General features: G+C 45.1%; 5 protein-coding genes across 8 annotated transcripts in view; 4 read left to right on the forward strand and 1 right to left on the reverse strand.

Moving 5' to 3' along the window:
* Positions 1–6,435: 6,435 nt before the first annotated feature.
* On the forward strand, positions 6,436–141,216 carry igsf9bb (immunoglobulin superfamily, member 9Bb). The gene is made up of 21 exons (XM_061250243.1): positions 6,436–6,731; positions 48,708–48,899; positions 55,181–55,327; positions 75,275–75,426; positions 84,965–85,082; positions 88,151–88,292; positions 91,505–91,650; positions 95,208–95,350; positions 97,081–97,221; positions 97,325–97,441; positions 98,386–98,536; positions 102,141–102,252; positions 110,207–110,382; positions 110,740–110,966; positions 114,572–114,656; positions 117,875–118,036; positions 119,952–119,997; positions 121,537–121,539; positions 130,750–132,405; positions 139,082–139,209; positions 141,002–141,216. Exons 1-21 carry the CDS (start codon positions 6,668–6,670, stop codon positions 141,214–141,216), a joined length of 4,323 nt encoding a protein of 1,440 aa, XP_061106227.1. The 5' UTR covers positions 6,436–6,667.
* Positions 141,217–155,704: 14,488 nt separating this feature from the next.
* On the forward strand, positions 155,705–279,187 carry arhgap32b (Rho GTPase activating protein 32b). 3 transcript variants are annotated; one of them, XM_061248467.1, is made up of 26 exons: positions 155,705–156,283; positions 187,595–187,691; positions 202,499–202,609; positions 208,805–208,913; positions 210,535–210,626; positions 210,778–210,862; positions 232,807–232,893; positions 237,313–237,450; positions 241,792–241,884; positions 242,551–242,673; positions 243,013–243,090; positions 247,258–247,339; positions 248,899–248,949; positions 249,419–249,493; positions 260,841–260,990; positions 266,726–266,828; positions 268,491–268,635; positions 270,302–270,384; positions 270,865–270,972; positions 271,055–271,200; positions 272,034–272,235; positions 273,369–273,514; positions 273,815–273,889; positions 274,039–274,752; positions 275,146–275,708; positions 275,988–279,187. In XM_061248467.1, exons 3-26 carry the CDS (start codon positions 202,524–202,526, stop codon positions 278,052–278,054), a joined length of 5,601 nt encoding a protein of 1,866 aa, XP_061104451.1. In that variant the 5' UTR covers positions 155,705–156,283; positions 187,595–187,691; positions 202,499–202,523; the 3' UTR covers positions 278,055–279,187. The 3 variants fall into 3 exon arrangements, with proteins under 3 accessions (XP_061104451.1, XP_061104450.1, XP_061104452.1); XM_061248466.1 differs by lacking the exon at positions 187,595–187,691; XM_061248468.1 differs by lacking the exons at positions 187,595–187,691; positions 248,899–248,949; positions 249,419–249,493.
* Positions 279,188–280,060: 873 nt separating this feature from the next.
* Positions 280,061–281,669, reverse strand: anapc13 (anaphase promoting complex subunit 13). Its single transcript, XM_061250555.1, has 3 exons — positions 281,365–281,669; positions 281,146–281,250; positions 280,061–280,598 (listed from the first exon to the last, which is right to left on the reverse strand). The coding sequence occupies exons 2-3, from the start codon at positions 281,242–281,244 to the stop codon at positions 280,473–280,475; spliced, it is 225 nt and encodes a 74-aa protein (XP_061106539.1). The 5' UTR covers positions 281,245–281,250; positions 281,365–281,669; the 3' UTR covers positions 280,061–280,472.
* A 68-nt stretch (positions 281,670–281,737) lies between these two features.
* On the forward strand, positions 281,738–286,513 carry sc5d (sterol-C5-desaturase). 2 transcript variants are annotated; one of them, XM_061248343.1, is made up of 5 exons: positions 281,738–281,864; positions 283,374–283,599; positions 283,836–283,968; positions 284,091–284,191; positions 285,047–286,513. In XM_061248343.1, the coding sequence occupies exons 2-5, from the start codon at positions 283,390–283,392 to the stop codon at positions 285,491–285,493; spliced, it is 891 nt and encodes a 296-aa protein (XP_061104327.1). In that variant the 5' UTR covers positions 281,738–281,864; positions 283,374–283,389; the 3' UTR covers positions 285,494–286,513. The 2 variants fall into 2 exon arrangements, with proteins under 2 accessions (XP_061104327.1, XP_061104328.1); XM_061248344.1 differs by lacking the exon at positions 281,738–281,864 and adding an exon at positions 281,883–281,993.
* Positions 286,514–287,430: 917 nt separating this feature from the next.
* LOC133132171 (lathosterol oxidase-like) overlaps positions 287,431–288,358 on the forward strand; it is a 9,013-nt gene continuing 8,085 nt past the window's right edge. Inside the window, exon 1 of the mRNA XM_061247405.1 lies at positions 287,431–288,090. The gene's annotated coding sequence lies outside the window, so the exon portion shown is untranslated. The remainder of the gene's footprint in view (positions 288,091–288,358) is intronic.

Raw genomic sequence — 288,358 nt, forward strand, 5'->3', positions numbered from 1 at the left:
TGACAGGTCATGATTGAAAAAGCTCAAAGTTGTCAAACGGTTGATGGTGTATAAATAAAATCCTCCTCCACTTTGTCCTCCTATTGTGACAAGGGCTAATGGGATCCTTTGCAACACTATGCAACGCACAGCTCCAGTGAAGTTCAAACCCCTGGCAGACACTCTAACTGCAAGGTTGGTTTGACAGCTCGAAATACTGTACCTCTGAGTGAAAGCACAGCACTGACTAACATCCATGGTTTGCCTGTGATGCACGAGGAAACCATTTGTGTGGATGGATTCCCCCTGCTCCTGGGATAGACGTATGTCTGGATAGTCATCTCTGCGATGTGTGATGGTGCTCCAAGGCCTGTGTTAGTTCCTTCACTTCAGTCTGCCTGGAGCTTGTATTTCTGCAGAGCCAATTAGAGATGCAGGTAAGTCAGTCACAGAATGTACTATGAGTCATGGGGTATCAGCCCTCAGAACAGGGCTTCCTTAACTTTTCCCTCACAATCATCTGCTACAAACTGCAATGCAGAGGCCAATTAATTTACTCCAGCAGAAATGCAGAGGTTAAGCACACAAGTATATCCAAGTATGTGTGAATTGCAGTGTAATTGTAATGTACATAAATACTATACAAGGCATGCACAGTACAGTACAGTGGGCTCCAGAATTATTGGCACCCTTAATAACTGTCTTAGCGTGCATACTGAAAATTTACTCCACCGTACGATGGGTATTCTAATGATGTTTCTCTGAATTGGCACATTTTTGGAATTCTAAACTATTATGGATTTGATTCACTGGATTCTCACCAAGAAACAGACACTGATATTACTCAAGAGTTTCTGTCCCTCGTTGGTGCTATCAAACATAACCAGGCTTAAACTGGACTCGTATCATATCACTGAACGCTCATGAAATGCTTTGTCAGTTGTTTGCTTTGATAGCATATGACAGACAGCACTGTAGCTTTCTCTGCGATTTCTCACTTAAAAGGCTCCTTTAATAACCGGAAAAATGATCAGCATTTATTGGTGTGGTTCTGTTGCTTTATTACCTTATTGTGCTTTTGCTCCAGAGGAACTTATTCTGTCTGTTTGTCAAATCGCTTAAACATTTGCTGTTTTTGAACTGCATGTTTATTTATTATAAAATGCTTTGACTTTGAGATGACTGTCATGAAATTAGTCCATTATTGTGATTACCATTAGTTCACCTTGTGATTTTTAAAGTGAATCCAAGGAGATTCTGGCAGTATGCCTGCGCTTTTCAGAAGAAAAAAACTTCAGGGAATGATTCATTTGACATGCAAGACACAGACCAAGCCAATGACTCTCCAAAGGCTTTTTAATGTCCTACTACAAAATGCATTTTGTAGTAGGACAAAACTTCAACAGCTTCCTACTTCTCTCTGCTGCCAATTTTCCCCCCCAACACCATTGAGTTCAAGTCCCAAGGGAAGGAAAAGCATAGAATCAAGACTAGATACTGAAATCTTCCTTATACCTGCACCCAGGAAATAATTGAACACACCTGACTAATCAGAACCTGCAGTATGAATGCCTACAGCATTATGTACAGTTATTAAATACTCTTTAATAAAATTATTAGCTGAAAATCTGCATTTTAAACACGTCAATTATTTTATTACAGATAATTTATTATAATTTATGGATCTCACTGTATATATCATTAACCTTTGTATTTAACATTGTTTGCACTTCAAACACTCACCTAAGCAGGAGGACATTTTCACAATTAATACTGATGATGGCAATGTATAATAACGGAAAAGTATGTACGATCTGTCAGTGTTCAGGACAGAGGAACCAAACGCTGACTCAAAAACGTAATCAGGCAGGCTTTAAACATAGTCCAAAAGTGTTCAAAAACCAGGAAGTCCAAACAAGAGAAAGTACAAAAACAAAAACCAGGCAGAGATCAGAACCAGAAAATCCAAAAGCAGAACAGACAGAATATCACAGGGCACAGGTACGGGGTAGGGAACAGAATAACAGAAAGACATACTAGCAACAAGAAACTGACAAGGACAGGTTTAAATACACTACTAACAAGCACACAATGAGAAACAGGTGAACTGAATGACAAGAGACAGGAAGGAAGTACATATAAGGAGTGGGGAGGCGGAAACACGAAATGAGACAGCTGAAACAAATGGATGAAGGTGAATGGAACTGAAAACAGACTATGGTGGTCACAGAGGGAAACAAGAGGCGAAAACGCTATGGTCTTAGGCAGAAATCAGGAAACAGAGAAACAGAGAGCCTGACAGGATCAAACAATATGATGGAATACATACCAGTTGGATGGAAGAGAACATCATATTCTTATTAGCTTCCCTCAAGGTGATCTTTCATTCATATCAGTGCCTCTTCACTCCATTGCTGTATTTCTTCCAGTAGAAATATCAAGGACAAGGCACTGCATGAGTCTTATACTTACACAGTACCAGTAAGTGTCCCTGCCATGATTATTCATGGAGGCGGTCCTGTTTCTTTCACCGTCTATAGAATAAATGCAGTCATACCCCATAGGAGGGATCAGCACATTTAAAGTATTTCGGGAGCAATTTATATTTCATTGTTACATTCGTAACCACATTGCATGTGACTGGCTGTACAGAAGAACCACAGTACAGTGTGTTAACCCTGCATTGCTCCAGGGGAGGATTGTCTCCTGCTTGGTCTAATCAACTATATGTCGCTCTGGATAAGAGCGTCTGCCAAACGCCATTAATGTAATGTAATGTAACGTAAGCACTCACTCACCCAACCTCCCAGGCTTAGTGTAAAGCTGGATTGTGATGGTTTTTTTTGTGGTTTTGAGGTATTGATGAATGCAAAATTGAGTCGAATATTCTGCATGTTCATTCAGAGACAGACACTTTCTGTAAGAGTTGATAGGAAAGCAGGAAAGTTAAATCAGTAGCTGGTGTGAAGGACATGTTAAATGGTAAACATATTCAAAGATAAGATTAGCGTCCTTAAGATAAGCCAAATTGCATCAATCGCCCCTGAGACGTACAAGGTTGTGTGTTTGGACTTCATCGGACACTAAATCATTATCTCTGCAGGTAAGTAGGGAAGATCGAGTCTGTTGTGACACGGGGTTCATTGTTACTCAATGTTTTTTGCCCAATCAGAAACAAGCTAGCCTGCTGTAAATCACATTACACCCCCATACATATCCGCTTTCACCTCTGATTTCAATGGACCAGTTTTGTGTGAATGTGTTCTCAGAAAACATTCAACCCTGTGTCACAACAGACCCCGATCTCCCCTACCTGCTGAGCCATGGTTGGAATTGGCAAACAATTATTTACATTATCTGTTGCCACACCATCTGTTTTTTATGGCAAAGAAACACAGTGGGAATGGATGCTTTTCTTTTTACTTAGTGTATACCTTCATTGCCTACAGTCAAGTCTGGAAGCAATTAGTACTGTTTGTGTTGGCTTGCAAGAATCTGACCAACCACAGGAGTCGCTATTGAGCAATCCACCCAGGGATGCTCTGCTAACTACAACTCTCCATCCCTAGTGATCTTCTATGGCCTGGCTATATTCTGTGTCTGGCAGCCACACAGTGGGATGCATAGCTAGCTGTAACATTATATAGGGGGAAGGGCTTCAGCCTCTACATGACCATTCCAATGGCATAAGTCTGTTATGAAGCCAGTGCTAGTCCCCCTATAGCATTACCCTGTATAATTCACAACTGGGGGACACTGTATAATTTTATTATATATAATATGGCCCCTGTGTTCTGTTCCATATACGTTTTAAATGGCAATAGTATATGCTCAATTGGGACAAAGTCAAAGTTTGCATTCTAATGCAGATGGTCTACCTGATCATCGAATTAAAAAATCCATCGACAATTAGATTTTCCACTCAGCAAATTGAAAGGCAGGAAAAAAAACGGATTATTGTGTAGTTTAATTTGTTCCCCTACCTTCTATTACACCCTACACAGATCAATTTAAAAATGGGAAAATATGCCAGACTATACAATATATCAAATACTATTATAGTAGCAACAGACTGTCGCTAAGTAGCCTGTATTTATCTTGATAGGCATACTAAATTCAATCGTTCATATCATGACACATTTCAAAGACACAAATGCACATTATGTCACTGCATAACATACAGTGTGATGAAACATAATTGGATGAGTTCCTAATTGATGTGGGGTATGGAACAACAGAATATGGAGTGTGACTAAGGCCCACACATGGTCGATTTCCGTTTTAGAATTTAATGAAGAATAATTATTGCTCATTCCCAACAATTCCAGGCAAACAGCACATGACTCATAGTTGGCAAAGTTTGAAACAAAATAGTCAGAATACCAATATAACAATGAAAAAGATTGCCTAAACTCATTTAATCTCATCACCCAATCAGTCTGTTTTACCATATGCAAGAGTAAATATTTTACTGTAGTGTATCTCAACATGGATTAAGTGTGAGCCGATGAAGCCTTGGCTTCTTTTACGAGTAGTGGGCAGGGTTTTTTATTCTAGTATAATACTTTGTGCATTCTCATCTTTAATCCTTATCTTCTGAGGGAATCTCACACTAGAAATGTCTTCTGCACAGAGAGAACAGACGTGAACACTAAAAAGCAGTGATCTTGCTTAGGAAAGTGTAAAATGGAGCTTCCTTGTGCAAGTCGCCTATATGGAGGGATGCATATTGAGAAGAATGGGGGAAACTCCATGGCAAGGCATCAGGCATTGATGAGATACTGAGTGAAGCAAACAGTTGCCTCTGAAAAACAGTCCTTATACAGCAAAAGACAACCACATGCATTCAAGTTTAAATACTAAACAAGAACCGCACCTGTACAAGAACAGCGGATTGGATACCCCTTGTGTAGGGTGTAAAATAGCTGCTAGCTCACATGCCAGAGAATCGGAGGGGTACATGCATATGCTTCTGCTGTAGTTGCTCCTGGGTGTGTGGGTGCGGGTGGAGTAGGTAGCAGCTCCAGAGAAACAATGGGCAATTTTAAATTTGAGAGAGAAATTTCTATTTCCATGAAATGAAGAAGTTCAAGATCCAGATTAGATGTATATAATGAGATTGTAAAATAACCTTGTAAACAACGAATGTCTCATTGCTGTTGTTACGACTACTACTAAATTGTGCACTCAGTAATTCCCATCGTATTATAGGGGGTGCGTAAAACATGAGTTTTTCTTAGCTTGACAGGTCTTAGGTCTTAGACACCAGACATTATCCAAATAAAAAAGAAAAGAAGCAGCATATTTTCTCATTTATCCGCGACATATCGTTCATTAGTAGGAATATGTTCTGCTTGAGCATTAGTCTGAACTGCAATCAGCCCCCGTCACTGTGAGTGTGAAGGAATCTGCTTCTGATGCTGTATTTGGCTTCATGGTCTAACGCTTAACGTTTTAATTCACGATTCTCTTTACAATCTGAATGAAGTGTGAAGCGATTAATATCACTATTATTAAATTCGTAACGCTGACTAAACATTGTCAGTAGGCTACATAATAGTATTCGTTCATAACCGGAATGGGCTACTTCATTTCTACAACAAAATGCAGATAAATCACAACAGATTACCGATTTTTTTTCAAGATGTCTATTCGCCGATATTTGATAACTGTTGCAGTGCAAGTGCTTTCTACGGCACCGTGCGTATTAAGGCGTTTAAATTGGAAAGAATTTGCGCGTAGCCAACGTCGGTACATCATCATGTCACTGAATTGGGATTGTAGCTATATAGCTAATATGCATGATGTTACATCCAATGGAAGACACACGGGCAATTGGAACAGTATGATCTGCAACATGCAGGTAATAAAAACCTATCACGTTGACTGATCTTATAATTTTTCAGAGACAAACGGTTGTTTAACAGCTCAGACTGAAAGAAGTCGATATGATTAATACCTGCTACACCGTAGACAAATGTAAGTTTGTTGCACATCACGTCTAGCTAGCAACAGTCTGCAGTTTAAAGTCAAGTTTACGGTCATTCAGACACGGGCGGGCTGCAGCGAGGATACCCCTAACACACAACGAGCGTAGTGCAATATTTCCCTCGCACCGACTATCATGTGATCATACTAGATATTGTGAATTTAATGTACAGCATCGGCTCGCTGAACTTCCTGCGAAATTCCAGTGTTAAAAAGGGCCACGACGAAATGATGAGAAGATGCTAACTCGGCTCTCTGTTATTGCGCATGATACTGCGGTTCCAGTGAAACTTCACGCTCCAACTCACCTTGAAACAGGGCTCGCCTGGTACTTTCACAGGAGCGACGGAGGACAAACCAATCCACGCCCCAAATCCTCCCACGCTAACCAATGGAAATGTAGCGGAGGCGGATCCAGTAGCTAAATTGTCATGCTTGGTTTCACGTTGGCTTTGCAAGCCAGCTCCGTCAGCCTTCGTATCGCTGGTGCAGGTGCTCCGTCTCTACGAGAGGATGCGAACGGAGAGAAGGGGAGGGAAAGAATGAAGGAAAGAGCAGAGGAAAAAGTGTATAGGGCATGAATATAAGGGTATCAGAAGCAGATCGCGCGTTCACCGTTCAGGGGGGTCGGCTATGAAAGATTTATTGAAAGGCGCAGTTTGAGATATGATGAGGTTTCTTTCTGGTTGGCAATAGTACTATGATTTGGTATGTGGCCACTTTGATAGCAAGTGTTGTCAGCACCCGCGGAACGGCAGCTCAAGGTGAGTTGAAGTGCAATGTGTGATGCTTCCCGTGCATAAGTTTTTTTCTTAGTAAATATTTTTTTCTGAAATTTATAAAATGTGCTTTAAATTGTCGTGTAGGTTATATAGATATACGTGATTATTTTCATTTTAAATCAGTTGTTGCAGATATCCAGACTATGTTTCAATACGAGAAATTATATTAATTCTAGTTTAACCAAATCAGCGCTGTGCAGATTTGGTTTCTCAAGGAATGGTATTAAGACGATTTGCGGCTAAGGATTTCAGACGATCCGCTGTAAACCTACCAAAATGGTGAAAAGCGGGGCATTACAATTAACACACAGTTATAATACTAGGAGAGATTAACCATTGTTTGTTGAAGATTTACTGTTATAATTAAAGGTGCACAATGAAAAAAAGGAAATGCACCACACTAAAACGTTTGCATGCTCTTCATTTTATAATGAAATTCATATCGGGGAATAACAGGATTTTCCTTAGTCATGCATTAATGGCATTTTTGGTGATTAAAGAATGCACCCTGTGCTTGCCAAACAGACCGCTGTAATCAAATTGGTATCTTGTACGTTCTATTAATAGCCATTGGTTGTGAATTCATTATTGCCAGGAGACTGTAGTGACTGTGCGAGGCTAGGTAGATAGTTCTGCAAAGGGGTGTGCGAGCTCCCAGCGTGGTGTGGAACAGTAATGACTAACCGCTTACACTGAGTGTAACATGCTGTTGTAAAAATATACGATTGGAGACGTATTTTTGTTGGCGTCTTTCGGTTGCAGTGTGTGTGTGTGTGTGTGTGTGTGTGAGAGAGAGAGAGAGAGAGAGAGAGAGAGAGAGAGAGAGAGAGAGAGAGAGAGAGAGAGCGAGAGAGAGAGAGAGAGAGAGCACTTCTTGGGGTTATTCTACGTTTGGAATGTTTATGATTGAAATGTCTCAATTGTACTATGACGCATTTTTTTAATATTCTTAACGAAATGTATGCTAGTTTACCTCACCCAGGTGGACTTGCTTAGCATTGCACCTCCAGTGGTGTCCACAAGGTGGAGTGCATTTTATTACCCTGTGCGTAATTGCTGTAATAGACCCCAATTACTTCACTAAGGAAATGTTCAACGAGCCTATGTTGTAAGATGATCCGAGGTTTTTAATGAATATGTTGCACTGACTTGGTTTATATTATGATAAAAGCAAGATTTGTGAGGACTTCCACCTAAAGTCCTATTACCATAGTATTAAACCTTCGAAGACCCTTTGAAGGTTTTCTGGAGTGTTTTTATTTTCTAAGTCAGTGTTTTCTATTACCACTAGCAGCAATCAGAGGGTGCAGAGCTTGGTGATTTTTTTGTGTGTTTTCAATGTCCAGTCAATATTGTAATGGAGGCTTTATAATGACAAAACTGAATACCTGTACAATATTGAGGAAGGGTCCACACTCTGTTTTTTTTTTTGTCGACTGTTTTTTGTTTAGATGAGGATAGGAGCTGACCAGGTTTTTTGTATTGTGTTGGAGTTTTAACTTTAGCTTTTTCATGATAAACAGGAATCTACCTAAAAGAATTGCTTCACCCAAGTATATCTGTATATCTACGTGTATCTCTATATTAGTTGTTCCATCAAAAGGCTCAGAGTGCTCGTGAGCCTTGTGGTGTAAGGGTTCGCCCGTCTCGGTCACGTGGGTTTGTAACCAAGGCGGTTGGCCGCGCCTGCTGTGCCTCTCGTGCGCACACCTGCATATGCTCCTTGTTCTTCATTCTTCGCAGCCAGGAACTGTGGGACTGTGGGTTCCGCGCGTAGCGTTTGGAGTCGCAGAGGCGCACAGACCCAGGCCCGCTGCTGTAGTGCTACCGTCTCAAGCTGTCAGCTGGCAAACGGCTCTCCTTTTGCCAACGCTATGCTGGAAGGGAGCCAGTCTTCCTGCTTCTCTCTTATCAACACGAACTCAGCGGAAATCTCCCCGCTAAAAGTGCCTTGAGCTTTATGGGATAGCTGGGGCCAGAGGGAGGGGCCTTGTGGAGGTGGAGGTGGGGGTGGAGGTGGGGGTGGGGCTGGGTTTTGGAGGACAGTTGCAGACCGCGTTGGGTTTGTACACGGCCACCCACATTCACCTCCACCCCTCTCTGCACCCACTCTGGAAAGGCGTAGCATCTTCAAGCGTGATAAGAACACATCTCTCTCTCTCCCTGAAACTGATTATGACTAATCTATGCCTGAGTGAATGCTACAATTGTGCGTTTAACACAGACGCAGGCACAGAACACACACACACACACACACACACAAATATACACACACGTACGCATATGCAGAAAACGCGCGCAGGCTGCAGTTAGAGCAGGGGGGAATGAGGAGACTCACCCTGCGGTCCCCGCGTCGGGGGCAGAGTAGCGTGGCGTCGAGCCGCGAGGAGAGCAGACGGAGAGACCTTGAGTTCCCTCAGCCCTGCGGCCCCTCGCGCCTCCCACAAGCCCCTCCTCTGCGCCTGAGTGGCCTAATCTGGGAGCCCGGCTCGCGGCGCACCGGCGGTGCCGCGGCTCCAGACGGAATTATCCGCCGAACGGGATCGCTTACCGCCGCCCCCTTCCGCACACTCTCTTTTTCTAGGTCAGCGGGCGTTTTTTGGAATGAAAATAAGATGATGGTTTGTAATGTGTGGCACGTATTAGGGGCCCGCGTGGATGCCAGCTGGCGGGAGCAGGTATCTTCTCTTTAATCGTGATCTCTTTTGTGTTGTGGGTTGGTGATGTTCTTTTTATTTTTTTTATTTTTTTTTGCTGCGCTTCAGCATTCTGCTGTGTGCTTCAAGAGAATGTGAAATTCTGCTGATGCAATTTCTAAGGAGAATAAGGTGCACCTGTTGAATTTTGAAATATGTGGATAGTCTTGGTCTAGATGCTCTCATCCATCCTACAGTGTACTGCACAGCCTAAAAGGTGGTTGAGTTGTTCTGACATGTCAAGGCTTATGATTTGGCTTGGAATGTCCTCCAATCATCTGCTTGCAATTCTAATGTTATAATGTGGCTGACATTGGTCAGTTGACATGTGGTGACCGGTCTTAACAAAACACTGACCTCTGAACACACTAGGGAAAAGCTTTGAGTGCCACTGAGCTCTTGCAATGTATTCTGTCAATCACCCTGAAAAATGGATCTGACGTTGAATGAATTTAAATGAGATAAATGGCATTTAAGAAACTGAAATCCAATGAGACTGTCCAGAACCGAGTCGCCAGCAGTTCACAGCTGCCAAAGTCATTGTTTTTCATTACTTTACGAATGACTAGGCAGACTCAAATCACCCCCTCAAGACTAGTACTACTGCTAGTTTTATGTTGTACCTCGTAATACTCATTGATCAATGCCACTGACTGATTGGCCAGGGAATCCAGTCTCCAGCTGTTCCAGGTCTAAATCAGCCTCTGGTTACAGGGGAAAGAATGAAAACCAGCGGTCAGTACTACCAGCCTTAAGGGCCAGATGTAAAGTTTATAAGGTGTGGTATGGACTCCTAACCGTGCCAGTACGGACTGTGGCCTTGCACGTAATTAGCCGAAGCAGCCCCCGAGGAGGGAGGGAATCGGGCCTCCCATCTCCTCACACAGCGAGTGAGTCCACTGGCCATCTGCCCGTGCCCACAGTACATGGAATTTACTCCGACGCAATGACTGCCCTGCTCAGCTGTGAACAGACGCCATCGTGCCCACAGGTTGCTCATGTGAAGAATAGGACCGGGCTCTTATTTTAATAATGTATTCCTCCTGCAGTTATTCGAGCTGGAACGTGACTCTGGAGCAGGGCTTTTCACAGCCTTTTATGATCAATGGACCCCCATCCGGGCTTGAAGAAATCCAGGTCCATCATAATTTAAAAAGGGGAAGGTTTGATACAGATTGCTATCACAGACTGGGGGGGGGGGGGGGCAGGTATTTTCAGATAGCAATCGCAGACTGAGCGGATGGGAGACATTGTGATGTACCAAGATGGGGGAGGGGGTGTTGAGAGTGTGATCACGGACTGGGGGGGTGGCTGGCAGTTTATTCCATTTAACCCCAAACAAGCATAAAGGTTTAAAAAAAAGAATAAGTTTGCCATTAAATTGTCCTATCAAACAGAAAACATATGAGAGTATGACTGAGACATCAACAGAAAGTAAAAATGTTATTACATTTTATATACAATTAATTGCTTGTTTAGCTGAAATTCACAGCCCTGAAAACCTAGACAAAAGAGCAAGAGCAAGTTCAGAATATTATACAGTACAGTAATTTCTTATATTTATGCAGCAGCATTGTGTTTGGTGCTTTTCCAGAGCAGAATGGCTCATTGATATTAATGTAGTCTCAGAACCCAGCCAGTAGCATCTCAAGAGATCTCAAGGAAATCTCACCTTACCATCTGGGATCCAAACGTACCTTTTCAGCAATAGGTACACCTTAGGGTGAACCATCTAAGACAGTGATCACATTTTCTCAGTGATGGTTTGTGGAGGCTATTTGACCAAATACAGGACATGATATGACTACCATATGTGATGCATAAAAAACCTAGCTAACTAAGAATAACAAAAATAGCCTAAATTAACACTTACGAGAAACACATTGATTGAAAACTATCATTACAATAGTGTTATTGCCAACTCTGTTCAGCGATATTATATTTGCCAACTTTTTCTAACTTGACTATGACATTAATAGACCCTAGCTTACCATATAACTGGGGTGAGAAATTCCAGTCCTGGAGGGCCGGTGTGGATGCAGGTTTATGTTTGTACCAATTACCCTGGCTAAATGAGCTAATTGGCTATACGCACAGGTTCAGTGATAGATTTCACCACCATAAAAGGTTTCATATATGAACACTGGAATAGTCTTTGGCTGTCATTTAAGTGCTTATCGATAAGTGGTGCTAAAAATGCTAAGATTTGCATTTGCACTCACATGCAAGATCGATTTTTCCCTCTCAAAATCAAGATATAGTTGCTTATGCAATTCATAAATGCCTCTGTTGGCTGACACCTGTGCACCAGTCAAAATTTGAAACTACTGTACAGTCTGTCCAGGTCCTTAATGGAGTGTGCTATTTTGGCTGTCGCTTAGCAGGTGCAAATACATTCTGCAGTCAGGCTAATAAAGAACGGGGAAGTGTCCAGTAAAGTAATTCAGTGGGATCAGTAGCAAAGAGCACTTACTCTGGCCCAAATACTGAAACAAGGTGGAAATCAAGCTTGACTTTCATCCTGGCGATGCTTGACTCGCCCCTCCCGCAGACAAGGTCAATGCATCGCCTGCTCAGGAGGAATCCTGCTCAGACTTCACACTGAGGGCCTAAAGAGCACAAGAAAATGTGGGTAAATAGTACATAATAATAAATCTCATTAAATACAATGGCAGAACGATTAACATGAACTGGAATAGTTCTCCTACCCTTTTGTAATTGTTGTTGACGGTGAGGTGTAATATCGAATAAGCACAGGCCAGGCCCTGCAGATGTATAGTCACCGTATGTAACGTATCTCAGCTCTGTCATTAGCTGCAGCACTGGGACTCCTACTGGCCTCATTCTGCCAGGGGTAGGGTGGACGTAAACCTGCAGGCTTCCTGTGGTTAAAGCTACATTAGCTTCTCCCGGTAATGTGATAGGTGCCCACAGGCTATGGGTTCTCATCAGTGAGAGATATGGCTCTGCTCTGATGGGTGCTAGCCCGCTACCTCCAGTGCTACGTGGCCTGCAAGGCCTTAAAACACTGCAGTGCAGCTGACACAGGTCTAGGGCAGCGCAGAGGCAACTTGAGGGCCAGACCTATGGAGGTACAGTTGGGGAGGAAAGGAAGATAAGTCCAATATGCCCTTTAAAGCTTTATTTTGGTCTATTATGTTTTCCCTCTGGGAAAATCGTGTAAACACGGCTCCCAGTTCTCAGGGGCGAAACCTAGCTAGTCCGTCATAGTCCGACATATTTTTGTGAATTAATATTGTCTAAAAATGTTCATAGTAATGATCTTGTTTTGGGTGATATGCCTTTTTAAAAGAACCCAGCGGCGGTAGCTAGTTTTAGTCGAAGCTCTACACTGTAGGATGCTAGCCTGTGAGTCTTATCAGCGTACCTTACCTAGATGATATTTCTCACCGTACAGCCCTTCAAAGGCTGGGTAGCGCAGATTTCAGTCCGCAGTATTCCCTCTGTGGCCTGGACGTGGGGTAAGACAGGGAACTCGGTTGTATAAACGGCTTGGCTTTTAAACCATTTTATTTTATCTGCTTTACAGAGGCCCTTATCGGGCATGGTTTAAATGCTATATTACAGCCGTAGATTATTATTGAGCAGATAGGGCTATTTCAGCATGCTGTGCCATACTCATTGATATGGTACATTGCACGCACCCTTTTCGTTGACAGGCCCAGCCAGCACCTTACTGGCAGCAATGCTCTCTTGCTGATTCTGCACTTCTCTGCCAACCCCAAATGTAATTTTTTGGGGTTCCTCCTTTCTCATAATTCCCATCCCACAAGGCAGCCACGATGCTGAACCGCAGAAAACACACATGCACGTGCAAGGATAATCAGATTTTCATCGTTACACTCACGCCTCTCTGAAGAAGACACACACTATCTTCAGTGTTAGCGCTGCTTCTGTGTGTTCGCGTATGCTGGGGCTATCGTAGCGGCATTCGTCGGGGAGACAGGTTTTTGCGCGGTAATTGGACGTGCGTCTGGACCGGCTCCAGGCCGCTCGGGCTGAGACCCGTCAGCGGGTTCCTCTCGCTCCAGGCAAACGGCTGGGCTCCATAAAAGCTGCCAGCCTTCATATGCCAGTCAATGGGATATCTGGGCCAGGACTGACTCAGTGTACGCAGCCTCTCCGCTTCCCCTGCCCGTCCCTTGTGTAAGAGCCGAAAACCACCGGCTCTGTTGTTTTGGTTGTTATCCGGAATGAACTGATGCAAGACAGGAAGTGCTGGCGAAAGCCACCGCCAGGAACCGCAACATAATGAAAGGTGGAGATGAATTAATTATGCATCCATTTTTCTTTTGGCAGCATTAAGGTCAACGTGTTACTATTTTAGTCTTATCAAAACAGAAATAAACACTCCATCATCGTTTGAAAAATGGGCTTGATTAATTTATGATGTGCACCCTCTACCTCCGACCCAGAGCCTACCAAACATGAATACCAAATGTCTCCTCTTCATGGTCCGTGACACACTTGCTGATAATTAGAATGCAGCGATTCATTAAGCAGGCAGACTAATGAAACAAAACTCTGACAAACTTTTCAAATATTTAGTGAGTACAAGCTCTGTTGTATTTTCAGTAAAATGTTTGATGTATTACCATAAGAACAGCTTGTAATGAATGTTCTCTTGAAGCACATACAGTTTACCTAAACTAATTTCTGAATCTTAGAAGACAAGCTCTTTCTTCCCGTTTTTCTTTCTATCTGTATATTCGTCCGTTTGTGTGTGTGTGTGTGTGTATGCATGTGTGTGTCCATGTGTAGAGGTACTCAGGACCAAGTAGGATATCAGAACCACCTTTTCTGTCAGCAGGAAGTTATATAATCCAGTCCTGATTTTTACATGGGAAAACGGCAAAACGGCAAAAAAAAAGCCTCACACCTGGAAAAGAAGCGACAAGCTTTAAATATTAATCTTAGCCACTTTACACTTTGGAATGTGCAGGGATTGAGCATGGCTCAGGGGAGTAATCTCCTCCAGGGAATGGTCCCTCTGCTCTTTTGGGTTTTTTTTCCCTGGAATGACACCTCCTGTATTCATCAGATCTCAGTGGCCCAGGGGCGAGATCTCATGATCTCTTTGCGGGAGCGTGGTCGGGGGGGAATGAATCATGGGGGAGAAGCACACCCAGCGATGCTGTACTAAAACTGAACATCCTGGGATGAAAGCTCTGCTTTTAGCTGTGCATTCTCTGGAGCCTGCTTCTGCACGCTGACTTACTGGACGCGGAATGAACAACATAATGCATGGACTCAATGGACTTCTTCCGTTTGAATACATTACTGCACATGCTGGTGTGGCCTGTTCCTTCCAGGACGTTGCTTGTTTCAATCCCAGATATCATCAACGTTTTACCCTCATACAAAGGGACAAAATTTAGCCGGAATAACCAGTTGTAAAAAACGATAAGAGGTATAATAGATACAACCTGTTCAATGTTTGATGTATTACCATAAGATGTATTGATGCATTACCAAAATCAGGACTGGATGCTGAAACGCTGAAATACGTTTCTTATACTAAACAAAGAAACAGTGTTGCATAGCATCGCTTGTTCAAAGTCCTTTGAGAAGTGGTTTCTATTTTATGGCAGAACTGGATTAATGTCCAAATTGCACTGCTGAGTGCACCTCAGCGGATATTGATAATGTCATGGAGGCTACCGGCATCCTGTGTGCCCGGAGAGCTGGCTTGACCCTGCCAATAGGAACGTGCTCCCACTGGGCCGCTAGCTCAGCTATAGGCTGAGTTACCCAGGCCCCAGCAGCCTTCTGGCTTATCCAATCCATGAGGTCACAGTTCTGGCCTCCAAATACCAATGTGTAGCCAGTTCGCCAGGGTGGTGTGCTGTGGGAGGTCATGTGACCACACGTGTCATCCGGAAGATAACAGCCACGTCACTCCGTGCTATAATAATCACACCATTTCCATTGAGTGAATGCCTGATCTGGCTACCTGTAATACTGTTGGAGAAGACAAAAAAAACAAAACAGTTTTATCACATTAAACTTTAGTAATAGTCACCAGAAGCGTGAAATTGCCATTAGCTGAAAAAGGTGATTGGAGTTTTCTGGATAAATGGTAAATGGTAAATGGCAGGCATTTATATAGCGCCTATATCCCCCAAGGCGACATGGATCAAAGGCACTGAGCTGTTAACCCTTTTTTTTTGTTCTATACAACACTGTTTAATAAGCAGCTATGCCTAAGCCCCAATCACACATAAAGTTCCCTGGAGCATGATTAGCATCAATGCAAACGATAAAAAGAAAGAATGTTAATGACGTGTCCTCCATGTGATCCATCGCTCTGCCTGTCTGGGGATGGGGGTGTTCAGTCATCAGTTCAGCTCTGAGTTGAGAATCTAAGCTGGTACATTTTTTTACAGCTTCCGCTCCCAGAAGCTGCTGGGTCAGAATGCCCTGCTTCCTTGTGGTTCGGGATATTTACGAGCTGGATTGATGGGATTCCTACTGCTATCGCCGTGTGTGGTTGATGCAGAATTTCCGCCTTAGAATCAATGTGGTTTGCATTTGACTTGCATGAAGCTGCCATTAGGCTTGACCTGGTTCTCTGAACAAATAGCTCGCAATTACCGATCGCAAGATATATTCTTGTGTTGCGTTTAAATCCGAGAGTTGTAAGGAGGAATAGATTCCACACTTTCACAACGCACATTCCTTAGATGAAATAGTCTCGTACAGTAACACATTGTCGAACGTATGCTCGCTGAAGGACTAAACAAATACATCTCGAGGTAATGTCCAGATTTCTTTCCATTCTTTGAGCTATTAGAAAGAGAAATATTGACACTCTCGTGTTCTTCCCTCGAGATTCAGAAATGAAGTATCATCATTGTCTTGTCAGCTTAGAATAGATTTCAGCTGGCCATCCATCAGCTGTACCCCTGCTGAGGAATGAATCAGAGTCCCTGACAGAACTCGGAGAATCTGGCAAAGACAGGATGGCAAATTAGACTCAATCTGCATCCAAACCACATCTGCTGATTAAAGCTAAATATTTTATGGGAGGAAAGAGGAGTAATGGAACGGGCGATAATGTAAGCGCAATCTAAATTTGCCGATGGCAGTAAAGCGGGAGTCGGAAGGGCAGGGGGGGGTTCCTCCTGTTTTTCCTCATCCTGTCCGTCAGGCTCTAGGCATGCTGGGAGGATGAACGATGTCCGTTTTTCTGCTCGGCTCTTTGATGTAGTGAGAAGGGGGCATGTAATAGAGAGATGTGGAGACGGAGAGAGTCAAACGATGACAGATGAATGTTCCTGTGTGTGTGTGTGTGCATATGTGTATGTGTGTGCATGTGTGTGTGACTGTGTGTGTGTGTGTGTGTGTGTGTGTGTGTGTGACTGTGTGAGTGTGTATGACTGTGTGTGTGTGCGTGAGTGTGTGTGTGACTGTGTGTGTGTGTGTATGTGTGATGTGTGTGTGCATGTGTGTGTGTTTGCATGTGTGTGTGACTGTGTGTGTGTGCATGTGTGTGTGTGACTGTGTGTGTGCGTGTGTGTGTGTGTGCGTGAGTGTGTGTGAGTATGTGAGACTGTGTGTGTGTGTGTGTGTGTGTGTGTCTACGTGTGCGTGAGTGTGCGCGAGTGTGTGTGAGTCTGTGTGTGTGTGAGACTGTGTGTGTGTGTGTGTGTGCATGTGTGTGTGTGTGTGTGTGTGTGACTGTGTGTGTGCGTGTGTGTGTGACTGTGTGTGTGTGCATGTGTGTGTGACTGTGTGTGTGTGTGTGTGACTGTGTGTGTGTGTGTGTGTGACTGTGTGTGTGTGTGTATGTGTGTGTGTGTGTGTGTGTGACTTTGTGTGTGTGTGTGTGACTGTGTGTGTGTGTGTGTGTGTGTGTGTGTGTGTGTGACTGTGTGTGTGTGTGTGTGTGTGTGACTGTGTGCTCAATTTCACCAATCAGGCAGAGTTAAAGTAGCCCAGGGCCATTTGTGAACAATTAAATCTGGAAGTATCCAATTTTTCTGACCTCCTGGTATTACACACTATGGAAAATGCATTTCTGTGTCTCCACAACCAAAATACAGTTTTCCTTGCCCATGGTCTTATTGTACTTAGCAACGTTTGTGTATGAAATTGCAAAGCAATCCTTAAAGCTTCCAGGCAAACAGTGAAATAATATGTAGACAGACAAATAAATGAAGAAATAAAATTGAAAATATTTATTTTTAGCAGTACTAACAGGGGAAAAGGGAGGAACACCAACACAGACACGGTGCTGCCAAAAATTATTCACACCCTTGGTAAAGAAGAGGAAAAAAGACTGAATTAAATAAATATTGCAAATACTGGGCTATATTTCAATTCTCAAGGATTTGGAAAACATACTACTTAAACAATTATTCATTGGGAGCAACGAAAATAACACTTCTCATATTACAAATCTATTTCTGCAAAACATGTCTTAAATATTCGCACCACAGTTTTCAGTACATTGTGTACGTTCCCGTCTTCCCTTCTCAGGATTAACACTGCTGAGTCATCTTAAGTATATTCATGACTGAACGTATTGGAGGGGATCTTTGACCATTGCTCCATACAGAATCTTTCATATCCTTCGGTCAGTGCTTGGGGACCCTCTACAGTTCAAACCACAGGTTTTGCATCTTATAATACAGTATATACAGTACTGTCGGTGGGTTCCACTGGAGAGTTGGCCAATGGGATTAACAAGAACAAGGGAAGACTGTGGTATATTGGCTTTTGGATAAACAATATTGGCGGACCCTTGATAATGCAGTTGCTGTATCTTGATTCATATTTGGGCTGCGATGCCTAGTTTGAATGTTTAAGCCAAGTTTTGTGAGTCATGCGTATGTGCCCATTATGCACTGCAAGCCTATGGATTCGTATGGCAGGTGAGACCACTTGTAAATGCTGTTCCTACCTTTCTTTACTCACCTGTACAAGCGATTTAAGAACAAACCTGTTTGTATGAGTGGTTCTTGCCCATTGTCTTTCTGAAAGTTCTATTAAGTTCTATTCGCACCCAAGCATGAACTTCCTGGCAGAGGGAACCAGGTTTTTAGCCAGTCTTGCTGGAGTTCATAAGTCCATTGACCTTCTCAGGAGCCCCAGGAACAGTGGATGCAAAAGATTGCCATAACACAAGACTCACAGATCCATTGCAATATCAAAATCATTTAGTCTGAGCAATTATAATAGTGTAGAAGCATTTCAATTTCCCATATTTTCAGCATGCAAAATCATTTTTGAGAAATAACATTGGCAACTCTTCCCTGGAGCGGCTCTTGTCATTCTGCCACTCTTGCCATATGCCACGGGGGAACCCCAGTTCCCTCACCATTATTTCTGGTGTGTTTTGCCACGTTTACTGGAACCGTTTCTGCTAGTAAGTACTGCGGGCCGCGCGTTAGCGACACAAGGCCAGACTCTCTTGAGCTCGGCCACTGGGAAAGCAGTGCAGCTCGTACTTCCCCTGTAGCTCACAGTCCCCATTCACCCCTCCAGCCTGGTGTCACCGGGTCGTCCCACGGGTCGTACCCAAAGACCGGACCGCCAGTCCACATGCAGAATAAGTACATTAAGACATACTGTCCTGTGTAGCAAGGGCTTTTGCTACACATGCAAGGACCTGTGTAGCAAGGGGGCGACATGGCTCAGGTGGCAAGAGCAGTCGTCTGGCTGTCGGAGGGTTGCCGGTTCGATCCCCCGCCCAGGCTGTGTCGATGTGTCCCTGAGCAAGACACCTAACCCCCAAATGCTCCTCACGAGCTGGTCGGTGCATTGCATGGCAGCCAATCGCTGTCGGTGTGTGAATGTGTGTATGAATGGGTGAATGAGATGCATCAATTGTACAGCGCTTTGGATAAAGGCGCTATATAAATTCCAACCTTTTTCTAGTTGTTGTTTTTTTTGGCCATAAAGAGGTTCACGGTTGCGTTTCCTCCTTGATTGGTGACAGTTTTTTCTTGTTTACTCTTTTGCTGGAGGCCTCTGCAATGAATGGAGACGAAGTGGAGAGAAACTGCCGCCCGCAGCAATCGCATTAAGAGTCCTGCTGAATTATTGCAGTGCATTATGTACGGTCTCAGTAGGCGTCCTCATCCAGGGTAAAGCTCGGCGCACGCTGTGGTTTACATTTAATGTAATTATCCATTCGTCCTGCTAGATATTTAGTCTAACAGTTCAGGTTTTGGGAGCTTGCTTAAGGTTGCAGTGGCTATTTCTCATCCAGGATTTTAACACGCCTACCCTCGGATTACAAGCGAGGTTTCCATAACCCCTACACCATTAAACAAAGTACCATACAGCTGTGTGGCTGTGTCAAGTCATTATACTTTATTTTACAGTAACAAACATGCATTTGTTTCATTTCGTAATCTGATCACGTTCAGCTCAGACACAGTTTGATCTCTTTTGTTATTATATCATGCCTTTTTATCCCACAAACAGTTTTTGTCAATTTGTCCTGATATTGAAAGTTTTTCTCTGCAGTCCACCATGGTGCTAGAACAATGTGCAGCTGGTGTGAGCAGGGTGCAGCCACCTATTTGACCAAAAGAGCCTTTTTTGCATGATTTGGTGGAGGAAATCCGACCCACCCAGTCCCTCCCTCCCTGGGTTTACTTATTTCACTTTGTCTCACCCAGACATAGCCTGTTTTAGTACTTTCATGATTCAATTCAGGTCTGTGCTGGGGAATATATCTAGGTCTAATTGGACGCATCTCCCCGGGTAACCCAAAAGTGCATCTCTTCATTATTTCAGAATCGGAGCTCTTGCAAGGCCTGCATGTAGGGTCCAGGTGAATGCAGCGCAGTATTATATAACTTGCTTATATAGTTTATGGTGAATGAATTGGCTGGAATGGACTTTTGGCTTTAAGCCCCCACCTGCTCCTGATCTATCATGACTGCTGCCTTACTGGATTTCTTGTTGCCGACTGTAATTTCATGGCCAGGCTTTATAGAGTTCGTAAAGTGTACATTAAACATGCATACCTTCATTCTTCACATATACCTCTTGCGTCAAATCCCAAAGTAGAGTACTGATGCTTTCTAGTGCTGTCATGTGTCAAAAAAGGTTATGTATGCTTCATTTTTGTCTTACAGCTGCACTTAAAATAATGTTAGACTTTTTATTGCATAACTGGGTTGTCCAGGTGATCATGCAAATTGTTCTCATGCTAGCGACCTAGTTAAGAAATTGATACATTATTAAAGATGCTAATACCGGCTCCATCCACTTCATCCAGTTTCATTGTTTTATCAAGCTATTGTGGAAAAATTATACAATTTCTTTACATCGCAATGAAAATGAACTGCAGGGAAAGTGTTCAGTTAAACATAAACTGGACTGCCAAACATACACCATGTGATGATGTCCAACCAGTCCCTTTCTCTGGGTTGAATTTCCCTTTAATGTATTAACTTGAACCACTTGAATTGCAATGCCTCAGTTACTTCTGTTGTTCATCCTGTGTAATGACTGAGAAAGAGGCTCACCCAAATTACTGATAGGAGGCAAGGAGAGAGTGCTTCCACAGCTGTGGGCTTTAATTTAGCTTCCTTTCTCTCATTTGTTTTATGGGAAATGCCAAAAGGGAGATGAAAGCCTTCACCAGTGTTGTGCTACTTTAATAATACTAGTATGATACTACTATTATAACTGTGGATGAGCTTAATTAAAATCTCTGAAATTAGGCATAGGGAAAACCCTCCACTAGTAATAATAATAATACAAAAAAGGTAAGCCGAACCATAAAACTTGCATGGTTTCTAGCCCCTGAGGACTGGTATTTTCTCCTCCCTAGAGCAGAACCTACCCTGTGTTTAATGCAAGATTCAAACACAGTGTTTCAAGGAAGCCTGCTGTGTAATGGCTAGGTACTATACTGTACAATGCACTCTGAGCTGCTTCTGGGGAATGCTTTGAGTGGTGCAGAGTCTTGAAGTAGTTGTCTTTAAGTCCCTGAATCGCTGTGAGAGTGCTGTTGGCTCGCTCCTACCATCAATACCTCAATGCTCGTGTGGCATTGAAGTGGGTTTTGTCTTCACTCTGTGAACGCTCACGCACACTTTCATGCGAGCTCCTGCAAGCATGCGATTGTATAGTATGTGTTAGGGCTGTCAAAGATATTGACAGTTTGAATATCATTCACAATAATATTTGAGAATTCTAATCTATATTCCATATTTTGTATTAAACACGATGCACATATTTTTATTGTGTGTGTTTGAAGCACCAAATCACATTCATGAATGCAACTCCATTTTCAATGTGTATGTGCCATGGGTACCTATCTAATATAATGTCCCCTGTCCCTTTGCCATGCTGAAACAACATACTTTATTTGCTAGGTTAATTTGTTGAAACTGTTGGTTAATTGATTTAGTTGAGATAAGTTCCAAATGTATGAACACCACTGAATACAGAACACTCTGTTACTGCATACTGTAAATTTTACCCCAACCATTTTATTTTAAACAATGCTGTCAATGTCCTGTTATGTTATATTACACCCTTGTGGATAATAATTATTATGCATGTTAGAGGGAATGTCAGTCTATACTATTATTGATATTGCACCTAAAAAAATAAATAGAAATAAATAATAATATATATATATATATATATATATATATATATATACATATATATCTATGCAACATTATATTTGAATACATTCAAACTGACACCAATTTTAGAAGGTTAACTTCAGATTTCATGTGTGTGTGTGTCTGCTGTCACTGGAGGAGTTATAATAGTCAGTGTATTTCAGCTGAGGGGGGGCATTGAGAGAAGGAGGGAAAGAGAGAGAGATGGTGACAGAGACAGAGAGAGAGGAGAGAGAGATGGAGACAGAGACATAGAGAGGGAGAGACAGAGAGAGAGATAGAGATGGAGACAGAGAGAGAGAGGAGAGAGAGATGGAGACAGACATAGAGAGAGACAGAGAGAGAGATGGAGACAGAGAGAGATGGAGAGAGACAGAGAGAGAGAGAGAGAGAGAGAGAGAGAGAGAGAGAGGGAGAGAGACAGTTGGCACAGAGAGCAGGCCTTGCACTGTGCCCCTCCCGCCCCCTCGGCTGATCCACTTCCTCTCGCCTCATCTTACAGCTTCCCATTGATGCAGCAGTCTGCCCCCCCCCCCGCCGTCTCCTCCGCCCACATTAAATATTCATGCTGCCCTGGCCTGCATTCTGCCCAGGAAATAATCTCATCCTCCCTCACCGAGATCCACACCCTGCCCGCATTCCCCGCCCACGACCCTGGATCGGGACACCCGCCTCCTCTCCCCCTCCCGTTCATCCGCACGTCTCCAGCCGCTCATCCATCTCCATTCTCCATGTCCGGCCTGCGCTATAGATCTGCAGAAATTAAGTTTATCGGCCTTTATCCGTCTGAAGGAGCCCTGAAAGCGTGCATTGTCTCACACACACGCGCACACACACGCGCACACACACGCGCACACACACGCGCGCCAAGCTGCGGCCGCCGCGGAGCCGACTCCTCGCGCCTCCCTTCACCGTACCTACCGCCCGGGCGACTGGCGGCGCTCTCAAGTGGACGTGGACCGCATGCTACGAGTTAACCGCAAACTTGACCGAACAGTAACCCCCACCGGCCAGGGCGCTTGTGTGAGCAGAACCCCACTGTTTGTGGCGGGCAGCCAACAAGTATAGCAGTGGTATGGAGTGTTCTCTGTGAGAGAGCTTCTGGCAGCTACTGCGTGTCTATAGCAAGACTGTCCACGCATTGTGACCCTACTGGTGCCCAAAGTCCAGCTCATGCTCTTGCCTCACTTGCTGTACAGAGCACCACTCCATCTCAAATGGAAGATTTACATGTGACTTGTTTGACATGCGTCAAAAGTTGGCAATAATTTCAATCAAAACTCATCCTGAACTCTCCTTGACTTTTGTGCACCAAAATTCTGAAAGACTATAGCCATAACTCATCGCTTTGGATGAGTTCAAAATCAAATCTAAATTTGGGCAAATATGAATCAATTCATGTCTGCAAAGTCACAAAGCATTTAGGTTGCGCTCTCTATCAAAGTCCATTGAAAATGGCAGACTGCTTTCATTCACACAAGGAAATCTGCAGAGAGAGGTTTTTGTGCAGACTATTTCATTACTAAGGATAATTGTATTAAAAAAATGCTAAGTGATTATTAATGTCATTTATCATGTCGGAATGTGAAATTTGATTTGCTAGGACGTAAAGTACTGCTATTAGCCTTTGCCTGTCCCTGGATTCGTCATTTTAAAACACAATAAAGAGAAAAGTTCTGTTCAGGAAAGCTTAAATTAAGAAATTTACCAAATTTACCCTTGACTGGGCATTTGCCTTTACTTGACTTATCTTGTCGGTGACTGATATGTAGCCCACTTTTGATCTGTATTAAACTTGTGCCTCTGTTCAGGGAAGCCTTTTAACAGGCACGGTGTCTTTCATAGATCACACTCAAAGCATCACTGTGGCCATTTTGTGCCTGTTCACCAGCCAACTCGTGATCATTTGGCGTCTGCCTAATTGTGTTATAATTTGCTGTGCAAAAAAAAAAGGTAATGAAATTGCTTCTCATATGTCATTGTAGACTAGCCCTATTGCAAAGCTTTTTTCCTGTGGACTTACAAGTGTATGCAAGTGTATAGGTGAGTAGTGACAAACCAAAAGTTGTAAAAGGTTTTCGGAATCAGAATGCCGGACTGCGATAAGATATGACCATGTCATCTGCTGTCTTATATAAAACATCTATCAAAATGTGGACATTATATAAATGCTATTGGTATGTAATTCTTCCAGGTTCTTGCCCAGTAAACATGCCAGTTTAACTGCCGTAAAAACAATGGCTCAAAACAATATGCACCACTTTATATCGAGGCGTGTGCTGTGCAAATGAGGTTAAATGACCTGCAGGCCCAAGCATTCTTGGCTGTTATGATATCACTCCGGCTGATTCCAAGAGTTTCCCGAAAGGCACAGCTCGGCCAATAATTCCGAGGAGAGCGTGTGTGGGTTGGTTGCTCTTTTTTTGATATTGAAGCAGTTTATCATGTGACTTGTTTGACGGAAATAAGCACAGGTGGCACTAAAATGCCGTTATTGTGTCAGGCCTGTGTTTTTTAAGAAGACCTGGCAAGTCAGCACATTTCTGCCAGCCGCACACCTGCCACGATTCCACAGAAAGGGAGGAGATGGAGATGAACTCAAAGCCCTGCAACCCCTCAGATTTTGTATCTTTTTTAATGGGTAACTGTGCTACAGTACCTGTTGAGCTCTCAGTCCACACTCCAATGAGGGCGATTAAAAATGATTTACTTAGTTACTCCTCTTCATCCCCAATGGGACATAAGGCTACAGTGAGTTTTCTCCACCTCACTTGGTCCTTGTTGCACCTCTCCCGATTAAAAATGAACGAGCTAAATACCTGTACCTCAAACCCTAAATAATGTTGCAGTCACTGCTGCTCCCCAGGCGGCACAGATGGTGCAGTGGGTAGCACTGCCGCCTCACAGCAAGGAGGTCCTGGGTTTGAATCTCCGTCGGCTGGGGCCTCTCTGTGTGGAGTTTGCATGTTCTCCCCGTGTTTGCGTGGGTTTCCTCCGGGTACTCTGGTTTCCTCCCACAGTCCAAAGACATGCAGGTTAGGCTGATTGGAGAGTCTAAATTCCCGTAGGTATGAGTGTGTGAGTGAATGGTGTGCGTGCCCTGCGATGGACTGGCCACCTGTCCAGGGTGTATTCCTGCCTTTCGCCCAATGTATGCTGGGATAGGCTCCAGCCCCCCTGCGACCCTGTTCAGGATAAGCAGGTTAGGATAATGAATGAATGAATGATGCTGCTCCCCACCCCCCTGCCTGTAACTCTCCTTGGCTTTTTAGCACTAGATGTTAACCCTAAAGTTTAAGGCATGTCTATCCATCTTCCTGTTCCTGCCACCCCCTTCCCACCTCTCCCCGGCAAATGCGTGACTTGGCGGACAGCAGTACACACGCACCCGGTGGTGGGCCGGAGTCCTTTGGACACGCGGGCGATCACGCTCGATTATGCTGCGGATAAGTCACAAAGCCCTGACTGGAGATCCCTCGGAACGGGACTCCCTAATGATTTCACCGGGCTCTGTACAAGCTCTGAGGCTGGGGCTACATGGGAAAGAGGAGGAGGTGGGGTGGGATTTCGGAGGGGGGCTAGGCTACAGCTTGTGTTTGTTAGGCTTGTAAGCCTACTGATACCGTGATATAGAACGAGCCAAGCTTCCGTGTTTGCCTCTTGAGAGGTTTAGATAAACACTATCAGAAATGAGGATAATGTCTCCTTGTAGTCATCCATTCCTCTTATGTTTGTACAAAATGCACCAGATAAAGATGTGTGTGCGTGTTTCTCTGTGTGTGTGTTGGTGAGTGCGTGCATAAACCATCTGCTTGCCAGGGTTTTTCTTTTCTTTAACCCTTTCAACTGTACTGGCGCTTAAACAAGGGAATAAGAGAGGAGAGATTTTGGAAGCTATCGCTGCCATTGGCGAGCCTGCCTCCAAACGGCCGTGCCAGAAAAGGCGTTCACCACAAGCACAGGCCCTGCAGTGGTGGTTTCGAGCCTTGGCTGTGTCACAGCTGTAACTGACAATAACTGGGAGTAGTAAAACGGCTGGACACAACTGGCCTTGTAGGGGATGGGCAGTCAGGCCTCCTGTGGCTACGCTACAGTATATTTCTTACTCTCAGTGACATGACAGGCATGCAGATGAATAGTCACTGACATGCAGGTGAGTGTAGGGGAGGAGTACACTCCCATCAGCTGTAGTCTTGCTGGCATACAGGACTGGGTGGTACAAGGCAAGAATTTGGCAAAAACCGTGTTACCTATTTGAGAAAAGTTCAGAGAGGTTGTTTACTACCCCAATGTTAAAGTAGGGTAGGAAATCCAGTTTTCTAATCTGTTTTAGCTGAGCCATGCATTTTCAAAAAGGGTCGAACAACGTAATTAAAATGCTTGATAGACCTTGTTAGGATAGTTCATCTGGCACAACAGTTTTTATTTTTGTTCTTCAATTCAATCGACTCTTGTGTTTGATTGTTGCCTGACAAATGAAGGGAAGCACTGGAAATTACATGTATCCCAGCCCTCAAATCCAAACCCCTATGCTTCCTGTCAGGGCACATCTCTGGTCTTCTCTCTCTGATGCGAGTGTTTATGTGCCGTAACATTTGACACAAGGTAGCCAAGGAATGGGCCTATTTTTTTTTTTCCTTTTATGTTACACATTAATTGTTCACTGTTATCTACAGTCAGTTTATAATTGCTGTTTATCACTGTTGTAATAATAGCTGTTACAATCATGTACTGCATGTATGTTCTCGCCGTTATGGAGTAATGCAGGGGTGTCCAATCTTATCCAGAAAGGGCCGGTGTGTGTACAGGTTGTTGTTTTAGCACAGGACTAAGACAGCTGATTCTACTCATCAAGGTCTTGATTAAAGACCACGATTAGTTCATTAGTATAATCAGGTGTGTTACTGCTGGGTTAAAACAAAAACCCGCACCCACGCTGGCCCTTTTAGGATAAGATTGGACACCTCTGGAGTAATGGAACCTGAGTCACCATGGTGCCACCTGCAGGTGTGCGGGAAGCATTTCATCTGAGATGTGTGTTGTCCGCCACAGTTCGTCAGTCGGCCAGCAGCTCTTTCCCTGACTGCAGGCCACACAGTAGCTGCACTTCAGGAAAGCGAACACTTGATGAGATGAGATTCAAATCCCAACGGGTGATGACAGCTTGTTATTTCCCTGCTGAAATAAAACAGCTCAAGCTAGGCTCAGACAGGTTACCAGCACTGGTTGACCAACTCATACCCAGCTAGACCAGTTTTGTGACCAGTTTCACCATCCTGGTTGATCAGCTCATACCAGGTTAGACCAACTCTATTTTCAAGCTGGTCAAGCTGGCATAGCTGGATTTTACAGCAGGGTTGTGGATGCATGGTTCATTGTTGGGAAAAGCTGATATGGTGCTAACTGTGGAAGCTAACTGTGCCCAGCTACTACATTTTAGGGAGAGCACCTTTCCTGAATAAGTCACTCAAATCCGATAGATGGATTTATGTAACCAAGACATTTTTCTTCTTGAAAGTAGTAGAAATAAGTATTCTAATCCTCATTGGCTGAGTGGTTACTTTGTCGTACCAACCAAACTACCCCACAGGCATTTATTTTGAGGTCGTTATTGACATGAAATCAGTCCCATCTCCATATACATATGCATCTTGCAGTCATAATTCTTTAAGGATAGCAAAACAAAGATTTGTGCTGAGGGGGTGTCTGTGCTTCAGTAATTATGCTGCACCATGTCGAGGAGCAGCGATGGCCTGGGGCCAACGTGAAGGATTTAAAAGTGAAGAATGAGATGAGGTCTGCTAAAGTGTACCCCATTAACACTAATTTAGCCCTGCCATGTGCTAGAGACAGCCAGCCATTTTCAGGCACGGCTTATTTTTTTATTTATTGTGCTGAATGAGAGTGAGCCTGGTTATCTGTGATTATTTATTGCAGTGAGGATCCATTATCTAGCCAAACCATTTGTTTACCTATTATCAGTTATTCTAACCCTTCTTGTAAGAAAACATTTATTGTGCACGGTACATGTAGTATGTGTATGTTTCTGAATCACCAACTACTGAAATGTTGTCATTAATTTCGTTACATTCACAAAAACTATCCTGAGATAATTACGGTGGGTGTTTGATGCTGCAGGGCGCAGTTGTAATGGGTGAGGCGTCCCTTCCTTGCCACACTGATATGAAGGCTATGTCATGCTCTGATAAAGATTACTGTAAGACCCAAATCCTTCCCGCTCAACACTCGCTGGAGTCTGTTTAGCATGGGAATTAGCCTGCGTGAAAGCACTGGCCTTGTAAATATGCGGGGATGTTTTCTGTTTGAGTGACAACCGCGCGGCTGTAGTCCAAGAAAGGCACTGTGCGCTATTTGTTTGCTGTGAGCTTCAAATTTTGTTTTTTCCTTGGGTGAGTCGAATAAGCTGCTTTAGTCTCTCGCGCTCTGTCTCTATCGCTGTCTCTAGCTCTCCCTCCCTCTCTCTTCCCCTCACTCTCCTCGACTCTTTCTATCTCTCTCCGCTCTCTGTCTCCCTTCCTCCTCCTGTATTAGACGGAAGTAACTCATAAGTTAGTTCTCCATCTGTTCTTAGTATGTACTGTAGTTAAGGAACTGTACTTGTAACTCAAAGGTTGCAGGTTGAAATCCCTGGTGGAGCTCTGCCATTGTACCCTTGAGCAATGTACTTGCCCTATATTGTTTGAGTAAAATATCCTGCCGTATAAATGGATGTTGTGTAAACCACATTAGCTTCTCTGTATAAGAGTGCTAAGCAAATATCCCTAAATAATGTAGTGCAATGCAATGTGCTCAAAGCAGTTATGTCAGGTGACCGCCATATTCAGTGGTCTTCAAATTACATTAAATTCAAATTTGAATATGGTTGTATTTCAGATCGCGTGAGTATGTATGTGGGTACCAAGCACTGATTTGGCCAATAATAGTAATAGTACAGCAGTAATAATTTGTACAACTATTTTGGATTCTTGCATGCCCATGAATCCCATGTAATGCCTATGCTATCAATCTGCATGCTTGTGCCTGCAGATTTTGTACATTGATCCAATTATGTCCAGATTCCTCCATAACAGAATATTGTTGCATATCCTCTACCATCATCTTACCCAGAGCAAATGCACTGCTGTTTTTGGCCAGCAAGCTTAGCGTTGTTGTTTGAGCTACAGTACTTATCTGAGTCACATCTATTCTGGACTGGAATCATCTTAGCTGCTACTTCTCCTGGGTTGGATTTGTACCTGGCTATATACCTGTCATGCTACCTGCATGTGACCAACACAGATGTTTGAGCAGTGGTGATGCAATGCGGTTTACTGCTTAGCACCCTTGCCACCGCAAGATGGGAGATGAGGTTTGAGAGCTGAAGAACCGCCTTTCTCTCTCTCCCTTTGCAACGCCCTCGGTCTCGTTAAGATCGGTTCTCCAGGGTAACCGCTGATAACTCGTTTCACTGACAAGCCGTTCGTCCGTCGATTAACCTCAAGATAATTGAGTGACAGGTGTCAGACAGTATGGGGGGAAGGGGGCGGAGAGAAATGGCGCACTTTCAATGTGGTGTTCTGCTCGCAGTCATTCATCCTTCCAGACAAATAGACACTGAATGCAAGTTACATTCATTCAAAAGACTGCACACCATTCAGGAACGTTGCATGGTAAGAGGATTGGATACACTGGAGCTTGCTAATATTTGGCCAATAATAGAGTGGTGATCTGCTGTGTGATTGGCATTTAATTTATTAGAGTACTATTGTGAACGTTTTGCTTTGAACCATTCATCGTTTCATAAGAGCAAACTTCTTGATTATGTGTTTTCTCATTTTGTGCAGATTATAATTTGTTTAATGCAAAATTGGTTTATGAGGCAAATCATAATTATTTGTCTGTTTTGCATAATTGTATTAAGAATCCAAATTTGATGTACAAAGTTGAACACTTGTTCAACTACACTGAACAAATTGTTCTTTGTAGTCGTGATAATGACTGCATTATCATGAATTATTTACTTGAACGCATATTTTCCTGAAAATTACTCTTTTAATTACCGATAAGCTGAATTTGTTCCATTTAGAAATAACTAGAATTTAGATTTGTTTTCCACTTTATACTCTCCACATTGTAATGTAGTTTAAACGGAAAGCTTGGGCTGTAGTTTAAAATTGTGAAGCAATACTGTGGCTGCGTGGAGATTTTCGGCCACAGTGTAGATGTCACTGGACTGTCCAAGGTGACTTTGGCCTTGAGGAGACACGATCTCAGTCATATCCCTATTGATGGTAAATGGCCTGCATTTATATAGCTCCTTTATCCAGAGCGCTGTACAATTGATGCTTCTCATTGACCCATTCACACATACACTCACACACCAATGGCAAATGGCTGCCATGCAAGGCACCAACCAGCAATTTGGGGTTAGGTGTCTTCCTCAGGCACACTTCGACACACCCAGGGTGGGATCGAACTGGCAACCCTCCGACTGCCAGACGACTGCTCTTACCTCGAGTCAATGTTGCCCCCATCGATGGTCCATCCACCCATGCAGCTCGCCATCTTCAGCCTCCTGCCTCCCTGTCGCGCGTGGCCAAACTCCCTGTCGGCGGGCCTGCCCCCTTTATGGAGCGCGTTGGCCATTAACCTAGGGCATCTCAGCCGTGCGGCCGTTTGAGTCCAGCGTGTGGATGCTGATGAATAGATGCCCCCAGTGCAAAACAAACAGCCTTTCTCAGTAGAGAGGTCCCTGCTGTCTTTTCAACCCTCACCCATTTATTCTTCATTTACCTCCCCTGTCCCCCTCCCCCTCCCCCCTCATGGTGCCGCAGAGGTGAGCGGGGCGCAGCATTAGCGCTGGTGGCAGGTGCGGATTTCGCACGTCGGGGACAGCAGGAGACTGATGGGTGTGTGTCACACGTAAAAGGACCGGGGTGAAAGACTGCCACAATTCGGGGAACCGGCGGGGGGGGGGGGGGGGGGGGGGGCGTCTCCCTGTAGCAGAAGACGTGTCTCCTGGTGAACGTGCTTTAGCCTCATGGTAGACTAAGGGGTGGAGTCGTTGTTTGGATGCAGACCATTCTGTGTCATTTTTTATTCAGAATGTAAGCCTATACTGCATGGTGAGTGACATAAGTCTGATACTTGTGAGTGCTTTAACTTTAAAGTTTCCAAGAGTTCAGTCATGATGGTCACTGTCTCAGAAGAGATGCCAGCCCCTTAAGTCCACGTTAGACCGAACGCAGCAGTTGTGCATGGATTAATCTCCAATTCCATTGTCGCATTTCCCCCCGTGTACTGTTCACATGCGTCGATTTCCTAGCCAAAATGCAGGTAGGTGACACGCAAGGTTTGAAACCACAAGGAGCAGCCAAGCCGGGAAGCCCTAATAGAGCAGGGCTGACATGACCCCAGCGAGATCAGAAATATACACACCTATTAAAAAGCCGTCTATAAAACTACGGGATCATCCGAGGTCAGTGCCGTTCCATTAGGAAAATGAAAGCACTAACAGTAACGACCCGGAGCGTGCTGACCTTCCAGTACTTACCGTCTGACGGAGGCATTCAGCCGTTATTAGCAAGGCAGTATGTTACCCAGGGTCCACGGGCTAATTGCCCTGCCTCATTTAGCCATGCTCCTGCCATTGCCTGGTGTCTGTTCAAGGCTAGAGTGGAGCATCTGTCACAGTGCAGCCCTGGGCACGGGGATGTGGGATAAACCTGCGGACGTTGTCTTTGTTCAGTCAGATGCTTTTTAGTGTCAAATTTAAACTCTGCATAATTTATCAGAAAATGGCCGGAGGCTGGAAATGTCCTCACCCATAAAATGTCTATAGAATATGAATTTGCTATAGGGTTAAGGAGTGGTTGCGCTGGATGCTGCTGTGAGCCTTTTTTTTCTACAGGGACTTAGTCCCGCTTTCAAATCAGACATGTGTTGTTGGAATCCGGAAATTGTTTCTGTTGTGTCTCCTGAACATTTTGCTTGACATGCTGATTAGCTGTTCAACGGGAACAGGCTGGATTCAATGAAGCATTTGTATGGGCCACTTTTTTTTTTCCCCCCTTTTATTTATTTATTTTGTGTGATTCACCAGTTGCTTCTATCTCTGGTTTTTATTTATTTATTTTCTCCTTTTTTATTCATACACTCTTTTATTTGGCCTGGTTAATCCCAGGTGAGAGGGAGATGTGTTTTTCAGGGTAGCCTGAGACACAGGGCACTGGGCTATCTGTGATACCCACGGTCTGCAGCACAGCCCCTGCAGCCTGACTGCTCCTCCTGTGCTCTCGCCAGAGCTGGCATTACATTGCTTTACATTACATGTCATTTGGCTGATGCTTTCTATCCAAAGCGACTTACAGTTGATTAGACTAAGCAGGAGACAATCCTCCTTCAGGGTTAAGGTCCTTGCTCAAGGGCCCAACGGCTGTGCAGATCTTATTGTGGCTACAATCAAACCACCGACCTTGCAGGTGCCCCAGTCATGTCCCTTAACCACTACGCTACAGGCTGCCCTAGGAGACATATTCTCTGGGAGACATATACAATTCTATCTGGAAACATCTGGTAGCATATCAGCGGCCTGGAACATCACTGGGTGGAGTAGAAGTGATGGTAACCTGATGAACATTATTGATATGAATCTACAATACGTCTGGGTTGAATCACCCATTTTAATGATTTTTTAACATACTGTTCAGTTGTCAGCGGTCTTTGTACTTTGCTGGAGAAAGTGTTTGTTTTCTAGCTATCGCAGAATATGCCAAGAGATTACCATGTTGCTGCCAGTACTTGGAATATTTCACAAGCTTTGAGAGCAGAGCGTTGTTTCTTACACAGCATTGTGATTGGCGTGACCCAGCTGTTCTATGGCAGTGGAAATATTATGCATAGGTTTAGTTGTGTAGCTGTGGTTCTTCACGTCAAATACTCCGTTGCACAGTTTCTTTTAAAAGTGTGACAGAGTGCTGAGATACAGTATTTATCTCAACAAGGGACATGTCTGTTTCCAGCAAACAATCAAAGTGTAATTATGGCACACAACCATTAAAACTTAATAAGTGAAATCCAATATTTTTTCCCCGGATGAATGAGTATTGAGTCTTCCCTAACAACATTACCAACATAACCACACTGAATCATTAAAACCTCAGCAGCATTAGCAAGAACAATAACAACAAAAACAGTGACGGCAAGAGAAACGGGGGGGTGAGATATGGAATTGAAGGGAAGTAAGTCCATAAATCATAAATCATAATCAATAGTCGTAAATCCGTCTGCCCGGAAGATTAACCTCTTGCTGCCTCTGATAGGAAGAAAACGTTGCAGCTGCCAGATATTTAAGAATTATGTTTTCAATGAAATATGAATACAGTGTATATTTGATACCAAACACACGTACAAACACAGGGTCATAAACAAAAATAAATGGGTAAGTAAATACATTGATGAAATGACAGGTTTATACAAAAGCTGTAACTCACGACATTATGCGATCGCTGCACAGCAAGGATTAGCTTTACCCCCTGGGGCCTTGTGTTGGTTACAGTCCTGCTGTGGTCAGAGAATAACCTGCAGGCACAGAATGGGAATATGCTTCTGTGGACTCCAGCCCACACCCCTCTATTTGTGAATACAGAGCCCTGACTAAAATACCAGTGCATCGACTTTTCTTTGGCTTCATCATTCCCATAATGCACTGGGACCTTCATACATATTGCAATTTGAAATAAATACCGTACAACTATCTCCCACCACGACTTCCCCATGCCCCTTTTATTCAGTCCACCCAATCAGATGGCACTTCTGTTCTGATAGATGCCTGACTGGCAGTCCTGACGAACCAAGGTTGGGGTCCTGGCTTGCAATGTGACATAGTTTCTGAACTAAGAAGTTCTTCACTTTAATTTTGCTTCTAAGCAAAGCGTATAATAAAACAAAGGTCACAAAGGTCACCCCTGTATAATTTAAAGCACAGCTCCGCACCCCATGACACCAGACCCCGCTCTCCCTTCTTTTATATGAATACATTGGTATATTTTATTTTATTGGTGTATTTCCCAAAAAAACAGGGATATTTTCATGGAGCACTAAAATATCCCCATTTCATAATGGGTGTTTTGGATGTCACCTTCATCACTGATTGAAAGTATACATTTTGAATCTGCACACTGTGATTTCATCACAGCGTGTAATTCACGCGTGTGTGAGCAGCTGATTTAAGTGCTGAAATCGGCCCTGACTTTCACTTTCACTGTCACCTTCTTTGGCAAGGTCTGTTAAGCCTCTTGTGATCTCCTGTCTACTGAGGGTCACGTTTGCATGCGCTCCCCCCTCAACCACCACCCCAACCGCAAGGCCCTGGTGATCACACCACGGAGAACACACTGAACAGACAGTGTTAATTAAACTCGCCACTGTAGACTCTGCACCCATCATTCCCTACCCCCCCCTCCACTGCCTTCAACAGGAAGCACCCAATTAAGTGATTTTCTCCCATTACCCTATAAGTGTGCGGCTTTTAATGAGGGCAGTTAACATTACACTTTCAACGACAAACGGCCATTTTAACCTTTGCTATAAATCTGAAACTCAGCTCATTGTTAATTGCCACACCTAAAAAAGGGAGATCATAATACCGTAAAATGATCTCTGGTCTTTTTGTAGAAAGTCCTAAAGGGCAGAGAGAAAGTGATGTTTGACCATTCAGCTGCCATCATTTTTTCTGCCTGGCTGGTCTTTTTGGTAGTTTCTCTCACAGTTTGAGCTGGTTGTTTTGCACAGTAAACGTGACTGTCTATGCTACATGTTTGGCTTAGAAGTCAATGTTATCACACTTTTTAATCAGCTAGAGCAGAAAGGAACCATACTGAAGCAAGGAGCAGAGGTGTTTTTGTTGCACACTGAACTCTAATTTGATTAAATCTGCACTCCTCATGTCCGAAAAAACTGCTCAAGCTTAATCAAGCCAAGTGGATTAACTCTTCTACAAAATAAAGCGGATTAAAGTGGTATGCACAGTCTCTAAATGACACACGGGGGTCTTGTAAAGAGGGGACTGCAGAGGCAACGAGCTTCTTAGAAAATAAAAAAGTGGAAAATTAAAAATAGATTATGGGAGACGGTAGGGAATTACTAAAGATGTCCAAGGGGATCTATTCCTTCTCTAATACAATAGCTGTTTTTGTCCAGACTGTGACTCATCCATAAGTTGCCATTGTACCTACACTGGGCCCACACTGAGTGATTCCTGTGAAAAATTACAGTAAGCCAGTGCCTGCATTGTTGCCAGCAAAGGGTTTTCTTTGGCTACGTATTCATGTTTGGCAGCTTGTCTGAGACATTTCTTTTTTTATAATTTCAATAAGAAAACTGTTGCAGTCAGTTGCATCTTTATTTCTGTGTTTGCGTACACTGTGAATAAGCTTTCTATTGTATTCCTCGCTAAAGCAATATTGGAATCTTGCTGTGGAAGTGGAACAGGGCATTTTAGGGCACATTACTGTACTGTATGTTCAGTTCGGGAACAAATTTTTTTTAAGAAAAAGCAATTATATTCAGTGCATTTAAAATAGATGAAGGATAGCATACTGCAATAAACAAGAAATATTAGCTTGAGAAAATGTCTCTAATTTTTACATATTTACTGAAATTACATTTCCCATTAAGTGTCATGATGATTAACTGCTTGGATTAGCTGTCAAGCAGACACATAACAGTGTTATTTATTGTTGTAAATTATGATAAGAATTAATTATTCTCAGTGTATGACAGCAATCTCGATCCACCATCAGTCATCTGAAGTTAGGCTTGATAAATCACAAAAAAAAACCAAGTTAAAACCAGATACAGTTTTCTTGTCATCTTTAAAGTTATCCAGTAGTGAGATACAGTATCTACCTGCTTTAAACAGGTTTATAAACTAAATTGAATCTGAAATTGAACATGAATCAATGTATTCTGTCAAATAGTAGCAAAGTAGGTTGTTAGTTCTCTGTCTGCCTTACAGTATTTCAGTCATTAATATTTAATTCTGATTACAAGAAGTCATCTTTTAGATCTGACTACAATGTATTTTATGTTAGCATTTAAGCAATTTGTGTGTACATTATGATGCTGTTTAGTTTAAATAATGCAAAATAATAACAAATGCTTAGTTTTTTTTACACAAAGTCTATAGATGAACAAGAGATGTGTGGAGGTTCTCTGGCTGTTTAAAAAAGCATCGTTCTCCTATCGACCCTATCATTAATGACGTATTTATCGTTGCCTTGAATTTAAGAGCTCGCCAGTTCTGACCACTATGAATCAACAGTCATCTATGGTTAGCATAAGAGTGCTTCTGTGCAGCAGAAGATAAATTATAATGGAAATAGCATTGTGCGAGGATTGGGAGACTCCGCAAGGGAGAGCGAATCAAAGGAGGCCGTCGCGATACCATTTGCGAAGCTGTCAGGTGCAATATCCATCAAGACAATCTCGCCGGATCGTGGAGTGCAGGTTAGGGTAAAAAGCAATCAACCAGCACAAAAAGAACTGCCATTCACTAGACATTAAGTCCTAATCGGTGTGTTATTCTCTGCCTGTAACTGCCTCCCTCCCAAATTAGTGGTCCACCCTCCTCCTAAAATTATGCTCCCTGGCTGTTTTCGAAGACTTCTTTAAGCTTTATTAAAGGCTAAACGTTATCAGATAAGACTCGATTTCGGCTTTCAACCTTGAAACGCAGGGCTGTTTTATGGAAGAAATCATTGAGCGCTGATCTGCATCATCATCATCTCTGGCTTGCCGCACAGACACTGTCTGCCGTCTGATTGAAGCGCGCGGGCTCAGATTTATGACGCCGATGAAATATTTAATGGGGGGGGGGGCGCTGTAACCGTGCACGGGGTTGCTGACTAAAGCGGATTGGGGAGGGAGGGGCTTGCAAGTCGTTGCGGCGGCAAGGTGAGGATCGGTCACGGTTCCTGTGCGGGAACAGGAACATCGTGTTCCACTTTCAGGCTGCACCAGAGCCCGGCACTGTTTAAAATGATGAAGGGATGGCCACGGCTACACGCCTGCACTTTGGGGCTTTTTATTCAAAAGACCCTTCCTTCCACTATTAGTGACATTGGCTCAGGCGGTAAGAGCAGTCGTCTGGCAGTCAGAGGCTTGCCGGTTCAATTCCGCCCTGGGTGTGTCAAAGTGTCCCCGACCACCTAACCCCAAAATGCACCTGATGAGCTGGTTGGTGCCTTGCATGGCAGCCAATCACTGTTGGTGTGTGTGAATGTGTTTATGAATGGGTGAATGAGAATCGTCAAGTGTACAGCACTTTGGATGAATGCGCTATATAAATGCCTTTATTTACCATTTGCAATTAAGTCTTCTCAGACAAGGGCGAGGTCCTCCTGACTCTAGGTGGCACTAAGGCTGGCAGCCCCCCAGGCCAATTCTGAGGAGCCAAATATTTGGGGCAATAGAGCTGCCCCACCATGTGCTTCTTTTGGCGGGCCCTGCGCAGACACCAGGTTGAGCTCAGCTGTGAAATCTGTCCTCAGTAATCAGAGCAGCACACTCCATTGAAGCGATCCTTGTTTACGAATTAAGAGCGGATTTTGGTCAGTCAGTTATGTAGGGTGCACCAGGCCACAGGTTTATTTGAAAAATGGATGTAAATGACACAGTTTTGTGTGTGTGTGCTGTTTATTTGTATTAGTATTTATTTAGTATGCCAGGTGGCCAAATCCAGTGTGACTGAGGCATTACATAATAAAAAAATGTGGAACACAGAAAACCAAATGGGAACTGTAGTGCAGTGCTCCCGCAAAGCAACAATACGCTCGTAGTCTGACTCTTGACCCACGTGCACACCAATGTGGCTTGGTGTTCCATTCCCTTCCATTCCACTTTCTGCACTTTGATCCCATCTCTGTAACCCTCTCTTCTGTACTGTTTTCTAAATAAAGTGGAAAAAAGCATGGTGTAGAACTGTAACTGGTTGACGATTGGTTGAGAAATGTACACTCTCCTGGAGACCAACTTGGTTGAAGGCAGATCATTTTGGACAGTGCCTGAGATCTCCCAGCTCGGTAAATATGGACAGGGGGATCTAATGGTAAACCATTTCAAAACCTGGAGATAAATCAGTAGGATGGTATATCATTATGAATATGCCATTTATCTGACTGAAAGTCAGAAAGATCGACCACTCGCTCGGCCGATGAGGTGAAAATACTGCGGATAGAACCCCGTCATCCCCACGTGAACCTTGCGTGACCAGTTATCTACAGGCCTACAGGGCTACCCACTACCTGCATGATACCAGACACTGAGATGCACTGAACCAGTGAACCAAACTTGCTTCAGCAAGTCGAGCCATCTGACAGCAACAAAGCAAAACAGAAAAAAAACAGAAAAAGAAGGCAAAGTAATGATCACAAAGAAAGGCATCTGTAAGCGGTCTCTTTCAGGATTAATTTTAAAGAGGATTTATACGGTAGAATCGGTGATCCTCGGGGTCGTGTTGTTGAAGAGATGGGGTTGGTAGAATGGCAGCTGAAGTAGGTCAGATCCTTTCTTCAGTCTGTTTTATTAGCCACTCAAGTCATCACAGTATTTTTGTTGTAAGCTGGCAAACGCTGATATGGGCTGCAATTATGGTGGTCATCGAGATTAAGTAATTTAATTTAATTTGCTCTTCAAACAAAAAAACATTTGTTTCAAATCTGGCCAAATATAACTACAGAGATACAGATGACTGCAGATATACAGTTAATCTCCTTCAGACTTCCCTGTCATTATTTTGCATTCACTACCAGTTGCAAGTCATGTTGCTGACGCTGTCGGATATTAATAGTCTCAGGTTGTACACATACAGTATCGTTCATTTATTGCTATGAAACAACATCATACAGTGTTTTGATCAAGAGTATTCCCCAAAGAGCAAAACTAAAATAAATAAAAAAACAGAGTAGCTGTTTCAGCCCCTGCTATTTTGGGAATACTGTGGTTCATTACAGCGTTGCCATTGTTTAGCAGTTGTACTTTCCACTGGGAACTGTAATAGAAAGAGACTTGAAGAGAATTTGCTTCTATAGTTTAATTATATGAGTTAATTTAGGCAAAGCACCTACAGTTCTGCTGTACACTGTATGATTTATTTTCAGTGATGATTTGGACTCGTGGTGATATTGTCTGTCTAGTCTAACTGCATTAGGTTCTCAAAATCAGGAATTTTACCAGTGGCGAAAGCTTATGACGTGCTCCAGTGCAAAAAAATAAAATAAATAAATACAAACTCACTAACGTCTGAACTGACGTGTATTCATGAACCTGGAATCACAACTCAAAACAAAACAATAGCTAACATTATTGTCAACTATGCCTTTGAGTCGAGCTAGCTGATCAGAGTCTTGAAGGAGCTACAGTGAATGACCACCTTAGTGCAACATTAGCTAGCTAATATTAAATGACATCAAGCATACAAAAGTTCTCTTGTAGCTAATATTGTGAAACAGGGGGCCTGAACATTTAGGTTTAGTCTATATATCACTGCACATACAAAATGTATGTGAGAAACAAAATGCTTCCCAGAAATATACGTTATCCTCATTCATTAAACATAGAGGGGTTTTAAGCTTGTAGCTAATATCAGCTCTGTATACACTCAGTGAACACTTTATTAGGTTTTTATTAGACTTTTTTTTTTAGACTTATTAAGTCCCCTGCTGCTGTAGCCTATCCACTTAGAGTTTTGATGCAAATCCAATGTCCTGGAGTACAGAGCCAAAACAACCAAAATTGTGTCACTATCCCAATGCTTTTGGATTTAACTGTAAGAACATAAATTAAACTGAATTATTTTTTTTTTTCACGGGGGAATATTGTGGATTTTGTTTTATCAAGTAGGATAGGTTTTACAAGAACATGTGGTTAAAACATTACTGGAGATTGTAGTCTTTCAGCTTAATGCCAGTAGAAGCTTGGTGATGTTTGTTTTCTCTCGTGGCGCACTAGGCTTAGGGGTACAGTAACAATCTCATTCAAACTATCATCTGATATTCAGGGGGGAAAAAATGTCAACTAGAATGGACACCCGTCTGCTTTAGATAATCCAGACTGCAGCCTACGCAAATGGCCCTTCCCTCGTCCTTCTGATGATGCTGAGGAGACAAGTTAATGTGAGATCCGGCAGTGATATTTACAGGCCCGTTGGGAAGTGTATGCTCTCCTGCTGTAGCCGTATGTAGCTGTATGTCATGAGCCTGCAGGATGTTGCTGGAGATTGTTTGCAGGGCGACACTGCAGTAGGTCCCCCCTTGAGTATATATGCGCTGTGGGTATTGAACGTGGGCATAAAACGATAGTTGACACGCAGTCGTAAAATAACGGTCCAGTCCAGAAGTGAGGTTGTGTCGTACCGAGGTATGAGCTGGTACAGTAGCTCAGTGCTCTTCTGAATAACTTATTGAATAGAAATTCCCCAAAGAAGGTCCAAAAGAAGCCTGCTTCTACTTCAAAAAAACATTTTCCTCTAAGTGTCTCACAGGACTTGTCACATTGCGCGCAGAATTACCTGGGCGGCAGCACGATAGGAAGCAACCACAGCCGATTGTGTAAGCACACTGCTTGAGAGCGCGCACATTACTCACACAGACAATTTTTGCTATTTTAGTCATTTCAGTAAAAGCTAGAAACTGTTTTACCCCTGATTACTGTGCCTCAAAAGAACTGTTGTTTTGAATCTCTTATTTTTTTGACAGGGTTGCAACTCTTTTTGTAGTAATGACATGGTACAATGGAATAGAGCGCCTAGAAAGTTGTGGAATGTCTAGGAATATCTCAGGTTTTCTCGGCAGTCTTGAACTGCCACCAACTGAAAGCCAATGCAGCTGAAAGTTATAAAGATTATTCCAACCAAGAAGTACAGCTGCTTAGGAGAGGCAAGAGGTCATATGAATTTCTGTGCTTTAAATTGCCTTCTCAATACAAGCAGAGTTGTGCATGCACAGGAATACACGCCTGCACACACTACTTAGGTGATCTGTATTCATTGGCTAGCTTTGTAACTGCATTGCATTTTGATTGTGCCACAGACAACACAGTAAAAGGTCCAGTGTTAATTCAACTCTAACCAAGTTTATTTGAGTACGCAATAGGGATCAATGATGTGAAAGTTGCTCAACAAATAGGCAATATGAGGTTGTAACAGCCTAAAAAATTGAATTAAAAAGGAATCACAGTCATTACCTTTGTAATAAAATGAAGTATTCAACTGTTGACTGCAGATAAAGTCTAGGTGGTCATCTTGGATCTGAGTGTAATGTTTGGAAGCAGCTGGACTGAAATTAAAGGCTATACAACCAGCAAACAGATGATTGACTTGGTATATAACAAGTGTTTAAAAGTGTGCATCGTTAATTGCTATTAAAACTGTAAAGCTTATGGCTGCAGCAACTTCGTGTAAGGCTCTCAGTAAGGCAGCGAGCAGGGTATGTAGAGACGTTCTCAGGGCTGAAACAGCACATTTGATAAGCCTCCCTGATCTCAGTGTAAGACAGGTTTCCGGTGCTCTGCGAGGAACAGAAATGCATGGCTGAAGCAGGCTGGACGTAAGAGAGCCAGCTTGCAAGAAGGCCTAGACCAGACTGGAGTGTTCACAGGCCCGGGCAGGAGGCAGAAACAGGAGGGAGATTAAACATAGGTTCAGCCTGGAAACTACGAGTTGAGGGAACAGAGAAACAGAGGCTGCAGCACGGCAGGGTTACAAAAGCAAGGCTGTCAGAAAACACAACAGAGAGGGACATCGGAGAGCCGGCGAGGGAGGAATAAATAGCTCTGAAGCCGCACCTCTCCCATCTCCAAAGGGCCTGTGCAGCATCACTAGACAGCGAGCAGGAAGGAACGGACAGGAAGCTCTTTCAGCTGCCTTTGAGATGGTTACCAGTGGTAGAGCAGCGGTTAAGGAATTGGGCTTCTAACACGGAGAGCATGGGTTTTAACTCCCAGGTTGGGCACTGGTTCTAAGCATTGAGGAAGGTACTTAATTTGAATTGCTCCAATAAATGTCAAGCGGGAGAAGCGATATTCTTATGCCACCACGCAGGCTTGCTTTGTTTGTGTTTCAGGTTCTTTTCTCTGCTATCGTTTTTTCTAAATAGACAATAACTCAGCCAGACTGTTGGCCCACTTACAAGTGAGCTGTGTGCATTGGCTAGCTTTGTAACTGCGTTGCATTTTGACAGTAAATGGTCCAGTGTTAATTAAACTCTTAACAGAGTTTATCTGAGTAGAATAGGGATAAATTATGTGTAAGATGCTCAACAAATAGGCAATAAGAGGTGGTTACAGCAGGAAAAGGAGAATTAAAAAGGAATCACACTCATTACCTTTGTAATAGAATGAAGTATTTGGGAGCGCTTCAGCTGTGGACTGCAGATAAAGTCCAGGTGGTCATCTTGGATCTGGGTAGAGTCCAATGTTTAGAAGCTGCTGGACTGAGTCATTGAAATTAAAGGTTCTACAAGCACTTCAGAAAACAGACGGCTTGGTATTTAGCAAGTGTGGCAAGTATACATTTTTAATTGCATATTGTTTACTATTGAAAATGAAAAATACTGCTAACATATAATTTATTTATCAATCCCCACCCGTCTGAATATATCAGAAAGCAAAAATAAAACAAACAAATAGATATATAAATAACCAAAAAAAGAAATACAAAATTCTGAACATATTCAAGCAACAGTCTTCACCTCAGCTATCTATGCTGATTTTATATAAGCCCACCACATTGAGATACAACCTCTTGGTTTGCCTTTTGTGACTTGAACATTGCTCGATGCCGGTAAATGCTGGCCTCAGTCGAGAACGCTCACAAAACAAATGGAAAATGTCCTCCACAGTGCCACAGAATGGGCGCTCCACAAACACGTAGATTCAATTTGTTTGCAATGAGTTTGGAGGCAGTGCACCCGTGTAAAATCCTCCATTGGAGGTCTCCAGCCTTTTGAAGAGTGGGGTTTATAAAACAGCTTCCAGAATGGGAACAAAGTCATAGACACAGAAAAAGTGCCCTCCATGTTGTGTCCCGTAAACCCTTCCAGCTGTTCCTTGTGCGGGAGTTTCAGCCACCGTTGATGAATTCGTTTTCTTCAGCGATCTCAAACTGCATGTGTTCCAAAGCCCTCCGCAGTACATCGTCTACCTCTAGACCTTGCACGTATTGTATGGAAACCGGGCCTGCTCCTCTTTTACCATCCCTGCTCCACACCAATTGAGCAATAAAAGTGCAGTGCTTTGCAGAGACTGTGCACGGTTAAATCCCTGCACCCTTGTATCCATCCACAATGCTTATGGTTGTTTGTGCAGTACCTACTAGAACTTGTGTAGCAATGCAATCCTCCGACATGCTCAGAAACGTCTCACTCCTAAAAAGGTTGCACTGCCTGCTGATACCCTGTGATGTCAAAACCAGTCTACACAGATATATCTGGGGAAGTGAAAGTCCCTTTCCCTTGACCACTGGAAAAGCAGGGCACTCCCCAAGCTTTCAAGATGAACTAGAAGGGAGGTTGGTTGGAACCTGAATCACTTTATCATTGTCTATTGAAAACAGGTGACAATCAAACCCAAGCCTACCCACAGAGCTTTTTTTTATGCCCTCCCCAATTTGGAATGGGCAATACCTCAGGGCTTCATGCTTGAATCTCCCATCGATTTGTGAGATAGGCGACAAGCGCATCCTCTCCTCCAAACAAGCAATGCCTAGCTTTGCTTCTCACTGTACGACTCAATAGTACCCAAGTTATACTAGCGAAGAGGAGGAGGAAGACTCTTCATGAGCAGCATAGCAGATGGACTTGTTGGCTCAGGATCCACCATCGGAAGTTGCTAGAGAGACACGAGGCACAGATCTCTCCCAATGACCCTTCCTAACCCTGGGTGACTGGACTGCCAATTTTGCTCCCTGAGGGGCTAATCCTTCCTGGACCGTGGGGCTCATCCATGCACAAGAAAACAATTGGTGCCAAAACCACCCAACACAGATCTTAAAATAGCACAAGCAAATGGTACCCACAACACAGCGCTAAGTGAGTATAATCATTTTTGGGCTGCTTGCAGTCTCGAAGCCAGAACCCTGCTATTAATGTTTACCAAGCCCTCCCCTCCCTGCCCCCATCACACGCAGGCCAATGCAGTATTCCAGGCCTTAACCCAAAAAGAAGTTCCTGTCCCCTCCTTCTACCCTGTCAGAAAGCTGTCACAGTTGTCCCAGTTAATGTGCGCTAAAGTAACCCTCTCAAAGCAGGCCAGCGCAGAACAGAGCCCCCCACATCCCTAAGGTTTTTAATCACCAGCGTGACATCATCTCCATATGCAGTCATTTAAGAGGGAGGGCCCCAGGAACCCCTGCAGCCACTGCTCCAGTTGGCCGCTGCCTCGGGGGCCCGAGCCTTGGCCCAGAAGAAGGGAGAGTGCAGCAGTCTAGACGGGGCACTGTCTTATCCCTCCGGTCATGGCAAAAGAAGCTCTGCGGGAGAGATGGGTTATTGTTGATGGGTTATCTTTAGCATTCTATTGACCCCATTATGCAGCATTTTTTCCATAAGATAACTAACTTATGTCCGAATCCGGAATCTTACCGGGTTTAAACAAGCCGGCCGGATCTAATGTGTTCTCTTGATCCTGAGATATCATTCACTTATCAAAGCTCTTTATGTTTATTACACAGCCTATATCCCAGATAAAAAAACAAAAAAGAACATGATGTTTTGGGTCAGGGTACATAAATAGACACATTAAACACAGCAGTAATACTGGGTTCCCATTCCTGAGCAGCTTTTACAGAGGGGACCCCACCACCCAGCAGCAGCAAAGCAGGAGCTGCCCAGCCTCTTACTTGGTAATCACACTGAAATAGTTATGTTCAACACGAGGCCAAGAAAACCTGCCAGACATTTTCACACATTTTTTTGGACAGCTGTGGTAAGTTTTTCAGAAGTAGGGGCTGACACATCCCACCAGCCGGCTTGTATATTCCCTGCTGCAGTTATTTGGTTGTGCCCAATGAATATAGTGTCTCGTCACCTCCCGTCCTTATGGTGCTTGGGAGTTTTTGTTATTGTCTTCTTGAGCCCAAAAAAATGGACTGAGGGGTTGGCCTGGGTATGCTTAGCCAGAATCAGCACAGTCGGCAGTGTTCCTCATGAAGATCACACAGCAATTTCATTTTTTTCCTTCCAGCCTCATGCTCCTGCCAAAGTCCTCAGCAAAATGTCCCTCTCAGTCTTCAGAGTCTTCCCTCTGGCTAGGGAGCATCCTAACACACTTGCTCTGCTCCCCCCCCCCTTCCTCCTTTCCCCCTCTGCTTGTTGGAGAGAGCTGTCTTGGGTCTCAATCTTTTCTACATCCGGCTGAGAGACGTCAATGCTATCTCCCCGGGTTAGCGCAGATGTTACCACCCGGAAGTCTGTCTGGAGCCAGTGAGCCTGCCTCTGTCCGCTGTGACCGGACCGCTGTCTCGCCTCCACTAACGAGGGAGAGAGATTCCTGGATATCTTAATCAATTCCACCCCTTCAATTTCAAAACCCTGGATGTTGCCGTGCACGACACATCGTGTAAATTGAGTCGGTGCTATTAGTTTCTTTTTTTCATTAAAGATGCAGACGGCTCGCTCGTCTACGTGGGGAGGTGCAAACGCAAGGCACATCATGACATGCAGACGCAGACGCAGTGCGACTTATGCAACGCCGCAACCTCGGATCGAGGGTGACGCTCCTCCATTTGTCGCTGTCGCCTCGGCGAACCGCAGCGCACGCTCCAGTCAGTCAGATACGGTGACGCAGCCAGCCAGCCTGCTGTCATGGCAACTGAAAGCACGTTCGAGCCCCCTCTATGGGACAGCGGGTGATATGGTATATCCAACACGACGGCGGTTTGAAAACGGTTGCAGCCTTCCTCCCCGTTCCTGCGAGCTGTTGACTGCCCCTCCTCCTTTCCCCGGCGTCTTTCGTCGTAAACCTTGCGGAATCTCTTGAGGAACAGACATGGGCCTCGCTCGTTACCGCTTGTTGCTCTCCCTGATATAAACAATGAGGTCATCTCTTCCAGGGCTTGTTTTTCCAGCTTATGATGTCACCAGCAGCCAATCACCACATGATACTGCAATAGGTAGCATGAGAAGGGGGAGTCTGGGGTATACACTTGCACTGTTCTCCTGTCGTCATCATCACCATCGCAGTAATAATAATAATAATAATAATAATAATAAATAATAAAATTAAAAATATATTTATATTTATTTGTTGAGATTTATTGATAAAAAATATTTATCAAATTATATAATCCTCTTAATACATGCATGGAACGATGAGCATAACAGGTGGAAATGAAGTTTTCTGACTTATGGTATATATTTAGAGTGTAAAAATGTAATAATGAACATGCTGTGGAAAAAAGGAAGAGCTTTGATTTTGATTGGTTCAGTCAGTTAGTCCTATACCCCTATAAATTATCTTTATTCACCGTAATTGAACCCTTTCCGGGTTATTCCATGTCATGAGTGGTTATTAAGTTGTTAATCATCTCATTATCTAGTTGTGACCTTGACACAAGGACCCACGTAATAGTTTCAGGCATCGGAAAAATATCTCCTGACTTATCAAAGATTGCGGGTCTGTAGTCAAGTAGATTGAGTAGTATATATAACTCAATCTACAGCAATCTACGCTACTCAACTCCACGTCCTGTGGGCTGCAGTGTCTGAAGGCATTTGCTTCAGCTGTGTGCTACACCACCTGATTTCACTAATTATCTTATTATCTGAACCAAGCAGGTAAAATCATTTGTGAAGTCAGCTGGTGTAGTGCACTGTAGGAGCAAATGCCTGCAGACCACAGGACGTGGAGTTGAGTAGCACTGACCTACAGTATTTGTGTTATAATGCATCTTTGGCTCACAGTATGAACTCTGTCTTTAAGCTACCTCTGCTACAAATAATCATAGAAGCAATCTGTGCTCTAGTCTAGTAGACCTACAGTACATCATTAAGGACTGTTTTCAAATTATAGTAGTTTGTGTGTCAGAATTCAGTTATCCAGATTGTGTAAAATCAAGCAGCATGCCATAGAATAGTGGAAATGTAATGTGAATTGAGTGATGTGGTAAAATGCGTTGCAAAGCTCTGATTGACTCAGTGTAGGTGCGTTGGAATTGCTCCAAAATGTATGCAGCCAACCATTGATTCATTTCACTCTGCAGTCCAATAGCTCAGCTGCAATCATTGCCAGTTCCCCACGTAGCAGCCAAACCTGCAACCTTCTGGAACTGGTGAGGACCTGTTTCCTCCACTGTGCTACACGCTCAAGACATTGTTATATGGTCTGCCTTTCTGTAGTCATCCTTTAACGGCAACGGTTATTATCGACCCACTCCAGCACAGGCCAGATTTTAAATGCACCATAATCCTACCCCGTTAATATAATGGGCTATGAACGTGTCTTCAGTGAGCAATGAGTTGATATGCCCCATATTGTGCTGCATGAGCATGTCTGATTGGCCTCTTCCTTGTGCTTTGAATTCTGATTGGTGGGAACAGATACTGAAAGCCGAGCCAATATTCACCATAATCTGAGCAGAAAGACATTTGTTATCTGCTGAGGCAGAATGATTGACCTTTAGTATTCTGACAGGTTAGTCTTAGGTGAACAGTATGTGTGTGTGCGTGTGTGTGTGTGTGTATGTGTGTGTGTGCGTGTTCATGTGTGGGCGTGTTCGTGTGTGTGTCTGTGTGTGCATTTGTGTGTGGACTGTTGCTACTTTACCAGTGAGTTTCTCGTAATGAAGCTTTTCAGAGCAAAAATTGCCCTTGGGTCATTGGGCTTGTGAAATGACCAGCCTGGCATTGTGTTGATGCTCTGGCATTCCCAGCCATAAAACACCATTAAAAAAAACATCAAACTTCACTCTTTGCACAATAATGGACTTTATATTCTGCGTACACTGTCAGGAGAGTAATAGAAGAGTGGTTTCTGGTAATTTAATCGGAACCCTGGCTCCAAACAAATGTTCTGTTAGGCTTGTTTAGCTCTGGACAGTCGGACGTAGAATGTGTTATGTTTCTCAAGAGAACACCTATTTTGTGCTTCTGTAATTAAACACAGCATTTTTGTATCACAGAGTATATATTTTCTTCCCCCAATATGCTGGCCTCATCAAAATTGCATGCTAAAGTAACACAAGAATTAACAAGTGAAATGAGTGTGTTTCAATCGGTTAGCATACATCAGTAGTATGTCAACATATCTGTGAAGCAGTGTGGGCCTGGGCCAGTGGCTCTGGCAATGGAAGGTTATTGGTTTTATTCCTTTTGTGTGATGTGTTAGGAATCTGCAGTGGACCAGCTTCCTATGTAACAACTACAGTAGCAACTAAAAACAAATAAAGAGGTCAGGTCCAAAGGTTATTGAATATAAGTAATGTCAAACAAGCATTCTTGAAGTGTTTAGACATGGGCAAAAAATGTGAGTGTACAGTCCCGTCTATCCATGTCAAGCCCACAAGCACATACATGGGCTTGAACGTAAGATACATTGGCATCTTCATGGCTTTGCTGAGCGTTGCCCTCCTTGATGCCCCCTTTTCCCAGGTGCCCACGGAATCAGAGAGGAGCCACAGTTTGTGACGGCGCGCGCAGGAGAGAGCGTGATCTTGGGATGTGACGTGGCCCACCCTCTGAACGGCCAGCCCTATGTGGTGGAGTGGTTCAAGTTTGGAGTTCCCATCCCCTTCTTCATCAACTTCCGCTTCTATCCGCCCCATGTGGACCCGGAGTACGCTGGTAAGAGGCTCTCAGCTTCTCTCTGTCGCCAGGAAGTCTCAGGACTCCGCATTACGTCGTTCACGCTAACCCCCCCCCCCCCCGGTGTATGTGCCAACTCTCACAGATGGTCCGAGAGAGCACTTGTTAGGAATATATTCTTCTCAGATGTAGACATTGATGTGATGCTTTCTGTTAAACCTTTAGCTCTCTCCGCCAATGGAGTTAACCCTGTGAATACACTTCTCGGATCAATGCTAACGAATGCTTCACAGCAGATTCGTATTTTGACGATTTATCAAATATTTCAATAAAGACTTTCTAAGACATTTACATTCCCAGGCATTAACAGTACTAAGGAACAGTAGTGCTGTGTGCTAATCCACCCAATAAGGGCATGCTGTATCACCTAGTTCACATTCCAACCAAACACATTCCGTCAGATTAATACCCACAATTTTTTACAGAAAACGTAAATACATAATTTAAAACGAGTGTCCATGGGTAACCGTCAAAGAGCAGTGTGGTGTTAATTGAAATTGACATTGCGTCTGTACATAAGCTTGTATGCGTACTGCAATGCCCTCCCATGGAAGTCCTCACTCTGTCCATTTAGCTAGAGCCATCGTAAAGTTGATGTGCCACATGCAGTTAATGAACAGTAATTTTATTTGATCGGGGGCCCTAGATTAGAGGCAGTCTGAATCAGATAAAGACCTAACCCACTGAGTCAGTGTCTGAGTGCTGAAACACTGCTCTCCCTGTTTGTCACATCAAACCCTGCGCTTTCACTATTGTCAACATGAAAGGCAGCCCTTCTAAAAGAGCTGTTGAAAGGAGACGGACCTCATAACCCTCCCCAAGAGGCTTGAACACTGAACTGCCGCACCTGCAGGTCGTTGGGTCATATCCTGAGCTCAGACCGTTTTTTTAATCTTTTCTTGGAAAAGATACTTATTCCTCGCCCTCGAATATCAGCTTTGCTCAAACCAGCTGCCACTTTAAAATATCTGGCCTGTCTTCCGAACTTGGTTTTAATTATCATGCATTTAGATTTATTTGATATTTCACAGGATCAGATCAAATTTGACCTGATAGCACATTTTCCGAGTTATTCGCAGAACAATAAATGAGGATTGTAATTATAATTGTTTTAATGGCGCTGTCATTTTTAATATTTTTGTGTAATCTTGTGAATTAATTAATGCTGCTGTCCTGCCCTTTGCCTTTCGTTCCCTCAGGATAAATAAAGGGCAAATAAAATAAAATAAAAGACAGCGCAGTGTAAATGTGTTACGGCATGCTTCCAGGTGGCATAAAAGTGCATTGTTTTTGCTTTTAGCACATTTATGTGCTGTTAATGTGCATATTAATAAATTACGTTATGACTTAATGGTTTATGATTATTTATTTTATTTATGTTTTCAACAATTATTGGCTTTGGGGTCCCTCATTTCACAGAATAGGTGGACTGTGAGCACAGCAAAAAGGCATTCTCCACTTCCTCTGTGTCTGATTGATTGAGAGCATTGAATTAGCATTGTCAAGTGGGGAGAAGGGCCTTGTTCCACTTCCCTCCTCGCGCAACATATAGCAATCCAGTAATTCCTAGTTAGCTGCAAAATCTGTGAAGCTGAAACCACAGCCACATCAACAAAGGGAGAGATAATAGCTGTGAAAATAATAGGGCTAATGAAATGATTATACTGTACTTGTTGGCATAATCTGGTGTCTGTAGACAGACTGCAGGGTAATGATAGCTGGGCAGCTGATTAGAGTACTCTACAATGAAAAGAATACAAAACAGAAGAAAATAGTGTTTTTATAATGCATGTATGCATATTAACTTTATAAAATGTACTCCGTTGATTAGAAGCAGAGACAATGCCAAATTTAAAACCGTGCCAATTTTTATAAAACCAAAGAAGCGGTGACGGTTAATTACCGTAGAAGTCGCGACGGACAGGGCGTGCATTTTTAATGCACGACGCGCTCCGGGAATGTAAATGGGCTTGTCGGAAGTTTTAATGCTGCTGAGAGATCAGAGTGCGTTTGCCTGTTTGACCTGCACCTCCTGCCTCTCGTCTTCACCCGCGGATCAGATTGCCTCGTGAAGTACACTTAAACAAAGTAGTTAAGATCTGGAATGTACAATTGAGACGCCAATACACGTAGGTAATTCAGCCGACTTCATTTGCTGCCATTAACTCAGTCTGGTTAAGGACATAACACCGCAAGGAACATACGCAATTATGAGCAGTCTGTTAGCTCTTAAAACATTTTCATTATCAAAAGTGTTTCAAATTTCAAACTCTGAACAGAAATCAATTTTAAGCCCGCATGAGGAGGCCTAACTCCCACAGCCATTACCCAAATAACACTCGTGTTATTCTGGATGTACTGTGCTATACATAGCTGCATGCTCTTTTCCAGCGTCGAGATACTTAGTTCTGCTTCAGAATGCATTATGCCTGCAATGCCGGCTCCCTTATTACAAGTGCATGAGCTTTAAATACAGGCACGCGTTTTCCCCCTTTCTAAATCAATGCCACATTCATGTGCAAGACAAGTTCACCCTTGTGAGGGTGCCAGACACAAGAGAAGGAGCCTGTCAAGAGGTCCACTTCCCTGCCGTCATCCATCTTAAAATTTCCGTCCTTCGTCCACCACAGCCGAGCATAGAGCGGGCCCCGCACCCCCCGCCCATGAGCGACATGAAAATTTCAGGGTTTTTTTTCCGTCATTGCCTGACCCCGATTTCCTGTGAATGTGGAGGAATCCGTGGACTCCATTTTGTATCGTCAGAGGTTCCCTCACCCGCTGGATGCCGGACACCAAGCCTCTGAACGAGCAGCAGGCCTGCCACAGCGCCTCTTTGTTTGGGGGACGTGGTTATGGGGCACGGGAGCCAGTGGGCAGAGATTATCTGACTGCGAGAGAGCACTCGCGCTCAGATCGCCCTGGTCCACTTCCAGAGGCAGCTTTGACCCGTGCCTCTCATGCACACAATGGCCTGCCTGTAGGCCCGGTGCTGAAACGGGGAGCTGTGGGCCGGGCCTGGGCGGATAATGGGGCACTGGAGGCCGGAGTGATGGTGACACTGATGCCCTTTACATTTGTGCCAATTTGTGTGCGTCTTGCAAGAATTTGAGTTGGATAGGCTGATTGTCTGGGTGTGTTGCTTTTTTTTCAAATCTCCGAATGCTAAGTGAAATGCTTATTTTGAACCTTCATAACCCCCTTTTATCATCATGGGTGTCACGACAGCCACATTGTTCGAGAGATTGACTTGAGAGGTAGATTTCCCAAACTGATTGAATTGAATTGCGTTGAATTGAAGTGGCCCATCCATCCTGGCTTTTTAATGTCCTCTCTGCACAATAATTAATAAGGCTCAGGTTAATATAGACATTTATTGAAGGATAGCCCCTTGAGATGAATCATCTCGTTTTCAATGGGGTCCAAAAACACGGATACACGAGCAGTAATATAATATAGTAATAATATGTTCGTGCTTTTTATGCCTGTGTGGATCACCAGCTGCATACTTGGGAAATGCAATCATTCAAGCATTAAGCCATTTTTGCTATTAGCTGGCTCAATCAGTGTAGTGGAGGCCCTACAGCACAGGTGCTTGCTGATTTCCTCTTAGAGTAGGTCATTGGTTGAGAGTACTGGGTGCTAAACGATTATGAAATGTTGTTTTAAACATAACACCTCATTCTTTTATTATACCTGATGCAGTAAGAAACCTCCAAACTTCAGAGGTCATATGACATGCTTGTTGGGAAAAAAACAACATCACTACCAATTATGTATTGTGTGTTGGCAAGACAGCCAATTGGCAGCAAGCCCTTGCAGCTTATATTTGATTGACAAAAACACATCGCGTGATATGGTATATTTCCCAGTCCTGTCAGCTGAATGTGACTATGCAGTCACAGTGGGGAGACACAGTGGGCTTCATTGCCGGGGTTTCTGGGAATCTGCCATACGCCCATAAAATACTACTCATCTTGGATAGGGGTTATGCAGCTGTATAGCGAAAATATCACCGCAGTGCTGCAGCTGCAATGGCTCGTGTGGGCCAGAGCTTCAAAACTGGGGAAAGGGGGAGGCGGCGGTGCACCACGACAGCTGAATCCTCTCAGGGCTTTCCCATTGCAGCCCTGCAGCCGAGACACGCCTGATTCCATTTGCTTTCACTCGACCGCCAGTCCGTAGCCACCCCGGCACATCCCCACTACCCACCCCGAAACACCTCGCTAACTCCACCGGGCTAACTCTCGCGCTCTCTGGAAAAACGGCGGCCGTTTTCAGCCTGAAGGAGCTGCGGGGCGTGCGGGGCGGGGCAGGGCCGGAGGTTCGGGCCGGGCCTGGCGAAGCCGAGGCTGAGTATGACGGTGAACGACGCACAGCGTAAAGCGCAGTTACACTCCTGCTGCGTGCGCGTACCCTCCCGCTGCGTGCGCGTACCCTCCTGCGTCCGGCCGGTTTTTTTCCCCCACTTTCCTTTTTTGGTCTCCCTCCGCTACCAACAAATCTTTTATCGGCCGTATATAAAAATAGACTTGACTTTTAAAGCTCTCCTTTGTTACCGCCAGGCCGTGGCCTATTTCTCCTCCCGCGGTATTGATTTTCAGCACTTTGAGGAAAAAAAATCCCTGCTAAAAAAATGCGTATAAAAAGTGAAAACTGACTCTTGCTTCCTCTCCCGGTCATAACCTGAGCCAGGCCTGGCGGAGCGGATGGCCGTCCGGAAGTTGATTAAAAAAACGGATTGTATTTACGCTGAGACTTGAAGTAATACGTCACATTCACCCGTGTACAGAGTACACCTGTGAGTGTGAATTTGGAGTTTGGAAAGTGGTGGTCTGCAAAAATGATGAGCCATGACAGTTATAAGACCTGGTCACCTGGTACAATTAAGAGATACCACGGAATACACAGAATAACAGAACAACCAACCTAAATGGGACAAAGTGGTTAGGTGAATTCGTGAACAAAAAGGCTTCTGTGTCACAAAATTATTTAATTTCACTGCAATAACATGGACATTGAGAAACAATTTTTAAAAACCTACAAGTTCATTTAAACTACAGCATGTGAGGTAAATTAGTTCTCGCACTTCAGTGGAAATTATGAAACTAGAGAAATTAATGAATCTTTCTTTGACGGTATGTAAAAGTTAATCACATAGAGCGGGGGTGGTCCAGTAGCCTCAGCACCTAGAGTACCTTTAATGTCCTGCGCTCACAAAATGGTTGGCACTTCTCATCATCTCATCAGTCTCCATTAGAAATGAACTGTGTAATGAGGGAGTTGGATAATCCGGTTGGTCGCTTACTCGGGAGGCAGTTTTATGTACTGATTCTCAGGTTGTAATTAGCTGTGTTTGAACGCGGCTGAGCTTTCTGGTCAGATTAAAGATGTCTGTACAGCGGCGCGGGGACTTTTCTTTCATTACAAAACACTTGACTTCAGAGTGTCTGGGAAAGCAGGGAGATGTGTATTTGGGTCCGACTGTGTAGCTTTCAGCAAAATTAGAATTCATTCATTCAGCCCTAAGAGATTTATTCCAAGGGTAAGGAGAAAAAATAAATAAATAGAGCTCAGAATGTCACTATGGAGCTACCAATTTCAGCTGGAGTGCTTCTGAAAGCTCTTTGTTTATCTGGTGTTTTTGGCTGCAGCTGCCGCGGGCGCTTGCCAGAGTCCTCTTCGGCAGTCAAATTTGCTTTTCTCCACTCCAACCCCGGGCCACCCCCCCCCCAAAATAAATGAGCCAATGTCACGTTTGACATTCTCACCGTCGTTACACCCGCCACGGTGTCTGGTCAGAGCTCTCTGAATGATACTTCTGATGTTAGCAAGGCTTTTAAACCCCTTTCATATCGTTCTGTTACCTCAGTCATCTGCCCTTGCTTTTCTGCCAGGAAGGGGTCGACCACAATCATGCCCAGGTCTAAACAGGCCTATTGCCTTTCCCTGAGCTTATTTACTCAGTACATTATTGACTTTACTTCCAGTATTTATGTCGTTACTGCTCCATGTCCAGTGAGACCTACCTGCAGTTGCTTACATTTGAAACATAATTATTTTTTCACACTGCTGGTTATTTTCTGGAGCGGTTTTGTTGAGTGCATTGAGGTGATGACCGTAGTGACAGTCTGTACATTGTTAAGCTGAATGCCTGCATGTCGGTTTTTGAAATAATCACAGGATACACACAGGATAGTTCGGGCATTGGAAGGGGACCGCGCCTGACCCTGACCCCTTGTCCGGTTCTCTCCCCTGTGCAGGTAGAGCCAGCCTGTACGGAAAGTCCTCTCTGCGCATCGAGCAGGTGCGCTCTGACGACCAGGGCTGGTACGAGTGCAAGGTCCTGATGCTGGAGCAGCAGTACGACACCTTCCATAACGGCAGCTGGGTGCACCTCACGGTGAACGGTGAGCGTGCCCGCCAGGCGCCATCGCCAGACGCCTGACCCAAAGCATCGCACTCACGAGCGTTAAACTCAACAGAGGATAAATTGCCAACTTTTTATGGGGGATGGGGGGGTGAAGACACTGACATTTTAAGCATTGAAAAATATTTTAATGCTTAAAATACATAAAAATGCAGTGCATATATCATACATACATATACAGTACATATTCACTCACTGAGCACTTTATTAGGTTGATCTGTACATCGGCTTTTATAATTCACCGGCAGTTCCGGTTTTGGGATGTGCATGTTACGCTTTCTTACAAGCAGACGCTGTCTCCGGGGGAACAACCAGCATCTCCCTTGATGCAGTATAGCACACACACACACACACACACACACATACAGCCATACACACACACACGCACACATACATCCATACACACACACGCACAGACACACACACACACACACACACAGGAGCCTGATGTCATGAAACACTTCCTATCACTTCCTCTGTAGCCCTGCTTTCTGCTAACAAGCCCAACACCATTCCTGCAGCTAGCGACAGGGGTACTTAAGATGGCAGCCCTGACATTTTTTCATTTATTTAAAAGAATGTTTTTTGCTGTTGCCGCATTTACCGCTCTGAGAGAAACTGCAGTAAAATGCATTACGGGTATCCAGGCCCAGGGACTGTTCATCACTATTCTTGTTAATGTCCTTTTTAAAAGCCCAGCAACAGAAGTTACACCGTGCACACACTCTCAGAAATGAAGTGACAGTGGAGGTCCATTTTTGTACTTCACGGACCGAATTACCCAAATACACCGTAAAAGTTCATAATGTTCTCTTTGGGTACACATTTGTACATTTCCCAAGCAAAATAGGTACAAATTAATTTTATGCAGGTATCGCAGGGCGAGGCGACGAGGGAAGGGGGGGCGATAAAGAAGTACGCGGAGGCGGTGAAATTCTGTGTCTGGCTGGGCACTCTTTAATCGAGCCGCTCATCGCCAGCAAGGTGGAGTGGTGACAGGCCAGTTTATCAAGGCCTTGCCCTGCAGTCAGAGTGGGCTAAGTCGTGGGCATTCGTTGTGTTTTCGGTGCGGAGGTGAATCTCCTTAATAAAGTCCCATCCCTCATTACATTAAAAACGAATAGCCTTGTGCCTGCGCTGCTCAGAGCGGTACGGTACAGTGATAAATGATAGGAGTCATAGAAAAGCTTGAATCACTTGTTCTCTTCGCTGTTGATGTTTCGGTGGACTGCGCTACATTAAGAGGGCTTGTTGCTTTTAGGCATGAAGGCTTTGTGTTGTTAATCTGATAATTCAGAAGTTCTGTCTGTTACTGTCTAGTAAGCAATAACTCACAATATTCCACTCCACATTATTTAGCCCGATTTTAACATTGTATAGAAGTACAGTATTGTTTAGAATGGAATAATTATTTTATAAATATGATAAATTTCAACAAAGAATTGGTTTCTGTTCTAAATTTTGTAACTCTTTTACCCCTCATTAGTGTTTTTTTTGCCCCTTATTAATGTGCGTTAGGATAATACAATAGTGTACTTCACTATATTGCTTTATGCTGATGTAGTGCCCCACTACAGTCAAGGATGTGCACTTATTCAAAGACGAGGACGGTGTTAAAATGTGGAAAGCCCATCAGCTTCTGGTTATCGGGGGTGGTGTGGAGAAGGAGGGGAGCTGTGAACGAGCTGGGATTACATCACCGTCTCTATTCCCCTCCCGTCATATGATGTCACCGCCGCCGCCTCTAACCCGGATTTTTTTAAAAAGAGACGCCTCGTGCCCGTCCAAGAATGTATTTCTGTGGCTGGATATTCACAGACTCCCCGCGGCTGGCACGCCGCGTGTAATTATGATGGATAAAGCCGGCAATTCCGCCGCCTGTCATCGGAGCCGCTGGAAGATGGTGGAAGCTGCTGGTGGCGTGATAAGAGGGCAGAGCTTCGCTGGGGCTGTCAGCGAGTTGATTACCGGAGCCCGCCCCGCCCGCCCCGGCTACGCTGTGTTCCTGTGATATTCCGCACCCTCGCACGTCGGCAGAGAGCCTCGGGCACCGCGAGGAACGTGTCATCAGCTGAGGAGAAAGGGGCGGGGCCAGGAAGATGATGCAATGAGCTCCCGTGTAGCCCAGAGGTGGGGTAACTGCCCAGGGGTCTCTGGCTGCACCCTGTGGTTATGATGAAAAAAAGGACAGTGGAAGACACGGTCATAAGAACCATTTCTGGTATGGGAAGCTAGGAATCATGTTCTTGGAAGTTGTTTTATTTCTAAGGTCTTGCCAAGCCAGATTGTTCCATTTTGTGAAACAGGGACTAGGAAAAGAATTAAGGTGTAAATCTAAGAGACAATCTCATGTCTGACGCACAATATATTTAAACGTATCTCTGGACCTTCATTGATAAGTCTTCACCATGCGCTGTAAATTTGTTAATTCACCAGTTAGTACTTCATCATCAGCAGGCCTCCCTCCTTTTGTGCTGAGCTCAGGACAAAGTGAACATTTAAATAAGAAAATATAACGCAAAAACCCTTCCTGCCTTTCCTGGAAATGAGATTATTATACATGACCTGCAGTCACTGTTCACGCTGTTGATGAGTAAAAGGAAAGGATAGAGAGACCCAAACGATGTGCCTCCCTCTTCCTGGTCCATAAAGCCTCCCTGTTGAGCTGAATGAGGGCGGGGTGGGAGAACACGGCCTCGGGTCCCGCTGAAGGTGGCTCACTGGTGCAGACGAGGCGGGGACGAGGCAGGGACGAGCCCTGGCCCCAGATCTGTCTCCTTCAGAGCGAAGCGCTGCGCGCCATTACTCAAGCAGCTACCGCTAATATTTACCGCCATTATTTTTAGCAAGGCTTCGCAGTTCAGCCATCAGCGCGAATGGGTCGTTTGCAGGCGAACACATTCTTTGATGGCAGTACATTTCGCCCGGGTGTGATGTAATTGCTTGCAGCACATTGGATGCGGGCTCGTCTAATAGACAGTGGACAGAATGTCCTCCCGGTCCCCTTTTATTTGAACAGAAGCCATTTCTGAGTGAAAGTACTAACAGGGACATCAGAACTATCCCACATTCAGATGCTGAAGGAATCAAATAAATGTGCCAGTCGTGTCTTGCACTTGCAAAAAAAAAGTTACAGGAAGAACTTCTTCCATTACGACTTTGAAACTGAGATGTGACTGAAGGTTTTGGATGTTGTTGAATTCATATTCACAAATACTGTATACCTTAAGTTTAGCGATCCTGCCTTGCTGTTCTGACTCCTATACTAGCCTGACCCTATAGGAAAACCCACTGGCTTAGCTTTGTTATCCTCTTTACTGACCTCTTCCATCTCTGACCAAGGCATGGCCACGTGTCTGTGCGGGGTTGCTGCTTTCTCAGGACGAGGGTAATGGTGTGTTGAGAGGCTTATTCTCAGCCTTCCCGGGGCCTGCTTTCAGCAGATGCCCAGGTTAATGTGATATCAGAGCATCATGTGCCTGGTCCAGACTGGTGCTTTTAATCCCAACATTTTCCTACGTGTTTTCTTTCTGGTTTGAAGAGTTGCAGTGATAAACTGACTTGGCCTTTTCACCTGACTTGGATCTGCATTCACACACGCCACACGCCACACAGGTCATTACTCTGGTCTTTTATTGTATCACTGCTTCCCATCGTGTCTTCACCTTTACATTTACGTCTGTTATTTTATTTAGGGGACATATTTATTCATTCTGAGTGACATAATTAGGCCTTTCACACCGGCAAGACTCCGTGCCAGTTCCGGTTCCCAAACCTAATTTTGAACCAGCCAGCGCGTTGAGACCGAAAATAAATTGGTTCGGAACCTGAAAAGTTGGTTCTCAGTTGGAACCAAAAAATAGTTGGTTTTTCCTTACGAGCCATGATGTCATCAGTGGGTGTGTCATATTCTGCCTGCCTTGTGCATTGAGCAACGCCCTCCGTTGATGATGGAGGGCGGTGGAACTTTGGTTCTGCTTAAACTGGTATGGACGTGGGCTGGTTCGCCAGAAAGCACAAAGGTTCTGAGACTCCAGAATGGAACCAGAGCCAGAACCAGAACCGTGTCTGTCTGAAATGAGATGAAGACCCCCTCTGGTCTCTCAGCAAAAAAAGCGTTATGGTTAGCCTGCTGCGCTAATGCGTGAGGTCACCAGCCAAAGGGAACTAATCCTGTGGAAGGATACATATCATTATATCTCACATCTGACTTTCACATCTGAACGCTCTTCCTCAGTATCTCTTCCTCAGTATGGAAATAGGTGAGTTAATTAAAATTTTGAAAGGTCCAATGATCTTAAGTAATTAAAATGTTTTATGATTTTAAAAATGATACCTTCACTTTTAAATATATACCCAACCTCTTTAATTCATGTAAAAGCACTTCTGTGTACTCTTCTAGTAATCTCGTGAATTACTCTTGCAGGAGTTATATGTCTTCTTAAAGTGCTTTCAGGATGCTCGACCCAGATCCTGTTGGGCCACAGTAATTCATAGCATCTTACAGTAAGCCTGTCTGTTCCTGGGGGCCACAGTAATTCATAGCAACTTAAGACTTGTTCTGGAGGGCCACAGTACTTCATAGCAACTTAAGCTTGGTCCTGGGGACAATATAATTCTGGACCTGTTGTTCTGCAGCGTCCACACTAGAGGTTTGTACTGAGTTAGAAATAAGGGGCGAGCCCACCTATGCCCGACTTCTTTATGGACAGACCCGGACCTGCCCAAACAGGTTTGTTGTTGTTCGTATTTATCCAAACAGGCTAGCCAGTTGGCTTTAGTCCTTCTATCAATGGCACAGTCATTTTGGTTGCTAATGCTGATGGTTTACAACGAGCAACAAAGATATGCTACAATAGTATAGAATTAATCTCCAAATAAAAATAGAGGTGAAGATCCTCATAACGCACCAAAAACAGGAAACATAGTATTTAAAGTGTCGGAACAAAACTCCTAGTTAGTCTTCTGTGATATGCATTTCATTATTCTTCTTCATTTTTGATAACTGACATTTTCCAGTCCTTGGTCAGCTCATCACCATGGCAACAAATGATTTGCCAAAGAAACCAAGCCAATCTACCTCAGATGTACTACTTGCCTTTCCACAGTAGCTTTATGCAAACTACAACAGTGGCAAAGGCTCAGTAGTATTATAGAGTTCAGTGGGCTAAGCAAAGTTCTGGCCCAGGTTACCAAGACTCCAGTGAAAGATATTTAAAAAATGTAGTTTGAAAGAGTATGATGATCCAAAACTATGATGATCCACCAAGGGACTAAGTTGCCATTCATGTAAATTTTGTTAAAAAGGAGCCTTTAAACATTACTCACTGTCCTGTCAAATACGGCTCTTTTAATCTAGTTGAGTTTAACAGTACTCTAAATGGTAAATGGTTGGAATTTATATAGCGCCTTTATCCAAAGCGCTGTACAATTGATGCTTCTCATTCACCCATTCATACACACACTCACACACCAACCAATTGGCTGCCATGCAAGGCGCCGACCAGCTCGTCAAGAGCATTTGGGGGTTAGGTGTCTGGCTCAGGGACACTCCGACACAGCCCGGGCGGGGGATCGAACCTGCAAACCCTCCAACTGCCAGAGCCATACAAAACTACAAAAACTGGAAGTTTTGTGCCATTGTTGTCAATCGTTGTTAACAGCTGGCAGAAGTATGGCTATGCTACTGTATGTAAACTTCCAGGTTACAGAGATGTTACAGAGCTAAAACAGAATGTAGATCAGTCAGAATGCAGACCAGATACTATGCAGACCTTACGCTCTCTGTGCAGACTTTGAGTTCACTGGCCCTTAAATCATCTGAATCTAATGACAATCTCAATTTAATCGATTTAACCTCCCTTGCGCAGTTCTGTAGGTGTGTGTGGAAATGGCTGTAAATCTGGTTTGTGGAGAAGTTTTACAATCGTTCCTGGGTGTATTTCATTTCGGGGGGTTGCTGTCCATTCATACGTCTCATTCATTCAGGGCACCATTTCAAAAAAGAAAATCTTTGGTGCACAACACATTTGTGGCAGACGCTCAAACCACAAGGCTGCCAATCAGTGGTTTAGTAATTGAATTCCAGCTGGGGAATCCTTAAACGGTGACAGCGTATTGGTGCCCTGTGGTAACCTCCCTGCACGAGCCCTGCCGCCCAGACCTCTGATGGTGAAGACATGCTCTTACTAACAAACCAGTTTGAGGCTCTGTATCAAAAATCTGCTTCAGATCATGCTGGGATAACCTTGGTGAAATGATTTTAGCATGACTCCAGGTCACCACTGATCCTCCAGGGTTTAGCAGAATGCCTGCAGATGGAAGAAACTTACATCTTCATTCCCCGTTTAATTTTTTTTAGCGATTGTTTGATCTGAGTGATTTTCCTTGTGCTGGTTGGTTTGCGTGACTGGCTTTCGCAGAAAAATGACAGTGACGGTATTTCCCTGGTTGGCTTAATGATTAATAGGTAAGCAGGTACTGTTCCGTACTTTATGCGAACCACAAACCACAAAACAAAAGGAAAGTAATGGATCGAAAAAAGAGCACAGAGCCATCCGATTTGTAGAAGTCTTTTAATATTCATGACACTCTGAGATGGCACTTCAGCCATGTCTTCAGGTGAAGTATTCCAGAATCCAGCTCAATTATCCCGAGAGCAAGAGTCAGAAAATTCGATCGGTGTCCTACTTCTCTCAAATGAGAGTTACTGTCGGGGTGACAGAAGTTAGCAAACTTTGCTAAACGGTGCCGCGGTCAAGCCTCTGAAACGCTGCCGCAGGAAACAGAAGCAGATGAAAATCACACTCCCGTTCCTCTCCTTACCCAGTCTGGCTCATGACATCATCTTCATCACCAGGTCTTCCAGGTGCTAATTAGATGGTAGACGTAGATGCTCCGTGTTTAATTAGGAGACCGTGGCTGGGAGTGGAGGCTTGTGACAGTGTGTGTCGGTGCCTCTTCAGGGGAAGGGAATAATGAGGTAGTCTTACTATGGGCGTGTTGAGGATCCAGTGTTTTAATCCCACAAGATGACATCATCCTCAGCACCTGATTAACCAGCTCAGCAGTGCAGTTTGGAGACAGACACTGCAGGCTCGCTGCAGCTTGTACATTCTGTTCCGCAGTTGTTCTCTGCTGTCTGGACGGCAGTTTGAAGATTCACACGTAACGCTGGCGTGACCGTCTTTCGTTTCACCACTGCCTTATCTACCTCCTGAGATACTGCAGAAAAAAAACTACAATTATGTTTGACAAAATACAAATGTCTTGGCTGACAAAAAAACATTATGCAGTTTAAAAAAATATTACTCATGTTATTTTTATTGAAAGCCCCTTGTAGTGTAGTAGAACCCGTGGTTCTTGAGATTACAACCAAAGACTCTAATGAGGTAAATTATTTATATTCATTTTTATTAAAATGACATTAAATTGCATACATTTTATATGATTGTTTGACTAAATACACACCGCATTAATATGTGTTATGTGTTAATACAGCCCAAAGTGTGTGTGCGGGCGTATGTTCACACACATACTGTGCAGTACAATGGTAGGTGGACCTTAGTTGCAGGCATATAATGCCCCTGTGTGTTGATGGACAGAACTCATGAGACCTTCAATGTCTGATATTATGGCCTGTAGCATAGTGGTTAAAGTAAATGACTGGGACCCGCAAGGTCAGTGGTTCGATCCCCGGTGTAGCCACAATAAGATCCGCACAGCCGTTGGGCCCTTGAGCAAGGCCCTTAACCCTGCATTGCTCCAGGGGAGGATTGTCTCCTGCTTAGCCTAATCAACTGTACGCCGCTCTGGATAAGAGCATCTGCCAAATGCCATTAATGTAATGTAATGTAATGATTGATAACAGTAATTGCATGACTTTGTGGACCTCACCTCTAGAACCTGTTTTAATGTCTGTGAAAGGTGCACTGGGATGGTCTGTTGGTTAAGACAGGAACTTTATATGGGGCTAGTCTGCTTTTCTTCAGCGCAAACGCCATTTTATTCAGTCCCTTTTCATGTGGGGCTCCAGTGCAGCCATGCTAATGTGAGACTGCGAGTGCAGCAAGCTGCGGATCAGGCAGAAGACGACCGCTGTCCCTGGTCCTGAAGGCCCTGCAGTGTCACTGAAACTCGTGGATAGTTGTCCATGGTACTGAAAGCAGGCCGATTCTGCTACAGTGCTGGGGAAAAAAGGGTCAGAGCTGTTACATAATATTAGTGTCTCACTGACTTGACCTTGTGGTTGGTTCAGATGGTAGCTGTCTGTATTTGTGAAAGCTGGGCTCTTCTGGTTGATGTACTTCTGAAGGGCACTGACCCCTTCCCAAAAAGAGGACTTTAGAACAGCTTCTTCCTCCCAAAACTGCACATACTCCATGCACCGTACTTTCCAAGCATTCCGGGAACCGTGCTATCAGTGATCTGAATGTTCACGCAATTCAAGTTCTGGGGTACCCTGATTTAAACCACTGCATCAGGCCTGTCTCAGCACAGTTCTCTCATTGGTACAGCCCACTGTTACAGTTTTAAGAGCCCTTTTGATTGGCTGTGTCCTGTATTTTTTTCCACTTCTCTTCAATATCGTGTCTTCCTACACACTCCTGTAGGGATGAGGTTTCTGCTGTTGGTGCATATCATTTGGGTGTCATGAAATGCCAACATTTGCAGTGTTCTTTCGTGTTAACAAGTGCTTGCTTCTGCTGTAGATCTCTAGGGTGTTGGATGGTTGTGCTAGTCACTGTCTCTCCCTGCCTGTATTTTGCTGCTGTCGGCACTGCCATTCCCTAGCTGAACCATAGATTCTATGACTCGACTTAGCTCAGGTGCCTGAACTGGCTACATCGCTGTGAAGACCCAGAATGCTTCACTCCACTCTGTAAAGGAATGTGCCAGTTACCAGTGATCTCTATGCTGTCTGGCAGTATGCAGCCTTTATTTTGGTAGCGCACAGCATAATTGCATTGCATTTAAAACTTGGCCAGTCTTAATAGCAGGGACAGCATGTTGGTGAGTACAACACAGAGCCTCTAAGGGGCCCATCTGCTCGATTTCATCTGTTTATCCTACTGAAAAGGTTGCTGTGTCTACGCCACTGCAGGGGGGAAAACGGTGAATGGAAACGGACAGTTTGAGTGAGACCGCATTACCGCCCGCGGTCGCTGTCTCCAAGTCGATTATGAATAATGATAAGCGTTGGTTTGCCTTTTTATTTTTTACCCCAGCCATGTGAAATTAGCCTGCAGCCATGATTGCAGAAGAGCAGTACGAGAAGGACAAAGTAAAGGGATTACATGTGTAAGCAGATCAGGCCTCCTAAGGTGATTATGTATGTATGTGTATTATATAAAAAGGGAATTAAAAAGCAAAAATCTCAGTGACACATTGGTCTCCAGAGCTTCTAGTGTTCTACATTAGACAGGGAGAAGAGTTTTCTGGCAGGTGCGCAACATCAATTGTCTCCATGGATGATTTCCAGATCATAATCAGCTGAAAACTGAAGGATCTGGAGATGGGATTTGCATTAATTTCAAGATGTCACTTAACAGAAACCACTGCTTTGTTTCTTTTATTCATTTTCCTTAATTAGCTCTGTATATCAGCACACCGGGGCTTTCTTCCCATTTTTCGTCTGTTGAATCTTCTCATTTTCTCCGCCTCTTTCAGCACCTACTTTGAATGTCAACTGCTTTGAGTGTCCCAGATGAGATTGGCACAGACCCTCAGTGTAGTCACTTAGCTTCCATTATAGCATTTATCCGGCATTATAGGCCCCCTCTTTGCATGATATTTTCCCAGGATGGTAGGTTGATTACATTACATTATTGGCATTTGGCAGACACTCTTATCCAGAGCAACGTCCAGTTGATTAGACTAAGCAGGAGACAATCCTCCCCTGGAGCAATGCAGGGTTAAGGGCCTTGCTCAAGGGCCCAACGGCTGTGCGGATCTTATTGTGATCTGGGATTCGAACCACCAACCTTGCGTCTCCCAGTCATTTACCTTAACCACTACAGGCCGCCCCATACCATTGATGGTTAACATATTTCTCTCATGCTTTGACGAAACATGAGGTCATCATGCACGTTATTTATAGTTACATTGATTTAATATGTTGAAAACATAACCGGGGTCAGCAGCCCTGTTCCTAGAGAGCCGCTGGGTGTGCTGATTTTTGTTTTCACCTTAACATAAGCAAGAAATGTTAGAAACAAGGTGATGTCAATTAACTGTAATCGACTGCTTCCATTGATCAATTAAGTGCTGAGTTACAACGAAAGCCAGCACACCCTGGGGCTCTCCAGGACCAGGGTTGCCGACCCCTGGTTTCGATAAATCAAATTAAAGCTGCTTTGGTTAAGGTTGGAAACCCTAGCCTAGCCATTGTATATCTTACCCTGCTGTGGAGCATACTCAATTGCTGATACCACCTAGTTAGCTACTACTTTTTCAGATGTTTTAAGTGTCTCTGTGAAGTAAAATATAGGTAAGATAGCAGCTTAAAACATAGTGACAAGGTAAAGGTTAAAAACATAGTCACGTAAAATATAGTGACAAGGTAGCAACTTTCAAATCCATGTATATTATATTTTTGGTATGGCAGTAAGTTTATTACAAAGCATATTATAAAGCCGGGGAAAATAATATCAAACTAAGAACAATCACAAGGCCTTCTGCTGCCAGATGGTAATTCATCACATGAGTTTGAGTGAAACAGGAAATGACTGCCATAGACTCATGAAGGGGGTCTGATGAGCCAGCCTGGTTCCATAAATTTCTATGTAAAATTGGGTCTGATGAGCCAGGCTGTTTAAAGCTTTACAGCGAAAGGGGGCAATATTATTTTGGAGAAAAATAAATCAGAGAATACTCTTGAGGGATGGCTTCAGTACAAGAGTAGGCCCACTGAGTTGGAAATTGACTAGAAGTTTGGAGGCTGTTCATCTGAGTAGATTCCGCATTTTTTCAGCTATTTAAAGAAGCCATACATTCGCCTTGCATCTACTTTCAATCCGCAGATATGAATAATAATCTTCACTTGCGGGAAAGTGTATCCATGCCCGAAGAAACTGCAACAAGGCTTCTCTGGTGTCACACACATAAATTATAGGACATTCCACAGACCCGCAGGTTAATACCCTGCCAGAGCTGGGCCAGGGGCAGTGCGTGGTGCAGCCTCCCGGCGTGGTTTGGAGGTAAGGGGGAGAGCAGCTCAGCTGAGCATCCAGCCGGCAGGGCTGGAGAACAGCACAGTGGCCCTGCCTGCTTCAGTATGCCTCTGATCACAGGCAATTCGTCTCTGGCGAGTAGCGTCTCCCTCCATGAGAAAATGTGTTTTCTTCACAGATTGCCTTCACCATGTGAATGGATTATGAGTCTTGCCACCCCCCCCCCCCCCCCTCGTGTTCCCCATCCCATGATGTCAGAGGATATTTCACATGGTTGGTTTGTGAGGCTCGGTCTACGATGTGAAACGTGACTTTGGGTTTTCATTTTTACCATACCTGTGTTTCCATTGCTAAGTGTAATTAACATACATTACAGACACAAGATCACTAATCACTGCTAATTACGTCTTGTTATTTGTGTCTAATTTTATGTCTAATTTCCACAATTTTTTAATTAAAATATGATTATGATGACATTATCTAACGTACAGTAAGATAATTGGCAATATTTAACATAAGATAAGTTAAGCTCATAAATCTCTTTTTAAATCTGAATGATTTAATGTAGCCAGATAATTACAATTCATGTAGAGTAGTACACAGACATAATTCTACACAACCTTACACAGACACAGTCTGATTACATTACAGTCCATGTGGTCAATTAAAAAGTTGGCACCTGCTGGGTGATCTTTATTTAAAAATCACACAATTAGTCTCTGACTTCAAGGTCTATTTTATCCTACCCTATGTAAAGCTCACAGAGCTCCACTATGTCTTGTCATGTAAGGTACAATCCTCTGGAAAGTTGGCAGCTTTGCTGGAATTAAAATTCTCAGAACTACCCCAGACATGTCAAGTCACAGCAATTGTACTGCACTGTGCTTTCAGTTGTTTGTCACAGTTTCCTGGATTTCAATAGGAAAATCTGTACCATTTACACATAATACGGCAGGCAAGGTTTAACATAACTGTGCCTGTTCTCGGGTGCCTATATATTAAATTGGGAATTATGAGAGGTGCTTAATACTGTATTATAACTTTTTCCAAAAACCAGAACATTTGGAAGGCTGTTTAAGATTTAATCTAGAGATGGTGTTCGGTGTTCATATTTATTTTATCATATTGAACCATTCCATCTTTTGATGCATTCCTGTGAACATAATTCATGCACATTTAGGTTTAATCTTAGATTACTCAATGTTCTGGTGTACAGCACTCTCGCCAATGCATCTGGGAACAGATATTCATGATTTATGTCTGGAAACATAAGCCAAAGTTCAGCTTACTGGTGTCTGTACGTGTACAGCATGTGTGTACATGTGTGTGCGTGTGTGTGTGTGTTCATGCGTGTGATTGTGTGTGTGTGTGTGTTCATGCATGTGCTTGTGTGTCTGTGTGTGTTAATGTGTGTGCTTGTGTGTACAGTAGGCATGCATGTGGATGCATGTATGTGGGTTGGGTGCTTCATCCCGGTGCCTTAGTGAAGCTCCAGTTGTATACTTGATTCTTTATATTTAGCTATATAACTGTAATGTAAATGATGATAGTTATGGTGTGAGGATATCATTTTCTGAAATACAACATGGTGGAGGCGTAGTGCACGGGCATGTTCATACTTTAATAGTTACAGTGGCAATGAAAGGAATTAAATGACTGCGTATTGCAAATTGTCAGTGCCGACTGTTCATTATGCGGTACTATTTAACTCACCAAGCAAAATATAATGTTGAGGTGCTATATTAGTAAATTATAACCTGCAGTTTGAAGCATATAGACTTTTGTTCCATTAACATTTGTTTGTCAAGTGTTGCTCATGCATTTTTCACAAAGAATAAACTAAACGAAATCTTTATCTTACGCTCTTTTGTTAGTTTGGGGGTTAGATGGAGGTGTGTATAATGTAAAATATGTAACACACATGCATACTAGTATTCAAATTTGGCAGAGTTTAACATAATAAAACATATTCTATTCTATAAGTTTTACTGATTTTTTTGTGGGGGGGAATTAGGATTCCAGACAAAAGTGCATGAAATAACATTACATTACATAACAATTACCTAAAAGAGACAAAAAGCCCATTTATAGTCAAGTCTAAAGCTAGCTGAACAAACCAACAATTAGAGTCAAACCTAGAACATTATCCACAAAGGAAATCCCAACAGAAAGGAAGCGGATTGCTAAAGAGGTCAGGAGAGCTGTGGTGCAGTCTTCAGTCTGCATGGGACGATAGCCAGGGTTTCTGCTGTCCTGACTGCAGTGGGAAGCTCATTCCACCACCGCCAGACAGTCAGGGGTGAGGGGTTATATGCCCAGAGGTCGCAGAACACAGAGGTCTGGCTAATGTGTAGGTTCTGAGGATCTTTGAAGTTGAAGCGACCTACAGCCTAGCAGCAAGAATTTGATGCAAGCTGATATAGGTAGCCAGCATAGGAAGAAGGTGGAGGGTAATGATGTGAAACAGAGCTTGTTGATTAGACAAGAAGCACTGGCAGTGTAGAATTTACACACATTTTATATTTGACACAAAAAAAGCTACCAGCCAGATAGATTTTTTGCAAGTCAGATCTCACCTGCATCGCTGGGGGTGTGGCAGGGCGAGCGAGCAGAAACAGCTGCCTGCGTTTTTCCGCGCCTCGCTGCCGGCTGGCTCCAGGGCGTGTTACAGCGCGCTGCTTTTCGCGCTGTTTTAATCTGCTCTCATGATACGGGCTCACAGCGGCGGCGCTTCGCACACCGATGATGTAATCTGTCCCCTGCTCCAGTTCCAAGTCTCCGGAATAACCGCAGTGTAGCGCGGCTGAGGGATCGCGATTCGTACGCGTTTCCGCCCGCGTGTGTGTGTATACCGCCTCGTTCCGCGCACGCAGACGCACGGATACACACGTAGGCAAAAACGCACACGGCTCACTATTCCTCATCGACGCTGCATAATCTTTTTTCTGGAGATTTAAAAGTGGAGCAGTGTGAGAATAAAGTATGCGTGTGCATATTAATTTACCGGGCGCTTATGTATGTATGTGTGTTTGCAGGTGTGTTTGAATGTGTTCATTCTGTCCGTGTGTGTGGGTATGTGTGCTTACAGATGTCTGTATGAATGGCTGTGCATGCATGTGTGTGGGTGAGTGATTGCCTGAAAACACATATATTCAGCCTTGACATATAGGTACAATACCCAGATGGCTTCTGCCCATTTCATGAGTCTCAGTCACACACTCGCTCACTCTGGGGTACAGATGCAGCTAGCCGCAGGAAGAAAACATAAATCTGCCTAAATCAGGCCTTCGCTTTCTGCGCCTGTTTCAGCTGCCCTGAGGCATTGGAGGCAATAAAGAAGAGTCAGAGAAAAGTCCAGAAAGCCGGTGCCTTTGAAAAGGGGGAACTGTGATAGGACTGGTATTCAGGCTAACATCCCCCTCTGCCCCATCAAAGAGGCTCTGTTACCGGAAGCGCAGGTGCCCCGTCGGCCCCTACGGCAGCACACTGCGGCCCCTGTGCCCCGGGCTTCTTCCAGGCGCACGCACACACTCGCGCTTTCATTCGCTTCGGCCGTGCCAGGCGTCTGGCCAAGCACAGAGCGGGTGGGACTGGATCCGGGTCTGTCCTCCCTCTGCAGGTGTCTCGGGTGTGGGGAGCGCGGACACCCCCCCTCCGTAAGCCACCCAAAACCCACCACCCCCTGAGCCTCCGCACCTGGAGACAGTGAAGGGTCTGTCACTGCTTCTATTCAGCCCCAAAGTGCCTCATCATCGTGAGAGAGCCAGTCACGCCTCCCTCTTACTGTCTGTCTTTCTGTCTGTCTGGTCTGTAGTGCTTTCCGTTTGACTTTCTTGTTTTCTGCTTTTGATTCCTTGCTGCTTTTTTCTTACCTTCCCTTCCGCTGCCTCTAGCTCACGCTGTCTGTTCATTTCTTATGCCATTCCCTGAGAGTAATATCCCTGTACCTGAAGTTTAAATTTCTTTTGACAGTAGTTTATGCTGCGTGGGACTTAATATCAGACAAATACTTACAGTATTACAGAAGCCTCTGTTCCCTTATCATTAGTCTGTCTGAGAAAAACATGAGAGATGTATTAGAGTGGGAATTGACCTTAAGCAGTGATCATCTTGCTTATATTACAGGAGGATAAACCAGCTTAGTGTGGAATATATAGTGTTATTTTTTCAGCAATCACGTAAGAAATCTTGCATCTCTCTCTCTCCCTCCCGCCCTCCCTCCCTCTCTCTCTCTTCTTTCTTTCATGCCCTGATACTCCAGGACACCTGGAGAGAGACTCATAACCACAGCTGAAACATTTTGACGAACTGCTAAGAGGAGTTTAACATTGCTAATGAGCATAACCTAGCAGAATGTAGGACAGGGAGGGCTATTCTGCTGCAGTAGACATTGCTATTGGGTGTAAGGCCTCTCATCGATGACATGGACACACTCACATCTTGTACCTCTCGTATGTACACGTGTCCAACTGCTTACAGCCTCTCACACACGTGCTTAGGTCAATCTTACATGGGGCCAGCTACATCTATAGAAATATACCTTGTGTGTGTGTGTGTGTGTGTGTGTGTGTATTTGTGCGTGCGTGTGCGAAGGTGTGGCTGTGTTTTTATTTTTTTTATGTGTGTTCAAGTCTGGATGTGTTTGCTTCAGTGAGTGTGTGTGTGTGTGTTTGTGTGCGCAGTACATCTCTGCATGCGAGTGTGTGGTTGTCACAGGACCTTTCGGTGTTGAGACCTCTACATTTCGGCGTCTCGCGGTTTCTAAGCACCGTCGTAGCGCCACACAAAGTCCACCGCGGCCCTCCTGAGCCTTGAGCGTAGCTCGCCCGAGCGTGGCCCACAATCCCGTCTGCGCGTCGTCCCGAATTGCCGGAGCGCTTCCTCCGAGTCGCTGCGGCAGAGCGGCTCTGCTCCACTTTCTGCCGCGCGCGATACGCCGTCGCTCCCAATGGGAGCCCGGGAACGCCACGTTCCCTGTCAGTCTCCCGGCCTCCCGGCTGCCGCCGCTGTTCCTAACCGCTCGGGCCAAAATCCGGGATTCTTTCCAGCCTTCCCATAAAACCCTGCCCTTAGGCCTCCGTGTATTTGTACCGACAAACAGGGACATCCAGCCTCCCCCTCCCAGCGATATCGCTGCTGAAATTCCCATTTGCATTCGCAGCAGTTCCCGATAGAGGGTTGAAAATGTTGCGCTTTTTTTTTTTTTTTTTAAACCAATTTATTTTATTGTCTCCCAGAACCATAAAAAAGTAAAATGTCCAATTAGATTCTTAGGTCCATTTCACACAGTGTTTCACCAGTGGACGTGCTCTCCTTTCTCAGCCGGCAGTCCACCGGATGTGTGATAAACTTTAAGGCATAGTTCACTTTGAGTTTTAAAAGCCTTATTTCATTCCTAGTGTTCCTTCACTTTGTGGAGTTTTAAAAGCGCTATTATAGTTCTAGTGTGTCCTCAATTGGCTCAGACAATTTTCATCTGTGCAGTTCAGGATACTTTTGACATGTTTCGATTTCTGAATACCTGCCTGACTGGTACAGGGTTATACTGCTCCATCATGAAACTGATCAGGAATACAATGCTCAATGCTTTCATTAGCAGAAACACGTGATCAGAAACACAGCCGATAGCTCCCCAGCCCCACACAGGGTAACATGCACTTTTAATATTAAACGATAACATCGTTCTCTAGTCAACTAACATATTTACAGTGGCAATTTTAGGCAACAGCACTTGAGTGGTCTAAAAAGGCATTTTGCTGACCCGGAAGTGTGGCCTTGGCGAGCTGAGGCATGCTGGGAGCCCCATGGTTGGCCAGGTCCTCCCCCCCAGACACAGTATTATGGAGGTTTTATTATTACATTTTCATAACGATTCCCTACGGCATGTAAGAGATGGCTGCACTCAAGGAACAAAGTACCAGCATGATATAAAAATGAATGTATATATTTATACTTGTAACTAAATGTTATAATTTATGATTTAATGAAATTTGCAAACTTGCAATGTGTTTATAGTCCCTGTACATGCTGCCTTTTGTTTTTACATTTAATCCCTTTTGGAATCATTTACAAACTTTTGGAGTTGTTTAATGCTCCCCTGACTTTATTTTGCTAACAGTTTATTTAGCTGATTATTGCTCTTCTCTGTATGTGGTAAATCATAACAGTAAGCGCAGGTATGGAGTAGAAAGACTAATCTATTGTGGGGGCATCCAAATGAAGATGCTGGAGGGTATTCAGGGACAATGGGATATGCTTGTAAGTGAAATTAGAAAGGGTTAGATGAATTCTCACTTCAAGCAATTAGAGGATTTCCTCCTTATTCCACTGTTTTAAAGTAGAATTCATCTATAATAAAAACAATAATGCATTCCACACTTGCTCATAGAAATGGAGCTCTTAGAACCTTTTATGAACACATTGGAAAGTTGGTAAGTTGCAAAACGTACTGGCAGTGATTAGCAAAATATTTTATTAGAATCTTGCAAATTGGATGTTTGATACGTATATATATCTGTATCTGTATATATTAAAGTCCTGCTGGAAATTGATTATCAGAAATTGAAATTCCATCAGGGAATCTAATCCTGTGCCTGCAGCAGTCCAGCAGAACAGCCTGAAATATTTTATTTAGATCTGTGGGGTTCAATGAGAGGGTTCCCTGTTCCGTTCCATACATCAGAAATCACGAGCTGAAACCTGGAATGCTTTTGTCGATATTCCACACAAAAAAATAAAAAAAGAAGCAGATAAACCGACACAAGGTGGCCAAAAAATGCATTGGGGCGGAAGAAAGCAGGGCCACTCACTCATGGGCCCGGCACAGAGACCCGAGATCATCTCATTCTGTGATTTACTGAGAGGAAGTGTACGCGTGCGCACGTGTGCGGTCACGGTCATGGTCTCGCTCCTAAATCAAGAGCCCGGAAGGCAGAAGTCTCCTGAGATATGCAAACAGAGGGGAAGAAGGGGAGATTGTTCACAGGGAATGTGCTTCGGGGTGACTGCGGGAGCGGCTGCCAGAGTCAGCTCGTATATCGTAGGTGGCCGTAAATGTCTGGCTGAAGTGTACCTCCACGATTAATTGCAGCGGCTCACCTCTCGATTGTGCTAAGAACAGCATCAACGGGTGCCTAAACTCAAACAGCTTCTGCACTCGCCCTTCGTATGTTCGGCGTAGACACACACATCCCAAACTTAAAAAGCAGGTGCTCGATAAAACTTGTAAAACACAACATCAGAAATAGAAAAATATCACACCCACTGCAGAATGCTCCCTTGCGCTAAATTTGTTTATTACCGATTGTGACGTCTCAGATGAAAGGTATGAAAAGTGCCAAAAAAATGTACAAATTCTTGTTACTGGGTGTTACCCTATAGGTACATAAAAGTGTACCCCAAACCAGCAATATATAATTAATTTGTTCCTTTTTTGCTCAGAAAACATACTAACTTGTACCCAAAGAGAGCATTACTGTAACATTTAGCCTACATTTGGGCAATTTGATCCTTGAAGAACAAAAACGTACCTCCACTGTCACTTTATTTCTGAAAGTGTGGCCCAGTGGAAGTAAGCTGCATAACGTGTGAGCAATTAAATGTCTTGTTATACTTCTGTTTTTCAGTCTGTTATAAGGCGTGGCAGTACAAACTCAGGAATGGCATGTTAGAAATGATATCCTGAGTGCCAGGTTGGCAGATCTGAGACTTGTGCTTCTTCACCCGTGCCTTAATGCCATGGAGTGTGAAGGAGACGCAATCTCACTGCTGAGGGAGCTGAGCACCTGTACTGAAGTGCCGTGCAGGTGCATGCTGTCGTGACGTTTGATAAGATCTGAAGCGCGGAAGGAAATTAGTATTCACTCGCAGATTGAAGAAATGTTGACGTGCGGCTCGTGGAGGAATACGCTTAGTGCTCCTTTCTCAAGCTGTGTTCTAGAAATACGCTGCTTTGTGTCTCCTGCGGCTCTTACCTCATTACAGTCTAAGATCAGATTACAGTCTATCTTTCAGGAGAACATGCAAGAGGTCCCTGTGATATTTATTCTGGGTCTACCCTCCAAAATGGTGGCTCCCATTTTTGCATCTAAACTTTGTGACAAACCTCTGCTATTGGCTGGGAAATATATTCAAGTTCATTGGATCAAGGAGATACCACCACCTGCTGTACAGTGGTACCCAGAGTCTTTCAAAGTTCTTCCCCATGAGACACTACCTGAAGGGTAATTACAGGTCCTTCATGAAGCTCTGGACATCGGTTTTTCATTATTTACCAGGAGAGAAGATTGAGATTCTATTAAAGGAACAATATTTTACTTGTGGATACTCCCTCCCCTCAGGAAAGACTGTCGAGGGATCTGTGTTAAATCCATTTCTGTGATAAACGTGTTTTCTTTTCTTACAGTCTCTATTGATCCCTGGTAATACTGCATCATTCACTGCCAATGTCCGGGAACATGTGGTCTGTGAAAGGTGGTGGGGGCTGGGGGTTATGTGGGGTGGGGGTTATTCAGGACAGTGAAGCGGAGAGCGATTGGGAAGGCTAGAGGTTGATTTAGAATGGATTGTTCTTTGTTCTATTTATTGTCTATTGTTTATTGCAGGGTCATTTTGTTTGCAGGTTTTGTTTTGTTCATGGGCACTTTTTGTCTGTACATGTTTGGTGAAATGTTTGCTCTTTGTTTTATCCATTACTCTTGAAAGCATTTGGATCTCATGAGTCTGAAAGAAGCATCTCTCCCTCCATTTTTTTGTAGCCCCTCCTACTTTCACGGACACCCCCCCGCAGTATGTGGAGGCCAAGGAAGGGGGCAGTATCACTCTGACCTGCACAGCCTTTGGGAACCCCAAACCTGTGGTGAGCTGGCTGAGAGAGGGTGAACTCCTGGGGAACGGCAGGAAGTACAAGGTAAGCCACCTATCACATCGTAAACTATCACTTTTCCTCTCACCTCCACTGCGTGTGTCCGGCCTGTGCTCCAATGGGGACAGGATTCATTCAAAAGGCGAACTTCCTGACCAGGAATTGCTGGAGGGCAGAGACTGTAGGTCATGTTTCACTGGACTTCACTGGACTGGAGATTTTGTGACCTTTATCTGATTTAACAATGCTTAGTTGTGTTCAATATTTTTAACCATATTCTGTGTTCAGTATTCAATTTGAATGATTTATGGTCATGCGTTCATTTGATACTGAACTTAGAAGTGAATTGAAATACGTAATTCCAAATTTGTGTTTACTGTTTCTGAGGGAAGCCCCAAAGCACAAGTCACAGTTCTTTTGTTTTATTTCTGTAATTATAGTTCTCCAGCAGCCTGGAAAAGTGAATCATTCAGATTCTTGTTTTCATGTAACATGCTGTTGAGCTCAAAGGAGAAAAGTGATTTTGTCAGATTCCCAGCTGTCTCCCAGCTCTCTCTGTCAGTGATCCACCAGTCAGTGCACTGCATAGCGCTTTTTTACATTACATTACATCATTGGCATTTGGCAGACGGTCTTATCCAGAGCGACGTACAGTTGATTAGACTAAGCAGGAGACAGTCCTCCCCTGGAGCAATGCAGAGTTAAGGGCCCAACGGCTGTGCAGATCTTATTGTGGCTACACCGGGATTAGAACCACCGACCTTGCGTGTCCCAGTCATTTACCTTAACGACTACACTACAGGCCGTTATTCTCCCTGGAGAAAGAGCCCATTTGCAGCTGTTGACTTTGAGGAAATGAGCGTGGCGTGTCACTTGCGTATTGTGTGTCCCTTGGCTAAATCACATGTGAATGGGACTGGAAGCAGCCGTTGACATGACGATAGAGCGTACCGGAGTCACAGAGCAGCGTACTCTATCAGAGAGGCAGTAACTGCGTGTGCACTTCCTCTACCTGCCAAAGAAGGGTCCCAGGCATATCGATTAGAAACCCTTTGAACTGCTTTATAAACTGACCCTCTACTCCTCGCTGTTTTCCTCGGTGACCCCTCCCGTCAGTCTGGTCTAAATCTCTCCCTCCCGCCGGGGGCCGTACCTAACATCTGCGTGCAGTGCAGTGATTGACATTTCGCCCGACCGCGACTCCCCCTCACGCTCTCCGCTCTGTGATGGAAAGGAAGTGACAGGCCTCGACAGCATTCCCTCTCTCTCCCTGTTCGCGACGATCCCGCCCGTGCCCCTCTCTCCCAACCTCTGCTCCCCGGCCCACCTCGCTGCCGGCCCCTGTGACCGGCCAACGGCAGGGCACCGCAGAGGCCCTGCCACATTTCACCGGCTCACCGCAGTGAGTAATCGTATTGTTTCTGAGTGGCTGATTGACTCTATTTTTGCTTCACTTAAAATTCATGCCACTATCACACTCAGTATGAGTACCAGCTGTGTGCCAATCAGGCCCGGAGTATTCAAGTCCTATCAACAAGGCTAAACCACAAGGTGACTGTCTGAAATAATAAAAAGCGCAGTTTGAGTTTTTAAGGTGTATTTTGAACATTGAAATTGATTTCATTTTTCTGGTTCTTAAGTCGTAAGCATAAAGAGGGTCTTCCCTCTGGTTGTAAGGAGTAACCCTGCCAGTCACATCTACAGATCCACATGGGAGTGTACCTGAGAGGCCTCACCTGTCAACCACTTATTTGAAACATCACGTACATTTTTTTAATATCCTTTATTTAACCAGGAATAGTCTCATCGAGATTAAAAATCTCTTTCGCAAGAGAATCATGGCCAAGACAAGCAGGGAAACGGAGTACAAGATTCCAATTCATATCAAATACAACAATTACACAAAGTACAGTATTACAAATAAAATAAAATGTACTATATATAAAGTCGTTGCAGCGTAAGGTAATCAAGTAAATGTTTTAGAAACAAGAGCAATCACTGAATGATCTGTATTCCAGTTCTTACATTTTTTTTCTAGGGTTATTACGGAGCTGGAGATCTTTTTGTAATTGATTCCAATGAGGGAAGCTGCATAGCTAAAAACATTTGTCCCAAACTCAGTTCTGACCTTTGGTAAGGTGAGCAGCATGATGTATTGATCTTGTGTTCGTAGGTTATAGCTTGAGCTGAGTTAATAAAGTGCACAAGGACCCTGTAGCTTAATATCATAATTATCAGCCAGGAGACAAAATACCAATTATGTTCCAGGCCTAAGCACAGTTAGGGGGTAGTCAAAGAATCTGCATTTTCGAAATCTGGACTGCTGCAGACTGTTTCACAAAAGGGCTGATGGGAAGTGGAGTCTTTGTCAAGCACACTTCAGGCTGTTGGCTGCACATACAGACATACTATGTGGAAAGTTTTGTGGCACTGGCTTTTGAGTTCATCCCTGGAGTGTTTTTTTAAATGGATTTGTGGACAGTACAGTTTATCACACTTGGGTGGCTGTGCTTAATAATAATTGCTGAAAGATTTTAACCTGTCTGTGGGTTTGACTGATTATTTTTTAATTTTGCTGCTGGAAAAGCTTTTCAGCACGACGCTGTTAATGTTGATGCCATGCTAAATAATGTATTGGCTGTTAATTAGACTGGGGAGGCATGCGGCAGTGGCTGGAGAGCTCCTGTCCAATCAAGAGACATTGTGCACAAGGTGCAGCAACAGGTCACATAGTTTCACTTAATTTATTTTCATCGTTATGGAACACTCAACTGCAATTCTGTACAGTGATCTATGTTCTCAAATATCCAACTGCACTATAAAAACGAGTGCAAATTTGACGGTAAAATACTGGAAACTGGATTTCCTCTACCATATAAATAACAGTATTAACCTGTTAAGCATTTGGTACGGTAGGTGTATATCAAACAAATCTTTGATCTATAACAGTGTTTCGCAATTATTTACATTTCAGCTGTTTACAATTTCAATTCCTCACTATTTTACAGACTTTTACAGGAAGATTCAGGGACATGTTTTTTGCATCACTGTGTCTTTACAGAGGATTACAGAAAAGCCCCCATGGGTACTTATTTCTGAAATCCATTCTCATTTAAAAAATCTAGTTAAAAATAAGAACCCTGAAACACACAGCACTGTGACTGATGTCTTCGCGTTTGATCTGCAAAGACCTGCCACAGAAAGTGACAGAAATACGCGCTGGTAGGCCTTAATGGTACAGTTTATGATTCAAACGTGAAGCGGCTGATTCTAGCGTGCTGTTTCCGCTGGGTGCTGTGCTCCATTTCAAACCACCCAGGTCAGGGCTGAGAATGACAGGCCAGTTACACACCCGTCTTCCCTCTGCACCAGAAGGAGCAACACCATTGATTAAATCAATCATCTTTCTTCCAATATGCATTTTATTTCCACTGGCACAGTTTTCCCTGTCAGTTTAACTTAATGTATTAATCTCATTTCTATTTATTTACCTACAGAAGCATCTTAGTGGTAGTAAAGCTATGTGTCATTTGTTAAGACCTGTTTGCCATCATCATCATCATTCTAATAATCATCATCAGGTGTGATGAAATCTTGATTTCTGTGAATAACTTTTTTTGCGGGGTTTTTCTGAGGCCATCTATTCTCTATAAGGCATAGTAATACATGTTACAGTCTCTGTGATGAGTGAATTAGCAGGCATGAGATGTACTGTAAGTTTACCAGTATTGTTGTGCTGATTCTATCTCTATATGGCTACACAATAATGGATTAGTTACAGGACATTTCTCCTCACAGAATGCATCTGCTAGGTAAAGAGTAAAGAGTGAGTCCACTCTGTACTGGAATCCTTAGTAAACACAGTAAATCATTATTTTCAAGGTGAATGGATTGGCCTGTGGCCCAATGTTGTGCTGGTGGCTATCAGTCATATCACAGTTGTTAGTTTGGGGAAAATAATGAATTTTTAATACAATACATTTGAGGAATTTAGAGCATTACAGATGTTTTGAGCTGTAGTGAGCTCTAACTTTTTGATTAGTTGTTAATACCCATTTTCCATTCTATGCACACATTTAGGAATGTGCGCGTGTGTTTGTGCGTACGTGTGTGTGTGTGCGTACGTGTGTGTGCGTACGTGTGTGTGTGTGTGTGTGTGTGTGTACGTGTGTGTGTGTGTGTGTGTGTATTTTTCCTTTTATTACAATGTCATCTTCGTACCAGCATGTCTGGGGAACATGTATTTATCTAGGATTGTATTGCCTTGTCTTGTTCTGTCTCTTTCTATCCATTTGGACCACAGGAGGAAATGGCAGTTTTAAGTGAGGTATGAGGAGGAGGCATGTGGTGTAACTGCCCCGCTGTCAGCAGGCAGCCATCCATCACGGTGGCAGTTTACCTGTGTGGAGGTTTACATTGTGGCCTGCGTCACATGCTGTAGTCAGGCAAAAAATTATAATCTGATCTTTAGGCATTTTACTGATTGTGTGTAATTATTATTATTTTTTTTTCTGTTGAAGGGAACTACTTTCTCACCCGCTGAAAGGCTTCTGTCCTCACATTTTTACCCTAACCATTACAGCCGATTTAATGAGGTTGCCCAATGTTTCCCTCATGCCAAGCTCGGCTATGATTTCCTCCACTAAGGAAGTAACAAGATTTTGTGAAAGAATGTATTAATGTATTAATATAGCTACAAGCACTGCGTACATAAGTTTCACCTGTAGCATATGGCTTGATACGGTGCTTGATACAATTTACCTTTTAGGCAAACTAAGCCATAGGTACCCTGAGTGTTAGGCAAGCATTGCTCAGCTGAATGACCTTTTCTCTCTGTAATGTCATGTTATGTTATGTTATGTTATGTTATGTTATGTTATAGCAGCCCAGTTTTAGCATGTTGTCAACATTGCTCCAGGCAGTACAGCTGGGTGGAAATGTGAACTGACCCCATTGGCCTTGCCCCTTAGACCCTTAGACCTGGTCGTCAGTGTTAAAGGGTGGCCCGTAGCATAGTGGTTAAGGTAAATGACTGGGACAGAGAAGGTCGGGGGTTCGAATCCCAGTGTTGCCACAATAAGATCCGCACAGCCGTTGGCCCTTGAGCAAGGCCCTTAACCCTGCATTGCTCCAGGGGAGGATGGTCTCCTGCTTAGTCTAATCAACTGTGCGTCGCTCTGGATAAGAGCGTCTGCCAAATGGCAATAATGTAATGTAATTAAAGAGCGGTTCTCCGCGCGTTGAGCTGCTGGTGCGATGAGCGACGCTAAACAGAAACAGGAAAAGTTGCGTGGGAGGCAGTGGCAAGCTAGCCTCGCTTCACCTTACACTCGTACACGCTCTGTGACCCTGACAAGGCAGCTCCAATGCTGCCGATGTACCAGAGCAAAGCTGATGGAGAACCTGAATTATTCACCGGCCAAAGCCTCTACTCTCCTCAGTGCCCACCGTAGGCAACTTGCGAAAGTGTGCGATACGTCTCTCTGCATTTTCACGTCGTCTGGTAAATGACTCGCCTCGGTGTCGTAACCTACCTGCGGACCTCCCGGTAGAAAAGCGACCTTATGCATTTTTCACAAGGCTCAGTGAACTCTTAATGCCACTTGCAAAAAAGAAAGGAAAAAGCAGAGCAAAGCTTTTCCATGAAAGTATGTGTGTGGCTTATCTATTGCTGCTGGTTTTTTTCCTTTTCTGAATAGGCACATCTGTTGCGTGAGGGTAATGTGTTCTCAGGGGTAAGCCTACTATCAAAGCTACAATTACTTTTTTATTTACTATCATTTTTTTGTGAGTCCTCAACTGCCTTTGTGAATCCTCCATACCTGGCTTAATACCTTCAAAGAAAGTAGCATCAATGTTTGGTCAGGGATGAAGGATGTCAGTTCTTGTCAGTTCAAGGCATCAGCATAGCCCTGAATGCCAGCAGGTGTATACTGAGCTCTTTTTCCACCATTTTATTTTTCTCAGCTGCACAAACAGGACTACCAGAGGCACAGTATTTTTCAGAGTGAGGCTTGATGCGTTTACAACTGGCAAATACTGTTTTCAAGCACCCTCTCAAAAATGGTACCACTATGTCCATTCTCTCAGAAATACTACTACTACAACTACTACTACTACTGCTGCTTCTAATACTACTGCTACTACTACTTCGACTACTACTACTGCTTCTAATACTACAGCTACTACTGCTACTACTACTACAGCTACTACTGCTACTACTACTGCTGCTGATACTACTGCTGCTACTGCTACTACTGCTGCTGATACTACTGCTGCTACTACTGCTTCTAATACTACAGCTACTACTGCTACTACTACTACAGCTACTACTGCTACTACTACTACTGCTACTACTACTACTACTACTACTACTGCTACTACTACTGCTGCTGATACTACTGCTGCTACTGCTACTACTGCTGCTGATACTACTGCTGCTACTACTGCTTCTAATACTACTGCTACTACTGCTACTACTACTACTACTGCTACTGCTGCTACTACTGGTGCTGCTGTTGATACTACTACTGCTGCTACTGCTACTACTACTACTGCTACTACTACTCATAATAATAATAATGCAAGCGAGGCTGATATAGGGAGGGGGATTATAAATAATATCTTAACAATGAAACATAAGCTGATATTTCATGAATTCTGCTCAAATGCCAGAGAATCTCCTGCCATTCTAGATAAGGAGTATGAGGCCTTTAATGACGGCAGTGAGTCAGGACCTTGGCTTGACATGTCGTGCAGAAGACATAGATATGCTGGTTAAAGAAGCAGGGTTGCTGGAAATCTCTGTGGATTTAAGTAAAGGAGTTCCTGTCCGAAGTCTTGAGGGATGTCATCATTACCGGTGATGGGCTATTGTGGACGAAGTCCTTGTGAAGGGTGGAAGACAGCACGCTTGGCTTGACCAGCCCCAGCAATTAGATGGGTTGGGTTTTTAAATGGGAAAGCCAGAGAATTTGCACCAAGCAGAGCAGATCATCAGAGTACCAGCCTGTCTGCACTCTCCTAAATTGGCAAGAAATGTTGCAGTGATGAGACGGGCCTGAAAACACAATTAGGCAGTCCAAATTGGGGGAAAGGGGACCGAGATCCCAGCCAACCGTACCAACTGCATTGGCATACAGTAGCTAGAAACAAAAAAGTCAGTTTAGCTGAGCTACATTAAACAGGGTCTGGATGTCATATCTGTGAGAAGGGGGATTTCTGTGCTAGCACATTGAAAAAAGAATATGTTATGCTCAGTTGCAATCAATAATACAAAAATTATGACAAAAATAACTAACCACTACTCTAATTTGATTTCTAAGCAACATCTGTACTAATCTATTTTTACGTGACAAATTAAACTCTGAATGTGGAGAAAAATATCTTGTGTGGGTGTGCTGCCACAAATCTAATTAAATGTAACTCTGAACTCTCTAAAAACATCAGAGACTTTACACCTTTTCAAGTTTACGTCTTAATTAACTGCATTCCTCTTTATTTATCTCAACATTGTAGCGGCATTGTAAGTTCTCTTTTCATCACTTGATTTCTTATGAGAAACGTGATTTTGCATATGATTTTTGTATTAATATTTCATTGTGTCCTGCATCTTGTTTCTTTTGGATTATTCTCTGTGTAGCCTCCTTTAGCAATAGATAAAGGCATATTAATTTAGCTTTTGGACACTTTCACCATAGAGCAAGACGTAATGGCTGTTCTAAATGAGAAATGAGTATTTATGTAATGATGAATCCTGTAATTCTGTCTGTAATTACTCCTGGCAAGTTTCAGAGAGCTGCTTATTAATTTTATTCAAATGACAGGCACAATGACAATGACATCATTGTTATGAGTGTGCACATGCCAAGGTTTTATATGCACCCTCACTATTAAATGTTGGCATTGTTGTGGTTATGTTTTTTGAAAATGTGCAGTCATGCTTCAGGCACATATTGCTGGGAATTCTGCCTTTGGTTGTTTGGCTGGTGGTAGTGTGGCACATGATGAAAATCAGAGGTTCTGATTGGCTGAAATGAGGATGAATGGTTCCGTAACCCAGGGGGATCCTAGCATGTAACTTGCTCCTGCCTGGATCCTGCTGATGGCAAAGAGGGAACGAAATCTACCTCCATTGCAGATATTTTGACAGTATCCTTGGAGGAAGTTGCAAACAGACTTGGGCCATGTTTAAAAACACACAGAGACTGTCATGTTATATGAAGTGGAGGTTAAAAGAAAATACTGCGTTCATAGTACATTACATTCACACATTTTTAATTTAACACGGCGATGTGATCTGCCCTTGAACATCTTGCCAGTAGAATCAGTAAAGCTCGTGTTTTTACACATATTTTTCCCTCTGGAAAACATCAAACGATATCAAGAGTGTAGGAAAAGCTAAATTAGGGCAAGAATTTGGTATGTAATTAATGATGACACATAGAACTAGCAATAATTTTTTTGTGGACTCTATGGGCCCTTTTTTAACAGTCAAGGTGCAGTTGTCATACTCAAGCCGTGATTCAAGGTGCTGGCATATTCTTTCCCTTTAACAACAGTGGACTAGTCGTCATGGCTGAAGCAGGGACATTATGAGATGTTCTGTTACGAGTCTCTCTACGTAACATTATACTTGTGATATCAAAACAAATTTGAGACTGAATAGTTTTCATTTTCACACAAACAAAACAAAATATATTTTCCATTTATTTTGTGTCTTTGTTTCTTTGCTGTCAAATACCACTACTTAAAACTCAAATAAAATACACCGCTTCAACATAAGCCTGACATACACTCACTAGAGAACAACTCTGCAGCCAACCAGTCCCTGCTGTCTTGTTATAGACACAGCTTTTGTATTTTTAGCATACATGCATACTGCTGTATGTATATAAGCAATTCAGGTTAAGCCCCTTGCTCATGGGTACAATGGCATTGTCCTAGCTGTGAACCTCCTAACCGCACTACTGCTGCTGTTGAGCTGAATGCATCATGCCACAAAGAATTCATTATCTTTATGAGGACTATATTGTAATGTACCACTGACAGGTCCAAATATATAACATTCCAGATATTTGCTCAGTCATTGACCTAGCCATCCAAATGCTCAAAGAACATGAAGTCCTCAGTGTGTTCTGGTCCGTGTTGGCGGATGTAAATTTTGGACCCCGATATGTATGGCACATTCATAACAACGCCAAAATAGAACAATTTGGCAGCGTTTGATTTTAAACCTGGTTTAGGTTGTTTCAATACACAAACACATTATGGACCACCATACTCGCACGGCGTTGAATGTCTCGATTTAAATGTCCCCTAGTGCCCTAATGCCTCACCCAACTCATACGAGTTTACTGCAGACCACAAAACTGCCAAACCAGGTGCAGGTCAGAAATAGTCCAGGACTAGCAATTCCAGTTCTGCCCCAGCGCTTTTACCCCTTATATTGTCTTGAAAACTGAGGTCACCCTTGTTGAAATTCTCTTTCTCTGTGCGATGCGGGGGAGAATTATCAGCGAACAGCAGGTATGAATGTGCAGTTATCTCATGTGCGTGGTTAACCTTGCCTCTGTATACGCAGGTGAGTGATGGGAGTCTGACAGTGATGTCAGTCAGCCGGGAGGACAGAGGGGCTTACACCTGCCGGGCGTACAGTGTCCAGGGAGAGGCTGTCCACACCACACGCCTGCTTGTCCAAGGTAACCGCTCAGCCTGTGTGTGTGTTTGTGTGTGTGTGTGTGTGTGTGTGCTTGATCCTGGGTCATGCCGATTACACTGACTCATACAGAGCAGATGGATAAATGAAATCAGGAAACAAGGACAACTGGGGAGCATGACGTTAATGAAGGAAATTCTAATCCAGACAAATACCATTCCCACCCTGTTGTGTGTTAATGTTCGTGTTCAGTCTGTTGTGCCAGACATCAGCCAGAGAACTACACACAGACTGTATTTGTACTGCACTGTGCTGTATTCTGTCTCTTGGGAATCACTCTGACCTCCAGGCAAATGAGGGATCCGGAAGGGGATCTTCTTCTCCAGCAGATCTCCTGCATTGGATTCTTCCAGGTTTTTTTCCAACCAAGTCCTGCCCCTCTGACCTTGCTCAACACACCACACACTTGTGTTAAGTGCAGATGAAATTGCCGCTTCTGAGAGGACAGTTGGTCACACACACACACGTGCACGCACACACTCACACACACACACGTGCGTGCACACACTCACACGCGCATACACGCATGCACTCACACACACCCACACCCATTTTCTCTCTCTTGTTTTCATTACTAAAATGATTATGGTGTTCAAAACTTACATTTATTCATTCACTATTCATGAATGGCTAAAAATAACAGGTCATTCATTAATAATTGATGGTAGTGTGTATGCCCGAAAGTGTAAGTTTGTGTAGTTCTGGTTGTGATGTGATTATTTATGCAGAAAACTGTTTTATGCAGTGCCTGGAGAAGGGAAATAAGTATGATTCAATTACTCAAATGTAGCCTTGGGAACCATAGACTGTATCACCTTAATCAAAGTCCACATCCCAGACAACAATGCTAATGTAATATATACAGTACACATCGGGTTTTTTTAAATACATTTGGAATTACAATTCACATTAATTTACAAAGAATTTGATATAGGAAATTTTTTTTGTGTAATAGGGAATTATGAATTATGAAAATGGGTCCAGAGCAGGTGTTAGAGTGTTGAAGGACCTCTGTCTCTACGGTAACCAAATGTCAAATCCTCATTGGACAGCCTTTTTCAGTCAGTTTTTCTTATTGGCCAATCTCTCACTCTCTCTCCACTCTCTTGTCTTTACTCCCTATTCTTTTTCCCCATCTAGACTGAGATACTCTCTCTGATATTCCCTCTTTGTCTACCTTTTATTTTTCTTCTCCTTCACACATTTTCTTTTTTCCCTGCTTCGTTTTCCCCTCCTGCTCTACCAGAATGCACACTGAAGGAGCATTTCATGCACCATTAGTGAGGAGTCAGGGAGGGAGGAATCGGCCTGTTGATTAAAATCCGTGACGGTGATCCCCCCCCTGCGTCGTGACCGATCCGCGCCGTCTGGCTAAAGTAACAGCGAGCATCTGGAAGGCAGTTCCTTCCCCGCCACCTCGCTCCCTCCCTCCGCCACGGGCACCCGTATAGCCGTCGAGTCTCCTGAGGGATGACGCGGGGGCCGGGAGATTAACCCCGCACCGTCCGCCCGCACTCCATCACCCCGGCGTGCCGGCGGACGTCCGTCTGGGCCGCCGTGCCTCCCAGAAGCCCCCGCTGCTTCGCCTGCTCCGAGACGTCTGCTCAGAGGGACGCTGACTCATTCCCGTCGCTGGTGCTTGCGAACGAGTTCCCCTCTCACACTCATTAAGGCCTCAGAGTTGCCTGTGATCCAGCTTGGCTGTCGGTGCCGGGTTGGTGACGACGGCTAACTTAGTCACCTCACTTTAAAGGTCGTCTGTTCTGGGACAAAACTTTTTAAAAGATCCAATCACACAAGCTACAAAAAAAAACTTAAAAGCGAGCCAAAAAACGTCTGTATTACAATTAATGGCGACAAATCTGCCTCTCCTTGTCACTATCACAGAACTACAATACCCATACACATTTGGGGCCTTTCATGCTTCCTGTAGCTCTCTCTGAAACTGCAGAGACTCCTTCCTGTGTTGCGTTTTTTTCCACAGAAAGCTCTGCTTTGAGTAAAGCAGGATCCTTTTGTAGTGATCTCAACAAAACCTGGAGCCTCAGGGGACAGGGGGAACAGAGAAAAGCCATTACGCAGCTGGAGAAAGATAAAAAAAAGTTGGAGCCTTGCACTGGCTTGGGAGAAGGCTGAAAGGAGGGAAGGGTTTATTTCGTATGAGTTAACGTTACGTAACACACCACAGCGCATGCAGAACAAAGCAAATGTGTTTCTTTGGCATCCCAGCACTGTGCCCCAGAGCGAAAGGCTGTTGCAGGACATGCTCATGCGCTCTGCTATATGTGCCCAAATCTATAAAACTACAGTTCTATATGTTGTAGTTTAAACAGAAAATCTACCCACAGTGCATCTGTCTGAACTTCAGATGGTTTAATGGAGACCTGGGTCAGCTGATGCTATCATGTTGACATTTTGGAATATTAGTGTATGTTATAATCACCATCATTTGTTGGTTTTTTTTGGGTTTTTTTTTTAGCAATGTAGTGGATACCATTGTTGTGAGCAATGCCTGTGGTCATTATCTTTGTATCAGGATTCTTAACACTAAAAAAGTGTGGAAATTGCACCTTTAGAATGCACACAGAAACATAATCCATGTAATACACTATTTGGTGGTTACCACAGTCAAATTTTTAGCAGGGCACCGCCAGCAACAAGGGCTGTTGTGATCGCAAGCATTTAAAATTTGTGTACTCATTATTAATTCATACTGAATGCCTGCCCAAAAAATGGCAGCATCACCAAGTGGCCTCTCAGGTTGCACACACAACCGCTTCAAACCCGAGCTCTCCGGATCGGATCAGCGCCGGCTGGGAGCCCCAGCTCCATCGCTACAGCTTGTGTTTTGGTCAGAAAAACCTGTGTGAATTCATTGGGCCAACTTCCTTCTGTTATTTCTGTTGAGAAAAACTGGGACTGTTCATAATATAGCGCTTGTTTCAAATGATGATAACTGTAAAAACAATCTACGCCCAGCCCGCCCCCTAAATGAATCACGGCCTTCAAGAAACTGACCCGTTTCCATCTTTCCTTTTTATTTTCTTCCAGGACCACCATTTATTGTGTCACCGCCGGAGAACATTACAGTAAACATATCCCAGGATGCATTCTTCACCTGCCAAGCTGAGGCGTACCCTGGCAACCTGACATACACCTGGTTCTGGGAGGAAGATAATGTCTTCTTCAAGAAGTAAAGTTATGATCGGGTTCATTATTGTACCATTCTCACTGTCCGAGCACTGTGATTATAGGTTTGTGACACGTGCTGAGAATAGCCAGTACACTACTGAATGACACCGTGCTGTTGTGCTGTGCTGCTAGCTCATGGTGAGCGAATGACCTCTTAAATTACATTTCTGTGAAGCAGGTTGACAGTTATGTATATAACGGTGGATGTGTCTAGGTTGCCCATTCATTTTTATTGGACAGGGTATGTCCTTATAGGTCTGCTTCTCATAATATTTCAGCACTGAAATGTTTCTGATGATTCTATTTGTCTGTCTACATTTCTTCATTCCCTGTCTCTCTGTTTGCTGACAACTCATGTCATCAAAACCAATGTTCTATTACAGTAGATAAACATTAACGGATAATGGCATCCCAATCATTCGATCATGTCACCCTCAAGGGAGATGCTGTATTAGAACGTTGTCATGGCAACGCCTATATATTGAGATCAACAAATTACAGTCCAAGATCTTGGTGAGGTAAAAACGCTTAGTGTCAGCCATTTGTGACCTTTAATTTGCCATAATGACCATAAGTTAATTTTCAAGCGTCCTCGATCCAGCAAAGCATTTACACGCAAATTAGCACAGCAGCACAATGCAGGACGACAGTGCTGTCAGCTTAAGACCGCAGAACGAGCCCATATCTGAATTATAAATCCTGCAAGCTGCCTATGGAAGAAAACCAGCCAGATGTGCACTGTGGCTGAATACCGTGCGTGAATGGCAGGGATTAGATGTGTGTCACATTATTTTCTGTCTGAATCAATAAGCACAGGCTGGGTCCTGTCTGTTTTTTTTTTCCGGTCTGGTGGAATTGTCGCCCTCGTTTTTCACAGCTTTTGGCCATGGGTGATGTGCAGAAGCAACGGCGCTCCTCTTATCCACACTGTCAAACGCTCTGTCCCATGTGTAGCAGGTCACAGTGTATCACTGACTGCATCATCTCAACAACTCCAAGGTCGCCAGGGGTAAGGGGGGGGGGGAGCAGTCAGAGGAGTGGGAGAGATGCATTCTGGGACTCACCTGACAGTTTTTCCTCATGTGTTGGATTATTCACATTCAGGCTTGGCTTATTCACATTCACAAACCGCAGTAGGGGTTGTGTTTGCTCTGGCCGTGAAGTTGCCGTGTATTCTCGAGATTTCCTGTATTGTTCACTCTGGGACTCCTCTCTCTCAGGGAGGCAGGAAGCTTTTTACAGCCATGGGGGTGTTTGGTCTAGCAGATGGTCGTATTTAAACTGTGGTATTATAGCAGTCCAGTGATGTGAAGAACAGCATATTGCCACCACATGACATTCTCCTCTGATGTGTCCTATGTTTAGACTGGGTTTTTTCTCCAACAGCATCACTTGTCATAAGTTTGGAAAACTGTTGTGGGTTGAATAGTGCAGAAGTTTAGATTCAGACCTGTTGGCATCTCTTTTATTTGGTAGTAGGATTCCCAGATGGGCTGCGCCCTGTTGCCACCCGCAGGGCAGGGCACGCTCTGCAGGTCGTCCGTCCGTGACGGGAATATCTTGTGACACGGCGCTTGTGTGATCACACGCTTGGCTAACGCTGATTATAAAGAAAGTGTAGCCTTGAGGTATTCCAGAACCCCTCGTGCGTGACCTGTAGACTCCAGAGAGAATCATCTTTTTCTCTCTTTCGCTATCTCCCACGCTTCCCCGATGTGTGGCAAAACTGTGATGGGGGAACGAGAGCAGTGGAATTAAAGATGCAAATATGGATGTTTAACCATTTTGTTGGAGAGGACATTTTCAGTGGCTGAGCCTCAGAAGCTGCAGAGCGTGGCCGTCATCTATCGCAAATGCACAGTCGCTCCGGTGTGAGATCAGGGGAAAGTAGATGAAGAAGCCGATCATAAGAAAGACTGTCTTCCTCCTCAGAGGAAGACTGTCATTGATAGCTGGAGAATAAATGCACATGGCTGCTTAGCTGGCATTCTGGTTTCAGTGACAGTAGCTTTTAGTAGTAGACTGTATTCAGCAGTATTGTATTATATGGGAAATTCAGTAGTATTGTATTATATGAGCAATTCAGACAACTGAGCTCATTCTGTAATAATTTCACTTTTTCACGGAAGATTATTTTTCGCTGGTTTGCTGAAACATACATGAATCAATATTGAATCCCACCAAGTGCTTTCAAAATGAAAGTAGGGTAAAATGATCACATAATATTTTTTTACCTAATTGGAGTTTACAATTAATTACAAGAGGGAAATAAACCCAAAGGAAAGAGTTCCTTCGGTTGTACTGAGCTCACAGTAAATATGTTATATAAACGCTTGCTGTTTCTGCCTTAACACTGTCCCTGGGGCTTAGCGTTCTCTTTGAGCAACTCTAGGTGCCTTTTTAAATGGAAATCATCCTTCAGCTCGTTGACTTCTGGAGGAAAAAGTAGAGAACACAACGTGATATAATAAATGCAGCACCAAAATAACACACATTATGCAAATTCACACATTCCTCTACTAATCCTGCACCACATCATTTTCTCATGAACTGCACTAATCCAGAACCATACCATCCTCACAAATACAGTACTTTCATATAATGCAGTTGTTATTCTAATCTGGAGGTTCTCACACTACACAGCCCAATACAATACATTGGCCCTTTGATATTGTGCCAGGATTTTACACCTGATGTACCTTGCTGAGGTAATGAAGGTGTACTTTGAGCTGCATGTGTATGCACATTGACTGTTTGAGCATCTGCTAGAGCCAGAGAAACATTGCTTCCCCTAGGTCCTCCATCGATTACGTGCTGGTCTGCATCAAGCAGTTCATGCATACACTTTCCCCCCGGACATTTCAGAGAAGCCGGACTGACCCCCGGGGAAATGCAGGAGATGTTCACTGACTACAGTACGGCAGCCAAGCGAGGATAAATGAAAAGAAACTCAGTAGTCCCATGTCAGCATATGCAGCGCATCACACACTGTAGATCATATCGTTCTGTGAGGGCCATTTTGGTGGTGAAAAGATGGGTCTGTTTCACACTTTCACCCTTGTGTGCTCCATAGTGTTTTAAGCAATTTAATTGTAGCTAAGTAGCATCACTGTTATCATTTACCATTGTCCACCTTTGACAACTGAATACATGCCTTCCCTATCCATGCACATTTTGTTAATGTTTGTCTTTTTTTCCCTTCTACCCGTCTAGTGATCTGAAGCGCAGAGTAAGCATTTTGATTGACGGGTCGCTCATCATCTCCCAAGTGAAACCAGAGGATGCTGGGAAATATACCTGTAGCCCCAGTAACAGCCTTGGCCGCCCGCCGTCTGCTTCAGCATACCTGACGGTGCAATGTGAGTGTGAGCTTTTCATTGACTGTGCTTTAGTGCTGCAGGTACTTTGGCTGTATTTCGGCTCCAGGTGCATTGGCCTCTTGCCACCATTTCAGGGCTTTCTCCCCCCTGGGGACTTTTTACCTGATGTGCTTGCTATTTTGGGGTTCAGATCTCATTTTAGCCTTTTTTTCCCATTCTGTTACTCTGTACAAAGCCTTTTGTAAAAAAAAAAAGCACCTTGTAAAAACGGACTTGACTTATATGGTTTCGGAAAACATGTTATTTTTATGTCAATTCATATATTTCTATACAGAAGTCATGAAGATCTGATATATGCAGGGCCCATGTATTGCTTATACTGATCAACTTACAGTGCAGAATAACATTGCTGAATTCACGTGATTTACATGAGAAATAGTGCCATAACAGGCTAACAGCATATCTAGATAAGCAAATATATCACTACGCATCACTAAAGCACAATGGCAAATAAACTGTTTTCACATAAGGATTATATCCATAGCAATCCCAAAGATAGAAAAACATAATGCAGTGAACAGTGCCCTAACCGGACCTAGTGAATAAGGTATGAGAGTTAGGAGGGGGGTGAACGGCATGTATGAAACATACGTGTTTACAGACGCGCTGGACTGTAATGCAATGCGTTGTAATGCTGAAGGTTCTGCATCCAGGCTTGCCTTTAATTGTGGAGGGGCTTTCGGTCTCTGAGCCAATTGCGTCTGCTGGAAGTCGAGGCACATTAGCTCCAGCTCTGATCCCCGGAGCACTGGCGGATTCAATGTCCTTTGTTCCCACGATTTTTGACCTTGAGTCTGCTGGCAGTCCAGATGTTTTCTTCCCGGCTCCCCGCCCGCTGTACGCCACATCAGTGCTGTGCCAAAGAGGATATCTGTCAAATGACTGATTGTCAAATAGATTGGGGTGGCCTGTAGCGTAGTGGTTAAGGTACATGACTGGGACCCGAAAGGTCGGTGGTTCTAATCCCGGTGTAGCCACAATATAGTCCGCACCGCCATTGGGCCCCTGAGCAAGGCCCTTAACCCTGCATTGCTCCAGGGGAGGATTGTCTCATGCTTAGTCTAATCAACTGCATGTTGCTCTGGATAAGAGTGTCTGCCATATGCCATTAATGTAATGTAAATTGTTTGTTTGAAGAAATTTTTTAAGTTTAATTTGCAATATATGCGAATGAGTAAACAAAGCTGCAGAAGAGATCCCTTTTGCGAGATTGGTTGAAGATTTTGTTTTATATACCGTACACAAAAATAGGTTTCCAGGGCAACAGGCAGGTAGACTTTTTCGCACCCGTCCTGAAATTCGATTTTGTTCGCCTGAGGTTTAGCCCTGAGAAGCCAGTGGTGCAGCAGAGAGGATTATGACATCACAGCAAAGGCAAGCTGTGGAGGGCACCTCTGAGCCAATACTGCGATAAACCTTCCACAGTCTACCAATTACAGAACGGCTTGTGGTAGTGACGTCATTGTCCTTAAAAGAGCATAATGCTTGCCTCCTCTGGCACGCGCGCAGCCTCACGTTGCCGTGACGGTCAAGATGTCTCACTGTGCGGGAAAAAAGGATTCGCTGGGATTTTAGACCCGTAAGAGAAAGAGAGGGAGATGAAGAGAAAGCGAGAGAGTGAGACAGCGAGAGAGACAACGTGCAAAAAAGAGGTTCGCGGAGACATTTCTGCAGCACACTGGAGCCTGGATCATCACTGTATTAAAGCCCCTCTCTGATTATTCTGGGGATGTGTAATGACAGCAGGCCTTCCCTGCAGTCCCCGGAGGGCTGGGTGGGGGAGGGGAGGGGGCAGAGGAGAGTTGGCGCACAGGTGAGGCGGCTGTGTGTCAGTAAGAGGTAATTATCCTCTGTAGTGGCGGACGGGGAGCCGGGGGGGGGGAGGGGCGGTGGATGTGTTAGAAGAGGTGACATCATCGCTCCAGCTCCGCTCCAGCGGAAGCCCGCACTGGAGTGACGTCACCGGCAGACGCTTGGCAGGTGGCCTTCGTAGACGCTGTCGGGCCCCGGGAGACGGGCGGGCGCACGGCGGTGCCACAGCGCCACCGAGAGGCGGACAGCGGAACAGGGAGAGGGGGGAGAGGGGGGGTGGCAGGGGGCGCGAGAGCTGCACGTCTGTCTGCTCTCCCGGAGCGCCTGCTGTGGCTAAAAATAGCGCGGGCCACCTCGCCGAGCGACGGCGAGATGGATTTCACTCAGCGTTTCATTCCCGAGCGTCTCCACGCGCGCCCGCGCTCCTCCTCGCGCGCCCAGCGCTGCGGATGTCTGCCGCTTCTGCCAGACGGTAATGCGGCACGACGACAGCCGTAATCACCCAGCCTTCCTCAAGGACACGATCCCCTCGCAGGGGGTCGGCGAAAAGGAGCTAAGTGTTTTATCGGCTGCCCCGGGAAAAAAAGGAAAGAAAACGCGCCATGAAATAAAAATTTTTTTTTTTTACATTTTATATAAAGTCTGGTTAGTTAAAGGACGGATGTGGCTTCCGCCTTCTTGTCCGTAATGACAGCACACGCGGCTGAGAAGAGCGGGCTTAATGATAATTCCTCACAGTCGGTCACAACGTGCCAGCGTCGGTGTCCTGTGTGGCCATTTTGAGTTGGCGACACTGAAAGGTGTAGTTGACAGGTTTCCCCTCCGCACATCTCGGTTTTCTCTTTCTGTCATAAAGAAAGCGCATCCGCCACCCACACCAGCCTCCACTCTGTCTCTCTCCCCGGGACCAGGAGGATAACCGCGGTTTGAATATTCAAAAGAGGGTCAGCCAGGGCCGAGCTATGGTTGGAATAATAATACCATCAAGCGCATCCTGAAATAAATTGATATTCCTTCGTATTTCCATAAGGCGTGCAAGGATGTAACTAGAGGCTGAAGCGGTCATACATGGATATCCTCAAAGGGATTGAGACAAGGCTTTCAATGCCAGCGAAATGCTGCACAGTATATCCACAGTATTTTATTTTTGCTGCACGGTCCAATTATTTTATGGAGTTTTATTCCGCTTAAGCACCCCGCATGATTTCTAATGACGTTGACCTGACTGGGGCCTGGCTTGCCGTCACAAGATTAATTTACCTTTGACTTGATGTTTACATTTGGCTTTTGGTGCCTTGTATGCTCTGACTGATATAAATGCAGTGGTTTATTACGGTCTTTGGTAGAGTTAACCAGTGTGCTTTCCCTGAGGCACCATCTTGTCTCTATTTCAGGCCCTATAGGTTTTGTGTGGAACTGCCATTTTGATTTTGAGAGGCTACACTGAGCTTATCTCTGTTCAAATGGGTTTACCTTGCCTGCTTTTAATCTCATCCTCAGTGAAGGGGTATCTGTCATTCCAGAGTGACAACAGGCCTTTTGAATATCACCACCAGAGAAATAAATAAATAAAAAAAGTTGTACAACACAGAAATTAAATTAACTTAAATTATTTTATTTTTTTCTCCAGTCAGCTGACATATTCTTAAATGTGTGTGTGTGTGTGTGTGTGTGTGTGTGTGTGTGTGTGTGTGTGCATGTGCACGGGTTCTGCCTTACCCCAGATCCTGCGCGAGTCATAAACATGCCACCAGTTATCTACGTGGCCATTGGCCTGCCAGGATTCATCCGGTGCCCCGTGGATGCCAACCCGCCCGTGACGATGGTCAAGTGGAGGAAAGATGGCCTCCCTCTGAGAGTGGAGAAGGTGACTCACGCTGACCTCAGCCCTCCGATTGGCTTCCCTTCCAGTTGGCCTGACGTGATTGGGGGAAGGGCCAGCTGATCGAGCAGCAGTATTTTTTGCGTATTTGAGCATGTCTGTTTGAAACATGACCAGTTTTCAAGTACTGGATTGTATTGGATACAGGGCCCTCTAGTAGAGTTGTTCCAGTATCAGTTTTTTTCATGTCATGGTTCGCAGTCTTCATAATTCATATATTATAACCATACTGTCACTAATTTCCCAGCACAAGACAGTGAATGTGCAATCCCGTTCAATGCACTTGGCAGGAATATAGGTCAAAAAGAACGGAAAGTCCACACACCATGTAGCCTAAGCCCCGGCAGCCTGTTGGGCTGAAGCAAAATGCATGTGGCTCTTCCATTCTTCATCACTCTACAGCCATTAAAATGCCATGGATCACACTCAGACGCTCTCAAAACATCTCGTTTGTACACTGAAATCTCAGAGTCAGGCAGCCTTAATTGAAAAAGACATTAGGCTATAAATGCCGTCAAATAGAAAAAAAAAACCTGTGCTGGCGTTTAGGCTATATCCAAAGTAACTGCCTGCCCTTTATATATATATATATATATTTTTTTTTTTAAACAATAGCTAGTGGGTGTCTCGGTGGCGCAGCCTGTAGAGCACTGACCGCATGCTCATTGCGAGCCGTGATGTCGGCGGTTTGAATCCGACCGTCTGACATTTGTCGCATCTCTTCCCCCTCTCTCACTCCCATTCTTCCTGTCTCTATATACTATCCAATAAAGCTGAAAAAGGCCTAAAAAATATCTTAAAAAAAAAAAACAATGGCTAGATTAAAGTGCGCGTTTAAGTGCGGCGGTAGAGAATGGAAACACGTGTTCAAGCATCACGCACATGTGTGTTTTACGTATGACTGCAAGAGTCAGCGGCCCACACTACCGGAGAATATTCCTGTACCACTCAGTATTATCATAAATACACACAACCCTACCCTCTAGTTTCTCCAAGTCCTCAATAGGCTAAATAAAGAGAATCTTGGATTCACAATAGGCAATGAATATAGCAGTAGTGCAGAATATGACAATATTAAAGAATTGGCTCATTCTGAGAGCTGTGCTTCTTCTGCAGAAAGGTTAGGTTCTGCACACCCTGGCAATCCCTCCTGGTGAGAAGCTTTTACACTTCAATTTCTCATTCTCACCCTCCCCTTTTGGCTCTGAGTTTAAAGATGCAGGTTTCTCCCTCAGTACTTTCATACATTTCTGACAGCGCTACAGTAATATATGGGTAAAAGTGCTACTGTTGAGGTGTGAATATAATGTATTAGTAGCACATGTCAGTGTCAATGTAAAGTGGGCACACGAGAACCAGTGACATCGTAATAGTGTGGTGCCGCAGTCGGTCAAAATGTCAGACCGCGTACACTACTATAACATTCCAAATGCGTCTGTCGACGAAAGTGACGAAGCTCGGTCACATTTTGAAAATCCAAAAGTGTCAGTTGGTGAGTTCGCTGAAGTCAGTTGGTGAGTTCGCTGAAGTCAGCTGGTGAGTTCGCTGAAGTCAGCTGGTGAGTTCGCTGAAGTCAGCTGGTGAGTTCGCTGAAGTCTGGAGGGGGGGGGGGGGTTAGTTACATCATTACGGCGGCTTTAAAATGAAACGGTCATTTGGAATGCGTGATTTGTCATTGTGACATCATTCCGCTTCCTGTTCCTGCTCTGTCGCAGTACCCCGGCTGGAGCCAGATGGAGGACGGGAGCATTCGCGTGGCGGAGGTGACAGAGGATTCTCTCGGCACCTACACCTGTGTGCCTTACAACGCCCTAGGTACCATGGGACAATCCCCCCCGGCCCCCCTGGTGCTAAAGGTACAGTAGAGCAGGACCGGCTCCTCCTGAAAGCGGCCAGAGGGCGTGGCGTGATCGCCATGTTGGCCCGCGGCTCAAACGGCGCTGTTCTCCTGTCCCGCAGGATCCCCCTAAATTCTCGGTGGTACCGGGAGGAGAATACCGGCAGGAGGCGGGGAGAGAGCTGGTCATCCCCTGTGAGGCGGAGGGAGACCCCTTCCCAAACATCACGTGGAGAAAGGCAAGGCCCCGTCCTCTCCCTCTCTCCGCTCTTACGCTGAACACCCTCCCCTGTCCTGGCTATTAATGTTCACTCTGTTTTTGGCAACAGCTGAAGGCCACTGAATTACTATTATTTTGCTGTTCAGCCCACTGGTAGCTGCATGCTGTGTATCGGGTTTCCTCGGTTTTTGCTTATTTGGCACACCCAAATATATCGTTTTTAGGCAACTAGACATCCCTGTGATTGTGTCTTTGCAGTATCCATCTGTCTTTGCTGTTTGGGCTTGAGTATGTATCTTCCTTGCTTATACACTCAGTGAGCACTTTATTTGGTATTTACTAGACTTTTTATGCCTTCTGCTGCTGTAGCCTATCCACTTAGAGGTTTGATGCGTTATGTGTTCAGGGATGTTTGTCTGCATAGCACTGTTGTAATGTGTGGTTATTTGTGTTACTGTTGCCTTCCTGTCAGCTTTGACCAGTCTGCGTTTCTGTCTGCAGAACAGCTGCTCACTGGATGTTTTTGTTTTTCACACCATTCTTTGCTAATTCTATTGTGTGTGAAAATCCCAGGAGGTCAGCAGTTTCTGAGATACTCAAACCAGATACTCTGAGATACTCTGGCATCAACAATCATTCCACGGTCAAAGTCACATAGATCACATTTTTTCCCCATCCTGATGGTTGATATGAACATTAACTGAAGCTCCTGACCCATATCTGCATGATTTTATGCATTGCACTGCTGCCACACGATTAGATAATCGCATGAATAAGTAGGTGTACAGGTGCTGGTAATAAAGTGGTCAGTGAGTGTCTGTCTCTGCTTCCTAGTCTATTTTTAACTGTTGCGGTCTTTCTTTACAGCTGGGTGTTTGTCTCTCTATCTCTGTTTGCCTTTGACGGTTTCAGCCTGTCTCTCTGTGTCTGCTGATGCCTTGGTCGTTTTCCTCGTGCGTTAAGGTAGGAAAGCCCAGCAGGAGCAAGCACAACGTCCTACCGAGAGGCAGCTTACAGTTCAAATCCCTCAGCAAGGAGGACCACGGGGAGTGGGAATGTGTCGCAACCAACGTGGCCACAAGCATCACTGCCAGCACGCACCTCCTTGTGATAGGTATGGTTTTCCCCCTCAACCACCATCTCTCCCCACCTTCAAGCGCAAACTGAAGATGCACCTCTTCAAGCAGCACCTCTCCCCATCCCTCCCTACCTCCCTGTGAACCTTAATTGTTGTCTTTGTGATTTACGTTGTGTTTCGGTATTTTTAGTTGGCTAGGTAAGCAGTATTTGGATAGTTAAGTTTGGTCACTTTTGCTTTGTTGTTTGTTTGTTTATTTGTTGTTTAAAAAAAAACTGGTCCTTATGTTGTACGGGTAGCAATTGAAATTGTACTTCCCTCTAGGGTCTTTCAGCGCACTTACCCCTGGTTATGGGTATGCACTTTGTTGTACGTCGCTCTGGATAAGAGCGTCTGCCAAATGCCAATAATGTAATGTAATGTAATCTCAGGGTTACAGTTTAAAACTGACAGACAATGCATGGAGAGACAAGACCCCTGTGTGGCTCATTAGGTAAGATGGAACTCAGGCTCGGTGTGATTGAGGATGGCTTGGGTGACATTGGCAGTAGGAGCAGTCGGAAGGTCGCTGGTTCGATCCCCTCCCTGGGTGTGTCAAAGTGTCCCTGAACAAGACGCCTAACCCCCAATTGCTCCTGACGAGCTGATTGGTACCTTGCATGGCAGTCTACCACCATTGGTGTGTGAGTGTGTGAATGAGCGCTTTCAATAGTAAAGCACTCTGGATAAATGCTTTTCCCATTGACCATGACTGAGAGGAACCAGAGCCATGCGCGATGGGAAATGAACCCTTGGAAAAGTCATTAGTTGGATGTGCCAGATGCTTATCAAGTCAATGACCATGACCAAGCAGATTTATGCATCTATCACACATAGAACCAATTATTTTATCAACGGTAGCTAAGCGTTTAGAATTTTAATATCATATGAGCAGTAAACATTGTAATTTCAGTATAATTTTAAGTGCAGTTGAGAACGTGGACTAATAAGTACTTAAAGGTCACTTGCTAACATTCATTTTGATGGATGCTTAGTGAAGCAATTATCAAAGGCACAACAGAACTAGGACAGAATTAAGTTTCTGAGTAGCCGGGTTATTTCTACAACCACAGCTATCCTATTGTTTGCTGGTGAATACTGCATTGATTATAAACATTTGACATAAAATTAAGTGAAAGGAACACATACATAAAAAGGTAAAGGGTAGTATTAAAAAAGCTAACAGCTGTAAAAAAATAGAAAAACTGTTGCCCACAAAAGTGCTAAAGTGATACTTGCAATTGAGGGAAATGGATATGGAAATGGATATCATGCGTTACAACCCCCAGGAAATCACAGAAGCTTTTTGTAAATGTCAGGTTTATATTAAAAAAAACACAGAGATTTGTGTGCAGTAATTTAGCCCATTTCTGTACAGTATGAGCTTGTTAACGGTGCCGATAGTGCCCGTCATGTTTAGTGCGGTTGTTGAAGTCTGTCACTGCGCTGTAATTGGGCACTCTTTAGAGAGATCTGTGCTTTCGCAGTTGCTCTGAATAGCACCCGAGCAGTCATCACCTCCTGCCAATAACCAGGTGTTGGGTGGTTGTTTTCCAGGCCTGTTAAATCCCCATTGTGTAATCGGCTGCTGCTCTGCACAATTGTGGCTAAAAAAAACCCATATCCCCCCATCCTCCATTCTCCCTGGCGGGATAAAAAAAGGAAGTGTGCTGAGGAAGAGCCTTCAGGAATAAACGCCTGCTTTGCAGAATTTCGAGTTCTGTGCGGTTATTTTTATTCATTTTTTTTTTCCCGATATCGCCATTTCAACTCGTGCCTCTGAACCTTTTACGACCTGTGTTAACAAGTCAATTCCCATCCGTACTGCGAGCAGGCCAGTTAAACAGGGAGGCAAGTGGCACATTGAACAAATCAATCAGCCAGTTAATTAAAGATTATTGAATATACAGTAGCAGCTAACATACTGTAATGCCCCAAAGAGTGTACTAGAGATGGTCAATGTAGATTTACAACATTTTAGGAGGACAATAGTACGGCGATAAAACAAAAAAACATATTTGTTTGACTGAATTTGGTTTTTGAGAGGTGTTCTGACTGATATCTACAGTAAGGTAGATGTACAAAATGCATGCAAATTGAGGGAGATTGAAAGCACATGTTGTTGTGTTGTGTTGGCAACTTAAATTAATTAATTCCACTGAATCTCAGAAGATACAGAAACCAACAGCTTGATGTCCCATCGTTTTTATGAGGTTTCATTCTTGCTCAGGAAAGTTGCTTAGGGCAGCGTTGTTTGGATCCGATGTGGTTTCATCCATGTGCCTGGCTGAGGTAAAACCTGACTCTAAATGAAATGGCTTTGACCTGTGACCCCACCTGCCAGCGGACACATCACATTGACATCATTATCGAGAGCTCCCAGCAGGCCTGGAGGTGAGGGGATTCCTGCCAGCAGCTAAGCTTTAACGATTTAATTCGGAAAATCAGCAGACCTTCATGACATCCTCTTCCTCCCTGCCCGACTGACCCCCCCCCCCTCCCCCCCGCCCTGCCTTCCTCGCAAGCAGTCAGAGGCACAGCGTGACCGCACCATGGGGATTACGTTAATATGAGTGTGTAGGTGACCCCTATTACCACTGTCCCAGACCCGAACCGGGCTCGATTCCCCTTCCTGCAGTTCCCCCCTGTCCCCCTCATATTCTGCGTTGCATGGCGCTGTTCGTTGGCCGAGCACACACCTTTCTGCATGGCGGCTCACGCAGTGAGTGCTAGCCAGGTACGCAGCGGGATGCTTACCGAAGCATTTGGGTGTAAGTAACGCACTCGAGCACTGCCTTTCTCAGAATACAGATCTGTTGCTGTCTGATTACCGGTTGTGTTCCCGACGGCTGTCCCACCACAGTGCATCTCTTCTGCATGCTGGCCTACTCAGTACATTATGAGCAATGATGAAGCCTTTCTATTGCAAAGATAGTCTTACATTGAAATTAAATGTAACAGTTAATTCACAGCACCGCTGAAATTGCTTGTCTGTTTACTTACAGGCAAAGCTGGGTAAAGTGCCAGTGTTGTCATGGAAACTGATGTTCTTGGCATGAAGCAAAGGTTATGCTATTTAGTCTAATGCCTTGTAAGTTGTATAAAGGCTTTGCCAGGTATGCAAATATGTGTTTGATGCATACTGTATGTGGTCAGACTGGGTGGGTGTTGACACGAGTATATTGCCGGGTTTTGGGTATAGAAGATGCATATGCATGCATGCCTGTGTGTGTGTGGGTTTCTTTGAGAGGAATCTGTTTCTTCACAGATCACTCTTATACAGTCTAGAAGTGGCACATATCTTTTTAGCTGTCCATTCCGCTGGGGTATCTCCAGACGAGGACTGACCTGGAATCTGTACTTCTGTCCATAGCAATGGGGGAATCTCCAGACTACGACTGACCTGGAATCTGTACTTGTGTCCATAGCAATGGGGGAATCTCCAGACTACGACTGACCTGGAATCTGTACTTGTGTCCAAAGCAATGGGAAATCTCCAGACCAGGACTGACCTGGGATCTGCGCCTGCGTCCATAGAGCTGTCATGTCTCCACGCTAGGCCTGACCCGAACGCGCTGATGAAACCGTGATGTCTCCCCAGGCACAAGCCCACACGCCCCAACCAACGTCCACGTTTCGGCCTCGACGACCTCGGCAAATGTCTCCTGGGAGCCCGGATACGACGGCGGATACGAACAGACATTCTCAGTCTGGTACGGCCATGTGTGAGTCATCCCAGCATGCTTTGCTTCCGCTTCTTTCCTTATGATTTGTACCTGAGCTCTACCCTGCTTCTGTGAGGCTGTGGCACGGAGGGTGTGTGTGTGTGTGTGCGGTTGGGTGGCGGGCGGTGGCATGGCCGGGGATACTGGGCTGCTGCTACAGTGTGGGGGGGAGGCGGGGGCTGAGGGGGCAAATGAGAACAGAGCACCAGGGTACAGTCTGTTATACACAGCAAAATGTCCAGTGTTAATTGAACTCTTTACAGTATGGTCCACTCGGAACATTTTGCTGTGCGTAGATTGTGCCGCTGGTTGTTTCTCAAGAATTAGTCATCTGCGACCAGCGTGAACCGGAAACCGTCGAAAGCTTGGATTTTGTTTGGAATCAGTGCATGTAATAGTTGTGGATTATGGGTTGCATGGCTTTGTGAATTACATATTAGCTTATGTTCAGTGTTTCAGTATTCATTCCAGTCTTGTTTTGAATATCAGGCGGTGCACAATTACTGTGAAGCCAAGTTTCGAAGCTAACTTCAACACGATTATCAGGCAGGGCACAGATATTGAAGATAACTTCAATGCGTACACTGTTACAGGAGAAATTATTTTCAGAGATGTTGCAGGAGCAAGAGAGAGTGAGCAAGACACGAGAGAGAGAGAGAGAGAGAGAGAGACAGAGAGAGAGAGAGAGAGAGAGAGAGGTGTTATTGAATTTCCTGCAGCAGAGACGGTAATCATATCAATGTAGGCCATCAAGAAAGCTTGGCCCCTGACCATGGGGTACAAACATATAACCAGAGCAGAATCATCAGCCCATCACCATCCTGGGGCTGAGTCCTTATGAACGACGGCACATATAAAACACCTTATTAAAACCATAAAGGCAATCACAAAGCACTGCTGTGCGTAATTAGCCTGGCCTTCAAACAGTCCGTCACTGCAAGAAATAAGGGAAGCGTATGCTTTAAAGGCTAATGGCATACAACCCCTTCCATATGCTGCGCCGATCGACACATGATAAACTGGGTCACACCGTGCTTAGAAAATTAATTCCCTTTCACCTTCTTTTTAATAACATTTGACACCGTGTAATTTCAGCCGCCAATAAGAGAGACAACTTGTTTTTCATAGACTGGCCTATAGTATATTTGTGGGTTTTAATGGCTTTATATGGTAAAAAAAAAAAAAAAAAAACGATTCATTTACAGATTGCTTCTCCATGGAGACAGAAAGGAAGAAAGGAGAAGGAATTTGTGCTGGGTTTGTGTTCTGCAGTGTCGTCTGTCGAAGGCATTGCTCTTTGCAGCGACAGAACACAAACGCTGCCTGCCATGCAGGAACTGACGCCAGCCCCACTGACACTATTCTGATGAAGCACGATTCAGACCGCCACAAGAATACCCAGCTGCAAGAAGGCCTACGCTGCCTAGACTGTGGTATATAGTAGTGCAAATGGCATATCACATTCAAAGGTTATTTAAGATTTATTGGGGAAGTGAACACACTATCAATTGATTGATTTATGAATTGATTTACAGACGACAGTACAGCGTTCACATCTGGCTTTTACTGACCTCTGTCCATATTGGTGAGTACAGTCAAATACAGAGTACAGAGAAGGAGCAGTGCAGAAAAACACATTCCGTATAATCTCGGACCTGCTATGCTAAACAAACATGTCCTTTAGAGTTTACCGCAGCATTGGAAATACTAGCTTCCAGTATATGTATTGGAGTACTTTAGTCATTTTAGTGTTCACTAATTAAGTTGATGACATGTGATGCAAAAAACAGCCAAACAGCCACACGACTGTCATGGTGGGAGGTAATACCCGTGGTGATCGCCAGAGGGCCTAGGATCATTGGTAACACCTGTTCCTCGTTTGCACCATGGGAATTGCCTCCCAGCAGAGTATTTAAGGCCAGTTCTGACTGGCCTTCAGGGCTTCTGTGTTCTATAAGGTGGGGGTAGAGCGGAGAGCCAGGAGCGACCAGAGGAAGAACCCTACTGAGCGAACGCGCTGGGGTTGGTTTAGAGGGATATTCAGGAACGGAAAACAATATCTACTCCCAGAAGAAAGGGAGGAACAAAAACTAACCCGAAGGCGATTCTTAATAAGGAAACAGAAAACAAGCCCAAAACGGCTGAAGAAAAATAAAACAACCCTCACAAAACAGGGCGAATAATCAAATCACTATTTGTGCTTAAAGGCGAGCACAGATACAGATAAACAGGGAGTTCAGAAATAAAAGTACAACCTAGCAAAAAACCGCTAGGCATGAAACAAAAAACTCATGAGGCGCAGCTCAGGCAAAACACAAACTAAAATACATATACTGGGGACAACGTCCCTCTACCACCGGCTCACACGAGCCCAAAACAAAAATGAAAACCCTTAGGGAAGGCGTCGGTGAACCCAACAACTAAATCGAGCGCCTTCCTTACCTTTGTTCTTTTTTTTCTTTTAATTGTATGGCTTAGACACACACACCTGCACAGTACCTGACTCGTATAAACACAGAGTCTACCTTTTGCATTTACCGTTCGCCCTAGCACAAAGCCGGTAAATGCACAAGGTAAACCAACCCCAGCATTCAGGGGCGAACCCTAGCGCGTTCGCTCAGTAGGGTTCTTCCTCTGGTTGCTGCTGGCTCTCCGCTCTACCCCCACCTTATGACGACAGTCAGCGAGGAGTAAGGCTTGTGAAGGTGAGAGGTTGAAGGTCATAGCTGGGAAGACGGCGTTGTGAGAACGGGCGACACACGTGGGAGTGAAGCTGAAACGCTTCCCTGGCGCTGCGCCGAGCTGCTCGACGTGCCGTGCTGCGCATCTGCTTCTTCCCGCGCGCCGGCTCGGAGCGGAGCGCACCACGCACGCCTCTCCCCCTCCGCCGGTGCCATACCGCCGATATTCCCGCTGAATATCCGCATTCTATAGACCCCCACTGCTTGCGCTCCTATAGAATGGAAGCCTGCTTCGCGGCTCTGCTCGTTCGTGTGGTGGTGGTGGTGGGTCGTGGTCGTGGTTGTGGTGGGGGTGAGGGTGGATGGGGGCGGGTTGTGGTTGTGGTTGTGGTGGGGGTGAGGGTGGATGGGGGGCGGGTTGTGGTTGTGGTTGTGGTTGTGGTGGGGGTGAGGGTGGATGGGGGCGATGCCGGGGGAAATGTGTTCTCTCTCCACTGTTTTCCACTTGGCTGAATTATACCGAATCTGTTGAGGTTGTTCATGTATGTGTTGTCATACACAGTGTGTCATCCCGTGCCAGCCAGCACAGGGCATCTTTCTGATGTGAAAACATTTTCAGCCGATGTGTTCCGCCATTTTAGCGCACATCCCCCATCTCCTTAGGGGGCGAATAGGCAACCTCTGCGCATCAATTGTAAGTGTTGCAATGTGACATCTTTATGTTCTGTGACTGTGTCCCGGGGCAGTAGACTGAGAGAAGGCAGGATGTGACTGACTGGAGGGGGGGGCGTTTAGGGGTGTTAGGGGGGTGGAGTGAGTGAGCAGCGCACGTTCTGACTTTGAGCGCCAGGGCTGGCAGAGGAGGACAGCTTCGGTATGCTGAGAGAGGCCCACACGGCTGGGGAGATTAACATGAACCGGCACTGTAATTTCAAGGTCCTTTACCAGACCCAGCTTGCCTTCACGCCCACACCCATGCTCACAGATTGAGAAACACGCACACATATACTATGGCTTGGATAAATAGTCAATTCTGTTTTGTAAGACAGCCATGTATTATATTACTGATGACGAGCCAAAACATTATGATGACTCTCAGATTAGGTGAATAACTTGAATGAATCTCGTAAGGACATTGCATGTCAACGTCTGGGATATAGTGGACGGTAAGTGAACTGTTGGTCCTCGTAGTCAATGTCTTGGACGCAGGACAGATGGGCAGGCATAAAGATTTGAGCGACTGGCGAAGGCTAAACCGCTATGGCCAGAGGACTGGGTCAGAGCATCTCCGAAACGGCAAGGCTTGTGGGGTGCTCCTGGTCGGCAGTGGTGAGTACCGACAGCAGTGGTCAGAAGCGGGACAAACCACGAACCGCCGACAGGATGTTGGGTGCCCAAGGCTCATTGTTGCGTAAGGGCAACAAAGTCTAAACCATTTTCTTTCACATCATGTGGACAGTCGGTTATGTGTGGAGAAGAGATGGCACCATGATGTGCTATGGGAAGAAGACAAGCCAGTGGATGGAGTGTAATGCTCTGGGTAATGTTCTGCTGGGAAGCCCTGGGTCTGAGCATTCATGTGGATGTCAATGACACGTGCCACCTGCCTATACATCATTGCGTACAACCCTTCATGGCAATGGTATTCCCCAATAGCAGTGGCCTCTTTCAACAGGATAATGCTCCATACCACACTGCACAAATTGTTTGGGAATGGTTTGAGGAACATCACAAAGAGTTCAAGGTGTTATCCTGGCCTCCAAAGTTCCCAGATCTCAGTCCAATCTAGCATCTGTGGGATGTGCTAGAACAACGAGGCCAATCCACAGTGGCTCCACCTCACAACTTACAGGATCTGCTGCTAACGTCACAGGGTACCTTCAGGTCTTGTAAAGTGCATGGCTCGGTGGGTCAGAGCTGTTTTGGTAGCATGCAGAGGACCAACAGCATATTAGGCATTATTGGGTCATAATGTTTTGGCTCATCTGTGTATATATTGTGTATAGGCACAGGCATATTGGCATGATAATCTAGCCGATTATTTTTGTACTTGTTTAAAATATTTAGAACAAGAAGTTTTATTTTCCAGTGTATGCTACATACAGTACTGGCATATAAACATGAACCTTAATGCTGTAAATTCTAACATACTATACACACTCTTCCTTTGCTTCAAAACATTGGTGCTAGCCTTCCAAGCAGTTAAAGGGTCTTCCCCAGCTTATCTGCAAAAAATCATCAGACCCTACACCCCTGCCAGACCTCTTCGTTCAGCCTCCACAGGCCGCTTGGCACCTCCCCCTCTCAGAACCTCCACCTCACGCTCACGACTACTGTCTGTTCTGGCTCCACGGTGGTGGAACGAACTCCCCGTTGAGGTCAGAACTATAGAATCTCTCCCCACCTTCAAGCGCAAGCTGAAGACGCACCTCTTCAAGCAGCACCTCTCCCCATCCCTCCCTACCTCCCTGTGACCCTTAATTGTTGTCTCTGTGACTTGCTTTGTGTATCGGTATTTTTAGTTGGCTAGGTAAGCAGTGTTTGGATAGTTAACTTTGGTGACTTTTGCTCTGTTTTGTTTGTTTGTTCAAAAAAACAAAAAAAACAAACCTCTTGTCCTTATCTTTGTTGTACAGGTAGCAGTTGAAATTGTACTTACCTCTAGGGTCTTTCAGCGAACTTATCCCTGGTTATGGGTATGCACTTTGTTGTACGTCGCTCTGGATAAGAGCGTCTGCCAAATGCCAATAATGTAATGTAATGTAATGCTTCACCCATTCCGTGTTACCAGAGTTCCCATTGCCTGTGTATCTTGCCACCATTAATGGATCTGTGTGTGTAGCTTCATACTTTTTCACATACATTTTATCAAATATAGTGCAGCTGTATAATCCACAGCCTAGAGAGAGCAGCTCTGATTAGCAGAATAAATTATGTGGTGGACCAGAACTGGCATTCTTTCTCTGATCTGAGAGCAGTACGTGTGTCCTACCTCTGATGCAGTCTGGCTAAGGTCAATGCGGTGTAAGGCAGAGTCGCTCTGTGTACTGAGCAATCCCGTCTTTGTAGTCCGTGCTAAATGGACCGGCACTGTGCCCTTTAAGGACAGCACGGGCCTGGTTAGAATACAGATGGGCTCTTGCAGAGGCAGGCTATCACCGCATACATAGAGCAGAAGCTAATGCTAATGTGCCAATTATTCCCTCTCCCTCTGCCTTGAGGGATGTGGTTCAGAAGCACTGGGATGTGAGTGGTCAATGGCTGAAGGCTCCACCCACACACTGCACTGGGATGTGAGTGGGCAGTGGATGAAGGCACCACCCCCATTCTGCACTGGGATGTGGATTGAGATGGCTTTGTCCACATTTCTTTCTCTATGTCCATCAATTGTAAATATCGATTCAATGATCAGTCTCTATACTGTGTCTTAAAATACTTTTTATACCATACTCAACACAAAATGTTTTTGAATGGTGCCAATAAAAGATTCCTAGTGATTTATACAAAAACTAATGATTAGATCTGGATTTCATAATGAAATTAAATGCTTGGAATATTGCATGGTACAGGGTACAGGGTGCAGGGTAGGTACTGTTCAGGGTGCAGTACCTACTTCAAGACATTTGAAGTATATGCGCCTGGACTTCCCTGTCAAACTTTCAGACCGTCAGATTGCAAATTCATCATCCCCTTCAGTTTGTCCTTTTCAATCAAAATCTCAAGTGCTTATTGTCCGGGAGGAGTGGCCCTTGTTTTGGTTCCAAACGCCCCCTCAGATATCTTGACAGGAGAGCGGCACCCGTGATTAAGTCGTCCGTGCTTCTCTCCTCCCCGCCGGAGAGCCGTAAAACACAGTGTTCTTGTCAAGGCTAATAACGGCGTTAGACTTGTGCACGGGCGTGGCCGTGGACTGACGGGCCCGCGATCGCAGCGTATCATCCGGCGCCAGAGCTGCCCTTTCGACACGCTTCTGAGAGATGAAAACGTCCCCGACACCTCGCTGACAGGCGCGCGGTATGCGCACAGCGACGGGCCAAAGGGAGCGCGTTGCTCAGCCCGAGTTCGGCGTTACGCCGTTCGGCCCTGCGGCCGCCACGGCGAAGGATGCGCCCGCTCTCGATGCCTGTGTGGGTTTCTTTCTTCGCCCCCTTTATCGTTTGGGTGTCGGGCGTCTGCGATGTAACGTACTGCATGGCTCAGGATGGCGGTAAACGCGCCGTAAGTGTTCTGTGATTTATCACAAGCCCTGTCCTCCCCCCCCAGCCCCGCCCACCCTCCCCCCACATTCAAGCACTCTGTGTGCCTGTCTGTCAGCTGAAATTATACCCCTTTTTGCTCGCCATCAATTAATACTTTAATACAAAGCCATAGGGAACGTGACACCTTTTAAAGAGCTACTTATGTGAAGTGATACCACATCTGCTGATTAATTTAACCTTTGTGACGCATCGTCATTCAAGTTGCACGTTTCCAAATGTCTTTTACTGCCTGTTATTCAAACCTGTAAAGGACAGATCATGTCTTAGTGATTTATTTACTCAGAGTTATCAACTCGAATAATAACTAAGTAGAAATCACATTCTCATGTCATATATTTCTTATGATTCTTCTAATCATAAATCAAGCAAACATTCACCTATAATGTAATAATTTATTCAAGGAAATGGGAACTAAAATTCAGGAACAGCTCCATAGCCATGTTTTTATACAGTATGTTGAAGTTCAGTTGCCATAGTTCAATGTTTCACTGATTGATTGACATACCATATCTTGTATTACATTGTAACATTGAGACATGGCCATTTGGCTCTTCATTGTATGTGTTCAGATTGTGTCTGTACCACCTTCCTAGCAAACCGGGTTGAGCCATTGAAAGAGGTGCAGTGATGTTCTGTGTGATGACCAAAAAGACTTACGCTTACAGAGTATCAAAGAACTGTCATGGTAACCACTGAGTGAGCCTAGCATGGGGCTGGCTGTCACTCTGTTTAAAACTGGGGACATCTATTCCCACCCCAAAACTGCATCCTTTGGTCACAAAGGAAAATTACCTAAAATGTTTCTGAATTCAAGCCTACCCAACGCAGTGAGTTGACTATGTATTGGCCCTGCTGAATGGTCTTGACAGGTAGGATTTTATATTGTCTATGGGAGAGCCGGGTGCCTAAATGTGTGTGGTGTGAATTCAAAATCATCTGGACGACCGGAAGAGCGGGAAATGACCGTGAGGGGGGTGCTTGTGCCCGCTTGTCCCGGTGCAGGGTGAAGAGGGCTCAGCTCGGGCCCCACGACTGGCTCTCCATGCCGGCGCCCGGCACTCAGAGCTGGCTGCTGGTGCAGGGCCTGGAGCCCGAGACGGCCTACCAGTTCAGCGTCCTGGCACAAAACAAGCTTGGCACAGGTCCCTTCAGTGAGGTCGTCACTGTGAATACGCTAGGTGAGTGACAGGACACGTCTGATTCATCTGTCTGCCTGACGGCCATTACACAGGATGTTCTGTAGGTACGGGTATATTTTGCGGGTATTATTTAATTTTTTATCAGTTTTTTTTTTCTTTCTCTATAGATGTACAGTATTTGAATGCATCTGAATTAGTTATTTCTGTATAACGAAAGCAATGTCTTCCTTGGGATGAGGGACACATCATTTTAAGTCTACAATATAGGAACTAGGGATGGGCGATGTCATTTTATATCAGCCATGAAAAGCTATGTCTTGAGTTTGCCATCATTCATTTGTACATCATGTGTCAGTAGAAATATTCCGACCCACCCCTTGTTCCTCTCTCTCTCAGTATTTCCTATAAGTACCCCTGAACCATTGGTGCTGCTTACCCCACCGAGGTGCCTCACAGCCAATCGGACACAGCAGGGAGTCCTATTGACATGGATCCCTCCGGCCAATCACACGTCGCCAATCGACCACTACATCATGGAGTTCCGCCTGGGGGAGAGGTGGGACGTCCTGGACGATGGCATCGCGGCGGGGGAGACCGAGCTGCTGGCCAGAGACCTGGTCCAGGTGGGCGCCCCGCCGTTCCCGCCCCTCCCAAAGGAGGCCCGGCTGTTTACCAACACTTTATTTCAAATAATTCAGACCTTTTGAATAATTGAATGCCTTTTAACTTCCATCTTCTGGCCTTCCCCTGCTTTAATGATGTTATAATAATTAATGCAGCCATGTTCAATGCAGGCACTTAAGGTGCTGCACTTACTGCAGAAAACAAATGCATTTAATTAGTTAAAGTGCAGTAAGTAAAGGGAGAAATCGCTGCCACTCCACAATAGCGTCGATACTGTTGAATCATCTTGGCCATTCTTAGCTTAGGTTAGCCTTTGGTTTTGGAAATGGGATAGGATTAACTTCATATCAAACCCGGAAAGTGGGTGTTTTGAAACCATTTGTCTACAAAAACACATATTACACAAAATTGAGCATAGCTAGTTTGCCATTTATACAGAGACTACAGAAAACTAAGAATGTTGGAAGCATGGCTAATGCATAGGGTCTTTATACACACTACATGGTGCCTATATAAGCACTAAAGCAACAGTGAGTCCCCGTTAATTGTCCTAGTGTCTGAAATATGAATGCCATGGTGACATCGATCTAATTTGGACCCTCCGTTGAAAGCGTAAACATACTGCTATTAGAATACTAATTAGGCTTGCAAATGTCCTTTAGTGTACATCAGGCTTAAGGACAGAGAAATAGGGGTAGGGAGGGAGAGAAAATCGATACATTCTCTTCATCTTCGCTCTCGATGTGCTTATGGATAACTGATTAAAAAATCAAAGAATGGCCAACCATGCTGTCAGAACCATTACAGAAGTTACATTTTCAGTGGAGTATCGCATTTTAACTTGACATTTAGTTTTGAGAAAGAAGTAGTCTGATGAATAAAAGTGTCCTTCAGCGGGTTTAAATAGCCTGGCAGCCAGCAGGGCCATGTTTAAAAGCAGCGGGTACTGAACCCTTTTTACAACCCTTGAGTTCGGTGAAGGTTTAGATTTACTAAAGATGCCAAATGTTCAGTCTGGGAGCTTTTGAGCTAATCACAGTCCACTTCAGTCTGTGCTCCTCAGGTTAATTCACCCCATTACTGTGATGGAAAGACGCCCTGTAAGCATTTTTCTTTTTGTGCACAGCAGTACTTAAAGATGATTCAGATTTAAAATACAGGCTTTCATTGGGCCTGAACTTTGAGTTCATGCCTGAACTGAAGTTGAACATATGCACTCAGTGAGCACTGCATTAGGTATTTATTAGATTTATTTTTTAGACCTACTGCTACTGCTGTAGCCTAGACACTTAGAGTTATGATGCATTGTGTGTTCAGAGATGCTCTTCTGCATACCACTGTTGTAATGTGTGGTTATTTGCGTTACTGTCACCTTCCTGTCAGCCTTGACCAGTCTGGCCATTCTCCTCTGACGTCTCTCATAAACAAGGCATTTCTGTCTGTCTGCCACCAACAATCATTCCACGGTCAAAGTCACTTAGATCACATTTTTCCCCCATTCTGATGGTTGATGCGAACATTAACTGAAGCTCCTGACCTGTATCTACATGATTATATGCATTGCACTGTTGCCACACCATTGGCTGATTAGATAATCACGTATATAAGTAGGTTCCTAATAAAGTGCTCGGTGAGTGTACAATAATGGACATTTTTACGCCTGACCTGAACCAACCAAAATAATGCTTGCTGATATGTATCATGAGTCATAGCAGTAATTTCGACTTTCCACAAAAAATTGTGCTCTTACAGTTGGAGCTTATTGTACAAAATAAATACATAGTTGTAACCACAATGTAACATTTCATCAGAAAATAAATATATTTGAATAGGCATCCCAAATAATGAAGTAAAAGTTAGGTAAGCTAAATCTTTCTTCGGTCTTCCAATTGCTAAAAGTGAGAAAACAAAATTAATCCTAGCTAATAGGCTAATTCCCAAATTCCCAAACATTCAAAAAGAAACTTGTAGGCTATATGTTACCTCCCAACCAAAGCCCAAAGGCCATTTCTCTGCTTCATTTAACAATGTTCTCAAAAGTCACAAATTAAATAGCCTAATACTCTCTTCTATTTAAAAGATCACAACGAAATGGAGTGCATTCTTGTCTTTTGTCCAAGCAAAGCCGCAAATACGACTTAATGAAACCTTTTCAGCTAGTACGTTTTATTATGCCAACAAAATGAAGTACATCCAAATAGGCTTGTTGCATCATTACCAAATTAAATCAAGCACTGCAAGCAATAGTGTGCATTATAGCCTAATTAAATAAAAATGTATGAGTAGGAGTGTGTACGCACAGGCCTGCGCTATTTAGGGATGTCTAAATGCAAATATGGAAATGCATTCCAAAACTGACCTGAAGTATGTATTTGAAAAAAGTAGCCTGACCCCAAATGAGTCGGGTCAGAAATGAAAAATCTTTTTAGAATCACCTGCTAGCCCACCCATGACTTTGATATTACGGCCCTCCAGTGACTGCAGAGGCACTCTCCTATTTAAGGAACATTTCCCTCTGTAGTATGCAATGCAAAATGATGTATCTTGGGCAAAATGCAGCGCCACCATTTTGTAGTTCCAAGTGGTGAACCCGAATGCCTCTCTATAATAATTCTTACCATAATACTGCATGGGTTTTTTTTTTGGAGATACCATATTTAAAGCAGTAATGCAAACCTATTTTGTTAGCTGGGTGGAGAGGTAAATGTAGATTGCACATTGCTTCTTAGCTTGTGTAAAATATGTTAATTCCTCATTTCTAGCTTTCTTTTGAGAAAGTTACTTTGTCTTTTCCTCCCAGTAGGCTCCCTGGTGTGTTGATTAGCATGATTGTTCACAGAGGGCACTGTAGTTATAACCCCTGCAGACCTCTATTACTGTAACGTGTGTTTCTGTGTGTGTGTGTGCGTGGCAGCGGTTGCTATGACAGCAGGAGAATGTTCTGGAGCCATGCGTGTGACCTGGGTGTTGAGGTGTTGGGGGAGTTGTGGGACCTGTGGGGTGGTCTGTAGCGTAGTGGTTAAGGTAAATGACCGGGAAACGCAATGTCGGTGATTCTAATCCCAGTGTAGCCACAATAAGATCCGCACAGCCGTTGGGCCCTTGAGCAAGGCCCTTAACCCTGCATTGCTCGAGGGGAGGATGGTCTCTTGCTTAGTTTAATCAACTGTACATCTCTCTGGATAAGAGCGTCTGCCGAATGCCAATAATGTAATAATGTAATGTTGAGGAACGATGAGAAGTAGGAGGATGTAATGACAAGTCATGATTCTGCTGTGCCCTTTGTCACGTTATTTGGCACACGAGACAAAGGGGCTCCTGTCTCATCGTTATTTACAATGGCCAAAATATTCAAGATAACCCCCCATGAGCTACATGCAAGTCAGACCTGTGGCTTACTTTTACATGATGGACCACATCTGTATATTACCACGTAACGCCTCCAGGGCCACAGCTCATCCTGTCATTCACCCTACAGAAAAAAGCAAGGCGTCTTTGCATCAGAAATGCAGGAAAGCCTTCAGCAGTCAGTCCACCATTAGCTGGCTGCAGAGGCAGCCATGTTGGAGCGCGGTCTCACACAGGGATTATTTTTTCGCTGCAGGACTCTTGGTACGAGTTTCGTGTAATGGCCGTGATGGAGGACCTGACAAGTGAGCCCAGCAACATAGTGGGAGTTTCAAGTACAGGTGAGTGCAAAGGCAGACCTGTGTGTGAAAATGCTGAGCGGAACTGTACCACAGCCTGGAGCGCAAGCGTTTAGCGTGGCTTTGTGATGAGAGCTGACATTTGCGGTGGAAGTACAGCTTGTCCTTAATGAGTAAAAGCAACATCAGAGGTAGGGCGACTCAACCCCATATCCTGCGGGCTATATGGTCCGCAGGTATTTGCTCCAATCATGCACTAAAGCACCTGATTTCACTAATTACTTAATCTAATTGGTTTAGGGAATAAGCTCATTATCGATCAGCAATCAGATGGTGTAGTGCATGTTTGGAGCGAATACCTGCAGACACTGTGGCCCAGAGGACCTGGGGTTGAGTAGCCCTGATCTAGTGGTGCCGTGGTGAAGTGGGTCTTTTACAAGGAGCGGGTGGTTGAACTGTATTATAAGGAAACAGAGATTACGTCATTATTTAGTTTCCAGCAACCTAGTCATACTGTACACGGAATGCCGCATCCTCTCCTTCGTGAGACCCGTTCAGCTGTGTTTCTCCATTAAAAGTGCACTGCTGCCCCCTGCTGGATAAATGACCCACTTTCAACACATCAAGCCATTCTTGGAAATAAAAGAACGTATCTGGCAAAATGAACTGCTTTTTATCATGGAAAGAGATTCATGAGCTTCACTCAGATTTGACACCACTATAGTCATACTTATAAAGTCATTTATAAAGCATATGCCCACAGGGATTTATACTTGCTTTACAATATCCATTTAACATCCTCATAGGGTCAGATTAATCACACAATTAGTGGTTAATTGTGAACTCCATAAAAGCACTTTGTTTTGCATGCAGATGGATTGAAAATATTGAAAGAGGGTGTACTTTAATTTTCACTTTGCTGTATGGGCATTGCAAGGAAAATCAGTTGCATCACATTTGCTGACACAGTGCACATTGCGGCTATGAATCTTTCTTGCATCAGAAAATGCCTGGAAGTTGGACTATGAGGTGGATTTCAACAAATGTGGCTGCATTCATTTTGGGTAATGGAAGTTACATGTTGAAAGCCTACCAAGAATCCCTCAAAGGCTTGATGCCAGTTGCCCACAATTTGGCCAAGCAATTCTCCCAAAGTTGATGGCTGTGGGAGTTGTTAAAAATAGTTTTTTTTAATTATCTAAGCAAACGTTTTCACTACACCTCACCTCTGAGTATTGCAATAATGGAGAAAGGTTCAGACCTACCAATTAAATACCCCCATGATCCATGCAGAACAAGATTTGTCAGGCGGTATTATGCTGTGTTCTTCCATTCCGAGTTTGCATTAAAGATTTGTGGACCTGCACATAAACATCTCTCCAAATACTATTGTGCTAGTAGTAGCATCAACTTAGGGAGTTGTTTTGCAACAAGGGTTTAGGGGTATAGCCGGTGTTAATTGCAAAACATAGCAGCCCTTCTGAAATAATCAGCTAGTTTGAGAGAAGAGAGATAGAAATCCTCCATAAAAATGAAAAATGAGTACCAAAAACTGGCTCAGCAGATGCACAGCACAGTCACAACAATAAATATCCAATGCGTCAAAACATACAGAGAAGTTGCTGAGGTACTGACAACATTTTACAGCACAGATGCACTCAGAAATAAAAAGCTTTTCTTGCAACCAGCACGCAAAGTCCTTGAGGCTATTATGGTTTCTGACCCCAGGCAAGTCAGCACATTTGACTTGAGAAAACTCCCCCAGGACTGGATTCCAGGATTTGATGAGAATCATTCTTCCAAACTCTTCAATTACACATTATTTGTACAGGAAACAGCACTGCAATACCACTGGGGGAGTTCTGGGACAGAGACAAAGAAAATATTTCCATAAATTGCACAGAAAGCAATATGATACTTCCAACCAAATCTGTCAATGCAAAAAGATTTGTCTCTTCAAGTTTACACCAATGACAGGGCACTGTTAAAAATGTAACTATGAATAAATGTAATCACTGATTTAAATCACTTACATTTTGATATAACTTATGTCTGCCTGTTTCAATCAATTTTATGTTCCTTCTAACCAACCCCTATTACAAACCATTATCTTGAGTAAAATGTATTTCCTTTTTTTGTTGATGTACTGTAACAGATTGAAAGAGACTGATATTGCGCAACGCTATTCTATGCTTCTGCCGCTTGTCTGTGCCTCTAATAACCACAGTGAACGCACAGTGTGACAGCGTGTAACTCTTCTGTCCATCATCATTACCTGGCAATTGACTTATCAAGGTGGATAGCTGGGGAGGTGTAATGTGGCATAGTAAGTGTCTAACACATGCTATCAAAGAAGGCTCTACTGCTGAGGGATGGAAGAAGTGCAAAGGAGATTTTTCTCCTTTGGGAAGAAAATTTTGATCCTATTCATGTTATTCGCATATATGTAGTTTTAAAATGTCTTTGAATGTTTTATTTTGGGCGTTAAGAGAGAGCATTATTCAGCAAATAATATTGATAATACTGACATTAAGAGGTGTTTGAATGTATAGTACAGTATGTTTGCACTAGAATGGAACATATCCTATGAAGAAGATATATGAGTATGATCACATATACTTGGCAAATGTCCACATACTATATAATAGATATATGCGTAGACTTCTCTTTTTAGTATTTTTAGCACATTGCTGTAAAGTTAAAAATCATGATCCTCATCACAGTGAGGCAGCCAGATATCACAGCCGAGTAGCACGATTATATGCTGATGATCAGTTGTTTTTTTTACATCAGTACAGTATATGGACATCCTTAAAAAACTTAATCAATATCTTATCCCTTTATGTGCGAGGTTTGAGTTAGCTTTACTCTACAGTTTTATGGATACCTGCAATCGTTATAGTAACTACTGACATAATATATTACACATACAGTAGCCAGTCAGTATGTTGATCTCTGGGTGTTCTGTATTAAGCTTTGTGTCTGCTAAACAGACATGCCATACATGATTTTGGTTAATACCAAGTGAACAGTTATTCAGTCTAATATTGACGTTGATATTGAGAGTTAGTCTTTGAGTTAATTGACTTATGTCACAAAATAATACTGGAGACTGGATAACCCCACTGCTGGAACGAAAGGACCAGCAACGCGGAGCGTTCTGCAAGGCCTGCGCGGTCTGCCATCTTGTCTAACGGTGACGCCACGGCGACGCCACGGCAGTGCCTGACCTCGGAGGTGTGCCCCTCTGTCTCCCTCAGATTTCTTCCCTCCCCCTGACGTAGTGGACGAGGGTCTGGCCCGGCCCGTGGTGGCGGGCATCGTGGCCACCATCTGCTTCCTGGCGGCGGCCATCCTGTTCAGCACGCTGGCCGCCTGCTTCGTCAACAAGCAGCGCCGCCGCAAGCTGAAGAGAAGGCGAGGTGGGTGTCTCGTCCTCGAAGGAGCTGTCCGCGGCTGCTGTGGTACAGGAGCCGGTGAACTAGCGTTTATTTTTGTCTCCTTGCATCCTTTCCTTGTGTCCTTTCCTCGCTTGCTAGCTCCATCTATCAGGAAGCAAGGCGAGGATGTGTGGAAAGAGCACAAAAACAGGGGAATTGAGGAAATGTGTACCAGGCAAATGGAGTGTCAGTTACAGACGTGGCAGATGGAGAGAGGTGGATCCACGGGTCAATAATTTCTTCTGTGCATCACGTTCTCTGGAAACAAACTTCCACAGAGGATCCTTGTGCAAGGAACAATAGGTGCATCCCATTACGTGGTGAAAGTATCATCCCCCATACTTCTGGGTAGGAGATGAGTGAGTGGGATGCAGCGCTCAAGAATCCTTTGAGATCCTCCTAACTTCTCTCTCAGCTGAGTCAAGGAGCATTTAACGGGTTGGAATGGACTTAAAGATGGCAGACCTTGATCAATTCCTGGGTCAATCAAGGACCGAGGAGACAAGGAAGGATAAAATAAGGGATTGGAAGGAGCCCAGAGTGTATTGGGCAAATGGAACATCCTTGTTCAGTGATGTGTCAATTTGAAGCCACATCAATTACAGATGCAGATGGGGAAAGGTGGATCCACAGGTCTTTCATTTATACATCACACATTCTGACAAAATACTTACCTAAAGGATGCACTCGTGGTTCCTTGCTCAAGCATCCTTCCAGAGCCTGCTAACTCCTGGCTCCTTCATGGAGCATTGAACGGGCTGGAATGTCTTTAAAGATGGTGGCCCCCAGTCGATTAGCTGAGGACAAGGATGGATAAAATAAGTCATTGGAATGAGCCTAGTGATTCGAGAGTAAGGTTTCTTGAACCCCATAATGCGTCACAACAATGAGCTGTCAGTCTTCTATTTGTTTGAACCAATAGCATGGATTTTGTTCTCCACAGCGGAACACTCTGATTGGGTCAAATCAGAAAGTGACTCATAGAACACGTTACTCTACCTTTTATTTTTTCGTTTCAGCATATCTCATTCTCCAGTTACTACTGTGTACAGTGTGTGTCTGGGCTTGCTAGAGTGATGGTTCCAATGCTGTGGGTTGAGACCCCCTGGTGGATGATAAGAGGGTTTGAAGAAGTGTGCAAAATGACACAGGACTCAAAGATAACTTACTGTATGTAGCATGAACTGTTGTTCCGACATATATTAGAAATATACTAATTCCGTATGGACTACAAGGTAAAGGTTGAGAATGCTATAGAGGGTCTTCACCTTTTGCAGAAATTTGTAGCCTTGCTGACTGTATATATGATCTTATGAATTTCTCACAGACTCGCCCACTTCGTTATAATCTATCTGCCCAGAGTTTAACCAGTGCTTTACATCAAGAGTTCACAAAGACTATCTTTATCCTAATGGTCTGCAGCCCACGCTGGTGTTTGCTTTGTAGTAAAATGTAACGTACGCAGAAAAATCTGTGTAATATGGTCCAAAAACTAAAGGATGGCTTCTGTATTGTAGAAAGGAAATTAGGAAAATGGCTCTGTAGAGTCTGTAATTCCCACACCCTAAAATGTGCGTCTGCATGTATCATAGTTTGTTTAAATGTGCACATGTTTGGTTTTTATAAATCCCAGAATCCACAAGGGAAGTGGCATGCATGGTGTGCATATGCATCGTTTATAAACGAGGCCCCAGAAGAGGTGAGTTCATTGTGCAGTCAGCTGGTTTAATCCATAAATTAAGTGCTAAGTAAGAACAAAGTCTTCCCTGCTTCCTCCTACGAGAGCAATGTTGAGTTGAGACCCTCTGCAGTAAATGTTTAATTGTTGCTTTCCTTCTAAGTGTTTGGTCGGACATTAATAATCTTCTACGTTTCCTCCCTCTGCTCTCTCTTCCAGATCCCCCTCTTTCGATCACGCACTGCAGAAAAAGCGTCGAGACTCCGTAAGTAATAAAACACATGACAGTTAGCGTTGTTTTATGGGCTTCAGTTTTATTCCGGTGAAGATGCCTGGCAAGTGGCTTTGCACAGCTCTGCCCTTATTTGAGCTGCAGGCACAAGATGATAAAATCTAACTAGCAAGTGCTGGCCACTTCAGTCTCTGGTTTCCAGTGACTGATGGATGTCAGTAGCTGTCACATTCCACCTCCTGCCACCTGGACAGATTGATATAATCCATCTTATTAATATTTCAAATTCAGTCATTTTGATTGGCTAACATTTCCCATTTAGGTTTCCCAACAATGAAGTACTGACATGCTATACAGAACTGCATGCCTGGCATATGAGCAATCTTTAGTAAACCATTGCCTAATTTATATACCAGCAATATTGTGCTCACATTGCTAGAATTAATCAATTTATTCAAATTTGACATTTAGTGTAGAATATTTAATAAATGCTTAATTTCACATAATAATTTTTTTGTTTTTCATTCTCGATTAAATAGTGAAAAAAACGACATCTGCAATTCAGGCAATGCTTTTCTAAATTAGTTACATCACCTTATACATTTTGGTTTGATTTCATTTTGTGAATAAGTATGCTACCTTTTGCTATTTGTTTGTCAAGAGCTTCATATTTATATTAATTTATTGAAACAAGGTAACTCAGTAATGAGATTTATATGGTGTATTTTGAATGTTATTATGTTATAATGTGTATATGTGTTTTGTTGTCTGCATATGTGCTGTGTTTTTGCATTATGAGGTGGACACCAGTCCCCATGTTATCTGTAATTCATGAAAAACTGAATGGAAGTATAATGCAGAAATCATTGCTCCCTGTTTCCATTGCTGCCTCTGGCAGTTCTGGCCGCGGTGTGTTGAGGGCTGGATTTGTCTCTCATCTCTGTTCTCCTGGCTCTGCAATAGCCAATAGTCTTGATTATATGTTGCTGCATTATAGTAGCAACAAATCAACCAAGCAATTTATCATTATTGGCACAGAGAATAAACTGGCACACATACATAGGTCAGATAATTTTACCTAGAGTTCAGCGGGTGTCATGATTAATGTGAAATGGAGTGGGTGGTCTGTGTGTCCATTGGCTGATATTTGGAGGTATGGTTTTGTTTATGATCAGGCCCAACCAGATTGCAGAAAGAATCTTGCAGTGCTCCAGCAATATTAGGTTGCTTAACCTAAATTTACATTTGATATTGGTTTCAACAGGAGCAGCACACAGCATGATTTCATTAACGTAGCCAAATGAATCCTAGGCTTAATATGTTTGTATTACATGTATTGCTGTCAAATGTGACTATAAAATCTGTTTACAAAGACATGCAGGTTAGGCTACTGTGGGGGAGGGGTCATTAACTGGGCGATGCTGTAATTAGTGCTCAGTCACCCGACCCTTTATGAAAAAAGGTTAAAGTAAATAATGATATTTAATTATATTTGTATTGAAGAGTTTCATCGCAAAAAAATCCCAAAATTATTGAGATGACAGTGTCGATTACGATTAATGGAGCTATTAGGCTGTGAATACGTAAGATGTTGTATATTACAACAATGCCCTATAATCACAGGTACATGAATACAGTCTTTTATTACCAACCGTGATAAACACCACTGGCATATTGTGACACATCTGCTCAGCAAAACAGCAATCTAGCAATTAATGAACAATATTGGAGGATAGTGTTATCGTCACACCCAAGTAAGCGGGGTAGGTTGGTAGAGTGCCATGACCGGCAAAACCTGAATAAATTGGGGTATGTTTGGGGAGGCAAGATGCCAGCTATTGGCTGTTCAGTATATACTCACTGTGAGGGGCAACATAGCTTTGTCGACCTACTGACTGGCACTGATTTGGCTCTTGGTCAAGTTTTATGAAAACCTCACTAAACTTGTTCAGGATCAGTTTATTTTGAGTCTGCCTGATGTTAAAACACCCAAACAATGTCAGATTCCTGTCAAAGATGAGGCAGCAAGGAAGAACATAAAATTGTGAAGTAGGCCATTCAGTACTGAGAGAAAGAAGAACAGGAAGGTTCTTTCAAGGTTCTTGGTGAGATGGATTTTGTATACAGAGATAAAATATCTCATTTAAAACCCCCTATTAGATTTCCCGTATAATAAGATCCTGGTGAATGAAGGTGCTTGAAAAGCAAATGACTTGTAATTCCTTGTATTGCTTGTGTGATTATTCAAAAAAGATTTTTTTTCACAAATGCGCAAAAATAGATGTTATTTGGCATATTATTTGAAATAGTTCAGTAATATATTGTGCATTTATGAAATGCAGCCTTTTATCGCCATTTACTGTATTAGTAAGGATAATTGGCCCTTTTCTCGAAACACCAAAAATAAATTATAGCACTTTTGCGATGAAACTCTTCACGTACTTAACCACATAGTTTAATGTAGGCTGAGTTATGAGTGAGTTTGCAGAAATCTGTTTCTCTTTATTTAAGCTATCTATTACACTCACTAATAGGCCTGCTAACGACGGTACTTTAAAGGGTCAGTTGTTAGCTCCCTCAAATTGTACTATGTCCATACTCAGAAACCCAGTGGGTTGCAATCAGAAATTGGGCTGAACAGAGAGTTTACAGTGCCAGTGGATTTCAGTCAGAGAATGGAGTGTACGCAGGGCGCGTTCACACTGTCACCTGGTTTCAGTCTGAGTTTTTTTTCTGTCTCCATGCTGCTGTGCGATCAGGACGTCAGAGACATTGACCGAAAAGCAGTGGTTGAAAAGTGGTGCATTATCACATTACAGAAAGTACATGTGAGTGGTCTTTTTACACAAACTGGTGAAGGGAACTCCTTGTCTTGATTGTGATCCTTGCCTCTATCCTGAACAGTACACGTACACACACTTGCACACAAGGATCTGGTCCACAATCTGGCAGGTTTATGAAGCAGGAAGTCTCTAAAAGTGACTCGTTTTGTTAAATGCAATAGACATGATTTTGGTGTCATGAAGTTGTCTCAGTATTTAATAAGTGTGTTTGAAGGTAAAGGCTATTAAACAAGAGATATAGCTTTTACCATATTATTACCTGCATCAGTTTCCAAAATTATGTTCAGTTTCTGTCAGAGAATGCTTCCAGTGTTGGCAGGTACCTCTACACACACGCATATTCTATATGTACATTGTGTCTGGCAACTTTTCTGCCAAAGTTTACCATGGTAAATGTGCATGTTGTGGTGTTCTGCTTTTACTGTTTGATATGCCTTCCTACCATGCTTGGCTATGGCTTTTCTATACTTTTATAGTGCTTTGATCTTCTTCTACAAGGGTTTTTACCATGGTAAACTCACTCGAAAGCCAATTGTGGTTGAATCTGTGAAAGGTTTTGGTGTATTTGACTGAATATGCAATGTTTTGTCAAATGAATAACATAACTGCAAAACAAAGCAACACATTTTTTCTGCATTAGAATAATAATGAGGAAATAATTATTTTTTTATTTTATTAACTCCTCTTTTTGTGTGTGTTTTTCTTCTTCCAGTTATAATAACTTCGACCTTTGATGACTTTTGGATTTGGCTTGTGTTTGGATTATATAAAGCAGTTCCTCTGTATAATTCATGCTATGGTTAGAATTGTATACTATACATCACTGTAACTGTAAAACCCACTGTCAGTACAGGAATTTGTTCTTTAACATTACAGAGTGAAACATATACATTCATTAATTGTGGCCTCATTTTGCAAATCATACAAACCTGAACACGTGTTTCCAATTTCTTATACGTAGATATTGTCTATTATTCAGCTAATGCAGTCTGTGGACAGTAATCTTGAGAAAAACAGTGAATTGTGTACTAATATTCAGCAGTATTTTATCAAAGCTTATGAATTATTTCATAAGACAAGCAGTGTACCACTTTTCTCGATGGTGCTTTACATGAAGTATATTCAACCCATCTCTCAAGAACATCCACTTTTATTCCATGCACTTTACCTCCGCACTTTATTTTAGAAGGCATTTAAAGTTTTACAGTTTTTCAAACTGATGGCAATAAATTTCACCTTATAGTTTACAGCACAGCAGTCCTCACCAACATTGAAAAGCACTACAACAGTAGCCAGATGTCAGTTGACTTCTTTTAGTTTGTGATAATGTATACCTCTTGTGCCACTTTGTTCTGTCTATTAATGTTGACATCTTAGAGGAAGATAACAGCAGTGATCAATTGCAGTATGCATAGGCTTGCCAACATTCTTTCATCATCTTTAACCTGTCTGACATTCCTAAATATTCCTTCCCCATTGATTAGAACTGAAATACAGACAGAAGGACAGTTGAGTAATTACATGTGAGACTTGAAGATGTATTTGAAAACCATGTGGTATTATTATTATTATTATTATTATTATTATTATTATTTTGTAATTATTATTCTTATTTAGTACTTTTCATCTTATCTCAGGATCTTTTTACAGTGACCAACATCAGCATGTTGCACCGACCTGGATTTGATCGTTTTTACATAGAGAGAACATTCATCATAGTTTTAAGCTACTTACTTCTTTGTTGTCCATTTCTGAATTATCTTCCTGGGAGTTATGTGTTATCCAGAGAATAAACCATGAACAAAAACATCAGTTATAGCCATCATTTCCATCCACTTAATTGAATCCTGGCAAGCCCAATGATAAGAACCCGTTTTTTGTGAACTACTGCCTTCGACTCCTATGGTGCCCTTCCTGGATGATGGAGTGTGGTTGAAGTGCCAATGCCTTATTTCAGCCACCTAACCTGATCTGGGATCAGTTTGTTTTGTGTGCTTCAGTTTCCTTGATTACAAAGTTGAACCAGCCTCTCAATATTCCTGTTCAGCAAATTGTAGCTTTTATACTTTTAATGTAAATGCAGTCACCCTTAAGCTCCGCACTCCTCTTTATAAGCTCCCTTTAATAGCATGCACTGGCTTAGCAAAAAAAAAAGTATATCAAACGTCTGCCAAAAGTCATACAGCTACAAAGACATATTATTGTATTAAGCCAAGACTGCAAAATGCATGAGATTATTATATATTCTTAGCATGCGTGGGCTTTGAACTGTATGATGTATGAAACATTGTGACTAATAAACAGAGACTTTGAAGTGCAGCGGCCACATCTCTTCTTGTGTCTCTTGCTCTCTCATTCTCCTTTTCTTTCTTCTGCTCGTGTTTTCTTTTTTCATCCCGTCTCTCTCCTTCCCTCCCTCCCTCCCTCCCTCCCTCTCTCACTGTGCCTCTTTAATCTCTAACCTCGCAGTAATACTTACCCAGTTGTGCTGTTTTTTCTCTCCCCCCCTCTCTCACTCACTCTCACTCTCTCTCTCTCTCGTGCAGTCTACCCTTTCTCTCTTTTTGTCTCCCTTTGCTCTTTCGGAGCGTGCAGCCTAATTGATGGCCAACTCTCCCCCCCACCTCTATTGTGTCTCGCCCTCCACAGGACTCCTCTTACCCCCTTGCCTGGCATTGAGCCCTACTGGGAGGGGCCAGAAGGGAGCAGCTACAGGCCCCCACCCGGCAGTCCTCAGTGAGTGCCCGCACCTCGCTCAGCAGTGTGCGCTGGCTTTGACGGCATGCTCCATGTGTGGTGCTATAGGCACGGTCCACCCGCAGGAAATGCCCCATTACCGAAAAATTAAACACGGCACTCTACGTTACCGTACCGACCCGCAGAGGTTGTCCCTGCATTTGGCTTTTTATCTCTGCAGCAGTCTGTCTTAGGTGGCCAGCAGGTGAGCACGTTTCTCTTGTAACGGCCAAAGAGGCATTAAAAGTCGCTTCACAGAGCTAGGTATTTCGTAAAGGAAGCTCAGACACTGCTTTGGCCGTCGTTCATCTTGCCAGCTGTTCCTACGTTAAACTGCTGTGCCTGCAGACGTAACGGCAATGCTAGCCATGCCTTTATGAGAAAGCCCTCATGCACACACAGCTTATTTCAATAATTAACAGCTGTTTTCTGTTAATGGTAGATTTGACAGCTGCTGGACACATAAGACCCTAGCAGCACAAGATGCTGAAAACGTATTGGGGTGGAGCTAAATTTGACTTTCCTGTGAGTCTGTAGGCCTGTCTCACTGGCCGTTGCCTTGGCAGCATTGAACCGCTGGCTCCTCCCCTTCTTGGCCAGACTCCTCCCATCCCATGGGTGTCACCCACCTTTCCCCTGCTACCGCTTCTCATCTGTGTGCCGTGGCAACCTGTACCCCTGCACCATGGCAACCTTATTCCCGCAGGTCGCCGCCTCGCCCCCCTCCCTACGACTCCCCCCGCCCATCCCCCCACCCCCTCCCACTCCTCCTGCCAACACGGGCGCTGAGAAGCTAAGCTTTGGGTAACAGTGGGGCCCTACTGTGGACGACCCTGTCAGTGTTGAACAGTTTTAGCTGTCCTCGTCGTCTGGAAGGTCTGGGCAAGACTCACATTGAAAGACTTCCTTCCGGTTTATGTGAATTGATCTGATGAATTGATCGTGTACTGATGGTATTTGACGTGCGGTTGTGGGTTTGTGGTGTGTGGGATTTAGCTGAGCCCAGAGGAGTCTCTCCCGCCCTCATTCTGTTTGTGTTAATTGATTCAGTTGTGATTCATTCCCTTGTGTATTTGTGCTTTTTGTGCCTTAATAAGAACTAAAATACAAAATTTTGCCTTTCTCTTTAGAAGATATTCCCACAGAAGATGTTCTCATATTTTTTTCTTTAACTGCTGGTAAATTGCAGGCTAACTTAAGTGGCTTAAAAAAAACTTTTTGGAGACTTTATTGTGTAATAACCCATAATGACAAAGTGTTTTTAGAAATTTTTACACATTTAAAAAATCTAAAACTGAAATCTCTCATTTACATTAGTATTCAGACCCTTTGCTCTGGCACTTTAAATTGGGGTCAGGTGCATCCTGTTTGCTTTAATTATCCTTGAGATGTGTCTAGAACTTGATTGGAGTCCACCTGTGGCAAATTGAATATAGTTTATAAAGGCTCATACCTGTGTATATAAGGTCCCAGAATTCACACTGCATGTCAGGACAAAAACCAGTCCAAGGAACTCTGTAGACATCCGCAATAGAATTGTGGTGAAGCATTGATCAGGGCAAGGGTATAAAACCATTTCTAAAGCTTTGAGTGTTCCCAGGCGCATAGTGACCTCAATAATTGTAAAATGGAAGAAGGACTCTTCCTAGAGTTTGCTGCCTGGTCAACTGGACAACAAATTTGAGCAATTTAAAATTAAATTTACAACACAATAAAGTGCGCAAAAAGTGAATGGGTCGGATTACTTTCTGAAACCACCGTGTATGTTCTAATGTCATTAGTGACTACTAAAATACATTAACAGACACAATGTCAAATACATTTTACCTGCGCTTTCGGGCTGGTGGTAAGGGGTGGTCATTTCATAACATGTTGATTCAAGTTTCAGTTCTAACCCTCACCACTTTTCACTTCTCATGTTTGCTTAGTGGAAATCTCCCGTTTATGAAAATTGGCAACAATTAACAACCTTATTAATACGAGCAATAACTGCTTCATAAGCACTACATACTGACATAACATGCTTCTTTGTGGTTATTGACATAATTTATTAATATTTAGGTGGTGCTTATCATACATCTTATGAAGAACCTTTCATAGAATGTGTTACCAAGTATATATAATGTGGTTGCTTCAACACACAGAAAATTATACAAGGATTTTAATTGAAAGATCTTTTTTAGGAATATATGTTGCCAAGAAAGATTAGGATACCACGAAGATCCATAACCTGTAGCCCCTAGATAGGTACTGTATATACTGTCTCTTCATTTCCACTGTTGCCCAATTTCAAACAATAGGTAAAACCTTTCTTTTTAAACATTCAGTAAATTCTGTTGCAAATTGTGGTAAATTGACACTTTCATCTTTAAGTTTGCATTAACTCTTGCAGGAAACAGATACAGTTTTCGCTCTGTAGTCATCATGATCAGCAAAATGGCTTCTTGTGACAGCCAGGTACCGTGTGACTGCCGGAGGTGCCCGTCAGTATCCCCGTCGTTCATGTCAGTGAATGATCCTCTCAATGTGCCTCGTATTTTTCCAGATTTTTCGCTGGGAAACGGCCCTTGAATCACTGCCTCATTGTGACCGACACGCTACTGCACACCCGAGCTTGACCCCATCGCGCCAGTCACTCCCCGGGGTGCTGAGGCTAGCCCACCTGCTGACTTTGTTGTTTTTAATGAGTTTGCTATGCATGGTGACATACAGTTTGGTTATATTGTGGAGTTCATTGTGCCTTTTAGTTCTTTCATTGGCCAATGCCTCTACAGTTGTCTCTCTTTTTATTTATTCTGTGATTATTTTTGGTAATATCACTTAGAATTTCATCTATGGTTTTTTTTTTTATTGGCTGTGAGCTTATTTATCGTGGTAAAATTATATTGTGTTTCAGTTAGCAGCGAAATATTGTCATCCAATGCCATGCAGTATTAACTACATATTTATATACAGTATATGTACATATAAGTCATGTATCAGTAACTATTATTATTAGTATTAGTATTATTATTGAGAAGCAGAAAATCTGCAACATTATGTACAGGACAAGACGTACTACACATCTATAATTATGTTTGGATTTTTATCTGCATCAATAATGTGGCACATTATCTCTTCACATAAATCATGAATAACCCACTGCAGTGACAATCAGTGAGTTGAGGTGCATTTACCTCAGCTAAGTAAACTGAAATATAAAACTATTTTAATTATTTTACCAGAATGAACATTGAAGTATAAAAGAATTATATACTTTCCTAAAATATATCCCTCAGTATTATCTGCAGTATTTTGGTGTTTTTGGATGAAGTCAAATTCTCTATTTAAATTTTGGTAATTTTAATCGTTTTAAGGTGTTACCAGTGACTTTCGTGATTGTAGATGGGTTTTATGGACATTGCTTGCCACGTGTTGGTCATCTCAATGTACCCTCCTCAGTACACGCATGGACAGTAGACAGTATAGCTGTCACACACTGCACCTGAGACGGTTTCAGAAGACGTCGTGAAGGAGGACACAGAGTCACAGAAGGAGCTCCGTGCCTTCGACGGTTCATCATCATCATCGATGGGCAGCTTCTTCACCACCACCGTCCTGAGCACAAACCTAACTGCTCAAACCAGAAACAATCATTCATGAACATTCAGACACAATATGTATTTTTGCTACTGTCAATAAATTGTTATGGATGTAAAATAATGGTCTTAATTTCTCTTTTTTGTTTTCTGGAACATGCTTGTTATTCCTCCTCAGTTCTTGGTAATGAATACTCTCTTGATTCGCATACTGGTAACATGCTCACATTGACATTTACAAAACTTAGAATGTAATATATTCTAAGTGCACATTTTCTCATGACAGACTTTCAAACATACAGTGTGTGAATGTTGTCACTTATGTTGATATTTTATACCAGGATAGCATATTTTCAAATAAAAATGACAAAATTACATCACAGGCAAATTAAACATACATTCTTGCATGACATTGTTACAGAGATAAATGGTGAAAGTGTAAAGACCACTTTGAGAGTATGTGTCCCAGGGAAGGTTGAGCAATGACAAGACATATCCAGAAATAAATAAGAGAAAACCAGACCAGCGTCCAGGGTGTTGACCTATAATGCAACTGTCACTTGGAGGCCAGGGGTCACAGGGACAGTAAGGTTGTGTGTTACTGATTATAGCCTGGTCTGCTTCGGGCTGACTATTGCCATGGGTAAACCGCGAGACTGGGGGTGTGACCCTCCAAAATAAATACAGCAAACTCTGCCACAGGTAATAAGGCAGCAAATGGTGTATTACCCTGTGCACAACCAGCACCGCAGGTTATTTGGTGAGAACTTCACAGGACAAGATCATGATTCATGAGCATAAAGTAGGGAAAGTGACACTGATGATGAGGTCACTTGCCCCATCCATTTTTTTTTGGATCTGTTGAGGTATGACCCTCATTTTGAATGCCTGGCCATGATCCTGCAGGGTGTGCTCAAGGTGTTGCGACTGGACAACACTGAAAGGACTGTTGGGAGACCTTTGACACAAGCAATGCATTGCAGAGTGGGGGGTGTTATAAGGGGGTCATGTGACTCCGTGCTTGACCCAGTGACGTCACATGACTTGGAATTATTTGCCTGTGCAGCCTTAGCAACCTTAAAGTTAACAGCAATGATGGTTGAGCCACTCACCATAACAACTTAAGTTCCCTTGCACAGTCTGCTGTCAAGGAATGTAGACTGTCATGAAGTTATTCAAAGGATAAAGTGTCATGGTACTGACACTTCAGTTCATAACAACACTCAGCGTTCATAAATAATAGATACAAAATTTACCTTGACAAAATGGATCTATTTTCTTGACCTTGTGAAATCATTTGTGGAACAAGGAACCTCGCCATATTCTAAAAATGAAATTGAGGTTTCCTGTGGGACTTGTGCGGTCAGGTGAATACAAGCAGTTGAATGCATTGGGTTATTGTGCTTACGACGCTTTACCCACATGTACTGCAGGTGATGTTCAGGTTCTTTGCTCTTGTGAAAGTTATTACATAATACTGGTGTCTGTAGCAAAAGCTACCCTTTCCATTCTCAATTTTGCCGGGTGTGCGCTTTTTATTCCCAGAGAGTGGAGAACCATGCAGATTGCGCCTTTGACCTTTGTGTGACGGCACAGCACACTGACTGATCTTCTGTTCTATCCCACAGGTCCTCTGGGAAGGTGAGCCCCGAGAGCGTCCGCTCCCTCGGACCGCCGTCCGAGTCTTCGGACGACGGGCGGGGCCTGCGTGTGAAGAAGGTTCCTCAGAGCCCCGGCAAGGAGAAGGAGCTGTCTCTCTACAAGAAGACCAAGAGGGCCATAATCAGCAAGAAGTACAGCGTGTCCAAGCACGAGGCGGAGGCCACCACGCCCATCGAGCTGATCAGCCGCGGCCCGGATGGCCGCTTCGTCATGGACCCCAGCGACATGGACACCTCCGTGAAGCTGCGGCGCATCGAGGGCTTCCCCTTTGTGGAGGAGTCGGACCTGTACCCGGAGTTTCGTCAGTCGGACGAGGAGAATGATGACCCAGGGCCCATGCCCCCTGTAATGGCTACGCTCAGGCCCCACCAGATCTCCCCCATTTCCTCCAGCCAGGAGTCCTACATGCAGCCCCCGGCCTACAGCCCCCGCTTCCACCGGCCCATGGAAGGTATGACCTTCATGGAGAGCAGTCGGATTCAGGCTACGGGGCAAATCAGAGCCCCGCCGCACCACAGGGTTTATACCCACAGCCAGTACTATGGCTACCTTGGCAGTCCCGGGGATCTGGACCCCCTGCCTCCCTTCTACATGCCCGAAACCAGCCCGCTAAGCTCTGTCATGTCCTCGCCCCCGTATCTTCCCTCCGAGGGGCCCTTTGGTCACCCTACCATCCCAGAAGAGATCGGGGAAGGGGACATCCAGCACTACGCTTCCTCCGGCAGCTCCCTCCCCTTGACGCACGTTCCTTCCTCCCACTCTCCGGACATCTGGCAGCACCCCGATTTTGCTTTCTCCAGTCTGGAGGGGCCCCACTTCATCCTCCCGCCTCATCACCCTTTGTATCTTCACCGAGACCCTACCCTGCCCCCTCCCCACCTCCTCCCCCCCAGCAGCCTCCAGGCCTCATCCCTCCAGGTCACCTCTTACCCTGGCATCCTGCCATTGGAGGCCCCAAAGAGCCGCCCGGGCAAGTCTCCCAGCAAGGTTAAGCCTCAGGGCCCTCCAGCCAAGCGTTTAACTATGCAAGGGGCACAGAGTTTAGGGCAGCTAAGACACACGAGCCACGGTATGGGTGTGCCGGTATTGCCTTACCCCGACCCGGCAGCCTACATTGGCAGCCCAAGCACACTCGGCAGCCTGGACGCGCGCTGGTACGACCCTGGGCCCCGGCTCAGCCCCAGGGCCGCCCGCAGAATGGAGCCCAGCATGCACCAGGTGGTCCTCCAGCCGTCGCGACTCTCCCCGCTGACCCAGAGCCCCCTGAGCTCCCACGAGGGCTCCCCCGAGATTGTAGTCCGGCCCCGGCCCCGCCCTGGCGTCATCCAGCCCTCCATACCCCCGGAGATGTCCGAGATCACCCTGCAGCCCCCGACTGCGGCCAGCTTCTCCCGGAGGTCGTCTCCCTCCTCCTCGCCTGCCCAGGGCCAGGGTAGCAGGCGAGCGAGCCCCAGCTACCGTTCCCATATGGCCTTTGCCACCACCGCCACAAGCTACCCGTCTCAGTCCCCCTCGCCCCCCATGGAAAGCAGCGACGTTTTTGGGCAGATGCCATCCCAGAGGAGGACAGACGAGGAGATGCTTCCATCAGAGCCCTCTCCACCTCAGTTGTCAGCTTCTGGGTAGGTGCACTAGGCCGTCAGGGGAAAGTGACGTTCACCTCCCCGCCAAATCCACAGAAAAGGACTGCCCTCTGCCCCTGCAATCCCCCAAGTCAGGAATTTTCATTTGTTTGATGCACTGATTGATTTGAATTCTTAGAAATATTTTAACAGTTGTTGTGTATCACTGCATCGCATATACCTTGACATACAAATTTGTTTGAACATTTTCAGATTATCAATGACCAATATCAAGAACAGCTCTCAAAGCTTCTGTTCTTATACCATAACCTCTTATCAAACAGCTGCATATTAAGGTGAAAATAATTTCTGTTGAGAAAATATGTCAGATTTTTCTTCTTCTGAAGTCACTCTGTTCATCTGAATAGTTCATGAGGAATAGCTCTCATGTCACTCAGCTGCTTATTGTGTCTGTGTCTAACGTCCAATTTTCATCACTCATCCATGACGTGTGTGAAGCTCTGTGAAAAAATGGAATGGTTGCCATCTTTAAAATCCCAAATTCCTGGCTTCCCTCTCTAATTTGACTTATTTAAAGAAAAGCCATTATGTGTCCACTTTTCATCTTTTCAAAATTGTGCACATTTTTCATGATTACCAATATTATAATAATATAATGCTTTTTGCTGTGAAGCAAGTGCCTCCTTTCCTCATAATCAAATTCAGGAGATTGGAACCATTTAAACCTTTTCAGTGAATTATTTTCAGTGTTGCTATTTATTTGTTAATTAATACTTGAACTTGATTTGACATTTCTGATTTGACTCCAGCACATCCAGAAACTACTTGTTCTGAATGGTGACATTCATGAAAGGATCATTGGTGTCTTCTCATGTGCAGAGGGCAAACTGTACACACAAAGAGTGAGGTCACATAGAAAGGTCTGCATGCAAAGCCTCACTCTGCTAAACAGCGTGTTGCATTAAACTATCCCCTAATGTGGAACTGTTTTGTGCATAGAAGCTCAAAATAAATTATATATTGTATATATTTTTTTATCGGATTCGTCAAAATCAGGATTGAAAGTACTGTGCAGAAGTCCTAGGCACCCTAGACTTTATTATATATATGTTTATTGTTGTGTGTGTTTTTGTATAAAAGAACACATTTGAGATTACCAAATATTCATTTTCCAAAAGATTTAATTTTATAGAGACATTTTTGTATTTAATTTAAAAAAGTAACATATAACTGTAAGGAATTGACTACTTTTTACATAAAAACTTGATCAAGGCTGTCTGAGATCAGAAGCAAGGAGCCAACCAAAGTCTGTGAAAGAACTGTGGCAAGTTCTCCAACATGCTTGGAACAACCTCCCTGCTGATTGACTTATAGAACTGCGGGACAGAGAAGTGATGCAGGTTTAACGCCGAAGGGTGGTCACAAAAAATATTGATTTGATTCAGTTTTTAACTATTCTGCCAAATTACTCAAATGTAATGTAAAATGTATAGTATGTTTATTTAGGACCTTTCATTGAATTATTTTTGAAAGAATCGTATCTGTACAGAATGTTATACAGGTGCCTAAGACTTTTGCACAGCACTGTGTATAAATACATATAACATAAACATGTCATCATTAATTTAATAAAAAGGCTAGAATCATTTGCTTCACAGATGATAGTCAGTCCATTTAGATATCATTTAGAGATCTTAGAAAACAATACAGAAAAGCAAAAACCTGCAGAAAAAGTTCAGTAGACCACATTCTTTAAAAGTCCAGGGTTTTAAGAAAAATCAAGGAAGATACAAAAAGATTTTTATTTCCCATTTTCTGTGTTTATTATTTTGGTGTGTCTCATGGCTTTACCTCTCTTTTACCCAGCAACAAGACCCCACCCAACGCCTTAACCCACCCCCACCGCCCAGCATTACCATCTCAATCAGCCAAAACCAATTTCTTGTTGTGACTAACTTCAGGCTTTTTAGGAGACTAACTCCCAAGCTTCTTAGGAACCCCCGCAGTTTGTGATGCAATGTGGAGTGCTTACAGTAAGCAGTGTGCTGAACAGCCAATAGCAACCAGAGGGGTGGAGGTAGGGTGGGAGCGGGGGGTGGCAGGGGGTATCCTCTACTATAGTGGCCTGACCGCATGACCGCCTGTTCCCGTACCCCTCTCTCCCACCCCCCCTGCCCTAGGGAGCCCCAGTATTCACTGCCAAGGGGGTAGGTGGAAGGCTCACCCAGCCCAAAAAAAACCATGTTGCAGCTCGATTGTCCGCTCTCATCTTGTTGCAATGTCTCCATCATTCTCAATTAGGGACAGTTTGGTCATTCTGATGGCCTCGGGAGTCTGACCTGCTTTGTTTTTTGATTGATCTCAGCTATCTGGGCAGCGTTGTTGTGACCAGGTCTTCTCCATCGCAATAGGTAAGGGTTGGATCCATGTCTGAAAGGGGGGGGGCAGCAGGTGGGGCTTATGATCACCTCTTCCTTTAAAGGGGAATACGAGTCTACGGGTCTTGCTTTCTTTAATTTGTTCCAACTATATACCCGTGTCAACTTAACAGGTCGTATTTTATTTTCTCCTTGAGTTCTGCAGTCTTAAATAATTTGTGGCTAAACTAAGTGCAGAATGATTTAGGTAGCCATACAGTATGAAACAATTTTACACTAGGTCATTGCCTAGAGAATGTGCTTTAAAGATCAAATACAGTGATTCTTTTTAAATTATAATTTATTGGGTTATGAGCTGGCCAAAAATAGTTGTGTCTGCTTGTTGAGTTAAAGGTATAAAAGGTATAAAATGACCTTTGACACCCTTGCTTGATGATGTCACAATAGGCTCCCACAACACGTCTTTTGTGGGTCTGAAAAATGAAAAAAGAGAAGCAGATGGCCAATATGAATTTTTCACAGTTACGGGTGGGAATTTCTTCCACCAGGTGTGCTGTGCATGAGGAAATCCCACTCATTCTCTTATGGAATATCTTTGAGTCCATGAATTGTAACAGTGTGTTGTATACTGTAACATATGGGACACAAAAGGTTACAGATAGAGTCTGTATGCTGGTATGTTTATAGAGAGCTGTCCTATTTGGCCATTGGACACAGTCACATATACTGTAACAAGGTATACATGCAAATTTGTTTTTTTTTCCTTCAGTTTTTGGTGTATTGCAGAATTAAGACCTAAAAAGAAGCTAAGATGTAACAGAAGTACACAAGTTAACAGAAATATTAACTGAGCTATTTGCTGAAACAAATAGCTGAAACGGAAGGTTCTTGGGTAGAGTATAGATACTGTACTGTCTGGGGTTAAGGATCCTTCTAGAGATCTACTTTGACATTGGTGTGGAAGTGAACGTGTGCGTCTCAACAACACAAAATGTGTCTAATGAGTCTAAATGAGGATGAGATAGATGTACAGAATAGAAGTGAACCCACTGTAGTTGATGGATTATGGAAGGGGTGTGTTAGCACTATAGAATTAATAGAATACTTAACAGCGTGATTGTTTTTGACATAGAAAGGATCAAGATGAAATGTTCTGTTATCTGTTTTTGCTGGAAGTGAGAAGCAGGGGAAGGAAGTAAAATTCTGATGGCTAAGGCCAATGCAAGTGGCAACTTTGACTTTGACAATTGGTGTTCATCCGCAAGAGTGCGAAAGCTCTATATGGATTTGTTTCTGATTCGGCTATTTTACAAGTTTTGCGTATTGGTTAGTTGCTTGTTCTTTATATGGCAGTTGGACATTGAGGTTATAGTTACTTGAAATACACTGAACTGAAAGAAATATTTAATTTTATCAAATATCTGCGTTCCAAACGACTTCATTCGGTTCTCTGAGGTTCTACTGGATGGAGGAAAACAGTGACACACATTGGCATACTAAGTCTCCTAAGTGCCCTGTTGCCAAACACATTTCCCTTTAAGTTTTGGTTGTTTAATATTTAACTCAGAGAACAAGGCAGATAGAGATGTCTGGAGATATGGGTTGGGCTGCCAACCTTGAGGCATTGATCTATTTTCCTTCCTTCTCTGCATGATGGAATCCTTCCTTTACTTTTGCAATAATGAAAAACATGGATGAATGGATTGCAAACTTGCTCGTATCTAGTAAAACTGAGATGGAAGTTGTAAATCACATATTTTCTGATAGCGAACCAGGGCCATAAGAGACAATCCACTCACTACGTCAGCAAGACTTTCTTTTGAGAGAAGTGCCATAGCCTTGGTCAGAAGTAGATTATTGACAGCTTGAATACATTTTGTACTTTGATCTGGGTAAATGTGTGATTGCGTGAAAGTGTGGCTTCCTCTAAAATATCACGGTAACATATAGGTGAGTAACTCCCTTCACTTTTCTCTCGGATGTCCACTTCCTTGTTCACTCCCACGGGGTCTTAAGTGATGTCACTTAACACACCCCTCCTTTCTTCCCGCCATTTCACACTGACAGTCAGTCATTACCTGAAAGGAGTCTTTTTTTGCACATTCCATCAGTTTTGAGTGATATAAGATAAAGAGCTGACCTTTTATCCTGCTTGGTGATAAAAGTGAAAGAGAAAAAGAATGTACATTTTTCACTGTATTTGCACTTTAACAGAAATGCGCACAACTGAAAGCTGTACATTTCAGTTATTATAATACACACTTATTCTGTGAAAAGCAGAAAATTGTCTACAATTTTTAGATGCTTACATGTGTGCCAAAAATGGATTTTTACAGTAGTAGAAAATACAAAGCACTTGGCAAGAAATAGCAAGTAATAGTACATTCTTGTGTTTGCGATGAATGTGTAGCAAATTGCTCAGATACTCGAAGCATGTACTTTTAGTTGATATTTTGGACTGCAGAACAGCCTCTTTTTACTTTTGCTTTTTTTCTAAAAATCCATGAGAAGCAAGTGTCCTTCAAAAAATATTAATGTGTATTGATGCACTGTGTTAAAAGTGGGGATATGCCCGTTAGAATGGGATGTATGGCAGCTCGGTTGCTGCCGAATTTGTGGTTGACTGCACCATGGAGTGCTTCTGAGTGTATTCCCCTTTAAAGTCATGTTCCATGTGCAAAATGCCATGCATGCCATCGCTAAATATTGCTCTTCAGTTCCAAAAAAAAAAAAAGAGAGAAAAAAAAAGAGAGCCAGTCTCTTAATAAACTTGTTACATTTGTCGTCCAAGTGTTTTGGTTTATTTTCCTTTCTGTGACTGTTCCCAAGTAGCCATTTCCCCCTCCCGCCATCTCTCCCCCTGTCAGCATGGTGAAGCCCATTGTAGACAGTATCCATGTCTATGAACGCATACAGTATCGATGATGCTTTTGTCACTCAGCTGTGTTTTCCCCCTCTGCTAATGGCCTCCGATCTCTCTCTCCACAGCCGCAGCAGAAGGACAGCCTCCCCATAACGCTGTTTCCCTTGTTTCTGTGCCTCCTGAAAACCCTGTGTGTGTTTTTGCGAGTGCCTGTAGGGCGCTATTAAACAAAATAAATGTGCCAAAGTCTTGACTGTAAGACAGCACGCACACACACACGTACATAAACACACGCACATACACACACACACACACACAGTGTAGACCTGGGCATTTTAAAGAAATGTATTGCAAAAAAGGAATATATTAAATATACTTTATGGGTTCTCCCCAGAATTTTTCGACAGAGTGGTGTTCTGGCCCTTGTGTGTTCAAAGTGGCAAGAAGGGCTTATGTAGGTTATTACGTTGCACCTTGAGTAATTTCCTGCTTTGTGCGACATTAAAATCACCCCAGAAATGCCTTCAAGCAATATGGGTTAAGAACCAGAAATTATGCCAGTGTAATAATCTTAAGTAATCTTACATTTCACGTTTTTACATTTCATTTTCTCTGAACAGATAATAAAAAAGACTATGTGACCTCAAGGTGTATGACTTAATTCATAAACCTTTCAAAAAATGACTGAAAAAAAATGATGAAATATTATGAAATATGTGAAAAGTCCAGGCTGGGCTCAATGGGTAGGGGTGTAATGGTATGCAAAAATCTTTGTTCATTATGTGCCTCTGTTTCATGGTTGGGTATTTTTAGTAGAAAAAAATTATGAAAATGTAAACAGTGGCCATAATTTTATTTAAAATAAATTAACACTAAGTCATGAGGGGGAACTCCTCTCAGTTTTACACAAAAAAAATGAAAAGTAATGCATGTGCATTAAAGCCAGTCATTGTTCGGTTAACAGGACGTACAAACCGGTACAAAGTCACTGGAGGAAAGAGGATTTTCTTCCAGCCTTCACAAAGTAAACAGTGATGCTTTTCTGATTAGACTTGCATTGCTGCTTCTGCTGCTTCACAAAAGCCACATCTCTCCCCTGATTGCATGTAGGGAGAGTGGTAATGGCAAACAGGTGACACAAGCTACAGTCTCCATTACACAGTGGCGCAAGGGAGAGCACAGAGTGGCGCACCACCACTGTTACATTCTTTGGGGAGAACCCTGTATCTGCTGGTGTGCACTGAGAAAAGTAGCATCCCTCACATAGGTTTTAACGACTATCACAAGTGATGATCATTATCAACATGTATATAAGGTACATAGGTTGTCGATGGCTGCCCATAGCATGGCACTGACACTGGCACGAATTGACTTGAGGAGAGGGTGCTGGAAACACAAATAGCGGATTGGCAGGACGTCTAGAACGAGGTTTGCCCCCCGACTGACTTCACATTTCTCCCTGTTCTCTTCCCAGAAAACGTCTAGGTGCATCGAGTGCCACTGCAGGGTCTGAGAGGATTGACGCACTGAGATATCAACGCATAAAAAAAGCCAAGAAGGTTGTCATCAACAACAACAATTCTAAATCTAGAAGAAAAACAGGTGATTGCATGCTCTTAAAGGGGCGTTTTCAATGCTTTTGCCTCAGAAGACTGTAGACCAGTTGAAATATGCTCACATATTGTACATTTGTCAGAAGTTGTAATCTTAAACTGGACATGCTCCATCTTCTAAGTGTATTATTGTTATTGTTATTGTTATTGTTATTATTACTATAATTAGTGGTAGTAGTAGTAGTTGCAGTATCAGTAGTAGTAGCTGCAGCAGTCATTTTCATTTTATTATGATGATTAGGTACTGTAGAGCACAGAAAAAAACACGAGAACAATAACATATGCTAGATACTGCATATTTCAGATCCTTCTACTTGTTAAGAGCAGGACAAACCGTGTTATGTTTGTTATTATAATGTTATTTCAGAGATATTTTATGAAGCTACTATCCCATGTTACTCTCTGTCATTGAGGAAATGAGGACTGCTCATCCTTTCTGCCACACAGTCTGATACTCAATCCTGACCGTTCCAGTTCTGATTGTTGGCACTGCTGCCATATAAGGGCTGGGTATAATTGCCTATATCATAACCAACAATTAAGTCTGTGCCATTGTTTGCCATAATATCTGCAGTCGAATGGTTCCCTGCAGTCTGCTTGGACTAGCTATGCCTTATCTGTAACTGAGCTTAGTTGGTGGACTGTGGAATGAAAATAAGTGACAGGTAAACTTGCTTTGGGATGCTTGCCTGCACCCTTTAACATTTACAGGAGCATGTTATAGTGATGTAACAAGACTATGGATTGGATACCATTCCAAATTTGGAACAAAAGTAAAATTGAGATTCAGATTAGTTTAATAAAGTACTGAAAAATGTATCCTTGGCCACTTGTACTGCAGAGATGCAGTCACTGGTCAGGCAGAGATTTAACAGGGCACTTCCTGTCTTGCAGGCTTCAGTCAGGTTTTGCATGTGCAGCAGGTGATTCTGACTTCCCAGCATCCCTCCACTGAGGTGTGAGAAGGTAGTATTGTACAGTAAATCACTCCTGCAGTAGCTGCAGCCACTCCAGCAAGTGGTTATCATGGCTTCTGTATTGCCCACTCTCCTAAAAAAAAACCTAACATGGATGCCAACCTTTATCATGAATAATACTGAATATTACCTGTACCCACCGGAAACCTCAAAACCATTTGCCCTCTGAACCATGTGACAAGGCACTTACTCATCTTCGTACTCATGGCTATCTAACCTTATCATAAATGTTAATGAAAATGTTTCATGATGATAGTCACCAAGATGTTACAAGAGGACATACGGTAAATATAAGAGGAAGTGGGAATTACCAGGAATTATCCCAAGGAGCTGGTGCAGTTGTCTGAGACTTTCTGGATAAGAATTTCTAGTGATTGTATAAGAATATGATGCCCCCAAAAAAAGGTTTTGAAAATATATTGAGAATTTCAATGGATATAAAATGTTTAGAGAATATTTATTTTATTTTGACCTGTATCTTGCTTGAAAGTGTGAAGGCTTTTTCTGTCCACAACAGTCCTACAGTCTCTTATAAAGCAGATGCAAAGCTTTGTTGTATGAGTATGAGCTATAGTGAAAATTGGTTTTATTTGTATATTTTTATATTTTATTTGTGGGGCTTACTAAACCACTGGCATGGGCAGGGTATTTTGTGTTGAAATGGTGTGGTGTTCCTCCGTTGATTTGGTGTTCCACTTCACCTTGCCTTTTACGTATTTGACTCTTTGCTTATGGCCTGTTGGCATTCGCTCTGCCAGGCCCTCTTTGCTGGTTTTCTGACTGTCCGTCGTCGCCCCTTCCCAGGTGTGGTCACCTCTCAGACCCAGCAACTCCACGCCTCTCAGGTCCTCCAGCCCGAAGAAGCTCTCTACCTCCGCAAGAAGAAGAAAAGGCCGGCCAGACAGGACCCCTACGCCCGCTTCTCCGCCCTGCTGTACCGCCGTCCCCCGCGAGAGGACCAGAAGGCCATTCTGGCCAGCATGGATACAGGGGACCCAGACCACGCCACGCTACTCTGAGACCGTCCAGCTAACGTCACGTCTCCACCCGTCTCCGTCTCGCCTAGCAACCTTCTCCACCCAACGTCACCTGATTTGGCCCAGCAAATCACTGATTGCCATCCACATCCAGAACCACTGGTTTTTTCCCCCCTTTGGGGGTTGTACTGTTGTTGTTTTATTCATTGAATGAAGAGTGCTTTATTCCTTGTTTTCCCAAAGTTTTACTCCAGTGCAAAACAAAACAGAGAATTGGAGGGGATCTTCCTGGGGAGGGCATAGTTTTTAAAAAGATGCCTAATATCCGGGGAACAAGATCACTAGGAATGTATAACGTTTTCGATGGTAAAACATATATATTTTAATGTTTAGTCACTTAAGATTGTACTTCAAACTTTTTCTCGAAGTTCTATTACAGTATTATTATGACATTTTGTTGAGGAGCTTTGCTCAGTGTTCTCGTAACTTAACAGACCATCAAAAGATTTTGAAGTCTAGCGGGTCACAGTTGTTTACAGCAATCGATCACACTGCTCACATTCCATCACACGCTTTAGTCTGCCAGCGATCCCTTCCTGAAGGGACAGTCACCTCATTTGTAGAACACAGGGTTTTTGCTTCTACAATATATACCTCAGAGTACTGAACAGTTTACCACAGATAAGGGTTTAGGAACACACAGACTTACACCTTCACTTAGATTTATTTGTATTTCTATTAAATGCAGAGTTTTTTATCTGTTCATTAACAGTTAACCATGTTAACAACAGCAGTTAAGATTTAACTTTTGGCAGCAAGATGTTACCATGTTGGTGTAGCTAATGTGCTGTGTTGATTTTCCACATAGACACGCAAGATTTCTGTAAAATAGCAAAAGCATGTTTTGCTAAATTCACGCTTTAAATGTAGGCAGGGTGTACTGGGCTCTCTTTTGTCACTCTCATAGACCATGATCTATTGTTAAACCTTAGTAAAAAACCTCAGAACCACCACTCGGTTCCTTTGAATGCGTCATATTGTCAAACCACAGGAAAGGCTTTTTCAAGTAAAGCACAATCAGAGATCTGCCTGTTTGGAACAGAGGGTTGTTTTCTTTGCTGCAGCCAAACAAACATGTAACCCTAAACAGAATGTCAAATATAAAAGGATGATTTTATATTTGTAGATGTAGAAAAAAAAAACTTGTTGAGCATTCAATTGCTTTCATTACAACTGACGCCTTGAGTTTTCCATGTCTGTTTTCACTATTAGGTTTTGGCTTATTCTTTTCTGAAAAAGCCAAACAAATAAAAAATTAAAGAAATTGCACTGGAGCAAAAATTTGGTTATGGTGCTCGGTGGCTCTATACATTTTGTTTATTCAGATTCCTTGCACTCTTGCCAGTATGTTTGGTTTAGAGGGCTACTATCCCTACACTCAAAAAGTACTATAGTAATGCCAAAAATACTACCACTTCCTTAATCAATAAAAACAACTAATGTACTGTACTGTGAGGAGGATAGGATTTTGTGCCATAAGATACTATAGTATTTTTTCTTTCATGTTGGGGAGAGCCCTAAACAATATAGAAATATATAGAAGGCTTTGTATGGGCCTTACTAGGGCTCATAATGTATCTAGTTGCCTGGTCTTTATTTAATTTTTATTTGTAAAACTAAATTAACTGCCTTTGTTGGCCATATTTGTAGCCTTGACATCCATTGGGTTTTATCAATTGTTGCTGTTTGTTGTTACTTTGTATAGTTGCCTAGCCGTCGCCTACAGGCACCTCCAAAGTCCTCATGTCTGCATTATGTACCATAAAGAGGCCTCAAACTCACTGACGGGACAAACATAATTGTGGGATAGCGGGGCTACAAAAGGCCATCTGTTGCAGCTAAAGTGTTTATTTCTTATTTGGTTCTCAACATCAGAGGGTGCTTAATCTGTACATGTTTGTGTGTATTCTCCGGTAGGAGTGGACATGGACTGGTCTGGACTGAACCATTGCGTATTTGCTGCAGTGGGGTGGTAGTGGTAATGCGGCATGGGGGGGGTTCCGCTGTCACAACCCATTGCTGCAGGCATCCACCTCCCCACTCACAGACGTCAGCCTGACCAGAGGTGTGTTTGTACCAAGGTTTATTCGGTCCGATACTATGACCCCTGTGGGAGGTCATGAGTACAGTTCTGTTGACCTATTGTTACCATCCATTTCTCAGATGAAAGTTCAGTCAAGCAAATCCTTGCATCATCAAGGTTTGTGGGCAGAGCCATCGTACCCCTGTATCTCAGCACAGTGCTGTGGTGAGTGTGACCGCTGGGCTGAAATTAAAGCTGGCCCTCAGAGATACCTAAAGAGGAAGTGGCCCACACTTGGCAGGTTCCTCCCAGTCCATTACTTCCTGGACAGGAGACGCTAGACCCAGACCAGTGATCTTTACTCCTGTTTCCAAAAGATCCTCATCTCATTCTGGCTGTGTTGCTTTTCTCATTGAACAAAGTGTGTACTTTGTGTGTACCTGATTGTGTGTACCTGATTGGTTGAAGCTGCCCATGTGACACTCCTGGGCCAGTCACAGAAGTGCCCATGTATGGCATGCAACGGGAAGAGCAGCACAGCCAATGTCAGGTCACCTGAATGAAGCCAGAAGTCCATCACTGACTCTCAAGCTAGTCAGTAGTGCACTAAAACATGTAAATGGCATCTGAATGTGTGATTAATTGTGCTGTCTAAAGAAAAAGTAAATCTAAACCAAAATCAACTCATGGGAATCATCACTAGATTATATACAGTCAATAGACAATGACCTTAATTGCTATGGTTTAACAAGTGGCTCCAGTACAACAGATAGTAGCTCTTTGGACCTGGGTCTGAGACCACTGCTTTAGACACAGAGCACAGATTCTATGAAGAAGCTTTGCATTGCAAATGTATAGAAAACTTGGGAACTCAAAATTGCCATTTTTATGAATCAAGGGCATTAGATTAAGAGGCCATCGCTAAAGTGATCGAACGGCCATTAAATTAAACTGACACAACAGTATTTGTGAATTAAGATCGTTCTGCTGCAATCCTTTTAACACCCACTGCACAACATCTCCCAAAAAGGCACGTAGGATCAAATTGGTGCTTCTCCACAGCAGTGAATTTTCTAAGCATTTCATTTATTATTGGAGGGATCTATTATTGTTAATTTGACATAAATATTGTAATATTAAGATAATAGGCAGGATGATGTTAGGATAGCTTAAGCATGTGACTCTCTCAGAGGACTCTGAGATTGTCAGGCTAATGTGTGTGTGGTTGCTGGGTCATTGGTGGCCTGTTACCTTCTTACTACTGAGCAGAGTAAAAACAATATATTGTTGTGCAAAGCTGGCTACCTAAGGCCACAAAAAGTTGGGATGTCTCTTGAAACTGTTTCATTAAGTCCCTTCATATTTGACATCTCTTGGTTGTTCAAAGGAAATTAGAAAGACACATTCGTAAATTGTTTGCAAGCTGCAGAAAGTCGATAAACATTTAACCTGGCAATTGAGTGTGGCAGGAGACAGGAATGTTGTTGCCTTTGTGATAAATGACATGTCCCTTTGCTTTGGTCAAGGCAGTGTGCTCCTGAAATCCATACTGCATAGGTTTCAATAGATAAATGGTTGAAGAGGATACATTTGTGTAATTGGCAGGAATATGTATTCACAGTCTGAAGCTTCCACTTTAATGGGTCCACTAAGTATATTTCAAGGACGCTGAAAATACATTGTGGATTTTCTTCTTTTTTTTAGTTTTAGTCAAATAAATTTATAGTGTATTGTGCAGAGGTATTCATAGTCCACTTAACTTTTTCTTGACAGTTCATTTACTTTTAAATGTTACGTCAATGGAGGTGCTATGTCTACGCATTAACATTTTGTAGTCAACAAAAAAGTACTTTGAACTCAACGGTCTGTTTACATAGTCATGCTCATTTTCATTTCATGCAGATTTTGCTTAACTGGAGGATGCTTGAGGAGTATTTTAGCCTCATACTCCTTCTCCAAATCCTCTGTGTGCAGGACAATTTTTGGCTAAGCATAGGACAACAGCATTTGGACATGGGGTAATACAGACAGCAGCAGTTTATTATAGAGGAATAGAAATTACATGATTAAATTTAGCTCAAACATACTTTTCCCTTAAATTAATTTAAACAAATTGTACATAATGCTGAAGCTATGTGGTTGCAGTCCACACCTTAAGGAAAATATGTGTACAAGTTAAGAGGAAAATTACTTGTTTGACTTCAGGATTGATTCGTGTTTAGATCAACAAATGTTGACTATTTTTCCATTGGATAGCCAAATAGACACTTGCAGTGTTAAGCTCAAATGATTACAATTCAGTTGAAAAATGTCAAGTGTCTTGCTTTGCTTTTATATATATTTTCTAAATAATATAACAATAAAGTTAGAGTAAACTATAATTATTGATCCTGTGGCTGACACCTTATCCATCAGGTTGACTGTTACTGTACATATTGCAATAGTATTCCAAAAGTTTTGGAAGTCGTCAATGTTTTGCCATCTCATTTCTTTATTTTGTTTCAGTACTGACAGAATTCATTTGGTCACAAATGTAGGATTTTAGTTAATTTAATCCTGATTTGTGTGCGGAAATTGCAATCCCTGATGTAGCAATTTTATATTTTACTTCTATGCGTCAGGCATGGTAGAATTGGTTGAACTTGATTGAACACAATGTGTAATTGGATTTCAATGAATTGCTCATTATTTACGGAAATGTTCTCAATTCCTTTTCGCCTCAATTTGGAATGTCTAATTGTATATAGTCAAGTGCAAAAGTATTAGGACAGTGACGCAATTTTTGTTGTTTTGAATATGAACCCTCTGAGCTTATGGTGGTGCTGTCTTCTCTTCAAATTTGTCTTTTGACACATATATGCCTATACTTCCTGGAGCATGTTCTTGATCTGTTCAACAGTTGAAAAGGATTTTTTTCTTCACAATTGAAAGTGTTCTTCAGACATCTTGAGTCTGAAGTATTCTTCAGACAAGTGTTGTGTCACTGTCCCAATATGTTTGCGTATAACTATTTATACATACAATACAATCATTCTCTATTAGGGAGGGTGCAGAGAAACATGCCGGCACTTGATATCACACTGCAGTTCACATGTCAGGCTCACATAAACAGTTGGACTTATGGAAGTTCAGCCAGCTAGCAGGTGAATGGATGAACAGGGCCCTGTATTTCCTTACAGAGATACCAGCCACAGACTGTATTGGCCTGGGCCATACTCAGTATCAACCCATCATCCATTCTCTAGAGTAGTGCTTGGACAGGCTAATCCAGCCATCCAGCGGCCCCAGAATGTATCTTATTATTGTTTTCTAAGCAGTTTCCATTTTATAAATTAGACACAAGTAAGCAAATAAATGGCACGGGGGTGGCAATCCCCTTATGTATTTAAATACATTATTGACAGCCAGGTTGTAACATTTTGAAGGAATTGTCGTCACTTCTTCAATCAATAAAAGTACCTTATGTTTTAGTGGTTGCTGAAATGAAAGAAATGTTGTGTAACAACTGAAAAAAGGCATATACTAGAATGTTTATCTGGACAAAAGAACACGATAGTTAAATTCGCAATGGATCGTAGACATTGGATATTTAAAATTCCCTTTTTTGTTACTTTGCAAAGCATAAATCATGATGGAGAAAAGCAGGCAAACTGAAAACAATGAAAAGTCAATGATTACATGGTATACTGAGCTGTAATTGTGAGCGCTCCTGGCACGGAAACCATTGGTCAGGCTGGAAAAAAACAAGTCAGTGGAGCTTGGATTAGAAATTGCTATTGGAGTAGGCCAGATATATACACTGCTGAAGTTAGCAATTCCCTTTTAATAGCCTGCATCCTGTTCTGACTGTTCCAACTGTTTCCAAAGGGCTATCATGTGTAATATGCTGTGCTGATCAGATGCAGAAAATCAGACCACCACCAGAAAGAAACAAAAAAATGTTGTGTGCTTTTTTAGAGTAGTGATTAATTAATCACTTATTTTTAGATTTAAATCACAAATTGTTGAAACATCGTTTTAGATATTGTGGTGTATTGCACGCATAGTTTGTTTTTGGTGGGATGTTTTGCTCAGTTCTAGTTTTTAATGGTATGGTCTGATACTGAATCTTTAAGAAATTAAACACATCTATACATTGATACAGTAAAGGACTTTTCTGCATGCATGACAGAATGCCGGGAAGATATAAATGACGACAGAAAATAGCTATATTATATCATGAAAGAGCTGTATATTATGTATAGAAGAGATTTTATGAGCATGGTAAATTGCTTTATACATGCTTTCAATGAAATATGTTGGGAATATATTTGATGTAAGAGCGAATGAAGGAAATTGAGGCTTTTCAAGGAATCCAACAAAAGCAGCTGAATATAAAATATCTTATGAATGAAAGTCTTACAAATAACTACGTTAGTAAAGTATTTGAGGCCAGGAAGGGTGTGAGCTAGACTGCCTCATGAATTTGAAAGAGAAGGACCATATGTTCATAAAAATGCACAAATGTCCGGTGAAGGTAGGACAATTTACGAGGAAGGCTGTAGTCAAGACCCGGTCAGCCAGCAGTTGTAATTATAGTCCAGTCAAGACCAAGACCTAGGAGGGTAGAGAGATTCAAGACTGAGGGAGGTCAAGCACCATGCTGACCATAGGAAATACTAGGACTTCACATTATTATTTAGCGTTTGTTGATGTAGTGTAGACTAAGCTGTAGGCTACATCAAGTTGTCCAAATGGTAGACTAATGTTAGCTAGGTATCTTAACTTTAAACATTATTCTAAATTACGCTAACTTTATTTAAGATTGTTGTATTAGTCAGCCATTAAATAATACATATTTAAAAAACAGATTATATATATGATTAAGAAAATACATACAGATTTTAAAACATATAGTTGCGATATTTGTAGTTTACTTGAAGACATGAACATTTTAGACCACATGGTCACCATATTTGTAGTTTTCTGGAAATGAAACTTCATATTGTCCAACGATGTCCCAGCCAAAGAACTATAAATATGACTGCCAATATTCAGATGATTACTACAGCCCTGGTTAGATGTTTGCCCAACTGCGAGTGTGAATTTAATTGTATCATGTTACTCAGCAAATAAATTATTTTTAAATTATAATGAAAAAATGTTTATGATTGGATAGTTGGGAGTGGATGAATTAATGGGCCTGGTTTTTCTCGGACAGTCAGGATGCAGCTCTGATACAGGTGTTATCTGAATTAGGATGAATTGTTGACAGAGTAGTATGAGGCTCAGGTCAGGTCTATCATCATGTTAGTCATTTTTTTAATTGTTTTATTTCACCCTTACCTTTTTCTTAAAATGCTGAATTAGCCATCTTAATTTCGTAATCACATCAATCAACCTAGGTTCCAACAAACCAACAAATATGGAACCACTGTAAGTCCCACTTATGCGGTTGTAATAAGATATGATAAGTCAATAAGGGAGTCTTAAAATTAAAAGTATAATTAATGTTCCTTGTATATTTTATAACACACTTGGTTGAGCTGTTCACATACTATAATTTTGCAGCTCTTCTCATAAACTTTTTATGCCATGGAGATTATTTCACTTCATATATTCACTGATGTTTAAAATTGGTGTTTCTAAATCAGTCCCCATAAAGTAATTAAATTAATGCATGACAGGCACATGCAGGGAGGGGGTACAGATACTGTACCTTAAAATTAACAGCTTGCTTTATTGTTCATCATTTCAATACATAACAGTCATAGCCACTCATACATGTAATTCATTATGTATTGTGCAATTTATTTATATAATGCACGTACTTCAAGACAGAACATAAATATAATTCAAGATGCAGTATATGTGGTGCATTCCATCTATGAATGTGACAGTGATGTATATGTTTTCTAAAGCAAGTGCCAGGTGTTCGGACATGCATTTGAATTTTTGATGGATTATGGATATGCTTTGCCAGCATATAGACTCATCATTTGTTTGTGAGGGATGTTGAAGCTATGTATATGTGTCAGATTCTTAATAATATTTACTTCTTTAAACATCGACTAATAGTAGACTTTGCCGTGTAATTCGGTCGTGTTCCGTGTCTGCTGACGGGCCAATTGAATGTGTCACACTAGAGATCCAACAGCAGTTGTAAGCCAAGGTATATGGGCACCGTTGTCCTGCTATGGATTTGCTCATTATCAGAAGATATTTTTGTAACATATTCAGAAACAGGTGGTTACTGTTGTTCAATTATGCCACGGGGGAAAAAATTGAAATTTAAGTAGGCTACAGGTGGAATGTGCGGTGTGTCTGGAGCGTTTAAGTATATAATGTTTAAATGCAAGTCTTGATTTAAATAGTATATATTTTTAGCAATTGTGTTGTTAGGCACTACGGTACATGTGACATAGGCAATAGTGTACCTTGAGAAATTAGTGCATAACTTGCGTGCACTTGGATATCTTTATATTGAATGTTGAATATTTAATTTCATACTTTTAGTGAGAAAACAACAGAATGCGGTCTAAGTATTTCACTGTTGTTCAACGTATACAACTCTAGCTTTCCGCAATGCTTGTATGTATTATAATTTCGACTCAGAGTACAGAGTATAAATAAGCTATGGTAGCTATTCGACTCATATGTGTTCCTTCCATAAAACTGTAGAGCCTGACTCCACATGTTGCCCGAAATGTTGATTTTGAAATTGTGAAAACTATCCAATGCACTGCGAAGCTGGGGAGTAGTGATGGGGATCTTGGCACTCACCGTCACCCTATTAGCTCGTGCTCATTAGATCAAGATAATTTACTGAAAATGATAGGAATCTTGTGGATCCTTGAAGTGTTCAACAGAATGGTTTTATCCGCCCAGTTTATTCACTTGGAAACACTACGCATTTATTTTGGTCGTTTTTCTATAGTGCCCCCAAATTAATGATGGCACTGCGCCCGGCGATTTGGTGCAAATGTAGAGAAAGCGAAGCGGAAGCTGGTTGGCAACCGACAGAGAATTTGGCCTTGCTAGCCAACCCGGGACCTGGTAGAAGTTTGAGAAAAAAGTAACATCCTGTCAATCACTGACGCATACTCAAACACACACTTTTGTCTCATGGTGTAAATACAAGCAAGGTCTGGCAATATATTTTTTGTATGAATTTAAAATGGTGCACACAAAGGAAGCTTATGGTTGAATGGGAAGTATATTGTTTCTAATCTGCTTCATTGGTAAGGTGTGACTTGACATGTAGCAGAGCTCTATTATAGATATCTACAATGTGAATAATCAAATTTTGCTAAATGCTACAAATGACTTTAGGTTTAAGACTTCATATTATTAAATACAATTATATAACAAAATGTAACATTAATAACCAGTGCGAATATTATTATCCGCACTTGGGGGAAAGGGTTATTTTTGTTTGTTTAATGTTTCATTTTTTGAGATATAAAAAAAGTTACTTTATTTTATTTTTATATCCATTGCTGCTTTAAGCAATACTGTAACATTAAATAAATATTGATATTTTATTCATGCATAGGCTTCTTAGAAGCAAAACATTTGAGTTCTGTATAAAATTAAAAGAATAAATACAGATTGTGCACCATACATTTTCTGGGTGACATACATAAGTTGTTCTTAAAGAGTGCGGGGCAGATACAGGGTTTTTATCAAATCCATAACCCTAAAATATTTAATAACATGATCTGGGTTGTCAAAATCGAATCCATGCAGTGCGTCTTCTCACACCATCTCCTGGTGGAGGATCACTTGTTTTTGCTAACTGGCTATGATTACCTTAGATTATAATGAGAGTTTTAACTGTACCTCTGATCTGTAGTATTCAATATTATTAACAATTTGTAATTTAATCCATTTGTTATGACCATGAACCAGCCTTGCACCATTGCAATTTTAACTCACCAAAATACCCATACAGCTATAGTGTTATACCCTAAGTTGTAAGGTGAGAAAATGAAAATGGCTATCATGGATAATTTTATATCTCTTCTTTTGAAAGTTGACAAAAAGATAATCATAACCAGTGGAAACTGTGAAGGAATTCCAAGACTGAAACTTGGAATTGCATGATGGTCAACTTGACTACTTAATTTGACATGGCCATGATATGGGTGTAGCCTATATTGTCATTGTATATGGGTGTAGTCATTGGCCAAGATTCCAGTCAGAGCTTGAGAGATCATCAGTCGCAATGCGGGAGTGTTCTGATTGGCGCCTAAACCCTGTATCTTATATCGCAGACTCTTAGTGACTTTTGGGGGACATTTTCTTAACGGGGACCCCCTTCACGATCTGTATAGCAGCACAGTACAACAAATGTGTAGTCAATATTCCTCTAGTCAACAGACTGTACTGGTAGTTAATATTTTACTGCGTATGTGTACGTAAACAATACTATTTAAAGCTGCTCTGAAAAAAAGAAAATAGAATTGGGGGGTCCCACATATTTTTTAAGAAACAAAGCAAAACATACAAAAAAAATAACAAAAAAATATCTACAAGTGTGTTTCCAATTTAGGCTCTTTGTTATGAAACGATAGGTTATGTATCCTGCCTCTAGCGCTTCAGGGTTGCAGGAGTCTGTTGGTTAGAGGAGCAGAAACAAGTACAGGCCTGCTTTCTGGTAGAAAAAACAGTGTCTTACGTTGCAGAAGTCGGACTCTTCCAAACTGAACGTGTCATATTAACATTGTCTTGAAACATTTTGTTGGCGCGTGTCGACTTTGCAATTGCGTTGTACACATTATGACCTGGTGCTATTTTCAAACTGTTTCGTGGTGCTTTTGATCACAGTCGAACACTTTGCTTCACTCACATCGTAAGCACTGTTTTAATTAACTGAGAAAGTAGTAATTTAGTACTTTCCGTAAAAGATACAGAGTCAGTAGTTGTGCAGGCAATACGTTTAATCTTAGTGTTGTGCTGAGTGTTCATTGTATTTACTATGGATGTGGGACAAGCAGAGTGCATAGATTAATCATGCAAAGAGGCTGGGCAATCTGGGGGTTTAGATGTATTACAGCTACGAACCGTATCATCCAAATGTGTGAAGCATGTCAAGACGAGGATAAAAAATCACAAGAACCATAAAGAAAGTTAACCAATGCCCGCTTTACTTATTTAGGCATTGGAGCAAATGACGTTGAAATTCTAAGGGAATTTAAAAATCATCCCTTTCAAAAATGAAAAGAGCAAAGTGATGAGTCATAGATTGGAAGCATATTTACTGTATTATTTGAGGGGTTTCTTAGCTCCCAATAAGCAATGACTTACAGAGGTTATAAGCATGCTTTTTTATTATAAATATTATTACTATCATTGTTTGACACTGGATTTGTCTAAATAAAACCAAGTTCCTTCCAAGCTCAGATTTTTCCAGTGCCGGTACTGGTGGTAACGACACACGTTCACATACTTTTTACAGATTTATAAATACAAAAGTTGTCTGAACACTGTTTACAAGCACACAACTGCAGTGATATTACCCTTCTGGTGTCCTCTTGACTTCACCGTACTTTGGCTTTATTTATCCGTATGTATCCGTTTCCTGCCCGCTCAATGTTTGATGACACGGAAGCTCCAGTGAATGCAATACAGATGTCTAATGCACTGTTCGCCCTGTCTCCCCCTTATACTCATATCACAGGAAGGGGGGCTTGTCGCCACCATTGGCTTCTGTTTAACTGCCATTGGCTGTTATGTTTTACATCCATGGTCTACCTGTTGTGTATAAATAAAGAAGACACATCAGAACCGTAAGCTCAAAACTTTACCCAGTTAGATAGCATAGGCTACATTATGCTTTTATTGTACATGCATCTGATTTGGGAACTTTTTTTGAGGTAGCTTATCATGTTGGCATGCATTAACAACATCACCATAAATATTAAAACATTTTATTCTGTATGAAATACCAATGGTTATGCTGTACACTTTCAAAGTTTACCAGCACTGAACACATGAGAATGTAATGTTGCTTTATACACATCATGTTTTGCCTTTATATATTTTTTTATTGTGCATCATTAACTACTAATTTGTAGGCTACAGAAATAACATTTTCATTTTAACAGCCTAATTTGTTGGCTAAAACTGTATGATTGCTGTATGTCTGTTCTTGATCGTGCTTCCAACAAACACTGATTCGCCTATCGCTACTGTTTTGATTCTTACTGAACTGACTTCAATTGTATGTAGGCTATATTGTTTTATTGTTTTGTTTTTTACCACATTAAAGGACATTATTTGTATATTTCATGTACTAAAAAACAACTTGTTCCCCAAAATATTTTCAAATCCAATATATGTGGGTTGCTTTCATCTACTTTGTTGATTTGTGTTTATTGGGTTACTTCTCGTCATTACTAATAATTTCAAATAATAAAGTCGAGGCAGCCAGAGGGTTAATGTTTGCCATTTCAGGTACCTTTTCTTTTTCCCAGATACATACTTTTCTGTTAAAGAGAGGAAAAACATTATATATGGTGCTGTACCAAAGCCTTATGTAACATAATATTTTGCTGTATTGTTTTTGCATGTTTTGGTCTCTGCTCAGCAGGAGGTTGAACACACCCAACCTGAGAATTTATCTTATACACGTTGAGGGGCAAATGGCCACCCTTCATCTGACATCATCTCAGACATTCCCTGACTGACAAGATCTGTCAGCCAATGTAGAAATCTTGGCATAGTCTTTCCACAAATCCCTGTTCTCCTCCCATGTCACTTCTAAAATAAGTCATTCTGATAATGGAGGAAACTTTACCAGAAAGGAAATATACAGTTGTAGTGTTTTAAATATCACATTCTTTAAAACACTCATTCTCTCTCTCTCTCTCTCTCTCTCTCTCTCTCTCTCTCTCTCTCTCTCTCTCTCTCTCTCTCTCTCTCTCTCTCTCTCTCTCTCTCTCTCTCTCTCTCTCTCTCACACACACACACACACACACATACACACAGTCATACACTTTCACAAGTTTCACAAACACATGTTTCATGCATGTATTGAAATTGGAGAAAATAAATGCTTTAGCAGGGCTGACATCTATTACTAATGTGGAAGAACCATTTTCCAAATGTATTGACCAGGCCAATATACAGTGCTTATATGACATACTATCCATTTAAACAGCTAGTTAGTTGATTAAATAGTTCAGGTTAATTACCTTTCTCAAGGGTCAACATTAACCGCTATACTGTTATACTGCCCGGTTTCATTTTGTGGATGTAAAAGAACAAACATGTAACAGCTAAACAAGGACAACAGTCTTCCTCTCTGATCTGTAAAGTGGAGCAGGATGGGAGATACTATATACCGGTTTCTTGGTGTGTTCAAGGTCTTGCTGAGTACCAGAGAGAGGCTGTAGAACATTAACATTCTATTTCCATGGAGACGTTTGCCCTGCCAATGAAGGCAGTGTTGCATTGATGATGTCGCAAGCCCTCGCCCCACCATGCCATGCAGTCTGGGCAGAAATGACTGAGTTGACATTTTCAGATGCTTAAGTCCCATGTAACATTTACTCTGCTCAAGAAATGTTTTGTATTTTGATATAATAAAAATTTACAAAAAAAAAAAACTTGTTTGTATGCCTGTTTATTAGTACTTAGTTATTGGAAATGATGAAGAGGTTTTAAATAGTTGCCCTATTAAGCTCCCAAAGGAAAATTATATTTCAATAAAGTATTTGATGTGATATTCAAAGGTCCTTCAAATAGTTTTAAAAGTCACTTTAGTGTCAAGATTATTTGCTACAAATGTGTGATGTAGTTACAGGGTATTTCCACACGATGGGTCTGTTGTATAAAAACACAATTGATTTTTAAAGTCTAACAAATCCAATAACTTGTAAATATCTGAAGCAGCCTTTTTCCAGGATTTTTTATTTATTTAGTAAAAAAAAAGTGATTCGATTGCAAAAGGTGTTGATGTCTTTATACTTGCAAACTTTTTAAGGGAATTAACCTTAAAACATATCTGACCATGTGTATCTGCTCTGGAGAGTCCATAAACAATGTGTATGGTTGTGGACACATAGTTTGTTCCTGCGAGAGATCACCAACCTAACCATAGATAGAACCAGAAACCATGTTGTTTTAATAAGAAACTTGAGCTAGCACTGTCACTCTGAAGGCATTGTGATTTCCCCACCATTTTAACAGATAAAAAGACCTCTCCAGGGATTAACCTCCGCCCAAAAATGTGTGTGCATGTCGACCCACATGAACATGCCATTTCAAAAAATGTCAGATTATTATTATTATTATTATTATTATTATTATTATTATTATTATTATTATTATTATCGGAACTAATTAATTCAGACACCAATAACGTCATCATAACCTTGTAGAGTAGACCACACTCAACACCCTCCGCAACTTCTGCTCGCTCTCATGGAAGCGCGTACTCGTATTCTTGCGCGATACTCTCAGAACTGCGCGTTCAGAAACAGGTCTGCGCGCACACACTTTGTCGGACGCAGAGCAGAAGGTCCGCATCGAAAAGGCAGCTTCGAATCGAAAAGCGTTCTCTGGGTAACGTTTAGGTGACTGGCTAACTAGCCAGTTAGCTGCCTTTTACTGACTTAACATAGACGGAGATAAAGTCAATGAAGACAGGTCAGATGAAAGAACCACGTGTCGTCACACATTTTGCTCACACTAGAGTGAAAATCCAACGCTGGTTATAAAGCTAGGAGGACGCTTTTAGCTAGCAGCCTCCGTTACCTGCCTAAACTAATCTGAATCGACTTCTGACGATTGGAATTTTAACAAGGATTTGCCGCTTATATCTGAACCGTCAACTCAGTGGAATGCTTTCATTCAACGTTTCTTGATGGTGTCTAGTATACGGTAAAATTTGCCGTTCAGGAATTCGTTTTATTATAATGCGGCTTTTTGGAGGTGGAGGATCAAGCTGTGCTTTTGCAGCTGTCGTGGAAGAGCAGGAGGAGAAAAAACACTGGTGAAGCGAGTCAGAAAACGCACAGCTTTTCACCGCTCACCTTACAGGTAAGATTGCAAAACCGCGCTCTTTGTGTTTTGAGTTTCGTACCTTGGTTGGTTTTGCGCTTTTCTTGTGGTGAGCATTGGACTAATGTTAGTTGGGCATCTAGCTTCGTTTGCACGTAGGCTAACGTCACGACTATGGGAGCTAGCTTAACTAATGTTAGCTAGCGAGCTAACATGTTAGCTAGCAGATACAAATTCATCATAACTTGGGTAGCGTTGGCTAACCGCTAGCGTAGCGGCAGTGGTACAATATGATGTTTAATTTAAAAAATGGTCATTTCTGTGAGAAAGTTTTATATTAATTCGTAGCGTTATGTTAGGTATTTTAGCTGGATACCGCATGTATTACGAGGGTGTGCCAGTTTATATGCCTGCTATACTGATAGCAATAGAAGAAGGGGCTCTGTGATAGTTTAAGGAGCTAGCCTAGTATCACTAAGTTAACGTTAGCTACCTAGTTTGGCGATTTTTATTTCACAAATAAAATCATGATATTTGATTTAATTGGAAAACATGCTACACATCCCTGTTTGCGCCCAGTCAGCGAATCTCTGAAATAAGCTAACGTTAACGTTACTGGAAATGGCTCATAACTAGCTATAGTTATAGTGTAGGTAACTGTTAACGTTAGACTAACTTAGGCTACAGATGCATTGAACAAAGGGGAGGGGGGGGGCAGCATTTACGGCGAGAATTCACAAGCGCCAATGACGGAAAAGCTCGAAATGAAATTGCGACTATGCTATCTTTTTAGCTATTTTCAGATGATAGTGAGGATCACCGTTGAAGGTGGTGCTGAAATGGCCTCGTTCTTTCCTTGCAAAATCAGCGCAAATTTATGAACGTTATAGCGCTGTTAAATGAAGTCGATTTACGAGCTATTTGATTGCTTGAAGAAACTCCAATAGTAACGTTAGCTTATTAAAATAGGTTATTCTTAATGTTGGTGTATGGTCTGTCTGTAGACTGTATAGACAGGCGATGTGCTATTTCTGAGTCAGGCATCCTAAATGGGTCCTATTTTTTTGTATGACTTTGATTTCTGGGTACTTTCCATCTGATGTTCGCTTTGTTAACTGCTGACTGAGCGCTGGGGCTGCGAACGGCATGTGGATAGAGTTCGGGGGCAGAAGTGGCCAAAAGGCATAGTTGGTCTCAACCCCGCCCCCTTTCTCTGAGTCAGAAAGGCAGGTTTAAAACCCGCAGTGCAAGTGCCTGGTTTTGAATTGGCCTCAAGCTGTACTTTTAGATTTCATTTTACGATTAAAACTATTAAGCGAAGGTGCAATGGAATCCAAGTCATCAAAAAAAAAAACACCATCTCTGTTCTTACGTTTTTCGAAGACATTTTAAAAGTTTTTTAAGCCTTGGGCTTACATGGGGAAAACATCACGATGCGGTGTGATATCTCTCGTTATCGAAGATGTTAACTTTGGCCACAGTCACTGTGTTTGAGAAGCCTTTAGTCCTCGGCACAGCTCCACTCCTTAAAACTGCCAAGGTCCACTGTTTTGAAAGTAAATTCGACTATCTGCTGTAGGGGTTTAAACCTAGCCTTTCAGTGAATTCACAGTGTTTCTCTCGTCCTATAATTCATTTTCTCCTCTCAGGATTAATCTGAAGCACAATTTAGTTCTTTGAGTGGTGTTCCTGTCAGGGCTCTACAGTGCTCCCATTTCTGAAAATTCAAGTGTGTTTACTGGAAGAATAATTTAAGAGTACTAATTGGGATGCATTTGTGTGCTCCAAAAACTTTCACCTTGTACTCATTGAAAAAAAATGTTAGTCTAGTGTTTGTGTTAAAAAGCATTGTTAATGGTGCTTAATTGTGTAAAGTCATTGTCCAGACTCAAAAGTTTTTGTTCAGTAGCTACCCATTCAGGGATCAATAATCATGTTCAAACTAGACCAGAATAAATGGTTTGCCGAAGGCTAAAATGCTATATTTAAAATGGTACATACAGTTTATTAAATATATTTGCCAGTATGTAAAATGATACTTAGGATAATTAGGATTATACATTTTGGCAGTAGTCTAGCCCTCGTTCATAAATGTGAGACAGTAAAATGTAGTTGGCCAGCTGTAGCTACAGTTAGGATAAGCCTACAATGCTTCCAGAATTCTCCCAGCAGTTACTGTGCTAAATTGCTTGTTTGTTTAAATGCCAGTTTTAAATTCTGAACACGCTGAGGAGAATTCCACCAACGTTAATTAAATGAGGCCATTTAAGAAATCTACCTAATATAGGCTAGTTCCAAAAGTATGAATACGCAAGTGGGTGGAAGGTTGTGAGAGGACTTTGGTATGTATTGTGTTATGTGTATCTTAAACTGTAGGAAGAGATATTGCTGGGTGAGATGTAGTCATAATAATCATATTCAGAAATGTGGGGCCCCCAGACCACCTACCTTCTGAATTGCTGCTCCATAGAAGTTGCTGCTCCTTTAATCCTGTGATGCAACAAAATGGCACAGCATTTTAAGCGAAAAGTTGCTTTGCTGTTATGTGATTCTAGAATCCTCCCGCATTGATTAAAGGTTGCTTGTGCTCAGGGCTGCTGCCCCAGTGACAAGCACTTTTCGCACCTCTATTTCTGAGGGTGCCGCCTCCCATAGTGACTATAATGCCTAAGTCAGCTGTTCTTTTGTATGGTGAACTGTGACTGTGTTTGATTGGGTGTCCAATTAATGAACATTAGTTTGTTTGTCTGAACTGCTTGCATTATTATGTTTTTTCAATGTGTTTTTTTATTCGTAATGTCATGGAAAGGTGGTCTCGGTAATTTTATGCATGTTGTAGGCCTACATTTAGCAAATTCTACGTTTGAAACAAAAAGACTGTGCCCTGAAGTTACAAAAGAAATCAGCTCTGCAGATTTGTGTGGAAACCGATTCGATATAAAATGTTTCCTGTTGTCTTAAATTGTTTTGTACCGTGCCCCATTATTAATGCAGCCCTTTCAGGCTTGTAATAAGGGAGTTTCCTCTCCGATCTTGAAAACAAGGGAGGCTCACTTTCCAATTCCTGTTGGCCTTGCACTGAACTATCCCAGGCCTAGCCCAAATGAAAGAGTCACAGATGCTCTGTAGTTAATTCCGGTTTTATTATTGCGTCCAAATGCCTTTGAATATCAGACATGGAATATCCTTCCATGTAATGGCAAATTATATAGAGTATATATATTTTTAGGCCTAATGGCGGCCACTCGGAACAGATTCAGGTGATTCCTGATGCCCATGTCTGGTCATTGTGCTTTCCACTTGGGCAGGACAGTCTGTCCATTCCCGCTCATTCTGACAGTACTCTTTACCCTCTATTAATTGTCTCCATGGCTTGTGTGACTTGAGGTACCACACGTGTGAATCTGTTCCTTATCGAACACTGCACTGCCGTGGCCTTTACACAGATGCGTGCGTGCCCCCGTCTAGATAGTGTTTTATCATAGCATTCATAATCTGGTGCTTCCCCTGGTGGGCTCGGCATGAAAAGACAAAAATGCCATATTCCATTTAGTCACTGTCCTTGGTGTGCACTCGCTTATGATCACGAGAACTACTATGTAACACGCTTATCACTCTTCCCCCCCAGTCATCTCTGCACCAGCCACCATTACGCATGTGTTCATTTCAGTTGAGCTGTGTTTGTCACAGATTTTTCATTTCTTCCTCGCAGGCCAGTTTAATTGAGCTGGGGGGTGGGGAATAGGGTTTGTGTTACATTTGATCAAACGGGGGGCTGTGAGTGGGCTGCTGGGTGGCTCACTCTGTTAAGGCTCTGTTCTAGCCTGCGCAGGGGCCCCTCAGTCTGCTCTCGAATGTGATTTTTAACTATGATTTTACAGCTTGTTCTGATTTGTACAGCACTGGTCAGTGTGGGTTGTTTTTAAATGTGCTTTAGAAATAAATTTGATTGACTGATTGATTGAGTACCTGACTGGCAGCCCTGCAAGGCCCACAGTCCTCCTGCAGACAGCCGTTATGTCACCCGGTGACTCGGTCAGCCGGGGTGACGTGTCTTATGGATCACCTGTTACCCCTCCGTGCGTTGGTCGGTTGGGTGCTACCAACTGCTTGCTCCAGCCGCCAATAAAGCATCGTACTCCTGCCCCGGCAAGCCCGACTGGGACCGCGGTGCGAGAGGGAGCAGCGGTTTTGCGTCACGTTTGATGACATCATCACATTCTTGCTCGCCGTCTCCCAAATAGGTTGAGGAGCTTACAGCAGTGAGCGTGGTTGGTGGGAAATACAATTGGATGTTTAGGTTGGGTAGACAGGCGTGAAGCCTTAACCCGGGGTGGCTTAATACAACTAATACCGTTTGAAACGCTGCTTTAGTCCATGTAATTTATCACGCCTGCAGCTGAATGGAGTCTTGGGCTACCTTGTTGTATTTATGCACAGGTCAGAGGGGTGGGAGGGTATTGCACTTGGGACTAAACTGTCTTGCAGGAGGTGTCCGCCTCTCTCTGAACAATGTGCCGAGTGCTGACGTCTCTTTCTTGCCAGTCTCACCTGATCACTCCCCCCCCCTTGTCTCTCCTACCTCCCTCTCTCCCTCCCTCTCTCCCTACCAATGAAAAATGAGCCAGAGGTGGGTCTCCATACCGGTGTCATTTATAGAGGGGTCCTGTTTCACTTCTGCAGAGCGGAGGAAGTCTGCACCCCGGATAAACAGCTCCTGTGAGCCACAAGCGGGCACTCGCACAGTGTATTTATTTATAAGCCTGCTGGTCCGGCAGCTTATTTAAGAGGTGCAAACTGGGCAGCTGAGGGGTGTGATGCGAGCCGGGGGAGTTCCGGGTCCCCCTGCTCATCGTGGGTTATGCCACACTCAATGGCTACCGTGGACCGCGGCAGCTTCAGCGAGCTGTCATTTATTCCAGTGCACATGTTACAGGCATAAGTGGTTCAGGCGTATTGGAATGCAAATGGGGTTCTCCGTGTCATAGCCCACCACGGGGGTTTTGCGCTAAAAAGTGAGAGTGATTTGTCAAATATGAATTGGCCATGGATTTCCCATGGGCTGACTTGGGGTATGGAATGGTGTTTGTTTTCCTGAGTGTGGAATACCCAGGCCTATCTGTTGGCTCTTCCCATTGCCTCAAACCCTCACAGCAAAGCCACTGCTTCTCTCTGCAGTCTACCAAGAGAGCTACATAAGCCATTGCACCACAGAAGTACAATTAACGTGGGTTGGAGTTAATAAAAAATATTAGCAGGAAGTTTTGTATTGAAACGCCTTTTTTGAAGCCTGTTTTGACAAGAAAAGTGTTCACTCCATTGGAATGTTTTGGGGAAAATAAACTGGTTTTATATTCACTCTCCCACTTTATATAACAAGCTGGTTTTATTAACAGGTTCTTGAGTTTTCAAGCATATTTACTTGGCTTTTCACCTATTTCTGATGCTTCTGTTGGTTTAATTGATCAGTTTTTGGCATTTTGATTATGCTGGTCATGTTAGTGGTACATTTAAGCTAATTGGTGGTTTGTGGCCTGCAGTATAGCGCCCATCAGGCCCAGTAAAATCGCCTGGTTGGCTGTTATATGATTAATTATTCATGAATATTCCAGATTGTTCAAGTCAAGTACTGAAATTTCTGTCGATATTCCAGTCAACCAATCTCATCTGTTTATTGCTTGCTTTCTTCACTAAAGATTACAGTTGTTTAAAAATTGGTCCATGTTTTAATTTCTATAGGGCATGCACATTCTTACATATTCCACTTTTCTTTTAGGATGCCTCCATAATTTCAATGTTACACTCGTATACACTTATCAAAAAAGTTGAGAGAAAATCCTAATTCTTTTGTTATTTTTGCTCTGTGTATCATCTGTGAGGCGTTACGGAAGGGAAAACATTAGCATAATGCATGGGACATTTGAAGAGTCAGTCAGTTGAAGTGGCTGTTTTGTGCATAGGCTCTGTCTGGCAAAAGACTGATAAGAGAATTAAGGCCTTTGGATGTGGCCTGTAATGGGAGACCTTTGCTTGCTTATCATTGAGCTCTGAGCCTTTTTCTTTTATATTTTATAATGACATTTTGGAGAGAGGAGAAAATAGGCCTACATTTTTGAATCTGAAGTTATAAAATATTTTTTAAGCTGAGATGTATTTTGAGCACTGTAGTTTTATTGATTGTGCGCCTGATCGAACCAATCACAGCTAATGCTGCCCTCCAATACATTCCAATAAATACCACTCCTATGTGTCTATTTTGACTATTTCATTTTTGAATGTCTAATGGGATGAGTCTGTTTGTGTCTGAAGTTTTACCAGCAGTGAATCGTGCTCATGTGGCTGTTCTCAATCATGGAGTGGACACATAGCATTGGCCTCATTTTTCCCTAATGTTCATGGTTGAGTCACTGTTCTCCTTTAGTTGTTAAAAAATAGAACCAGGTCCCTTGCCACAAAGATGAACCCATAGCCTATATAAGGGCTGGTGGTTGAAACTCGATGTTCAGAATCAACTACATTTTGGCTAAACTAGACTAAATTGTGCACATTAGTCACCCCTCAGATTAACTCGTTGAGACCGTGTATAGCTGTCTCCTCATTAAACTCATAGGGCTGCTTTCACAGAGAAAGCTTAGTTCTGCACTAAATCTATTTTAGTTGGAGAATCTATTTAAAAGTGAATTTAGTCAAGGACTAAGCTTAACCTATGTCTGTGAAATTGGCCCATAAACTTTTTTCATGTGAAAGACACATTGTTTGCTAAAACATTTTTGCCTCTGTGAGGCTTTGTTTGATTTTTGCACCCTTCAGACCACACAGCACTACTGGAGAGCTGGCACCAGTCAACAGAGAAGTGCATTTTTCATGTAGGGCCCCTAAAATTAAATTTAATGATTTGTTTTTCCTGAATTTTTTTTTTCTCTCAGGCTCACATTTGGAGAGGTGTGTGTCTTGAATGCATGATTGTAGTTCAAACCTTTCAAAAGCAATTTGAATGCCTGCGGTCCAACAACCAATGCTGAACTGCAGTAAAATGAATTGTCTTTGACATCATGGGAATGGTAGTTTTAAGTTTTTTTTTTTAGGACATTGCAGCATTCACAGCAGGCTGATGATTGGCTGTACTACTACAGCCTGACTCACCGAGGAGGCAGAACATTCGCTAGTTGGGGGCATTGTGCATGCATCTGTGGTCTAAGGCATTGGGCTTTGTTTCAGAACATCATAATCTGCTTCTTCACACAGTGCATTCCTGAGTAAACACATTTTGTGTTTTCATTTTCATTGTCTTGAATTTTCAAGATTTGCCAGGTATTGTCTCGAATTACTGGAGTCCATGTTGCATTGTGAGGTACTGTCTGCATATCTCCAAACCTCAGGGCCCTATCCATATTGCCTGTGGAATTGTGACTTAAACCCCCCTCCATGGAGAGAGTAATGCCCCGGCCCTGTGGACTCCGCTGTAGCGGGTTGATGACGGCTGAGACTTGGAGCAGACCACAGGGAACATCCCGTTCTGGTGCTGCGTGTTCATACAGACTGAGAGACTCAGAAGCCTACCGGGGGGCCTGGTTTATGCCCTATGATCGATTGATATGTCTCCAGTGATATGCAGATACGTATCAAATGCAGTCTTTTCAGACTCAAAAGAGCTTTGAGAACACTGAATTTGCAAGTCCCTTGATGGGGTATGGGAGATGTTGTGGGGTTTTTGTTTTTCAGGGACTGTGAAATGATGGCTTGCAGTAGCAGAACAGTTTTTTTTTTTTCCCTCCTCCTCTTCTTTTGCTCCCTCGTCGGGCTGGAAGATCAAAGCCACTTCTCATCTTCAACCCTAATGGTCTCTTCAGTTCAGCGCGGAATTAGACTGAGCCATCTGGACTACTTATTTTGTCAGACCTTTTCTGTGGAGCTAGAATAGCGTATTGAAAATAAACACCTTAGTCCCTCGCACTTTATTTTAAAAATGAGATGTGTTTTTATTAAATCAGCTTTTTAGTCCAGAGTCCTTTATCAGGACTTTGCACAAAACAAAGCATTCGGGGTCTCTGGATTGAATGGGCATTGTGACTGTTATTGTTTTCTTTTCTTGTCGGTTCTTGTTTACTTGTGAATAAACGACTACTGATAGATTACAACAATAAAAATGCTTTGGTCATATACATGTGATATTTATTTCAGTCATTCATTTCATTATTGTATTAATGGTCTGATAAAATATTTTGTGAAATTTGTTCTTAGTCTTGGGCAATTCCATAGGAGAGTAGATATAATCCTCAGTGCAAGAGAAAATGAATATTCTTCCTGTATGGAATATTAGTTCTAGTTATGTGGACTGACAAGAATAGAATTCTTACCATGGGGATAATTTCTTGCAATTTGACCATGTAATGTTTCCCTCCTTAACGCATTGAATTGGTATAGTAGAATTATGCTTTTTTTTTAATGCTCACTTGTACTTTCAATCAAATTAAAACACAGGCAAGTCATCATATTTTTACTTAAAACACTGACAAAAACTGTAATGCTAGTTACAATGTAATGAAAGTATTTTTCTATTGAAAGTTATGAGTGGGATTGCTTAGCAGGAAATCACTTGTGTTTATTTACATCGACAAATAATACTCTCTTCTGATTGAATGTAATGTAGCACAAGTTACCGTATCACGAGTTACCAACATATGTGCTTACTGTGGTCTCATGATGGATAACTATCTAAATATTCGAATGGAATCTTGCTGCTTACTTGCCAATGCCATAAGAAGAGATAATTTGTACCGTGGTTGTTCAATATGAGGAGAATTTCACAAACTATTTAGCATTACAGCCTTGTCCCTTTTTTGTAACGTGGGTTAACGATATTGCCTGTCTAGCCAAAATGATAAAAGTCGATGTTTGGGTTATTTTCTTGTGGCCTAGCATCTGGCATTCCTTCATACCACTACAGTGAAAGGTCTGCCTTCAGGGTCACTAGGTAACAAAATACCAGAATCAAAATGAAGTCAATGTCCCATTAAATGTAACCCTAGTTACCATGGAATTGACCCTTCATTTTGATTCTGTAGTTTTTATATTTTTACATTAATATGCTAAACTGAATCCCCTTGAGCACTTGCATGTACATGTATAAGTGGTGAACCTCTACCTTGTTTTGTGCAGTCATTGGCTAAAGGTCAGCAGATTCTACTGAATGAAGAGGGTTGTTTCCATGGCGATTGGGACAGGTAGACCTGATTTTCTGCTGTGATTGGCCCCATTGGCCTTTCAGTAGGATGCAGAATCGGCACACTTCATCAGGGCCAGAGAATTCCCCCAACCCCCCAAAGCTAAGCACTGTGCCCTCCCTCTCTCAGCGCGTCGCTCTGATGTTTGAGTTTCTGTCCGGGGCGTGATAAGCCGTGGTGAAAATGTGACTTCACACCGCTCCATCAGCACCCTGGAATGTGCTGAAAGGGTCCCCGTCTCTAGGGTGCAGGGCCTGGACAGTGCTGAAAGGGTCCCCGTCTCTGGGGTGAGGGGCCTGAGAGTGCTGGGACAGGCTGAGGGTGCTGACAGTGGGGTGCAGCTGGGCTAACGTCTGCCACTCAGCCTCACTGTCTTTAAAATGAGCAAAGCAACGCACACTCACCCTTTCAGGGCCAGGAGGCCTCTACAGCACTCGGGTGGTTGGACTGAGGGTGCTGGGGTAGCTGATGTCCTGTGTCTCTGTGTCTCTGTGTCTCTGTGTGTGGAGCGAGCCCCACCCCTCTTGGACCGGCCTCCCCCACCGCCTCTGTGAGTGGAACTTTATGAAATCAGGCCTAACTACTTAAAAAGGGAAAATGCATCTTTCTTTGGGACTCGAGGTAATTATGCCGTTCCAACCAAAAGCCCGCTTATCTGCTCCCTCAGACAGTGATGGAAATAAGGTTTAATTGTAGCCAAAAGTTATGTGCAATTACGGTTTCCCCCAACTCCCAGGGATTTGCAAGGCATGAGTAAACAAACGATGCTAAAACAAAGGAATCGGGACCATTTTACGTTTATAAATGAACTGCGTCGCTATTTAATGAATTTGAAAATGCGTTGTAATTACCGGGCCTCTGCTAACGGTGAGCGCAGACGGGTCCGGTGGGGTGCTGCGTCCCTTTATGAACACGGCTGTCGGAAGCTTCCGGTTAACGCGCTGTCCTCCTGCGCGGACGGGCCGCACGTTCTGGTGACCGGTCATAACCGTGCCAGCGCTGTCCCCCAGGGCCACACGCCATCGGTGCACTAGCATGGCCCCGGGGAGGAGGGAGGTTTAATTTGGCCCGGATTCCGTCTGCGTTCCCCCTGCTGCGCTGCGCACGCGGTGACTGCATCCCCCTCACGTCTGCCGCAGCCTGGCTTGTAGACTCACTCTCTGACTCACACCGCTCTCTGGTGAGAAGCAGGGGGGTGACGTCACGTGCTTCAGAGAAGGGTCACGTGCTCGCCCCAGCCTACGGAGGTTGAAACGGTAATTGCCGCCGATTTAATAGATTGGTCATTCCAAAATGGAAGATAAGGCATTTAAAAAATAAATAAATAATAATACGTGGAAAAGAATGCAGCTTTTAAGGCACACCGCTATATTCGCGAATGACAGATTTGAGCTCATCCAAAATATCATTTTCTCAGGATGACACAACAATCCTTTTTCCTCAGAGCTGTCATTCTGAAAGGTATATTCAATTATTCAAGTGCCTTTTGTCAGGCATTGTGCCCCAGGCATCTTCAACTGCTACATCAGGCAAGGACACGATCCCGTTTCACTCCCAAAAAGCATTCAGCAAAATGCCCCGGCACAGTTAAAGAACAACCTGCTTTCCTCTCTTAATTTAAGCCATTGTCCAGACCTCTGACTGATCACATGTTGTAACCATGGCAACAAGCGGGGTCACAGAGGTCCTCATTGACTTTACAGGGATTTGAAACTGTTATAGGTTCCCACCTGTGCGCGGTGAAAGAACTTCCCATGCAAAGCGAAAATACAAACCGCTCTTCCCGCTTTGAGTTCCCGTAGTGGCACTTAAGCTCTCCTCTGTGTGAAATAGCTTTGCCATCGTCTTCGCTAAATGAACTGCATTATTCATCCGTCGTGTAGCTCTTTTCACAAAAACGGAATTGCATGTTGAATGATCGCGCCAGTGTTTTGTGTTTTTCTGTGGGCACTGTATTTCAGCATGACGGTTGAAATTGTGGCCAACGGGGAAGCTGATGTCCTCCATGCAGTGGCAGACCTACAGGAGTATGTCAGCTCCGAGGACAGAAATATCCGCTTCGTTTTATTTTGGTCTTTGGTGGGTGCAGTAGGGACCGTTTTCATGAGATGAATGCTCCAGATGGATTCGGATTGCCCTGTGCATCCCATTTGCACCAGGGTATTTTGGCAGTTGTTTGAAGTTTTTGCCGCGCGGTTGAGGAATGCCGGCAGATTCGACGCCGCGCTGTGAAAGGTGTCCTCGGCAGCCTCCTGTCACTTTCCCCAAATGGTGGCAGGCTTCCATGATGCCAGCAATGATGTCATCAGCTTTTTGGAGTCTACACCCTCTGTACATCAGTGTTGATTTGAGTGTGCTGCTCCAAACAGCCCTCTGTCTCTCCTGTGTGTCTCACATCTCTCTATCTCTCCTGTGTCTCAGCTCTCTGTCTGTCTCTCCTGTGTGTCTCACATCTCTCCTGTGTCTCAGCTCTCTGTCTGTCTCTCCTGTGTGTCTCACATCTCTCCTGTGTCTCAGCTCTCTGTCTCTCCTGTGTGTCTCACGGCTCTGTCTGTCTCACTGCTCTGTCTCTCTCCTGTGTGTCTCCGCTCTCTGTCTGTCTCTCCTGTGTGTCTCACAGCTCTGTGTCTCTCCTGTGTGTCTCACAGCTCTGTCTCCTGTGTGTCTCACGGCTCTGTCTCTCACTGCTCTGTGTCTCTCCTGTGTGTCTCACAGCTCTGTGTCTCTCCTGTGTCTCAGCTCTCTGTCTCTTCTGTGTGTCTCAGCTCTCTGTCTGTCTCTTCTGTGTGTCTCACAGCTCTGTGTCTCTCCTGTGTGTCTCACTGCTCTGTCTCTCTCCTGTGTGTCTCACGGCTCTGTGTCTCTCCTGTGTGTCTCACGGCTCTGTCTGTCTCACTGCTCTGTCTCTCTCCTGTGTGTCTCCGCTCTCTGTCTGTCTCTCCTGTGTGTCTCACAGCTCTGTGTCTCTCCTGTGTGTCTCACAGCTCTGTCTCCTGTGTGTCTCACGGCTCTGTCTCTCACTGCTCTGTGTCTCTCCTGTGTGTCTCACAGCTCTGTGTCTCTCCTGTGTCTCAGCTCTCTGTCTCTTCTGTGTGTCTCAGCTCTCTGTCTGTCTCTTCTGTGTGTCTCACAGCTCTGTGTCTCTCCTGTGTGTCTCACTGCTCTGTCTCTCTCCTGTGTGTCTCACGGCTCTGTGTCTCTCCTGTGTGTCTCACGGCTCTGTGTCTCTCCTGTGTGTCTCACGGCTCTGTGTCTCTCCTGTGTGTCTCAGCTCTGTCTGTCTCTTCTGTGTGTCTCACAGCTCTGTGCCTCCTGTGTGTCTCACAGCTCTGTCTCTCTCCTGTGTGTCTCACAGCTCTGTGCCTCCTGTGTGTCTCACGGCTCTGTGTCTCTCCTGTGTGTCTCACGGCTCTGTGTCTCTCCTGTGTGTCTCACGGCTCTGTGTCTCTCCTGTGTGTCTCACGGCTCTGTGTCTCTCCTGTGTGTCTCACGGCTCTGTGTCTCTCCTGTGTGTCTCTCCTGTGTGTCTCAGCTCTGTCTGTCTCTCCTGTGTGTCTCACAGCTCTGTCTCTCCTGTGTGTCTCACGGCTCTGTCTCTCACTGCTCTGTGTCTCTCCTGTGTGTCTCTCCTGTGTGTCTCAGCTCTGTCTGTCTCTCCTGTGTGTCTCACAGCTCTGTCTCTCCTGTGTGTCTCACGGCTCTGTCTCTCACTGCTCTGTGTCTCTCCTGTGTGTCTCACAGCTCTGTCTCTCCTGTGTGTCTCACAGCTCTGTGTCTCTCCTGTGTCTCAGCTCTCTGTCTGTCTCTTCTGTGTGTCTCACAGCTCTGTGCCTCCTGTGTGTCTCACAGCTCTGTCTCTCCTGTGTGTCTCAGCTCTGTCTGTCTCTCCTGTGTGTCTCAGCTCTGTCTGTCTCTTCTGTGTGTCTCACAGCTCTGTGTCTCTCAGCTCTGTGTCTCTCCTGTGTGTCTCGCACATAAAAAAATACTAACATGCAAACTGGCCCTAAAAATGAACTGAACTGTATTTGAAATCAAAATACAAATATAAACTAGTGGGAGAATCTTATTAAGATGGATTAGTCGATGTTATGCCTATTTTATTCCTATAATTGTATTGATAAACATCTTGTAGCTAATGAGGTCTGCCACTACTTAAATCGACTTGGCATAAATAATAAGGCATTGAGCTGTAAGCAGAAACATGTTCTGCATTACTTTTTTTTTTGTTTTTTTAAGGTATGAAAGAAACATGCCCAATTGTTGAAATGTTCTTACACACCCTTTTATAATCAAATCTATGACTCATGACCCAATCTATGACCCACGTTCAGCTGTGGTACAGTTTGTTCCCAGTCGTCAGAGGTGACAGGGCGAGGTGATTCCCAGTGCCGTGTGCAGACTGGAGTCTGGGTGAGGCATCCCTGCCGGGACTGCTGGCTGCCTTTCACTAGCGTTCCCTCGTCCAAACACCGCAGATGGCCACGCAGTGTAAAGGGCACTTAAAGAGCTGGGAAACGGTCTGCCACTTACCGCACGTTTAGTGATCACTGAAACATGTATCCTGCTGTAACGGCAGATCAGAGCTTGCAGATGGATTTAGGAATTTTCAGAGTACTGTTGAGATTAATATCACATTTTTTGGACATTCTTCCGTTGAGTGACCCTTATAACAGCCTCGTTGCTGTGCGTGGACTGTCTGGGGTCAGCACTATTCTTCCGATTGGGGCATAGTGTTGAAGAGCACACGCCCGAGCAAGTTGGCCTGGTTCAGGTTTGTCTCTCCTGTTGAAAGGTTAATGTATGTGTCTTAAAAGGCAGCCCCCATGACAGCTTGGCCTGACCTTTCACTTAGCTTAATATCTTATTTTTGGACATGGTATTTTATGCCAGTCGCTGTACGATTTGTACGAAAGTAAAGCAAATTGGTACATTCAGCTGTTAACCATGTAACTATTAAGTGTGTCTGAACCTCTTAAATGCAGGGAGATGATTTTAAACGAACCTGAGGATACCAACTCATGCAAATTGCTTCTGCAGGAAATGACATTAGACACAGAATACTAGGAGCCTTGCTGCTTGAATGTTCGAGCTCAGTGCAAACAGTTTCTTCTGAAATGAACACAATGTGACTTGCACATTTAATGTGAAACTGAAGGCAGCTGCTCATCAGCGCTTTCGTGATTTATACCGACAGCCGTACATAAACTGAAGACAACACGGATGCTGAAAGTCATCAAAGGCTTGAATAATCAAATTGGACAGTTGTGTCATTTGTTGCTGTTAAGAAATCGCTTGTGAAAGCGAATGCGTTTTGTATGAGTCTGTGCACTGGTATGAGGTTTTGTCTCCCCCGATGACATCACTTATTACATCTTTAAACCCCAGAACTTTCTCCAGCACCTCCCACCAGCCCAGTGGGAACGCTTTGACATTTTATTTATGCTAGAGAACGGCTTAACAATGAGACTCCTCCAACTGCAAAATTACCTTACCAAACCAAAATGGCACAAACCCCAGCCCTCAATCAAAAGGGCCTAGTCATCAGAAGAGAAAAGGCTGTTGCATAAGAGAGATGCATAAAAATCTGAATGGAAAACGAAAAAGAACTCTTCTAATATTGATTGCAACAGAGTGGCTTTATTCCTTCTGGCATTTTGTGTTCGGGTCAAATGTTCGGTACAGTCCGTACCAGCATTGATTTATCATCCCGTGTTCTCCTGTAAAAGACATTGGGGGGTGTGTGTGGGGGGGTCTATTGTGTAAGCACCAGATGTGGGGAGATTTGGTGACATGATGACATCATCAAATACAGTCCCTGAGACCTGAATCACATAAGCATTGTGATATGAACCAAATGCTAAAAGAAGCTTCAGGCCTAATGCTTTTTCCCTGTCCGAGCCACCAGCGGCCACAGGTACGGCAGCACAGAAATGTGAGTTATTTACTGCCAAAGCTGTGGTGAGTTCTCCTGTCCTTTTCGCCTGCAGGTCAGTGGGAGATGAGATGAGAGGAGGCGGGGTCGTGTCATGAGGCTTCAGTGTTCAACATTTCCACCCCTTCCAGCAAGCTCGTGATGGAAGTTATGAGGGGAGAGTGAGGAATGTTATTAGGAAGCACTGAGACAGCCTGTCGCATTGCAGCCTCACCCAGCACGCTCCCCACCAAGACGTCCAGGGAGGCACCCAGGGAGAGAGAACGAGTGGGAGTGAGAAGGGAGAGGTGTGGGGGGGAGAGAGGGAGGGAGGTAGAGAGGGAGAGACCGATGGAGAGAGAGCGAGTGGGAGTGAGAAGGGAGAGGAGAGGGGGGATAGAGGGAGAGAGAACGAGTGGGGGTAAGAAGGAAGAGGAGAGGGGGAGAGAGAAGGAGTGGGGGTAAGAAGGAAGTCGAGAGGGGGAGAGAGAACGAGTGGGGGTAAGAAGGGAGAGGAGAGGGGGGAGAAAGGGAGCTAGAGAGGGAGAGACAGAGGGAGAGAGAACAAGTGGGAGTCAGAAGGGAGAGATGGACGGAGAGGTGGGAGGAGAGAGGGAGAGAGAACAAGCGGGAGTAAGAAGGGAGAGATGGAGGGAGAGGTGGGAGGGACAGAGGGACAGGGGGGTAATGCCAGACAGGCAGAGGGGTGGAGGCGGATGCTGAACTAACTGAACTTAACCATGAGTAAGGCCTCACCTTGAAGCAACAAAAAATAAATGAGTGGGATGAAACTCCCGCAAACTCCCATGACCCCCAGCTGTTTCTGCGCCGTCCTCGTCAGCGTTTTCCTTCCAGTGTCCTGCTGCGTTTGTTTCTTCAGTCGACGGTTTATGCACGTCTTCTCAAACACGTCCCCCCCCTCTGCTCCAGTTTAAGATCCGCAGTCCAGACACATCTCTCAGCGCTGCCTTTCAGAGGCGTTCGAGACGCGGCGATGGAAAATGGGATCATGCGAGGGCAGCGGTCTCCTGTGTGTTCTGCAGGCCTGTGGTCTGTACCCGACGGCTACAAGGACTGAATCTCAATACTTTCAGCTTTAAAAAAGTAGTTTTCAAGAGTATGTTTCAAAACCCAAGAACTTTCTTCTGTGGTTTGAGGTGTGTTGTATTAAAAAAAAAAAAAAAAAAAAAAAAAGTTACTGATGCCGAGCAGCACGAGAAAAGACTTCGGGAAACATCCCTTTCTCATATTCTGCGGCGTGCTTTCATTCAGCTAAGCTACGCTCTTTCAACTTGCGTGAGAGCGCAGCTTCTATCAAAGGGCTCCTTGTTTGTCTGCGGCTATTGGAGGCACAAAGGCAAAGGTGAACTTTGACCCCAGCCCCGGAGATGGGGGGCGCATTGTGCTCCAGCAAAGCGGGCATTACGGAACCCCCCTTCGCTCAGGTTCATTAATTACTTGGATTGTGCACAATGCCCATGTCCCCCCCCCCCCAGGCCCTACAAATCGCATACAGCTCGGAAAGCACCCCCTCCTCCCCCCCCTCCACCACCACCGGCCTCTCGGCTTTCGAGATGCCCCCCGAAAAAATGTAGCGGATTCATCTTTCTTGCGTAGCGTTCCCATGTGGTGGCTGGAAAGATTCCAGGGCATTCCTGGATGGGGATAATGAGGGAACGTTTTGACAAAGGGAATGTTCACCGGAGACGGCAGCGCCGGCTGACGGAGAACGCGGGGCAGCGTGGCCCAGACACCTGAAAGGGGGGCTCCCATGAGCACCCGCACAAACGCGGCCCTTGTGCTTCCAGGATGGGGGCCGCCATGGGCCGGCTTTCAGCTCTCCGCTCGCTCTCCCCATGGCCACGGAGAGGAGAATACAAATGCAAATTCAAATTCCAAAGTATATCACCCCCCCTATGCCAGCAACCAGATGCTGCCTGAATCTTTCATAATGGTTGACATTCAGTTCTGTTACATCATTGCTGCATCAATGTTCATTTATACATCAAAGTTATTTTTCAGAGATCTCTCTCAGCTTATTGTATTTCAGCCAAAAATCACCCGCAAAACCTTTTTTTTTGGCTCCATGTGTCTTCATCTTGCAATTCAGAATTCCCAATTGTATATAAGCTGGTGACATCGCTGCCAAATCCTTAATCAGTTGGGGAGGGTCCAGCCTGGCATGTTTGTTTGAAACCTGTGCAGCCAGTCCTCACTTCCGTTCTCTCAGCAGTCCACCAGCTGAGCTGTCTCTCCTGCATGATGCGGTGTATGGCTGCCTCAGTCAACATCGATTAACATGGTCAGGATTCTGTTCAAACCAGACCAACCTCTCAACTCTGAGAAGTAATGCCTCCAAAAAATAACTTAGTTCAGTCATCTCTGTGATATTAATTCATCATTCTATTCCTCTAACACGAGCGTGAGACAAGCCACTGATGGATTTTGTCATCAGTAATACTAATGTGATACTAATTTGAGTGGGGATTTGCGCTCAGATTGCCGTTAGATGCATCATGGCATCTATGTGCTGTGTTCACTCCCGTTCAATTTGAACGGGTGTGGATATTGCGAGTGTGTGGACTGTCAGTGAGAATTAGTTAAATTTGCATACGCATGTGCCCCTAGGGGGGTGAGTTGTGTGCATGGTGATGAGGTACGGTGACTTTCTCAAGGTGTAATTGGAGGAAAAACTAAGTTGCGCGTTGACTTGGGTTGAACGGCTTGCGCACAGTTGCGAAACCGTCTCTCAGTCTGCCTGTCCTGTCGTAGAGGACAGCTCCTCATTAAAGAAACTCCAGGAGAGAGTTGGACTGAGAGAGCGAGGTGGAAAACATTGACTGTCGATGCGCTGTCTCCCCCACACACACACACACACACACACACACACACACACACACACACACACACTCCTCCGAATCCCCGCTCCCCCACGAAGAGCTCTTTTGGCTGAGCGTGGAGAGAAGGTGAGAGACGCTCTCCGACTCGATGAAAGCAGACAAATGCACCAGCCTCTTCCATTGCTTCTGCCCAGATAGGTGGGTGTGGAGCCCACACTCATTTCAGCGGCAGTGAGCATGTCGGAATCACGCGTGCAATGCGGTGGAACTAGTGCACGCACATACGAGTCTGCTACAGAAAGTGATATCATCCCTCCCACCTCAGCCAAAACTAGAGCTCGGAAAGAGATCCCCCTCCCCCTCCACCCTTTGGAGTGTAGATTCTACTGCATGGGGGGGGGGTTCAGAGGGTAAGGATGGCTGCAGACATTGAGGCTTCATATGAACCCCATAGCTTGCTGATGGTGCACGCACGGGCCAATCCGAAGACTCCCACTTTCTATAGTGGAACGCTGTCATTGGTTGAAATCAGAGAGCTGGAGACTACAGCTCCGGGACTCAGCCCCAGCCTGCAGCCTGTGGGAGAGACCCTGGCAGACCGTATAGCCTGGGCCAGTCGGGCGGTGATGGGTGTCAGTTTCCTGGGGTAGGATGCGGGTCAAATATAGGAAACCCATATAATTTGTTCTGACACTGAATCGCGGGCACATGGGTTAGCCTCCGGCAGTATTTTAAGCGTGCACACGGTACTCTCATTTAAAGCTGGAGCGCTTGACCATCGGAATGCCATGGGCTGCCTGATTTTGGCAGCTGTCCCAGCCAATCCCAGTTATGAATAACGTCCAGAGGTAGTATTCACAACTATATTCACACCAGCGATGTAGGCAAACCGTCTCTAACAGGATCTCGGGCGAGCGACAGGGACTAAAATTAGGAATACTGTTTGACAACAAGTTCAAGAGCCATGGCCGCAGCTCTGGCCGAGGAGATGGTCTGCTTCGACCCAGGTAAGAAGTCCCGCTACGCGTGGGGAATGAACGCGGGCTGCCGCATAACGGAGAAGGAGCTTAGAGAGAGAAGCCTTGTTGTATCTGCTTCTGTTGTATCGGCGAGTCCATCTGAAGTTGTTTGTTCCTGTTGATTGCGTTTGTTTGGCGGCTACGCAGCGGAGAACAGGACTCGCCGTTTATCTGCTCGCGCGCCCTGCTGAATTATTCAGGCGTCTCGTCCCTGCCCGGGTCCGTCGTCCCCGCACAGCCTCCGGTACACAAGCCGAGGTGCGCGACAGCCGGAGGGCTCGGTAATTGGAAAGGAATTGAGTTCCTGAGAGCTGTCATTTAATTACGTGCGTATCGGCGAGCGGGGACTTTGTGACAGACGTCCGGAGACTGCTCTGCTCCGGTCCTCAGGTGCCTTCGGAAATACTGATTAGCTCAGGACGACACCCACGATTACGAACACGAGGATCGGGAGAGATTGTTGTAATACTGGCAGGGCGCACCGCAAAATGGTCAAACGGAGAGGGCTATGATTTCAAATTTGAACTGGATACAATCCCCGATTCGAATGTGTGAAGTGCAGGTTGGGAGGCCTCTCTGTGTTCTCTAAGGTAACGTTACTGTGTCGCGTTAGGCTGTTCGCATACGACAACAAAGGAATGTCATTGTGAATGCAAAATGGAAAGCTGAACCTACAGTCTGCTTTGGCTCTCACCTAAGGTCCATGGTTTATAATCAAAAGGTTAAAAAAAACTTAATGAATGCCACCCATCTCTCAAGGGACATATTTACAAAAATAAATTATGCATGTCAGTTATATTGCTGGGCTTTACAGTGTATTGGTAAATTGGATATTATTGTTGAAATATTTCACAGTGCTGAGAAATATATTATCCACATAGGGCTTCTACTTGGTCCTAATTTGTGGTGGTCTTTTCCGAGGCGGTACGGCTCCTGTGCCAGCCTGCCTGCCTGGTGAGCGGCAAACGAGCGATGAGTCATGAGTCCTCCCTGACGGCACCGGATTATCATTCTTTGTGTTGCTTATAATTTGACGGAGATGCAAATAGTGGGGACGGAGAGTCAACTAACGCCTCAGCCCACGCACGGCGCCTCGCGTGCGGCTCGCGTGCGGCTCGCGTGCGGCTCGCGTGCGGCTCGAGGAAGACGCGGGGTGGAGTTTCTGTTAAACGTGCGACTGTTCTCCTATCACAAGTGCCCAGGGCTCAGGCGTTTCGGCCTAAATCAGTTTACAAGACGTTAAGCCAAGGAAATTCAAGTCCTAATTTCCTCAAGTGAGCTCTTGGCTATGATTAGAATACATGCTATTCAGGGGGTTGCTCGTTGTCAGTCCCCAGTGAACTTGCTCAAATTTGTGCAGGTTTTATTCATTTGAAAATTTCTGAGGCGTACTGCCCTTGCTCCCTGTGAGTCATCATCGTTTCTCCCATTATTGGAGAGCACCTTGTGAAAGGCTAGCACCGGGAAGGAGAACGTCTTATTCATCTGTGTGGGTGGTTCCCCGGCACTCCAAATAGGAACATGTGCTCCCTTGTAAGAAGAGCTGTGAAAAATGTCACGTTGTTCCGGATATGTGAAGTGTGTAGTGGCGATGCTCCAGAACGTTGGCTCAAACGGCTGTCATCTGGAATCCGGCCTATGGTATTCTAGAATGATTTGTGAAGTGCTTTGTTATGTTTGCTCACCAACAAACAAAGCAATAAGTGACTGACAAGGGTGGATTCTTGCCACGTCGAGTGTGTAGTCCAACTTCATCATTCTTTCAGATTAACAAGACATTTCTGGCCCATTATGTTTTTTTTTTTTTTTTTTTTTCATTTCTATCTTCTAATGCCTATACGGTTTGTTACTAATGTGATTTGCCTCTGATTTGCCACAATTTTAGATTTGGAATCACACGTATTTATGAAATATATACATGGCTGCTGAAGGCACTGATATATTCATTGATGATATAACCACTGATGGTAGTAGCTGAATTAATTCTGAAGTGTATAGACACATCCTATCTGCTCAAGTTCAAGCGAATGCCTCAAAACTTATTTGCCGGCAGTTCTTTCTACAGGAAGGCAATGATCCCAAACATACCACTAAAGCGGCAATGGAGTTTTTCTAAGTTATAAATGGTCAATTCTTGAGTGGCCAAATCACCCGATCTGAACCCAATTGAGCATGCCTTTCATATGTGGAAAAGAACTAAGGGGACTAGCTCCTAAAACAAGCATTAGTTAAAGATGGCTGCAATACAGGCCTGGCAAAGCGGACGCATGCAAAGGATATGCAACAAAATACTAAACCTGACTACTTTCATTTACATATATTGCTCTGTTCCAAACATTATGGTGCCCTCCAATGGGGGGGCTATGTATAAACGCTGCTGTAATTTCTACAAGGTGAAACCAAAATGTATAAAAATGAAATTTTATTAAAATCTGACAATGTGCACTTAAACTACATGTGATTTATTTTATTACAACTATCAAATTGTGGCGCACAGAGGCAAATGCATAAATGCTGTGTCCCAAACATTATGGAACGCACTGGTATACCATCGTCTTTATTTAAGTTCAGTTGAGGAAGTTAAATAGAATGAAGCCATTTAGTTATTGTATCTCTTCTGTTCTTATAAACGCGGCCAGAAACATTCCAATGTTTCAAAACATTCCCATACAAATGAAATGCGCATACATTTGCCCGGGGCCTCCCCCCCCATGTTTGGTTCTAACCACATCAGGCAGTGTGTGGGATCAATGGGGCGCCCCAGGCTACATGAGAGCGTCTCCTGTTTAAAGCCCTCTCGGATGTCGCTGGGTAACCACAGTAATCAGAGGAGGCCGGCTGGGGATCCAGGATGCCTGGACTCCGGAAGGAGCGGTCACCACTGGGCAGGGCCGAGCTGGCAGGGTTTCTGCCACTGCGCCGCGTTAAGTCGCACTCTGCTGAGCACTTCCCTGTCATAACAGCCCTAATATCCGTCAATTTTTCTCTCCTCCCAAAGCCGGGGCCTTGGGTTTAATCCAAACACTCATCTTATTTGACATTTCTGACGCACATATAGACTGACAGCCAGGAGAATGGATAAAGGCATCTGGACTTTGCGCTTAAACTCCACTCAGCCATTACATTATCCCCGTGTTAAAAGCTCGCGGAAATGTTGAAATGTTGAAATGTGACGGATCCCAGGTAATGCAGCTTTGCAGCCGCTAGGCTAATGGGAACGTGGATTAGATCCGCCCGTTTCTCCCGTGAAAGGAAAATGTAAACATAATTAACACCAATAAATCCGGCTCACGGCTTGTTAATGGATTGCGTTTATTTGAGACGTTACTGCCTTGCACATCATTCACGTGTGTCTGCTGCCACAAAAGCACCATTTGTTGCATTTGCGACACGGTTGAAACATGAATTCCATCTGTTGGTAACATTGGTCCCTGCACTCTCCCAGGTTTCGTGTCTGTTCTGCCTTGCCCCAGATCTCTGTCATGCTGTTGTGAGAGGGCAGCTCCGACTCCCGTCTGGATCAGTGCGGATTATAACGGGTGAGATAATCACATATATTTATAGCTAGATCAGAATGCGTAGACTAGGTCACCCAAGGTTGCGTTCTTATTTATATCGGCTAGCCCGTGAGACAAAGTTTTTGCTGCTCTCATTTCGTCTTTTTCCACAAAGAGCTTTTCTGTGACAGTGATGACAATCCAACCCTTGTTCTTTTTAAGTATCTAATCATACCTGTACATGGAAGAGGGCTTCAGCTGCCGGTTAGCCTTCCACTTGTAGGCCATAAATTACCTCCATCGCTAATGTGGAGGAGCACAAAATGCTTTTTGCTCGCTCCCCCACTCCATTAATACAAATAAAATAAATATGTCCTCCCAGGCAGGTCTGAACTTCAGCAGAAGTGATAAATATTCATTGGAAAGATGGTGCAAAGTTATGGGATAATAATGTGGGATGACAAAGGACAGGCAGTCATTGCTTGATATGGGATTTTCGAATGCACTCATTCAAAGACCGCTCATGAACAGGCAAAGTAATTTCAGTAAAAGCTATGTTTTCTCATTTGATAAGGTCTAATGCTGTATTGACCTGCTCAGTGATGCCTGAAACAGAGGTGCCAATCATAGTCGTATTCAATTATTTCATGGTCAGTATAAAACTTTTTCTTTCTTTTTTTTCTGCGCGGATGTTGTTGTCTGGGTGGCCCAGAATGTCGATTCTTTTTGCGTGTGAAAGATGTTGGTATTTCTCAAATGCTACACTGCTCTGAATGCAGCACGGTTTACTCTTTTGTTCTTTAACCTTTCTGTTAAAGGTTGAGCTGAGGCATTTATCGTAGAGCGCATTGAACAAGGGATGCTCTCGGCCAGATCTAGCTTAAATAGCAATTACGCAAGCTACCGGTTTTTAATCTTGTTTTTCGCATGAACGATGTCAAGCGAAAGGTGATGTGCTCTGGAGGGTCCTGGTGCACTCGCGTCTTGGTGTGGGTATCTGTTTTGCTGCCACGGGATCGGGCTAATGGCTCAAGTCTTAAATGGGAGGGAGCGGATGGGGTTGGGGGGTATTTACTGGCATTATTTATTTATTGGGTGTGGATGCTGTTATCCGCAGTGACTTATGAGGCCATTATGGCCTTGGAGGTTAAATGCATGTCACAAGAGTACCAGAAGAAATGGGAACATGGGCCCAGAACTGGCAGTAACACTGAATAAATGATAACCGAGGCAGACTTGTTTTGGCATAAATACATTTTAGACTTACATTATTAAAGGGCTAAATAATAGTCCTCGACAGCTACATCGAGCCCCTCCATCAAACTAGCATGCACACACAGCCAAAAATGGATCTACGAGTGCAATGTTTTTTGTTGCATCGTAGTCCCGTGTCAGATTTAGGTTTTAGCTTGCTTTAGGAAGGGGCAGATTGACCTCCTTTACCATCTCGGGCGGATTGGGTGCAACTTGACTTTATAAAGAGCCCTCCTTGAAGTGTCCCAAGGGCTGTTCTTTGAAACATGAATAGTGCCTTACCCCATTTAACACACAGAAATGAACAGAAATTACCTCCCAATTAGTGTTTAGGATGAACCCAAAGGGGACATTGGTTGGTTGAATATGCCTGGAATGTACTAAGGCAAAGGTTCTCATGAGACTCAATTACAGTAGAAGTCCCTAACGGGACCAACCGTTCTCTCTTCCTGGTTGTCATTTTTCCCCCCATTATTTCCAGATAGATATTTTCTAAGGGTGCGTGATTGAAAATGGTGTGCACGTTTCTGAGAGAAAAGGCAGAACTCTGAGGTCACAAGACCCACCTCTGGGGCAGAATTGTGTCCGTGGCTTGCATTGGCTTATTTGAAGGTGCCTGTCACTGTATCTCTCCAAGAAGGATCAGTTTTTGCATTGGAACATTTCAGCTGAGCCATGACCTGGAGGCCTGCTGCACTGTTGCCACATTTCATGTTTGTTTCTTTCTCGGTGTAGGTACTGTAGGTACTGTTTCTGCACGCTTACAGAAATTAAATCCCATCTTGATTCATCTTGCTGGGAAATAGCTCACCATTTTAGGTAGAGGTTTGGATTTGTTTCAGGCTAGGTGAGCTAAAGCTTGGATTTTGGGTGACAATGCCTCCATTTACTATAGCTACCGCTTACTCTATTCAGTATTATTATGATTGGATCAAACAAGGCCTGCTTGTGCTACAGTGGGATTTTATTCTGACTGAGATATTTCAGAATATAAAACATTTTCCCTGTATTTAATACACACAAATCCATTTCCATTCCTGCGGCCCCCGTTCCTCTGTTTATTAGTTCAGGCAATGGAACTGCCTTTGTTACTGAAAAGCCAGTTGCGTGTGACTGCAAAAAGCAAATTGGCTCAGAACTGAATTAGCTGAAGTCCTAATTAGCTGGCACTATTATTATTATTTTTTTTTCTGGGTTTCTGAGAATGAAGGCAAATCTCCTGTAGAAGTGTGGGACCCTGCTGCTGCATTAAGTAGAGAGGTTGAATTATTGATGGGACAAGCAGAGCATTAATGACCCTTCGCTCCGGACGGTGCGTACAGTGCAGGGATTCTTCCCCTCTCCCAAACAGCCAAACGTCTTCCGTCTGACTCCTGTTGATCGTCCAATGAGAATCGAGTGTGACCTTGTGCCTTGTATCCCTCGTCTCAATTGGTAACGGTGTAGGCGACCGGTGCTGTGTGGCTAAACCTCTGATCCATCCTCCAACACTCTGCCTTACGGGAAAACCGTTGTGACGGCTGGTCTTGTAGAACCTGGAGCTTCCTCTGTTCCTCCACTTAAATAGGGTTGGGTGGCCTGTAGTGTAGTGGTTATGGTACATGCCTGGGACCCGCAAGGTCAGTGGTTCTAATCCCGGTGTAGCCACAATAAGATCCGCACAGCTGTTGGTCCCTTGCCAATAATGTAAAAATATAATGGTGTGGCTAAACGTCTGATCATCCTCCTACACTGAGAGGAACACTGCCTTACGGGACAACCGTTGTGATGGCTGGTCTTGTAGAGCCCGGCTCTTCCTCTGTTCCTCCACTTAAATGGCAACACTGCCAAAGTTTTCCGATCTTTTTTTTTTTCCTTCTGGCTTTTCCTGCGGATGGTCGGCTTGGGCTGATGGAGAATGCACCTCACACCTTCCATCTATTATCTATTGTTGCAGAACTCTCCGCACATTAGCTGCAGTAGTGATGGGCAGAATCGTGTGGTGAATGGTCTCCCACTGCGGTTAGAGGGAGGTGGTCGTCACTGCAGTCAGCTACTCCTGCCACAGTGGCTGAAAGTAGCGAAGAGTGGACTCCGCCCAGGCCGGCCCTTCCACGCTCCCACCGGCCATGCTGTGCTGTTTCTGGACTGCAGTTCACTTCATCTGGCATTCAAGTGTGGCCTTAAAAATCCCTGTTTCCAGGAGTCCGTATCGCCTGTTTGTCTTCTGTGTAGCCAGGCTGAGCACTGGAGCTCTTTGTTTCTGCTGTATCGGCCATTTAACAAAATTGCAGCATGGTCCGATAAAAGAGAAGATGGAAAAAGGCAGTCGTCCTTGATACATATCCCGTGGGGATATCCCACCTGCGTCGCTTCCAGTTACATTTTTGCCTCCTTGAAACTTTTTCTTTTAAACAGTCTCGAGTTTATATTTCTTTATTTTTGATCCTTTTCTATTTGTCTTGGTACCTCTGCACATTTGCCAGTTTGTAACGTACTTTGTGGTTTTTTTTTTTGGTTTTTTTTTTTTTTTTGCAGACAAGCCATTGTGTTTCCGTAGACCTTTTCATTAATTTTTTTACCTTTAGCGTATACATTTTAACAGATAGTTGTCGTGTTTGCAGATCCGTTGAAGACAACATAAGTGTATTTTCCTTTTAAACAAAATGTCCTTTTGTCCAGTGATGGCCTCCAAAGGACTGCAAATATAACCACAAATATTCAGATAAATTAGACTGATTCCAAAACCAAGAATTCTCCCAAGCTCCAAACGAGACCAAGGCCCAAGTCAGCCAAAAAGTGGTCAATTTAGTTTTTTTTCCACATGGAACCGCATTGGCCAAAACCAAAGGTTAGCTGTAAAGGCAGGTTTCCGGTTGTATTTTGCTGGAAAAATGACAGAGTTTGTATCAAAGTCCTGGTAGTAACTAAATGTGACAGAATTGGGCCACACTGCATAGCGAACAAGTGGGAAAGCTCAGGAGAAGAATGGCAGATGAGTGCTGATATTCTTCTTGATTTAGCTGACCAGACATGGCAAATACTGTAGTTCACTGCGGGTTTACTTTAACTTGTGGCCTAAAAAATGTGGGGTAAGTTTTGGAGGTGTTCAACTGCCGTGTTTTGCAACCGTTTGCAATCCCATCTCACCAGATTTGAGGCAAATGGGTCTACAGGGTTACTGTATTGTGTTACCACTGGAATTTCTAAATCTGGCCATTCAAACTGAGTTTACCAGAGTTTTTATATGTTACTGTGAAAATAAATCATTTTCATTCGCAAGCTGAAAGCAGGGTGGCTTCCTTTGTGTGTGATGTTTCTCACAGCTATTCAAAATTGGCACAATGCGTATGATATTATATAAAGTCCAGAAGGCCTGGGCCCTTTTCCGCTAAAATGACTGTGTGTGCGGTACACCGAGCCGACCAATAACAAGAGCGTGCATCGGCTTTTTAATTTTATTTAGCAAACCTGCCAAAAATCTCGATTCGGAAATTATTTTTAACCACGTTTTGCATCACCATTATTGGGTTGACATAAGCAGCTTGTCTGACGTGATTCAGCTGATGTGAAAGCCGCTTTCAGGCGCGGGTAGAGTAAGCAATGAGAGTGTCAAACCTGTGTGAATCTGCAGCTCAGAAGGAAACCTCATCATTGCGGAGATGATGAAATATTAATTAAGGCTACAAACAGGCTGTGACGGGCCGCGTCCGTTCCCCTGGCTTCCTGATGTGAAACTGCGGTGCCTTTGTGAACCGCGAGGCTGACAGGCGGTGTCTAGGTGGACCTCGTTTTATTGAATTGCCTGTGTACGCTAGCATTGAGCAGCTGTTTGTTTCTGCTCTGGGGGGTGCGGTGTAGTCATTGCGGTGGAGATGCAGGTAAGAGCAGGTGTGCGCACGTGAGTTTAGCGTGAGACGGTAGTGTTGGGCCTCACAGTTCCCCAGCCAGCTGTGCCTCGTCTTCTGATACCTGATATGTTATTCATTTGAATGTCGAACACCCATCACCAGGGTGATTCCTATCATTGCCTTATTTACTCGTAGGGTTAAGGCTCTTGAGCAAGCCCCTTAACCCTGTATTGCTCCAGGGGAGGATTGTCTCCTGCTTAGTCTAATAAACTGTACGTCGCTCTGGATAAGAGTGTCTGCCAAATGCCATTAGTGTAATGTAATACAATGTTGTATGTTTACCATTGAGTTCAAACTAAAAACCTAGCATGTGCAATGGCCCAATAAATTGTGTTTAAATTGTGCTCATTAAACTTAAAAGGCTTGAGTTCTTGGCTGGCATCATATGGTTTCTTTAAGTTACTTTTACTGTTCACAATAAACTAATGTTGTCCTGAACAATGTTTTCCCTCTGAGGTCGCTGTTATGGTGTCATTATTTGTTGCCAGGAACATAGGCTTACGCTGTGTTGCCTGGTGCCTTTGGCTGGATGTGGGTAGGCTGTTGTGCTGCGCAGTCATGCTGGGCGCTGGCACTGGAGTGCTGTTCTCCTGTGGTTGGACAGATTTACAGCAGGCCCCGTGATCTGCTTCCCATGTCCCACCACTTCCCATCGGCCACCACTGCATGTGGTCCCGGAGGACCCGGCTTCAGTCCTTGCTGGCAGGAGGCCCCTAGACCATTGGTTGCCCTCTGCTCCCTGTGAAGGAGCTGCCGCTTGGCTTTTCGCTGTTTTTGTCTCTGGGCTCACGCCAGCCAGACCGATTCTGGGTGAGGGTGAGCCATCCCAGTGCCCGTTTTCACACACCCCCAATAACCAAATGCCCCCCCCCCACACACACACACACACACACACACACACACACATCTTCCAGTGTTACCCAGAAATCAGGACATCGAGGTTCTGGCGAAACCTTCATCCCGTCTGCTTTGCCTTGTCTTCCTCAAGCAGTGGGGAAATGGACGTTCCTGGGCAATCTCCTTTTACCAGTATGCAGGCTTTTCCACTGCTCACTGGCATTACTCAAAACAGCCGAGTCCCTCTTCCTGCCGACCTCCCCTCTTTCCTGCACGATGGCCCAGAGTGACCTCCTGCAGAGCCACAGGGGACGTGGTACCTGGAATGTGTGACACTATATACGGTTTGGAAACTGGGACTGGAACTGAAGGCACTGGCATCGTGCCCTTCAGTGAAATACCCACAATTAAAATGTCCAGCTGTACAAATGGATTGCATTGTCTAAAAATGTATCCGTGTAAGCCTTTGAGAGGACTAATTTAATTGGATGGATTACCAATTTAATCCTGGCAGACTTAAATCTGCCCTAGCCCTCCCTGGTGGTGGGGTAAGGCTAATGCGTCTTGCTATTAAAGACCCTCGCCAGTCGACTGATCATGTAGCCAAGGCTGAGGTTCAAGGCCTGCTACAGGGCCCAGCCTTGGCTGTGAGATGGTGCTGCTCTCACTGATTGTCAGGTCTCATTGTGAGAGCCTATTTTTAACTCCATATGTAGCGCAGGTCGAAACCGCACATCGGAGCGGGCCGTACAACCACGTTTCTTAACATACCTGAGCATGTAAAAATGCAGTCAACATGGTAATGAATTGTGAACAAAGGCTCTTGACTGTGGAACTGAAGTGAATAAAGATTTAAGGTGGCTGTCAGAAGCAAGCTTTTACAGTGGGCAGGAGGAGGAGAAGTGAGCAAGGAATGGATAAAAAAAATGAACTGAATTATTACTAAGGTACAGTTGATGGGGAGCAGTGGTTCAGTGTTATTCAGAATGAAATGCCGCAATATTCGATTCTACATCATCTTTCTGCCTCACAAGCACTTAACTTCACTCTAGTAATCTGGAGGCAATCAAGTGAGAGGGACAAGGGTAGCTATCAATCAAGCCAGCATTTTTCCGTTAGCCGTTGATAACGAGACATGCCGGCGAGCCCATTACGAGGCGCGTGACCTCAGGAACAAGTGCTTGTTTATTCCTCGGTGAGGGCCCTGTCATTTTCCTGTTTGTCCTGGTTAATGCGCTGCGATTCAGGTCGCTCGCTCGCCCTCTTTTCCTGGCCGCGTTCTGCTTTATCGCCTCCTCGGTTAAGCACAGGACCAACACGGTCTGGTGACAACGTGGAGGATTTTAGTTCTCCCGATCTTAAGAAGTGGGCTCTGGAAGGTTATGTTGATGGAGAACCAGTTAGGAATGATGTTGCTTTGGAATTCCTGGATGGAAATATAAAGGTGTGTTGGAAATACTGGGCAAGCACATTCATTTCCATGTGTCAACTGAAACTTGCGGATGTTGCGGATCTCAGCGCCGCACAGCCTAAATGGTCTTGGACGGCATTTGTGATCCAGATTCATACAGACTGAAGGCTGAAGACATTTTGTGAAAGACTGCTTACAGGGGGTTACATTGATTGGGTCGGGTTACCAGAGCCGTATTTTGCTTGTATGCAGGACACCAGGGAACCTCATACTCTCTCTGAAAGGTGCTATGGAATTTTGGTTGACCAGGATGAGGCATTGCTTATGTCTTATTCCATAGCACAGTGTTCCAGTCACTTCACTGAGGAGGGATTTTTCCGCTTAGTCCAAAGGGAAGACTGCCTCCATTTGCCACCCCTGCCACTTTGAGCGGTTGGCAGTTTTTCCAGGATGTCTCCAAGCCTGGTCCTGCTTGGCTTCAGCCACAAAAGCAAGAGGCAAGTTTCAGGGTAGTGGGGGACTATTGGTTGCTTCTAATTTGCTAGAGTGTATTGTATATGCCACCTGAAGAAGACCTATTTGTAGAGATTCAGCATTCTCATCTGTTGGAGAGGTCTACTTCACTGTCAGTAGGGTTGATACAAAACCCAATTTTTTTCCAGCACCATCTCTCCTGTAGGCTAAGTACTCGCCAAGGATCACTCAGGTTTCAAAATGAGTGGTCTGATCAGGTTCTCCCAGACGGACTCTCTTCCAAATCAGGTTTCCTTAAGTGTACATTGTGCAGATACACATAATTCACGCACAAATATGCGCATCCACACACACACAAACACACACACACACACACACACACACACACACTTGTGTGCGTTTATTTGACCTTGATGTGCACTGTTTTGTACGTCGCTTTGGATAAAAGCGTCTGCTAAATTAAATGTAATGTACATGCACACACACACAGCCGTTGGCAGCTTTCCTGTTCATTTGTTTGAGTTTTATCCTGTAATATTAATCCGCTGCTGTCTCTGTCGTAAACCTTTCCACCCACTCCTCTGATGCTGTTCACAAGCTCTGCTGGCAAAAGATGGTTTAAAAAAGCTATTCTGGCTCTATACATCTGCTTCAGTTTGTCTGTGTGTCTGTGTGTGTGTCTGTGTGTGTGTGTCTGTCGGTGTCTGTCTGTCTGTTCTCGTGCGTGCATGTAAGGAAGGAGGAAGAATAGTTGAAGCAGCAATCAAATAATTTGACTGCCTGGTAGTCGCACATTGTTCCACTGCGAGCGTGGTACAATGCTCCGCTTGTGCTCGCGCACACAGGGAGAACGGATGTGCTGCAGCCGGACGGGCTGAAAGCCTTCAGCCACCCGTCCCGTGGATAACAGGCTCGTACAGCCCCGCGCCATGCCAGCGTCTGTGCCAGCGTCTGTGCCTGCCTGCCATGGGTGACCCGGTCTCTCCCCGACAGGAGAAGGCGCGCTGACATGGACCGACGTCCAGGAGCAATCTCTGGGATTTCCCAGGTTCCCTTCCTCGAGCCTTTTTGAAGATCGCACAGAGAAAAGGTAACGCAACACGCCATGCACGCTGTCATCCAGACGTCCCCTCCCATGATGCATTGCTGAACTCTCGGCCTGTGACGGGACGTTCCCTCAGCGGCAGCAGGCCTGTGCTCCTAGACCAGTTTGAGACGTGAGAGCTGTGCTTTAGAGGCTCATGAGGCTGTCTGTGTGTTCTGCAATTAATCGAAACGGTGAACGGTTAATGTGCTGCTCCATTGTTTATTCAGGATCGTGGTTTTTGTCTAATAAGACTGACCCCTGCAGTTATTACCAGCTCTGATGCAGCACACCCTAATTGCGGGGCTGTAGTGTGCTGAAGTGCACTTGACCAGAGTGTGGCTGGTGCGTTCCCACAGTGAGGGCTGGCAGCGCCCCCCCGTGAGAATCCTGGCCGGGCGGAAACATCAGCCCCCTCCCCCCCACCCCCCCCAATCCTGAAAGTGCCAACGCTTGGTTACTGCGCGACCTCCTCGTCACGGAGCATCTCCGAACAGCGGAGGCATTCATCCCCGGGTTTTTGGGCGGCCTCCCAGCCCGCGGATGCACTCGAGCGGAGTCGGCGGGGAGCAGGATGGAGATGTGGGGGAGAGCCAGGCTGACCGGCGTACAGGCAGCGTTCCGCCTGTCCGTCTCGGCCTCCGACCTGGCTAAGCGGAGGGGACCGGGGTTAGCAGCCGCCGGCCCGAGACCTCACGAGCGGTGGGAGTGCTTGAGGGAGGTGCAGGATGTTTCCGGAGGGGAGGGGAGGGTCTCATGCTTACCCCTCTATTGATTTAGTCTTAAATTACGTGACAGCTGTGCTGAGCTGATTGTGTGCTAGCCCCCAGCATGCAAGACAATGTCTTCTCTGATTTCACTGCTATTTCAACAAGGCTGCCAGGAGGATTTAGTTTGTTAGGAGAAGGAATTGTTTTATCGTTGGTTCTTTAGCTGGATGTGGTGTGCGTGCGTGTGGGTGTTTGTGCATATTTCTGTATGTGCATCCTCATGTATGTGTGTGCTTGTGTGCATCTGTGCGCGTGCGTGTGTCTGCATACAGTCCCCTCAAAAAGTATTGGAACAGCAAGGTTAATTCCTGTGTTTTTGCTATACGCTGAAGACAATTGAGTTTGAGGTCAAAACAAGATGTACAGGAGATGACAGATCTGAATTTCAGCCTTTATTTCCTGGTATTTTTTATTTAGATTTGAACAAATCAGAGGTATTGGCACTTGTCACTGAGGTGTTTCTTCTTTCCCAGATGTGTCATGTTAGATTGATTGGTTAAACAATAAATAGTTCTGAATGTCTACTCTTGGTTTTAGCCTTGGGTTTTGCCTGTGAAGACTGCATTTGTGTTATAAAAGATAAGAGAGCAGTCCTAGGGAGAAAAGCAAGTCATTCTGAAGCTTACAAAAGAGGGGAAATCAATCAGAGCCATTGCACAATCATTGGGGATAGCTTGTACAATAACTTGGAATGTCCTGAAAAAGAAAGAAACTGCTGGTGTACTGAGCAACAGATATTGAACAGGTCGACCAAGGAAAACGACAGCAGTTGATGACAGAAAGAGCTGTGAAGAGCTGTGAAGAAAAACCACAAAACATCAGTCAGTGACATTACAAACACTCCTCAGGGCAGGGGTGCAGGGTTGAAGGCATCTTAATCAACCATTCAAAGAAGACCGCAAAAAAGAGGCTATACCACAAGATGCAAACCACTCCTCAGCAGTAAGAATCAGAAGGCAAGGTTACAATTTGCAAAGTACAGAGATGAGCCACAAAAGTTTGTGGGTGCAAGTATGCGTGCTCCAGGCTGTGTAGGAGTACAGGCATGTGCTTGTTGCTCTTAAACGGGGCCATGTGCCCAGTCTCTGGACTCTGACACCAGACCGGGCTCCTCTGCAGCACGGCTGACTCAAACGAGGTGCAGTCATGACATTACATTGATGTCATTTGGCTGAGGCTCTTATCCAGAGCGACGTACAGCTGATTAGACTAAGCAGGAGACAATCCTCCCCTGGAGCAGTGCAGGGTTAAGGGGCCAATGGCTGTGCGGATCTTATTGTGGCTACACCGGGGATCGAACCACCGACATTGTGGGTCCCAGTCATGTACCTTAACCACTACGCTACAGGCCGCCTCTACACTGCAGTCCTGTGGGCTGTGCTCCATTTTCCCTCCCCCTCAGCCCGGCTGTGGATTACCCAATGGATACACGCCACCCTCAGAATTAGGGTCAGCGTGTTTCAGAGAAATGGATCAAACACGGCCACTTATGGAAGGGGAGCAGTAAAAAAAATTTATCCTAGCCTCTGTAACTGAAAAAAGAGGGCAGTGGGTAATGCCAGAGTATGGCTGCATCCAACCAGCCCCACATCCCCCTCCCTCCCCATGCAACCGGTTTTCGTCTTGTGCTCATGCCTGACTGGGTAGCCCATCATGTTGCTGAGATTGATGATTGATTGCTTTTGCCTGAGGAAATATTCTTCTTTTTTTCAATTCCATCACCAGCATTGGGAGTGCTAGTGCAATAGGCTCATAGCCGGAGAGGTCCTCTGCTCGACCCAAGCTACTGAACTCCAGGTCCTGGTGGTTGCATTGTCATGCACTACCCCTCCGGATTTCACAAATGAGCAGGTCAAATAAATTGTGAACTCAGGTGGTGTAGTGCGTGGTTGGAGCAAATACCTGCAGACACTGCAGCCCCTAGGACCTGGAGTTGAGTAGCCGTGTGCTAGACCATGGGTCAGCAACCCTGGTCCTGCAGAGCAGTACTGTGTGCTGGTTTTTGTTTTTCCCTTAAAATCAGCGACTGATTCAGACCCAAGAAGCAAGGTGAGGTGAGTTAACTGTGTAATTGGCTGCTTTCATTGATCAGTTGCATCAAATGCAGAGAAACAATGAAAGCCTGCACATCCTGCAGCTCTCCAAGCCAGGGTTGAGCACCCCCGTGCTAGACTTATCAGGGTGACTCCTCACCCCAGAGTCCTTTTGCCTCTCAGTGGTGTATGACTCTTCTCGCCCTCAGCCAGTCTGGCCTCTGTACAACAGGGTGTGTGGGTGTGTGCATGTGCATTATTAAACTCAGAATCTGTAAACGTATGATCAAGCTGTGCCATAGAGGATTATGGAAGTACAGGGCTTTGCAGTTGCACTGTTATGCCAAAGTCACCCCTGGAAGGCTGCTTTTTCAGCGTTTGTTACATTTCTGTTTGCTTGAACGGGTCTGCCCGTTCTCCTCTGACCTCTCATTAAAGAGGTGGTTTTGTCCGCAGAGCTGCTGCTCACAAACAAACAAACTGTTTGTATCACAGTATTCTCTTGCCCCTTCTAATCGTTAGACAAACCACAGCTGGACCTCTTCACCGCGTCTGCATGCTTTGTATGTGGAGTTGCAGCCAAAGCAATACAAAGTGCAATATTCTGTAAGTCATTTCTTCAGGCGTGAGGAATTCGACGCGCCTCTCCCTTCCCGTACTCCCGCTATTACGCACTCTGTCTCACCTCTTACTCACCGTGAGCAGGGGCCGTTGCAAATGTGTTGCATTTCACGCAGTTGTCTTTAAGTATTGCCACCATGCAGTCTGTTCAGAGTATGTTCAACATTTCAGTTTGTCGGAGGCGTTGACTAGACGGAGTTAAAGCCTAAAGCTATCATTGCTAGAACTACAAAGCCCACAATTATTCGTCCATACCTCCGTTCATCTTCATCAAATGGCGCTGAGTGTAGAGTAGTGGTTAAGGTAAATGACTGGGACCCGCAAGGTCAGTGGTTTGATCCCCGGTGTAGCCACAATAAGATCCGCACAGCCGTTGGGCCCTTGAGCAAGGCCCTTAACCCTGCATTGCTCCAGGGGAGGATTGTCTCCTGCTTTGTCTAATCAACTGTAAGTCACTTTGGATAAAAGCCTCAGCCAAATTACATGTAATGTAATGTAACAACAAACTTGCCTGTATTTGCTTAGTCAGCTGATTTTATTTTAAGTCCAAACATTTTGGAAAAGTAATGGAAGGATAATACCCGGCGGTGCCATCCGCTCTGGCCTCTGTAATGTTAAGTGGTCACTGAGTGTGTCTGTCTGCATGCGCACACACAGAAAATATACACATTCTTCAGTCAGGGTTCAATCAGACGTGAAAGTGAAATAAATGAATCTCCTTTTCTCCATCCCTGCAGACTGGAGCCTCGCAAACAGCTATTTTTTATTTATTTTTTATAAAATAGCTATTTATATTTTATCTCTGAATGCTGAAGGCTGTATAGAAATCCCGCTCTCTCTTTTGTGTTTTTTTTTTAAGGTATTTTCGAGCAGTGTTGCCTAATTAAGGGTCTCTTCATGTATCGAGCAGATTCACCTCTCCTGCAGTCTCCCCCTGAGCTTTTGAATTAAAACCCAAAACCACCAGCAAAAGGCAGATACTCTTTTGTGTTCTGGTGATTTTCTCACCCACTCGGAAGCTGAGCATCTTTCCCAGTTCATCCCATCAAAGCCCAGGCTAGAGCCTCCCCCCTCACCACCTGTACCGGTGAGTCAGCGATCAAATAACGTTTTCATCTATGTGTTAAAAAACTAATTTTAGGGAGATTCGTTTTTCCCAAGGAGTGTCGGTGCTGCAAGGCTTCTGAACTGATATTCTGCCGAATGGTGCCGGCTGTGGCCAGCGCACGAAGAGCCTGCTGGAACCACATGTCTGTGCCTCTCCACGGCTAGCCTGTGGGTCTGTCTATGACTCCTGAGCAGATACCTGCCATCATCGGGCTGGGTGAACACGACACGGCGATGGCGCTTTGTGAATGCAGTTCAGTATTGTTCATGTTTATTTGCCATTTCTGTAATAATCAGCCCTCAATGGTGGGGGAATGCCCCCCCTCTCACTGAACTCAATGTACCCGCATCTCCCTCTCACTGATTCAGCAGCCGTTTACACTTATCAGGTGCATCGAAAACGCTGTACACAATTCTGCTCCTGCACGAGACCTGTGTCCTCTAAATAGGTTTGTAGCTCATCTCATCTCGTGATAAGCTGCCGTCTTTCAGATTTCAGGTTATTTCCCCCCCCCCCCCCCCCTTCTGCAGCTCTTCAGCGCGATCAGAGAGGGAGGATCTCAAAGGCGCGAGGCAGCCCTTTATCATTTCCCAATTTCTTCAGAGGCACAAAATCGCGATGGAAACGTCTCCCTGAGAAGACAGGGGCTAAGAGAGGATCAGGCAATAACGTTTCGAGCACCTGGGAAATGATCAACACCGACTGACTTTTTTTTTTTTTTTTCGCCCCACCTCATCTTGATTGAAGGCTCGCAAAGTTCTTTGCCGAGATCTGAGCTGTCCTCTGATGTGGTAATGGGTTTGCCACTCAGAAAGGAAGGTTGTGTGTGTGTGTGTGTGTGTGTGTGTGTGTGTGTGTGTGTGTGAGAGAGTTTCTCTGTGTGTGTGTGTGTGTGGGTGTCTCTCTCTCTGTGAGTTTCTGTGTGTGTCTGGCAGGCTGGGTGAAGCTGGGTAACAACATGCACATGCATGTGGACAGATGAAGCCAAAAGGCCTTGTATGTTTGCACACGTTCACGCGTATGTCTGTGTGCTCTCCCTGGTGCCAGACTGCCCTCGCACCCCACCGGCATCGGGGTGAGGAAGTGAGCTCATGACTGCCGTACCCTCGTCACCCTCGTCACCCGACGAAACGCTCCCCACGCACACGGGAGTCCCTCGGCTCTTCAGCGGAACGATCCGGCATAAAAGTCGAAGCTCAGCAACGTCTGCCCTGCACGCGCTCGCTCTCTCGCCATGAATATTAAAGAGGGTTTCCGTACAGTATAGCTATGTGCGGCTGCTGCACGCTGGCTGCCCTACTTTTCCTCCCCCATTTCATGTTGGCTGAGATAAGGGAGCGGGCTTTGATTTCGTGACGCAACCTTTTTGCGCGGAGAGATTTCTGCGGGCGCCTTCTGAGGCTCTCGTGGCAGGGGAAGGCGTGATCGTAAACAGGTGCTATTTCCAGAACTCTCCGTGTGCGTTGGCATGACGCCAGCGAGAAGGATGCAAATTAAGGAAGGACTCATTCCAGCAAAGTCCTGTTTTCATATTGCTTTCATGCTACTTTTGGATTATTCATTTCCTGAACCCAATTGGTATATTAAACTTGCATAAATCTCAGGGATTTGGGCCAAGTCTTTCCACCAGTGATGCCAGGCTAGCATTAGCATGCTACGGGCCGGGAAAAGCCGTAAGCTGCGCAGACGTAAAACTTAAAATATCAAACCCGCTTCACCTATTTGCAAGATTTGCGTGCAATAATTAGGTTGCCGCAGTATAAACTTACTGTTCTTTATTCACAAATCAATCTTTGTTTGCTTTTTGCTGGAGAGGAAAATTAACAGAAAAGAAAACTGTGCATTCATCAAAGTCGAGTCCTGGATGGAGGCTGTTGCTGGGAGGTCGAAGCGGAATAATGGGCCGACGGACAGGCATATCTGCGCCCGGAGCCCGTCTGTGGCGGTGAAAGACGATGGGAATTATCTTGGATGAGTCATTTCCAGATGTCATCTCTCACAGCGACTGACAGGCTGAAGGCTGCAGAGCTTTTAGCATGTGAAAGGGGAATGTAGAGAGGGGAGGGGAGGCGGGTTGGGGGCAGCGGGTTGGGGGCAGGGGGGGTGTCGAAGCTCTGCAGGGACTCCCTGCAGCCCATGGTCCTTCCAATCACAAGAATCATTACACGTGCTCAGCTGCCCCGCCTGGGCCATAAAGAGAGTGTGTGTATAAGAGAGATGGGAATGGCCGTTCGATTGAGCAGTTTGAGCCTTCCAGGCCTGACTGGAAACGGGTTCGAGAAGCCAGCGGCAGCCACTTCACTAACTTGTTATTTTTCCGTGGCAAATCCTGGAGTGACTCAAAACAAACTTTTGTATTGGAAGCACTATATCCACCCCAAAATGAAGTTGACAAGCTCTTTTCACTCGGGGGTTTGCCGAATGCAGTTTGCGATTGCAAGTGCTGTTCTGTGATGGAGTACACAGGATGGAGTTTTAATCTTGTAGCAGCAGCGCCGTTCACCAGATTTATCGCCGTTAGCTGCAGAGTTTTTCCCATCCGCTGCTTTCCAGCAGCACAACGCCGAGACGCGTTTCAAACGGCTCTGATATGGCGTAAACGTCTCTCCACAGCCTGGGCGTGGAGAGTTCTGCAAAGTGACGCAGCTTGGTCATAATTCCGTCTTTCTTGGAAAGACGTTTGTAAAATGGCTTTGTGTTGAGACTTTTTCCTTCAGTAGAACTGAAGTGAACGTGTGCTGGCTTCTTTTTGCCTCTGTTCTTCCTTAACATTTTATGACACGGAATCTGCTGAAAAGAGGAATTGACACCACTGCCCATTGTACTGATATAGAAACCTGATACTGTTCTGCACTGAGTCACAGGCCTGAGATTAACCCCGCCTGATAGGTCATTGGTCTTAGTCAACAGACAAACTATCATTGGAAAAAGAAAAGAAAAACGCAGACAAACAATGATGTATCAACTATTGTCACACACAGGCTCCACCCTGAAGGGAAAATATGAGCACAAGCCCAGTGTCAAAGCAATAGCGATAGTTGTGAAGAAAACTGGTACAAAAATTGTAAAAGGAAAATAAGATGATGTAGTTTAAGTTTAAGTCTGCAGTGCAGAGCTTTCAGATTGAGCTGCTCTCTCTACGAGAGCCTTTGGGCCCGAGCTCGGACGATCTCTTCAGACGCTGCTGTGTACACGTCCCATCAGCCGGCCCCTGGTCCCGGATGCCTTGTTTTCAGTGGAAAGCCCTCTTTGTTAATCCATTGAGCTCGGAGGCTTTGTCCAGGCCTGGGAGACTCCCGGACAGGATTCCCCGCCCGTATTCATACCGCTTCCCCCGAATCTTCTCAACAACAGAGAGAGAACCCGGTTTCATTCATCAAACCTGCCCACGCCCACTCAGGGTCTGATTCCCACCAGCAGCAGCTGATCGATGAGTGACGTTCTGACAGACGCCACCCCGGACCTGCAGGATCTCTTCTCCCTGAAGGACGAACCCTGCCCGGGAATGTTCCGGCATCCCTTGGATGTTCCACTTTTTTTCTTCTTCTTTTTTTTTCCTCTGTTGTTACTTGTACTCATGACAGCTGTTCGAAACATTTACGGTCATTACCTTTTTTTATTAAGCGTTTAACGGGAGCATTCAGATGTGCATCGCGATCCCATTTCAATTCATTTACGGTCTGCAGGGTGTTTCAAACACAGCGGAATGTGAAATGTTTTGAAATTATTCATCGCATCCGATCTCGTGAATTAATCTCAATTGCTGCCATGCTTCAAATGCCGAGTATGTATTTATTTGGAAATTTTCTGGCTGAGGGGGCACCGGCATCGAGATTACGTTTGCTGAGAGTTTGCAAATAAAACAGCGCCTCTCTGATAGGGATTTTGTTTTATGTTTTAATTATTTTATAATCAAATGTAAAAACAAAACGAGTAAAAGAAAGCTCTCATCTTTGGAAGTGATTCCTTTAAACGGCCCTTTTGGGAACCGTAATGCCCTCAACTGCCATATAAGCACTTCGGCTGATGTTCCACATTCAGCTCATCTCCCGGTGCAGGGCATCGTCTGTGTCTCAGCCCAGCTCACAGAATCTTCTAAAAGCATCAGCTTGTGTAAGTCTAAATCAATAGCATCTCTTTACCGGGCATACAGTTTAAACAACCCCCGCAACGCTTCCCTAGCCTCTGTTGTTCTTTGCTTTTCCCGCTTTGCTGTTCTCAGCCACTTCTTCTGGCTGACAGATTGAAGTGAGAGATTGAGAGAACAGAGAGGGAGGAGGGGGGGAAAGAGACTGAACCGGTTCTCTAGAGCACCGTGGCGTGTTCTTCCCGTGTTTGCGTGGGTTTCTTCTGGGTGCTCCAGTCTCCTGCCCCCCCACCCATAGTCGTGCATGTCAGGTTAGGGGTGCTCCTGCCGTTGCCCTTGACCAAGGCACTGGCCTCAGATTTAGAGCTGGCCCCTGGGCGCTGGGCTGCGGCTCCCTTGCGCTTTAGTATCTAGGAAGGGTTAAATGCAGAGGACAAATTACTCCACATGGTTTAATAATGTCATTATGTTATCAGTACTGCATTGCTGCAAAATGCAGTGTTCAGGTGTTCTGCACACAGGGGGGGCTGTGTTTCAACATTCGTTTCAATCAAATTATGCTTTTAAGAGTGACTTGGTAAAATGGTATGCATAACTAACCATTTTAACAATATTTGTCATTTTCAGTATTAAAGTTTAGAGTGGTGTTAGAAAAGAAGGGTGAGGTTGAGGATATGGCTCTCTCCCATGCAGCATGGTGATTTTTGTTCAGCATCCTGGCGCTGTCCTGCTCTAGGAGAACTGAACGTGCCTCGACTCTAAAGAACGGAGTCTGAGGCTATTATCGCGGCATGTTTTCACACATTTTTATGTTTCATCTCTCAGGCAGGCCACATACGCAGAGCTGCACCCTGCCTCCACCGGATTGCTCCGTTTCCGAAGTCTGTCATATTCTGGTTCTGGCTTCATCATTGCAGCCCTTCGTCTTCATCACCGCCACTGTCTTCGTCATTGATTCAGTTACGAGTATTCTCGAAATAATGAGCAGTGCCCTTCAGGGGCTGGCAGGCCACCCAGAGAAATGTTAAGCAGTCCCAGCTGTGCTCAGTGAGCAGCACGCGGAAATAAAAATAATAAAAAGGTCCCTCTGCTTCGCCCAGGCTGATGAAGCGCCAACTGTGCTCTAATGGACTCACCCCCGGGATTGGCAGCAAATCTTTTGAACCGCGTTCGATTTTAGCGCTGACAGGCTCGCGGAACGCTGTGGAAGTTTCCAGCTCATTATAGGCCCGTGGCAGATACAGGAAAGCCTGGTCCCCGTAAATCACAAACCCTTTCTCACTGCGGCAGTGTGAAACGGGGCCAGAATGCACAAAGACACGGGACCCGATGAATATCTAAGCCCAACGAATGGGGGCGAGGTCGTGCTGCCAGCATTATATTAAGGACCGGGGCTTTTGAAAAGGGCCTAAGTGCTCTGCATGTTTTGTGGATAGGAAGTAAATTTACATTGAAATTGTAAATTAAATAAGGTTCTTTTTTAAATTCTGTGTACTGACTGCGTTTTGTCTTACTCGATACTGAGTCAAAATTATTTGAATGAAAGAAGGAGGCAAGTAAAATATTCTCTGGCAGGGTCTGTTTTGGGGCACACAGAAGTAACAGCAGGTGCCAGGACTGAAACCTGGCCGGGAATAAACAAACGTCCCTTCTGTCTCCGCACACAAAACGGAGAATCGCTGACTCACTCCTCAGTCCTCTTCCTGATCTGCTGAGAAATACCTGTCGGTACACTTATATTAAAACATCAAATCAAGGCTCCTGTGTTATAACAAGGTGTGAAGTGACATGAATTGCTCAGTGTCAAACCGCTCTCAGTTGGAGTTTTCATTTTATTGTGGCATTATTTTGGACTTTGGCATTATTATATTCGTATTTCGGGTAAACGGAACACATTTGTGGAAAGGCCTGCTGAGTAAGACCGAATTGCCATTATCTTTTCTGGCTTAGCCCCTCTTATGACCTGCAGGAGAAACAGCGGTGTTTATCATGCTACACTGTTGTTCAGGACGACTGCCTCCATGGTTTTCAGGACTCCCGTGTCCTGCTAACAGGTTGCCAGGTCCTGTTTTTAGTCAATTCTGACTCGCATAGTTCATTCTGTACCCCCAGAGAGAGAGGGGGGGGGAGGAAGAGGAGCTTGACCATGATTATATGCCTGATATCAGAAACGTGGCCATTTTGCCATAGCCAGGATGAAAGTGTTTGTGTATTTGAAATGGGCTGCTGTTGGTACAAGTGAATACAAATTTCCTCTCAATCCTATCAAAGCCAATGTGTTCAGAGCCTGTCATTTAGTCAGGTCGTGCCACGTTTTATTTATTTATTTTTGTCTCACTTTAGTCTCGCTTCCCATAGCATTCCCAGGTCTCTGCCCAATCTGGCCAAAGAAATTTACTTCAATTTCAATGAGATCACATTACCAATGACGGCACCTACCCACCCCTAGAGCATTGCAGAATGGCCCTGCGCCTCCCTTCATGTGGGCGAACACTGAAATTGTAATGGAATACCATTCCGTCTTGAGGTTTCAGTAATTCAGTCTCTCAATAGTTCATAGTAGCCATTGTTTTTCTTACTATAGTATTGTTGGTGGATGGATGTCTGCTGAATGAAAATTAAGTTTGTGAATGTTTCATGGAGTGAGTGATAACCCTTAAAGCAAACCTTCCCTGTGGAAACAAATGAGTTTAACAACATTTAGAATGACTAAGCAATTGCAATTTTTTTTAGTTTTGTTTTTTCTTACTGCACATTGGTCTTGGCTATTTTTTTCCATGAATTATGCATGGTGGTTTTGCAAATGGGTTACGAGACTGCGGTTCTAAAAATGGTAGATTAAAAGCAATAACCCAGTACAACAATAACTTAAGGGCAAACTTAGAACTGCTGTTTCTACTAAACACATGGAGAATAGAGTAGAAATAACAGTTCACTGCTGATGCCCGGCTGTTCCAGGCATTGGGATGTAATGTACCACTAACAGATGCCTTTCACACACTACACTAAACCTGCTTCTTGTAAATGAATGGGTCAAACTACTATGAATTTTAAGTCTGCTTCCCATTCCTGGGGGTTTTGTACATTGCAGTGTTTTCCTGAATGCTTTTGTGTCCGACCCTTGGCAGAAACCGAATAGGCCTCAGGCTGTATTTTACACCATATGATATTTTAGAACGTACAAAGCATTTATGTATCTATCTATCTTATGGACATCATAAAACCAGCAAATTATGACCATAGAAACATTATAATATGTCCTTGAGAGATTTGGGAGGGCAGCCTGTAGCCTAGTCGTTAAGGTACATGACTGCCCTGGTGTAGTGATGATAAGATCCACACAGCTGTTGGGCCCTTGAGCAAGGCCCTTAACCCCACATTGCTCTGGGGGGGGGGGGTTTGTTCCCTGGTTAGTTTAATCAACTAAGGCACTTCGGATAAAAGTTTCAGCTAAACAAATTCTATAAATTATATTTGATTTGAGTGTCAAGTGTGAATTCACCTATCACAGCTATGTGATATATGGTAAATCATTATGTGATGTGTCTGTCTGTCGTGTCTCTGGTGGCACTGCGAACCATGTTATTTTCTTCTGCACTCTGCGAGCATTTGACTGACGCCTCTGTCACTTCCCTGAAACATGTTGAAAGGAAAGGCGTAACTGTGCCAATGGTGACATTTAAGCACACGTTGTTGAATGCCAAGAGGTGGAAAGTGGGTTTGAAAAAAAAGTTGGAGAGAACTGGGAATCTTGTCTGGTAAGTAAATTAAGCAAATTAAACTAGATTAGGCAATTGTTGTTGATCTCATTTGCCATTTGAGTGATGCGAGTGTGAGGTATGACTAATCACTGACTGAGTGAAAAGCAACATCCTGGAGTTGGATGACTGTGATGATAGATTGCTGCAGCGGATGTAATAAATTTGATAGAAAGCTCAGACTGGTTGCTGATCTTAAGTGGGGGGGTTTCCAGAACTGTTACTTTGGGCAGGTCAGTCAGGTCAAGCTCCATGCAGTGACCATTCTACCCCTACATTTCCTACATGCAATCAGAATCTGTTAAAATCAATAGAGGTTGAAATTCCTCCTTTTTTCTCCCCTTATTGATTTTGTATTGAATGTCCTTCATGTCTAGTTTGCTGATGGCGCTGCTGAATAATTCAGAGTTTTTAAAAGGCCAGGTTCAAAGCAGTCCCAGCAGATGCTGTCTTTGACAGTAGCCTTGCTGTCTGAATGTCACAGTTTTTTTGGTAAAGTTAACTGTGTTGTCAGAAAATGAAAATGACACAACCTACAGCTAGGTCAGCCCTTGGTGCAACCGTTTGTAGGTTTTTGGCAGGTCACTCACTCTTGTGAATGACACAGTAGCTACTCTTGCAGTTAAAATGAACTTGAGCAGAATAATAAGACAAGACTGACACGTCAGTGCGACTCTTGGTAACACTTTGAGTTGTTCAGTCTTCAACATGCTATATACCTGACTGAACGCACTTGTGAGTTTTCGACTTGCGCTGTGGCTACCAAACGTTGAGAGAGACCCCTTCTTAATTATCTGGAACATAGTTAGCTATGTATAAAATCATTCTGACACATGGTTATGCTGTAAGTTCGTAGTTGTACGCTACTTTGGGCAGTTCGCCTTGTGCAAACGAGGCTTCAAAAACGAAAGCATGAATTGTGGTTTGATTGAGCATGGCCGCGCAACATGTCCAGTGGCACACCACCCGCAGAAGGAAGGAATTTGAAGCGCATCATTTCCTAGGTGATTAACTGTTTCTTGTAAAGGCTGGCCTGATTTCAAAGGGACGGTAGGGACCTGACGTTGCGCTCAATGTGGCACTCATAATATGAGGCGCCGTTGTGGACGAAAGTCACAAGTACGTTAGCTTACGTCGCTCGGGAAAACAACCCGTCTCTCAATCAGGGGAAAGCTGCTTCGGATGGCGTGCGTGGGTGTTTTATGTCTCCTGAAATTTATCGGCCTGCCTTCCTCTGATATAATTGTAGCTCTGACACTGAACATCGTGACGTGAATGGTCGGCGGCGATAGTTGTAATGCTTGTGTGGGGGGTTTACTTTTTGTTTTAAATTGACGAGGCATGATTTATCATTCCTGCTCCCATTCGCCGCCGCCTTTCTGACACGGTTATTTAGCTAATCACTAATTGAAAGACTATGTTGCGTCAACCAGCTAATATAGGACAAGTAGCTCTCCGGCTTTATTGATGCCCACATTAAGGTTCCAGATGCTATGCTCAATGTGTAGGTTACTACGATGGCAGCCAAGTGCGAATGTGATGCTTCAGTGCAGGCTTAGATGTGTAGATGATCGTATCAATGACAATAACAACAGAAAAACGTATTATGATTAAGCTGGGACCATTTAGACTGAAAATAGGCATACTCTTAATTTTAGAGATTGACATTTCACCGTTTCTGCGTAGCATAAGGATTAGCCTAACCGATGAGTCGGTTAATATTCTATATATAGAAAATGGTTTCTGTGGTGACAACAGATTTCAAAATGGTTGACACATCTTGCAGCTTTGTTATTGATTTGGCGAGCCTGAATTTGTATGCTAGGGTCAGTATGAGATTGAGTTTATGTGGTTCATGATGACAAATGAGCGAAGTTGCAAAAATGTCTTGCTGTGGGTTTTCTCCTTGGGATTGCCTGTGCAGATGGTGAACTTTGCACGGGGTTTCTGAAGCTTCCATTCCCTGTCAATATAGTACTTATTCAGTATTTCAAATGTCTAGCTCATCTTAGCAGTTAAATAAAATGTGAATGTATGAACGTTGTTAGTAGTGTTTTGCAAAGGCATGAAATATGAACTGGTATTTCTGAAAGTCTGAGGCTCTTGACCACAATTGTACAGTACCTATGAATTGTACCCACAAGAACTAATGAAACCGAAAGGGTGCCCTTTAGTCTACACTTGACAAACACCCACATCATGCTTATCACTGATCTCTCCCTCTCTCTTCCCCACTGTCCTCATCTTTCTTTCCTTCTTCCTTTCCATTTTCCTATCTCTTCCTCCCTTCACTCTGCTGCAATGTCCTCTCTTTCCTCCTTCCCTAAATGCCCTCTTCATCTTACCTTTCTCCCATTCATCCTCTCACTCTCCCTGTTCTCTCTCCATCTCTAACCTCACCCTGTGTGACTCTCCCCCTCTCTCTCTGGCTGACAGGCAGCTCTCGCAGTGTTTGGGTGTAATGGAGGCAGGCAGTGGGGCTGCAGCACTGGGCAGCACGGGCGTGGGACTGCTGGGAGCCACCGGGACTCCGGACTCTACCGACAGGTACTGTGCACACCTCCCGTCACGTCGTGTGTGTGTGTGAGTGAGTGTCTTTGTGTCTGTGTCTGTGTCTGTGTCTGTGTCTCTGTGTGTCTGTGTCTGTGTCTGTGTCTGTGTGTCTCTGTGTCTCTGTGTGTCTCTGTGTCTCTGTGTGTGTGTGTGTGTGTGTTTCTGTGTGTGTGTGTGTGTGTGTTTCTGTGTGTGTGTGTGTGTGTGTGTGTTTCTGTCTGTGTGTGTGTGTTTCTGTGTGTGTGTCTGTGTCTCTGTGTCTGTGTGTGTGTGTCTGTGTCTGTGTGTGTGTGTGTGTGTGTGTGTGTGTGTGTGTTTATGGGGTGCAGAACAGGCTGAATGAAGTCTGAGTGATTGTGTCTGTGTAAGCGGTGTTTGTGCGCACATTCTTGTGGTTTCGTGTATACGTGTGTGGGTGTGGGTGGGTGGCTGGGGTCAGTGAGTGCATTTCTGTATATATATGTATGTTTTAATCATACAAAGAATATTGTGAGAATACTCACTGATGCTGCAGTGTTTGATTGAAACCCTTGATTTATGTTTTGCTGCTAATGTCTTCCATAGGGGTTTCTCAGACAATTTATTAATGTTACTTCCTTACTATATCATAGTGTCAGAACCATTTAGCCTCCCACCTCCCAAAAAGCATGTTAAACAGAGTAGCCGAAACAGCTCGATATTCAACGGGCTTTAAAATGAGGTCACATGACCAGAAGCGCTCTGCTGTGCTGACAGACAGCCCTGTGGCGGTGCGGTCATCCTGGCTTTCTCAGAATGCTGTGGGAATCCGTTAGACCGGATAACCTCCAGTCCGTGGGGCTGGGCTCGTGGCGGCCCCCGTCCTGTCGGGGATTACCGACCGGTCCATTCACGCTCGTTCTCCTCTGGCTGAACTGGGCCCACGTCGCTGTACGCTCGGGGTTGCCATGGCAGCGCTGGCTTAGCATACATTAGGCGTTCTCACCGCATTCTCCGAGGGGAAGAGAAAGGGCAGAGAGACGGTGTCTGTTTTCAGGAAGGCGTTCGCCCAGCGCCGAGGGAGCTCCCTTTGACCCTGCTGAGCTTGTGACGCACCAGTGGAAGGACTTGATATCCCGTACTCTCTCTCTCTCTCTCTCTCTCTCTCTCTCTCTCTCTCTCTCTCTCTCTCTCTCTCTCTCTCGTTCTCTCGCTCCCTCTCTCTCTAGCTCCCTCTCTTTCTAGCTCATTCTCTCGCTCCCTCTCTCTCTCGCTCCCTCCCTCTCTCTCTCGCTCCCTCCCTCTCTCTCTAGCTCCCTCTCTCTAGCGCTCTCTCTCTCTAGCTCCCTCTCTAGCTCTCTCTCTCGCTCCCTCTCTCTAGCTCAATCTCTCTCTCTCTCGCTCCCTCTCTCTCTAGCTCATTCTCTCGCTCCCTCTCTCTAGTGCTCTCTCACTCCCTCTCTCTCTAGCTCATTCTCTCGCTCCCTCTCTCTCGCTCCCTCCCTCTCTCTCTCTCTCGCTCCCTCTCTCTTTCTCCCTCTCTCTCTCCCTCTCTCTAGCTCGTTCTCTCTCTCCCTCTCGCTCATGCTCTCTCGCTCTCTCCCTCTTTCTCTATGGTCTATCTTCTAGCTCATCTGCTCATCACCCCCTCTCACTTCTCTTTTCTCTTTCCCCCTCTCTCCCTCTTTCTCTCCTGTCTATCTTCTAGCTCCTGGCTCTCTTTCTCTGCCCACCCCCTCTCACTTCTCTCCCTCTTTCTCTTCCCCCTCTTCTCACTCCTTGGCTCCGGTCTGCCTCAGGCCCGATCTGCCACCAGATCTCGAGCCTCCCGGGGGTATCGGTGGGGAACCCGATCTCCCTCTCCACCTCCACCGATCACGGTGGGGCCATTGAGCGGGGCGTCTCTGCGTGTGCATGATGCTCCCACTCCAAAGGGCCACTGAGAGGGGCGTCTCTGCGTGTGCGTGATGCTCCCACTCCACAGGGTCACTGAGAGGGGCGTCTCCGCGTGTGCGTGATGCTCCCACTCCACAGGGCCACTGAGAGGAGTGTCTCTCCCGTTCCCACGTTCGCGGCTCCTCACGTTTCAAGTACCTGTGTTTTCACTGCCATTATGGCGGAGGGGATTAGGTTCCTGAAAGCGTTGGCTTTGTTCACCTTGCGACGACACAAAAGCCCCACTGGCTATTGTTTTCCATCGCCCGGGCCGTTTAAGATTCGCACTCGTGTCTCTCGGAATTACCAAAGACCTGCAGTGGTCAAAAAGTGAGTAAAGTTAAATGAATTTTCCTGCAGAGTGTAAACAGGCCTATGGGCCATTCAGTTCTATCGCAGCCAGCAAGCTGCTCTGTCTGTGCAAACAAGACTGATCAACAAGACTTCAAAATGTCAAAATGGATTCCTAATGAAGCGTGTGCAAATACTGTTTTACTGGTCATGAATGCACACGCACAAATAAAGGAAAAACCACCCTTTTTTCTCCAGCCCGACTTCATTCTCAGTCTCGTCTCTTCATTTGCTAAATAAATAAGCAGACAGGCAGCCAGGCCGTGTTAACGCGCACTCTGGGGAGATGGAGTAATGAAGCTTGTCTGCTTTTTGGGGCTTGCAGTTGTGGGAACAAGAGCTCACCAGTCCCTTTGCCTAAAGCAGCTTCAGCACCAGAGCGCCCTCTAGCTGCTGTAAGCTGCTAGTGTGTCCCTGTAAGTCAGGAAGGCCCACCTCTCTGGTTAGATTAGGGCCATATCCAAATCAGCGCACTTAACAACTATTGAGTAAACTTGTTGTCTACTCAGTCTAATTAGGTTGACCCAGTAGGCAAACGGCAGATCATCCATTCATTTGAAAGATGAATGTTTTCCAGAAATATTTAGCTCGATGCATCTTGATGGTTTTTAAGATGCCATGTATCTCCGGACTGTAAAGGCATTTTCATCTGCGACGAGTACATCAATGCATGATCTGATTTAGAACCTCCGCTGTCACATTTCAGATGTTTTTCTCTCCGATAGACTATCAGAATATCAAATGCTGTTTAAAGTGCTGCATTGCCAAAACGATATTTTCATCAAATATTTATGCAGCTTTAGCATCCCACAGTGTAGCTGACCTTTCTTTATTCGTGGACAGTTTTTCTCCCCCCCCCTTCCGACCCTTAATCACCAGCACTTCTCTACTCCTTAGTATTCACATGTTGATACTTGTCTGAGGCTTTCAGTAAAGTTTACACATTGGTTAACTACCTTCAGCAACCCTGTAAAGGGTCTGTGAACAGCTGAAAGTACCAAGAAATTCAGATCTGTTAATGATGGTACCTGACACTGGATGAAAGGGAAATGTAAATGCTGTCTCCACCGGTGTCTTTGTAAAGGTGCCAGAAACCCACCGCCTGAGCTTAGCGTTAGCGGGAGCCTGTCTTCGCCGAACACGTCTCCGCTCCTTTGATCCGTAAAACCACCATTTCCACCCTGTCGGCGGGTGTTGCGCTTCTGCGTTGAGCCCGTCTTGCGTTGGCATCCGGCTGCCAGCCCTGCCCGTGTTCTGTGTCTGCACTCGTCGTCCGAAACTCCCTGCAGGCCTTTGGCCCAGACGGGCTCTGGAAGCAGCCGGAAGTCTCCGCTTTTTCCCCGGCAAGCCCGAACTTGCGCGCCCTGCGTTCCTCTGTCCGCCCCCCCGCGCCTGCCCCTCCCGCCTGGGCCGCGGCGACGGCTGGAGAGCCTGTCCTCCTCCGCCCTTCAGGAGCGGCCTGCCCTCAGCGCGCTGCTGATCGGCGAGCCGTTTTCAGCCGTGCGCTCGCGACAGCTGCCCTTCGCTGTTTGTCCTGAAACGCCTTCGCCTCCCTGCGCGCTCTCCTGCCTAACTGACAGCATCAGGAGTTCTGCTCTCATGAGGGAGGAATGATCTGCCACTGACATTTGCTGTTATTTAACGTTCGACCGTTTGGAGGTAGCACGTGGCCTAGTCGTGGCACGGAGCCCTCGTCCTCTGCAAAATGGCCCGCCATACGGACAGCGGGCAATTCCTCTTAGCCTCCACACTGCTCCAATCAGTCCTGGTCTGACATGCCCGCAATCTTCTTGATCTATCAGACAGGGGTTTGGGGGTTTCTATTCATTATTGTGAGAATTCTCCGTTTAAGAACTTGGCCTACCAGCCACCAGTGCGTTTCCCTATTCTCACACTTATAATGGCTTCTTTGTCATTGGCACTCTGGTTCTTATGTTGACTAAGGCCAATAACAGGCTCCAACAGTAATCAATTGCCTAGAATCAAGACTAGATACTGAAAGCTTCCTTATGCCTGCACTAAGGAAGTGACTGAACACACCTGACTAATCAGAAACTGTCCAATTACTTTTCCGTCCCCTAAAATGTAGGGACCATGTATGAAAAGGGATTGAATTCCTACCTGGATTACTCGATATGGATGTACAGTATATGCCCTCAAAATAATGCTGACAGTCTGCACTTTAATCTGCATGTTCATTTCAAACCAAATGTGCTGAACTACAGAGCCAAAATGGCAGAAATTCTACCGCTGTCCAAATGCTTACAGACTTGCACTTGCACTTGAACTGATATTGGGAAGAAAAGGTTTTTGTGGACGCGGTAGGTTTTGTTGCTCTGTGAGGAGTGGCGTGTCAAAGAGCAGGGTGGGAAGGAGACGCGTACGCTCTGAGTCAGTGTGAGGTCCTGCTTCATCACATTGTCCTCAAACTGAGCAGCATGCTAATGACCGCCCCTAAAACCTTGAGCTGTTTTATGGCATCGTATTGGGTTTACCACCACCTGCCTGTCCAGCAGGGTGCTTAAGATGTGAGGAGTGTGCGCGCGCATGAAGATCAGGTAGCAGAACCCCACCGCGTGACCCAAACCAGACTTCTGTTCTTTTTGTTCTTTTCTTGCACAGACTCTTGCAGTGGCAGTCCTCTGCCGCACGCCCTTACGTGTAATATCCCGTTGTGTATTTTTGGCTAAATGCTTGCGTTTCATTGTTACGTTTGTGTTTGTACAGCCCTCTGTATGTCGTTTTTAATAAAAACCTCGTTTTGTTTGGAAAGAGAGGTGAGTGTGAGAGGAGTGAAATGTGTTGGAGAGCGAGAGTGTGTGGGCCCACGTCTGTGTGTGTGTGTGTGCGTGTGTGCGTGTGTGCGTGTGTGCGTGTGCGTGTGTGTGTGTGCGTGTGTGTGTGTACGTACGTGCGTGTGTGTGTGTGTGTGTGTGTGCATGTAGAAATCACTCTGTGTGCTGGTGATTATGCAGCTCAAGGCGCATGGCATCAGCCCCTGTGTTCCAGTGAAATGTGTTGTCATCTTCGGAGAAAGAGAACTAGAGTGCACTGCGCTATGCCCACGTCTTGGTTTTTCTCCATTTTTTTCCACGAATAGATGAGTGCATCCATTGTTCCGTAAGGATCGATGCGTCAATACTCCTGCCGTAGAAGAACTGCCAAATTGCCTGGCCTGGTCCTGTTCACAATTGTGTTCTTGAGGGGGGGTCTCAGTTTACAGTCATAGTGAACATTATTCAAAGGCTGCAACGCCTGTGCAGATATTGAATGCATTCATACTTTTTGAATACAAAAGTAGTTTGATTTTATAGTGTCAGCATTGTGATGTTTGTGTTGGGGCGTTTTCTGTACTGAGTTTCAGACGGAGCCAGGCTTGCTTTGTTGTTGCTCATTTTGGCCTTGCAGTGTGTGTACCCTCGCTCTGGGACGTGTTGAGACCAGGCGAGTGCCGTTTCACTGCCTTTGATTTTCGCTTTTGAAGAGAGAGCGCCAAGAGTGCAAATAATTGTGCCTTTATTGTACTGAAAATGATTTACTCCCTAACCCCCTGAAGAAAAAGGTGGCAGAAGTGTTTTTTTGGCTTGTGGGATGGAACCAGACGCGTGGCCACATGCAAATATAGTCCCAATGTTCGCCTTTGTTGTGCATAGAATTTGTTGCGCACCAAACCCAAGAGTAGAGTGATGCCATATTCATGCTATCATGTAGGCAATATCATGTAGGCACCTGTGATAACGTTTTTCCTTATTTTAGCTGTTCACTTCTTTGTACGTCGCTCTGGATAAGAGCGTCTGTTGAATACTTTGTAATGTAATGTAATGTAGCCATCCTTCATTTAGTTTTGATCTGTGTGTGAGTGTGTGTATGAATGGGTGAATGAGAAGCATCAGTTGTACAGCGCTTTGGATAAAGGCACTCCTGACCTAACCTCCCCCCCCCCAGGGGACTGAGGGTGGGCCGCCACCCTGAGGAGGACGATGTGGTGGCGGAGCTGGGCCGGTGTATGCACCCCCGAGAGAGGCCCGACTGGGAGGAGACCATCAGCGCCATGGTACGCTCACACACGCCACACACACGGCACACACGCCACACACACGGCACACGCCACACGCCACACACACGCCACACACGCTCAGTCACACGTCAAATCACACCCACACCTGTAAATAAAGACGCCGTTCTGTCTGCCGTGAGCAGCCATCCTTATAGCCAGTCTTATCGCATTCTCAATCTGTCCCATTTAGGGTTTTATTTCTTCTTTTTTTTCTTCTTTTTTTTCGCTTTGTGCAGAGATTGAAGCTGCATAAAAAGAATACAAATGCAAAGCCGTATCTCTCTGAGTTTTCATTAAATGATAATGTGTTGTTAATCTCTTTTGTGATTGATGAAATGCTGTATTCACAAAGATACGTTTTTCGACGGCCCCCACATACGATATTAGCTGGTCTTGGATGCAATGTTCCCGGGTCTAGTCGCTTCACTAATGTATTGCAATCGTCTTTTGCCCTGATTCGGAGCTGTTGAATAAGTTGAGGTAATGATGATTTTACGGATTCAGCTTCATGTTGGCAGCATTCAGGTATTAAGAGTGAATCCGTTTCCATGGCAACACTGCCCTTTTGTTCTGAAATACACAGCTGAGCTGGTTGTGGAAATGAATTACATAAGAATGGAAAAAAACTAAGATGCATATTCATTTGCAAAATATTACTGTCAATACATGTTTTATGTATCTTTTTGAAAGTTTCCTTCATAAAAAATGCATGATTGATATTTACATTACATTTTCTAACTTGATATTTTCAGAAAATGTTGATTTGATCGTGCATATTGGACCGCTCATTTTGGATAGTATATGTGGCCTCGTCCCAGTGAATGTGACCCATGCAGGTCCATGGGGGTTCATGGTTCTGGCTGTACGGTGTTAAAGGGCTGTAATGGGCCAGCCTGGCGCCGTCTCTGGTGAAAAAGCCTGGTTTCCAGCTCTACCGTGGGAGAGGGCTGTGAGTTTTCCCTCACTGTCTCTCCCACGTGAGAAGTAGTCACTGCTGTGCACCTCTTTATCATCAGACAGGGAGAAAGGCAGCTACTTTAGAAAACTGTGTGAATATTTTATAAGGACAGCTGAACTGCGAGGATGTTTCAGTCAGGTCTTTCTCTCCTTGAGTTGAACGTCAGCACATCTCCGAACTGTGCCTTATCGAGGATCTCCTAGGTCCAGCTTGACTCGGGCTGTACGTTTTGACATGCATGTTAAGTACATGATGTGATTACGTGGGGCTTCTGCCACTTGTCCCTGTGAAGGTCGTCACTCAATTCCCTCTTGTCCGTCTTCTCTCTCTGACGCCTGCACTTTGTCACTGCTTCTTTCTACATGTCTATCTCTCCATCTCTCTCGCTCTGTCTCTCTCTCACACACGTACACGCACATGCACGCACTAACTCTGTGTTGGTCAGCTGCTAGTGGGTTGTTTTCTCAGCTTTGCTGTAGATGTGATGTCATATATTGATGTAATGGTCACCCCACCCATTTCCCCGTGTTATTCACCAGTCTGGCGAGCTCTGAGCGGGAGGGTCAGCGAACAACAGATTGATTAGTGCTGCCTTAGTGCAGCCTGTGTGAATGGCTGAGAGTTGGGACAGTGGATTGATTGGTGCTGTCTGATTGACAGGCTCGCAGCGCGGAGGTGCCGGAGCTCGGAGCAGAGCCTCTGCTGCGGTCCTGCAGCAGCACCGCCAGCATGAAGGTCAAGAACGTCAAAAAGTATGTGCGCCGTCGCCCCCGCACTGACCCAACCCTGACCCAACCCTGACCCCGTCCTGACCCCGTCCTGACCCCGCCCTGACCCTGTCCTGACCTCGCCCTGACCCAACCCTGACCCAACACCCCTGACCTGCTCTGCTCTCCCCTGCAGGCTGTCCTTCACCAAGGGCCACTTCCCCAAGCTGGCCGAGTGCGCCCACTTCCACTACGAGAACGTGGACTTCGGAACCATACAGGTGAGGAGTGGTGGGGGAAAATTGCTTTGGTGGATTTGCTTAGTTTCCGGTACAAGCTGCGCTTGGAGTGCACTGCGCTCAGGAGTTCAGGGGATGACGGTAGCCACTGGGCTTTACCCGGATCACGGATGCTGACTTGGTAGTTGGGTTTATTTGTGAGCGGTTCAAATGGAAGTAGCGCCGTTGCGATGCAAGGTGCTTGGCCCCCACAGCACTGGCCAATCAGCCCCGGAGATGGGAGTGGCCTTCAGTGATTGGTGCAATCGGCACACTTCATAAAGGGCCCACATTCTTGGCGTTTTCTTTTCCGCCCCTGCATTCTCTTCCTGGGAATAATATTCAATGAGTCTCTCCTCCTCCCTTTGTCACGACTGATAAACAAGCGGGACTCCTTCTCTGTTGTGAGTCCGTTCTTGAGGTCTGGCTTTATTGGATTATCTTGCAGTAAGCTAGCAAACAAGCTAGCAAACTGTTGGCCTCAGGTATAACTATGAAAAAAACCAAAAATATATAGCTGCATTATCCAGCCCAATATTCTTAGTTTTACAGTTCTGGTGATGAAATGTTTGATTAGCAGTTTTCTATTCTATTTTCATCAACGTCCAGTTAGCATAACTGTGTGTGGGTTTGAAGGGTGAGTGCACTTAGCATCTTTAGAGTCAAAAATAGTGAAATGTAATTTTAGACAAATGTACTTTAATGGTTTCAGTAGTGAGGAGCTCAGCTTGAATGATGTATTAGATGCAAATCTCAAAGATGGGCGTTAATGCTAATGGCGCTAATCATAGACCGCCTGCACGCAGTTCCGCATGTAACCATTTCATCGCCTTTCTGAATCCCTGCCGTTAAATAACGGCTTTTTGAAAATATATATTTTCAAACGCCTCCCACAACGGTCGTTTGTTGCTCCTGCTTGAAGTGTACCCGGCGTACAGGAGCAGCCCCTGGAGGAGTCAGGCGATCCGAGCCTGGAAGAGTGAGGGTTCGGTGGGGCTGCGGGGAGAACAGGCTGCCGGCTGACTGTGTGGGAGGCGCAGGCAGCGTGAGAGCACGCTCAGAAAACACAACTACGGAGCGCAGAAAACACGCGGGATGTGGAAAATGCTGAGCGCTCAGACCCGGCAGTGTCCGGAGAGGGCCGTGCTGGGAATACTGATCCCGCTAATGAGGCGGGATGGAGCCGGGGAGACACTCCTCTCACGCCCGCCGTAATCACCACCCACACCGCCCGAGAGGTCCCCCGTCTCGCAGCTGTAAACAAACCCGAGTTGCCCACACCGTACGCTCGTACGTGGTTCAACAGAGAGACTGTTGTACTTAGTTCAGGTATAAGCTGGTTAAACCCCCCCCCCCACACGCACACGCACACAGGTCTTATTTGCCGTGTAAGTGCACGTGTAATCCAGTAGAGGGCAGCAGTCTCCTGGACCTGCGTTGGAATGGAACGGCTTCCCCTCCCCCCAGGATAATACAGCAGCTGAAACATTAATTATTCCCTTTACAGTGTGTTAGAGAAAATGGGACATCGTTATGGCTCCTTTCTGTTCAAAACAAAATGAATGCTCCTATTGAGGAGAAAGAAGAGAGAAAATGTTGCAGGGAACCCAATTAATCCTGATACTTTGCAGATTATGTGTTGAATAATTATTGTTATCCATTGCTTGACAGTGCGGTTGAATAACCCATTGGTTTAGCATTGTATTGCACTGGGATTTGGCAACGGAAATGTGTTGTTTTTTTATGCCAATGAAGCGAGTAGAATCGCACTGAGGAAGGGGGAGTGAGAAAGAGGGCTGGTACATCGAGACGTTTAGCCAGAAGTGACTGTTGGAAGAGAGAGAGTTAGTCAAGCTTCAGTATCAATCCTCTTTTTGTGAATTCCTGCCACACTCTCCAGAAATACTTGATCTTCAACACTCGTCCCCTTACCCTGTCTCCTCTCTAGATTGTGAGATCTGTCACATCACTGTGACATGTTAAAAGGCCTGACATCTCTTTGTCCCTCAGCAACTGAAGGAGAGATCTCACTGTCATTCCTTAGGAGAGATCTCACTGTCACTCCGGAAGGAGAGATCTGACTGCCATTTAGTTACTAAGTGAGATCTCACTGTCACTCCGTGAGGAAAGATCTCACTGTCATTCCTTTACTAAGTGAGATCTCATTGTATCTCAGTAACTAAGAGAGATCTCATTGTCATTCGGTTACGAAGTGAGATCTCACTGTCAATCCTTAACTAATGGATGGATCTCACTGTCACTCACACCAGTGGGTCTTTTTGTGAGTAACTGAATGACCGTCTACAGTACCAGTGAAATCTACATCTAACAGAACTGCGCCCTCTAGTGAGTGCTTTGGGTAATGGACTTTCTGTTTGTCTACCACAGGTCTCAACAGATCTGAGCCCCCTTCAATGCTACCTCCGTGTGCCTGATACGTCGAAGCAAGTGTTGTTTTGCACTTAAAATATAATGTTCCCCTTTTTTCTGAAATCTGGGAACACGTGAGGTTTAAGTGTGGGGGTGACACTTGGGTGAATCTGTGGTCCCTCTGAGGGATGAATCTCATGGGGCAGATTGAGTCAAATAGCAGGCTGTAATGCTGTAATAGACGGTGGTTTACTTAAGATCGCTGGAATTATACCTGAGTGAAAGCACTCTGGAACATACTGACCTCCTTTTTCTCAATCTGTCTTCCTCTTTCTATATCTGTATATTCCCATTTTGTATATTCGGACTGAATAAAAATGTATTGTCTTTGATCTTTGAAAAAAATAAAAAATTAATCATGTATTGAACTCCACTTTCATTGAATATTGTCCACTGTGCCACACTGTGGCAACCTTTCCTTGGCACTATATACAGGATATAAAATTGATTGAATTGCAGTTTGCTTTGCTTACCGGGTCTAGACGGCATCCCAGCGGAAAGGCCTGGAGACCCGCCCTCTCGCGTGCGTCCTGGCCTCTGACGGACAGCCATCGGCGTCCCCTGGGAACGCTCATCCATCACAGTGAAGGCCGCGGCTCTCTGATTGGCTGATCCCTGCCCCCCACCTTGCTTTAACGATTTTCTGCTGTCCCGAGAGCGCTATGGTGCCGTTGTCATGTGACCCACACGAGTTCCAGCTCTCAGCCGAGACGCTGCAGACTAGACTCATCGCTGCAGAACATTAGCTCTTCATTTACTGGCTTTCCTCGTTGAATTAATTTCCCTTTTTTGTATTGACGTGCATTCGGCTCAAAACTTCCATGGATGATTTCCAATATTTTCCTACTTTATTGTATATGCTGGTGTTAATTATACAAATATTAATCAATTATCCAATTAGCCATTTTGTCCTGTGACTCTTTCGATCGAGCGTTTGCTTTTACTGCAACTCTTTTTGCAATGCAATCAAGGAATGGAGACTTTATCTTTATCTGACCCTTTTATCGTAAGAGAGCCTCAGATTGATGTCATATATTGATCCAGGTGTGGTTCAGACCCAGTTGGACTTCAGTGACGTTTTCACCGTGTCTTCCTTTCCTGCTTGCTCTCTTCTTCTATGGTCTCCTGTCACCGTCTCTCCCTCTCCCTCTCCACTCCTGTCTGGCCTGGCTCAACCATGTCCGAGAGCCTTTGGAAAAAGTGAATCGTTTCCACGTTCTCATCTGGTAGCGCAGGCTGTGCAGACTTACATTTTTTTTGCATTTTCCTTTGTTAGATAATTACGTTTTGGCATGTTGTTTTGTTTTTATGTTGCTGGATCAGCAATTGGTGTTGTCGCGTTGCCACAGTGCCACCATAATAAGCTTAGCAAGAGAGACATACAAGGAGGATAAAGAGTGCAGGGTGAGAAGCCAGAAGAGGGAGAAGAGTGCAGTTTGAGACGGGGAGGATAATCGTGCTCCACTTGGCACGCGATCGTACAAACTCTGCGTCTCATCAGACGAGACGGAGAGAGCGAGGACCGTTTCAGCCACGTCTTTTCTGTCACGGTTTCATTTAACTGGGTAGTTTTCCATAAAAGTCGATGTCAAAATACGCATGAAGTATAACCGGATTCTCAACTGGGAACTTTCGGCTTCGTGAGGTTCTGTGTCGGCCAAACTCTGGATTTCGTTTTGGTAGTATTTGCATAGAGTTTGGGACATTTAAAGAAGAGCCAGGTCACTGCATGGCCCTCAGAGACTTTAGCCGGTCACAAAGGGTTAGCATCTCCCAAGGAGGAGCCCATTATACACGCAGCCTACATATTTACTACCGCTCAACATATTTGCTGACGTGTTTGTAGAAAGTCCCGTTCAGGAATTGTTGGTCTTCGTTCCGCAGTGTGGGGTCGGTGATCCAATATTACCCCCAGAGATGAGCAGTGGAAATCCTTGAAAATTCATTAAATCCGTTACTGTCATGCCGTAGGCCTTAGCGATAGGAGGTGTCTCATAACAAGGTGCAACTGAGCAAAATGCATTGTCTGTCTGGGAATTGGGGGGGAGTCTGTTCAATGTGCGTATTGCACCCCTCACAATAAAAGTAGTCCTTATACGTTTGGACAGTCAAGATTATCACTTGTTTGTCTGTAAATGGGCAGATAGTGTTTGTTCTCCAACAGCCCATTTTACGGTGAGGAGTGTAAAACAGTATTTGTGGTCCTTTGTAATCGGGGGTTGTTTTCAGTGCCGTCCCTGCTGTTACAACACTGTTCGGTTTTTGACACTCTCCTGCCAATTTCTTTTGTGGGAATCCGTTCAGTTCCAGTTGGCCAAAACGCAGGCCTGTCCTGGAGTCACCTGGGAACGCATGCTTCTGCTGTGGACAAATCCGCTCTGCTGTAAAGGGAGTGTTCACAGGTACGCTGTGTGCAGGGGAGCCATCTTACACACCACCGCCCTCCCCCCTGTTTCTCATTGAGTTTTATTTGAAGCATGTCGGAGATGAAGACAATAACCCACATATTGAGTTGTGTGAAAGGTTAATTGAATACCTTGGGAAGAGATCACTTTGGTCTTTTTTATTTCTGCCTTTAATGTAGCGTGGGCTCAATAATGGTTAAGGGAAGCTTCTCCGGATGATTTAAATGTGTGATAGGCTGTTAAAGTGGTCTCTTTTATGAATAATATATGTGTGTATCTATATAAAATGTTGGCATATTCGCTCGTATATCTAGTTCAGCTACTGCTCCCCCTGATTGGTCCCCATGGGAGACACGTTTCTGTCTGTAGTTTTATTTTTATTTTTTAAAGCATCAATTTGGCTCCCCTCCCAGGCTACTGTACATAAAATACAACCAGAAACGGCAAACCTCTGACTGCGGTTTGCCCCTTTGTCCCTATGCTTGTGAAGGTCTTGAAATTTATTTTTATTTTTTTATTTTTATTTTTTTTTAACGTTTTTTTTAATCATCCCTCTGTGTACACTGGGGATCCCGGAGCCCTGAGAGCTACGGAGCATGTGCAGAAGGCTGCGTTAGTGTCCTCTGTGTTAGTGTGCACTGCGTTAGTGTGCACTGCGTTAGTGTGCTCTGCGTTAGTGTGCTCTGCGTTAGTGTGCTCTGTGTTAGTGTGCTCTGTGTTAGTGTGCTCTGGGTTAGTGTGCACTGCGTTAGTGTGCACTGCGTTAGTGTGCTCTGGGTTAGTGTGCACTGCGTTAGTGTGCACTGCGTTAGTGTGCTCTGCGTTAGTGTGCTCTGCGTTAGTGTGCTCTGCGTTAGTGTGCTCTGCGTTAGTGTGCACTGCGTTAGTGTGCACTGCGTTAGTGTGCTCTGGGTTAGTGTGCACTGCGTTAGTGTGCACTGCGTGCGTGTGCACTGCGTTAGTGTGCACTGCGTTAGTGTGCTCTGGGTTAGTGTGCACTGCGTTAGTGTGCTCTGTGTTAGTGTGCTCTGGGTTAGTGTGCTCTGGGTTAGTGTGCACTGCGTTAGTGTGCTCTGGATTAGTGTGCACTGCGTTAGTGTGTTAGTGTGCACTGCGTTAGTGTGCTCTGGGTTAGTGTGCACTGCGTTAGTGTGCTTTGGGTTAGTGTGCTCTGGGTTAGTGTGCACTGCGTTAGTGTGCACTGCGTTAGTGTGCACTGCGTTAGTGTGCTTTGGGTTAGTGTGCACTGCGTTAGTGTGCACTGCGTGCGTGTGCACTGCGTTAGTGTGCACTGCGTTAGTGTGCTCTGGGTTAGTGTGCACTGCGTTAGTGTGCTCTGTGTTAGTGTGCTCTGGGTTAGTGTGCTCTGGGTTAGTGTGCACTGCGTTAGTGTGCTCTGGGTTAGTGTGCACTGCATTAGTGTGCTCTGGATTAGTGTGCTCTGGGTTAGTGTGCACTGCGTTAGTGTGCTCTGGATTAGTGTGCACTGCGTTAGTGTGTTAGTGTGCACTGCGTTAGTGTGCTTTGGGTTAGTGTGCTCTGGGTTAGTGTGCTCTGGGTTAGTGTGCACTGCGTTAGTGTGCTCTGTGTTAGTGTGCACTGCGTTAGTGTGCTCTGGATTAGTGTTCTCTGGGTTAGTGTGCACTGCGTTAGTGTGCTCTGGATTAGTGTGCACTGCGTTAGTGTGTTAGTGTGCTCTGGGTTAGTGTGCACTGCGTTAGTGTGCTCTGGATTAGTGTGCTCTGGGTTAGTGTGCTCTGGGTTAGTGTGCTCTGGGTTAGTGTGCTCTGGGTTAGTGTGCACTGCGTTAGTGTGTTAGTGTGCTCTGCGTTAGTGTGCTCTGGGTTAGTGTGCACTGCGTTAGTGTGCACTGCGTTAGTGTGCTCTGGGTTAGTGTGGTTGCCTTAGGCTGCTGCTATCTGGGGCCCAGTTAAATGAGTCCGTCTGAATCCATTAGCCGGGTGGGCGCGTGACAGGTAAAGGAACGCGCCGCGGTAATGCCCAGCGTCTCTGCTGCTTCAGCTGGGGGAGGAAGTGGCCTGTGAAATTAAATGGGGAGGAGCCTCAAGTGCACTAACCGCCCACCAAAACAGGGGGGGGGGGGGGTCACTGGCAGAGTTCTTTGTTCCTTTGTGTCATCTCCCCACTTCCTTGTTCCATTGCTTTTCCCCCCATCCATCAGACAGTGATAAAAGCGGGAGCACACACACTCGCTGTGATTAATGGAGGTCCCTGAGCCCCCTCACTGTTCCAGTACATTATGTGTTCCCCTCGTTTACGTGTTCTTATCAGGTGCAAATACTGTTGAGTTTGCTCCGAGCTGAAGTGTGGTTTGGAGGAAAGCCTCAGCTTATTAGCGCCTTGGCGATGTGTTCATTTGGATTATTATTATTTTTGGCTTTGTATCGCTGCTCTGTTTCTGTAATTTCTGTATCAAACACATTTGTGCACACGCGCACGTACAGTATCCAGTACCCATTACGGCACAGGCACAGATTAGACTGTTTCTGCTGCACATAAACACTCGTACACATACATGAGCTTACATACGCACGGCTCATACTGGTGTGGAAGTGTGCTCACAGACACACAGGCACGTATGTACATACACACATACAATACACACACCCACACACACACACACACACACACACACACACACACACTACACACGCTACACGCACATACATACATGCACACACACACACATTCAGTACACATGCGCACACATATACAGTACACACGTACACATACAGTACACATGTACGCACACACACACACACACACACACATATACAGTACACACATACACACATACTGTACACACACACACGTTGCAGCTGTGTGCGGCGCTGTGTGAGCAGCTGATCCCAGACTGTGTGGAGCGGCCCTGGGGGGAGAGGGAGGCGCAGTGTTATTGATACGTCTGCTCCACCGCCTTCCCGCTGACGCCCACCAATTTCCCCGGATTATCCCCGGAATAAAATAAAGACTTAATTCATGGAGCGCCTTCCCCTCACGCCAGAAAAGGTGAGCCCTGCAGCTGCTATTCTGAGCGCAGGCATCTCCCGCGAAAACCACACGCCACGCCTCTGTCAGCTCCTCTACCAGCCCCCCAATCTAAACCCGCTTTTCTCCGCTTCTGCTTTCTTAACATTACTGCCCATGTAGCAGACTTGTTAGAACAGCTGTTGTATTCATTTCGGATTGTTTTGGTACCACTTCTTCGGGGAATGCACACCTTCGCCCCCGTTCCGCTCAGCCTGCCTGTGACCAGCTCGCCAGTCAGGAGCGGGTCTTGTGCATGGCCCCCCCTTTGTCTCTCCCTCCTCCTGCGACTCCTCTTTCTGCTGATCCAGCCATCCTGCCGGTGAGAGGCTGTGTGAAAGTGTAGGAATGCGGGGCTGTGACGGGTTACCTTTCACAGGCCGTGGGGGGAAGGGCGCGGGGGGTCTGTTCAGACTCAGCGCTGCTTTATTTGTGGGAACCCGGGTGGGGGGCAGGAAACGGCACTGTGGGGACTCCTGGTGCAGTCAGTCTGCAGGGGAGGGGAGCTCCGAGGAGCCAGGCAGGGTGCGCTCCCCGGCCGTCAGCCCTCCGCAGAACCGCACGCACATTACCGGTCCACGCTCCCCACCCCCACGCGTCCATCTCCAAGCAAAGCATGACCTCATTACATGAAGAGGCCTACCGGTGCCGTAATGGGGCTTGGCTGCAGTCTTTCGTTAATGTAAAGATAATAACCTATAATTGTGCCGTGTGAGCTTGATGGCTAAGGGGGGGTGGACGTCATCGCCCGGGCGATCCACACGCTGTTCAGCTTTGACCCCTGACTGTTTCCTCCAGATGTTGGGCTTTGTCTGGGAGATGAACCCCAACCATGTTTCTGACCTGTACCTTCTACCGTTTCTGAGGTACGGATAGGAACCATACTGCATTGTCAATGTACCGGCTTCAGTTCAGTATAAAATGTTAACATTCATCCTGTATCCATCTTACCTTATCGCATAGAAGACACAAGAAAACAAATTTACAACAAATGCTGAAGGGGTTCCAACGTGGCGAAGGGTGCCATTGCTAAGCACATGCCCTTTCTCTCAGGCCTGGGCCACTTCCTGCTCTCAGGCCATGCAGGTGCGCTGTCTGAGCACTGGATTGTGGGTGTCGCCATGGGAGCCCTTGTCCTGCTTTTAGGTTTCATTTTCAAAGGCAGAGCGACTGTCCTACATTTTTTGGGTCAGGTGTCCAGCCAATGGGCATGCTGTTCGCTCCTCTCCTTCATCCCTAAAGGAAGCCGCTTTGGGTTCAGCCTGGCTGACCCAAAGCCAACCAAGTCAGGCGCCCATCGATACTCACCCCAGGGACCTGAGAGCTGTGCATGGATACAGAGATGGAAGTCTCCTCTGGGATGTCCAATTTAGCCTTTACAAGAGTCTGGCCCTATCAGTTAACTGTGGCCCGGTTGGAGCTGTCAGGCAGCACTGAGGTTTGCGGAGGTTTCATCTACTCTAAAAGAATGCTACACTGTCAGACGCGCAACTGGTGGCTGATATGAAGCGATTACATCTGTCCAGGGCAAAATGGATTAACGTTGCCACAGCTCTGCTCTCCCATTTCGCTGAAAGGTTTGCTGTACTGTAGGAGGCAGGAGTCGTATGACTCTGTCGAGAGAGGTTGGGATTCAGTCCACATTCATTCCCCACTTTGACTTAGCGATTAAATGCCAAGTTTTTTTTTTTTCTTCACAATCACAGGTTTGCAAGTTTCTCAGATGTTAAAACGATGCCTGAACTGTTCCCATTGTGTTTACTTGTATGTCAAAGTTCAGGACAAATTATTGATTGGATTTTGGCTGGAGAGCTGTACTCTTTGGTACAAAATTGGGAAACGACTTGGTTCTGTGACATAAGAGAAATGGCCAGTGGTCAGAACACAAATATTGTGCTTCCTCCCAGCTGCAAGTCCTCTTCAGGTTACACATTGAGAGTGTAGTTGTGTGTGTGTGTGTGTGTGTGTGTGTGTGTGTGTGTGTGTGTGTGTGTGTGTGTGTGTGTGTGTGTGTGTGTGTGTGAGAGAGTGTGCGCGCTGTATGTGTTTTTTTTTCTTTTGTGTTTTTTATTTTTTTGGAAATGTATTTCATAATGGGCTTTATAAATCACCCCCCCGTCTGTGTGTTAATCTCATCTAGTTACTCCTTCCTCTACCCCCCTTCCACCCTGCCTGCAGCTGTGTTGAAATTCAGTCTCATTCCTTTCCTTTCCTCCTCTGTAGTGCATGAACATTTTAAAAGAGATTCTTCTGGAAGCACTGAAGGACTGCCTTTGCTCCCTAAGGCCTTAATTTGGGGGGTATTTGAACACTCACATTCTGCAGCCACCTAACAATATTGCTGTGTGAAATCTCAACTTTGTGAGTCTGTGTGCGCGTTTGTGTTTGTTTGTGGGAGGTACATTCAGAATCTTCCCCTTCTACCTCTGTACTGTACATCTGGTTCAGCTGAATCCAACACTGACACTTTATTTACACTGAAGTCCTTCAGTGCTAAATGGCTGTGACTGAATTGAGCCAAACGTCGTTGTAGCTGGATAATTCGTCCTATATGGCATGTTTTTTTGGGGGGGGGTTTTCTGCACACTTTTCTATACAGCCTGTGCTGTTTCGTGTTTTCAGTTTCCCTACATCTGCTTTATTATAATTAGAGTAACTAGCCAAGCTGTCAACTGCTGTCACACATGGTAATCTATCATCCTCTGATCTGAATTTTCTTCATTTCTTTTCCTGTATGGGAGTAATTTGTTACTGTAAGGCATAACAGTCTCCCTTTGTAAACTAGGTCACCTTCGAATTATGATATTTTAGATTCTATTTTTGTCTGTGCGTGAAACCCCCAGATCATGCTGATGACATGGCACCCAGCTTCATGTTCATTCATGCTGTGGAAATGTGATCTGTGTTGTCCCCTTTGCGATCTCAGTGCTTCTAAGATACAGCCCAGAAGAATTCTTACATTTCTGTAAAAGTTGAGTGACAAGCAAGTGCCCTTGAGCGTCTCCTTTCGCTCCACAGCAGGTTAAGCAATTGAAACCCCTCTGTCTCGTATGCACCCTCATACACAAAGGCAGGCATAATACTGAAATTACGGGTGCATCTTTGGCTCCCCTCTCACTGCCTGGAGATTTGAACGCATTGTGTAACCCACAAGATACCCCTGGTGGCTTGTGCTTCAGAAACTCGATTCCTCTTGTCTTCCCCCCCCCCCCCCCCCCACTCTTTCTTTCTCCTTTCTCTCAACATTCCTCTTTCCACATCATTCTTTCCAAGATACGTGGTGCGTTACAGTCATAAGTCTCCGCGCGTGGAACTTTCCGGGCCTGTCCCGTTGAATTATCATGGAGAAGTGGAAAAAGGGCCGTCTTGTCTGCATTGCAGCAACGCGTGCTCACTCAGGTTGAGCTTCTCAGTTCCCGTCTTTGCAGTCCTGCTGCTGTCTTTGCTGACGGTCTCCATTAACCCTGGCCGGGTGACTGAGACCGATCTGCCTCACATCCCCTCTACTCTCCCAGCCCTTCATTTCAGTTCAGTTCAGTTCAGTTCAGTTCAGTTCAGTTCAGTTCAATTCAATTCAATTCAATTCAATTCAATTCAATTCAATTCAATTCAATTCAATTCAATTCAATTCAATTCAATTCAATTCAATTCAATTCAATTCAATTCAATTCAATTCAATTCAAAAGCATATTCAATAATATATACAAATTTTACACAATAATACACAAGTCATGAACCATATATGAACAACATGTAACGTATAACAAACATAACTAAATAACTGTAAAACAAACAAACAAATGAACAATTCATTACAATGGTAATAAGAGAACTGTGTTTGTGTGTGCATGTGTGTTCTCTTCGTTCTCTCCATTGTTCTATATTCTAGTGAGAAGGACAGTGTTCACAATCTCGTCTCTGTGTTTTGTTAGCATGGATGCATTTTATTTGCATCCTCTCCATTGATCACACCTCATGTCTTACATGTCATTCCAATGCGTTTATATCAGAATCCTGTGTCCACAGCAAATCTGTGTATATGTGCTGGTCCTCTGGTAGGGATGAAGGGACTGTGATGCTAAATGTCAGACCAGTTTTAGCATCTATTGTCTGGGTCAGGTTTAAGTCCATTATTATTGTAAGCCAGACTCTATAAAATGAGCCATTTCACTCGCAGCCTCCACTGGCAGGGCCTATGCTTTAGATTTTTAAATACTTGAGTCCTGGACTGAATCCGACAGCGTGGATGTACTACTAAAGTGGAATGTGTCTTTGTTGAAATATATATATATATTTTTTTAAATGCACTTGTTATTCAACAGTCGTGACCACCAACTAGCAAGTGATAGCCTAGACTACATGAAATGGGATGAGTTGTGGTTGGTGTTGCTGTAATTGATATAAACTTGCAGTGAGCTTTCTATTGATCTGAAAACATTGTGCTACTAGAAAGAGGAAGCTATTCTTCACTTGGCGTCTCCACTTAAGAATAGAAGCAGCCAATGGTGACTGGCTCGCCAACTATAAATCTTGTAATCTATAAATAAAGTAGAGATGGCAAGTTCGCTAATTATAGCTATGTCACTGGATAGGTAGCTAGTGTGCTCTTTGTTTGTTTGTGTTGTATGCTTGTCAACTCCTTGAGAGAGCGGTCTGTATATTCAAACCCATATAACCTACACCAAAAACTTGCGCTAGTGTTGTGTGTAGCTAGTTAGAGTGGCTGTGTAGCTGGCTACTTTCCAGCTGTGGCTATGCGGTCATGTCACTGCAAAGCTGTTTAATGTTCCTGTCGGGATGCAGTCCCTGGATTTTCAAACAAGAACAATCTCAGCATATGCTGAGCACACAGCGAGAACATCATGGAAGGAAGATTTTGTGGAAGGTGGATTTGTGTGTCTGAGTGTCTTAGGGCAAATGTAAGTCTGTAAAAATGTGTAATGTAAATGCACTGCTCTGCCTGAAATATAAATACTGCTCTTTTTTAGAGAGCTGGTATGTTGCCGCGTGCTAGTGTCTTACATAATGCAAGCGAGGAGTAAGTGTTACCGCTTATGCAACCATAACTTTAGCAAGCAATTTATGTGATTCATGTGTATTTGTTTATTGTTTTCATGAACGCAAGATAGCCAGCCTTTGTCCCCAGTTTTGTTATCGATTCGTTCGTTTTATAGCATTTTATAGCATTTCATAGCATTTCATAACATTGCATAACATTTCATAACATTTCATAACATTTCATAGCATTTCATAGCTATGTAAACCTTTTGGCATATTTTGGGTTGGCCAGGTTCTCAAAACTGCCAGGGTCAGGTTTAAATGTGCTGAGCGTGGGCCCGGTTTGGATAGAAATGTCATACCTGCACAGGATTCTAAGCCCTGGTGTTTCTTTCAGTATTGTCTGTAATATTCAGCCCTTCCTGAGTACGCCCACACACACACATAATCTCTCTCCCACCGACACAGACAATTTTTCATTTGGTTCTAACAAATGTGCATAAATATTATTTCACACAGAAATTTCCCATGCATACACACTTGTAAACCCTCATACCTGCAGTAAACAAACACAATGTTTTAGTGGTCAAACCAGCCACCAGGGGGATATTTCAAGTTTTGGCGAGACCCCGTAGACCCACACATTTTGGCTCTTCGTGTTGCATGTGGCTTTCTCCTCTTCTACAGTTTCCTGGAACGTGCTGTAATCATCCTCAGATGCAGTGGCACAGATGATGTCATTAACTCGAAAGCCATTGGTTTTGACTCCAGCAAGTGATGGCTTTCTTTGACTCTGGCCAACCAGCTCCTGCTGGTTTGCATTGTCTCCATTGTGTGAGTGAGACTCAGAATTGCTTCCCTATTGTGAGCAGTCTCCAGCATTGGGCATTCTGCCTCAGACTTCGAGTGCAAGCAAGGTGCAGGTTTTCTCCGACTCGACTGTGAGCGTGTATTCTTTCACTCTGCGACTGTACAGTGAGTGGTTTTTTTGACTCCGGTGAGGGCAGGTTTATTTGATTCCAGCATGAGTGGCTTTGGGATCCAGTGATCCATCCTTGACTCCACTGTGCAGTCTTCATTCTCTAGGGTGAGTTGCCTGTCTTTTAAAAGACAGTTTTCGTGTGGGTAGTGTGGGTACCTGACGCAGGGCTAGGTTCCTAACTGCCTGTCACCCCAGTGTTCGGCCAGCAGCGGTAATGCATGTAATGCACCCAGCACCTTTGATTTTGGCTTTCCTGAAACAATCTTTTTATCAGCTGTCAGGGTGAAAGAGCAGCCTCTCAGTTTGCTTTTGAACTGCAGGTGAATGGGTTGTTTGTTATGGCAGCGAACATCATGAACGGTTGTCAGTTGGCAGTAACCAGTGGCAACCGTCTTAGTTGTCTCTGCGGGTGTCGTGATGATGGCCCGTTCGCCTTCAGGCGTTGTCAGCAACGACTTTGGCCTTTGGCGCGTCGGGAGTTTTCTGGAAGGATTCTGGCCTCTGATCCGACGTGTGGCCTGCTGTGCTTGTTTTCCATGCTCGCTCCAAACCGCCCCGCCCGCCCCTTGGAACCGCGAACACACTCTGTGTTTAAGTCATTACGCAGACATGAAAACAAACAAAGCCAGGCCGCCCAGACAAAACAGCGGGGAGACCGAGACTAAACGTTTTGCACACGTGGAAATGAGACTGGACGTGTCCTGGGGACGTGTACTGGGGACATGGGAGGACGCAGGGTAGCAGAGAATACAGTGGGGTACCGGTGAGGGTGTGGGGTGTTGAGTCGGGGGTCGACATAAGGGCTCAAATCAGTGCATACAGCAGGCTAGGTTGGGTTTGAGTTCTGCTGCTGCTGATGATAGCTTGGGTTATACAGACATGCTGAATGCCCCTTTTCCCAGCGTCCTGTGGGGTTTGGGGTGGGCAGGGGCAGGGTTGTCTGAAGGGGACCATGCCTGTTGGGAGGGTAGTCTTTCTCCTGCTGCTTGCCACACTTCCTGTCGGCTTATGCAGCTATCCCTGCTTTCTCCTGGGGGACCATACCAATGTAGAGGGAGGAAGGGAAAGGGGGTTGTGTGTGCGCGTGCGTGTGTGTGTGCATGTGTGTGCATATGCGTGTGTGTGTTCGCTCGCTCATGCTTGCATGCATGTGTCTGCGTGTGCGTGTGCGTTTGTGTCGGTGTGTGTGTCGGTGTGTGTGTGCGTGCGTTTGTGTCGGTGTGCGTGTGTGTGCGTGTGTGTGCGTGTGTGAGAGAGAGCGAGAGAGAGAGAGAGAGAGGAAGAAGGGTAGTGCAGACGGGAATATGTAAGCACGAGAGAGTTCCAAGGGGGACAGGAACGGCTGCTTTTGTCATCTTCTCCCTGTTCTGTCTCCTCCTCTTCATCATCTGTCCGGTCACAGCAAATTTAGCATACAGCCTTGTCTTGGGGAACAAAGCTTAGACAAAAGGCGGGGGACGATAGAGAGAAGCAAGGCAGACTGAGAAGAACATCTCAGGAGCAGGGGAAATAAGTAAAGCAGAACCTGAAACCTGTTTTAAAATCCTCCAAAAACCCACGCCGGGCTCGCATCCTCCTTCGCCTGCAGCCACCCTCACTTCAGATCCAGGAGTGGAAGGGATTTCACTCAGCGCGGGGGGAGGGAGGGAGGGAGCGAGGGAGGGAGGGAGGGAGGGAGGGAAGCACGGAGGAGGGGGGAAACAGAGGGGGTACTCCGGAGCCCGGGAGGTTGACATCTGTGTTCCAGCGTGCGGATTTGTCTGGAGGGGAGCTGCAGGCTTTCTGTGAGAAGCGTACTCCACGCATACACACACACACACACACACACACACAGGCGGTACAGGATGGAGAGGCACTCTGCCCTGCTCTGGGGCTGACTCTGGGAGTAAAAGTGTTCGGGCAGGAGGGAGCACAGCCCTTTTATTTTATTCAACCCCCCTAACTTGGAGCGCCCCGGCGTGAACAAAAGGCCGGCGGTGTGAGCGAGAGGAGACCGTCTGCGCTTCCGTGAGTACTGATGCTCCGCTCTCGCGCTCCCTCTCCGCCCCCCCCTTCTCTCCCGCTCCCTCTCTCATCGCACGGGCACTTGAAATTTGATAAACCTCCGACGGCTAAAACCGTAGGTCCTTCCTGAGCGATCCAAAAAGACTTGACAGCCAGGGGGAGGGAGTGGAGGGGGGACTTTTGTTGCCCTGTGCAGAGCGTATCAGAGCAAGGGAATCTTAGACGGGACAACTGTGCAGCACTGATTTATCGGCTAGGGTCCCATGCATGCATTGTTTACTCTCTCTCTGTCGCTGTTCTCCTGCAGGCAGGACCGCAGCGCGTCGCAAACCCTCGCTCGTGCAAATACATTCCCCTCTGCACAAATGCTTTTAATACAATGGAATAAATAACAAGCAAAAGAAAGAGACAAAGAAGCAGTGTTAACAAAGCTGCAGCCGTTTGCAACCTGCTGAGGGTTTGAGACGATGCGACTTTGTGTGTTGTCTTGTTCCTGGTTTTGCAGCTCAACAAAGGAAGATCTTTCTCCTTAGTGGTTTTGGTGTTGCTGAGTGAGCCCAGCTGCTGCTCATGGTGTGTGTATGTGTCTGTGTGTGTGTGCGTGCGTGCGTGTGTGCATGCGTGCCTGTGTGTATGTATGAGGGTGGGTGTGTGTGTCTGTGTTTACGTGTGAGGGTGGGTGTGTGTCGGTGTATGTGTGAGGATGTCTGTGTGTGTGTCTGTGTCTGTGTATGCATGTGTGTGTGTTTACATGTGTGAGGGTGGATGGCATCATGTCATGTGGAACCGCAGGCTTGTGAGTGCGTTTCCTGTATCCGAAGCAGGGGCAGTTTTTGAACTCTGCTCCCGAACGGTGACTGGGAAAGTATTTTCAATCTTGAGCATGTACCTCCCCCCCCACCACCACCACCACCACCACCACCACCTTCCCCCTAGAGCCCAGTTTTGCATTTTAAAACATCTCTGTTTTCTCCTTTCGGAGCTCGTTTTGTAGGCTAGTCGATCGGGGAGCTTTGGATGCGGTGACCGTATCGAACCGGAGTGAATAACTGGGTGGTTTGAGCTGGTTTTTTTACGGTGTTTTCAGAGCTGTGCTAGCCATATAAACATGAAGGTGATTACCACGCTATTCCCAGACCGTGCTGTTTCCTTAATGAACTGAATGCTAATGGCTAACAAAGCTCTCCATGTGTGTCCTGATTTTAACAGAGGCTCTCTCTGTCTTGATGTGTAAGCTCCCAACAAGCCCTTCTTTGTCTTTAGCCATCGTTTATTGGGACAGATGTGTAGCCCTGAGACACCGCTTTGGGGTCTTCTGGGTTATGAATGGATACTAACATGTACAGCTCCAAAGGCAACATCGATAACACAAGCTTGGTTTTGGTTTCAGCACTGACCAGTTGGTCTTTTATAAATAGTGCTGTGTCACGTTTTCTAAAGGAAAATGGTCAAGCTGACCAAAAAGTCATGTTTTTAGTGTTGGTCCTGGGGCGCTCCTTGCACTCCCCCATCTCTACAGTCACGTCTTTGATGCGTGTTTCCGGGATGCTTTGGTGGGGGCGATCTTCCAATGTTTCCTATTTTCGGTTGTTTCCTTTCATCCTCGTTCATATATATCCAATATGATATTGTAATCAGTGTTATTTCTTTAAGGGTCTATGGACAGTGGTCCACTGAGGAGCTAGCTGGAGCATGTACCAGTGAAGTGAGACAAACAGACACAGCAGTGTACGTATTCTGCTCCCCATGTCTTCCCATTGATCCAAATCCCAAACCAGCTGGTGAATCAAGTTCATTACACGCCATGTTTTGTTTTCCTTTTTCTTCAGACTGGGACAAGAGGGGGTGTGCATTGCTCTTGGATTTTATCAGTTTATTTATATATCACAAGCCAAATATTATTTCCATTGAGTTGGTTATTTTTATGTTATTGTTCATTTGGTCGTTGTATTCTTGTCATATGGCTTAAATCTTAAGAGGTGGCGGGAATGGGAACAGCTGGTCACCCGGCAGGGGGGGGAAGTGGCTCGGTTCAGACTGCAGGGCTTATTGACTTGTGCGAGATCACACCATTTTTAATTTTTTTTTTTTTGTTTTGTTTTGGATGTCGGCCGCCAGCTCTGCTCAGTTGACCCCCGTGTGGTGTCCCTGCGTTCGCTCTTCATTATCCTAATCCCTCCCAGCACGCCGGCGCGCTCGGCTGACCCCGGGGCCGGTACGGGGCCCCGGACGCCCTCGTCAAAGCGCTGATCGAAAACGCCGCAACGTCTGGGGACTGGCCTCACGGACGCGTGTCGTTAAAATTTAAATTAAAACGGCGTCTAGCGAAGGAGGGCACGTTCTGCCTTTCAGAGTGCGCATGTGAAATTAGTGCTTTGTCCTGGGATGCATGGCTGGTAACGTGATAAACTCACTGACTCTCTCTGGCTGGGGGGGGCTACTGTGTCTGATCCATAACCCACTGGGGTCTTGTGCATTCACTGTGGATGGATAAGAGGAACAGTTGCATTCCAGTTTTTTTTATTTGTTTTATTTTTTCTACTTGACGAGGTCAGTGCTTCTTTGTCTTTAGCTATCATTTATTGGGACGGAGTGTAGCCCTGAGACACCGCTTTGGGGTCTTCTGGTTTATGAATGGATACTAACATGCACAGCTCCAAAGGCAACACCGATAACACAAGCTTGGTTTCGGTTTCAGCACTGACCAGTAGTCTTTTATAAGTAGGGCTGTGTCACGTTTTCAAAAGGACGGGGTGCTGTGCATTTACTGTGGACGGATAAGAGGCACAGTTGCTTTCCAGTTTTTTAAAATTTGTATTTATTTTGATTTATTTTCTTGACGAGGTCAGTGCTCACCCGTGTCCGGAGGAGTTGAAGAGGCGTTCTTGCGAGGACGTCTCTCCGGGGTGAAATATGGAGCGGGGTAATAATACGCAGCAAGGACACGGCAGGGAGATATATTCTGTGAGCGCGTCCGGAACGAGCGGGGCTCAGGCCGCCTGCCGCGGGTGTCCTGAAAGAGGCAGCTCAGCTGCTGGCCGCTGGCCCGGTGCAGCCGGCCGGTGAGCTGCTGACACGCATCAGTCACGGCACGGCGTATCGAGGAGGAATTGATTGTGAGTAAAGGCCAGTTAAGGGAATGATGGGGGGATGGGTGGTACACTTGCACTTGCAGCTGTGGTTCACTGCTGCTCTTGTGCTTTGGGGTTTGGTGGTAATCAGTAGCCTCATATAGGGTCAGAACTAAAATATGATACGATTGGAAACTCAATCTGGGTCACTGCCTTTCAAAAATGATCCTGCATTTTGGCTATAAGAGAGCCATTCACATGTAAGAGGCATTACTTCATTGTTAAATTGCATTGCATTCACTTAGCAGGCACTCTTATCCAAAGTGACTTGCGGTATCGGGGAAACGTTAAGTGCATTCGGCTGATTGATACGAGCAATAGTGCCAGGACTGGCTAGCAGCATTCCCAGACCGGCAAGTAAAAATGCACTAAAGCTCAAGTGCGAATTTACTCTGCTAGCCAAGAAACAAATTCTGTAAATACTGAGACTACATCCTCAACAAGCCCTTCAATTCTAAGTTTAAAACAAAAAATCTAATCTAAAAGCATAAAAATACAATAATCTGATTGGCACCTTAGATAGGAACGCTACAAGGTTGAGATGAACCATACTCTGAAGAGGCAGGTTTTCAGTCTGCATTGGAAGATGGCCAATGATTGTGACTGTCCCGTCCTGACCTGACCACTGTGGGAAGTTTGACAGAACAGACGGATATGACTGGGATAAACGACTACACATGGAGGGAAGAGCAAGTTCCCTCAAAGTTGCAGAACCCAGTCTTGAGTCGGTGTGTGTGTGTGTGTGTGTGTGTGTGTGTGTGTGTGCGCGCGCGCCTGTACGCGTGTGCATTGTTTTAGACATTGCCTGGGTGGAGGCAGGGTTTGAAGATTGATTCGAGGTATGGTGGAGCTGCTGTCTTGTAGACCTTGTACCAAGGTTATAAGCATCATGCAAGCTCTACCGGGCAGCCCGTGAAGTGAAATAAGGAGTGCTATGACTGTCATTTCTTAACGTTGAATGTTGCACCTTCATTTTTACTGTGCAATAGGTAAAGACAAGGATTTGTACAGTGTGCTGTGTAGTATTTCTATTAGATAAATACATTGTGTATTCTGCAGGAATTTTCATTTTATTTTATTATTATTGACCTGAGGACTTAAGTACACTTATAATAATGAGTGTGGGCGGCAGTGTTGTATAATTGTTATGAAACTGTGCTTGTATCCTTGAGCAAGGTCCTTAACCTAAACTGAAAAAGTCATGCAATTCACTCTAGTAATAAGTATCTGCTAAATGGCAGTACAGTAATGTAGTGTGTGTCTCTCTTGCTCCTTGATGACTGGGTGGTCAGGTAGACTTAGTACTTACAAGGCTGCAGAATGTTCTACCTTGGTCTCCCAAGTGGCGTAGTTCATAAAGGAGCTGTACAGGATGTCACAGGTTTCGAGTTACGTTATGTCTCGATGTGTTCCTTCAAGGGGTACTTTGGCTTTATCTTTTTATTTTTACAATGAAATAAGAATATGTTCTTCACCTATCCTGATGTCATTTCTTACCTTGACCCCCCTGCTTACATAGACCAGTCACTCCCCATGGGGCATAGACCATCGACAAGTCTTCTCCATCGCATCATATTCAGGGCATTCTTGTCTAAATGATTGTACCCCCATCTTTACCTCTGCCACTAGCTCATGTTACTGTGTCTCAGGCAGCCTCTGTTCCTTTCCCCTTGGGGTTTCCTGGGCAGGGGTTTGTGAAGGGTTTACCCCGCCCCCCTCCCCTCCACACCCAAAATAGGCACACTTGCCCATTTCTAACTGAAGAAAAAAGGTGAATAAAAATGTCATGAAAAAAAAAAAAGCATTCCAAGAAGGAGGGTAAGGCTGGAGGTGTTGATTTCCCACAGAAGAGTGGTGGACCCAGTGAGGCACTAATGACCTCATCAAGGACTGCAAGCTGGTGCCATGAGCTTCCCCACATGTCAGGCACACCTTCATAACACTTCATGAAGCACACCCGTTTATAGAGTTTGACTAGAGGTCCCTGGTTTTGATGGGTCTATTCCTGCTCAGTTCAATAGACAAATGCTCAGACTTTTTCGTAGTGCTTATTCGCTTCTGTTATACACAATAGCATACTATGCAGCCTCCTAATAATAAATGAGTGTAAAGGCATCTGAACTAGTGTTCTTTTTTCTACAGAAATGCCCATGGTGAACGTTAAAGAGTGCTGGTGTCTATGGAGATAATTGTTCTCCAGAAACACTTCCCCTCCTGCTGTGCGGAGGATTGGAATGATTCCAATTCTCTCATTTATTATTTATGGCTCTTTTACACATGACCATTTCACTTAGCTGGGGACAGCTCTCTCCCTCTCCCTCTCTCTCTCTCTCTCTCTCTCTCTCCGTCTCTCTCTCGTATCTGTCTAGCCTGCTCTTTCTCTTTAGCTGTTTCTTGCTCTCCAATTCCTCCCCTCTCTTTCTTTCTCCTCTCTTTCTCTCTGTTTCTCTCTTTCCATCCCTGTCTCCACCTCAAGCCTTATTTTCTCTGTTTCTTTGAGGGAGCCAAGATGAAGGACAACATGTTTACTGCTCTTCACCTGGCAGCACCATTTCTCTTCCCTTCAGCTTGTCAGTGTGCAAGTCCCAGGGTTGCCCCTTTTCACTTAGCTTCAACCCCACTCAGTCCCTGTCTGAGTATTTGTTCTGCTTGTTTAAAGTTCAAAGAGCTCTGCGAATGTCTTTCTCATGTTTGGTAGTTGGGGGGGGGGGGATATATACTATGTTTGTATTTTTGATTGTAATATGTACAATATGAAAGAAAATGAGTCTCTCGCTCAACCTACTTTGCTTGTGCACTAATCGTGCACTCTGTCCACCCCTTTCCACTTTTCAGTGGCCAGGCTGTGGTCACTGACATTGTATTTCATTCGAATCTTTTTGATGACTAAATATTCTTCCAATTTATATTTTGTGTTTATTCTCTCTCTCCCTCTCTCTCTCCACACAGCTGGCCCTGGCAGATGAGCAGAATGAAGGGACGAGGAATGGCTTTGAGCTGAAAGAGCTGGTGTACCTCGTCCAGATCTGCTGTCAGGTAGGACGGTGTGGCATTCACACTCACTCAACTGTCCACACATGCACACAGTCTCCCACTCACGGTGGCTCTCACTTCCAGTCCATCACAAATGATCCTTACAGGCAGTACACAGACCATTTCCAATTCTGCTCTGTTTCTTTTGCATTGGAACCTGAACCTCAACAAGCGCACCTCTTGTATTTGCCAAGAGCTGGTCCGGAGACACAGAGCGGTTAATGCAGGGAGGAAATGAAGGCGCGCCCTTTTAAGAATGGCGTTATAACGAGCGTGGCTTTTGGTGAGATCACCGCTGATTGGCCGTGTGGGGAGAGTTCACATGATGTCAGCAAGCTGTGACACACAAAGCTTTGCCTCATTCTGGCACCTCCACACGGTATTTTTTTTACCCCTGATGTGAAGTATGTATTTTACAGCGGGGCTAATTGGATGGATTTCCGTGTCTCACTTTTCACAGTGCCGGGTGTTGTGGCAGCTGTGTTTCTGCAATGACTAATAGCACTGGCATAGTGAAGGGGGTCTGGTTATACCCCAACCAGCCGGGTATGTTTTAAGACCCTCTACCCCCCATTTCCTGTGCCTGGTTTTTCCCAGTGTATCATTGTGAATGACCTTGGGAATGGTGTGGGAAAGCCAGGCTTTGTCCTTGGAAATTTGAACAGTCTTCCTCTCTGTTTCTTGGGAGACCCAATCCACAGGGCTGTTCTTTTTTCCCCCCTTTTTAAAATACTGGCTGAATGCCCTGCACGGGGAGCCGGCCTCGCACACAGGAAAGATCGCTTTAGTTCCAGAGATTCCCAAATTGAGCAAAACAAAACAAAGGCTCTGTCGGGCTGAGTTTAAAAGTGGGGCAGGGAATGAACAGAGCTGGAACGACCCGAGTCGGTGTCTCCGAGAGAGAGAGAGTGTTATGAGGATGGGGTGCCACTCCATCCGTGTGCCCTGTTCGCACTCAAGAGACATCTTACTCCTTATTTTGTGAAACCCAACCCACTGAGCTTTCATATTGGTTTCGGGCTAGAAAGTGATTGCATGAAGGAGAAATAAAAGAAATAAAAAAATGTGGAACAGAAACAGTGAGTCTCGAGCCTTTGAGTTGAAATTAGGCGAAGGCGGCGGTGAACCCAGAGTCATCCACAGCACCGGTGGACTGACCCCACAGGCCCCCGAAGTTCAACACCTTCTAACGCTTTTTAAATTGGATTTGGGAAGCGTCTTTATGAACTGCGCTTTTTACAGCCTGACAGTGGCCTGTCGGCGTACCCGCAGGAGTTGTTCTTTATGATTATGGAGGAAGGTCAGGACGAGGACAGAGCTGGGAGCTGGGGGCTGGGGGTCGGTCCGGGCCGTGGGCCGTGGGCCGGGAGCCGCGCGCTGCTACAGGGGGGTCACTGTGTCCAGGCTGTGTCAGGGGGGGTCACTGTGTCAGGGGGGAGCAGCGCTGCTACAGGGGGGTCACTGTGTCCAGGCTGTGTCAGGGGGGGTCACTGTGTCCAGGCTGTGTCAGGGGGGGTCACTGTGTCCAGGCTGTGTCAGGGGGGAGCAGCGCTGCTACAGGGGGGGTCACTGTGTCAGGGGGGAGCAGCGCTGCTACAGGGGGGTCACTGTGTCCAGGCTGTGTCAGGGGGGGTCACTGTGTCCAGGCTGTGTCAGGGGGGGTCACTGTGTCCAGGCTGTGTCAGGAGGGAGCAGCGCTGCTACAGGGGGGTCACTGTGTCCAGGCTGTGTCAGGGGGGAGCGGGGGGAGGCCAGGCCCCAGCCCCAGAGCTGGAGCAGGAACACACTGACGATGACGATGAGATGCAGTACAGGATTAAAGCCGCACATCACCAAACCCCTACAGTCAGACAACTCCGAGCATCGCCTTTCCCTAAGCTTGTAAATCCTCTGGTCCCGCTACCGCGCGTCTGCCGAACCAAAGTTCTTGTCTTCCGCAGTTAATTTACAATAGCTGTAAATGTCACCCGTACGCTGCAGGGTTTTCAACGTGCTCCGAAAGGAGAGCGGAAACAATTCGCATAACGGTGAGAGTGGGAGACGCGATTGACTGCAGTGGAATGTACACTTAATTGTAAACTCTGAAAGTGAGAGAAATAGTCAGCATTGAAGCACGGGTATGTGATAGCTGTGTGGCGCTAATCTAAGCCCGAAAGGAGACACATTGTGCATGTTCATTTAGCTCGAATGCTAAACTTAGAACATATTTCAGGCAATAAGGTTAGTTAAACCTCCAGTATAGCATTATCACAGCTGAGAATAAGCATCGGTGTACCAAAAATAAGTTGAAATTGGCACGTTGAAGAGCCATTGAAGGAGAAATATTGCACAGACTTGTGAGTCCTGTCGTACTGAAATAGCATACATGCCTCTCTTTAGGACCCAGAACCATTATGTGTTGCTTTTCCATTTGATTCAAGATCCTTTTATTCAGATTAAAACTCTTAACCAAGGGCTGAGTCTGGGGTGTTTGTTTATCTGGGGTGAATGTAGAAATCGATTGAAGTGATTTATTTGTTGTTCAGTGTGGTTTGGTGGAATATAGAGCACAGGAGGCCTGGACTGTGGTTTACTTACTGCAGATCAATTTCTGCTGAATAAGGAGTGCAAATATGTTAGACGTAGGCCTGTAGCATTAATTGTTTCAAGTGCTACACCCGTGAACTAAAGGACATGCAACCAATAAAGAAGTGGTTATGTTGTTTTCCAAGACCTTGTTTCTATTATGTCTACTTATTGGCTTGAAGCCTGAACTGTTCAAAAGCTTCATAAATACGCAAAAGAGAATAGATTATATTTGTTTTGTCTGCTTAGCCAGATAATGGAAAATGTTGTCTAAACATTGGAGGCCTATTGCTGCGTTATAGAAAGACATACCGGTGCGAGAGTTCATGTTTATTTAAGCGTTACAAGGAAAGTTAAAGAGCGCAGTGTGACTGCTTAATTTCGGTCGTCCCGGGTTTTACCGTGGGGGAAACGGTTGCACAGATGGAGGGCTGGAAGTTATTTTTCAAACATCAAATTGGTGGCAGACTTGCAGGCTGTTCACAGTGTGAAAAATGCCCCTTTTAAAATTGCCAGACAGTTCAGTTGTTTAGTCGGCTTGAATATGCAATATGAATGATTTTGTGTAGCAGCCAGCTATAACTCTAAATGAGTCCAAAAACAGCACCCATGTACATTTTTCATTGGGTAATACAACCTCAAGCAAAGAATATTCCTTAGAGTGTGTGAGTGTGTGTAAATGGTAAATGGACTCCTGTTATATAGTGCTTTCATGTGCTTTACAATTAATTTTTCTCATTCACCCGTTAGCCCACACACACTCGCATGCCAGCAGTGAAAGACTGGCATGCAAGGACCAGTCAGCTCATTGGGAGCAGTTGGGGGTTAGAGACACTTTGACACACGCAGAGCGGGGGCTCAAACCGGAAGCCCTCCAACTGCCAGTCAACCGCTCTTACTGTACCTCCTGAGCTAATGTTGCGTGTGTGCGTGTGCGCGTTTGTGTTTTGTGTGTGGTGTTCGTTAAGAGGCAGATGACTTGGCTCACCGCTTCTTCTTAACAATAATAATAAAGACGTAACATTAAAGTCTGTTAAATGGATTTACAATGGTACAAACACACTTTTATCAAGGAAAATTAAGCATCAAAATGTGAACGAACTGCAGCTAAAAGGGGCGCAACAATCAGTTAAAAACCAGAAAGTAGCAGGAGCTTTTAAAGTGGATTTAAATGAAGGAAGTCTTCCACTGATGTATTGACTCGAGTTTCAAATGAAAATGCTTCAGATGAAAATGAAAGAAAGACCCACTAATCGCTGGCCTCGCGTGGTTGTTTTTGCTGGCAATTTATGCTTGTATCCATCTTACTTTTTAGGTCACCCATTCAGATGAACTGTGTAATGTGTTGTTTTAAATGTCTGACCTGCTCCTGGCTAATGGGAATGTCAGAGATGCATTGCCAGTGCTGTGGTTGGCTAGCAGCCTCAGGGAGGGGGGGGGGGGGCACCCTAGAATCACTGGCCTGGCACAAAAGTAAACTTGGCACCTGCTGCTGGTAGCAGTAACAATGAATAAACGGTAGCATTGAAACCAATGGAAGAAAATGGCAATGTGGATAACAAAGAGATGAATGTTTTCAATGTTGTTGCAGTACATTTCAATTAAGGGATTTTTTTGCAGTGTCCTTCATGCTACGCTGAGCAGTAGCACACATTAGCGATTGTGTCGTCTGTACCGGTCATAGTGAAACTGACCTTATTGGTCAATGATGTGTCCATTCATTTTCACCATCCTCCCTCTCCTTCTCTCCCTCTCCCCCTCCCCCCCCTCTCTCTATCTCTCCCTCTCTCTTTCTCTCCCGCTCTCTCTCTCCCTCTCCCCCCTCTGTCTCTCTCCCTCCCTCCCTCCCTCCCCCAGGGCCGTAGCTGGATTGTGAGGCGCAGCTATGAAGACTTCCGCGTCCTTGACAAGCACCTCCACCTGTGTATCTACGACCGACGCTTCTCCCAGCTCCCCGAGCTGCCACGATTCGACAGCCTGAGGGACCGAGCTGAGGTACGAGTCCCGCCCCCAAATCAGATCCCCCCTCCTGACAGACGGACGTTCATCATTCGTCTGTATCCCTGTTCCAGCATGAATGGAGCTGCACCTTGCTATGAATATCTGGAATACTTTGCATTTTGTGCTGCTATTTTATGGTTGCGTCATCCGTGCCCCACTTGTGCGCATGCCTGAGAAGTGCAAGCACAGGCTGCCATGACCCACATTCCTCCCTTTGATTCTGAGCCCTTAAATATTCAGTACTTACTGTATGCAATGCAGTCCTCCTCTGCTGTCATATATGCACCGCGTGTTGTTTTAAGAAACCTAAAACCTTTACACTGCCTCAGCAAGTATCTGACATCAGGGAGGTTACTTTATATGGCTTGGATCACCGGTTTGTTTGCAGAGCAGAGTGTTTAAATGCGGTGTTGACGTGAGATGGTGCTTGCAGAAACTGAGTCACGCGAACGGTACCTCAGGTGTTTAAGCATTCGATCAACATCCCTCTGGGCTGGAGTTTTATCTCCAGTTTTCTGTGAAGTGCGCTTAACCCCTGACTCATTTTCTCAGTAAATATGGGTGCACTTTGATGCCGTAGTGGCTGGTAATGTTCGCTTTGGGCTAGCGGTTACCTGTAGCATAGTGGTTAAGGTACATGACTGGGACCCGCAAGGTCGGTGGTTTGATCTGAGGTGTAGCCACAATTAGATCCGCACAGCCGTTGGGCCCTTGAGCAAGGCCCTTAACCCTGCATTGCTCCAGGGGAGGATTGTCTCCTGCTTAGTCTAATCAACTGTATGTCGCTCTGGGTAAGAGCATCTTCCAAATGCCATTAATGTAATGTAATGCAATGAACCATGGCTCGCCTCTCCCGCCTGTAATGGGGTTACATCCACGGCACTGACCGCAACCACCGAGAGAGAAGCGCATCCAACCACAATATCATATACTGCCTTACCAGATTTTTTTCCTTTTAGCGTTATACCTGTAAAACAGGTACAGACTGCCACCATCTTCTTTTCAGACAGTGTTTGTTGTGGATGCATTGTCCTGTTGGCCAAGGTATTTTTTGGTGGAAGGGAGCGGTGAGTAATCTGTGTGCACATCCAAGGCATGACTCTTGTTATAAGGTTGATGGGGTGGTGAAGGAGCCATTTTTGTAGTCAGAAGGATAGAGTTTCAGCTCCCAGGCACAGCCCTTGCACTATTCAGATGCACCTAACCTGAGTCAATTTTGAATGGATAGCACATATGCTATCTGGCTATGCGTGCCTCCCTCCGGTACCTGTACCTGGAAATATGGCCTGAGACTGTTAGATGACCCCGATCCTTAACCTCTGCGCCATGCTGTGCCGCATTTTACTGTTGCCTTCTGGTAGTGAGTTAGGAGCCCTTTGTTCATAATGGAGGAGAGCTGGTCCGGCTTTACACGGACAAATTGGAAAAGTGCTACGGGACTAAAGCCATTGGGGCTTCTCGGCCAGGTGCACAGCTATTTCGCGAAGATAGGGGCCTTCTCTTTTCCCCTAAGTGTGTGTGCTCTTGTAAATTACATCTGCTTTGAAATGCAACGCGTGTTTCCCAGGCGTTTGCCAAAAAGTTAGAATGGCATCAGCGCACGCTTCTCTGGATTGAGCGGTGGTGTCACCCTTGCGGCCCAAACACTCTCGGCTGCTCTGAGTGGCTGCCCGCTTCCCGGAAAGGATGAGTGGCCCCAGGCCAGGAGCCCCCGGGGCACTTTCCATCTGGACCGGCTCCCGACCAAAACCAGCGTTCCCTGATTGGCCCCCAGCGGAGCATTTAATTCTGCAGGCTGGCGCCACGGCCGGGGCCTATTCCGATCCCACACAGCGGGAATAACGAGACTCTTTCAGGGCATGCGGGCTCGATCCCACATAGCGGGAATATTGAGACTCTTTCAGGGCATGCGGGCTCGATCCCACGTAGTGGGAATATCGAGACTCTTTCAGGGCAGTGTGTCTGCTCCATCCAGCCCAGCGGAGCTTTAAGGACCGCCATTTTACTCAGGGTCACTATCAGGGCTGGCAAGCATGAGGTTGGTCAGTTTAGTTCTGGCCTCAGTTTTTATTACACATTATGTTTACACTGTGTGCACACGAGAGACCTTTATCCATGGGGCTGCTTTTAGTGTAGATTAATATTTCATGCAGTGTATTTGGAAATCCCTTTGTATAGTGAGGAATTTACTGAAGGAATGTAAACCATTTTATATGTGTCAGGTTGCAACAGACGTTGCAACTGGGGACCCATAACTGTCAGGCAGCTATGAGCCCGGTTCAGGACATCAGTCACGGTGTGCTGCGGAAGTTCTACCCACCACGTGATGAGAAATGGAGACATTTCTAGAAAACACTGATCTCCGTGACTGCCGGAATGGGAAGATGCGGCAGGTGTTGCCTGTTCCAGTCTATTGCGGCCGCTGACAGTCGTCTTTATTTGACTTTTTTTGGCACGTACATACACCTGCTTTTTTATTATTTCTGCCGAAAGTTTTCTTTGCTGTCCCTGTTCAGAAGTGTGCAACAGGATCTGTGGGCCGTCAACCACATTCCTTTGGGCTTGATTGATCTGCCAAATTCGTTGCTTTGAAAATATTGATGCGCAGACTCGCCCCTTGCCCATGACTCCGAGGGGGGACATCTGGAGCCGTAATGGGGCTGTTCGTCATTCCAGGCTCCACTGGCAGGTTTGGGGGTGCTCCTCTCTCTCACAACCCCCCCACCCCCCACCCTGTCCCAGCGCTCTACGGCGCTCTGCGTGTTTGTGCGAGCGGGCGATCGCCCTGGCGATAGCGACATAAACACCGTATAAATAGCGGCAGGCATCCCCCGGCCTGCGTCCGAAGCCCCCGCTCCCTGTTGTTTGTTTGCGAAGTTTAAAAGGAAACAGCCCCTCCAGGACCCGCCTGCCCGTCGGCTCGAATTGCTGTGAGGGACGCCTGCTGGGGCGGGTAGCCGGAATTGATCCCCCCCTCTCTGCCCTGCCTCCGCACGCTGGACTGCCACAGACATCAGACAGCTGACAGAAGCAGAAAGCCGTTAGATATTTTCTTGACCCGAAGCTACAGAGTAATTGGCGTGATGCTAACATCATTGCCGCTTGGGGGGGAAAAAATCATTGTGTATCACTTGTACTGTATGCCCCTCTAGGAATGTCTCTGGACTGTTGCTTACAGGGAGTTGGTGGACATTTTCCACAATGGGCTTTGGGCTTTTGAGTTGTTTACCCTTTGGTTCCCATTCTTTAGAAAAATAATGCCCTTGTTATTCAGCCAGTACAAAACATTTGTATTGATGGATTTTAATAATGGGGATTTATGAAAGTATGTGCCCTTGCACTGATTCCTTCTGTATTGCAGAGGCGTGCCTTTTTATTAAGCCGGTGAATCTCCCATGGCCGATAGCTCGACCTCTGCACGTGCACCCGCCCAACCTGGCATTCCAGTATGCAGCCTTCTTCTAACAAAGCTCATTAATTAAATAAGCCTGACCGTTTTTTCTCCGTAGGACGAACAATCGTCAAGCAACAGCCTCGCTCCCGAGACATTTTGACAAACGGGTAGAGCCCGTTTAGTATGCCATCGCAATAAAGCCGTCTCGCGGGCAGATACAAGCATGAAATATCGCCGCGGTGATATCCCCTCAGACGCGCAGGGCAGACTGCGGCGCGACTCCCACGTCGACGCTCCCCGTTATTAGAGCCGTTCTTCAGAGAGCGGCGGGAGCCGTGGGGGCGCTGTGATGTCACATGGACCTCACCCGAACAAGCCGTCCGCTAGTGTTCCGCCCAGGCGGAAATTGCCGGAAGGGAGAGGCCCTCGCCGTGATGACTTCTGGTGCTGGCAAGGAGCCCGCATGCTTGTGTGTTTTCACACACTGTCCAGTGCTCATCCCAGAATGCGGGCCCCTGAGCCACTTTGTTTGCTGTGTAAATTGTGTTGATGGGATTGTGTGCCAGGGGACGGGGAGCTCACATCGCTTTTGCTGAAGGATCATTTCTCTGGTCGCTCCCATCCTTATCCTGCTGGTTTGATGGGGCAGGCGACAGGCCCTTGAGTGAGAAGTCACTTTATTGTTAGCGAGACTGTTTTTCCGCCTCACTTTAAGATTCTGCTGTGGATTGTAGATTTGTGATGGAAGGTTATGAGAGTAGAAGATTTTGTCTTGTGAATCATTTGTCTAAAATATTGGGCAAGTACCTTCTTGGTGTTAGACTGGAGGTGTGATGGGGGAGGGTGGAGTTATATGTACCGTCAATCACTGACATGACTTTTCTCTCCTGAGGAAAAGGACAAGTTTGATTGTCTGTCTTCCTCTCTCTCTGTCTTTTCAGACAGTTTCCCAGATGCTGATGGCTTACCTCTCCCGCTTGTCAGCCATCGCTGACAACAAAATAAACTGTGGGCCTGCCCTCACATGGATGGAGGTATTGCTCTCTCTTTCCTGCCCCTCTTTTCCTTCTTTCAATCTCTCCACCTCCTCTCAATCTCTCCGTCTAGTTGGTTATCCACTTTCCTTTCATTTTCTTCCCCCCTTCTTTCTCCGACCATCTATCCTCCTCCCACCGCTGTCCTCCAAGTACTCTTTCTACTCTACTCTCCCCTCCCTCTTTCTTTTCTTCTACCTTCTGCACTCATTGCTTTTTCTCCCTCAATGTCATACTCTTCGTGCTCATTCTCTTTCTCTTTCTGGAGACGGGGTAGTTCTTTTCTCCAGTGGAAGGGGCAGCCTGACCCCTCCACCTGACTGATCTCACAAAAACTAAGGGATTGAGGGTTAAAGTGGGAGTGGTCACAAAGTACAGATGAGAGAGTTGGAGTGCAGGGGAGAGCTGTAGTAAAGGTGTGAGGATGCAGCTCAGTGCTCATGAGCCTGTTAGCTTTGCTCCTGAAGCTGACGGGTGAGAGCTGGAGGCACACAGGACTGTGCCCTGATGGCTAATTAGACATGACTGTTTAGTAAGGAAGGAGGTATCACAGGCCCGTTGGAGATTCATTTCCATAATCAGAATTTCACTCTTTTTTTTTTTTCTCTCCCTCTCTCTCTCCCCCCCCTCTCTCTCTCTCTCTCTCTCTCTCTCTCTCATCCTAAGATTGATAACAAGGGGAACCACTTGCTGGTACACGAGGAATCCTCGATCAATGTTCCGGCCATCGCCGCCGCCCATGTGATCAAGCGCTACATCGCCCAGGCAGCGGACGAGCTGTCCTTCGAGGTCTGTGGGGGGAAGTCACTGTTACTGCACTGCGTAACACTGTGTAGGGGCAGCCTGTAGCATAGTGGTTAAGGTACGTGACTGGGATCCACAAGATCGAAGGTGGTTCGATCTGAGGTGTAGCCACAATAAGATCCACACAGCCGTTGGGCACTTGAGCAAGGCCCTCAACCCTGCATTGCTCCAGGGGAGGATTGTCTCCTGCTTAATCTAATCAACTGTACGTCGATCTGGATAAGAGTGTCTGCCAAATGCCAATTATGTAAATGTAATGTAACGGGCAACATTTTCTGCTTTGGAGACGGGCTGACCCTTTTCCCTTCTCTGCTCCGGTCTTAGGTCGGGGACATCGTGTCAGTGATCGACATGCCCCCCAAAGAGGACACCACTTGGTGGCGAGGCAAGCACGGTTTCCAGGTGAGTCCAATCAGGCTTTTCACACCTGTACCCCATATCTCTCTCCACCTCCAATCAGACTGTACCCAGTGCAGTCCTGAGCTGAGTCCTGAATGTGACCACCCATAAGCCTGGTTTTCAGGTGAGCCCCAACTGGCTTTTCACACCTGTACCCCACCTCTCTCCAATCAGACTGTACCCAGTGCAGTCCTGAGCTGAGTCCTGAATGTGACCACCCATAAGCCTGGTGTGCTGTTCATTCACTCAGACATCAGGCCTGATGCGTGAGAAGTGCCTTTGTTCCGCGGCAGTTCCAGCCGACCCGTGTAGATTCCTGAATGTTTGGCTCGCGTTAGCCACTTCCGTCGGAAGACACGACCGCTGATCGTCCTTTGACCGAGACAGCCAGGAGCACTGGGGGAGGAACTGAAAGCTGGAACCGGACAGAGGGGATTTGCGGGGAATGCAATTACACTGGGACAGTCAGTGAAACGGTCGTTGTTTGAGTTTTCTTTTTTTTTTTGGACCGAAAATATTTAAGTCCATCGTTCTAAACAGCACTGAGGTCATTTTGAGGTCATGGCACTGTGCTGAGCTGCAGTTTTTCCATTCTGTGTTGGACAGTCTGGACCCATGACTATTTCCGGGTCGATTTGCACCACGTTTATTTGTTGCTTTACCTCGTGTTTAACTGGTCAGTTACTCGACTGTTTCGGAACATCCAGAGAACGCTGTTGTGGACAAGGTCTCTGGTCTTCAGCTTGGCTCTAGCTCTTAGTGAGCGTCTGAGATTCCTTTGTTCAGCATCCCGTCAGCTGGTGAATGGTGAGCATTCTGGTAGGAAAGGTGGATATTTGAAATGTGGAAGAAGCACAGGTATGCCTCTTAGTTCCTCGTTCCCGTATATCTGTGTTACTGTTTTTCATATTCCAATATTAACAAACCGTGAAATGGACCTGGTGTTCTGTGTACACGTTGTGCACAGACCACCAGCAATTAACGCTCCAGTCACATAACTAACTAACTTTTTGCCATCACCCATAGTGTCCGGTGGAAAAGATTCAACAGACGCTCACTGCTGTTTAGATTTCTGTGGGCATATATACAGCAGCCAGCACAGAACATGACTTGCTCTACAGGGTTGGATCACCAGCCATTCGCGGCACTACCTGTTAATATCATCAAGCTTCTACTTCTCTTTGAAACGCTGTTCCTTTTTTAACCTTGCTTTGTTCTTCAATATTATCTTCTGTCTTCCTCTTTTCGACAAGTTTATTGTTACCATAGTGACCCCAGCTTTTCAACAGCCTACTTATATTAGGTACCTTTTGCTATTAACAAGGCAGATCTACCTAATAAAGTGCTCAGTGAGTGTATATTACAGCAGCTTGATTTTCATTGACATAATCGCCCCGCGCTCTGCGGGCGGCTGGGTGGCAATCATCTGAGAGAATTCACCTGAACGAATCAGAGAGCACTTTGACACTAAGAAGCATTATTAGCAATGAAAGACATGGCTCAGGCAGTAACAGCAGTCGTCTGGCAGTCGGAGGGTTGCCGGTTCGATCCCCTGCCCGGGCTGTGTCGAAGTGTCCCTGAGCAAGACACCTAACCCCCAAATGCTCCTGACAAGCTGGTCGGCGCCTTGCATGGCAGCCAATCGCCGTTGGTGTGTGAGTGTGTGTATGAATGGGTGAATGAGAAGCATCAATTGTACAGCGCTTTGGATAAAGGCACCATATAAATGCCAACCATTTACCAAAGAGGGCTAATCTCTCACATTCAAAATTAGGCATGTATTTTGGAAGTCATGTTTAAAGTATTCTCAGAAGGGATGTGATTTCAGTTGAAGAAATTTGTGATGTCGTAGAATACACATTAGAGGGTTGAACCTGGTGTTTTGAACCGGGTAGTGGGGAGCAAATATTGAACAGTAACTCAGGAACCAAAGCAGTTACGCTAAGTGAGACCTTCTATGCATGTGATGCTGTGCGTGTAGCCCCTGATATCTATATCACATAGAGGGGTTCGGCAGTAGGTAAAGAGTTGGTGCGTTGAGCCCGTCCAGTTCATATAAGACTCTGAATGTAATTCTCTAATAGTGCTGCGCAGCACTGATTCTGGCAAAGGCGGAGCCGGGTTGAGCTCTGTCACCCTGAAGCTACAGGAGCTTGAATCTGGTTGGACCAGCTGTTGCCGGGACTGCAGACCTTGAGGGCAGCGGGGGTCTTGTCTGGGTAGCGCGATATCATTGTCAGTTGTGGCCTGAATTAAAAATAGAATGACCGAAAGGGTGAGTGAGCGTCTGTACTTCTCTCTCTCTCTCTCTTTCGGTTAGACCTGTATTTTTTTATTTTTTTATTGTGCCTCTTTGCTAAGAGCACTGAACCTTGAAACCTTGCGATTACAACATTTTATCTACGAGATTTATGACACGTGGAAGACTAATGGTGTCTGAGCGAGAGCAAGAGTCCTTTTAGCGCAGTATCCTGTTGCGTGGAGAACCTGCAATGTACTGCCTTGTTTCGTCCTCATCAGTGTTGTCTGGTTTATCCAGGGGTTGGTGGGTGGGTGTTACGTCACTATGGAATTTTGTCTGGGGTGGGGCGAATCCCACGCAAGACTACTGCTGATGTCACTGATCAAGTGAACCCTTGTCCCCCCTCTTCCTGCCGTGAGTCACTCTGATATCATACCTTAGCTCACACTGACCGTACGTACGTTACCGACATAGCAGCTGTAACCAACCGAGCTGTGGCAGAATTGGGTGGAACTGTGTCTGGATGGATTTACCCTTATGCCTGACTGGCAAAGCTGTTCAGTTTCTCCCTCGTTTCTCGTTGATTCCAGTGACAGGTGCCTGCCTTTTCGTGCCGCATGAGGAAGAAATGCGCTTGCCTCTCTCTGCTTCTTGGTCCGTAATTGGCCTGGCCAAGTCCCAGAGTTACGTGTCGTTCCCAGAGTTACGCGCCGTTCCCTCTGATTGTTTCAGAAGGAGCCCAAGCCCTGTGCTCCTGGCTGGCCTGCTTTTTTCGAAATGGAAAGTTAATTTTGTAAAGTAATGTACTTTCTGGGGCTGCTAATGTAGTTTAGAGCTGGCAGGGCCGAGTGCCGGACTCGAGTCTCTTAATCACTCCAGCGTCTCCACTCCCGAGGTCGGCTCACTGAGCCTTTCACACGGGCGGCCAACGTGTGCTCACCGTTATTCAACAAAGTCAATTACAGGGTCTCTAAGAGACAGGCGACAGCCTCCTCTGCATCACACTTAACTTATTTTTTGTTTTACTTTTGACAATTAAAGTACTATATTTGTGAATTAAAGTAGTTCCATGAATTTCATCTTCAGTAAAGTGTCTCAGCTCACTGAATCACCAAAGCAGGGTAATCGCTCAGAAACGAATGAGATTGGATGAGATTTGGGCAAATGTTTGCAGCTTCATGGTTGGCATTTACCTGGAAGGATATTGAAAGGATCAGTGCAGCACTTGCTTTTATTTCTTGTTTATTAAAATACATTTTGTAATAAAATAATCTGTTGAATTTCAGCATTAAATCACATTTCAGCGTGGCAGTATATATGCTTTCTCCTCAACTTCAAGACTAATGCCCAAACAAACCGGTTCCAGGTTACCATCTTTTTAAAAAATCAGTACTTTATGTACTCTGTTTTGTTTTTACTTTGTGTTCTTTTATTTCGAAAGGGATCCAGAAACCATCAAAAGTTCCTTTTCTTATGCGTATTCTTTTTCATGGCACAAGTGCCAGTGGCATGCAGACGGGCGATGTCAGACTGACGGGTCTGACCGCGGGTGTCGGTGGGGCTCGTGCCGTTGCGGGGTCCTGGCGCGGGCGCTCATGAGCGGGGCCGGAGCGGGGCTATGTGGCGATCCCGCGGTGCCCTGGGTGGCGCATGGCACAGATTTAACCAGGGCCAAGCAGCTGCCGGAGCCCGTTCGGCACAAAGCAGGCATCCGGCGAAGCTCTCGGTTACAGAAAGCCATGCAGTCTGGAGAAGCCCCATAAACACCTGCTGCTCTTACGATGGCTCTGACAAGATCACCAAAAAACTATGGAAAATATGACTTCATTCATAATTATACGAGTCCTTTGTTTTTACTACTGTTGTTAAATGGTGAAATGGCGAATGTCACCCTGACTATCCCTCTTTTTCTCTCCCTCTTTCTGCAGGTTGGCTTCTTTCCCAGTGAGTGTGTGGAGCTCATCAATGACAAGCTTCCTCAGTCCGTCACCAATTCTGTGCCAAAACCAGGTACTGTGCTCCTCCCAAAATGTCACATGATGCCAAGTGTAGGAGCTATGACTGTGTCATAGTTCAGCGGGATATTTACTCCTGAGATTAGACGCATGCTGTAAGACATAAGAGATGCAAGGAGCGTTAAAATGTATTTGTGTGTTTCAGACCAGGTGATAGGTTGACCTGTGTGAGTAAAGAATTCAAAAGTAGACACTACTATGCCATATGATGGCGTGACTGGTCTTAGTGGGTTTGAGGCAAACATTCCAGCTGACCTTCAAATCATACTGTATTAAAAAAAAAAAAAGTAGAGGGCAGAGGGAAGCAGCAGTGTTGGGTGTCACTAACTGTAGCCGTTTCTATGGGGGTTTAATGGATAAGAGCAGACTCCACTGGAGGCTATAATCTGTGTAGCAGGAGAACCACACAAATCCTGCCTGCATGACCATGTTACAGTATAAGAGCACTTTCACCAGCTGTACGTGGAAGGGCCAGTTCCCAGTTGGCAGGGGTTTGGTTTCCCCTTAAAGACCGACCTTTTCAGTCAAAATTAGTTCCACGCTCCTTGGAAAATGTGAATTTGCTTATTCTCCACAGCTGTTTACCTGCTTCATAATTTACCCATAATGCTCCTACGTGAAAAGCAACCACACATTGGAATTACCGCTACCTCACGATCCTTCAGTTTTCCTTAGAGACTGGAACTACTGTGTGCACAGTGAGATTGTTTTTAAATTGCAAGGAGTCCCCTACTTGATAAACAAAAAAAATGCAGTCAAAATAACATTACAGTTCACTCTGGGGAAAAGTTTAGAAAAACCAAATAAAATACACTGCCAGGGCCTGAAGAAAAGTGCCAAACATAAACAAACTGACAGGTAACTGAAACGGGGCTTATAAACAGAATCTTAAAGCAAGCATTCTTCTTTTATGCCTCTGCTTGGATGGCGGTAGAACTTTCCAAAAGCCGGCTTACATCGTATTTGGGCTTGAGACATCTCAAAACATCGTAAAGTTCTCTGCAAATTAGACCCAAGACATTTATCAGGCAGTCTTTGACCTTGAGTGGGTGAATCACCATGAGTCGTACTGCAACCAGTGGTGTGATCTGCGCCTAATAAGGAAATGCTGGAGGATTTGACTGCTTTGTTAATTTTGCCACAGCGAGGAACCCACAAGACATGTCTAAGGTACCCATGAAGAGGACTTTACTGGCTAGAGCCTAGAGGAGGAAATTGTACATTGTGCTGTTTAGCTCTTTAATAAAAAAAGCTTTAAAAACCTGCCCGTGCCAGGTAGCAGACGTTCTACTTGATGTCTAAAGGAACGAAACCCAAAATCACGAGTAAATAACCAAACGTGCTGCGGCTGTCTCAAGACCTTCATCTTCCAGGTGTGACCTCTGGGGGTGCTGGAGCTTGCCAGCATTCCTGAAAAGAAAGGGGGATTAAAGAGCGGGAAAGAGAGTCTTTGGTTTGCACGTCTCCCCTCGCGCCCCCCCTGGCCGGCACACGCCCCTGTCCCCGCCCGCATGTTTAATGTTGTTGTTGTCTCGCTGTGTCCCCCCTTGCCAGCCTCCCCCAGCTCTGGTCTGCGGCCTGCATCCTGGAGCTTCTTCCCTCCCTGTACGTGCTGGTATATCCCACGCTGTCCAACACAGGCACACACAAACACTCAGTCTTACTTTTTTCACATAGCCCATTGTTGCCCTGAGAATATATTTTCCCAATTTATGTAATGTAATGTGAAACTTAAAGCACAACACATAGCAGTCCTCATTTTGTGATGTTTTATTTTTCGGAAAGTTAATGTCTCTGAATGCAGTGTTAACATCTAACACTGATTCCATATATTGTATTGTATTGTATTGTTTAATTAAACCCAGAGGATTTTTAATATCATTAATGTAACTTAAAAAAAAATTTTAGTCCAACAAACTGAACCTTCCGTATAAAAACTGTCCAATGACTGACGGGACATGACTGCTAGCCCTGCTACCCCTCCTGATGTGATCTCTAACCAAGTGAAATCATTCTCTCCCTCTTTGTTACCCCCCTCCCCTCCCCTCCCATCCGGGGCCCTGACCGCATGCAGATTTGGAAATGGAGAGTGTTAAGCAGGATAATGCATGGGTTCCCGACCCTCTAAACCACTACACAATGAGCTCAGGTAGTGGTCCGTTCGTTGGTCTACCAGTGTCTCTGTAGCCCAGAGCTAACTCTGTAGTCAGTAAGTCACTAACACGCTTCGTCAACTGCTGTCTCTTTTTTCCTAACACCGCTGCGTTCAGCCACCAGGGCCTTCGGTGCAGGGACAGTGCCTGTGGCCCACGTGGAATCGACGTTCAGTTACATTTCTGTTGCCTTATTTATCACGACTCTCCTTCAGGGCTTAATCTGTTATTTTAAAGCACAGCTTTTTAGCAATGAGATGTGAAGCTGTGGAATATCACAGCGGTGGGAGAGTGCAGCTTCATTACTCCCCTAAATGAATGGACGCTAATATGCGATCACTTCTGAGCCGAGCATATATCCAACTTTTCTTTTCGACCGCTGATTTATGGTTGCTTTAGACGAGTCGAGGGATTGACAGCCCGATTGCCTCCATCCATCATGGTGTTCCCAAAGCCTATTTCCCATTGCAACAAACTCGTATACGTTCAATTCCCTGCAGCACATATGCAGCTTTCTGCATCTGTCAGGGGAAAATAAAACCTGAAAGCTGAAGCCGTGGAGAGGAAAAGAAATGTAACTGAGCTAGTAAAACTTCAGAGCCGACGCTCTCTCTTACTTTTATACTAACAATAAATCACATGCTCTAATTTACACAGGTAGTTCATCTTGTTGTCGCCGTATCACTTTGATGTATGAGCAGCTGGAGTCTGTAGCCTTCATTGAGATTTTCCTTGAGGAATTTCAGTACCATGAAATTGGCAACCCAAGGGAAACCATTCGGTTGGCCACACCAGGCACCACAAGTAAGCTGCCTTTTGAAGGCAACAAACTTATCCAACAAACGTACGTTATCCCAACCATACATGCTCATCCATCCAAACACTTAAAGAACAGTGGGTGTTCTTTAAGTTCACTAATGGGTTTAGGCCCCATTAGCAGTGCTTTAGTCGAGTGAACCGAGGTGATGGGCAGCACAGGTTGTGTGGAGTGGCCTTGTTTGTGTGGGGTGAAGCCTGGTACCCCCCACCCTTTTTTCTCTCTTCCCTTCTCTCTCTCTTTTCTCCATTTCAAACCTTCACACTGAAGACACAACTTTCTCTTCTCCCTCCCGAGAATGTGAAATGTTGAAATGTACAACAATGCATAATGCCGTGCAGACACAAAAGAGGTGGGTTTGTTTTTCATGACTGCCAAAACTCGGGTGAAGGTTGTCTCTGTTTGCCACATTACCACTTAGGTGGAATACTAGAAGCAAGTAAATTGCGGATTGTTTCTAAAAGCAGAATAACAAATTCATGCGATAGTTGTATTTGTTTTTGCTGGGTTTTTGTGTGTGTGGGGGGTTTTTCTTGTAAAGCTTGTGTTTTATAGTGTAAGGATGCCATGGTGGAACAACACTTGCTTAAATTCTTTATTCACAGTTCAAAACAAACCGCAGTGGAATGATCTTCAGTTTCCAGTTCTGATTTTGCAGTGTCAGAGCAGTTTGTCATGGTCCTGAAAGGTTTTCATTACTCCTCAGTGCTGTAGATGAGAAAATCGACTCTAGAGGTATCTATGTTTGGTTTAACTGGGGTGGGGGGAGACAGACTGGGTATAAACCTACACTGGTGATTTATTCAAAGCTGTAAGTAGAGGGCTATAAAATGATCCTATGAGTGTAAGCTCTGTCCTTAAGACAGTATGATGTACAATCTTCACGGTGAATGAAATGAGACTCCATCTCAATACCCAGATGTGCTCAAATATAACCTCTGTGGCCTGGAGCCTGCAGTGCTCTTGGAGGTTTAGCTTTAGGTGGTCAAAGACATTTTAACATCTCAATAGGGCCAGCGTAATCCTCTCAATTGGGATCATCGTCCCTTTAGGGTCTGTTCATCTTTGGTCTGTTTATATTTGGTAGCGTTCTGGTGTTGTTCACTCACAATTTATGAATAAGAACATTCAATAATTAGGTCATTTAGCCTCTTGGGGATAAAGTGCATCTAGGACAGTCAATACTCTAGGACTACTTTGCACACTTTAAGTCTGTCCTCCTTATACAGTTATGAAACTTATGAAGTTATGAAAAATTATTCCACGTTTTGATATGAAAGTTTTATTCCCCCACAGAGTTAATAAGCTCAAGGGGGGGGGGGGGTCTTTAGTTAAATCCTTTACCGAAAAGGATCGTCCAAATCCAGAATAATGCAGAATCCTCTCCCTCAGAAGTTATTTGGACACTGTAAAATGAGCTTATGTCCATATACAGCTTAATGGCTTGCCCCCCTGGGTCCAGAGAGCTAGTGGCAGTGGGTCAGTTACACATGCCATAATGCTGCTCAGGGCTTGAGGATTTTACACAGCAGGATATTCTTATGGCAAGATTAAGAAATATAACGTGACGGTAGCTGTTTTTTCCCCGGATATGAAATGTTCTGCCTGCTCGCTAACCAAGCTAGCCATCAGCCAACAGGTAACTAGCTGTGTCTGTAATGGCTTTTGCAAAAAAAAGACCACCGTTAAAAATATTTCTTAAAGCAATTACCCCAAGGTATTTAGCCAAAAGTCTTTCATGTTAAATTGATCATTTCTGTGAAGCAGTTTGCCACAAGCCTGCTTTAAAGGTTGAGGAAGTGGCTGAGGCAGTCGGGGAAGTGCAGCACATTGTTTTGCCTGCACCAGCAGCACTAGTTGTGCAGTTCTTCAGTGCAGTAGCTGCTTTACACAGCTCAGCTGGTGGAGGAAAATCAAGGTTGTTGTTACGCTTTTGAGGTGCTTTACTGGCCATTCCAATTTGGGGTGAAACTGTACACGCGCACACACACGTGCACGTACAGACACACACGCATGAGCATGCACACACACATATGCACAAGGACACATACACACACACACACACACACACACACACGTACGTGCACAAACAGACACTCTCTCTCACACACACATACACACACACACACACTGGACTGAGGGACAAAGCCTTCTCTCTCTCTCTCTCTCTCACACACACACACACACACACACACACACACACACACACACACACACACACACACACACACACACACACACACACACACACACTGGACTGAGGGACAAAGCCTTCTCTCGTCCGGCCTGCAGCAGGTGTGGGTCCAGATGTAGCCGCCCTGCTTTCCCCCCCGATCCTCCACTTCCTCCCCAGGCAGGGCGGCCGTCCGGCCTGGAGAACACGGGGCAGCTGCATCTCTGAGCGGGCTGGGGACGTGTGGACACGTCTGAGAGGGAGAGAGGGGTGCGAGTGAAACAGCTGGATCTCCGTCGAGCGGTCCCAGGGGATTCCTGCACGTTTCCTGTTTAATCGAGTGGAGGGATTCTGCTGTCCGCGCAGAGGTTTGGCACAGAGCTGGACGGTTACAATCTGCCGTTGTCAGAAAAGAGCGTTAAGGCTGGACAAACTAGTTTTATCCTCATGACGCCTCAGTTTGCTTTGTAATGGGACTGTGCTTGCACTTAGGCCAGAGGAATCGGTTTAATTTTGTTTCCTTTAACTAGCTTTGGGAACGTTTGCATTGAGTACTGTGTCAACAGTTGATCTTGGAATCCTTGTGTCATTATTGCTAATTGTATTGTTTGTACTCATTAAGGATGTTTAATTAGTTATTATTAATGATGGACCGTATTCAAATTGGTTTCTCAGAAATCCCTTTCTAAAGGGATGCGTCTCATTTGAAGATTTGAAGGTGCAATCCTGTTGGGATTAAATGGTTTGCCTTCTTTCGTTAGTTTTAAATGGCTTGAAAAGGTTGAGGAATGCAAAATGATTGTCCGCATGGCTCTCCTCATTTAGTTATTTCCTCTTATCTACCTACTCTTAGTAAAATGAGTTTCATTTAATGAATTCTAGTCCTCTGGTGTTATTCAGGTTAGGTACTTTGCTTTAGAGTTTATTCACATTGGATCGCGTAAGAGAGAGCTCTACCTCAGTTGTTTTTGGGTGCCTTAGATGGACCAGTGGTGCATATCTTGGGGTTTGTGCACAGCAGGACCCATTTGTTTCTAGGTTATGCATTGAAGGCCTTAAACGCTTGTTTGTTATGTAACTCATATTTTTGTGTACGCCGTTGTCGATCAGTAGTTGAAACAAGGTGGTCATTGTCCGTATAACCCAGTAAGCCTCATCTTACTCCACTCTCTGTCCCACATTGAATGGAGCTTGGCTGTGTGACAGAGGAAGCCTCTTCATAGTAAATAGAGAACTGCCTGTTGTTGGTCTCAATGCAATTTGCAGCCATGCCAAGTAAAAGCAGGCTGTGCAGTTGACTGCCTCCTGGCGCATGGAGCCAGGCAACTTGGCTCATACCACAGACACATACTCAAGGACATCAAATACCTGATCATTTCCCTCCAACATCACCTTGAGTAGCAAGGACATAATTGTATGAAGTACTGTACCTTGATACAAGAGAGAGCGTGTTAAATTACTCAGTAAAATGTTACCCAACTTGGATTAAAACCAAGGTGGTTCAAACTGCTCTGGGGTATATGTATTTACTTCAGCACACCCCCTCTCCCAGTCTGTTAAATAACTGACCCTTTGTATGGTCTTTGGGCAGTATCTCAGCAACTGCCAGATAATAGCAACCAAATCCATGTGTACATATTATTTTCTCCTATAGTGTACTGGTGTAGTTATCAATAATAGTGCTCGGACTACATGAAATTGTATTCTATTGTGAATCCATTGGGACGCGTTTGTCATTCCCTGCGGGTGGCTAAAGACGCTTGAGAAACTCTTTTGGTTCAATCCTGGTTTGAACATTGACATTCTACTACATTTTCGCTACAAATTCCAAACTATAGTCTACAGCAGCTGCATTGTCCATGGTCATTTAGTGGTCTATGGAATGGTATGTTGACGACAAAATTGGTGCTGCTGGAGATGTCGATCTTGAAAATGTTTTAATAAACATAATTGGTCTACCATTCTGATGAGTCTGCAACACCGATGATGCGCCTTGCGCCCTCTGCTTTTACCTAAAGCGTAGTGGGATATATTTTAGTTGCCACGCACTTGTAAATTACACGTTTTATTGAGTTCAAGTACTACTGTCTTTTTGGTTAACGTGCAATAAATCAAACAAAATGCGTTGACATTCAAGAAGCAACAGTTGTATCGCCTATTATGCCTAATGGGACAAAAGTAATGTATTAACCACAACGGCGACAACAGAATTTTTTTTGTGACGTTTTTTTGCCTTCTGGTTGGATAATAGCGTCATCCTGTTGTAGCAGGAATACACGGCTCGGACGTGGAACGGGGGGCGGCGCGTTTAGTGTCTGAGCGCCGGGGTGGAGATGAGGGGAAGCCAGTCGACTTTCAGCACGGAGCGAGTCAAACGTTTTTCAGTGAATAATCTTTGATGGATGACAGTTTAAGTAATGAGGAATGAGAGCGAGGCTTTCTTGGCACAATGAAAATCACTTCAGGTTGCGCTGCATTTGTAGACGTGACCGGCGGAGTTCCCATTGGTTAAAAGTGGTGCTTGCCTTTTGAAACAAGATAGGGATCCCCTTGAAATCCTCACTTTGTGCCTTTACTCTTGAACTGGATCTCGGCCGGGTGCATATTTGTCGAGAACAGACCCCTCTAGCTGGCAACCGCTTTTGGAGTAAACGGAGAATCTGAAACCGATTTAGAATAAGGTATCCAGGTAAGAATTATACCGTTTGTTTAGTTATTCTGTGCTGAGCGCGTATTTCTGGATTGCTTTATAGAGTTCACATGTTAGGCTGTTATGTTAGTGAGCTTGCTAGTGAACTCGATCCACTGTGAGTGTTTTTTTTTTTTTTGGGGGGGGGGGGGGGGGGTTTGACCGTGGAAGTTTATTACGGACGTACTGTTAAGGTTCCGTTGGCAGCATATTCATCCGTCGATGTTTTGTGAACTAGGACTAGTTTTATTGAATAACTGCTATTGACAGTTTCTTATAAAGTGATCCACGTTTCATTTTATTAATTAGGCATTTTTTTTTGCTTTTATTTCTACCGCAACAATGCTGTCTGTGTCTGTCTGTGTCTGTCTGTCTGTCTGTCTGTGTGTGTGTGTGTGTGTGTGTGTGTGTGTGTGTGTGTGTGTGTGTGTGTGTGTGTGTGTGTGTGTGTGTGTGTGATGGAGTTTTCTATCGGCTTCGTTCGGGGAATGGGCTACATGCAATAGACATTCAGCGACTGCGTTTGATTTCAAGTGTTTGGATTGCACGTGTAGGCTATCTTTCACCGGAGACCAAAGCATTAAATTGATTGAACTATATTACATTACATTACATTACATTACATTATTGGCATTTGGCAGACGCTCTTATCCAGAGCGACGTACAACAAAGTGCATATCCATAACCAGGGATAAGTTCGCTGAAAGACCCTAGGGAAGTACAATTTGAACTGCTACCTGTACAACAAAGATAAGGACGAGGGCCAATTTTATTTTTTATTTTTTTGATAGAAACAATAGAACGTGAGTGCCTTAAAATAAAATGTATAAATACTATTGTGGCGTGTGTATAGTCACATTTATTTGCTGTAAACAGTTTAACAGTTGCACAGAAATGGCTCTGGCCATCATTCATTTTTATGATTTTTAAAGGTGGGTCATGCTATATGAGGTTTAAGGAGTTCTGCCTGAACTTTTGAAGCCTAGGAGACTGAAGTCCTGTGAATTATTAACCCAAGTCTGGACACTTTAAGAATAGTTTTCTCTCTCCTTTTGTTCCATTCCTGAATGTTAGTCTCTGAAGATAAGGTCTTCGCAATAACTGTTTGGCAAATACTCTTGAATACATCATTTAATTTGTCTTGTATTTCTTATAATATACAAGAATGTTGCATGTAGCCTATGCAGCACATGAACCCTACTGTAATAATAATTTGTTTGTAATTTTTTTTTAAATATTTTAAAGTCTGAGCTTCTCCTCCTTGGAGCCTTGCTTCCTGGAAGTGTAACTGCATTGTTTAACAAGTGGAATCTCCCAGTAATGAAATGATGAAATAATGCCCCGGCCCTCATTTCAGGACATCGGGATGATTCCACTCTTGGCCTCTGGAGGCAACAAGGCAATGTCCCAAGTATCCACCAAAGCTACGCAATGGTGTGACTCATGCAAGCTGCTTCTCACCACCACGAGCAGATCTTTTCTGTGAAAAATGAAGCCTTTGATATTTCCCAGGCTTCGTGCTCTGCGCTTTCTCAGGCCTCTCCAGAGGAGTGATTGCCTGGATGAGTGGTGCCTGCACAGCCTCAGACTAGGCCTGTGTCAGGCAGCTGTGGTCATACTCACCAGTGCGTCCACGCGTGGAAGATACCAGTCGACCTGCATTTAGGGCAGGGGCCAAAACCATTGTATGGCCAATGAAACGCACTTAAGACTTTTAGTAAGACCCATGTGAAACCAAAGATATGGCGCCAAATTGTCTTCATCTTCCTGTTAATGTCTTGTATATTTTGTCATTTTGAAAGTAGTTTGATTGTATGAAGGCGGAGGAAAAAATGCTGGTTCCTTCTATCTATAGCAGGGAACATTTCTGACAATTCGGCAGTGGAATTTTTTTTGTCAAACCAGAGAACGGAATTCTCTTGGGGTTTGCTGATTCAGCAGTTTAGATTTCTTCTGGTTTTAAGTAGTTGGTTTTTCTTCTCTTCTGAGAGGAAATTCTCAGTGAAAATGACTACTGGAGTGTGTGTGTGTGTGTGTGTCTGTGTGTGTGTGTGGATACACTCACCTAGGATGCTTGGTAAGTATCAGGCTAGGATACTAACCCACCACCCCCAGCACACATGTTCTTATAGCTGCCTTTTTGAAAGCTCTCTGCACTGTTGACCACTGAAAGCACACATTCACAGCGCTGGCTCCCTCCTCTCCCCTGGCCTCGGGCTCTGATTCCGCAGTAACTCTGGGGCCTGGAACAATCGCTCATTCTGCCCTGTTTATGACACGCCGCTCTCTCCCAGACACAGATGGAGGTCAGCGTCGCTCGGCCACGTTGCAGGCCGCAGATGTGCTTCTCACATTCATCATCCCAATGAAACGGGTGTCATTCAATCCCCCCCGGTACCCAGTGCTCTCATTGTTGCCGCCATCGCTGTACAGGGATGTTTTTATACGGATGCATATTGCAGCCAGTTATTTTGAGCTGTTCCACCTGTACGCCCAAGTTAGATTAAATATCCAAGTTATGTTTTGCCACGGTCTTCAGTTGCATTTTCCTGGGAGTGTGGAGGGCTCAAACGTGCATGCCTAAACGAAACGCGCCCTGTGGATGGGAGAGGCCGATGTGTGGGAAGGTAGAACCCTGAGAAAGTATACTTTTGCCCACTGTGTTTTGGTTGCGGACGATATAGGGAATCTTCTGGAAGCGTGTAGTTTACAGGACAAATTAATTTTCCATGCACTGGGAGGTTTGTTCTTTAAGGAGAGCAGAACCGATCCTTTGGATAGGCCTGGCCTAATGCAGTGGAACAGTCGGGGTCGTCTGGGGAAGAGAGCGTGATGTTTGCAATTACTCTGGTAGCTGACTTCGCCGTGACTTCATCCCGCACTCATTTTCTCCCGTGCGAGTGTTGGGCTGCGCTAATCACAGCAGTTTTGATAGGTCGCTGTCCCTGGGTTCACTGGGGCCTCCAGCAGAGGTGCGATGCTGTCCAGCCACTGCAGCTGTAATGACTTGGATCCTGTCGACATTTTTTTTTTTTTTTTCCTTTCCCTCCATTAAAGTAGAAAGAAAAGAAGGCCGGCACATCTCCCCGATTTTCCACAATCAAACATTCCCTGGATGGATAATCCCTGCAGTGGATTGAATATTAAAAAACAAAGGGAATTCAAGAAGCCATATGGCTGGGTTAGAGGGGCTCAGTGTTTAGGGACCTTACCAAAAAAGGATAGGATTATAGAGGTGGGTAATGTAATTTGATCTAAGACTGGGGGGGAAAAAAGGAACTTTGCTCACTGAAGCAAATTCCTGCAGTCGGCGGTTGAGTTGTCGTGGTTTGCATGAAAATGACACCACTACAACAATGACACACCGAAAAAAAATGTGTGTGGTGCCAACAGCAGATATGCTTTTGTTTTTCTTCCACATTTTCCATTCCACATGCGGAATCTTTCAATGCCATGTCTATGCACATTTCTTGACTTTCCCATAGGCTGCGCACAGTTCAGTCATGACGTCAAGCATTTTGACTCGCTCATTCATTCCCGTGTTCGCAAAGTCCTTTTTCTTTGTAAATAAATACGTAAAAGAAATGTCAAAATAGATAAATGCTCACTGTCACTGCTCAGGTTCTGCTCTAAATAACAGCACAAACTGTGGTTGGCTTATTGTCTGTATTTGTATAATGTGAGTAGCCAGAATGCAGCACTCTCTCTCCAAGCCCATCTCTCGCTGTTGTCCTTCATTGTGTCCAAAAACCCTGCATGCAAATTCCAGGGTGAGGCTGCTGGATGTCATTTGCTTGACTGTGTCTGTCAGCGCTGGCTCCAAGCAGAAGCTGCTCCAGCCATGAAACAGCTGGAAGGGGAACTGACCCACATTTTCTATTCATTAGTTTAAATCTCTTTTCATTAGAGATTTAGAGGGGGGGAAAAACTTGCTTGAAAGCACCGTATCTGCTGTCCACCAAACCTTTCCCACTGCCAACTGAAGTGAGGAAATGGAGGGACTTTTAAGATTGCAGTTGATTTGAAATGAGTGGGTGTGTTGTACAGTGTGATGCATTCTACACACATGAATGTTTCCGGTCATCTGTTTGAAGCTGATTGCATTGCCCGCCCAACCTGTGGAGTCCCTGCTCTTTTATCCTGCGTGTTGTTTTGATAGTGGCCGGATTTATCTCTTTACAGCACTGTTATCTCTGGTGGTCATCCACCACCTGTAGGTCATTTTTCTGCAGTTCAGCAGGCCCCCTAAATTGCTGTGTCGAAGCAGGCCAAGAAAGTGATGTTGTCATCTGTAAGAATTCTCTGCTCTTCTCTCCCTCCCGAAGCCATTCTTCTTGTAAACAATTGCATCATAGTTCTGTGGGATGGGAACGGGCCAAAAAAAGAGACCAATAAAACTTTTGGCCCTTCGCTGCAATTGTGGGCTGATGCTTTGATCCATAATAGCAATTCTGCCTTATTTTGAGTGAATAATGTTGGCTGCATGTTCCATGTAAGTGCTTATAAAAACTTGTGAAAGTAATCCATGCATTATAGATTTTTTAAATTATCATTTTACATTTTTCTTACAGGAAAAATGAGCGAAGGGTACTTGTTGGCCCTCAGTTGAACTTTTGCCATCATGAATCACTTTCTTGGTATGACAGGCATTTGATTTCAGCGCTTTGTGCGTCTCCAGGGAGTGATGGTAGTCTTCTCAAACCTCAATGGAGGACAAATTTTCTGCTCCAGTTGAAGAGGCAGATTTTGTATTCAGGGAAATGTTTTGCTGCGTGAACTACAATTCGCTGTAGTGGATTTAAGGAATTCCTCTTCCCGACAGACTAACAAAAGGTTTTTCAAGGCAGACATGCCAGATCATACTTCCGTTCTCTTCAAGGAGACATTTTTTTTTGTTCTTTCTCTTTTTCCTAGACGTCTCTGTGAAAGTACAAACAATCTTGGTTTTTGATTTAAGCCCCAGGTTTCTGATTTATGTACTTAAAGGCTTTAAATCAAAAGGCTGTTCTTTGTGAATAATCTATTTCCCCAGCCAGCTCATCTGATCCTGTGGGTTGTTTTCCAAATTCAGGACATGGATTTAAAGCCTTAAAATGGGGGATATTGATAGAATCTCTTTGTCACATTGATCCAGTGTTTTCCACAGAAACGTTCCATCACTCAAGCTACCCACTGGTGATGGGAAACTGAGGCTTCATAAGCTCCATTATGGGTGGAGCGGTTGTGTGCTATCAGTCACCGACTTGAATGAGTCGATACAAAATGGCACTACCATTCATCTCAAGAACTGTGATTGGTTGAAATCCGTAAATCGCTGATGCCACAACATGATAGCTCAGCCCATTTTGAGGTTCTCTCTCCCATTGCTATTCGCTAGCCAAGATATTCTATCAGTAGTCTTGCACTGCAGTATCAAGTATCAAATATGTGATACTTCGATACATTTTTCCAGTGATTTTGGCTATTGTTAAACGCGCCCTAATAGTGTTTTTCGAAATAAAACAAAAATACTTGCAAATTAAAGATTAGGGAAGATACTGGTTGAATCTGCTGTACACAGCCCTCTCCACTAGTCTCCTCCCCCTGGGCAACAGAATGCCATTGCGCTGCCCTGTTAGCTGCCCTGTGAAATGACGTGGTACGTGCGTGTGTGTTTGCTTGCAGTGTCGAGGAAGCACGGGAAGCTGATCACGTTCCTGCGCACCTTCATGAAGTCCCGGCCGACCAAGCAGAAGCTGAAGCAGCGGGGCATCCTGCGGGAGCGCGTGTTCGGCTGCGACCTCGGCGAGCACCTGCTCAACTCGGGCCACGACGGTGAGAGAGAGGGGCCACTGTGCCACTGTAATGCCCACCAGGGCCTACGCCCCAGCTGTAACACACACGGAGGCTAACGGCCCGGCTCTAACGCACACACGGAGGCTAACGGCCCAGCTTTAACACACACCTAGGCTAACGGCCCAGCTCTAACTCACACCGGGGCTAACGGCCCAGCTGTAACACACACCGGGGCTAACGGCCCAGCTCTAACATACACCGGGGCTAACGGCCCAGCTGTAACGCACACCTAGGCTAACGGCCCAGCTCTAACATACACCGGGGCTAACGGCCCGGCTGTAACGGCCACCGAGGCTAACAGCCCAGCTGTAACACACACCGGGGCTAACGGCCCAGCTCTAACACACACCGGGGCTAACGGCCCAGCTCTAACACACACCGGGGCTAACGGCCCAGCTCTAACACACACCGGGGCTAACGGCCCAGCTGTAACACACACCTAGGCTAACGGCCCAGCTCTAACATACACCGGGGCTAACGGCCCGGCTGTAACGGCCACCGAGGCTAACAGCCCAGCTGTAACGCACACCGAGGCTAACGGCCCAGCTCTAACACACACCGGGGCTAACGGCCCAGCTCTAACACACACCGGGGCTAACGGCCCAGCTCTAACACACACCGGGGCTAACGGCCCAGCTCTAACACACACCGGGGCTAACGGCCCAGCTCTAACACACACCGGGGCTAACGGCCCAGCTGTAACACACACCTAGGCTAACGGCCCAGCTCTAACATACACCGGGGCTAACGGCCCGGCTGTAACGGCCACCGAGGCTAACAGCCCAGCTGTAACGCACACCGGGGCTAACGGCCCAGCTCTAACACACACCGGGGCTAACAGCCCAGCTCTAACTCACACCTAGGCTAACGGCCCAGCTCTAACATACACCGGGGCTAACGGCCCGGCTGTAACGGCCACCGAGGCTAACAGCCCAGCTGTAACGCACACCTAGGCTAACGGCCCAGCTCTAACACACACCGGGGCTAACGGCCCAGCTCTAACACACACCGGGGCTAACGGCCCAGCTCTAACACACACCGGGGCTAACGGCCCAGCTCTAACACACACCGGGGCTAACGGCCCAGCTCTAACACACACCGGGGCTAACGGCCCAGCTCTAACACACACCGGGGCTAACGGCCCAGCTCGTTACATCAGTACGTTCATAGTCGTAGTTATTGTCATTGTTCTTGGTGTGGTTGTAGCTTAACGGCGTGCTTGTTCCCAGATGTGTGCCGGGTCTGTGTGGCTTGATCTGTTCACAGATATAGCTTTCAACACACTCCGCAAGATGTAATGATTTGTGCACAGCATCTGCGTAGCACAGGTCCAGAAAGGGAATTTACACAGAATAAATATTCCCGCTGGCCTTTAGTTCTGACATGGGAATGAGAAGGCATGGGAGAGCAAGGCTAAGAGAACGCCCAAACTATGTTCCTCTCAACCGATCATAGAGGTCAGTCTACCCGTGATAGAGCAGTGTTGATGAAGCCCTGCCCTCGTTCAGTCACTGCCGTTCAGGTTTTTTAAAGAGCTGTGAGACTGTTAATAATCATACGCAACTGAGAAAAGTATCAGAAATAGTATCAGAGTGTTTTAAAACGGTAAATTATCTATTCAGTCGTGCTGCTTCTTGAATAAAAAAAAATTACAGTGTGCAGATGCCAGTAAAAGGCATTGATTGGCTGGTGCGTTTAATTGCTTCAGTTCATCAGGGACAGAAAGGGCATGTTTTTGCCTGTAATTTAACAGAATGTTGGAAACAGAGCACGCTCAATTGCCTTCCTAAAGTAATACAACCGTGTTACCATGGGTCTGTTTTCATTTCTTTATAGTTTGTTTTGGTAGGACCTGCAGTGCGAGGTTTGAGTCTTTGATGGAGTGCCGGTTGTCACTGATAATGTTTCCATAACGGTAAACGAGCCCTCGGCATCTGTGCTGTTGACAGGGGCACATTCCAGTATCTGCTGTTTCTCCCGGCATTCCACAATATCGTTTAAAAAAGCGTAGGCCCGTTTGCCCACAGTTTTTTTTTTTTTTATTATTATTATTATTATTTTTTATTATTTCTCAGCCTCATTTTCCTTGACTGCCATTTGCTCAACTCTGGTCCTTATGTTGACAAATGCCAATAACGGACACCAAAGGCAATCGAAAGCTGAGAATTGACCTAGGGATGCTGAAAGCTTCCTTATACCTGCACTAAGGAAGCGATCAAATACATCTAATTAGAAATAGCTGAGCAATTACTTTTGGTCCCCTAATACAGGTGGACTGTGTCTAAAAAGGGATGCAATTCCTACACGGATCAGCCGATATGAACTGAAATTGTACCCCTCTCCAAATACTTACGGACTGCACTTTACATAGGCTATTTATGCAAATGATATTTGGATATATTCAAATTTATACCGATTTTCATGTGCTGTAGAGATGGCCTCCTGGCTTTGACCAGTACTCCTTATATTTGCACATACTGGTGCCTGGTGGCGTTTTACTCATTTGTTGTACTTCCCGGACTTTGACAGGACATTGAAACATTCACTATTTAAAGCTGAAAATGTAATACATCTCTGAATTATTCATGTTATTTTTGCGAGAGCTAATAGGCCTTTGGGTCCTTTGGAATTAATTTCAGGCCCAGTGGAGTTATATGTGAATGGTTGCCAGAGGCTGTGTACAACAGGTGCTGAAGTGAATATTTACTGATCACAAGGGGGTCTGTGCTCTGCTGTATATTTCACACCACTGCTGTGGTTTTATCTCTGCATGCACCCCCCCGGGCCTGCTGGTATGCTGGTCTCTGAAGCCAAGAAGCGTAGTGACCACCCACCAATGCCCCCCTCCCCCCTGGCGGGCCTCACAACACGTCGCCAGGGCAACTAATAAGCTTTAAAGGGCTTAAAGTTAGTTTGGAATGGTTAAGAATGCTGTGTTGGAAGATTTCCCCTCCACTGATCACAGACGGCCCTGGACTCTCATGTTTTTTCTCACTTTCTCTCGCTTGCTTTCACACTTGCCTCTCTCCGCCACCGCCTCTCTTCTCTTTGTTTGTCCTCATTCTTTTTCTCCTTCTCGTTTTCAAGCATGAGAGATCACTGTAGGTTAATGATAGAAAACTAGCACTGTAAGTGAGAGGTAAAAAAAAAAAGAAACTCTAATTTTATACAATTAGAAGATATTCTCTCCCTTTCTCTTTCTCTCTATCTTTCTCTCTTTCCCTTTCCCTCCCTCTCTCTCTCCCTCCCTCCCTCTCTCTCTCCCTCCCTCCGGGTGTTTAGGTTAACTCTTGAGCTTCTCTGAGGTATTCCAGGGCTCTGCCCTGCCTCTCCTCCTGACCTCTCTGACAGGCTGTGCACAGAACAGGCCCGGGCCTCGTCACCGCAAAGTCTGCATGTCTGCGTGCGTGTCAGTGAGGGGCTGGAACACCCCGGCGCATGAGAAACTTCTGTTCAGGGATTGGCCTTTGGCCCGGAGCCTTTCGCTCCAGGGATGTTCAGCGTCTCAGCCGGGAGTAAAGACAGAGAGGCCCTCCAGATTCTCAGGTGCAGTGGTTTCGAAACATGAGTGAAACCCATGTCGGGATTTTTACAAGGAGCCTTCTGCACACAACCGGCAAACAGTGCTACAGTGTTGACCCTGACTTTCTTCACTGAGCTCCCTCTGGTCAGGTACGCGATCAACGGCCTGGACACCCATTCTCTAACGGACGGCTCATCAATGCTCCTGATACCACGATGACTTTGGCCCGTCGGTTATCTAGACCTGACCGCCACCATACACGCATTAACACCGTCCCATCCTCTACACCAGGGCTGCTTGATGGAATCTGCAAAATAGGGACTGCTGAGATGGTCTGTGTGCATAAGAGGCCAGGGAAAGGCAAGGCAGGGGTCGGTTTCTTTGTGAAGCCCTGTTCTGAGAGCCTGCCTGGAGCGGGTCTCACTCAGCCCAACACGTGAGGCAGCGGAGCTCCCCAGCTCCCTGCCTGTTCAGGTGCCCTGAGTAAATAGCTTCAGGAAGCCTCATTACATGTCATTTGGCTTGTGATGTTTGGAGTGTTTAATTTAGCTTAAAGGTGTATAGCAGCTTCCCACGAGAGGCAGCAAGGCGTCCCGTTTTGTGCTGGAGCCCTTGCCACGCACTGCTGGAGGCGGAGAAGAGAGTACGGCTCTGGGGTACGATGAGCCAGGTTCTCGGAACGAAATCGATCACCCTTTCTATTTGCGGTGACCATTTCGAGTCGGGGGTTTGGGTTACAGATCCGGGGCCTCACGTAAAGCCAGTCTACCCTGTCCCCAGAGTTCTGTGATCTCAGAAAAATGTCTTTAGAGCGTGGCCTTACTCGGTAACACAGCAGAGCCCCACATAACGCACGGCGTCGCGCTAACGTGATAGAGGCAGGAAACGGTGTAAATTTAGATAAGAGTTTCCATCATTTCCTCAGATCGCTTGAATTACTCAGTCATGAAATACAATTAAGCACAATTACTGTAGGTTGTTGTCCTTTTTTGTTTTGCATTGTTGTTTCAAGGTTTCAGTGTACTCCTGTTCATTTGAGCACATTTGCAGTTTTGTAAACACTGGCAGGGTTACTAAGCCGATGGACGTGAATTCAACAGCTGCGCCTCTGCTCCTTGTTGCTTGGCACTGTGAAAAGCCTTGAGTGAGTTTTCGTTTAGGCTGTGTGTTTTTTTCCCCTCCTGTTGAAGGAATGACCTCTTTACTTATCCAACCCCCCCCCTCACCCCTCATCTTATGTTATGTGTGGAATTTCGTGCAACAGCTGCTTCTCTGAGGATCTGGGCCTCCGTTATGATCTGGAGAGGGTTAGTGTGAGGCCAGGCAAGGCCAGTGCACCAACACACACACACACACACACACATATACATACATACATACGCGCACACACACACACACACATACATACACACACACACACACACTCACACTCACACACACACACATACGTGCGCACACACACACACATACGTGCGCGCACACACACACACACACACACACACACGCGCACACACGCACACACACACACACACATACACACACACTCCTGCAATCACACACACTCTCACACACACAAATACACACACTGACACAACTGGAAGAATTGAGCCGGTCAGCAGTCACACTTCTCTGTGACAGGGGAAGCACACTGTTCAAGTGTGAGGCTGGCTCAGAGGAATGGTTAAAAACAAGCTGCTATGCATCACAAGACAATAGTAACTTATCTGATAATCTTGTGCAGATAAGACTAGCGCTGCTACCTTGATAACAACCATTGTCCAATACAAACAGGATCCCCCCCCCCCCCACCCCCCCCCCCCCCCCCTTCTTTACGAACCCATTTGTATTTGTCTTCCTGAATGGAAAAGGAAGTTGTTGATGAGGGATTGAAGGTCTTCCTGCGGACGAAAGCACGTGCGTAACCAGTGCCCTGGAGCAGGGGACTGGGGTACAGAGCGCAGGAAATTAAAGGCCTCGCTCAGCACAGACCCGAGCCAGCGGCAACGGGCGTCTGCCGAAACCCGGCTCTCGTCCGGCTGCAGTGTCCGCGTTTGCAGAAACCCTTATCCAGTGGCTGACCGTACACTTTTCCCATTCGTTCTGTTTAATGGAGCTCCAGCACCTCACTCCCAGGTCAGGGTGCCTCCCAGCGCTGACCTCTCACTGCTCTGCGCCTCTGTCTCCGCTCCAGTTCCCCAGGTCCTGAAGAGCTGCACCGAGTTCATAGAGAAGCATGGCATCGTGGACGGGATGTACCGCCTGTCAGGAATCGCCTCCAACATCCAGAAACTGCGGTAAGAAAACGCACTATTCACTCTATGTTAACAACGAGGCTGAAATTGAAAGCATTACATGCATTTTTTTTTTAGGCACCGATATTACTAAAAGACTGTATAACATGTCCTATTCTCACTGACAGACGTAGGCTTGTGTTTACAAGTATTAGTGCCGATCTGGTGTCAGATTTGACAGGTGAGGTTGAGTAAGGATGTGATTTGGACGTGGGAGGTATGTTCCTCGATCAGCTCTCAAGTGATAGCACAGGCTGCATGCTCGCATGTCAAATCTAACTGACATTCCTCGAAATTCTTCACAAAGAACAAGAGGAAAAACTTCCATTTGGTCTGACTTTGAGCAGATTTCAGAAAATAAAGTACATTGTAAACTTTGCAACACTGAGCTAACATACTCCAACAGCACTGGAACAATGCAAAATCACAAAAAATAACCCACCGCAACCTCAACCCCAACCCCAAATAGTATCTGCCACTGAGCACTATTAGAAGAGAAATACTAGTAGCTTTCCTCAACAACCAACCTTTAGGAGCCTGAGCTCTGAAGGTTAGGTAGGAGGACTGTCTGACTGTCTGCACAGCTCCTGCTGTCCCAGCTAACACAGAACCTTTCAATATTGACTAAACATTTGGGTCACATTGCGTTGGCTGCGGTGCCTTGAGGGCAGGCTGGCTTTCACAGCTGCTGGTTATAGGAAACGAGTGCAGCGGACAGTGACCGTGTGACTGTGCAGGCCACACCCTAACGCCTGTGGCAGGGGAGAGGGGATGGGGACCGGGAGTGGCCCTCGCCCTGGCCCTGGCGTAGCGCCATCGGGAAGGCGGGCACGCTCAGTCAGCGCGATGCAGGAGAGGAGCAGAGCGTCTGTCTCACGCTGGAACCGAACAGAGTGCGCCATGCGGCCATCGCTCTTATCAAACAGGAGAAAAGCGCTTTGTTCAGAGCCGGTTATCTGCCGCAGACTCTCCGGTATTAGTGGCACGCAGAGCTGATGTCTGAGGCCGCTTGGCCCCAATGCGGGCGGACGCGGGTATTCCTGGGGAATGCTCTCGACCGGCAGAGACTTGCAGAAGCATCCCCCTTGTTCCCCAGCGCTCTGTGGAATTCCAGCATGACTCAGGTTGTCCCTGAGTTCATCTTGTAGACTGAGAGTTGATTTTTTTCACCCCTCATTTTCCCCCTCAGCTTCCATAGTGTGCATTCAGAGCACACTGCTTGCAGTATATATGGGAATTATATAGTGTCTGACAGGGCTGCCAACTTGGGCAGATTCAGACATTCTGGGCAGGAACTTTGTGTTGCGGTGTATTTCTGTAGCCTGTTCAGATGACATCTATAGCACTGGTATGAAAAATGAATGTTTTTAAATGCATATTACAGGGACGTTGCTTTTAGGCCGTGCCTATTTATAGACTATGGATATTTCCCTTTCCTTCTTTCCTCTCCTGCTCTCCAATCTTCATTCTCACACTTTTCCTCTCTCTGTCGTCTTTCTTTTTTCCTCCATCCCTCAATTTCCTTGTTTTTGTTCATCACTCTCTTCTGCCTCTCATTTTGTTCTTCACTCAATCTCTAATGCCTTGACTCTGCCCTCCCCCCTCCCCTTCCTTCTCCATTCCTCACCTCTCCCTTGGTCTCCCTCCCTCCCTCCCTCTCTCCAGACACGAGTTTGACTCGGAGCAGATCCCAGACCTGACGAAGGACGTGTACATTCAGGACATCCACTGCGTGGGGTCGCTGTGCAAGCTCTACTTCCGGGAGCTGCCCAACCCCCTCCTCACATACCAGCTCTACGAGAAATTCTCCGTAAGTCCTAGCACACCAACCAACCCGTGACAACCCGTATCCCAGCAACAGGGAGTGTTGTGGAGTTGCAGGGATCAGAGAAAGCTTACATTCTTAGGTAATGCGTTTAGCCCTACTGGAATGAGGCTTCCCCTTTGTCAGCTGTCCACAATGTCCCAGACAGCCACACACACTCAGACTCGCGCGCACAAACACACACACACGCACACACACACACACACACACACACACACACACACTCACTCTCACGCACACACTCACACACACACACACGCACACACACACACATTCTCTCACTCACTCTCACACACACACACACACGCACACACACACACTCTCACTCACTCACTCACTCTCACACACACACTCACACACACACACACGCACACACACACACATTCTCTCACTCACTCTCACACACACACACACACGCACACACACACACTCTCACTCACTCACTCACTCTCACACACACACTCACACACACACACACACACGCACACACTCTCACTCACTCACTCACACTTGCACACGCAAGTACACAAAAAAATGCACGCACGTGGGCACACATACACACACAAGACACACACATACACACACCACCCACACAAGCACATTGAATGCACACACAAATGCATACTTGCACACACACAACACAAAAACAAACACATACACTCACTACACAAACAATCACAGACACGCAACACACACACAAAACAAACACACACATACAAACAAGACCAACACACATGTGCACACATTCTGACATCTAAATATAGCATTTCATGAGAAGACTTCTCCAACCCACGCAAAATAGGGGAGTTTGAATATTTTGCAGCCCTTCGCCACAAATTTCCATCGCCACAAATTTTCGTAATCCGTTTCTGCTCCTGGATACATGTTTGGATTTGCTTTGCACGGCATGTTACTGAACGCAAATGGGGCAGGTCATTTGGGGAAGGTGACCTCAGCACGCGTGAGGCCGTGACTGTCCCGTCACCAACGCCAGTGAGGGCTGCTCATGGTGCCGTGCTGTGGTGAAGGGGCGCTGTTTAAGTGAATGATGGGAGTCGCGGAGCTGCTGGTGTTTGCTGGTCGTTATGGAAACGGGTGGGTGGAGGAGGTGTGAACATGTTCTCCCATCTGCATGGGCCTCCTGTGCCCGCCAGGGGGTCCCCCCCCCCCCCTCTGAGAGGGGTGCTGATGCGTGTCCCTCTCTCTGAGGGGTGCTGATGCGTGTCCCTCTCTCTGAGGGGTGCTGATGCGTGTCCCCTCTCTCTGAGGGGTGCTGATGCGTGTCCCTCTCTCTGAGAGGGGTGCTGATGCGTGTCCCTCTCTCTGAGAGGGGTGCTGATGCGTGTCCCTCTCTCTGAGGGGTGCTGATGCGTGTCCCTCTCTCTGAGGGGTGCTGATGCGTGTCCCTCTCTCTGAGGGGTGCTGATGCGTGTCCCTCTCTCTGAGGGGTGCTGATGCGTGTCCCTCTCTCTGAGGGGTGCTGATGCGTGTCCCTCTCTCTGAGAGGTGCTGATGCGTGTCCCTCTCTCTGAGGGGTGCTGATGCGTGTCCCTCTCTCTGAGAGGTGCTGATGCGTGTCCCTCTCTCTGAGGAGTGCTGATGCGTGTCCCTCTCTCTGAGGAGTGCTGATGCGTGTCGTCCCTCTCTGCAGGAGGCAGTGTCAGCAGCCACAGACGAGGAGCGCCTGATCAAAATCCATGATGTCATCCAGCAGCTCCCTCCACCGCACTACCGGTGAGTGCGGCCCACAGTGCCCTCCGCTGGCTGAAAGGGAGTACTGCGGGCGGTGGATCTGCGCCAATATTTTCTTTTTTGCTTTTTGCTTTTTGACAGTTGTGTGTGAAAACCCATAATTTCTCATGCATTATGAAGGTGCTAATTGCCAAACATTCTTTTCTGAAAATATTTGGATGTCTATGTTGTATAGTAATCAAACAGTAATCAAAAAAAAAAAAAAAAACTGACGATGGACAAGTAGCAAACGCATGTTTTCCTGTTGCCAGCATACAGCCAGCTGATGTAAACATGCTAATGATGTGGCACCTTCTGGTCGATGTAGACATGAATAACCAGTTGTACTCTTTAACTTCTGAATGGAAATAAAAACACTCGGCTGGCTTGTGTTCACAACAGACCTTAGTGCTGTAAAAGAAACAGGAGCACATAGCTTTTATTCAAGAGCTGCAAGCTGAGTCGTGTTTTTCCTCTTTCCAGGACACTCGAGTTCCTCATGCGGCACCTGTCCCACCTGGCGACCTTCAGCTACGTCACCAACATGCACAGCAAAAACCTGGCCATCGTGTGGGCCCCTAACCTGCTGAGGTGAGCCTGCGTGCAGCTCCCCGGCCCGTACGCCCGTAACCCTCCCCGCTCTGACGCCCGCGCTCTCCCTCCCCTCACGCAGGTCCAAGCAGATCGAGTCGGCCTGTTTCAGCGGCACGGCGGCCTTCATGGAGGTGCGCATCCAGTCGGTGGTGGTGGAGTTCATCCTCAACCACGTGGACGTGCTCTTCAGCCCCAAGCTCAGCTCGCTGATCCGGGAGGGGGCAGGTGGGTGACAGGGAGGGGGGACTCAGCGCTCTGATCCGGGAGGGGGCAGGTGGGTGACGGGGAGGGGGACTCGGTGTTCTGATCCAGGAGGGGGCAGGTGGGTGACAGGCACGGGGGGCGGGGGGGAGAGACTCAGCGCTCTGATCCGGGAGGGGGCAGGTGGGTACGGCACAGGTGTCAAACTCTGTGCCGTACAGTCCTGGATGCCCGCGGTGTCTGCTGGTTCAGGGTTGTTCTCTGCACCCGTAACTCATTGACGTCATTGATTGGCTAAAGAATGCACACACCTTGTTCTCCAGGCCTTGAGTGACAGATGATTGAAAGGAAACCACAAAAACCTGCAGACACTGCTGCCCCCTGGGAATTCAGTTTGACACCTCTGCTGTACGGTGTGTCCGTGAAATGGAAAGTTCATCAAATGGTATTAAGCGAAACTTCTTTACAACACAAATAATCAAGAGAGGCCTGAGGCTAATGCAGTGGTTCTCAAACTTTTTCGGTCAGCCCCCGCTTTGGTATAGGAAATCTTTTAAGCCCGCCCCTGAACAGAGAGGCCTGAGGCACATCATGGAGTGGTGACTAATTAAAAATTAAATTAAATGTAGCGAATGCAGCTTTTGTTGGAACGCTGTAGGCAAAGTGGTACCGCCGAAGATTAGATAACACCGAACCGCAGTGGGAAAGCAGCCTTTCCTGACGAAACTGTTCTTCACAAAACCGTTTTAATAGTCTTACAGAACTCAAAACTCCTTTCTTTTCTCACTGCGTTTCCTCACACCTTTCTACCCCTTCTATCTTACTTCCCCCTCGTCTCTCCCCCGTCCCCTCCGCAGGTCATAACTCTTTGTCGCGACCCAAATCCCTGCTGGTGTCCTCACCCTCCACCAAGCTGCTGACCCTGGAGGAGGCCCAGGCCAGGACCCAGGCCCAGATCAACTCCCCCGTTACCGCCGACAGCAAGTACATCGAGGTGGGAGAGGGGCCGGCCGCCCTGCAGGGCAAGTTCCACACCGTCATCGAGTTCCCCATGGAGAGGTAGGACTACCCAGCCCCTTCCACACACTGTGCTCTGGGGGTGACGTTGCACTTAAACACTGACAGGGAGCTGCTGTTCCCGGCAGGTACTTAAAAGGATATTTCACTTTGTTATAACATCATTTGATATTGCTTACCCCATTTTATTGACGTAGTGTGAATACTGTCAACATCAGCGGGGACCATTAATGGCATCGCCATTCCTCCCGGGTGTCTGGTTCCCAGTTCACTCCCATTCTATCTCAGGACCTCACCACAATGAAGAGTTTTAAAGTGCAAATGAACTGCAGAGGATAACAGACTGATAAGAGAGCACTAATGTTTTTTTAAATATCTGTTGCTTTTCAACGTTTTATTGCCTTATAAAAGAAAATATCTGAAAGAGCTCTGTCATTTTGACTAAGCGAGGTATTCCTACACACGCTAATCGTCTTCCGCATTTCATTTTATGTGATAACAGGCCGTCTCTGCACAGCTCATCAGCATGGAAGTCATAACTCACTCGTCAGATAAGATATCAAAAGGAATATTTAGCTAACGTTTTGCCAAATGAACCATGTCTAAGCACCTTGGAAGTACTTGACACAATAGTTTTATGTCAACTGCAACAGTGAAAAAGGCTCAGAAAGCCGAGCAGTACCGTGATCCTTAGTTGTCATCCACATAATTAAAAGTGAGCATTTAATATGACAAAATAACAGCTGTATTTCTTTGCAGTAGCCAATGAAAACAATGAGAACAGTGATGCCTCTAACGGTTAGTAGGGACAGCTCATGTTGCTAGTAAGCTCCACAAAATCACTTGTTATATCAAAGTGAAGTCCTTTTAAGGACTTTTTAAAATACTAAAAGTGCTGGCTTGCTGCAGAGTTGTGGGTTAATTGTCCCAGCTGAACAGTCGATGCCATTCGTAGCAACAGCCAGGACTTTCATCAGATCCCGGCATAGCCTGTGTGTCACCCTGCAGAACAGCTGGTGTGTCTTGGTGTAGATGCTGAATCTCTCTCTCTCTCCCTCCCTCTCTCTCTTTCTTTCTCTCTCTCTCTCCCTCTGTCTCTCTCTCTCCTTCTGTCTCTCCCTTTCTCTCTCTCTCTCTCTCTCTCTCTCTCTCTCTCTCTCTCCCTCCCTCCACAGGAAGAGACCCCCTGTGAAGGTGAAGAAGTCTCCGGTGGGCAGCTGGCGCTCCTTCTTCAGCCTGGGCAAGTCCTCCTCCATGTCCAAACGCAAGCTCCAGCGCAACCCCAGCGAGCCCAATCAGCTGAAAGCCATGGCCCTCAGCGGTGAGTTCTCACCCTGCCCAGGGGCGGCCTGTAGTGTAGTGGTTAAGGTACATGACTGGGACGTTGGGCCCTTGAGCAAGGCCCTTAACCCTGCATTGCTCCAGGGGAGGATTGCCTCCTGATTAGTCTAATCAACTGTACATCACTCTGGATAAGAGCGTCTGCCGAATGCCAGTAATGTAATGTAATGTAATGCCCCCACCCATCCCCAGCAGACCCATCGTCACACCACCAGGCTTCTGGGGAGTGGTATTGTTATTGTTATGTCATAGCCAGCCCCCCTCTCTTTTCATTCCTCAGGCGGCAGAGGGGACACAGGAACTCTGAGATCGGCCAAAAGTGAGGAGTCGCTCAGCTCTCTGCACAACGTGGATGGTAAGTGAACGCACGCTCGTTTTGTAGGTGCTAATACCGGTCCTCTTCACGTTGGACAGATGAGAATAATTAGGTCAGTTACTGAATTCTGTGTAAGTGTACACACGGTTTTTGTGTTTGTTTATTATACATGTTTCTGTCCCTCTCAGGCGAATCGAAGGTGTACCGGCCCCGGAGGCCCCGCTCCAGCAGCGACGCCCTGTCGGCCTCCTTTAACGGGGACCTGCTGGACCGGCAGCAGTGCAACTCCTACGACAACCTGACGCAGGGGGAGAGCGACGGGGACGAGGGCCCCATCCGCGTCCCGGCGCTCATCTCGCCCCCGCGCTCCACGGAGGACGTGGACCTCAGTCCCCCGGACATCGGCATGGCCTCCCTGGACTTCGACCCCATGTCCTTCCAGTGCAGCCTGCCCTCGGCCGAGCCCTCCTTCCCCTCGCCCCAATCGCCCGAGCGCTCCTACCTGGGCCGCGGCCCGGGAGGGGGGGCCAGGGGCTCCGAGCCCGCCTCCCCCTCCCTGGAGAGGTTCGCCCGCCCCTTCCTGTCCCCCGACCTCAGCCCGGCGCTGGGCGCCGCCTTCTCCGCTAAGAAGCCGGTGCGCACCCCGTCCCCGAAATCTAGCCGAAATCCCTTCATGTCAGAGGCCCCCTCTGAGGGCGCGGGGCGGCAGCCCTCCCCCCCTCCTGCGGGGTCCCCGGACCCCAGCCGCCCGTCGTCCCAGGCCAGCTCCACGCCCGTGAGCGATGGCTGCCGTTACCAGCTGCTCTACCAGCTCTCCAGCACCGGTGGCCCAGAGAGCCGGGACCCAGCCGTCGCCAACAGCCCCGAGCCGAGCCGCCTCGTCTGCGGGCAGAAGCAGCCAGGTTAGTGGGCTCCACTGCGCCCCAACGAGCAGCCGCTTTGTCTGTTAGTATTGCTTTCAGGAAAAAAAAAAAAAAAGAGAGAAAAAAAAAAACGCATCTTTGGATAAATGTGTCGCAGTGAAGGTGCCGTGTCAGGCCTTGTGTTTCCTTTCTGTTGGGCACCGGTGTCGTTCAGCAGGGCAGAGTACTTTTTTCCCCCCCTTTTCTTTTGCTCTGATTTTTTAAACGCTATGCATGGCAGCGTTCCTTGTTCGCAGGGTCTCTGGTACAGGTGAGCTCAGGAAAAGAACAGGGAACCCTCACGTTTTTAGCTTCCTTCCTCCCTCCACTCCTGCTCTGCCTTGCCGAGTGCCCACCGCCAACTTCCGTTCCCCCTGTTTTGTCCCTCCTCAGGAGCCGTAGTTCTGGACTCTCCACAGGGCCCCGCCCCCGTCAGCTCAGTCTCCCTCCTCCCTCCTCCTCCCCCTCCGAAAAACGCCGCCCGCATGCTGGCCCTGGCTCTGGCCGAGTCAGCGCAGCAGGCGGCCATCTTGTCCCAGAGGAGGCCCTCCCAGCCCCCGACACCCATCTCCCCCCTCAGGCCCGAGGGCCCGCTGGACTTCCTGGAGTGGCCGCCCCCACCCCCCATCCAGCCCCCCATGACCGCCCCCGAGGAGCCGGCCCCAGCCGCCACGGACGCCCCTCCCAGCCCGGTTTTCACCGCGCGCTTTGAGAGCCAGGCGCCGGTCACCACAGACGAGTCGCCCCCCTGCAGCGAGCACTCCTGTGAAGAGATCGACTGCGCTGCCAGCGTTATCAGCGTCCCTGCAGCAGCGCCACCCTGCCAGTGCTCCAGCCCCCCCACCAGCCCCCCGGCACGAGCCTCACCCCCTCACCGGAGCCCCGAGAGGCCACAGCCTGCTGCCGGCCAGGTCCCCTGCAGAGAGGCTGGGCCTGTGTCACAGAGGGGCGCAGACGTAAGTGACACGCAAAGATGTGGCTGTTACCAAGAGTACTGGAGGCAGCGTCGCTCAAACTTTTACTTTTAGACTGTGTTAGCATGGAATGTATTTTTAAATGTAACACTTCAGTGTTTATTTACTTTGGGTAATACACCCTTTCTAAAAAGAAATTTTTGGCCTGGTTCTCTGGAAACTTTCGTGGGAACTTGTCTAATTTGAGGTGATAATGATCCCCTCTCACATGTTGAGTTCTGCTGACGGCCGGCCTTTCTGTCTGTTCCTCTCCTGATTCAGGAGGGTGGCGCCGTGCTGCCGCCAAAACTCCAGAAGCCTCCGGAACCGCAAGCGGCAGCCGCGCAGCCTGAGCCCGTGTCCTGGGCCCCCGTCACCCCCGCTCCCCTGGACCCTGCAGAGAAGCCCTGGGAGGCCCTGAAGCCAGACCCCCACCAGGCTGAGCCTGCCCCGCTCTACCACCCCCACGCGGCCGTGCCCCCCGCCCCGCCCGTCCGCTCCATCGAAAGCAAGCTGGCGACGGCCGCCCTGTCGCGCGCGGAGGTGGCTAACGCCTCCAGCTTCCACGCCATCCTGGCGGAGGCCTCAGTGCCCACCTCGGTGGAAGAGGCCCACCCGCACCCGCCCCCGCCCCCGCGAAAGTCCTCCGCCCACCAGCCGGCCTACCTCTACTACCCAGAGGCCATGGTGGAGCCCGCAGGCGAGCCCTACTACCACCAGAGGGCGCCCGCCGGGCAGGCCACTCTGGGGTACCACTACCGGCCGGACAGCGTACCCCCGCACCTGTCCTACGTCTCCAAATCAGAGCCGCAGATCCCCTACAGCGCCCGCGGGGACGGCCGCTACGCCACGCTGGGGCCCCGGTCCTTCCACCACTCCATGAAGTCCCGCGCGGCTCACCGGGGGGAGTACGGCCACGCCCACGCCGGGCACCACCCGCAGGGGTACAGCTCCATGGAGGGGTACCCCACCATCCGCAGGGTGCACTCCCTGCACGTGCCCCCCAGCGCCGGCATCCGCTCGGTGCCCGTGTCCCGCACCGAGGTGCCCCCGGACGACGAGCTCTTCTGCTACCAGCGGCCCGTGTACCAGTGCAAGTCCTACCAGCCCGCGCCGCAGAGCGACTACCACGTCACCCAGCTGCAGCCGTACTTCGAGAACGGCCGCGTGCAGTACCGCTACAGCCCCTACTCGGGCGGCAGCGCCCCCCTGGACGCCCCCTACTACGACGTGGACCCCTACGGGACCATCCGCCTGCGCCACTTCCACTCCTTCAGCACCCGCGACCTGGCCCCGCACCACAGCAAGGCGGGCGGCAAGACGGGCGGCTACCACTACCTGTCCCGCCACCACGTCCTGCCCGTGGGCAAGGAGCACAGCTTCGTGAGTCGCGACATGCCCCCGGCGCACGGCGGGGCCAAGGCGGCCGCGGTCTACCTGGCCTGGGACCCAGAGGAGGTGGACCGACTGCGCATGCACTCCATCCGGCGGGAGAGCAGAGCCCGGCAGAAGGCCAAGGGGCCCGTCATGTCCCAGTACGACAACGTGGGCCCTTTCCCGGGGCCTGCGGACCTGGCGGGCCTGGAGGTCCTGCACATGCGCAGCAAGTCGGACCCCGGGAAGGCGGTGCTCGCGGCCTCCGCCGCCGAGGCCAAGGAGGGCCGCTACGCCCCCCGGCACATGCACTCGGACCCCGAGGCCCTCGTGTACATGGAGACGGAGAAGCACTGCCAGGGCAACGGGACGGGCGACAAGTCGGCCCCGCCCTCCAAAGAGAGGAACTCCAGGGCGGGCGGCCAGCAGCACCTGCCCCAGCCCCCGGCGCAGTGCGCGCCCGCCCCCCCCCCCGCGGCACGAGCCCTTCCCCCCCGAGCCCAGGAGCGACGGCGCGGACGCCAGGCACCGGCCAGAGCGGCACGGCGGCAGGCCCAAACCCGAAGAGCCCCCGCCGGCTGCTCCGCCCGCCAAACCGGCCGCCCCTCCCAAACCCGAGCGCTCGCACGCGGCCCGGGAGCGGCCGCTCTACCACCCGCCCAACCCCCAGCCGCTCCCGCCCCCGCCGGACAACCCCGAGAACCGGGGGGAGCACGGCGGGGCCTGCCCGTACCAGGCGCACAGCCAGAGACACAGCACCGTGACCGTGCTGTCCCACTACGACAACCTGGACGACTACCACCCGACTCCTCCACCCCCGCACACTCAGACGCAGACCCTGGGACCGGCCCGAGGGGCTGCCGGCGCCTTCCCCCCAGCCCCTGGGTTCGCGCCCCCCCACAACAACAGAGCGTATTCCACCGCGCTGGGGCAGGGCGGGTACATCCCCGCAGAGCTGTCCATGCAGAGGCCTGAGGCTGAGGTACGCGCAGAGTGATGGGCCTCCAAAGGGCGCTACAGAGATTAAAAGGTCATAGGAAATTGTGAATAAAAACGCAGCAGCCTCTGCAGGACAGTGGACTGACTGTCTCTGGATCAGTATGTTCATTTTTTTGTATTTTTAATGAAATGTAAAGAAAATGTGGAAAAAATATATATTACAGAGACTTTTTACTGAAGTGAATGTACCATAAATTTCTTCCATTGTCTAAAAATGCCACACAGCTGTGACTTATGAATAATAGGTGATCATATTAAGTGTGTGTGCGCGCGTGAGTGTGTATATACATATATATGTATATTTGTAGTGTATGTATGTGTATAACAAAAGGGTACAGCAAATGGAAAACAAAGTGTATGTTATAAAAAAACTACTGGCTATAAGGGATTTTTAGTTTTTGATTTCTTTCTGTTTATTTTGGGAGGGGTTTTGGTGGGGTGATGTGGGGATTAAAATTTTCGCATTTCAGAAATGCATGCACATCATTTCTTGCAGAAAAGTTCTGTGTACGTTGATTTCCATTGTGTACTTCCTGGATGTTACACGTTGTCAAGGGAGACCTGTACGTGTCATCATGCTCTCCCCATTTTCTGTGTACATGACCAGTGTCAATGGCTCACCATCAGTCTCTCACTGCCTGCATTGGGGTTCGGGAGCTTATTAATCAGTACACAATTGGACTGACGTAGTTCTTTAAGGTGGCCCAGTCACCACATAGGTGTAACTTAACCTGTTTACTCAGTGATTTAATGCAGTTTTGAATCTCCGTTGTAATTTTGGAATAAAACTTGTGTTCTGTCCAGTCTAATTTGAAACTTGGGATGCCTTGGGTAATTAATTGGTTCACTCTAATGCAAGAAGGACCAAACATTAGTTGCAAAGCTTTTACATGACCATTCGAGGGAGGGTGAGTATTAACCACAGATGCTAAGGAATAGTTCTTAAAAAAATAAAAATAAAAAAAAAACTGTACTGAATATTTAGTTTCATGTCAGGGTAATTATTTTTTTCAAAGGACTTGAATGGACTCAAAACTGAATATTGAATAAATGTAACCCCTCAAAAGAAACTGACTTTAATGTGGTTAATAAATATCAGTACAACTTTACTAGTTATATAGAATGCAATGTGTATGTATTTGGGCAGTGACTATTTTTGTTTTGGCTCTGTACTCCAGCACATTGAATTTGAAACGACACTAGTGAATGAATGTTAGGTTAAAGTGACTGTTAGAGACCGCTTTGAGTGTATTTACATCAGGGGTGCACAGCATGGGCCGATCTGCTTCAGGATTTCGTGCCAACTTCTGCTCTTAATTATTTAATGTCTTGATCAGACATTTGTATATCCACCAGCTGCAGACTGCAAGTGTGTTCTATACTGATTTTACTTTGCTCAAGTACGGGAGTGAACCAACAATTTCTAGATCTGTCAGAAAAAATTAATAAATTGTTTGGAACAAAAATCAGCTCACAGCCCGGGCGTTGTGCGCCCCTGATTTACATCCATCTAGGAATTGCAGCATTTTAATGTGTAGTCCCCAAATTTTAAAAAAATCTCTGCTGCCATTCGTCTTGCCATAAATTGACAATTTGAAAACCCCACCAATGAATGCCGCACAACTTGGTCCACTTTGCAACCAATAAGTGAGCCACCTTTTTGTCATACGAACTCCTCTCCGTTACTGGAAAGTAACTGGAAATATAAATGGTAAGGTAAATGATAAACGACAGCTGCATCACCTGCAGCTTTGATGATCTCCACAAAGCATGAATGGTTCTAGAACAATCCACGCCATATCCACGCTTTGAGACCAAACCATAGACAAGCTATTCAAAGAAATATGTTTCTTTACTAGTTGGCCTTGACAGTTCTAATCCAATTGTGTTAACCCTCGATGTGATAGTACACCGGACACTGGCATCAATATGGACGTTAGTTTCAGCATTCGTGAAGTAAACGCATACACATTGACACAAACCAGTTGATACAAACTTTAATGTATGTTTTTCACACAAATAAAATGTAAACAATTTAACACGTTTCTCTTGGTGGTCAACCAAGTGTGTATCCCCCACGCCAACGGACATTGGGTGTTGCTGACCGGAAAACGCAAAACACGACTTCAGCCATATCTTCTGAGACCAAGTAAGTAACGTCAATGTAATCTAATGTGCATACAAATTCTAATGCAAAGTGTGAGAGTGTCCATAAGGGTTGTGTGACCTTCGGTCAACTCAATTTGTCTGATACTTTTGGAGATGACTGCTAACAGTATACGTTTGGTGGATAAAAAAGTATGCTCTGTAGTGCAACTCAACAGCAAAGCGAAATTCTGTCGCATGGCATCGGAAGTCAGGACCTCCATGGCAACGTATCTTTATTTTGACATGTTAGTTTCCGGAATTTGGTGTATTTTCATGGAGACTTTGTAGCGCTAAATCCGACCATTTCATTTCCTGTTCTTTTACGGATTCCGTGGATCCACCATTGTCTTGTTCCGCCTCAGGCAGTTCACTCTAAAATGTGGACAGAACAACATTAGTCGAACATTGGTAAACGTGAGTAAGTGTAGAGGATTGGCTACATCTGTAATTTGATTTCGGTTACACGACGCCTTTGTTAACATCACATGACCTATACAATATGCTATATAAAAAGCGATCAACATCGCGGAAAAGTGCTACTACACAAAAACGTATGTACATCAGAGTCGCTACCTGCACACCATACATATCTAACGTCAACGCTACTGGTTAGGGAGCTGGACCAAGAATGGCGTTTGTAGTAAGCTAGCTAATTGACATCGTAGGTTTTGTTTCAGCACCCAGCGAACGCAAGTAGAAAAATAATGGATATGCTAGCTTAAATATTTGCCAGCGTTGTTTAAGTCGGCTTTTGGTCAAATACATTGCTACAGTAAGTTTACTTATCAACTTTGGTTTCTAGGTTAGCGCTGTGTAAATTAACCAACTAAGCTAGCACACTATACATGTGACCAAAAAAAAAAACATGCATGGAAAAACAAACATACTAAAGTTACATTATCCAACGCACGCCACTTACTAGGGGGATTGTGACATCCTCATAAGGCAAGCGGTCCTCTCTCCAGGCATCATCAGTGAGGTCAAGGACCCGTCCATCTCTCTGAACTTCGCTGTCCATCGTAAGCTGGGAAGGTTGTAACCAAGATTTCCCAATGAATAATGCAGTTAAACACTTAATTATTGGTATTCAGTCAACGCAGAAGTCGAGGCTGTGACAAAGTGCAGTGAGTGTTTATACCGTCAAGATGGTTTCTACATTTTCGAACCGGTCGCTAAAGTTGTACGTCACTAAGCATTTCCGCTGTTTTGACCCCTTCGAAATAAATCCGGGAAAACGGAAGAGAATGGGCTCATTCTGTGCTTTCAAATAATTAATTCATTGACACTGCTTGTGTTCCGTTTCATTAAAAATTACACATATATTACATAATTTTTGTCTCGTCCTTTAACTTTGTCACTAGCTAACGTTACTGTTTGTAATGTGGTAGCTATGTGTCTTTTATGTATCGCGTTTAGTATCTCCTTGCACCATGATCAGACCAGGCTGCTGTCCAATCAAATGAAAAGAAACAACCTTGCGTTTGGCCGAACTGCATTTCTATTGGATGGATAAATAATTGCGTAATGGTTTAAAGCTAGAACAAAATGTAATTGGCTGCTCTCAGTCTACGTGATTGTATGGGATTGAAGTCAAACCATCTCCCTACCTAAATAGGTAGCCTAGCTAAATCTGATCAGGTATGGTGCATGAAAATTTTGATTATTGAAAGAAGCTAATTCCTGTGTTTGTTGTCTCAGTTAGTACAATACTGTCTGCTGATATTCAGAATGTGTAGCTAGTGTGGATTTTTTTCTTATTGTTGACAGGTAGCTATAGTTTGCTATCAAGTAATTTAACATTTAATTAATTAAATTAATTTAGTAATTTACAACTACATTCGTATTAAGCTGTCGTTAATTCGCTTGGTAAATGTGCAGCTTGTCATGTTGAATACTCGAATCGCGTGGAAGATGTAGCTGGATATTGGATTACTTTATAATATAGAATATAATGTGGATGACATCGGGACTACCCACTTGCACTATGTTGTTATTGAGTCCGCAAACCGGGCAAGTAAAGTGTGTTCCAGGATTTGGGTCAGCTGGCTGGAGTGAGGTTCACGCTTAAAATATTTAGTTAGCGGTGGTTAAAAACATTTTTTTTTGTTTATCGATGAATGTATTGATAGCGAATGAAGTCCGTAGGATCATGCATTTTTTTCTGGCCCCGTTATCTCGAGATCTCGATTTATCTCATGATTTCGACATAAAATTGTTTTTGAATGCAGTGTGATTGTGTATGACGGGTTGAGGATAGCTTGTATTATGCTACGTTGCTATTCCATAAGCGCATTCGACTTTACTTTGACCAGTGACTGACTCGGGTAGAAACTATGACGCTTATCAGAAGCCTAAAAGATAACTTCAGTCCCTGTTTAAAGTAAACTTCCAAGTTCATTATTATTGTGATGTGTTGCTTACCAAACACAGCATTATTCTAATCTATAGCTTTAGTGTATTCCGAAATAATTTGATGCGTGAAAGAGCCTGGAGTGTCAGGTGGGTGGGGTTTGTACTTTTGCAATCAGACCAAATTTGTCTTACCTGGCAAGCAGTCAAGAACCATTAAAAGTAAAGCATTTAAAACTATTCCAGTGCATAATTGGCTGTTGTCCGATATAATTGTGAATCAGTTGTCCAGTAAATCAGCAAGTTATTGTCTGACTTATTGTCAGCAAAAAAGCAAAAAAGAAATGAATACAAAAAAATGTAGAGTATGTATGTGATGGACTTGACGTTCGATTTTACTTTGATCAGGGACTGACTGGTAGAAATCGCATTCTGTTCATCAATGACGTAGCCCAACCTTCAAGTGTCAGCCTGTAAGGTTTCCACCTGAGTCAGTTCGTGGTTAAAGTAAACTTCAAAGTTGTCTATAAGTCTAACGCGATTTAATTTGGTTCTCCCTGACCAAAGTAAAATCAATCGCTCATCCATCGTAGATCAACTGTCCTCAGTTCATCACTGTTAGTTGCTGTGCATTCAGATGATTTATCTCGTGATCCCAGGAAATAATTATTTTACGTTGTGGTCAGGAGATAAATGCATCGCGATCTCGAGGTAAAGGAACCAAAATATTGATTTAATGTGTTTGATCAGAGAATCTGAACGAATCTCTTTTGAGATTCTGACCAATCTAATTTTCAGTCCAACAGGTACAAGGATGGATCTTATCCTGAACTTTGCGGATCAGTACTTCTTTACTCCTTATGTGTACCCTGCCTCCTGGCCGGAGGATGAACCTTTAAGGCAGATCATTGGCCTGCTGGTTGTCACCAACATCGGGGCGGCCATTTTATACCTGGGCCTGGGCAGTCTCAGTTACTACTTTGTCTTTGACCATAACTTGATGAAACACCCTCAGTTTTTGCCGGTTGGTGCATTTAAATTTTTTTCTTTTTTACCATTTATATGTTTTATTTCTTCTGTCATGTGAATTACACTTGGGAAGGGTCAGGGTGACGGAAGTTATAAATGTGTGTAATGTATCTAGCCATGCATATAGCACCAGCATTTCTTTGTGGACTTCAGAATGTGTAATGAAGCGGATGCAGTCAAATGCCAATGGAAATAAAGTGGTTGTGTGATCAGAGTTTTGTTTCTCTGCAGAACCAGGTACGAAGGGAGATTAAGTACGCCATGAGTTCTTTGCCCTGTATCAGCATACCCACAGTGGCCTTGTTCTTTGCTGAGGTCAGAGGATACAGCAAACTTTATGACAACGTCAATGACTTTGCACTCGGTACGTCCCCTGGCACCCGTTTGCCACCCTTTTTTTTTATTTTTTCTTGGTGTTGGCACTGTCAGTTAGAGCTTAGAGATTTAGAGGGCTTTATTCATTTCTGTACTGGATTTCTTTTCTAGGCTGGCCTGGATTGATTATCAGTATGGTCTCCTTCTTGTTTTTTACCGACATGTGCATCTATTGGATCCACCGCTTTCTCCATCACAGACTCATTTACAAGGTGAGTCCCTTTCAGATTTGAGAGATTGGTCTGAGAAGAAATCTTTACTCTCACAGAAGAAAGATGGCCTACTCCCTCAAAGCTGGGTTTATATGGCACCTAGGGTGGTTTTATGAGAAAATGAAATGTAGGGAAAGTTTCTAAGCATCCGGAATTCCTCCTCCTATTGTCAATCACTGAGTGCACGTCTGACATGTCTGATATAGCCTTTTCCTCGCAACTGATTCTCACATTTGTTGACCTTTTGAAGTAAGTTTAAATTTTAATTGTTTGATCTAAATTTAATTTGAAACTGCAGTTAGATATGCGGTACTATTTTTGGTGGCATTTACACTTAAAGTTGATCGGAATGTTACTTTCTATTCTTATGATTTATTTCATGCAGCTCTTTGGCTAGCTATAAAACTATAAAATTTATGGATTAAACAACTGCTTGGACATTAGTCAAATTTTGTATTGGCATTGAAGTAGATTTAGGGGATATTTAAATTGTATTGCCAAATTGTATTTTTTTAAACTTTAACAAAGATGTTGACCTATAATCTGTGCTCTTTGGCAGTGCGCTGCATTTTGGCCACCAAAGGAAATGTATAGGCCTATTTGCTTATGTTGATCATGTTCATCATGCATGGAATAGCTTACTGGGACTTCTGCTATAATTAAACCACTTTGCTTTTTCAAGAACAGTCTTAGCATGGGGCTAGATGTAGATATGTACTGCATTTTAGACTGTAGGGAAAATTGCAAGCCTAACTTTGCACAGTGAAATGCCAGTATTTCAGTGCAGTAGTTTAGGCCGGCATGTCTATTTTGGTGTGAATTAATCTTTAAGTTGTTTCCTTCTTTCTTCTGCAGTACTTCCACAAGCCCCACCACGTGTGGAAGATCCCCACCCCGTTTGCCAGCCATGCTTTCCACCCAGTGGATGGCTTCCTGCAGGGCCTGCCGTACCACGTCTACCCCTTTCTGTTCCCCCTGCACAAAGTCCTCTACCTGGCCCTGTACATCTTCGTCAACGTCTGGACCGTGTCCATTCACGACGGCGACTACCGGGTCCCCAGCCAGCTGCAGGAGGTCATCAACGGCTCTGCCCACCACACCGACCACCACCTCTTCTTTGATTACAACTACGGGCAGTACTTCACCCTGTGGGATCGACTGGGAGGGTCCTACAGACACCCCTCAGCACTCCAGGGCAAGGGCCCCCACGACTGCATCAGGAGGCTTTTTGCGCAGGGCAAGCTTAGCAATGGCAGCAACGGGCACATGGACACCAGCAACAAAATCCACAAGCAGGAGTAGTTCCTCAGTTCCCATGCGGTCATGACGGACACCCTTATGTTCGCAAAACCCCAGAAATGACATTTGTTTGCCTTTTTAACTGCAAGAACTTAACTAGCAAGTAGCATAGCTCTACTTCAGCACTGTCGTTTCTCTGCTGTGTGACTGTCAGGGTTGATAAATTGTTATTAAGAAAGAGAACAAGCGTCATGCGCAAAATCGAGAACAATAATTTCAGAATTATGAAGACACCGCTTGTAGAATATATAAGCCTGGTCAGTATCTACTTTGAAATGGTTGCAGTTTTCTCGTTTGCCAAATGTTGGAGATATCATGTAGTTTCATGATATTAAGATTGCATTGCCTGTGTTCACTTTCTCCCTCCCTCGCCAAGCTGTTTGACAAAAGTGATTTCACTCAGTAGTAAGAGCTATCCCCATCCGTAATCACTAATGATGGAGTCAAATGCGAAAAAAGAGAGACAAGAGACTGGATGAGGATTGGGGTCACCTGTTGGCTTAGTGCTGGGCTTGCTGGAGTGGCATGGATGGCTGGCAGGCAGCTGGGAAACAATCCGTGCTTGTTTATAACTGGCTCTCTTCCTTTTTCATGAAATGCCAATATTGTGACAGCTAGATTATAGACTTTAAAAAGTGAACCAATATGGAGAAAAATGAGTAATCTAGTGTAAATGTGATCATTTTGAACAGGTGGTCTATGGCTGTAAATGCCAGATGGTGATCAAACGAAGGTGCAGTATTTGCGCGCTGGGCCTTTTATCCTTAGGGTGTCACAATTTCCTGTTTATCAAATGCTAACGAGTAGAGAAGCTAATTAAACCGCATGCAAAATTTACAGGAGCCAGCTCAAGGCAAAGCCGTGATGAGTTGCTGTGACGTGACGCAATAATGTCATTTTTCTTACATTAACTCGTAATGCCGATAAATTGTCATTTGAAATGACAAAATTGAGACTCAGATTATGGAACTCTTTGTTTCATTATTTGAAAATAAAAGCAGAATGTGTGTGTTTTCAGGTGGACATTTGTATATGCCTTCCTTCAATTGATTTACATTTTCTGATTGTTTTTGATTTGTAACTGTAGCTTGAGTCTGTAACTGTACAGACTGGCATGAGGCGCTGTCAAGAAAAGTGTCCGAATGATGAAAAGATTGTATCCCATGGAATGTCTTTCATATGGTATTTTCAGTCGAGTAAAAAAAAAAAAAAATGCCTAAAAAAAGAAGTGGTGGTGTATAGAGCCAAAAAGATGAGAATTGTGTCGATGTCCCAATATTTATGGACCTGACTGTACTTAACAAGCAATTAAGGAAAACTAAATGCACCTTTTTAAATGGTGCTGAAAAGATGCCAAATGTAATGTATCCTAGATAAACTGGCATCTGTGAATGTGTAATGTGAAATCATCCTCTCTGGCACTGAAACTAAGTTCTATGAGAAATGTAGTTGGTTGCCTAGTTTGATCATGTTTTTATTTTTTTGGTTGGTTGGGGTATATCAGGGATGGGCAACTCCAGGAGGGCTGGTGTGTATGCAGGACTTTGCTGCGACCAGGTACCCTGGCTCAGTCAGCTAATTAGCCATATGCACCATGACCGATTCACTCGTAAATTAGACCACAATTAAATGCTAGAAGACAAGAACATTTATCAGCTGCTGTTTATATCATGGAATGTGGCTACAAATCTGACAGATCATGTAAATGATTGGGCTAATTAAATAAGTAAGAGCAAAAGCTGGGCTGAAATCCAGAGATAGATATGACCTGCCTTGCCCATCTCTGGGGTATATCTACCACATAGTGTTCATGATGTACACGGGTTACATTTATGACATACATATCAAATATGTTTAACTTATGTGCAAAACAAGTTCTGAGAGGATAGCATATCCACTTGCAGCCACTTGAGAATATAATTCAGTGACTTTTAAAATATTTGATTGTATTGATGAACAGTGCAATGGCCTTTCTACATTGAAGAATGTTCAGTCTGTTATGCCTTACTATTTCTACACATTGGTACAGATTGAAGGCATATTATGTTCGCAGCAGTTTGGAAGGAATGAGCTCATGAATTGCTGCAAGGTTTGACACAAAGAGCACTCTCTCAATGCAGAACACTTAATTTGATTCTGAGCTGCATGAAAGAGGTGGAAAGTTCAGGGGTCAGAAGAAAGTTAGTTAGTAAAAGTCCTGCCTCGTGTTTCTTCCAACCACAAGCTCAGCCATCTTATTTAACTAATTACTCATACCTCCTGGCTGAATAATTATGCCTTTTTCTGGCCCCGTTATATCGAGATCTCGATTTATCTCATGATTTCGACATAAAATTGTTTGTTTTACTTTTATCAGTAACTGACTTGGATAGAAACTATGGCACTTATCAGAAGCTTAATAGATAACTTCAGTCCCTGTTTAAAGGAAACATCCAAGTTCCAAGTCCATTATTATTGTGATGCTTTATGCCGATAGTGTTGCTTATCAAAAACTGCATTATTCTAAACTATAGATTTAGTGTATTTATACCAGACCTATCTTCGATATTATTTCAATCCTTCCAAAATAATTTGATGCGTGAATGAGCCAGGAGTGTCAGGTGAGTGGGGTTTGTACTTTTGCAATCAGACCAAATTTGTCTTACCTGGCCAGCAGTCAAGAACCATTAAAAGTAAAGTTTTTAAAACTATTCCAGTGCATAATTGGCTGTTGTCTGATATAGGCTATGGTTAATTAATTGTACATCAGTTGTCCAGTAAATCAGCAAGTTATTGTCTGACTTATTGTGCACATTTTGGACAAGCAAAATGTACAGTGGGAGCAATAATTACTTGATCCCTTGCTGATTTTGTAGGTTTGCCCACTTA

This window comes from Conger conger, chromosome 7 (genome assembly GCF_963514075.1).
Source record: "Conger conger chromosome 7, fConCon1.1, whole genome shotgun sequence".
NCBI classification, from domain to species: domain Eukaryota; kingdom Metazoa; phylum Chordata; class Actinopteri; order Anguilliformes; family Congridae; genus Conger; species Conger conger.

Coding starts and splice junctions, on each gene's coding strand:
- anapc13 (XM_061250555.1), bottom strand. CDS start 281,244: ATGGACAGCGAAGTTCAGAGAGATGGACGGGTCCTTGACCTCACTGAT. Junction 280,599..281,145: donor AGGATGTCACAATCCCCCTA/GTAAGTGGCGTG, acceptor TCCACATTTTAG/AGTGAACTGCCTGAGGCGGA.
- sc5d (XM_061248343.1), top strand. CDS start 283,390: ATGGATCTTATCCTGAACTTTGCGGATCAGTACTTCTTTACTCCTTAT. Junction 283,600..283,835: donor AACACCCTCAGTTTTTGCCG/GTTGGTGCATTT, acceptor GTTTCTCTGCAG/AACCAGGTACGAAGGGAGAT. Junction 283,969..284,090: donor CGTCAATGACTTTGCACTCG/GTACGTCCCCTG, acceptor TTTCTTTTCTAG/GCTGGCCTGGATTGATTATC.
- arhgap32b (XM_061248467.1), top strand. CDS start 202,524: ATGGAGGCAGGCAGTGGGGCTGCAGCACTGGGCAGCACGGGCGTGGGA. Junction 208,914..210,534: donor AGGAGACCATCAGCGCCATG/GTACGCTCACAC, acceptor TCTGATTGACAG/GCTCGCAGCGCGGAGGTGCC. Junction 273,515..273,814: donor GAAAGCCATGGCCCTCAGCG/GTGAGTTCTCAC, acceptor TTCATTCCTCAG/GCGGCAGAGGGGACACAGGA.
- igsf9bb (XM_061250243.1), top strand. CDS start 6,668: ATGATTTGGTATGTGGCCACTTTGATAGCAAGTGTTGTCAGCACCCGC. Junction 95,351..97,080: donor TCCCTCTGAGAGTGGAGAAG/GTGACTCACGCT, acceptor GCTCTGTCGCAG/TACCCCGGCTGGAGCCAGAT. Junction 139,210..141,001: donor TAAATCTAGAAGAAAAACAG/GTGATTGCATGC, acceptor GCCCCTTCCCAG/GTGTGGTCACCTCTCAGACC.